The 269,191-nt window shown below is 43.3% G+C and overlaps 4 protein-coding genes and 2 pseudogenes across 11 annotated transcripts; 3 read left to right on the top strand and 3 right to left on the bottom strand.

The window, feature by feature from the left end:
• Positions 1-4,758: 4,758 nt before the first annotated feature.
• On the top strand, positions 4,759-5,134 carry LOC125631680 (small nuclear ribonucleoprotein F pseudogene; annotated as a pseudogene).
• A 34,665-nt stretch (positions 5,135-39,799) lies between these two features.
• ZNRF2 (zinc and ring finger 2) lies at positions 39,800-166,623 on the top strand. 4 transcript variants are annotated; one of them, XR_012667184.1, is made up of 9 exons: positions 39,800-40,506; positions 95,940-96,035; positions 118,710-118,815; positions 119,618-119,700; positions 121,267-121,896; positions 127,848-128,027; positions 137,261-137,452; positions 161,477-161,555; positions 161,776-166,623. XR_012667184.1 is itself a non-coding variant. In XM_048838720.2 (5 exons), exons 1-4 carry the CDS (start codon positions 40,089-40,091, stop codon positions 119,673-119,675), a joined length of 678 nt encoding a protein of 225 aa, XP_048694677.1. In that variant the 5' UTR covers positions 39,800-40,088; the 3' UTR covers positions 119,676-119,700; positions 121,267-122,708. The 4 variants fall into 4 exon arrangements, 3 of the variants coding, with proteins under 3 accessions (XP_048694677.1, XP_048694678.1, XP_074981811.1); XM_048838720.2 differs by lacking the exons at positions 127,848-128,027; positions 137,261-137,452; positions 161,477-161,555; positions 161,776-166,623 and having other exon boundaries at positions 121,267-122,708; XM_048838721.2 differs by lacking the exons at positions 127,848-128,027; positions 137,261-137,452; positions 161,477-161,555; positions 161,776-166,623 and having other exon boundaries at positions 39,801-40,506; positions 119,618-119,696; positions 121,267-122,708.
• LOC125631679 (small ribosomal subunit protein uS13-like) lies at positions 91,944-92,444 on the top strand (annotated as a pseudogene).
• NOD1 (nucleotide binding oligomerization domain containing 1) lies at positions 139,630-190,182 on the bottom strand. Of its 5 annotated transcripts, none has more exons than XM_075125709.1 (12): positions 190,115-190,182; positions 171,422-171,759; positions 167,794-167,968; positions 161,403-163,206; positions 159,300-159,383; positions 156,195-156,278; positions 155,165-155,248; positions 153,932-154,015; positions 147,884-147,967; positions 146,869-146,952; positions 144,982-145,065; positions 139,630-143,120 (listed from the first exon to the last, which is right to left on the bottom strand). In XM_075125709.1, exons 2-12 carry the CDS (start codon positions 171,635-171,637, stop codon positions 143,048-143,050), a joined length of 2,856 nt encoding a protein of 951 aa, XP_074981810.1. In that variant the 5' UTR covers positions 171,638-171,759; positions 190,115-190,182; the 3' UTR covers positions 139,630-143,047. The 5 variants fall into 5 exon arrangements, 4 of the variants coding, with proteins under 4 accessions (XP_074981810.1, XP_048694672.1, XP_074981809.1 ...); XM_048838715.2 differs by lacking the exon at positions 190,115-190,182 and adding an exon at positions 189,841-190,009; XM_075125708.1 differs by lacking the exon at positions 190,115-190,182 and adding an exon at positions 189,707-190,009.
• On the bottom strand, positions 175,268-177,341 carry LOC142070863 (uncharacterized). Its single transcript, XM_075124794.1, has 2 exons — positions 176,415-177,341; positions 175,268-175,826 (listed from the first exon to the last, which is right to left on the bottom strand). The coding sequence occupies exons 1-2, from the start codon at positions 176,995-176,997 to the stop codon at positions 175,285-175,287; spliced, it is 1,125 nt and encodes a 374-aa protein (XP_074980895.1). The 5' UTR covers positions 176,998-177,341; the 3' UTR covers positions 175,268-175,284.
• A 1,504-nt stretch (positions 190,183-191,686) lies between the features above and the next one.
• GGCT (gamma-glutamylcyclotransferase) lies at positions 191,687-215,352 on the bottom strand. Its single transcript, XM_048838714.2, has 5 exons — positions 215,188-215,352; positions 214,291-214,458; positions 208,017-208,162; positions 196,813-196,948; positions 191,687-193,735 (listed from the first exon to the last, which is right to left on the bottom strand). Exons 1-5 carry the CDS (start codon positions 215,335-215,337, stop codon positions 193,586-193,588), a joined length of 750 nt encoding a protein of 249 aa, XP_048694671.2. The 5' UTR covers positions 215,338-215,352; the 3' UTR covers positions 191,687-193,585.
• Between the last annotated feature and the right edge of the window lie 53,839 nt (positions 215,353-269,191).

Genomic DNA, 269,191 nt, shown 5'->3' on the forward strand with positions numbered 1-269,191 from the left:
GTACCTAGGGTGGAGCAGTGCTGGGGAAGGGCAGAGGGAGCTGGGAGCTCCAGCCTAGCAAAACCCCAGGCTGCAGGCCTAGTTAAAGGCCTATAAAAAGGTACTGGGGCTGCAGAGGGGCAGCCCAGAGATACGCAGAGGCAGCTGGTCCAACCCCCCTTGCCGATAATGAGTGGTTCATAGACTGCAGTCTGCCCCAGGGAGCGGGGGCTAGATGATGACTGGCAGGAGCCACTGAGGCAAGGGAGGGATAGAGGACTGGGGGCTCCCCTGGGAGGGAAGACCCAGGCTGAGGGGGTACTGCGAGGGGGTAGAACCCTAATCTAGAAGGGCACCGGGGTCTGGGAGGGATATGTGGGCCAGCGACAAGCGAGTCATTGCCCCACGACAGGGTGTTTGCCCATATATGGCCAAAGCAGCCATAATTAGGGCATCACCCTAGAAGGCGAGAGAACTCCTTGAGAATGACGGCCTGAAGAATATGAAGTCATTGCATCAAAGGAGTCTCAACACACCAGTGATGAGGAATAGTATCGGGTGCTGTCTTTTCTGTAGATTTCCTTTGCATTTAACCTTTGTGTGACCTCAGGCAAATCGCTTTATGCCTCAGTTTTTGTCTGCAAAATGGGGATGATCATACCTGCCTGTGGATGCCTTCATTGTTTTAGCAGCTAAGAGTCCTCGGGCACCTAATAGACTAACAGACGTATTGGAGCATAAGCTTTCGTGGGCAAATACCCACTTTGTCGGATGCATGTATTCACCCACGAAAGCTTATGCTCCAATACGTCTGTTAGTCTATAAGGTGCCCCAGGACCCTTAGTCTGGATCTGTAAAAGCGGCAAACACAGCTACCCCTCTGATCCTTCATTGTTTTAGCGGCGCAAGGGCCTGATTCTGCAGTGCTCCCACAAAACGCCTCTGAAAACCACTTTCAGTTCTGTCGGAGTACGGGTGGCAGGACTGGGTTCTAAAAGTATTCCAAACTTCAGTCTCTACCCCTGCCTCTTTCCAGCCTTTCCTAAATGTCTATAAAATTGGCCTGTCTGATAGGACCCCTGAGAGAATAAAAACTCATCAGTTTGCCACTTGTCTTGTTTCTATAAATCAGTCCATCATAAGGAGGCTACTTGTGCCAACAGCACTTTCTGTTCTCAAATGTTAATCCCCAGAGCATCTCGGTCATCAGCTGCAACACTACAAAAACCAAGCCACAGCTTTTCGGAACATACTTGGGCAGTCGGGACAAGTGGCCACAACCCTCTGAGAAGGATGGTGAACAAGTATAGGGTCTGCCCCCCTGAATAAATCTCAGTAGATTGATATCCCTCCTCCCCCCTCCCGGTCACTTGGTTGTAGGGCATTCCTAAATCAACAGCAGCAAAGAGCCTCTGGCTACTCACTGACTCCAGTGTGGCTGGAAGTTGCATGTTCATTTTGAAACAGTAAGGGAATAACCTCCCATGTGCTGCTTGAAGCTAAGTAGATGAGACTGACTGTCTCTTGCTCCATCTGCCCAGAGCAAAATGCTGCTAAGCCCTTTTAAAGCTACAGTAGCATTAGAAAACAGAAAAGGGAAATCTGAAAATTCCAGAGATCTTTCTCATGCCATTTACAAGGAGAAAAGTAGAAGAATCCCTCTCTCACTAAGGCCCTGATTCAACCGTTCACCCCGTCACCCTGCTTTTTTCATTGTTCTTAAGATCCAAGGGTTTGGTTCTGTGTTCACCTATGCAAATTGGTGAGGATTTGTATCAAGCCTTCCCCAGGAAAGGGGGTGTAGGGTTTGGGGAGGATTTTGGGGGGAAAGACGTTTCCAAGCGGGCTCTTTCCCGGTTATATATCTGTTAGACGCAATAAAGTCCAAGGAAAAAAAGTAAAATAGTTTGTACCTTGGGGAAGGTTTAACCGAAGCTGGTAAAAATAAGCTTGGGGGGTTTTTCATGCAGGTCCCCACATCTGTACCCTAGAGTTCAGAGCAGGGAAGGAACCTTGACACCATTTAAACAAAACAGAATCTAAAACATCTCTAGCTAGATTACTTACTAAGTTCTAAGACTCCATTTCTTTTCTGGTCCTGGCAATAGCATCACACAGACAGAGAGAACCCTTTGTTTCTCCCCCCTCCAGCTTTGAAAGTATCTTGTCTCCTTATTGGTCATTTTGGTCAGGTGCCAGCGAGGTTATCCTAGCTTCTTAACCCTTTACAGGTGAAAGGGTTTTTCCTCGGACCAGGAGGGATTTTAAAGGTGTTTACCCTTCCCTTTATATTTATGACACGCCCCTGAAATCTCAGATAGGGTGAAACGCTGACTGTGATTTCTTCCTGGAGCTCCAGGGGAAAACAGAGTTAATAAGACACACACCCCTCTAAATAAACTACCTAGGGGGTTTTTCATGCAGGTCCCCACATCTGTACCCTAGAGTTCAGAGTGGGGAAGGAACCTTGACAACCCCTATACAGCAAAGTACTTAAGCACATTTAAGTTTCATTAAAGCTGATAGAACTGAAGCACAGACGTAAGTGGTTTCTGAATAGGGATGGATGAAAGCACATGCTTTAAACCGGGAGCCTAATTCTCGCTTTACTAGAGTTTTAAATTTATTTTATAAAGGGAAACTGTGTTCCTATCACCTACCAGAGAATGGGGTAAAGATTGTTCAAAAGCAAACACGCAGTCAGGGAGGTTTTAGGTTGCATAGTTTGGACATCCAAAACCTACCAACTCCAATGAGCTAAGTTGAACTTAAGGGATGTAGCTTTACTGGAATTCAAATACAAATGTCTGAATGTTATGTCCGCACCACAGGAGCTCTTCATGCTCCGTGCAAGTGATGGTAGAAATGCTGGAGAGGAAATTGTTTTGATTTATCCTCAATCTACTCTGATTGTTTCTGTAATAGTAATGGTGTTAGGGCAAATAACCAGAATTGCAGTATATCAAATCTTTTCTGCCAAAGGTGAATTGGACAAGAAGGCTCTATTATACACCACACAACATGCAAGAGACTTATTCAGCCCAGGTATGTTTCTACAGCTGCTAATTTCCTTTCTCAGAGCAGCCCCACGTCTTGTAAATGCAAAGTTAGGTTTCTTCCCCCCTTCCTTTCCCTTCCCTTTACTTGCTAACCCAAATTTCCTCTTCACTGACTACCAATAGCATAGCCAGGATCCCTGGCCTTTTGCACTCAGCCTGGATGTGCAGATCTGGAATATGTGTGACCATATGGCCGTGGAATGGGCCTGAGTCACAGTTACACTGCTGGTGGGGTGTAGAGACCTGAAAGGGGACAGAAATCCTCCCCTGAGAACACACCCCTGTGCAGAGGGTTTCGCTGGCAGATATAGAGCTGGCATAAGACAGTGCCCCTGCTCCAAACCCTCATTGTAGGTGTACTAGGGGCATTCCGTGCTATTCTCTGCTTTCCAGGGTCCATGTGGGGGGAAGGGGTGCGCCTGGAAAGCAAAGCATAAATTGAGCGGCCTCAAAGCATGTCCTCAGGCCACTGTAACTTGCACTCTAACTTGCACCAGAGGACGGGCAAGCCCCAGATGACAAGAACAAAATATCGGGACGCCTGGAGGGCAGCCACAGGCTCATCCCCCCCCTTCCCCCCCCACCAGGGCTGGCTCTAGGTTTTTTGCCTCCCCAAGCAAAAAAAAAAAAAATCCGGAGTGCTGCCGAAGCAAAATATTGGGACAAATGGCATCCTGACTATACATCGGTCGGGACACAGGACAAATAACTAAATATCGGGACATCTGGTCACCTTAGGGGGAACACAAAATTGGCCAGCTTTGCACCCTGGCATTGTCCCTACCCCTGTCACAGAAACTTAGTAACTGAGAATCAGGCCCACTATTTCTTTAGAATTGGGCTCTATGTTAATTATGATAAATGCACATGATTAGTTACTTTGCAAACTTAAGATAAATAATGTAGGTTTAGAATGGGAGTATAATTCAGAGTTGATAAAACTATTCCTGGACAAATCAAATTAAGCTCTTTATGGCAGCTATTCAACCACTTCTTTTCAGATGAGACTGTTGCTTCCCAGGGTGAAGGCGTGAAGACTGAAAAATGTGTATTTGTATAGCAGACAATCCCCGCTGACCTGTTTGAGGCAGGGAACTATGCTATTAAGACACAAAAGAGTAATTTGAAAAGCCACATGAAACGGACTCATTTAACAGAATGGGGAAGGGCCTGCCCTTGATCAAGATTTAGGAAGCAAAAACCATGAACACACTGGGGTGGAGGGGACTATTTCTAGGTGACTTTAAAAGAAATCCCTTGTCTTGATAGCTCATGTCACACACGGTTAACTCACAACTGACTGACCAAAGGCTTTGATTTAACATGGCAAGATGCAGTGTACCAGAAGCGTAACCACATACTGTGCTCTGCTGTTCCTCTGGCTAAGATCTGCCATCCTCACTGCTCGAGGCTGCCCAGATCAACATCCTAGCCACAGCCAGGAGACACCTGCTCCTCAAGGGCCCAATCCTGCAGCCCCTTACTACAATAACAATTTCTCCCATGCCCAATCCCAGCAAAATCCAGGGGATTACATGTCTGAGGTAAGAGTCTGTGGGATTAAGTCCTAAAGGAACAGCGTGGGCCTGATTTTTCACGAGCATGGAGTTCCCTCAACTCCCGTGGGAGCTGCAGGTGCTCAGCACCTCTGAAAAATCACACCCTGAAGGTCAAATCCTCAGCTGGTGTGGACAGGTGTAACTGTCTTGCAACCAGTGGAGGCGCGGGCGTCACTTCCTGCCTTTCTCTTAGACTCCAGCGGGTGCACGTGCGGCCCTGCGAGTAATTTTTGTTTTTACCGCTGCCTTGTGCCAGGCCGCATTACCATGAGCTTGCCGCTGAACCCCAAGCCCCTCCTGAACGGGCTGACAGGGAAGCCAGTGATGGTGAAGCTGAAGTGGGGGATGGAGTACAAGGGCTACCTGGTGTCTGTCGACGGCTACATGAACATGCAGCTTGCAAACACAGAAGAATACATAGATGCTGCATTGTCAGGACACCTTGGTGAAGTTCTGATAAGATGTAACATTGTCCTGTACATCAGAGGAGAAGAAGAAGAAGATGGAGAAATGAGAGAATAAGTTTATATATTTCTGGAAAATAAAGATCAGTTTTCACCAAAAAAAACCCCAAAAAACAAAAAAACAGTGGAGCTATATGTAAAGATCCATCACTGAAGAGCTGGCTCTAAGTATCTGTGAATTCCTGCCCATCTTTCCTTTCTTCAGTTACTGCTTTACCAGGATTCATTAACACACCTCATTGAGTTCAGGTAGTCTGACATCTGATCCCTTTCCTAATAAACTCCATGCTTTATTGGTAAGGCAGCAGCCTTCCCCATCCCCAGCCACTCTCTCACCCCCAGTTGATTCTTTTGTGCCATGGTTGCTAAAGCTATTAATTCATGCCACCTGAGCAGAGGCAAAGAAATTAATATGCAAATAACAAAGCAAGTGCCCTCTTCAACATAACTAATCTATTCAAATGCTCTGAGCGGCTGGACGTAAAGCTTTTCCATGGGAAATTAAATATTAATTTGGTGATTATGCCCATGTTTAGAAAAACTAGTCACCTCGGGCCCAAACCTGCAACTCCTTGCCCCCATGAGTAGCCCTCACTTGCAGCACTACATTTGTGAGTAGGGTTCACAAGTTCCAGTCCCTAATAGGTGGGCAAGCACACAGGCAGTGAGGTCGTGTATTGGAAAGAGACCTCCTTACCTGGAGCCTTTACCAAAAAACAAAAACAAAAACAAAAACACATGTGAATTCAAACTCTAAGGTAGAATCTTTTCACTAACTCACATCTTCTAACCTGGGGTTGGGCCCCAAAGGACTTTGGGAGGAGGCAGAGGAGAGAAGGACAGAGGGCAAAGGAAGCTGCATGTTTCCCTGGATCCTTCCCCCACACATGCACTGAAAATGTGCTTCCACGCAGATGGGTTAATGAGTCCTTGAAAGTCACCTGCCTTCCTTCTCTCCTTCTGCAATGCCGTTTAATGAACTAGCTCTAGGAGCTGCTGACAGGCATAGGGCCATGGGCTGAGGCTACAGCTTGCCACCCCAGGCCTTTCTGTGCTCACTCAGTGGTTAAAGTAAGGGCTTCTCTAGACACAAAAGTCATACTGCTTTATCAACACCAGTATATGATAATTAAAGAGGTACAAGCCTCTAGTCGGGGTACCATCATACTGGTAGAAAAGGGCTGATTCAGTATCGTGATGGTGTGGCGGGGGAGAGGCTATACTATAAAAGGCACATTTATCCTAGTGTAACTGCATCCACTCTAGGGGTTGTGCTGGTATAATGATTTTGGTAGCAAAATCCCACCCCCAACCCACATAGTTATACTGGTACAAACTGTATAGGCTGGGCCTAAGCTGAAACAATCACACCCCAATCTCCTCACACCAGCTAAGGATGAGGGGAAGCGCTGCTTGGATAAGCCAGGGAGAGGAGGGGCAGCTCCTCTCTGCTCCCCACTCCTCAGCCATGAGAGTATGTGCCTCACAGCCCCTGTAGATGCCATATCCTCCCCACACCCTGAGCAGCATGTAGCCTTTGGCTGAGTGGGGGAATGGGGGAAGGGAACCAGAAAGAACAAATCCCAAATACAATAGGTTGGGGGGGGGGAGGAACTACACCGCAAAGGAAAAGAAACGAGTGGGAGTGGGGAGGAGCGACAGGAGGGAGTGGAGAGAATAAAAGGGGAGACAAAGTACGTCAGGATGTACCATGAGGGGCGCAGAGTGGGGGGAGTGTCTCTCCACCAACCCATCACTGGGGTGGGGTAACAATAACAAGTTGGGGAGCACTGAACTAATGTATTGGAAACACTCGAAAGAAAAAAGCGGAAAAGGTGCCATATTGTTTGCTATTCTCTGGGAATGCAAAATGTCAGCATGGGATGGATAGACCCCAAAAACAGTTTGTGCATTGAGCCAGTCATGTACAAGCATGTCAGTCAGTGGGAAACCGTATGTTGTGATGGAATTTATTTTCCCACCGGGTAGCTTGCCAAATCCTTGACATCGTAACAAAGTGTTGTGCTTGCTGCCAATCATCTCCCCACCTATCAGTGTAAATGTACCATCTTTAGCTTTGGTGGAGTTTGAATGTACATATTATTGTAAATTGAAAGCAAAAGAAACAAACGTGAATCAATGGATTACAGTGTTATAGCACAATACAGGGTACCAGTGTTCCTACAGTGGTTGTGATACATGGTAGTGTCTTAGGCCCCAGTCTGAGATTAGGGCCTGTGCCTTTAAGGACTGAGCTTTCCAGACAAAGAGTCTGGGCTGGGTGCTATGACGTTCTTGTGGTTACGCACAGCCAGTGTGAATCAGATATGGTATAAAGATGTTATCTAACTACTGATAATAACTGATTAACTCTCTCTATAGGTAATGCATATGACAAAATATGTGATGTAACATATATTTGATTTAGCAGCTTCCTTGGTTTTATATCAGTAATTATGTCCCTTTACTGTTGGTGGAGACGGGATTCCTGTTTGACTCTAACTCTGCCATGTGTGAAAGTAATGGAGTCCTTTTAGCTGTGATGGTTTTACTTGTCTCTACTTATTGTGTCAATGTCTATGCTTTATTTTGGATGCTGTTATTTTTCTCATTTTTATATCTGGTATGCTATTGCCACTTGTACCCATGCAGAGACGAAGGATTGGGGTCTCAGTATGTGTTTGCATGGATCAGCTAGCAGAATCTAGCCCTAACAGTAAAGGAATGGCTAAGAAATGCTGGGCATTCCCATTTTGAATTCCTGATCTATTTCCCTGTGGTATGCATGTATTTTATCTAGTCATCCCATTCATGCTTTGGTGCCAGGACTAGTACCACAAACAGGGCTTCCATTTCCATTTCACCAAAGTCACCGGATGTGTCTGCTGAGTAATGGGAAAGTCTGCAAATTCACTTATGTCAGTATTCTTGTATAGTTATGTCCTTTGTAAAGTCCTTTGAGATCTACTGAGGGAAAGCGCTATGTAAGAGTTTACATTTTATATGTGGGGTCTCCGGGGTAGTCTGCATGTGTCACTGTCTTTGGAATTCCATGGGTGTTTGGTGCCTTGCAGGACTGGGCACTTACTTGCTGGACATGTACTGTATTTATGCTACTTCTTTAACTGTATCGCTGAATGTATTAACCTTATTTTAGGATATTGCAGATTATGTACTATATGAAATGTATGACTTTTAAATCAAACTTTGTACTTTTGGATAATTTAAGCATTATACTCAGATGTATAGACACTCTTTCCTTAACCTGAGTATTATCTAATTTTAACGTTAGCTTTAATACAAATTTCCCTTCCACTGTTACTAACAGACAAGAGCTTTCTCCCATTCCACCATAGCCAAGGTAGTGACACTCATTAGAATTTTCCTCGTCAGTACTTCACATCTCAAAACACCCCCGTGAGGTAGGTTTGTGTTATGAGCTCACTGACACTAGTACTGAAACTGAGGTAGAGAGGTTAAGTGATTTGCTCATGTTAGAGCTGGGAGTATGATTCATGAACTTCTGTTTCCCAGCTCTGTCTCAAGAGTAGCAGTAGGTGAAGAATGCTCTCCCTGGATGGCAGAGGAGATAGAATGCAGGCAATATCACCTCTGTGCCTCCTTTCATTACAAATCAGGGGAATAAGTCATTACAGCCCTATTCTCAGCGGTAGGGAACTTCTGATCAGGGAATAGGTAGAGGGCAGGAAAAAGCCATGGAATGAGGGATTACGGGAAGGTGTTGGAGGACTAGCAGCCCTCAGTTGTTGTGTCCTAGCGCTAGAGAGAGCCTGAGTGAGCAGCTATACTCTGCCCCGTATTCCGGATCATACTGCTAAATCATACAATTGTCACCGCTACATGTGAGTGAGAGGAGTTTGTGTCTGAAAACTGCCCATGAAAAGGATGAGAAAAAAATCTCCCAGGGCAAACTTGATACAATTGCACTTTTTATTTATCAGAAGAACAAATGAAACATCCCAAACAGGCACTAAATCCAACAAATGAAAAAAAGCTATCTGGAGATCTAAAAATATTCAGAGCATTTCACTGGGTACACAAGAAAAAACATCCCCAGGGGTGTGTACAAGAAGTACCATGCTTATTTCTCCTTCTCCCCAAAGCTTGTCCTGGTACTTGGAAATACAGCTGTGCCAGGCTGTCTCAGGGAAGTCTATTCCACCTCACACAAACTGGTATTTGGAACTGGGTTTCTATATGGTTAAAGGGATATTTGGCTGAAAACAAAAAGGAGAGAGCTGCACACACACAAAGGCAGGTGCTAGCTTCAGTTAGAGAGAGAAAAGATGAACAGAGTGGCTTGCTTTAATACACAAAAAGAAAAGGAGTACTTGTGGCACCTTAGAGACTAACAAATTTATTTGAGCATAAGCTTTCATGAGCTACAGCTCACTTCATCGGATGCATGCTGTCGCTCACGAAAGCTTATGCTCAAATAAATTTGTTAGTCTCTAAGGTGCCACAAGTTCTCCTGTTCTTTTTGCGGATACAGACTAAGACGGCTGCTACTCTGAAACCTGCTTTAATACAGTGAGCCTTACAACTTATAGGGTACGTATATATCCATTACCTGTGGAGCTGATTCAGTCAGTCCTCACTGCTGAGCTTTGCCTGGGGCCTGGCTTCTGATATGCAGAGTACAAAGCTGCTGGGGCTGAGAGGGGAGGAAAAAATCGGACTGAGCATTTCTTTCCTTCTATTCATGCTTCAGAGGGTGGAGATGGGAGTGGCCTGAGAATCTGCACAGGAGCCCTTGGGCTCCCAAGAAATATCTTGTGCTTATGGCTAGTTCTATTCTTGCTCAGTGATAGATGGCTTGGCCGCTCTGTCACAGGCAGACACATAAGTCATGTATATTATGGAGTGCAACCGTTCATTGCCACAAGAAATATTGTCCCCAGGAAAACTAGCAGGGTTTGTGCTTCTCTTTAAAGTTGTTATTAAGCCCTGTGTTCACACAGTGCTGGATCTCTGTCTCTAATTGCACCTGCTGGGTGAGAGACAGTCAAAGCAGGCCTACCCTGGGAGAAGATAGGGATGCTGTGAGCGCTGAGGCAATTGGTTGACCAGTATGTACAGATGTCAAATGGCTTGCTACTGCACCCCTGGAAACAATGGACAGATAGTAGCAGCTATAGCCAGAGCAGATGAAGCATGTCATCCAGGAGTGCTGCCTGCCTGCTTTAGGCTCTTCCAACCCCTGCACATGTTCTGCTGAGAGAAGGCAGGCCTGGATGGTGGCTGTTGATAGCATAATTCATGTTTATTTACAGCTTGTTGTTATTACCACTGACTTGATATGTATGACGTGTTTTACTTCACCGTGTGTAGTTTGCTGGACGTTATGGTGCTTCTGAATAAATCTGTGCAAAAACCAAAAGCAATTATGCTGATTTGGTTAGTGGGTTTCAAAACGGATATGCATCAATGTGGCTGAATCTGGCCCTTGGACACGGTTTTACTAATGCAAAATAATTTACGCTGAAATAACCTATTTGGTCACTTATACACGTAGCTTATAACAATAACATTTTGTTGTCCATCTTCAGATTGTGGAGCTCCATTGCCTTTAAAGGGGCTATAGCAGTCTACACCAGCAGAGGATATGTCCCACCACAGCCGTTCTATATTACAATGTAAAATACCTTTTAGTGCTCTATTTTGTCTCTTCTTCTGCAGCCCCTGGCACAGCCTTCCTATATCTCTCCAATTAACTGATCATGTCTTCTGAAAAAAAATCTCTTGTGCTTTTAATTTCCCTTGCCCACTACCATTAGCCTTCCATATTAGTGAACTCTTCTGTTTATTTACCATGAAATGTCCTCACAAGGCTATTGCTTTCATTATTCCACATGTCATATTGTATAATTTAAATGTAGCAAAGTGTTTTCAGGTATAGTTTGAAGGAAGTTTTACTAAATATAGGCCCAGTTCTGTAAACACTTATGCATGTGCATAACTTCATGGACTATAGGTTTCAGAGTAGCAGACGTGTTAGTCTGTATTTGCAAAAAGAAAAGGAGTACTAGTGGCACCTTAGAGACTAACCAATTTATTTGAGCATAAGCTTTCATGAGCTACATGCATCCGATGAAGTGAGCTGTAGCTCACGAAAGCTTATGCTCAAATAAATTGGTTAGTCTCTAAGGTGCCACTAGTACTCCTTTTCTTTGCATGGACTATAGTTAACAAAGGAAAACTAAGCAATATACTTCTCCCCGTGAGCCAGGGCATCTTGAATTTGCCCTGTGAAACAAATAACTTGTGTCTTTGTTTCTTGGAAGTCACATATCATGTGACATGACATCATGCTGTGACAATACAGTTGCGCTGTGTCACGCACTCAATATTGTGTTGCAGACATGACTCTGCAACAAGTTGCTGAGTGTGCCAAAATAAAACCAGGGCTTTTAAATTGTTAAAATTGTGACTAACTGCAAAATGGAGATTTCAGTTCAGTGTTCTTTAGTAAGGTCTAGGAAGTCTCAGGCTAGCTCTTTTCAGGGCTTGAATCAGCAGTTCTCTTGCAGGGGCCTGTTCTTCCCAAGTCCATTTAACTACTCTGGGGCATTCCAGGAGCTCCCAGAAATGTCTCTTAGCGCTTGACCCTGGAAGGTGCTCAGCACCATCCATTCCCAGTGGTTACAGTGAGTTATGGTTGTTCAGCATCTTTCAAGAGGCACTTGGAGGATCAGGTTCAGAAAGGGCCAGATTCTGACGCCCACACTCAGAATGAACAATGCCTTGCTTCCCAAGGGGTCCCACTGATATCAGTAACGTACCGTGCCACAGGAATAAGGGCACCAGGTTTAACTTCATGCTTAATTTCACCTATTTGTCTTATAATGAACAAAACCCCCTCTCCTCTGGGCTCTGAGGCCTAAGGCATGGATGCCTCCTGTGCTTTCCCAAGTTAGACACAATCAGTGGTAACTGTTGCAGCCGTTGAGGCTGTCCTGGGCCTGCCCTGGTGACCTCCTGACAGACTGCAGTATACAGCCACCTTACAACCATGTTCTGGAGGTTCCTACTCAACCATTAGAATACCCTGAGCAGGTTTATACCTGTTTCTGTCTTCGCTTGAGGAGCAGGCAAAGGAGCAAGGTCAGAGTGCCCAGTAATGATTCCTTCAGGTTCCTAACCCCAAACAAGCAGTGTCCAGTGATAAGGATTCTCAAACTCTGTAAAGGAAGTTCAGAAAGGACAGAGATAGGTCCTGATTCTTTAGTCCTTCAGTTCATAGGGAGTTCTGCTTTAATCAAAACTGTCGGATTAGCCCCAAAAGAGTGCACTGGCCAGTCTTTTCAGACAGGAAGAAAAGGGGAAGAGAAACTGATCTACAAGAACTGATCACAGGACAGATCATCTCTGGCAAAAGACAGTCATTCTTCCTGAGATGGCCATAATTGTTCAGACCTCTGAGGGAACTATGTTGTGGGGGAGGGCAGACATGGTTTGCATGGTTTGCTCCTCTGGGATTCTGTCACAGAGGGTGTGACGTTATTGACATGAACTGTGACTGTATAGGTCACTGTTGCGACCAAGGTCATATAGTGGCACCAAATCTTATACAAAGGAGGTCATGTAAGGTGTCCATGAAGAGGTTATGATTTGCTGGTTATGATTGTGCTATCTGTATGCATGCATCATTTTTGTATTTAAAGTTATAAGTATTGGGTCTATACTGACTGTATTTCAAACTTGTGCTATGGGTGACTCCCCAGACAATTTGGCATCAGCACTGCCTAGCCTACTTGATGGCCCATTAAGGACCATTAGCTATACAACTGACCCAATGAGAGAAAGCAGATACACCTTGTGACTCAGCAAGGGATGCAGGTACATGCCTTTGGACAGAACTCTAAGGTTTTTCCATGTCATGTGCTGGGTAGCTTGTGTTTGGAACAAAGGAAGCACAAGCCACATGGCAAAAGGACTATAAAAGGCAGCTGCATCATTTCCATTTTGTCTTCAGTCCTGCTTCTTACCTCTGGAGGACCTTTGCTACAAACTGAAGCTTTGAACAAAAGACTGAATGACCCATCCAAGATGTGGATGTACTCCAGAGACTTGATTTGACCCTGCAGTTTATTCCATCACTGCTACAAGCCTGAACCAAGAACTTTGCCATTACTGTATGTAATTGATTCCATTTAACCAATTTTAGCTCTCACCTATATTTCTTTCTTTTCATGAATAAACCTTTAGATTTTAGATTCTAAAGGATTGGCAACAGCATGATTTGTGGGTAAGATCTGACCGGTATACTGACCTGGGTCTGGGGCTTGGCCTTTTGGGATCGGGAGAACCTTTTTTCTTTTACTGGGGTATTGGTTTTCATAACTAGTCATCCCAATAAGGAGCGGTGCTGGTGGTGATACTGTGAAACTGGAGTGTCTAAGGGAATTGCTTGTGTGACTTATGGTTAGCCAGTGGGGTAAAACCGAAGTCCTCTCTGTTTGGCTGGTTTGGTGCGCCTTAGTAATAAAGGACACCCATCTTTGGGCTGTGACTGCCCTGCACTAAGCAATTTGTCCTGAATTGCTACTCTCAGTAGTGTCCCACCAAAGGCTGCATCATTACAGAGGGTAACTTCAGAACTCCTCTGCAAGAGGCTGCTCAGAGGTAAGCTGAATCAGTGCTTTTGGGCCTTCACTGCTGTCTTGGAGTCCCTTACTGGAGCATCTCGTGCTAGCACAACTCCCCTCTGGGAAGACTTTGTCACAGTAAAGAAAAGTGTATTGATAGATAATTAGAACACTGCTTTGCAACACTGGCAACTGCATTAAACTGACTTTTCCAATAGACCTTGATAAGTGGGTTGAAAATCCTAATAATGCATCCTACATGTCAAGCAATGCTCACGAGCCCTTCTCCCTCGCTGCAGTGTTTCATGAAATGCATTGCAGTTACTCATATCTGTGATCTGTTGGCAGCTAGAAAAGGAGGAAGCTATGGAACAGTTACGTCAGGGTGACATTTATCAGCACCTCTATTACCTGCAGCGTGAGGGCACAATCCAGCTAGTTGCTGACTCTCATTCTCTTCAGTGGAAGTCTAATTGTTCAGTTTCTGCTGACTCTCATTCTCTTCAGTGGAAGTCTAATTGTTCAGTCACTACTGGGAGGCCCTCAGCATCTTCAAAGATGAGGCCCAATGTTAAGATGTTAAATACCAGGTGACTCTTGTAGGCGCCAATAAGCAATGATCCAAAAATAGATGGTGTGTGCAATACTCAGAGCAGATGACCTTGAACAGGAAACAAACCAGCAAAAGGCAAAGACTCCCGAGTACATGACTGTGAGATGAGAGCCAATCTTTACTCAGCTACTGATCCATGCATGCCATAGCTAATTGGGATGGTGGGGTCCAGTTAGTTTAGAGAACTATTCACTTGGCTGGGGATCCATGCAGTTTAGGCCCTGGATACCTGTCAATTCCTGGCATCCACTGCTTTTGTTGATTTCTTTCCACCCCTTCTGATTCATGGATTCCTGCTCCTCCACCCTGTCTAGTTTTGAGTCACTTCTTAATGAATCCCGAAGCAGAATCTCAGCTTGCTCCCATCAGGTTATTTCACCCAGAGAAAGTCAAGCTTAATGTTGTATATTCATTTTTTGTTCCCTTCCTTCCAAATGGTGAACTTTGTAATGGGTTAAAAGAAATGTTTGGATTTAGGAGGGGTAGGTATTGACTGGTTTCGTATGTTACTCTTATTAAATATCTTGCCTCCCTCTGACAACACTTAAGGGCTATACACTGGCAATCTGTCTGTTCCAGTATATGCTGCAGTGTGGATCCAGGTAGCCAGGTGCTGACAGCTCATAAATGTAAACCAGCTTCTTCATTATTGCAGGAGAAATTGGTCCTGCGGCAAAGATACTCAGAGCTGACGTAAGACGTTGGAGACTCCATAAGATGAAAATACCGTAAATAGTAATCTGTTTGGAAAAGGTGCAATGGCTTGATCACTGTAACAATCAATACACTTCAGACAACAAATGGAAACTTGGCTATAATCAATTTCAGCCTTCATGAATGCCACATTGTTATTGGTATTGAAGCAGATTTGAATTACTTACGATATTCATGCTGATTGAAGCAAAGATATGGATGGTGTTTTCAAGAAGCGCATGCACACTGCTTGGGCACACAACCCCGCCCGCCGTGGTGCACACTGCATTCAAGTCTTTACGTGCATAGAACCAACTTGAATTTGTGTGTTGGGATGGTTAGGCACGTTCACTTAGATGTACAGCTCTTTTGAAATGTGGGCCTCTGTCTTTGGTTAAATTAATAAGAATCCTTTTGAAGAAGTAGCAGCAGAAGGCAAGAATATTCGAGTACAAGCCTGCAGTGTGTAGGGGAGACTCGGCATCCCTGACAGGCAGCCATTTTGAGAAATATGGACTTATCTGCCTTTTGACTTTATAAGAATGGAGAATATTGGTCCAGTGCCTAGAGACAGTGAGAAGATGAATAATTAGCAGGTGTGTGGGATATTGAGTTGGGGTCACCAACATGGAAAGTAATAAACTAATATTTTGGCTTGACTAGTTTTCACTCGCTGGTGTGTTTAAATGTTGGGATATTATGTTCGAGCAGTGCCCATTATGCTGACTGATATTGTCTCATTCTTTCTTTTTGCACCCCCGTCTGACTGCCTGTCTAACCACCTGTTCTCTTGTCTTCTCTTTAAATTGTAAGCTTCTTAGGACAGGACCATCTTTTTGGTCTGTGTTTGTACAGCGGCTAGCATAGTGGAATCCTGATTCATGATTGGGGTTCTAAGGTGCTACCACAATGCTACTAATATGTGGTGGCAAAACACTCAAACCACTTGCTATATTTGTCTGTGTGGAACAGCCACGTTCTGTAGAATTTAACCTTACATTTAAAAACAAAAATAAGTTCTAGGCCACGTGGTTGTGAAGAAAACCTTCTGAACCCAAACCAAGCATAAACCAATGCAGTGTTATCTTCCTGAATCTGCAGATGGTCTGAAACAACAAGAGGGGGACTCAGTTATTCTCATTACCAAAGAACAAGCATCAGAATAAGCTGTTGAAGAGAAAGAGAAACTTAACTTTTCTGTACTCCAAGGGCGAGTTTTTCAAAAGTATTTAGTGCTTTTGAAGATCCCACAAGTGCCTATCTGTCTCTTTCCTTTGAAAATCTGACCCAAGTCCTATCAGACCCTGTTCACTAAATGACACAATTGTACAATCAAGCTAAACAAAGCACTTGAGAAGAGTTACGTCATTGTTTTACATCCTCCTTCAACAGCCCCCTCAGCTGAGTGACAAGTAATCTCAGTGATAGTTTCTCCTGAAACGGACAGTTCTCCTAATAGTTTTTTGCTTGGTAAATACCCACCTATTGGGGGAAAGAAACCCTAAGCAGCAGGCATAGCCTTCTGAAGCATGCGGAACTATGTTTCAGGCCTCTTGCCAACTTGCTCTCTTGCACTTCTGGGTGCAAGATAAAATGGGGGGGGGGGCTGAGCGAGTGTGGCAGAGGAGACATGGGGATTGATGGAATCATCCTGCTAATGAAGCAATTAATTGTGTTCCCTCCCACACTGTCTTTGATCTTACTCTTGCTATTAGGCAGGAATAACTTGGCTGTTGCAGAGCAGCGCTCTCCTTAATGCAGAACTGACGTACTTCTGTGCGACCCACTTTTATGTGTGTTTATTTCCACAGCACATCACACTTGGACTGTACAGGGTCAAAGCCTTTGGAATTTCCAACACACCTTCCTCCTGGAAGGAAGGGGAGGCATTTGCAGCAGCGAGCAGAGGAGATGGCCCTCCAAATGTCCAGCTGTCCTGAGATCTAAAGGGAAATCCCAGAGCATCACTGAAGGACTGGCCTCCCTCGCTACTTCACAGGGACCCCATCCCCTGCCAGCATGGTTCCCTAAGGTAGCAATGGTCTTCCTACCTAAGGAGGCTGGGCACAGAGCAGGACAATGCAGAGCTGTAGCAGGAATGACCCCAGTTTTGCAATGGAATGGTGCTATGAATAGTAAATGACCCTCAGATCTGCCTTCCCAAATGCCCCAATCCGGGGCATTTCAAAGGGGCTTCTGCAAGTTTAAATGAAGATGAATGCCTTTTAAGCGCCTCTTCCCCCTCCTCTAGCTACTCTTGGCCAGTGTTTATGTATCTTTCATCCCTGCTGCTCCTAGAAACAGTGTTGATGGTTTGGCTCCATGTCTAGAGTTTAAAGAACAGTGTATTAATCCATTGCGCCAACTTTTCCTGTGCTACCATCTTCTCCACAATATAAGAAAAAAATACCCTATAACCAAGGCACATTTGTCTAGGAAAACAAGGAATCTAATCTATTCCAAAACCTCTTTAGCTCCAGTTCTATAAACACAGCAGCTTGGGTTTTCTTTGCTCTCTATTTCAAAATTGCTCATCCAGCCCTCAGCAAATGGCATGGGTAATGGGTCTCACAAGCTTGTTTTATATTAAGAAATAATTATCTGTTGTCAGAGAAACCATTCCAGGACGATCCGAGCGCGTGTTATGAGTAGCACACAAAGGCATGCACACTAGTGTATTGCCAGTGAAACTACTTCATCATCTGTGGGTCCCACCAGTATTTCCCTCACACACACAGCCCCTGAAGGGCTCACAAATAATAGTTTGCAGACCCCTGCTGACAAAGGTTTGCCTAAAAGTGGTTGCAGTGGCACAAGGCAGCCACAACTCCCACTCCAGTGCATGGACCACCGCCAACACAGCTTCCAAACTGATCTACGCTGTTCAGGAAGGGGGCATGGCCAACACACCTCCAGACACAAGCTGAAAACTTCACAGGGAGCGTTAATGCATAATCTCTGCCTAACTTCTCCCGGAGAGAAAGGGAAGTGGGCCTGGTAACCCCAACCCGCAGATACAGTGGACCTTGATGATGTAGTAGGAGGGGAGGGTGCAATGTGCATCCACCATGGCAGCTGGAATGAATCAAATCCCCCATTTTGCACAGCTGCTGTCGTTGAACTAGACAAGGTTTTTGCATTCAACCAGAGTAGATACGCAGTGGGGCTGTCAAATCTGAAGAAATAACGAAAGCAAAGAGTGCTCATCAAAATGAAATGTTCATGGAGAAACATTCTTGGAGCTGATCTTGCATCTCCATGCTTGGAACTCCCATTGACTTCTCGGGGGGTTCTCCTCAAAGGATCAGACCCATTAGCTGTCACTAGAGAACTGGCACGTCTACCGGTATCTTCTAATATGGATTCAATACCCTTCTTCCTGTAAAATAACATCTGTCGTCCCCACTTCTAGGGACACTTATAACAATCATTTAAAATGGCAATGAGAATTGCTCGTACTTGCCACCGCTGCATGCCCGTCTGACTTGACGTTCTGTCCCTAAGGAAAATCTATTAATGCGTCTGTTACCGTTGGCTCACCTCATGACAGGCCATCAACTCAAGGGTCGTTTGTTGTGGGTCCACATGTTTGCCAAAGAGGTGAAAAAATGTCATGGCACAGCAGCGCTAGGACAAAAGGTCGGAAAACCTGATACTTAATATTTGGATCTGGAGTTGCTCTGGGTAATGACTGAAAGAATTACGGGAGACTGCGCGTGCACGTGTGTGTGTGTGTGTCTTTATGTTCACTGCCAGTGCACAGGTGTCCGAGATGCATCTGTCTGTCTCATTATCACATCTCATTCCCACATCTGTTGTGGTGCAAAACAAGGTGTGTGTTTGGTTATGAAAAGTGCTTTAGGGGCGGCTGCATTACGGCATTGGAGATTCTGCATTACCGTATCAGTCACTGCTCTTTCTTCTTTTCAGTCAGCAGAGTGATGCTGGAGATAAGCCTGAACTGGACCGCCATCTGTGAACTCTCTGATGTGAATGGCTAGCCAACTACAAAAGAAGTTTCTCCTCCCTTGGTGTTCACACCTCAACTGCTAGGAGAGGGCCTCATCCTCCCTGATTGAACTAACCTCATTATCCCAAGCCTGATTCTTGCTTGCATATTTATACCTGCCTCTGGAATTTCCACTACATGCATCCGACGAAGTGGGTATTCACCCACGAAAGCTTATGCTCCAATACGTCTGTTAGTCACAGGACTCTTTGCCGCTTTCTCTGATGTTTGTGAAGGTTAAGATCCAGATCCCAAACTCTCTTAGTCCAGGCCTGTTGCCAGAGTCAGTTCATTTAGTGTCCCCAAACCCCACCTGTACCATACTGAAAAGCTAATCTGGGGCTAGAGTTTGCCTGGCACTGGTGAGTGCTCAAATTCAGTGGGGAAGATGGCCTTCCCCAACTTAAAAAGAAAAGGAGGATTTGTGGCACTTTAGAGACTAACAAATTTATTTGAGCATAAGCTTTCGTGAGTTACAGCTCACTTCATCGGATGAATTCAGTGGAAAATACAGTGGGGAGATTTATATACACAGAAAACATGAAACAATGGGTGTTACCATACACACTCTCCCCACTGTATTTTCCACTGAATGCATCTATGTGGGCTGGTGGCACCCACGCAGCACCGTCAACTCACAAAAGCTATGTAGGCCTTGTCATAAATATAAAGGGAAGGGTAAACCCCTTTGAAATCCCTCCTGGCCAGGGGAAAGCTCCTCTCACCTGTAAAGGGTTAAGAAGCTAAAGGTAACCTCGCTGGCACCTGACCAAAATGACCAATGAGGAGACAAGATACTTTCAAAAGCTGAGAGGAGGGAGAGAAACAAAGGGTCTGTGTCTGTCTGTATGCTGGTTTCTGCCAGGGATAGACCAGGAATGGAGTCTTAGAATTTTTAGTAAGTAATCTAGCTAGGTATGTGTTAGATTATGATTTCTTTAAATGGCTGAGAAAAGAATTATGCTGAATAGAATAACTATTTCTGTCTGTGTATCTTTTTTGTAACTTAAGGTTTTGCCTAGAGGGGTTCTCTATGTTTTTGAATCTAATTACCCTGTAAGATATCTACCATCCTGATTTTACAGGGGGGATTTCTTTATTTCTATTTACTTCTATTTTTTATTAAAAGTCTTCTTGTAAAAAACTGAATGCTTTTTCATTGTTCTCAGATCCAAGGGTTTGGGTCTGTGGTCACCTATGCAAATTGGTGAGGCTTTTTATCCAACATTTCCCAGGAAAGGGGGGGTGCAAGTGTTGGGAGGATTGTTCATTGTTCTTAAGATCCAAGGGTCTGGGTCTGTAGTCACCTAGGCAAATTGGTGAGGCTTTTTACCAAACCTTGTCCAGGAAGTGGGGTGCAAGGTTTTGGGAAGTATTTTGGGGGGAAAGATGCGTCCAAACAGCTCTTCCCCAGTAACCAGTATTAGTTTAGTGGTGGTAGCGGCCATTCCAAGGATAACGGGTGTAATATTTTGTACCTTGGGGAAGTTTTGACCTAAGCTGGTAAAGATAAGCTTAGGAGGTTTTTCATGCAGGTCCCCACATCTGTACCCTAGAGTTCAGAGTGGGGGAGGAACCTTGACAGGCCTCAACCCCTGGGAGAAGACGCAGGCAGCAGAACATCACCAGCCGCTCACTAACAATAAGTGAAAGATTCAGTTTGGGTTTTAATGGTGGTTCTTGTTAAAGCCATACCTGGATCATAGATAATATTCCCTCATGTATATTCTATTTCCTCCTCCTCCCTGCTCTTTGGCACATCACCCATTTCCAGCAGTCCCTTTCAGATGCAAATTTCTCCCCAAATAAGCATTGCTGACCTACTCTTCTTTTCTCCCAAGTGTTGCACATGTGTTCGTTAGCTGCTCTATTGTAGGGCCAGGAACTCAGAAACCACAGGGACGACTGCTGTATAAAAGTCAGAATAGACCCCTTTTAGAAGTGCTTCATTACTATACAAGTGAAGGAAGGCCCATTATATGTAGCTCAAGACAGAGAGCTAGATCTTTAAACAGCATATATACAGAACCCAAATCAGAGATTAAAGTCCATGTTGGATAGGTTGGACACCACATGTCGCAGCATGCAAACATGCTTTTATTTACTCATTGCAGGCAGAGCCAGTCTTAGGATTTTTTCCTTGGCAGTGCAGGCATCATTTGGGGTGAGCTTTGACAGTAATCAGACAACAATACGCAATCAGTTAGCCATATATTTATAACCAAAAAAGTAGGGGCTCAAGAAGGTGCCCCATTTGATTGTGCATATATGACTCTGAGGGCTTGTCTTCACTGTAGAGTTAACTTGGACCTTTACTGTGATGTTGCCACAACCCAGCTCTCATCTACACGTATAACACTTTCACCCACGTGCGGCGGTACTTTACACTCAGGCTAACTGGTCTGACCTGGGCTGTAGGCATAAGCCCAACATTCCAGCTAGTAACCTGCCCAGTTTGCAGTGAGAATGCAGGTTAAACCACCTTTGTGCTGATAGTCCTTCAAAGCCTTCGCATGATTCCTTTGTGTGCCTACCAGGACAGACCAATTCTCCCACAATTCACTGGGAAAGAATTATAGAATGGTCCATCTTACTGCAGTGCTAAAAACCATTGGATATGCCCTAGAATTCCTAGTAACACACACAAGTGAGTACAGCACCAGTGTGTACACAGTTGAGTGGACATGCTTCAATGCGGCTCTGCAGTGTGCATGCTTACACTCAGCTAGGCCACCCCTGGTGCTGATCCCTCAAGTTAACTCCACAGTGAAGACATACCCTGGGAGGCTAAACCCTGCAGAATATATATGATGAATCTAAAAATCAGAGGCCTTGAATTTGCTGCTATTTGCGCATCAAAACTCAAATTAGTCAAGAACAATTGCAGCTGAAAATTAGTTTCTTGCCATGCACAAGAATGCTTTCCAGGAGAGTTTGTAGCCTCTGCGCATACAAATAACAGCTGTGCCACATGCTGCATGCAGAAAAGTGTGATCACACATATTGAAATGTATACTGTCACCTGCTTTCTTTATGCATTAAATTAAGTGTGAAAATGCTTTAAGACTTTCATTCTGTTGATCATGATAATGTAGTGCTATACTATATGCTTGAAACATACTTTTTTTTTTAACCAGGGAAATCAACAGGCCTTCTAGAATCCAGAGAACCTAGTGCATACTCTGAGAAAAGGCTAATTATGTGGGACCTTAGCAAAATATCATAGAATCATAGAAATGTGGCACTGAAAGGGACCTCTAGAAGTCATCAAGTGCAGCCCCTGCACTGAGGCAGGACCAAATAAACCTAGACCATTCCTGATAGGTGTTTGTCTGGCCTGTTCTTGAAAGCCTCCAGTGATGGCGATTCCACAACTTCCCTTGAAAGCCTATTCAAGAGCTTAACTGCCCTTATAGTTAGAAAGTTTTCCCTCAGATCTAACTTAAATCTCACTTGCTGTAGATTAAGCCCATTACTACTACTTCTACCTCCTGTGAACACAACTCATCACAACAGTCCTTTAAATAGCAGCCTTAATATTTGAAGACTGTAATTAGGTTCCTCTTAGTCTTCTTTTCTTAAACATGGCCAGTTTTTCTTAACCTATTCTCATAGGTCAGATTTTCTAAATCTTTTATCATTTTTGTTGCTGTCCTCTGGACTCTCTCTAATTTGGCCACAATTTTCTTAAAATGTGGCACCCAGAACTGAACACAGTACTCCAGCTGAGGCCTCACCTGTAGAGTGGGATGTTTACCTTCCATCTCTTACATACAACAGTCTTGTTAATACACCCCAGAATGATATTAGCCTTTTTTTGCCACTGCATCATATTCAATTTGTGATCCACTATCACCCCCAGATCCTTTTCAGCAGTACTACCACCAAGCCAGCTATTCCCCATTTTGCAGTTGTGCCCTTGATTTTTTTTTCTTCTTTGCACTTGTCTTCAGTGAATTTCATCTTGTTGATTTCAGATTTGCTCTCCAATTTGTCAAGATCATTTTGAATTCTAATCTTGTCCTTCAAGGTGCTTGCTACCCTTCCTGGCTTGGTGTCATCTGCAAATTTTCTAAGCATACTCTCCACTCCGTTATCCAAGTCATTAATAAAAATGTTGAATAGTACTAGATCCCTGTGGGACTTGCACTAGTCTTCCCAGTTTGACAGTGAACTGTTGATAACTATTTTTTGAGTACAGTCTTTCAATCAGTTATTCACGCACCTTACAGTAATTTCCTCTAGAGTCAGACCATAATTCCTTAGTTTGCTTATGAGAATGTCATTTGGGACTATGTCAAAAGCCTTACTAAAATAAAGATATATCCCATCTCTGAGGAACTGATATCTTCAAGACTTCCCTAGACAGGTGAAATAACATATTCCTCTATTTTTATGAAGGTCAATATGGTTAATAAAAATATGGCTTCAGTCCTTTCAGATATTCACTTGCCGGAGAAAGATAATGTAACGTCCCAATTCCTATCCGAAAGCTTTAGTCTTCAGAAAGAATTATTTCCAGATGGCTCAGGTTTAGAGCAATGTAAAGCTAATTGCTTTTTACTTCCAGACACATCTGTTATCTGGCATATACTAGATATCCAGGCCTCCCAATAATAGCACTGCTTTCAGACACGTTTAACCATGAGAGATTCAAGAGTTTGGCATGTATCCCAGATCTTAAAGGAAGAGCCGGGGGAAAACATCCAATGGGCTCTGCAAGAACCCTGAATTTTAGGCTGTAATCCAGGATTTTTTGCAAATGTTGCCCAACTGACCTATTCATTGGACAAATGCCAGGCTGCACCCTCATTAAGAGATTCCATCTCAATCATATGCCCCTTTATAAGGGAATCCTAGTAAGTTTTTCAGCAAAGGCTACTGACCTGCTTTTCAGTTACCTCAGCCTTTCTGGAAAAAAGATCTAACAGGAGGATTTAGCTTCAGTTTGTGGGTCAGAAAAGAAGTAAACATTATTCCTCTCTATTCGGCACTGGTGAGGCCACATCTGGAGTACTGCATGCAGTTTTGCCCCCCCCCCCCCCCACCCATTACAGAAAGGATGTGGACAAATTGGAGAGTCCAGCGGAGGGCAATAAAAATGATTAGGGGGCCAGGGCACATGACTTATGAGGAGAGCCTGAGGGAACTGTGCTTATTTAGTCTGCAGAAATGATGCGTGAGGGTGGATTTGATAGCAGGCTTCAACTACCTGAAGGGGGGTTCCAAAGAGGATGGATCTAGACTGTTCTCAGTGGTGGCAGATGACAGAACAAGGAGCAATGGTCTCAAGTTGCAGCGGGGGAGATCTAGGTTGGATATTAGGAAAAACTATTTCACTAGGAGAGTGGTGAAGCACTGGAATGGGTTACTTAGGGAGGTGGTGGAATTTCCATCCTTAGAGGTTTTTAAGGTCAGGCTTGACAAAGCCCTGGCTGGGATAATTTAGCTGGGGTTGGTCCTGCTTTGAGCAGGGGGTTGGACTAGATGACCTTCTGAGATCTCTTCCAACCCTAATCTTCTATGATTCTATGAAGATCATTTAAGGCCTTAGATAAATCTTTGCTCAAACTGTGTGTAGACACGGCCTAAGAATTGAAATCACAGGGGAAAACCCTGATCACTTGCAATTTACAGTGAAGTCAATAGCCTACAATGACTAAACTCTTACCTGCTGAGTGTGAGTTTGCAGTGTCAATGAACCTGATCCAATAGAAAATAAAAATCACCTTTAGTGATTTTTAGAGAGAGCTATTCACCCAAGTCTCTCGTGTCTGCCTATGGAGTTAATCAGCCTTAACAACAACACTCCCTTTTAAAAATCATAGAATCATAGGAATGGAAGGGACCTCGAGAGGTCGTCTAGTCCAGTCCCCTGCACTCATGGCAGGACTAAGTACCGTATTATCTAGACCAGTGATCTCCAACCTTTTTACGCCCAAGATCACTTTTTGAATCTAAGGGTAACCCAGGATCTACTCTGCCCCTTCCCTGAGGCCCCGCCCTTTCCCCAAAGCCCTGCCCACTGCATATCCCCCCTCCCCCCAGTCGCTCACGTTCTCCCACCCTTACTCACTTTCACCGGGCTGGGATAGAGGGTTGGGGTTGGGGAGGGGGTGTGGGCTCTGGGCTGGGGCCGAGGGGATTGCAGTGTGGGAGGGGGCTCTGGGCTGAGCCTGGGACAGGGTGTTGGGGTGCAGGAGGGGGCAAGGGGTGCAAGGTATGGGAGGGAGTTTGGGTGCAGGAGGGGGCTCTGGGCTGGGGCAGGGGTCGGGGTGCAGGAGGGGGCACAGGGTGCTGGCTCTGGGAGGGGGATCAGGGATGGGGATTGGGTTGCAGGAGGGACTTTGGGGTGCTGGCTCTGGGGGTGACTCAGGGGCTTGGGGTGCACAAGGGGGTTCAGCGTGCAGGAGGGGCTATGGGGTGCTGGCTCCGGGAGGGTGCTCAGGGTAGGGCTTGTGGTGAAGTAGGTGGTTCTGGGTGCAGGAAGGGGTATGGGGTGCTGGCTCTGGGAGGGGGTTCAGGGCTGGGGATTGGGGTGCAGCCTCCCACTGGGCAGCACTTACCTCCGGTGGCTCCCAGTCAGCGGCGGGCGCAGTGAGGCTAAGGCAGGCTCCCTGCCTCAGCTGGCCCCACACTGCTCCCGAAAGGGGCCAATGTGCCCCTGTGGTCCCTGAGGGAGGCGGAGGGCACGTGGCTCTGCACACTGCCTCTCTCTGCAAGCACTGTCCCCACAGCTCTCACAGCCAATGGGAGCTGCGGGGGCGGTGCTTGCAGGCAGGAGCAGCGTGCAAAGGGAGAGCCCTGCCTCCCAACCCCCGGGACCGCACTGGCTACGTCTGGGAGTGGTGTGGGGCCGGGGTAGAGAGTCTGCCTTAGTGGCAGCCACACTGCACCACCAAAGATCGTGATCAACTGGGAGATCCTCTAGGATTGACCAGTCAATCGTGTCGACTGGTTGGTGACCACTGATCTAGACCATCCCTGACAGGTGTTTGTCTAACCTGGTCTTAAAAATCTCCAATGATGGAGATTTCACAACTTCCCTAGGCAATTTATTTCAGTGCTTAACCACCCTGACAGTTAGGAAGTTTTTCCTAATGTCCAACCTAAACAGCCCTTGCTGCAATTTAAGCCCATTGCTTCTTGTCCTACTCTCAGAGGTTAAGAAGAACAATTCTTCTCCCTCCTCCTTGTAACAACCTTTTATGTACTTGAAAACTGTTATCATGTCCCCTCTCTGTTTTCTCTTTTCCCTCATAGGTCATGTTTTCTCGACCTTCAATAATTTTTGTTGCTCTGCTCTGTACTTTCTCCAATTTGTCCACATCTTTCCTGAAATGTGGCGCCCAAAACTGGACACCATACTCCAGTTGAGGCCTAATCAGCGCAGAGTAGAACGGAAGAATTACTTCTCATGCCTTGCTTGCAACACTCCTGTTAATACATCCCAGAATTATGTTCGCTTTTTTTGCAAGTGTTACACTGTTGACTTATATTTAGCTTGTGATCCACTATGACCCCCAGATCCCTTTCTGAAGTACTCCTTCGTAGGCAGTAATTTCCCATTTTGTATGTGTGCAAATGAGAAAAGGCCCTGCTTAATACAGGCAAAGTTGCTTTCATCTGATGTACCATCTTAATTCTCAGTAGTTGTCCCATCTGATTACTAGGTAACTGTTTATAAAGTAAGCTCTAGGTTGCCCCTGAATTCCCAGTTCAACTCTGTCTCATTACTTCAGCTTTGATGCCTGCAAGAGACTTTAATAAGAGTGATCTCCCTACCTGACAATGCACTGGTACAGCTTCTGCACCCTGCCACAGGGATGTTAAGAAGACTGTCAGTGCTATTACATCAATGCTCTAAGATCTTGTGATGAATCTCTCTCACTAAGATGCTGAAATGTATGCCACTGGATTGCATAGTAGCCCTGTTTGAGTGTATGTGCTTACAGTTGTATAGTTGCTGACCTAAAGAATGTATATGTGACCTAATATTACTGGGATGCAGTTTTCAGTGACACCTCTGCAATATGAACTCATTGCATATTTTTGTAGAACTTGCTTATAGTATGGTTCATTCCTGATTGCTCTGGCCAGCAAGTTGGTACACCACCAATAAGTACTGTTTAAACAAAACTGTACGTAATCACAATTCTGGCGAACTTGGTGTCTCTCTATGACCTCTGTCATGAGCATTACGAAAGCACTCAGCACCTTATAGAATCACAGAAATGTAGGGCTAGAAGGGACCTCGAGAGGTCATCTAGCAGCCCCCTGCACTGAGGCAGGACCAAGTATACCTACACCATCCCTGACGGGTGTTTGTCTGGCCTGTTCCTAAAAACCTCCAGTGATGAGGATTTCACAACCTCCTTTGGAAGCCTATTCCAGTGCTTAACTATCCTTATGGTGAGAGATTTTCCTAATATCCAACCTAAATCTCCCTTGTTGCAGATGAAGCTGATCACTAAATGTAGGATAAGAAGTAGATATGGAGAACAATTGATCACAGTCCTCTTTATAACAACAGTCTTCAAATATGTTAAGGGCTATCAAGTCGTCCCCTCCCCCCCCAGTCTTTGTTTTCAATATTTCTCATAGGACAACAGACTTGTAATACTGTATCTAAAATGTCCAGGAGAAGGCTAGACAGTGCAGAACACATGTTTTTGGGAAAATTCAGGACAGGGTGTGTTTTGGACATCCTGTAAGTAGTAACCAAGGCTGCTGGAAGCCAGAGTGTTGCTGTCAGGCTGATGGGGTCAGAGTTGCCGGACCAGGCCTGCAGCTATATACAGACCCACAGGGTATGACCTACATGCTGGCAGGTTGATTGTGAGTAATCCAAGTTAGGAGCTACAACAGCAAAACATTCTGAGTCATCCAGGGTTGCAGGGCAAGCAGTGACACAACCCCTCATTGGCCTGGCTTGTACCCTGGAATGTGACAACAACACTCCTGTTAATACACCCCACAATGATATTAGCCTTTTTTGCAACTGCATAACATTGGTGATTCATGTTCAACAGCAAACAATGAATAACTACCCTTTAAGTATAGTCTTTCAACAAGTTGTGCACCCACCTTATAGTAATTTCATCTAAAAATATTTCGCTAGTTTCCTTTTGAGAATATCATGTGGAATTGTGTCAAAAGACTTACTAATATGAAGATATATCATGTCTACAGCTTCGCCCCATCTATTAGGCCAGTAATCCTGTCAAAGAAAGAAAATAGGTTGGTTTGGCTTGATTTGTTCTTGACAAATCCATGTTGACTATTACTTAGCATCCTATTATCCTCTAGGTGGTTACAAATAGATTGTTTAATAATTTGTTCCAGTATCTTTAAGGTATTGAAGTTAGGCTGACTGGTCTATAACTCCCTGGTCCTCTTTGTTCCCCTTTGTAAAGATAGGCACTATGTTTGTCCTTCTCCGGTTATCTAGGACCTCACTTGTTCCACAAATTCTCGAAGATAATCACTAACGATTCTGAAATTGCTTCAACTAGTTCCTTAAGTACCCTAGAATGAATTTCTTCAGGACCTGCTGACTTGAATCTAACATCTAAATATTCTTTAACCTCTTTGGCTTTTGTTCCTTCTCCCATTGTTGTTAATATTAATTGTATCTGATTGAAATAAATGATTTTAGTGAAGACTGAAACAAAATAGGTGTTAACACTCAGTCTTCTTGTTGTCGTCTGTTATTAGGTCTGCTTCCCTGCCAAGTAGAGGTCCTACATTTTTCTTCATTTTTTTCTTGCTCCTAATGTAATTATAGAACCTCTTCTTATTGCCTTCTTTGTCCCTTACTAGGTGTAACTCATTTTTTAGTATCTAGGTACATAATATCAAATATTTGCTGTTGTATCTGAGCACCTCCCATCTTTTAATTTATTTTAGCCTCAAAACACCCCTGTGACATAGGGAAGTACCTATGGGAATCTGAGGTGGCAAGAAGCTAAGTGACTTGCCCAAGGTCACACAAGAAGTCTGTAGTTGAGCAGGGACTTCAACCTAGGGTTGCCAGGTGTCTGGGTTTCGAATGGAACACCCAGTCGAAAAGGGACCCTGGAGGCTCCAGTCAGCACCACTGACCGGGCCATTAAAAGTCCGGTCAGTGGTGCAGTGGGGCTAAGGCAGGCTCCCTGTGGCTCCTGGAAACAGTGGCATGTCCCCCTCTAGCTCCTGGGCACAGGGGCAGCCAAGGGGATCCGCGTTCTGTCCCCGCCCCACACGCCAGCTCCACAGCTTCCATTGGCTGGGAACCGTGGTCAATGGCAGCTTAGGGGGCGGCACCTGCAGATGGGGCAGTGTGCAGAGCCACTTGGCTGAGCCTCCGCATAGGAGCTGCAGAAGCGACATACCACTATTTCTGGGAGTTGCCTGAGGTAAGTGCCACCGGAGCCTGCACCCCTCCTGTTCCCCAACTCCCTGCCACAGCCCTGATATCCCCTCCCGCCCTCTGAACCCTTTGGTCCCAGCCCAGAGCACCCTCCTACACCCCAAACCCCTCATCCCAAGCCCCACCCAGGAGCCCACACCCCCAGCCGGAGCCCGCATCCCCCCCCACCCAACCCCCTGTCCCAGCCCAGAGCCCCCTCCCACACTCTGAATCCCTCAGCACCAGCCCACAGCCCCTTCCTACAAGAGCCTGCATCCCCTCCCACACCCTAATCTCTTGCCCTAGTCTGGAGCCCCCTCCCACACCCTGATCCCCTCATTTCTGGACCCACCCCAGAGCCCACACCCTTAGCCCAGTGCCCATACCTCCTCCCATGCCACAACCCCCTGTTCAGCCCAGAGACCCCTCCTGCATCCCAAACCCTCACCCCTCCCACGTCCCAACCCACTGCCTCAGCCCGAAGTCCCTTCCTGCTCCCTGAACGCATTTCTGGCCTCACCCCAGAGCCTGCACCCCAACCCCGAGCCAGCCCAGTGAAAATGAGTGAGTGAGGGTGAGGAGAGTGAGCAACTGGGGGGGGAGGGAAATGGAGTGAGCAGGGGCATGGCCTAGGAGAAGGGGCAGGACCTTGGAGGAGGGGTAGGGCAAGGGTGTTCGGTTTTGTGCGAGTAGAAAGTTGGCAACTCTACTTCAACCTAGTTCTCCCTAAGCTAGTGCCTTAACCACTGGACCATGCTTTCTCTTTTTACACCATGATTCCTCTCTCCAGTTAAGAATTCCATTAAGAAAGGAAAAAGAAAAGGAGTACTTGTGGCACCTTAGAGACTAACCAATTTATTTGAGCATAAGCTTTCGTGAGCTACAGATCACTTCATCGGATGCATACTGTGGAAAGTGTAGAAGATCTTTTTATATACACACAAAGCATGAAAAAATATCTCCTCCCACCCTACTCTCCTGCTGGTAATAGCTTATCTAAAGTGATCACTCTCCTTACAATGTGTATGATAATCAAGTTGGGCCATTTCCAGCACAAATCCAGGTTTTCTCAAACCCCCCACCCCCCAAAAAAAACCCCACTCTCCTGCTGGCAATAGCCCATCCAAAGTGACCACTCTCACTTTAGATAAGCTATTACCAGCAGGAGAGTGGGTCTGCGTGCGTGGGGGGGGGAGGTGAGAAAACCCGGACCTGCGCTGGAAATGGCCCAACCCGACCACCATACACATTGTAAGGAGAGTAGGAGCCAGATTGATAGAGCCAGAAGAGTTCCCAGAAGTCTCCTACTACAGGACAGGCCTAATAACAGAACGCCACTAGCCGTCACCTTCAGCCCCCAACTAAAACCCCTCCAATGCATTATTAAGGATCTACAACCTATCCTGAAGAATGACCCAACACTCTCACAAACCTTGGGAGACAGGCCAGTCCTTGCCTACAGACAGCCCCCTAACCTGAAGCAAATACTCACCAGCAACCACATACCACACAACAGAACCACTAACCCAGGAACCTATCCTTGCAACAAAGCCCATTGCCAACTGTGCCCACATATCTATTCAGGGGACACCAACATACGACCTAATAACATCAGCCACACGATCAGAGGCTCGTTCATCTGCACATCCATCAATGTGATATATGCCATCATGTGCCAGCAATGCCCCTCTGCCATGTACATTGGTCAAACTGGACAGTCTCTACGTAAAAGAATAAATGGACACAAATCAGATGTCAAGAATTATAACATTCATAAACCAGTCGGAGAACACTTCAATCTCTCTGGTCACGTGATTACAGACATGAAAGTTGTGATATTACAACAAAAAAACTTCAAATCCAGACTCCAGCGAGAAACTGTTGAATTGGAATTCATTTGCAAATTGGATACAATTAATTTAGGCTTGAATAGAGACTGGGAGTGGCTAAGTCATTATGCAAGGTAAATTTCCCCTTGTTTTTTCCTAACCCACCCCACTCCGCTCAGACGTTCTTGTTAAACCCTGGATTTGTGCTGGAAATGGCCCACCTTGATTATCATACACATTGTAAGGAGAGTGGTCACTTTAGATAAGCTATTACCGGCAGGAGAGTGGGTTTGTGTGTGTGTGTGTGGGGGAGTGTGTGGGAAGACCTGGATTTGTGCTGGGGGTGGCCCAACTTGATTATCATGCACATTGTAAGGAGAGTGATCACTTTAGATAAGCTACTACCAGCAGGAGAGTAGGGTGGAAGGAGGTATTTTTTCATGCTTTGTGTGTATATAAAAAGATCTTCTACACTTTCCACAGTATGCATCCGATGAAGTGATCTGTAGCTCACGAAAGCTTATGCTCAAATAAATTGGTGAGTCTCTAAGGTGCCACAAGTACTCCTTTTCTTTTTGCGAATACAGACTAACAGGGCTGTTACTCTGAAACCTGTCATTAAGAAAGGACTAATCTCTTGATCATTCTTGGATGTAGCTGCTGCTGCTTTGACTTTATTTTTTAACTTCCTCAACCTTCTTCTTTTGCTTTTACCCTCCTCTTTGCAGATGCCTCTCTACTTAACTTCTCTGTGCCAGCTTGGCAACATTTGAACTAAAATCTCTTTAAAAGAGACTCCTACAGTTGTGCTCTTCTTCTAGAACTGGATTCAAAGCCCACTGAAGTCAATCAAATACAGGATCAGCCCTTAGCTCTTTGCACTTTTATTATGATTTATGGAGTGCTGAGATGGATACAGCACTTTGAGGTCACTAAAATGCATGGTTTTAATCCAGATGTGTTCAGGATTTCCCCCCATGAGATGAGGGATGTGTGGATGGTAGTCATGCTTGGAAAGACAAAGAAATTATTCTTGTTCCTGATCTATTGCATCTTTATTTTTTAAATTTCCACACACAGAAAATAGAGAATAGATTAAAATACACCAATATTTTCTTATCTAATTCCTTTGTTCTTCAGTCTTCCCACCTAAAGATCTATCGTGCATTTTGGTTCTTTAAGACTAAAAAGAAGACACATAGATATGCATACTTCAGCATTGAGTAAGTGCAATTTTTTATCACTAGATGTCACCATCGACTCATTTACAATGTCATATTGTCCTGTATGTTTTTCTTTCATAAGAAAGGAAGAATTGCCATATTGAATCAGAACAATAGTCTCCCTCGTCTCCTCCAGCACAAACCGGTACCTGAATCCTTTCTTCACTCTTTCTCTAAACAGAATGTGTGCTTTCACTATTTCTTTGATTTGGATGATCAATACAATCATGAGAACTCCCATCCATTCTGCTGATTTGATCATTTTTAGTATAAACAGCATCCACCATGACTCTTGAGTAAAAACCAGGTGTGGAAGTCTACGGAGAACCACAGGAAGAACTAAGACTTCTCCAGACATAAACTGTAATGAGCAGTTCTGTCAGGGTAATGTGCCATATGTGCTTTACACTGTTGGTTAATCCAGTAATTAAAAGGTTAATGATCTCAATGTGTCCACAGGGCATCCATGGAAATTATTCTCCTGTTATCTGGAAGTGTGTTGTTACAGCAAAAGACAAACACACAGTTGCAAGTAGTATTCTAATTTGAACTGGTTTTGATTAGTTTGCTTGACACTTGCTGGAGACAACGCAAAACAGTTTGAACTCCGCAGCAAGTATGCTTGACTTCTGAACTGGTTACACTGATGATTTGAGCTCCTGCCCTGCTTTAAAACATTTGATTTAAGAAATGTAATCATTGTGGGCCAAGTTGTGCCTGGCCCCTAAGCTGCTGTGGAAGAGTAGGGGTGTGAGCATAAACCATCCCTTGTGTGGGCAACACTCTGGAAAGCACAGGGACTGCTTATTCCTGTTACCCAAAGAAGACTGGGAGGCTAGGAAGGGACAAGCTGGGGTGGGAAGGAGACAGAGTGATAGTGTTGGTTTCCCCATACCCTTCCCCCTTCACTGCCCTCATACACCAGCCAGTAGATCAGAGCTGATGCCTCCAAGGGAGCATTTTATGCCAACCTAAAAGCTGAGGCCATCTGAGCACCCTGGTGCTCCTTGTGGGGCAGTACAGCTCTTATTCAGGGCTTGTCACAGTCTAGGGCTCTGTTAAGAAAATCCAGCTGCAGGCCTTTTGTGTCTTCACGATAAACAGGTTTCAGAGTAGCAGCCGTGTTAGTCTGTATCCGCAAAAAGAAAAGGAGGACTTGTGGCACCTGTAGCTCACGAAAGCTTATGCTCAAATAAATTTGTCAGTCTCTAAGGTGCCACAAGTCCTCCTTTTCTTTTTTCACTATAAACAGTTCATCAAGAAGAAGAACCCTTGTGCATACACTATTTCACTTTACTCTCATTATACTTCAAGATGGTTACTGCATCGGTGTGTAGACTTCTGCCTCAAGAGGCCATTATTGCACAAACTGCTGTAGTTAAAAAACCACATGAGCAGCAGCAATCTACTGGTTTTGTGTCTGAGTCCTAGGCTAATCAGTGGCAGACTTTCAGTGGGAGGCTATACAAACATTAAAAGTCTAACGCTAAAAACTACTGATTAAAAGTCTTAACAAATATGTTGAAAAGACAAGGAAGTAAGGCATTTTTCTCCCTGCGACTCAGGGAAGTAGGATTAAGGTAATAATTGGCAGATAATGCTACAACTGAGAGAGTACATGTTGTACTTGGCAAGCCTAGTGCTGTAGATCTCCCACTTCCTGGGGATCGTCCATCTCTTTCCCTTTTTTTACTGCTCCTGCAATGTTATTTTTTTCCCTTTACTTTCAAGCAGCAACTTGCCCCTGTCAAAAATGCAACAGGTATGTAGCATTCAAGAAATTTGCAGTCCTAAAGAAATGTACATTTTGTAAAAGAACATGTGCTTGACTTGAAATTGTCTGCATCCAGTTCGAACCCTTTCCCAAGATTGTGATTTAATTCAATAATATTCACTCTGGGCCAGACTGCAAACCCTATCTGTACTCATAATAGGGAGCAGTCCTCAGCCAGGAAGTCCCACTGAAGCCAATGGGAGCAACTGTCACCAAGGTTTGGGGTTTGCAGTCTGGCACTTTGTAACTTGTAAGAGAAGACAAGATGTTTTGCAAGATTTTATTTTGACAGAATACCACTGTCTCATTCCTTAGCAACAGCAGAGAGTTGTGTTGTTAAAAAAACTCAGCACTTAGCAGGGATTGCTAGATGTTGACAAGTCTGGATCTGAAAACACGTGCAGGAAAGAGCAAATATAACTTACAGCTGTTTAAATAAATGGGGAATGATCTTCAAAGCAGAGATTTGTAATTTTTTTAGGCCTTTTCTACAATAGAAAAATTTGTACTGGTACAAATGTCTAATGTAGAGTGGGCCACAGTTTGAGCCATTGCTTGTCTTCTATTATACAATATTTTGTCTATGGTAGCAATGGCCAATACAGTACCTTTTGAGGAAAGGCAGCATAGAGGGAGCAGAGATGCAACCAAACATGCACACAAGAGCAGGAGGGAGAAGTGATGTGTTGTGCAATGTGGTTTGTGTGCAAGCCCTAGTCATAGAGCAAATGGGGAACAAAATTAATTCAACCATGATTTAAGGGGGAGGATCAGCAACAAAATATTTTGTATTGATTATCAGTTAAAACAACAAGTGCATATCTAATAGTGCCTAGCATAATGGGGTCATGGAGTATGATACCAATAATCTGTGTAGAATATCTTGAAAAAATAAACATTCACCATACTTTATAATAATTGTTACAATACAATATTTCTTAAAATATTACTAAATTACAGCATCTGCACAGAGAAAACTAGACATTTCTTGAGAACCCATTCCAAAATACTTGCTCAGATTTTTTATTTTTGGTACAAAAACAAGACGTCTAGCCCAAATGGTGATTTTATTTTTAAAAGTATGTTGTTTTTTGTGATAAAAATTCTTAAATTTGGATAGTCAAAATACATAAAGCACAATATATTCTGTTTACAACGTGATACAGAGTGCAGACAGACAATGACTGGCAGAATGTAACTCAGATTTCTGTGAAGAGGGTAAATTTGAAACTATAAACATCAGTAATCCATACATTTCCAGAATAAACCTTTTAGGACCCAATCCTGCAAGGATTTAAGCACATGCTTAGCTTTAGAATTTGTGAAGACTACTCACACTACATAAAGTTAAGCACATTCACAAATCTTTGCAGGATTAGGACCAATTATCGCTACATAGTAAAATTAATCTCTGGTATAAATCCAGGACATTGGAATTACATATAATGCATATTATTGAGATTTGGCCAATCACCACCTCGATCACTTACCTTTATTTAAGGTGGTACCTCTTTAACCCATATCCGTTGTCTATTTGTCTTGTTAGAGTGTAAGATATTTGGGGCTGGGATTGTGATGTACAGTTACGCTTGTACATGTAGTGTATTGTGGGCACTACCTGAAGCAATGTTAATTTAGTTCATACCAGATAACAATAGATGCATTTGCAAAACTATGACAATGATATTTTGACATCAGTACACTTTTTGTTTTAGCTGGAGTATATATGATATATCAAACTATCTGAAATATAGGTATGCCAGTAATGTTTGAAATATTAATTTGCATGATGTAATTAAAATATCAGTTGCCAGCTGGAGAAAGACATAGGAATCTGAATAGCAGAAAACTCAAAACTAAGATGGGTATGTGTAGCACATGTGGTGGTATTGGCATGATACAGTATGGGAGCTTTTTCATTGGAGTATAGATACGAACATATCTTAAATCCATCTGGCCAACCTCACATTGGTTCAATATTTGCTGTTAACATGTAACTCCTGTATATCTTACATTTCTTATTTTAGAAGGAAGCAGCTGTTCTATCTTGCTTCATTCTCCAAGCAATTGAACATTTAAATCCCCCATTTTCAATATCCAAGGAGTGGTGGTTGTCTGATGCTAGCTATAATTCTGTAAAATCTAAAATTACAAAAATGTAAAGTTGCCATATTAGGAAAAGGTCTTGCAGGCTAGAACTAATTTGTGAAGGTGCTTCTTCCAATGACAACCTGGTTCTCTAATTTGGAATCTGACCAGAAAATGTTTGTCATAATTTTATCAGGAGCCTAAGTTTCTCTGTGTTATGTGGGTCACATCCCCACAATATACATATACTACCTGTATGGCTCTGAGGATGTCACATAGGCTGCAGCTGATTGGGCCACAAGTGACCTGTGGATCGAGTACCACTGATTTATTGGCTGACTGAGCTGAAATTGTTTCCTGTACTTGACTAATTCTACGCTGCTAGGAGGTTATTTTGTGATTGTTCATCTAATTAACTGTTAGGACATTTTAAACTTTTGTATAGGCTGTATTGTTTAAATTAAATGGAATAGAATACACTTGAGAGCCAAACTCAGTGTTCCTATCAACAATGAACACTCAGCTGTTAGATCAACAGTAGGAGAATTTCTGAAAATATTTTGTTACACTGAGCTTTCTCAGAAAATATTTTCAGAATTCCCCCATTGTTCTTGCAGCTGTACTGATACTAGGAATGTGTGAACCAGGTGTAAGCACTCATACTACAGTGTTATCTAGACTTACTCTGAGCAGGGCTGGACAACATGGTGGCCTAAATAAAAAAAGCAAGCCTATGCCTACTTAACACTAGACCTCCTATCATTGCTAGAACAGGGTGCGCCGCAGGGGTACTAGACCAATAGTACAGAATTCCTGAAAATGCTCAATGTAGCTCATTCAGGGTATTTCCTGCCATGGCTCACAAAACCACTAAGGCTCTGATCCCGCAACTTTACTATGGCAGATCCCTTTGCCCATCTGAAGCCCCATTGACTTTAATGGTTTAAATGCACAGCAACATTCTATGGCTAGGTTTAAAAATCTTATTTGCTTCTAATCACAGCTTCAAACACCATACAAGTTGTCAGCACCAGTGTAATATTTGTATAGAAATTTTAAGGTTAAAGAACATTTTAAAACCCAGTTAAATAATCTTTGGTAGTAGTTATTCCACTAGTGCTATTATTGATATGGACATAGCTGGTTGGAGTAATTCAGATGTGCAACGCTGGAGAATTTACTGAAACATGAGAGCCTTGGGTTGATTTATAGAAAAGCTTTGCAGTGATGTACCCTATTATATGCCAGACAATCATCCATATAGACAACAGTTTATGCTGGGTGATTGATTGTAGGAATCCTACTTATAGATCCAATGCATGACATATTCAATCACATCATCTTTCTATTTTTAAAATATTAAATGATCTTTGTATCCTGATGAGAACTGTCAGGTGGAGATTGAACCACTTATTCATAGGGTTCAATTTATAGGACCAAATCTGGCAGTCCTCCCCTATATAAAACTCTCATTGGTCAATAGGAGTTTTGTCTGAGTAAAAGACTAAGGGGTTTAGGATTTTGCTCACATGCCCAGAAAATAAGCATATGGGACAAGATCCTACCCCCCTTCCTTCCCCTTTACACCATTCAGGTGGTACAAAGGGACTGACATCAGGCCTTAAGTGCTCAGATAAGAATTTCCCCAGCCTAGGAAATTTCTCAACTGGTATAACCTGTTTCTATGCCAACCACAGCCATCCACTCTATTGCAGGTGGAATGTCAGGAGCAGGAAAGGATGTACTGAAGGCTGGGCAGAGATAGAACATGCCAACTAAGAATGATCAGAATAGTTGTAGTCCTTCTAGGGACCATGGCCAGCCTATGTACATCTCAGTAGCCCCTAGGCCCCTTTAACTTTTTGCTGTAGCAGCCATATTTGTGAATCAGGTTAATGATAAGCCACTCTTTCCTGCAACAAACAGATCTTGTTGCAGGAGAAAATCTGGACCATTAAAATCATATTACTGGTTGTTACAGCTGTATCTTGAGTGGGAAACAGGTCCTCTAAGAATCTGTTGTGCTCCATAAACCTGTTGCTAAAGATTATAGATGATGTCATTGTTATGCTAAAATGTAGTTGCTGTTTAAATTTTCAAATTTTACAGAGATCAAAATAAGATTATCTAAAACTTGTTCCTCCACAGGGTCCAAAATGAATGGTCACTATATTCTTAGGTATTCGTTTTTCCACAGGGGGGAGTCTGCCTCCTGAACCTTCTAATGATCCTCTTTCTAGAAACCAAACCCCTAGGGGCACTCAGCTATGTCTATACCATAGTAACTGCAATGAGTAATTATGTGTTTGATACACTTCAATGGAAAGTTCACTAATCTTAGGCAAGATTTTCATTCATGTAAAAACTGCCTGGTAAGAATGGAAGCTGCCCACACAATTTCTTTGAACACTATGCTGACATAACAGTATTCATTCATAGCTGCTCCATTTTAGGTGGTGTAGTCCCATGTGTACACACTTGTATACAACTGTTTTCTGTACACAGCAGCCAATGCAGTTCCGCATTGCTGCACACAACTGACAGCTATCTTAATGCATGTAGCTGTGCTTTTTAACTACCTTCCCCTTTTATGGCATGCACTAGAACTGGATTATTAAATTTTAAAGATGAAGGGCTAAATTCATCCCAGTGCAACTACACTGATGTCTGAATTGCCTAGCTTTTCGTGAAGTCCCAAGCACAAGGGTCATGCTTGTCAGTCTCTTCTCGACAGCCATAACGTTAGAAACTTTTTTTTAAATGAAAGATGAGTTTCTCCCCTAATCTCATGCTTCCAATTGCTGGGCCTTCAAAAAACAAACAAAAAACAACCCCCCCTCCCCCAAGAAACAAACAACCCACCACCATCAGGAATCCGGGCAACAATGAATTCGAAGTAAATAGGTTCAAAACATGTTAATTGCCCTTTCAAGAGCCAGAGGAAAGGGGACGAACCCTGAGCGGTGGGGCCCCGCAGCGGCCCTACCTCTGCTGCAACATACTTGGAAAATAGCTTTTGTATTTGTTTTGGCGCCCCGAGCGCTGGCTGTGCCCCGCTAGCAAGCTGAGCTCCGCTCCTCCAGCAGCAGCTGGGAGCGGGAGCGGTAACAGGTGGGCTAACTCCGCAGCAGCCCTTTCGGGCCTCTAGTCAGGGCACTCCGTGGCAGCTCCTGTTTATCCCCCGGTGCCAAACAAAGCGGGGGGGGGGGTCTGCTCCCGCCGCCTCTCTACCTTGCGAGAAGGGGCCACGCTTCCCGCAACCACGGAGCCCGGCCTGCGCTCTCCCCAGCGAGCGGGCCCCGGGCCAGCCGGCGGGGTAAGAGGCCGGGGCCGCGATGGGTCTCCAGGCGGCAGCAGGCGACAGGCGTGACTAGGGGCTGGGCTTACCCGGCGCTGCTGGGGGCGGCCCGGGCTGTGCCTAACTCGGGGGCGGCTCCCGCCCCAACCGCCAGTCCCCGGCCGCGCGCCGGGGCCGCCCCCAGGATGGCGACACAGGAGGGGCGGCGCCCGCCCTCGGCACAGCCACGCACGGCGGGCAGAGCGAGCGGTGGGCGGCGGATGGCGGCGGCGGGGCTGGGCCCCCGGACGGTGGCGGCAGCGGGAGCAGCCGCCGGAGCCAGCAGCGCCCCGAGCGGCTCATGGTGGCGCCCGAGACCCGAGAGCAGCGGCCGCTCCAGCAACGGCAGCTGAGCCGGATCCCGGCGGTACCCAGCGCGGGCCGGCCCCCGGCGCTCCCCTCCCCTCGCGGGCTCGCTCCTGCCGGGGCCGCCTCAGGGCAGCGGCGAAGGGCGGCGGGACGATGGGCGCCAAGCAGAGCGGCCCGGCCGCCGCCGACGGCCGCACCCGGGCGTACTCGGGCGGGGACTTGCCCTCCGGCAGCGGCGGCGCTGGCGGGCGCTCGGCGGGGGCCGGCGGGCGATACGCGCCGGCGGCGCCCCAGGCAGCCCCCGCGGGCTCGGCGGCGGGAGCCGCGGCCGCCGCGCCCGTGGCGGCGCCCCGGAGCAGGTCCCTCGGCGGGGCGGCAGCCTCCGGGGCCAGGGCCGCCCAGTCAGCCTTCAGCATCCCCCACAGCAGCGGCCCCTACGGCTCGCAGGACTCGGTGAACAGCGCGGCCGAGGAGGGCGGCCGGGGGCGGCCCGCAGGGGGCGGAGGACACGGCGGGCCCCGGCTCGTGATCGGCTCGCTGCCAGCGCACCTCTCACCGCACCTGTTCGGAGGTGAAGTACCCACCCGTGCCCCTGTGTGTGTTTGGGGGGAGACTGCCACCTCTTGTGCTACCCCTGCCTGGGTGTGTGGGGTGGGGGTGGGGAGACCTGTAACACTTAGTGCTACTCCGGCCCTGTCCATGGCGTGGGGGGAGAGGGGCTAGAGAGACTGTGAGACACTCAGCCCTTCCCCAGACAGGGGGACCCTACACATTATACAGTACCTCAGATGTGTGTGGTGGGGGTAGGGAGTAGGCAGGGCTGTTGCAACAATTTCTATAGTGGGGATGCTGAGAGCCATTGAACCAAACTGTAAACCCTGTATATGATGGAAACCGCTTCAACCCATGGGGGGGGTGTGGTAACTCCCCCAGCACCCCTGGTTCCAGCAGCTATGGGAGTAGGTCTCTAACTCTTAGTGATGGTCCAGGAACAGATTTGAGGGGTAGCACTATTTTTGGTGGGGTTGAGGTAGTGAGTACCCCCCTTGGAGCCGATTCGGTAGTGTTGTGGGGTGTGTGTGTGTGTGGGAGGTTAGCAAAGGAGGCTTTACTCTTCTCTTCCTAGGGAAATCTCGGGCTTGACTCTAGGTCACTACCCTAATGTTAGAAGGACAATATATTCTTTCATTTCAGTGTACCTTTCTTAGTTAACTGAAGAACTGATTGATTTTCTGTTCCATGTTTCCACATTCTGAATACTTTGTAAATCTCAGATTTATAAAGTGAAGTGAGTGTTTTTTGTATAGCTCTTTTTTGGCTCGCTCTTGGGAGAGTAGTTTGCGACTTCGAGGGGATTACAATGAATCATCATTTTGTGAAAGGGGTAGCTTTCTAGTTCCTCCAGGCTTCAGTTTTATCTATACATGCTTCCGCTGCTGGTTCTTGGCCATGTAGATTTAAAAAAAAATTAGAGGTCTGAAAGCAGAAGGAAGGAATTTAATAATGAAATAACTCCCCTGCAATGTAGTTCACACAGTAAAAAGGAAAAAAGACCCTCTCTGTCTTGCCACTTTAGACTTTAATATCTGTAATCTGTGCCTGTGTAAATATGCCTACCTACTACTTACATAATTAGGATTTAATTGGATCAAGTATGCATGCAGTTTATTTTAAATCAGACTGAAATCTGTTTTTACGTACTGATTAAAATGTGTCTGCAGCTTGTTCCTGTTTCTCAGTCACTGAATTGTCTGTACTGAAACTTGGTTAATAAAATAGAAGTTATTGTAATGGAAAGTTTCTTTGAATTAGCTTATTTTTTTCCAAAAGAAGAAAATGTATAGATGAGGGGAGGTATTTTAAAAAACAATCTTTAAGAAAATGTAGCACTTTTCCCCCCTAAAGACTGTAGTACGTTTCCTGGAGGTGGTAGAAATAGAGGAGGAGGAGCAAAATATTGAATCTATTAAGAATGAAGTTAAACGCTCTGTAAATAGTTTGAAAAAGATGAACTTGTTCAATTTTTTCTGCACAGAAGATTGTACAATTGTTTTAAATTAAAGTTTTTGGTGCATTTTATGCACTCTTCTATCTCCCTTTCAAGTGTAGATTTTTAATTTTTTAGGTAAGGTTGTTGAGTTGATTTCTTTCAATGACATTTATTATAAAGGTTTCACTGCTCATATGAGTAAACACTAAGGTGCAACGGGACTGTCCGTTAATGTGTGTGTGCTTTTTTTATATCTTTTTGATATCTGTTGTAATTGTCTAGAAGAACTTAATACATGTGTGTTATAGCTTGTGTAAATTCTGAATTAAAAATAGAATGAAATGTCATTTTTTGGGGAAGGGATGCAAGGTGCCTGTCTGTGTGAACCTACTTTCACTTTTGATAGTGATAAATGAGAGCATTATTTGCTAATGTAGTTCTGTAATATAAAATGTCTGTAGCTTTACATTTGAGATTTTTAGCCTTCAATGTAAGTGGCATAGACTCAAGAGCAGTAGGTCAAATTAAGATTTTTTTTTTTCCAGTCCTGGCATTTCCTGGATGGTCAACGTGTATGTTACAAGAAAAGGAGTACTTGTGGCACCTTAGAGACTAACAAATTTATTTGAGCATAAGCTTTCATGAGCTACAGCATGTGTGCATCCGATGAAGTGAGCTGTAGCTCATGAAAGCTTATGCTCAAATAAATTTGTTAGTGTCTAAGGTGCCACAAGTACTCCTTTTTGTGGATACAGACTAACATGGCTGCTACTCTGAAACCTGTCATGTATGTTACAGACAACCCTACAAACAGATTTCTGTTCAGTTGCATTTTTGTGTGTGGACCTGAAGACAGTCCTGGTCTCCTGAAGACTCCTAAGTCCGCTACTGGCTGCTCCTAGTGCTCTGATTGAACATGCTAATGGAGAGCATCAAGCCTACCTTAACAAGGAGCATTTGCCCTTGAGAAGGCGAACTTAAGTGTAAGTGTTCTTATAGTGCTGAGTTGCTGCATGTTTATTAATTGTTAGTTAAGAGTAGCAGAGCTTTGATGCAAGGATGGCTGCAGTGTTATCAGAGTAGTATGCGTGAAAGCTGGTGTGTGCAATTCCTTTTGCAGTCAAAGGGTACTATGCTATTGCATATTAACAGTCTATATACAATGAGAGAAAAGCATTAAAACTTAAAGCATGTTGCGAATTTGTTACTCAAAAATAGGAGTCCTTGCTTAAACCTTGCATCACAGGTCTGATGAAGTGAGCTGTAGCTCACGAAAGCTCATGCTCAAATAAATTGGTTAGTCTCTAAGGTGCCACAAGTACTCCTTTTCTTTTTGCGAATACAGACTAACAGGGCTGTTACTCTGAAACCTTAATTAGATCAGTTACAGACCATATTTTCCTCATTACAGTTTCAGGTGATAATTTACATAATTGCTAAGTAGTACCCTATGTTTTCTTATTCATGAATCTATTAAACCAGAGTGCAGAATATTAACTACTTATTGACAGAGATGATATAGAATGTATGCCCTCCACTTATGCAATAATCTTTAACATTGTAAGGTGACTAATCGATGATGGCTGTCAGATATTAGATTTTTGATGATGCAAGATGTAAGCAGCTTTGCTGGTCACAATCTATATCATTTATATCTATCTGTGAATCAGTCTGTAGTAGCTTTTCTTTTTTCGTATGAAAATGAATGGCTGCTTAATCTAATCCTAGCATTTAGTTTTTTTAAAAAGGGAGGGGAGGACCTGTACATTTCAAACTTTCCTATTATATATTTTTTGCAATTTAAATATTTTGTAATGTGGGTGGCATAATAACTTTCCAGTGCAATTAACATAGTAAATGTCATAGCTATACACTTTTTAAAAATTCAATATAGTATTCAGATGCTTGGTTCAAACAATGGCCCTGTTGTAGATCACAATTTCATAAGACTGTCCATGGGGGGAAATAACTCGGAGGACTGCTTTTGAGCAGTTTCTGACTAGCTTAAGCTTGTCTAGGTATGGTGCTTGGCAGTTACTATGCGTATTGCGAGCGTGCTTCAAGCACCCTCCCTTATTTTGTAGACTGCAGTTTGTGGTGGTGTTTTTTAACTGAAAACTACAGAAGTTTATTTTGAGAATCAGTTCAGCAGTTTCTTTGGAGAATTAGTTTAATATATAAAGATTAAACTGTATTTTCCTGGCAGAATGCTTGGCTTTGACAATCAATAACACATGGATGTTGCACTTGTAGGACTACTATAATTAATTGGCCCTTATTGAATTGTACTCCATTGTGACTTTTGAATTACCCAGAACAGTGTTTAAATATTAGCTATCTAATTTGTTTGTTATAAACTATGTGATTAGTACTAGCTGTATGCTAAAATGCAAAAAATTAAACACTGCTATATGCTGAGATGTGCAAAAGTATGATCAGTCTGTTATATTTCTTTGGTACAAACTGTAGTAATGTTTAAAAAATAATTCATTCAAAGTCATAGCTCTCCTTTGGGTTAAGACGATCTTGTGTTCATGCTAATTTTAGGCTTATTATCCTTTATGATCAAATATTTCTATATATCTTGTGATTAACTATCAGAGCCAATTCAGTTCAGTAACAAATTTAGGCCCTGATTCTGCAAAGACTTGTGCATATACTTAACTTTATGCACTGTGAATACAGGGGGGTCCCCAGTGTATGTCGGGGTTACTTTCTTGAAAAGGGTGACAGATACTGAAATGATGTATACTGTGGACCTTCCCCCCCCCCCCCCCCCCCCCCCCCCGAATGCCGCTAAACAGCTGAGCAGAGCAGTCAGGAGGCACTAGGAGGGAAGGGGAGAAGTTGATCGTTGGCCTTGAAAAGAGTGAATACAGTTTAAATTTATGTGCCTAACTAAATAATTTGTGTTTTCAACACTTTCTATTTCTGGTTAAGACTGATGTCTAGGTGTATCCTGTTTAACTCTTAGTGTACCAGAGTTTCTATGATAGGCTTTGTATATGCAAGGATTTTTTGCCAAAAATTTCCCTTTATTGCAACAGCTGGTTCAGCTCCAACAGTAAGAGCTTCAGGGTAGGCAGGGCCAGAGATGATCGGTAACTCTTGGAGAGAGGGTACAATATAAAGGGGGGGTGGGGTGGGAGGAAGACGGACCTGATCGCCCTGTGTGTTGCCTCTGGCCCCTTTCCGACTCACCTTGTGCCTCCCATACCTGCTCCAAGCTGGCACCACCGTGCCCCCTCACAGCTCCTCACTCACTTCTCCCATTGCCTCCCCATGTGCGTGGTGCAGGAAAGAGTGGGCTCCACACACCTACTGTCAAGTGGGTAACTGGGGTTGTGGGCAAGGAAGGAATGGGTCTCAGCGGGCTTTTCTGCCCTTTCTGCTCCCCCCCCACAGAAGTGCGCTGGCAGTCCCGTCCCGCTTCCCTGCTCCGGCCGCCACCTAGCAGGGTTCCGCAGGAGTGCTAGGTGTCCATGACTTTCACGGGCACATCTCCCTGGGATGCACTCATCCTGACTCCCTCCCTGCCAGAAATCTGGTGGGGGAGAGGGGAAATGTGACCCTGTGTGTCCCCCATACATAACTTCTGGATCCAGGCAGCTGCTTTTGTGTTTAATTCCTGGGCCATCTAAAACTCAGAGCTCTGTGTAGCTCAGAAGCTTGTACCTTCCACCAATAGAAATTGGTCCAGTAAAAGACATTGCTCACCCAACTTGTCTCTCTCATATCCTGGGACCAACACAGCTACAACAACTCTGTGCACATCTAAAAACACTAGCAGCTGCTTAGGATTTTGTTTCCACTAGTGCTCCCACCTTCGGCAAGCTGGATTTAGTGATGCCTGGTTGCTATATGCCAAAGATCACAAAAGATTCAGGTTGCTTCCAGTCCAAAGAGACCAGTCACTTACCCCAGGTCAATTTGTACCTCAGATCTCACACAAAAGACAACGCTTGTAGCCAATCCTATGATAAACTAAGGAATAATTAACTAGGAGAAAGAAATGAGAACTATTTACAGGTTAAAGCAGGCCAGCATATCCACGCAAATGAGTTATAATCTATGGTTCCAAAAGGTCATAGAATTATAGCAGACTGTCAGCGCTGAATATCTTTTAGGGATAAGCCAAGTTGATCCTGGGGAAGTCTGCTTCTGTTTTGTAGTTCCAGCCTTCTGAGAGATCAGACAGTAAAAGAGAGGAAAATTTTTCTTGTTCATTGTCTATTTCCTTCTTCCAGAATTCAAACTGATGGGATGACCCCTTTTATATGTAGCCTCTTAATGGGTGTGAAGGGGAAATTAATAAAGTCTTGTGATGTCCCACAGTGGCCCATTTAATTTTGATAGCCTTCTTAGTGATAAAGAGGCAATCCCTTCTGACAGGTTGACTGTTTCAGGGCAAAATTTTTTTATAGTTATAAACAAAAACTCAAATATTTACCTTTAACGTGATAAAGATATTTTAAGTGAGATTTCTGAAATGCTTGTAAATTACTGCATTCATTAAGTCTAAATTCTAAACACATTGTTATAAGTTCAATACCCACCTTAACTATACTAACACAGGTGAAACTGACTGGTTTCCATTAATGAATTTGTCAGTGCTTGGCTGTGGCCTAAAGCTTGGCAAGAGCTGGCACCTGGATTGCCAGCATCACACAGTAGTTTTCAAAAAATGATTAAAAGTAGTTTCAGGTACTTCACCTATCCTTGAGTCTCTCTAGCATTTTTACTAGCTCTGCGGTTGTATTATGCTATTTTTTTAATATTGGAATTTATTCCCTTGTTATATAAACTTGCACAAATGACACAGGAATCTGACTATACACACAGTGCTGTCAAATGCACAAAGTTTACTGAATAAGTTATTTTTTGTGATATTTGCATTCTAGAACCTTAGGTGTTGAAACTACAATTGTTTAAAATAGTCACTTCTGTCTTTCTTAAAAAAAAAAAAAAAAAGATTGTCCTTTCAAGATAAATTAAACTGTGTGTTGGTGTCATCTTTTTTGACCATTCTGAAGGGGAAAGCTTATGTAAAAAGTACTTTTCTATAGAATACCGCTGGTATAGGAATGGCCACCACTGATTTGCAGACACCTCTCGTGTATAACAATGCAGCTGTTTTGCACCAGCAACGCTATACATTAACCTTTAGGAGTAAGAAGTGAAGAATAAATTCCTTTAAACTTACAATAGGAATTGAAGGAAAGCAGAATATAAGGCTTGAAATGCTTGCTGGACTGTAGGTGGATGCTGATAGCAGAGGGATATGAAGTTTTGTTAAAGGAAAGGGCAGGTTTTTGGGTTCCCACCAAGGTGTTACTCTGCCTGAAGGGCCACTTATTTTTTTTTTTTAAGCTGACTTGTGTAGGTATGCAGTACGTTTGGGCATGTTCCTATGCTTCCTTTTATTTTCCTTCCCTTCACTTTTCTAGCTTCTGGGAGAGAAAGTATCTTTTTCTTTCATCCCAAACCTGCTTTTGACTGGTGAATTTTGTGGGGCGGCTTATATTTTGTCTCTTGTCCTTGGCTTTGTGGAAGGGCAAAAAGCTCAAATTTCTGTTTCCCCAAAATCATGCAGGTAGCAGTGATGATAGAACTCTTAAGATGAGTCAGTTTCATTCCTGTTGTCACTCTGTATCATCAAAGCGAGGGATGGGTGATTTTGCTTTCTGATTTGGGAGCAGAGGTGCAAAGTACACCTGGCTGGCTGGACATTTACTGTGATGATTTTCTGTGTGTGGGAGGGGAATACTGTTGGAAGCACTAAAATTGATCACATTATAAGTCTTGCTGTTGTTTCAGCCATGAAGATATTGGTAGGGCTTGAAAAAGCTACTCTCCTCTGGTGAATAGGAAGCTTTTCCTGGTTATTGAGGGGCTTCAATGCCATTAGATTCTCCATGGGATTAAGCTTTTGCTTTAATAATTTTCTAAATGCTGTGTATGCAGAGATAATCTGTGTGTTCTCAGACAAATCTAGTTCCATTGCTGCTGCTCGTAGCGTTCCCAAACTGCAGCTGAGTGAAGACTGACCAGTCTTGTTACTTCCGATTATTGCTTTCAAAACCCTGTGGGCAGGAGTGAAACAGGCAAGAATCATGTCCATGTTGCTTTGCTTCAGCTTTGGAAAGCTCTGAGTGGCAGCCCTGGAGCTATTGTTTGCGAAAGAGGGTTAAAATAGTCGCAAAGTTGGAAGTGGATAGTCACAGAAAGATGTGCATGTGCACACACGCTTTTCTGCAGTGACTGTGGGTTGAGGGAGTGGAATAGAATAGCTGAGGCAGCCACCTTTTGCAGTTCCTAAGGGCTGTAGAATGTGTAGGTGAAGGAGCAGAGAGCGCTGATTCCTTCCAGCGGCTGGCGGAGGTTGGGACATCTTACTTGTATTGCAAACCTATTAACTAGAGTTAAGTCACAAATTGTGGTGTCCTCCAGCTAGTATCCAGGGACATCACCCTCATAGGACCATACACCCTCCATCTTCCTGACAGCTGAGGCTGGCTCCTTAGCAAGGCATTGTCTCTGGATAGAGGAGGACTGCTATGTTTCATATTGGCCCTAATGTACGATAAACTGCTTCAGCTCTGGTGTTAGGCAAAACACTGCAGTTTTATATTATCAGATGTGTGTGGTTCTGGTGCTCTGTGTATAGTGGAGCCCTAGAACTGTGAACCTCACAAGGATCATGTCAGTTTCATGTTATTGCTACTTGGACACTAGAGGCATAGGCACCATCAAGGGAAGGTGGATAGAGGGAAGGGATTTAAAGTCAGAAAGGATAAGAAATAAAATTATGTTTTTGTCCCTTCTAAGTACTCCCTATATTCTCAAATAGGGGAAAGGGACGATGCATTGGAGAGGGTCTAAAGACAGATTTCATTTCCTCTCTTGGGGCTAATTGTGACTAAAAGAATTGGGGAAGCATTTCACATTGGTGGTGTTTGGCTCCCTCATCTCCGTTACTGAAGGAAATAGTATTGGTGAGCTTCACAGGAATCCTTGTCCAGATCTCTGAAGAGAGAGGAGCCACTGTGATAGGGTGGCTTTGCAATGGGCCAAGTAAGTGATTGGAAGGGGAGAATGGGAATTAGATCATGTTTGAAAAGACCCCCCCCCCGCCCATTCCTTCCTCTCCCAAAGAAGTAAGTAGAGGAGCCAAATAATAGAATGGGCAGTACTGTAACTAGGGTTGGGGAGAAACTCAAATGCAAAGATTTGGTCTTGGGGAGAGAAGCAAACTGCTTAATTTTACTAGGGTGTGTAATTGTTTCTTCTGATACCAATGTAACAGTAATATCTGAGCCTTTGGGTTGTCAGTTCAAACAAAAACTCCTGCATAATTTGTGTACACTCGCATACACTCTTCCTGCTTCCTTGGCATAATAGAAATGAAGAATCCTGCTCTTCTAGGATGTTTCCTAATTTTGGAATAATTGCTTGAATCCTGACCGAATATCTCTCCATGTGTCCTCTTGCACACAATTACACACTAGTTTCTAGCAGCCTTCCAAGTGGTATGTCTTTTTCTAAACATCTCATAAAGAAGATTTTTTTTATTACTGGTAGGAATCTGAATACACTTCAAATAATTCTACAGCAGGCTGAGCACCAAAGGTTTTAAACTATTTTGGTAAGTTCTCCCTAGCCCTTGCCAGTCATTTTAGGGAACCCTACCACATAAATGTTCTTGATTCACTGTCTTTTTTTATACAGCCACATTTGAAGCCTTTAACCTCTGAATAATTCTGTACATAGATGAGATTTTTTTTCTACTGAAGTTCTCCTGTAACTGCAGCTGCATGAGCCAAATAATGCTTTATTTAGAGTTTTCTGAAATGCTCCTGCATCTTGTTAATGGTTTAATTACTTGCTGTAATCCCCTTCATTAATTTCCACAGGCTGTGTTCACTTACAATGGGGATGGAGCAGATTGCTCTTGTTCACAGTGATGTTAGTCTGTGAAAAGACAGAGTGGATAGCCTTTGGTTTCTGCACTCTGAGACTTATTTTTGAGCATCTTGAGTATCTGCCTCTTATGGATCAAGGAAAAAGAAATCTTCTAAAACGCACAATTCCTGAAGTTTAAAATGTTCATAATCAGGTATATGAGCAATGATTTTTGCTCAACTACCCCAGTTGTGAATGTGTTGAGCTCACATTTTTCAAAAACAGGCACTAAAAGTTAGGCTTCAAAGGCCATATTAGTATCCTGACTGTCAAAAGTGCTGGCTCCCATTAGCTGGCTACCTGACAGGTTTCACAAAAGTGGGAAGACAAACCAAAATAATCCATGAGACTTATTTCCAACCTGAAATGAACATTCAACTCATTACCAGTGCATGTGTCCCTGTTCCCTGTGCATAAGCAGAGAATTAATATTGCTCTGAAAAGATCAGGAAACCTACAGGGTTTCCCCTAGGGGTTTGAGATGGCTGATTCCAACTCACAAACAAAACACAAGTGTTGCTTTAGATTTGGCTTTGTCACCTTTCCTGTCTCTGTTAGCAGCTGACTTATCTGGGAGTTCTCTCCTTTTTAAGCCTTGCCCAGTCCCAAATGCGTGGGTGTGCTGCATATGATAGTGGAGATTTTTAGTAGATTCTGCTATTGTGTTGGCTGACTTAAATGTACTATAAATTTGGAGTTCATGTAGTGCGTGCACTTGACATTTCTTCTAATTGACAAATATATAAAAAAACAACAACAAAAAGATGAGCTTTTGTAAATTATTCTCCCTCATATATGAATAGGGAGTTTACATAAAGGATTCATATGGCAGCAGCCTTTATTTGTAAATGTTTTAAAACTAATGCTGTTGACACATCCCTGCTAGCCACTCTGACTGAAATTATTACCTGCAGCAATCATTTTGTACTGTGATTTCATCACATTTTATAAGCGAAAGAAGGTCATATGCTTTCATGCTAGTTAAACATATAGGTGCTCCAGGCAGAATTTTTGATTTCAGTAAAGTAGTACTCTTCTTTTTGTCAGTACTGAAACAATGCCTAAGCATGTGGTATTTATGGACACTGTTGCTGAAATGGTGTTTTTACTGTTGTTGTGAAAGATTCTATGGCACCTTGTAAATCTGATGTTCAAGTTTAAATTTGTTTGGGATAGATACATACTTCGTTATTGAGGCTACTGGTACATGCAGTAAACAGACTTGTTTAAGTCCCATTAAAACTCAAGAAAATCAGCTTGCCAAAAGAAAAGGATGAGGTGATAATGAAAAATTCTGTCTTGAGCCATCTTGGGAGAGCATTGCATTTGTTCGGAGTGGCTTTCAATAAAGAGTGTTTGTCTGTTAAAGTGTGTCAAAGTAGGCCCTTAGTTTCTATTAGTATAGCAGAAGTTGTGTGATGACTGTCATTGTGAACTTTGGTTTCATGAAAGGTATTTATAACTTGATAAAGATTTGCTGTATGCTGAAATGTGCCTGGAAGAATATTTTGAGAGAGATCTTCAAAAATGCAGTTTGCTTACTTTAAAGGAAAACATTTAAAAAATTTAAAATGATCCCATATTTTCTCAGAAATAATGGTACTTGCTTTCTAAAACTTACTCAATTTCTGGCACCCAGACACTCTCATACCTGGCATTTTAAGTGGTGGGGTTACAGGGCTCCTACCATATAACCCCTAAATCAGGAGGGACTCTCTTCAGCCTACCCCTAGGAATCAACTCACTCATCTAAGTCCTCTTCCTCGCCTCCTGTGAGGGGGACAGAGGATACTAAAGGGGGTGGGGAACCCCTGCCAGTGAAGGTCCAAAAGTCTCTTCTGTCTCATAAGCACAACACCCATCAGCAAAATCCTAGGTCTGTAAAAAGGAACGGTTCCCAGAAGTAACTGCACTGGAAATTGTGATTAATATATATTCTTCACAACTCAGAGATGATGTAGGTTTCATTTTTAGAAGGTACACACTATACATTTTTCAAGTGATTCATTTTGAAAACTTTTCAGATTAGTTTTGCAGCTATATCAGAAAATGAATGATTGTTTGGTTATTTCATTTACCAAAAGTAACTAAAGCAGATATTTATGAAGTCATTGGGAGGTGAACTATCTCCAATTCAACAGGTTAATCATTAATATTTGGAGGATTTTTTTGCCATGCTGTATTAGGAGGAGAACATCACCAGACAGACATTTACATTGTTTTTTTTTTAACTAAAACAACAACCGTTATGTATTCTGGATTTTTTTTCTTCCACAGCACACATAATATTTTAACCAAACAAGCACATGATTTTTTGAATTTAGCTAAACATTCAAGTTTTTTAAAATCAGGTTTGTTTTTGTTAAAATTGTGTTAACTAAAATAGTTAAATGAAATATTAAAAAAATAATTAAATAGACTGTCAGCCAGGTCAACATGAGAAACTTAAAATATTGGCTTCTGCAGCTAACTCGGTCGTCTTCACCTTCATTTTCCTGTTTGTTCATAATCTGGAAAAGAAAAACAAGCTTTCCTGCTTTTGCAGGTCCCAAACGGTTTCTCAATTAGAAATGAATTAGTCCAAAGGCAGAAAATATTCTTTCTGCTCTGGCAGAAGAAGCTATGGCTGTTAAAAGTGAAATTATTACTTCAACAGTCTCTGAATCCAAGTGCGTAAGTGACTTCCACCAGTTCACTGGGGTGACTTTCTTTAAAGCGTCATCAGCAAACATGACAGGTTTCAGAGGAACAGCCGTGTTAGTCTGTATTCGCAAAAAGAAAAGGAGTACTTGTGGCACCTTAGAGACTAACCAATTTATTTGAGCATGAGCTTTCGTGATGAAGTGAGCTGATGAAGTGAGCTGTAGCTCACGAAAGCTCATGCTCAAATAAATTGGTTAGTCTCTAAGGTGCCACAAGTACTCCTTTTCTATCAGCAAACATGATCATGGATCAGCAAACATAGATTTCTTGAATGGTTCATCCTCAGCTCCGAGGTTTATTATAGTTGGCATTATGGAGGGATGATTGCTGGATGTCCATGTCATAGCCAGCTCCTCTTCTTCAGCAGTTAAGGTTTGACCCTAGTACCGAGTATTGAGACTATTTGCAAGAAAATGAGCTGGAGATAGTGCTTGTTCCATTCGTTTTATAATGCTTCTAATTTAACTCTGTCATTGCATATTTCTCTTTTTAAGATCTCACTCAGTTCATTCCAAATTTCAACAGCGAAAGCAATAAAACAGCTATTTCCTTGCATTTTGTTCAAGGCTACAGAAATAGGCTTCAGGCTACTCAGCATGTGTTCAACATTTCTCTTAAGCCCAATGTTAAGAACTTTGGCTCTGACAGTGCCATCTATTTTTTCATGATTTTGTTCACAAATGGTCATCAGATTCGGCCAGTGCTTGATATAGTGCTCAAAACAGTCCACTACTGAGTTCCATTGCACGTCTTGTGGGAGAGTTAGCTTGGTTCCTCCCACTTTTTTCAGAGCAGCTGCTACAAAGTGGTTGTTATGGAATTATTTTGCAGTTTCAACAACATTAGCCTGTATTCTTGGAACACTGAAGTCTTTGGCTAGGAGGTGCATCAGGTGAGCACTGCAACCATATGTTATTAGCTTGGGACTCTCTTCTAAATAAATTCTTCTCATCTTGGATACATTTGCAGCATTGTATGTGACCAAGCTGCATACTAGACATTTAAATTTTTTTCCCACAGTTTGTTATAGCTTTTACTGCTACGTCTTGTAAGTATTCTGCTGTGTGTGCATTTCCTGATGTATCAATTGTTTCTGTAAGGAAGACATTCCCTTCTTCTGTTGTCACACAAGCATATACAACAGGATCATTGTGGACATTGCTCCACCCATCAAGACTCGGGTTAACAATTTCACCCTCTAGACCTTTTGCACACTGCTCAATTTCTCTTTCATACACTTTATCCAGCAATATGACTGCAACATCTGCTCTGTTGGGTGGACTGTACCCTGGTCTTAATGACTGAACCATGTTAATGAAGTGTGGGTTCTCAATCATACGGAAAGGAGAATTTGTTGCATAAACAAACCAAGCAATTTTTTCATCAGTTACCTCTTTTTGTAATTTGCTGGTTCTTTTCACAAACTTATCTATGGTTGTTTCTGGATGATGGAGATATCTTTTTTTTCTTTTTGCTAGAGGAGATATACTGTGGCTGTGACATACATGATATGACTGAAACACTATCATGGCAGATAACTCTGAAACTATAGAAAATAACGGTGATCTTGAAGGTAGATAGTCTTCAGAATCCTGTAGGTTGAGGATGGATTCTCCTAAACAAAATAGGTCAGTGCCGTTATTTAATTATTATTACCATACTGCTCATTTGGTATTATTCATTGCATTCACTGACACTAAGTACTACTTTAAAAGTGAAATTGTAAAAGAAAAATCTGCCTATTTCACTTATTTATTTTTTTTATCACAACTGCATCTAAAATAATAGTACCATAGAGTAATGACTATATTTTTTTGCTCAAACATGAGAATTCAAGAATAGTCCAGAAGGAAGACAGGTAGTCCAAGTATGAAATAAAAAAGTTTACCAACCTGAAGATCCTGCATGTTCAGACATGTTCTTTTCATCATTTTCAATGCAGCTTCCTCGTGAGAAGGAACACTTCTCATGATGTTGTTTTATTTAGGCAACCAGGCCTTGCATTTCTTTGTTGCACTGTTTGCATTTTGCACGCATGCCTGTCTTACACACAGGTAGAGGAACTTCATTAAAATATTCCCAAATTGGGTCTCTTCTATGGCCTGTTGCCATTATAGGTTTTCCCTTCTAGTGAGAGAATGGTATGGTAGATCTCCAATCAATGGAGGACTACACTCAGAAAGACCTCAAGACTTCTGGAATATGCTGCTCAAACAGTTTCACTTTTGTTTCTACTGCTTGTCCCTCCCTTCTCACATTTATCTCCAGACTTCTTCTCCTTGTCCAGATCTATTCCGCCCCCAACAATCTTCTTCTATTCATTGAGCTTTTTGAAACTTTGCACTTTTAGAGAGGTAAGGGATTGACTCTGGGTACACAAATTTACAGAGGGACAATAGGGTTGAGCTCTGTTGTTTCTCACCTTATATTAATATATTAAAACATTTTTGCTGTTAACAAGCATGTTATCTCTGGAGACACAAATCCACAGTTTGAGAACTGCAAAACTAAGCCTCTCTGATGGTGCTCAGTCCAGAAGATACCGAGTCCCATTGGGTAGATAGAAAGATTAACCTAAATAATCTATACAGAAGCCCCTGGAATCCCATAAGGTTGGGTCCCTAATCCATAAACTGTTGGAACTCATTTACAAAATTTTTCTTAAACATTACATGAATATATTGTCTCATACTATAGAATTAGAATTTATAATCCCTATTCCATGATGAGCTATCGTTGAGATATAAAGTATTTTAATTAAAACTATCTTTAGAGAGGTTTTTTCCTCAAAAATCATGTTATCAAAAAAATCTGATTTAAATAAAAAATCATTGATTTTTGTCCACCCTGCTGGAGGGCAGGGAATTGGAGTTCAAATCGATGACCAAAGAGGCAAGAACAGGCATTGTGGGACACCTACCAGAGGCCAATCGCAGCGCTGTAGTTGACCAGGGTGTCTACACTGGCACCGCAACGCTGTAGTCACAGCGCAGAAAGCCGTACGCCTCTCGTTTGGGGTGGCTTTTTTTTTTAAAAGCGCTACAACTGCGCAGTTTCTGTGTACTAAGTGGCTTGGCAGTGTGTACACCTTGGGAGTTACAACACAGAAAGCTGCTTTACTGCGCGGAAACTTGCCAGTGTAGACCGGGCCTAAATAAGCTAATAGCAATTTAATTGTAATATAGCATTGAGATCTGTTTTAAAGGAGAAGCTGTGCTTTTTGGGATGTATGCTTATCTCTCAGTTTTCAGAGCATTTAATATACAACAGAAAGCTTTCTGGATCTCCGTAAGCCCAGTTTGATGGCTGTTTCTATTGAGGAAGGGCTCTGGTGGGAATGAAGCAGGCTGCATTGTTTTAAGGCATTTTGTGTATCTCAATACCTGATTTGTCTCAGTTGCTGTTGCATGTCCCAGCAGTGCTGTCTTCCAGTGCTCCATTCAAAACAGGATGGATCAATAAGGCAGTCTTTTTAAAAAAATTGACCGTCCTATATATAGTATAACCAGACAACTCTTTTTGTTAGTTGGTAAACTTGACGCTGCTTTTTCCAGTATCCGTAGTAAAGCGAGATGCAGCTTTTTTAAAACTTGAAATGCGTGACATGACTATCTGGAACACATTTCTTTTCAAAGCTCAGTCAAATTACAGTTAAGGTTGTCTGGCCAAACTTGAACCTAGTAGGAGATGTTCTTGGTGATTTTTCTCCCTTTTTAAAATTCACTCGGAGGAAGGGAGTTATTTTTGCGTCTTTATGTGTGAAAGTTTCAGGCTTCGTCTCTTGCAAGGATTCATTTTATGCTAGAAATTCTGAAACTCCCAGGAATTGCCACAATCTGACTACTTTAGATAAGAGCTCCCTCCTAACAGTGCCCTAACGGAGGCCATCCACATTCTTCATGGCTATATATACTGACTACTTCCCCAGAGAGTAAACATAAAAACCAAAGATGCCTGATCATGGCGGGGCTGCACAAGATCTAAATTATGTATTTAACCTGTCTACTTATATCTTCAGAATCTGAGTAACTGCAAGCACTTAAAAATAGAAATAACCATCACTTTATCTTCCTTTGCTTTCTATAGGAGAAATAGTGTCAGGTTCTCTCTCTCTCTCACACTCACACACAGTCTCCTTTATAAAAACAACAAGAAAGAAATTTGAACATCCTAGTCCAAATATCTATTCAGCACCTAGACCTTGGACAGCTCAAACTCTAAGATTGGTTCATGAGCATCTGCTCCAAGGCATAGGCTTTGTCAGACAGGATTCTCCTTGCTAACCTCTCGAAAGCAAGGTACCTCCAAGAATCATGTGCTGTAGGTGGTTGTTGGGGTTTTTTTGGGGGGTCTTAGGGTAGGGGTAGGGGATCCTGTGTTTCAGAGACTGGAGTTGCTTTAGTTGGCTTGGACAAAGTTATTCTCCAGGTCTCTTTAGATGTAGGAAGTAACTTTAGCAGTGCTGAAGGGCACCAAATATGGCCTTTCTCTGGAAGGTCACCTTAGTCAAAGTTGCTGTCCATCTTGAATACCTTCTGTCTTCAGTTTCCTCATGCGTCTTTAACTGCTTCTTCAGGTTTTGCCTTCTTTTGAACCTGCTACCGCAGTATCTCTTCAGCTTTGGTTCTGGAAAGTAGATTTCCTTGTTGGCATTGTTGCTGCCCTGTCCTATGTTTCTTTTCTGTTTAAGTTTTCCACCTGGATAAGTGCTCCTAATTCTCTGCCCAAGGTATTGTCCGGCTTGCCCTTTAATCTGGATTTTCCTTGCTAGTTTCTGCCTTCCAACTGATGGGGGAAGAGGAAGGCCCTATGCAACTCATTTCCCTGGGTGCTCATTTTTTGGCTACCCTCCTTGACCCTTTCTCTTCACACAACTTGCTCAACTCCCTTTGTACAGTTTGTTACACACACTTTTCAAATGAAAACACTTAACTATTTGACCTGAGAGAAATAAATCTGGAGGAACTTCAGAGCACATTATTCGATATACTGTTTGAATTAATGTGGGGGAGAAGGCTTGAGCAATGAGGAAGTTCTCTGAAAGTGAGATTAACCTTTAAGTAACAAACATTTTTTACCAGACAAGAAGCTAGAAACATCTACTCTAAAATAGTCACTTAAGGTAAAGGCAATTTTGCATCTAGTGAAGCTGAAAGTAACATACAAAGATAGAGGAAGGAGAAAGAACACAGAACTAAATATTTAATTCATTTAATAGCTTTTGAAGCAGAAATGGAAAACGTGGTAAGACTTTGACTCAGATGTGTGAACACAGGACGTGTAAATATTCCACTGACTTTTTTCCCCTTTCTCTTTATGACCCTGCCTTGAAAAAACTAAGAGGCCTGAATATTTTCCATTGTTAAATGGAGTTTATTTAAGATAGTGTAGTAGACTTTTTCTGCTTAATGTTATCTTTTTACAAATATTTTTTGATATGTCTTTTGGATATCTGAATCCTATGGTAAATATTCTCTCTCTTTCTACATTAAAGACTCTTCTGTGTCTGTGCATGACTTGTGTTAGGTTGTTGCTTCTGACACAACATTTAGCTTTTCCCTGTTTACTGTCAGATTACAAAGTCATTTTAAGTTTTTTTCCTTATTGGAAGACATCGCCTGCATCTCAGGAAAATCTGTTAAAATAGAATATAGATATTTCTATTCCTGACAAAAATGGAAAGATCAGTAGTAAACAAAATGAGTTTTAAAGTTTTTCATTGCATTGTAAAAGCTGCACTGCCAATTAAGTGTCCTATGTAATTGAACTGTAACTAAGGCTCCCCAACTGTGCTTTGTTTTGGTTGGATGTCTGCCAGATAACCTTGGGAACTGTGGCAAAACTATTTGGTATTTGCTGGTGAAGCATTTAAAGTTTTTTCTTTTTGAAATACTCCTGTCACCTTAAATTTCTTTATTGCACATAATTTTTGAAACTCTGAAATCCAGTTCAGTATTACGGTATATTTGTAAAGTAATGCATTGATAAAAGCCTTAAATTTTTGTAGGTGGAATTATTTTACTAGTATTTTTGTTTAGCTCTATTGAGTGGTGAATAGGTATACAGTGTCATTTTTTATTGTTTATATTTTCACAAAATGTACTGAGCCTATAACTTGGAGGAGGCATTTATATTCACTTGGAGGGGAGGGAGGAAGGGAGAAACACCTTTACTTTTAAAGGTGGTGAGCCGTTGCTGAGATGGTGAAGTGGTGACCAATGAATAGCAAGTTCCCTCCCTAAAATTATTATTGATAGAAGGGCACCCCTGAAAATAGGGGTCAAAAATAGAAATGCTGACACAACAATTACTATACCAGGGTACTGCATGTTTTGTCAAATTGGCTAAAATGCTAGTGCATAAGAACTTAGTTGATTATAAAACTATGCATCCGTTTGTGTAACTACTGCACTAGTTCTGGCACTTCCTGAATACTCAAACTTGTCATATATACTATTTTTTTTCCAAATAACAATAGAATAGAAAGTTGTACTGCCCTTTTAGCTGCTTAAAAAATTACTACTTTTTTTTTTTAACCACTGAACTTTTCCCAGTAATTCCAAACAATTTCCCTGGCTTTTTTAGGCATTTGAGTGCTGAATTGTACCATTATCAGGTTTGTCAGATGTCCAGCTAGTCTAGAAGTAGAGCAAGCTATAAGCATTGGCATTTTAATCCTCTGTATCTTGGATACTGTAGGTAAATTGGCGTGTAGAGATTGCAATCTAGCAAATCTCAGTGTACATAGGCCAGTCTGAAACCTTTGATCTGAAGACCTCAGGTGAATTTTTTTATATATAACTAAATAAAAAGCCTTCTGTGCTTGACTTTCTGGAGTAACTAGCTTATTGCCTACATTATGTAAACAGGGCAATCTTATTTTCACATTTAGTTGGCTTTTAACAAATCTTGGTAAATGTAGTAAACCAATGAATTTAAAGCACTGGTTAGTTTCTTTCCCTTCCTAAAGATATTTATATGTGCATAGTTCTTCAAATGTAGAAGCGGACAACTTTTTCTATTGAACGAAACTTAATTATAATGTAGTTCTGAATGTCTGTGAAACCAAGACATAATATTGTAATGTGCATACATCAGTGAAAGAGGAAAATCTGCATGTTGATTTCATTTTTACTGTAACTGGTCTTTCCAGAAGTTCTTATGTGGATGTGACGTAAGCCCTCAAATGGCTTCTGTTTTGCTTTTATTTGTATTCTTGCCACTTTCTTGGTGGCTTTTATGTATTTCAGCTCAGTAGGATAGATTGCTGTTCTCGGTTTAAAATCCGTCCTGTGCTTGTGTAAAGTGTCAGATTGACAGCACTGTAGAAGGAACTTATTCTATGAATAAGTGAAGCATTTATTTGATGATCTTCAGTACTGAACAAGGATCCACCTGAAAGATGAAAGAGAAGTTTAGTTTCCTTACCTGTAACATTTATTCAAAATAGAGGGCATCCCCTGGTCTGGAGACTACTTGGGAGTTAGACTTGCTTATTTCCCTACAGTGGAAGCAATTTAGGCTAATGCCCTGCATCCATCCTTCCTCCAGTGAGTTCAGATTCCCTCTCCTGGTATGCTGTAGCGCTGCATGCTGCCCCTAAGGAGAACTGAAACTACACATAGTAGAAAACATTAATAAAATTACTGTAGATTATTAGAATAAAAGGTATAACAGGCAAACACTTCAGGCAGAGAAATAGACTGGTTTAATTGGAATTTTGTTCTTTTTTGACTGCACAAACTCAGGACCTGGACTGCATATTTTCTCTTCTTGAGGAAAAAAGGAAGATGTTTGTTTTGTTTTTTTTAATTGGCAGAGCTCCCAACTCATTTACTTTCCTAGCTGATGCAGTTGCTATAAGAGAGAGAAAAGATATCGTGAGGCCTCCACTAGAGGCTTAAAGGTTTTGTGAAGACTTTCAGAATGTCACAGTTCCACTGGCAGTTTTTCTCTTCATAGCTTTTGTTCAAGAGAAGCTGGAGATGTGAAGTGACAGTTGTGATGGGTTCCCCCTGAGGTGCCACTGAGCCCCCCTGACCCACTAGCCTAGGCTCCCTTTACGACAGGGGTGGGCAAACTTTTTGGCCTGAGGGCCACATCTGGGTATGGAAATTGTATGGTGGGCCATGAATACTCACGAAATTGGGGGTTGGGGTGCAGGAGGGTGTGAGTGCTCTGGAGTGGGGCCAGAAATGAGGAGTTCAGGGTGTGGGAGGGGGACTCTAGGCAGGGGGTTGGAGTGTGGGAGGGGGCTCAGAGATGGGACCGAGGGGCTTAGAGGGGAGGAGGGGGATCAGGGCAAGGACAGGGGGTTGGGGTGCAGGAGGGAGTCAGGGGTGCAGGCTCTGGGCAGCACTTACCTCAAGCAGCTCCCGGAAGCAGCGGCATGTTGTCCTCCAGCTCCTACACGGAGGTGTGGCCAGGCAGCTCTGCGTGCTGTCCCGTCTACAGGCATCACCCCTGCAGCTCCCATTGGCCGCGGTTTCCCAGTAAATGGGAGCTGCGGGGGCAGAGTGCGGAGCTCCCTGGCTGCCTCTAGGTGTAGGAGCCGGAGGAGGGACATGCCGCTGCTTCTGGGAGCCGCGTGGAGCCACAGCATGTGTGGAGCAGGGCAAGCCCCGGACTCTGCTCCCCAGCGGGAGCTCGAGGGCCGGATTCAAACTTCTGAAGGGCTGGATGTGGCCCCGGGGCTGTAGTTTGCCCACCCCTGCTTTACACTGTACTGCTGTGCCCAGCCTGTCAAGCCGTCTCCGTGGCTCCAGCACACATACAGGTAGGGACACACCCAGCTGCAGTACATACAGAGCTGTGATCAGCTCTACATGGGGAGGCTATAGTTAAGGAACTGCCCAACTACCCAAGTGGCACCCCACTCTGGCGTGTAAACCCAAAATTATACTGTCTTGCGCTGCACAGAGGTCTCTACAGCGTTAGCTCGTGAAATTCACCCCCTCCCTCGGTGTGGAGAAAGGTATGCAACAGCTTTCTGCCCCAAGTTATGCCTCCCACACACTGGTTTTAGACAAAGCAAAAATAAGTTATTAACTACAAAAGATAGGTTTTAAGTGATTATAAGGGATAGCAAACAGATCAAAGCAGATTACCTAGCAAACAAACAAAACATACAAACTAAGCTTAATATACTAAAGAGATTGGATATGAGTAGCAAATTCTGACCCTAAATGATGATTCAAGCAGGCTGCGGAGATTCTTAATGGCCATCTACACTTCTTACAGCTTAAAAACCCCAGGTATTCCTTTCACAGGCTAAAAATCCCTTTAGCCTGGGTCCAGCACTTCCTTTCTCAGTTCAGTTTTTTTCCTCTGGTGTTTCCAGGAGTCTCTTTGGGTGAGGAGACAGTGAAGAACCACAATAATGTCACTCCCCTGCCTTAAATAGCTTTTGCATATGGTGGGAACCCTTTGTCTCGAAGCTTGGTTCCCACTCCAGCCAGTGGAAAAACACTGGTATTCCAAGATGGAGTCCAGTACCAGGTGGCACTGGTTACATGTCCTTGTAGTGCCACAGCAGCCATTGCTTAGAGGCCATTGGTAGCCTCCTCAGGAAGACTCTGTGGTGTGAGATAAACTTCTTCTAAGGCCTATTATTTTCTCCTAATGGCTCATCAACCTGAATCGACCCTTCCCAGCCAGCTATCTAGACTTAGTGCATTCTGCCTAGTGGGCGTTCCCCAAGTGTAAACACATTCGTGATACAGATACATTGTCAATATTCCTATCTTCAGATACAGAAATGATACATGCATACAAATAGGATAATCATATTCAGTAAATGATCTCACGTGACCTGTCTTGCATAAAATACATTAATTGTCATCATAATATAATAATATTACTGCGAAGAATATCAGGTGCAGTGTTACAAAGGTGAAAGCAAATACCAAACATTTTATTAATATTGAAAGCAGAAGACTATAGAGGTGGAGGATTGAACCTTTTAGCTATTTGTGGCTTAATCCTTAAAAGAAGCTACCCATGAGAAATTGGAGAGTCTCTGAGGTTATGTAGAGTTAACTTGAGTGATCAGCACCAAGTCTAGGCACCTGAAAAACTGTAAAGGTTGTTGCATCCACACTGATGCTGTACTCGCTTGTGTGAGATGCTTGGAGTTCTGGAGGCATATTCAATGACATAAAGAGTGGATTAAGGCTAAGGTCTGTTGTGACAGATATTGCAACTGCGTGAAGGATCTTTGGGGGAACATATTATATTAAGCTTATGTACTACTGTGGGCTAGGGGTTGTATGTATGCTGGTATTCTACTCCGTGGGAGAGGGTTTACCACAGCTAGTTTAGGAACTAAAACAGTGGTGGGTGATTAAAATGAATCACTCTTATTGTAAACACTTCCAGAGAGTTACCACTCCCAGTACAGGTTCACGTACGGTTGTTCAAATTGGGTTTCCAGAGATTAGGAAAACAAAGAAAGGGCTTTGGGCGTGAAAGGGCAGTGTTAAACTGACTCAGGACCTTCATTCTGATCTAGCAAGTGGACAAGACCTTCTGTCCAAGGACCCCAGCCCTTCTGGAAGGTTTGGAAAGACTTTGACCTACCAGAGCCCCATAAGACCTCTGAGCTTTGAGCATGTGTGTAGGAACTTTTATTGTTTTTATGTTTTCTACTAATGTTTTTGCCTTAAAAATGTTTTGCAGCTTAGAAAGAGCTGTGTGGTAATGCACTATTCATAGTCCTTGGAGAGAAAGCAAAGCACAGATGCTAGCCTTTAGGCAGACTGGCTTGTTGTGGATATTACAATATAATACAGGGAGCTGAGAAACCTTAAAACCCCTTGACAGGAAGGGGAGAGACACCGTGTCCACCCAAGAGAGGTGACTGCTGAGAGCAGGGAGCTCAGTGGTATTGTAACTTTTCCCCCTCAAAAGCACTGGAAGTACCGTCTCTATATGTTAGAACTAAAATCTTTTAGGACTGACAATGGCCTAGACTAAGGAGCTGGAATTACTTTGGAAAACACAGGAAAATGCCTGCAGTGAACTAGGTTTTTCCATATACTTTTTTTTGTATTTGGTCTTTTGAAAGGTGATACTGTAAAAATATTGCAGCAGTAAAAACATGGCAGTAAGACATGCATTTGGTTGCGGGTCCTTTTTTTTTTCCTATTAAATTTTTAATTATGTACGTGTAGAAATGTTCTCAATGAGTTAACCATTTCCTACATAACCATAACTATATTTGAACCATTTGATTATATATAATTAAGGCTACGTTTTAGTCACGGGTATTTTTAGTAAGTCACGGACACATCACAAGCAGTAAACAAAAATTCACGGCCCATGACCTGTCAATGATTTTTACTATATAGCCCTGACTAAAACTTTGGGGCGGGGGGGAGGGCTGCCCAGGGTTCGTTGGGGGGTGGGGAGCCTGGTATCCCCGCTGGGGCTGGAGGGGGAGAGAGGGTTGACGGTGACCTCCCCCTCTCTCAGCTTCTAGGTGGAGGCATGGCCAGGCAGCTCTACATGCTGCCTCAGCCCAGAATGAAAGCTTCGCAGCTCTCATTCGCTGGGAACTGTGGCCAATGTGATCTGCGGGGGTGGCGCCTGTAGGCGGAGGCAGTGCACAGAGCTGCCCAGCCAAGCCTCTGTCTCGGAGCTGAGTAAGGGGGAAGTCACCACTTTCAGGGAGACCCCTAGGTAAGCATCGCCAGAGCCTGCCTCACCCCGCCCCGTGCCCCAACCCTCTGCTCTCACCCACACCCGAACTACCGCTGCTGCTGTGGGGCGGTGGCCTGAGACTGGCCCAGCAGCAGCTGGCGTGACTGGCGCAGGGGCTGCCTGAAACAGGTGCAGTGGCTGCTGCAGAAGTCAAAGGTCACAGAAAGCCACGGAATCCATGACAAACTTGCAGCCTTATATATGATATGAATGGTTGGGTTTTTTTTTTTTTTAAACCCAAACTTCTGTGGGGAATTGACTTGTATTTTTCATAAGAGATTTGACTCCTGTTGTGGGAAGTATGAACATTTTAGGTAAAACTCTTGCTTGTCTTGCCCCAAGGGGGAAGAGGCTGCAATGTGAAAATGTTGGTATTTAATGAATCCCCTTTTGACTCTTCATTAGCACATTAGATGTATTCTTACCTCAGGACTTGAAAGGTCTTTGAGAGGGATGGAAAACTTTTACAGCTGCTTGCTGGTGACTTAGTTAATAACCACCTTGAATGGTCAGAGGTATGCAGGAATTTATAGCCATCCATGATTTCAAGAAGAATGGGTTACTGGACAGAAGTATTTGCATTTAGGGAAGAGTTCCTTGCTCTAACATGCACTGTATACAGATAAGTGGGTATACAGGAATGAGACACATTTGGAGCCCTTTTCTCTTTAAACTGACTTTTCTGCTACAGAATCACAGCCATTTGGATTGTCCACTGGCATAGCAGACTGCTTCCCAGAGACTAGAATGTGCTTTACCGGAGTTCCAACCCTAGCTCTCTGGAGCTGCTTCACCATACTGTGTTGCTCTGTGCAGAACTACTTGCAGGCCCAGTAATGTGGCAGGATAGGTGAGGCCAATCTGTTGCACCCATGGAAGAACCTGAGGAGAGAAATTCATGCTTGTTTTTTCCTGTAGATTCCGTCTATTTGGATAGTTTCCTAGTACAGATAGCGCAATGGGATAGAATAAATAGGTCTACTGCCTTGCTGGTAAGAACCAGGGCAAGGTGTGGTGAAATGATAGGCTGGCCTAACAGTCAGTAGCAACCACATTCTAAAAGAGCTAAAAGGAATGCAGAGTCAACATGTGGGATCCTCGGTCTGTCCTAAAAGTAAAGTAAACAAGTTCAAATTACAAAATCCCTATTCTCTAGAATCCCCTTTAAACTCTTCATTGGTTCTATGCACCTACTGTATATCATGTTTGCTTCTATTCATCTCTCATTCCATATAATCTGTTCCTGGTTTTGGAAGGACAGATTCCTATGTGATGCTCTGTTTTGTTTACCCAAGGACTGAGGTTTGTGATCTGATTTTGATGGTTCCTTTCACCCCACTAAGTGTCCTCACTTTCTTTCACATAGACAATGTCTGTTATAAATAATTTCAAAACAGCTTAGGCTATGTCTGTTACTCCTGGGGGAATTTTGTGTCACTGCGCGTGTGCAGAATTCATGTCACCTGCAGATTTCTGAAAACATTTCCTATCAAAATATGCTCCAGAAACTGTTTGCTACTGAGCTTTCTGGAGATGGCCAGTAGCCGATATAAATTTGAGAGTCTGATTCCCTGGCCCTCACTTGCTCTTCAGTTGCCTGTGATGTAAAACTGAGCATATGTCTGCATATATTTGTTGACTAATAACTAGAAATAAAGAGTCAAACCTAGCTACATTACTATTAGACAAAGAAGGTTTGGGGATTTCCTCAAATGCTCCCCACTCCCATTCTCCATCCATTGTATTGTAATTTAAATAAATTACCAAAATAATTGAAACCAGCATGATGATATTGTGTTATTTTGATTGAATAAGATATGCAGAAGTTTAAAATGTTGGGCACAGAATTTTTAATTTTTTTGGCACAGAATTCCCCCAGGCGTAGTCTATACTACAGCAGCTACAGTGGCTCAGCTGCACCAAAGTAGCATTTCTGGTAAAGATGCTGTAAGAGAGAGCTCCCCCATCAGTTTACTAATTCCAGCCCCCTCGAGTGGCAGTAGCTATGTCAGCAAGAGAAGCTCTCTTGCTGCCATGGTGCTGTCCACTCTGGCACTTAGGTCGGTGTAACTTATTTGTTGCTCAAAGGTGTGGATTATTGACATCCCTGAGCGACGTAATTTTTGCTGAAGTAATTTGTAGTGTAGACGTAGCCAAGTTTCTTCTTCAAGTGCTGTCCCTGTGGATGCTCCATTTTAGCTGTTTGTGTGCTCCAGCGCTTGTACTAGGAGACTTTTGATAGCAGTTACTGGTTGGGTTGCACATGCATGGTCATGCTGCTTCATGCAGTTAACCCAAGCTGTGCGACCAACCCCCACTCTACGTATCTACGGGTATGAGTGGGAGCAATCAGCAGTGCCTTGCTACTTAGTAGTTAATTAGTTTAACAGTTACTTAGTTTCCTCATTAGCAGCTGTTTACATTGTTTTTGTTTTTGTTTTTCCTTTTCGCTCTGAGGGCGAAAGCCCCCCCTGACAGGAATGTCTGGTTTCCGGGGCTTTAAATGCTGTCTCAACTGCAAGCTTGCTATACCCGTCTCAGATGGCCATGCTCAGTGTGTTTGCTGGCTAGGCGAAACACACACAACTCAGAAGTGCCAGCACTGACTCAGGCTCACTTCCAGGACAAGAAGAGCTAGAGATTTGTAGATAAAGGTCCTCCTTATGGAGAAGACTCTCAGACCTGCTCCTGAGCCTGGACCCCTCCGGGTCAAACTTCGCTGACCACGGCTTCTGACCTGCCAAAAAGGCAGGCACCTATATTCCCAATGCAAGAATTGGATTAGAAGTTCCATTCCGCGAGTGGACACTCGGCACTGGCACTGACTGCACTGTCAGCACCGGTAGCCAACACAGCGGGACCACCTGGTGCTGCTAGAGCCAGGGACTATAAAAGAGCTGGCTCTGACAGAGGCTCCGACTAAGGGGAAATCTAAACCCCATGCCTCGGCACCGCCAGTACCAAAGCTGCGACCCACACACAGTGGCGTGGAACTGGGACAGACAGCGGCTCCTTTAAAGGCACGCTTGGTGCACACAGCGGCGCAGCCTTTGGTGCCAGCTTATACACAGCAGCTCCCGGCACCAACAATGACACAGCCTCAGGGGCCAATCAAACAGACATCGCAGCAGTTTCTCAGACAAAAAGATCTCTTAGTCGGCTCTGCCCCGACTCCACTATCATTGGCACAGAGGCGAACATGTCACACTCGGCACAGAGTCTCTTCACGTCTCCAATACAATCCTCTCCTCCCTATTCGAGTGAGGAGGAGAGTGAGGAGAAGGAGATCTCCCTCCACAATCTCCTCTCTACCATGAACCGACTAACTCAGGACCCCCTCAGGGGACATATTACACTGATCCCAAGTAATTTCAATGGTATGGTCTGGGGGCCCCTCCCATACCTCCCCCACCCCAATGGGCATATTGGAACCCAAAGGTGGCATACCCCACACAACAGGGACTGCCTGCCACATCCAGACCCGGCACACAACAGTCACCTGCAACTTCGGTCCCTGGACCTTTGATGGCGGCAGGGGAACTGGGGGAAGACGAGGAAGAACCCCTGATCCTGGAAGGGGCATCACCTACCCATTTGTCATCACTATCCACAGATGACACTGTTATGCCTCCTCCCCCTAATATAGGGGACGATTTCAGACTATTCCAGGATCTATTTAAAATGGTGGCTAGCTCCCCGGGCATCTCCCTTGAGGAGGTCCAAGGGACACAACACAAACTAGTGGGACACTTTGCATAAATCTGCTTAGTTTAAAATTGCTCTACCTGTGAACAATGCGCTGATGGGCCCTGTCAAAACCATTTTGCAGACCCCTGCAACTGCTCCTCCAACCTACAAGAGGTCTGACAAAAAAAATATTATGTACCAGCCAAGAACGCAGAGTTCCTCTTTTCACATCCAGCATCCAATTCCCTAGTGGTGGACGCAGTCCAGGAACGTGGTAGGCAACAACAACCCAAAACCACACCTCACAACAAAGAGTGGAAAAGACTTGATCTTTTCGGCCACAAGGCTTATTCCTCAGCTACACTACACCTCTGCGTAGCCAACTACGAGGCATTACTGGCGAAATCTGACTACATTAACTACACAAAAATGTCTGAATAGACTGATTGATTTTTTTATTTCCAAGGACAAGAGAACAATTCACAGCACTTGTATCAGAGGGACAACTCATCTCCAAAGCAGCCCTGCAAGCCACGCTTGATTCTGCAGACACAGCTGCAAGATCAGTGGCAACGGCTGTCATGAGGAGAAGGGCCTCATGGCTCCATGGCTCCAGCTTCCCTAAGGAGGTGCAATCCGCAGTTGGAGATTTGCCATTCGAGGGTCCCAAACTCTTTAAAGACAGATGACTCTCTCCACTCACTCAAGAATTCACGAGCGATACTCCGATCATTGGGAATCTATACACCCAAACCCAAGAAAAAACTCAACAAGTTTGTCAAAACACAACAAGTCAAGATGGTCACAGTAGGCACCATAATCCCAGCTCTAGAAAGAGGGTATTGGTTCTCGGCCCTTGACCTCCGGGATGCGTATTTTCGTGTAACAATACATCCCTCTTATCGTTATGTCATTGGACAGGATCACTTCCAATACAAGGTCCTTCCCTTCGGCCTCTCTACTGCCTCTGGAGTGTTTTCAAAGGTACTGGCTGTGGTTGCAGCATACCTGTGCAGAACTCCAATTATGATATTCCTGTACGTGGATGACTGTCTGCTAAAAGCATCAACATGGCAGGCAGCAATACAAGCCACTGAACAGACGGTAACCCTCTTCACGAGATTGGGCATCCAGATAAATACCGAAAAGTCCACCCAACTTCAGTGCAGGAGTTGGAGTTCATTGGAATTCATTGTTCTCCATCTCAATTCTACTGAGGCCATAGCCTCTCTACCAAGGTGATGGTTTCTGACTCTTACCAGCCTCATATCCACTGCATGAAACAGTCCACAGATATCAGCCAAGACTTGCCTATAACTTTTTGGTCACATGGCAGCCACAATCTTTGTCATCAGACATGCCAGATTAAACATGAATTGCCTACAAGGATGGCTCTGAATGAATGATGTCCTATGCAGACACAGCATAAACAAGCGTCTTATGATGCCGGACAAAATAAATGACTCCCTACTCTGATGGACACAAACAGCCAGCGTATGTACAAGGGTGCCCTTCCTTCAGAAGACGCTGACACTAACCATCACTACAGACGCCTCTCTTGGGATGGGGAGCACACATGCATACACATTCTATCCAGGGCCGCTGGTCTTCTGCAGAATCCCTTTTACATATGAATGTATTAGAACTACGAGCCGTCCACAATGCCTGCTCCCACTTCCTACCACTCGTCGAAGACAAGACCATTCAGATCCTTACAGAAAACAGCCTGTATGTTTTATATAAAACAGACAAGGGGGAGCACGATCACACTTCCTATGTGTGGAAGCCCTAAAACTCTAGCAATGGTGCATCAGACACAATATCCACATCTCCTTGTCTTTCCTACCTGGATGCCAGAACATCATAGTAGATGCCTTAAGCAGGCATTTTTCTCAGGACCACAAGTGGGAGCTCAATAACAGAGTACTTCTGCACAAATTTCAACAGTGGGGGTTCCCAACAATAGACCTCTTTGCAACCGCACAAAATAGCAAATGCCCTCGGTTTTGCTCCAGGGGAGGTCTTGGCATACAGTCCTTAGGCGATGGATTCCTCCTCGAGTGGAACGCTCCCCTTCTATATGCCTTCCCTCCCATCCCTCTCCTGACCCGAGTGATCCACAAGATCAGACAGGATGGGGACACAGTAATCCTAATAGACCCCACACAGCCAACCCTGGTATCCTTACCTCCTCAGGATGGCTGTGCATCCAACAATCACACTCCCAGTTCAGCCTCATCTGCTGTCCCAGGACTCAAGTTGTGTCCTGCATCCAGACCTACAAAAACTCCATCTCAGAGCATGGCTCCTCCATGGCTCACAGGATCTGAGAGGACCTGCTTGGAAGACGTACAAAACATATTATTAAATAGTCATAGAGCAACTATCTGTCATACGTACATGTTCAAGTGGCAGCAGTTTGAAGCATGGTGTCGTCAGATGGCATCCATTTCACCCTCCTTATCCTTAATATTAGATTACCTATTGGAGCTTAAAAGGTCAGGCCTCTCCATGAGTTCAATAAAAGTTTACCTATTCGCCATCAGAGCCTTTCACTTCAAGGTGAATCCATATTCTGTTTTTGCTCGGCCGCTAACCAAACGTTTCTTCAAAGGACTCAACAACTTCTACCAAGAAGTACGCAAACCTACTACACCATGGGCCTCACCCTGGTCATTCAGGCCCTCACCCGATCCCCATTTGAACCCATGGCAACATGCTTGCTACTACACCTTTCCATGAAAGTGGCATTCCTTGTGGCAATTACATCTGCCAGATGTGTAGTAGAGCTGGGGGCCATCATGGCAGATCCCCTATACACAGCCTTTTTTAAAGATAAAGTAACCCGGAGACCGTACCCCAAGTTTTTACCAAAAGTAATCTGTGTTCCACCTTAACCAACCCATTTACCGACCAACATTCTACCCCAAACCCCACACAGATAGAACGCAGTCCATGCTTCATACTCTGGATGTACGGAGGGAATTAGCCTTTTACATAGACAGAACAAGGCCATTTCGTCAATCACCCAGACTGTTTGTATCCATCATCGAACGTTCCAAAGGGAGTGCCATATCTAAACAAGGACTCTCCAAGTGGATCTCTGATTGCAAAAATATATGCTATCATCAGTGCTCTCGCCAACCCCCCAAGGGGATTTGCACGCATTCCATCAAAGCTCTGTCAGTCTCCACGGCTTTCCTGAACAATGTATCCATCATGGACATTTGTAGAGCTGCTATCTGGGCCTCAGCCCATACCTTTACACTGCACTGCGCACTAGACCAACAGGCAACATCTGATACCTCATTTGGACTGTCTGTACTGTCATCTGTCAGGACTTCAACTCCAAAGCCCCCTCCTTCCACCGGAGGGCACTGCTCTGAAGTCGCCTAAAATGGAGCATCCTCAGGGACAGCACTTGAAGAAGAAGAGAAGGTTACTCACCTCGTGCAGTAACTGAGGTTCTTTGAGATGTGTCTCTCTGTGGGTGCTCCACAACCCACCCTCCTCCCCTCTACTTTGGAGTTTCTTACTCAGCCTCTGCAGTAGAGAAGGAACAGAGTGGGGGTTGGTCGCACAGCATCAGTTAACTGCCTGAAGCCGCATGAGATGGGTACCACGCGTGTGTGACCCAACTGGGCACTGCTACCAAAAGTCTGAGTATGAGTGCAGGGGTGCACAAACACCTAAAATGGAGCACCCACAGAGACACACATCTCAGAGAACCTCAGTTACTGAGTAAGGTGAGTACTTTTCTCTTTGTTAAAGCAACTCATTCTGATTTGTTACCTCCTGACTTCCTTTTAGTTCCTGAGGAGGAACAAAAAGGAAGATTTTGTCATTATTTAATTACTTCCACATCTTTTTTTGGATCTTTCTGTGGGTCTTGGTTCAGGGTCATGCAGGGTTATGAGGGAAGGGATGGACTTTCAGTTGAAGCACTGGACTAAAACTCTGATTTGAGTTTGGTTCCTGGCTCTGCCACAAACGTCATGCGTAATCTTGGATGAGTTGCTCAATTTTCTGTGAAACTGAAACTTTGCCTCAGTTCCATCTGTATAACAGGGATAATACTTCCTTTTTCTCCATTCTTTGCTTTGTCTACTGTGACAAAGCTCTGTCCTTGCCTCCGTGGGTCCCGCATTTCCTGGCGGATTTTGCTAGCCTCAGAGGCTCACTGTGACCCTCCATGTAACCCTTCTTTCTCGAGAGACAAAGGTCACAGTCTACTGAGCCATTTTCATCATAAGCCAGCAAGGGAAGTGAGGAGAAGTTATCCTTCCTTGCACAGTCTCTGTTGTCTCCCAGTTTCCGTGATTAATCAGGGGGCAAAGGTGTGTGGGGGGGAGCCTGCGCCCACCCTCTACTTCGGGCTCCAGCCCAGGGACCCTAATAGTATCAGGTATGGTAGCTGACCTTTTAGAAACATGGCATGTACAGTTCCCTGGGCTACTTCCCCCACAGCAGCCCTCACTTCGTCAAGCTCCATTTCACCCTTACCTCAGGGCCTCCTTCCTTGTGCCTGATATGGTGTGTACTTCTCAGCCTCTCCAACAGCGCAACTTCCTCCCACAGCTCCTGACATGGACCCCCACCTGACTGACTGGGAGGCTTTTAACTAGTTTCAGCCAGCCCCTGATTGGCTTCAGGTGTCCCAATCAACCTAGCATTCTCCCTGCCTTCTGGAAAGTTCTTAATTGGCCCCAGGTGTCTTAATTGACCTGGAGCAGCTTCCATTTCACTTAACCTGGTACCAGGGATTTGTTTAGCCTGGAGCTAATATATCTGTTTCCCACTACTTTTCTATAGCCATCTGGCCTTGCCCCGTCACACTACTTAGATTGTAAGCTCTTTGGGGAAGGGGCTGTCTCTCACTGTATGTAAGTGCAGCTTCTCACACAATGGGATGCTGACCCTGTTATGGCTTTACTTTAATACAAACAATAATTATACACATACTGCTTCTCCGTTCAGTATAGTGTGCCTTTTCTTGATTCTAATAGGGGAGGAGGCTCAGAGGTGATTAACATATTTTAGTTTCATATTGATTATATCTGTGAGCTTGAAAACTGGACACTGTCCTGAGTTTAAATGTATATACTACATTACAGCTATGTAAATCAAAATTTTGTTTGCTGTCAGTGTTTCAGCACTGTTGATATGTGAACATAACTCTTAAACAAAGCTCTTTTTATAGCTGCTCTTACTTGAAATATTATGAAATATTATGATTAAATACATCCTTTTTATTCCTTTTCAGGAAAGCTTTAATTATTGTGCAGATTGAAATGTTTTTATTATTATACCTCTTCTTGAAAGGCTGAAATGTCAAAATACATGTTAGTGTGTGTATGCGAGTGTAAATATATGTTCATGTTCACCTGAACAATATACATGAAGTGTGTATATATCATGTATAAATAAACTCTGTGTGTGTGTGTGTGTAATTATCATGATTCCAGTTACTGTGAGGAAATAAACATCAAATTTCAAACAACAAAATACTCAAATGTCTAAGAATAGAAACTTAAGTAATACCTCTAGCAAATTTCTCAGCAATCTAGTTTAGTTGGTAGACCTGTACCTAGCAGCCAAATGCAGGGATATGTTTAAAACTGACTGTCTTGTCACTTGCTGTAGTATTTGGATTTATTGATCAGAAAGTAATGTTTGTTTTAGAAAGGGCTTTAAGCTCTGCTGGGAACTATCTAAAACACCCTGCACCAAAAGTGTGCTGTGAAAGTAATAATAACCAATGTGTTTCGCTGTGTATTCATCTTTTTGTTTATGAAACACTGATTTTAAATTAAGAACTGTCTAATATTACAACAAACTTCCATTCCTCTTTTCATTTGATAACATTAAAGAAAACTTGGATTGTCATACAGTTACCTGAAGGTTTTGTTTAATTCATGCTGATAGGTACTGCCATTATTGGGGAAGAAAAAAAGAAATCTCTACTAAAGGTTATTTAATAATGTCAGTGATGGCCCTATTTGAGGGAATTCTTATGAAAGTTTTTTGCATTATGGCTCTTGTTAAAGAGAGAAACTCCCCAGTGCAAGCTGTAGCTGAGGATTTCTGCAGTCCTCAAAAGTACTTTAATATATTTTTGCGTTCTTCTGGATGATGATCTTTATTTTTTTAAGTTTCAAATGTTCAGCTTCAAATATATAGATACTTTTGGTTTTTTAACATCTTTTGAATATGGTTTGGCATTATTTTTAACATGAAAGCAATAGTGTTCAAGCATGTAAACCTTCTGGATCCATTGCAGCAGCTTTTGTACATTTACTTATGACACCTTGCATTTCAGGGCAGGTCTACACTATGGGGCTCAGTTGACCTAAGTTATGCAACTACAGCTATGTGAATAATGTAGCTGGAATCAACATAATTTGGGTCGACCTTTTGCGGTGTCTGCACCATGCTGGGTCGATGGGAGAAACTCTCCTGTAGACTTAACTTATGCTTCTCATTCCGGTGGAGTACCGGAGTTGACAGGAGAGTGATTGGCGGTCGATTTAGCGGGTCTTCACTAGACCCACTAAATCGACCCCCGGTAGATCGATATCTGTGCGTCCATCCCCCGGTAAGTGGAGACAAGCCCTCACATTCCTTTTGCACATGGGCAACTGTTTAGAATAGCAGAAAAGTGACTTAAAAAGGATCTTTCTATATAGCTGTTCATTTTGGATGTTGAGTTTTTGGAAAGCTAGTTCTTCCTCCACAAACTGTTTTTCATTACTTATAACATGTACAGAGTCTCGTAAATGAAATATTACTTGAGACTCTTTGAAGAATTAGTCTCAAATTAGGCATAATTTTCATCACGTCATACTGGAATTGAAATCTCATTGAAGTCTGTAAATACCTGTGAGAGCCAAATGGCTAAATCAATGCATGGTGTGCTGAAACTTCCTCTTGTTGCCCGTTGTCTTCCCATATTCTCTCTCTCCTAAAAAATTGTATATTGGTGGGAGTTTCTAAGAAGTATATAGCACAATACTCTACAAAATACAAGAATATTTCTCCAATTAATAATCCATACATGAGGATAATTATATTCCTAGTCAAGATAATGGAGAATTCGCTGACCCAGCATGGTCTTTCTGTTAGCTTGGAATTTTCCTGTAAGGTTTCACCCAATGAGTTGAAAGGAAGATGCTTTACTGTAAGTGAATATGATCTTGCTCCTTGAAAAGGATCTCTTGGGCAACTGGATTCCTGTGGGCCAAGGACAGTGATGAAGATGTAGATACTCTCCAGTCACAGATCTTTCTACTGACCTCAACATACTATCATTTATCTGAAGGAGAGAAACACTTAGCTCAAGCTGGCCAGAAGAGTTGATTTAAAGTGAAATAAGTTGTAGGCTGAATCCCCTCGCCCACCTCCTGCTGTGGCTGATCTAAGAAATTAATATTTTCTGGGGATGTTGTTGTATAAAGAACAGCTAAATTGGGAAAACTGGGGAGGGAAAATTGAAGTATGTAATAATATAGGAGAGGTCTGCTATCTTGCTCAGTTCATATAATTTTTTCTCAGGGAATTTTATTTTTTAGCCATTTTCCAGCTTTTCCCATTTCTAAATGGACATATGTTTTAAATAATATTTGAAGTGTTTTGTGACACTTCAATTCTTAGCAAAATACTGAGTAGTTTTATTTGTTAAATAGAATGACAAATGTAGAGTTTTATATACAACATTTAAACTCTGGTGAGCAGACCACATAACTATTTAACTTTGATCTCTCTTTCTCTCTCTCTCACTTTGTCTTTCCTCCCAGATGTACATCTTAATATTGCATTCTATTTTTTGTTGTTGATTGGTTTTCCTTTTTTCTTTATCACTGCTACCTCTATTCCTCCAGGAACCAATAGGTTATTGGTAAGTATTTCAATTAAATAAGATTTTACAAAGTTTTTGCTCTAGTGAGGAATTTTTACACTTCCTTACTTTTGGTGGAAACTTTGTAGACTACAGACAATAGTCTGTTAACTGTGCTTTCTCAGGTCTCCATTATCGCCTTGTTTGTTTAGTAGAATGATGATAGTAGTATTAAAACTCTGAGATACCTTGTCTTCTGCATGCTGTCAAGTGGCATCCATTTCTTTGTGGTCCACTATGATGATGCCTTCTGGAGCCTGTTCTTTTCTCTATCTGCTCATTTTTTCTTAAGTGTGATGTCTTTGTCTACCCCATTTATTTTTGTTCTTTATACATGTTTTGATCAGTCTGCTCATAAGATTCTTCAGCTTTTGGGAGGATGTTTGATCAAGTCCTTTATACGTAATTCTTGCTAACTGTCACTCACGTCTTGTCATTTTATGTCTTCTTTCCTTTGACTCTTCCATTAAGTAGACTTGCTCAGCATGGTGTTCTCAATCTACCCCCCTCTTGTCCTGCTTCATATAATCTTCATCCTATTCATTATTGTCTTGTACTGTACTAAGTCTTCAATATATTAATTCTGTACTTTCTGTTAATCAGAACTTTATTCTTCTTATCTTGGATCAATTCTTTCCATCCTTCCTCTTAAACTACATGACATTAACTTTCAACTGAATTTTTTTTAAAAATCCATGTAATTTTTGATGCTGTATTAACTTTACTCTAGAAAAATAATTGATGTTAAGCCATTTGAAAAATCCCATCTTGTTTCATTGATATGCAACTTTTCATTGACGTGAAACTAGGCCATCCTTTTGCTCAATGGCCGTTTTTGTGCACATTTTGGTATGCTGCCATTACATCTGTCAAATCTAGTGATTACAAGAATTTGTTAATGAAAGTAACAATTTGGCATAAGATGCTTCAGAGCCGTGTAATTGTTTGTTTTTTAGATTGTAAACTCAGCATGATGCTGTTTTTATTTTGTATAGGACTAAGCATGCTGTCTGTAAAAGTCATTTAACTTTTATGTGCCTCAGTGTATGCTTTTTGAAAAGGGAATAATTCTAGCTTCACTGGGAGTGTTGAGTCTTAATTTACTTTTTTTAAAAAAAATCTTAAATAACTTTTCATGGTCCTAAAATATTGCAATGGATTAAACAAAGTATTTTCAGCTACAAAACAGTATTTGAAGCACCTGTAACTTCATGCTAGATGGTATATTGCTAGTATATACAAAACACCACATGTTTGATCTGTTTAAATGGAATGTATTGATAATACTTAAAAATGATAACTCACATGCAGGTACTTACTGAAATACAGTTCACAGTGTCAAGTATATTAAAAGTGTTTGGACTCCTCTGCCTGTGCATCCATTCAGCCATTCAGGAGCGCAATTATGAAGCGGCACTGCGTTGCTGAGTTTTTTTTGTCTAGTTTGGCTTTGTAATAGAATAACAGCAGCAATTAAGTGCTCAAATCTTCCACTTATCTTCTCTAGGATTTTTCTTTTCTGTTACGTATCTCGTAGGAATTAGATTTGTACACATTCTTTCCATTAAAATATTATTTCTTATAGGGAAGAACAATAATTTCTTGGACCTTAATGTTTATGTAGCATTGTAGGAGGATTGAGAATTATATAAATCAATGCTTCTCAAACGTTAGTAACCCGGGGACCTCCATTTTTATTTAAAATTTTGCCGTGGACCCCCAGGCCCCACCCCCACTCCGTCCCTTTCCACAAGACCCCATCCCTGCTCCACCCTGCCCCTCCTCTTCCCTGCATCTTTCTGCCCCCTCCCAGCACTTCCTACACTCCAGGGAACGGCTGTTCTGCGGCATGCAGGAGGCACTGGGAGGGAGAAGAAGGTGTTGATCAGTGGGGCTCACAGACCCTTGGAGTACCCTTGCGGACCCCAGTTTGAGAAACGCTGATATAAATGATAAAATACTATATAAAGGTACCTTTAATTGAAAATACTGTAGTTGGAAGATGTTTGAAAACGAGCCTCATATGTTCTGTCTTCCAATTTCTTCAGCTGTGATGCCACTAGGGTGGTCTCCCTGCCTTGGTTGCACTTGCTTCACATTTTGGAAGGTTTTCTTTGCAACTGTAAGGATTAGGGACTTAATTCTTTTTTAAAATAAAATCTTAGAGTCTGTAGAAGTTGATGGCACTCACCTAAGAAAAATGTTTAATTGTCGTAGGCAAATGAGTGAGTCAAGTCCTGTTTGAAAGTACATTTCTTATTCATGTTGGGCTAGAATCTCTGAATTGTGTTCATTGTTTTTTTAAAAAGGAAAGAGTCCTGTGCTTGCTTTACTTTCGTATAAAAATATACTAAACCCAGGGAAACTAATTGTATTGACTCTTCATTTGCTTTATAAATGGTCCTAGTTATTTTATAGGGTGATCTTTTCTCTGAGAAGTAAGTGTGTGTGTGTGACTGTGAGAGAGAGAGAGAATATACAAAGGCGGAAGTTAAAGGATGAAGTAGCGACTTACAGGTAAATTCAATATTAACGTTGCTTTCATCATCAATCTTGTCAATCTAAAAATGTGTATCATCTTTAGGAAAGGAGACACAGAAGCCATTGGTCCAGAAAGTGATCTACCTTTTAATGCAGGTTCATCTGGAAGGTTGTCCTCTCTTCTGGAGTTGAAAGGATGTGTGTGTGGGTGTGTGTGTCTGTCCTTTTTTTTAGATGCTTGTATTGGACCAAAATATTACCTCTTGAAAAGCAGTTCCTCAGATCACAACTGTCCTCATTTTAAGATGTAAAATAATCTAAAAAAAATTAAAAACTTTCCAGAACTCTCTCCTACCTGAGTGTCTTTTTCTGTAGTTTGCGCTTACTTTTGTTCTGCAATAGCTATTTTTACTTTTTTTCAATTTCCAAAAATGTGAAGTTGTCAAAGAACACCATTAGTACACGACTTTGGCAATAGGTCATATGGAGTCACGACCAAATGTACACAGCTGATGTACGAGATTGTTTCACTATATAAAAAAAATTTGTCGTGTTTGTTCAACTTCTTTCCTTTTTCCCTTCACTCCAGTTTTTCTTTCCTTTCACTGTTGTCTCTTATGCTATCTTTCAGTGTTTGGTATTGAAGACCCCATTTTCCCCAGTTAACAAAAGGAGAGGATTAAAAGAATTTCATGTAGTAAGATTTTTTTTATCTTTCAGAAATGTTAACTTAGTTTATAAAGTATTCTCTAAACAAGTTCCTCCAGTTGTTTGCTTATTTAGTAGCTTTTCCTAGCTTTATTCAAAACTTTTTTTAAATAAGGGTGGTATTTGACTCTTCTTTACAATTGTCTTTTCTCTTGAGTGCTATGGAAGTTTTGAATAAGGAAATGCAGGCAAGAAGGCTGCAGCTAGATAGCTGGGTTCATACTTGGCTGTGTGCACGTGTGGGTATAGTGCAGGGATAAAGCAAAGTTTAAGCCACCTTTCTGCCAGGTTAATCCATGGGCTAAACTGGCCTCTTGTACAAGTTAAAGCAACTATTGCGGTTTGGGCATATCCTTGCTAATCCCCCATCCCGCTCCCTAAGTGGGAAAGGTAATGCTGACTACAATACCTTTATATCAGTAGGGGTTTCCCCTCCAAATGAACTCCCCAGATGCTCTTTTTAGACAACTTTTAAGGCCTCATTGCTGCTCTGAGCTGAGGATCTGTCCCTACAAGTTTTTGACCAGTTAGTACTTTGTTGCCTACCACATCTCTGCCTTCAATACATGGTCTACTTCATTTTCTTGTGAGGCACAAAATAAAGGGGAAAACTAGGACATCAGCACAAAAGTCTACCTAATGGAAGGACTAAGCATCATCTGGTCATATTGCAGTTCCTAGAAAACTTATAACAATATCTTTGCTGTAGAACCTTAGCATGATTTTCCATGGTTGCTGTGGTTTTCGATCCTTCCCTTCTGAAATCTAAGGAGATGATTCACTTCCACCTGTTTAACTTTTAAGAAAATTTCTATTTGATGCTATATCCCAGGGGTAGGCAACCTATGGCACTCACACTGCCCAGGTCCTGGCCACCAGTCCGGGAGGGCTCCGTTGCTGGTCTGGGGTACCCGCTGCCAGCCCCCTGCCAGCTGGGGTTCCGTCCGCTGGCCTCGCTCAGCCCGTTGCCGGCCCTGGGTCCCGGCCACCGGTCCGGGGGACTCTGCTGCCGGCCTGGAGTCCCGACCACCAGCCCAGGGCTCTGCAGTCGATCCCAGCTGTGGCCCACTGGCCCCAGCCTGGGGCAGTGAGGGGTGCAGATGGGTCAAAAGGAGGGCAGCTCAGCACCCCTACCTTAAAAATTGTTCCACTGTTCTGGGATATTTTTAAGTCCTGATTTGCTGCTTACATCACTATCACGCCATGTGGAACAGCACACTGCGTTTTACTTTGAGATTAGAATGTACATGTAAGAACTGGAATCAGAATTTTCTGACAGATTTCAAGATTTCCAGCAGTTTGGCCCAATGCTTTCTTTTCCAATTAAACCTGAAAAGTTCAACAAAAGCGACTTGGATTTGTCTGTATTTCAGTGGATGGGTGTTGAAGATTTCGAAATGCAGCTCATTCAGTTAAAAAGCTCAGAATTGTGGGCATCAAAGTTTGGAGATCTGTAGAGTGCACTTGAAGCTACTGAGAGAAATCATGGGGCCTCTATTCTGACCTGTTGGACCTCCCTGCCAGTGAAATGTAACTGTTCGATGAAAATTGCGTTTGCAATGCTTTCAGCATTTGGATCCACATACCTGTGTGGACACATGAAATCTGTCTTCTGTCCCTCTCGGAGCTGGTTAACAACTGATCACTCAGAAGCCTGTGTGCAGCTTAAAGTATCCAAATACGTGCCAGACATTGGAAAACTCAGCAAGGAAAAGCAAGAGCAAGGATCACACTGAACTGATAAGATCTGCATTTTAATTTAATTTTTTAAATGAAGCTTCTTAAACATTTGAAAATCCTTATTTACTTTACATACAACAATAGTTTGGTTATATATTATAGACGAAAAGAAAGAGACCTTCTAAAAACGTTTAAAATGTATTACTGGCATGTGAAACGTTAAATTAGAGTGAATAAATGAAGACTCGGCACACCACTTCTGAAAGGTTGCTGACCCCTGCTATATCCTTTCTGGATTAGGGAGCTGGATACACAAGGGGACAGAAAACAGGCAACATTTTAGCTGGGCATTTCTCTAATTTTGGGGCATTCCAGGAGGCATAGTGCTAGATTTATCCTCTTCCACACCCCATGCAGCTTTTGGTGTTGGAGACATGACAGGAGCATGCTGTACTCTGGCAATCCCGAGGTGGCAGGTGGCCCTTTGGGACGTTAGTAATAATCCTTTGTCCTTTTGACTCCCTTATGACTTTTTTAGGAATAACTGCAAACTCAACTTTCTTCTGTGTTCTGACATTTAATTTAAACAGGTTTGTATTCGCTTTTAGGTTAGGTGGGGGAAGGTTACAGGGGGAGGAATTAGAACTCTTGCTAAAAGGATATATTTTCACAAATAATAAAGATTTGAAGATGTGCAGTTCGGTGTGTGTTTGGAGATGGATTTATACTCTTCTTCCCTTTTACTTTTATTTGGATATTTGGGGGAATTTTATTTATCCAACTAGGGCGCAAAGTAATCAAGTGACTTGCTCGAGGTGTCTGGCTCAGCAAGAATTAGAATTAGTTCCTTTGGTCCTCCTAGTTCCCTGTCCTTTTGATAACTGGTCCACTCTACAATTAAATTTAAATTCATTACACTCAAAAAGAATTTACCTTGCACATAATGACAGTAGACCTTATGTGGGTGATCTTTTTGCAAATCTGTCATTTTTGATTGGTAGTCATAAATCCAGATTGTGTGCACCATTAATTCTCCAAATGCTGAAGAATAAGCACAAGTATGGTCTTTCTACAGCTGTTTTTTTTTTTTTTCAGACTTTTTATTTTATTGTAGGACTATACAAGTATGTAATGCTTTGCTTTTGTTTTCAACAGCCTTTTACATTGTGAGCAAAGTTAATGTATCTGTGTAGTAATATCCAAGGGATATAAAATCTTTATGGTAGGAGGAAGTATGTTTGTTTTGAAATAATTGAGGATTTTTTTCCATATACTTTCAAACTGGCCTGAGTTCTGTGGTGTTCTGCCAGAGACTTGCTCTGTTATAAGTGTATTCTGATCAGGTTGAGCCACAGTGTCCTCTGTGTGGCCCTTCTGGGTTTGTTCATGGGCTTTTGGCCAGTGTTAACAATACTAACCAAACATTTTACAACTATTTTATGCTAGAAATCCTTTTAGCCTGGGACTAGCACTTCTCTCGGGGGTTCAGTCTTTGTTTCTCAGGTGTTTCAAGGAGTGTCCTTGTGTGTGGGGAGTGAGGCCATTTGATGTCACACCCCACCTTATATAACCTTAACATATGGCGGAACCCTTTGTTCCAGACTCCGTTCCCACCCAGTTTGTGGAAAAATACAGGTACCCAAAATGGAGTTCCATATCATGTGGCCTAGTTACATGCCCTTGCTGAATCATAGCAGCCATAATTTACAGGCTGGTTGAAACGTTTACAGGAAGGCTAAGCCCTTTTCATAGCCCAGTGTCTTGGCTAATGAGCCATTATGACTGTCTAGCTTCATCACTGTTGCACATGAAAAGCTAGCTGTGGGTGTTTTCCAGAGTAAGCCCATTTGAAATACAGACCATAGTCCATAATTTCAGATACAAAAATGACACATGCATACAAATAGGATAATCATATTCAGCAAATCATAACTTTTCCAATGACACCTTACATCACTCATTTTTGTACAAATTGCTTCATAATTATGACATCATCATAGTGTCACAAGGTATTCCAGAAAAAATGTTAAATGTTCTTGCAAAATATATAGGGTCCAAGATTTTTTGTAAAGTTTCCATTTAAAGGCATCCAGATGGTGGATCTTCACTTACTCCCTCTCCCCCCACCCCACCCCCCAAACCAAAACAAAAAACCCAACCCTCTTACACTGAAGCAATTTGAATGGTGCACAGTGAAGCTGTATAAATTGTCAGGAAAGTAAGGCAGACCTAGAAGGATGTTGCTGGAAGGCTGAAGATGGCAGAGTGATGAGGAGTACCTACACAGCAACTCAGCAGCAGTGAAGGGATGATAGGTCAAAATTTCAAGACGTGTTTGAGATGTAACAACTGTCAAAACCTGCCTGCAGAGCTGTGCAATGGTTTCATTTCCTGAATGTGTGAATAGTCGTCAGAGAGACTGAGGAAAAGCTGTGTATCCAAGAAAACAAAGATTGACTTTTCATTGATGGATCTTTTTTATTTATTTATTGAAGTCTTATTATGCATAAATAGCTGTGTTTTGATTTATTAATGTTTTAAAACCGTTTGTACTGTTTTTACTCTGCTCTGGCTGCTCTGTTGTTCTGTGTCTTTGCCCTTGTACTCTTTCCAAGCTCATGTTTTGTTTTACATAATAATTACTTTCACTAGAATGCTAAACTTTCAAAATCAGATCATAAGGGCATGAATATTTGGGCGAGGACTCTTTGCTGTTTTTCTTTTTGAGGCTTGTGTTTGTGGCAGTTTAAAATTACTCCTCAGGGCATTCTGTGCCAAAAAATATCAAAAATTCTGTGCCCCTCCTCCCCCCAAATTCTGCAAATTTTATTTGTCAAATAAATGTGTAGGCTCCAGCATGGCATTGGGGAGCACATGCCACTAGCTGCACAGAGGTGGGAGATCACTGTACAGGTCCCTCCCTCGAGACACGGACTTATTGGTGAGGTTGCACCCAACCCTGACACAGCGCAAGGACCGTGCCTGCCCTAGAAAAAACCCAGGGCCCTGCCCCTGCATGCCAGGTGCACCAGGTGTGGGCAAGCAGGCTCAGCAAGACCGGATTCAAGTGTGGAGGGCTTCAGTGTGTGTGTGGGGGGGAGGGGGATCCAGATGTCGGTTGAGAGGGTCTTGTGTTGGGAGGGATCTGGCTGCACAGGGGCTTGTTGGGGGGTTCTGGGTACAACGGTAATGAGACTGCAGGGGGGTCCAGTTGAAGGTGGTTGGGGCTCAGCAGGAGGGGGTCTGGGTGTGTGTGTGGGGGAATAGAGCTTGGCAGAGGGCTCTGGGTGTGGGTATCAGTGGGGGTTCCAGACGTTTGGGGGAGTGGGATTCAGTGGGGTGGGGAACCAGGTGCAGTGGTTGGGGCTCAGTGGGGTGGATCTGGGTGCGGGTGGCTCGTCAGGGTGGTCCAGGTGCAGGGGGAGTGGGGCTTATTGGGGGGGGTTTGAGTGTGTGTGTGGGGGTGAGGCTTGGTGAGGTATGAGGGGGTCTGGATGCACTGGGGTTGGGTGGATGGGGGATCCCTCCCCCTGTAGCTGAGAAGCGATAGGCGCAGAAAGCGAGTGGTGGAGGGATGGGGGGAGTTTGCAGAGCTTCCTGCAGCTTGGGAAGAAATCTGGGGGTGGGTCTGACCTGGCCCCGGATGCCGTGCAGGGGAAGAGGAAGTCCCGTCCTCCCTGGCCGAGTTGGGACTAGCAGCTGATGCCCTTGCCAGGGAGGAGTCACCAGCCATTTCTTTCCCAGCTCCTGCCCCACAGTGATTTACCTCTCTGCTGGCTGCCCTCAGCACCTGAAATATACTGCTGTGGAGGGCCACATGACCACTCTTGTGGCTGCCCTTTGCCTCCCTATCAGAAAGTCATTTTTCTGTGGGGAAGCAAAGAAATCTGCGGGGACATAAATTCTGCACATGCGCAGTGGTGCAGAATTTCCCCAGGAGTATAACATCTGTTTCTGTTAGACAATAAGAACAAGATATACATTTGGTACCATTTTCTGATGTGCTGGATTAATTTCTGAAATGGAAGGAGGATCTCCAGGTTTACCTTGTGTCTCTCAGTGGTCTATTTACTGTATTAGGAGGAAGGGACATCTTTGGACTGGTACTGCAGTGTTCTGGCTTCAATACCTGACTCCCATGGAGTTCCTGTGCGTGATCTTGGCAAGCTGCCTAACATGGAGGTGATACTTTCCCACCTCACAGGGATGTTGTAAGGATAAATACATTAAAGTTTGTGAGGTTCTCAGATAGTATGGTGAGGGGTTATGTGGCTACATAAATATATGTAATGGCTCTGGCTTTTTTTTTTCTTATTTGCTTAGGGATATCTAGTTACTATTTTTTTTAAGCTTTATTTAAAATCAATCACACACCTTTCTGTAACCATCTTAATTTTAACAGATTCTTTTGTGGTTACCGAAGAGCAGCTGTATGTATTCTTAATGAATTTGATACCATATTAACTGATTTTGGCCTCTTTGTTGCCCTGATGTGTCTGCATTTACATTCTTGACAACAGTTTATCTACTAAACACAAAGGACTTGCTACTCTATTAGAGAGCAGGCCAATTTGAACCTTCCTTTGATTGCTTCATTGACAATGACTTTAGGCACCTGAAAGTCTCTTATGGAATTGGTTATTGGAATGTTTCCTTGAGCTGGTGATAAAAGCAAAAGGCCATAAATGCTTTCCTTGGGTCTTCCTTGCAATAGTACAGCGGATCCTTTGTTCTCTGAGTTATTTATATATTGTGAGTCACTGAAGGACTGCTTTCTGAGAAGTTCTTCTACCTTCCCGCCCCCCCAACTCACCTTTTTTGTTTAGTACATTCAGTACTATTCAAACTCAAGTTGTTGATAAAATAATTACAGTAGAACCTCAGTTTTGAACACCTCCGGAATGGAGGTTGTTCGTAACTCTGAAATGTTGGCAACTGAACAAAATGTTATGGTGATTTTTTCAAAAGTTTACAACTGAACATTGACATAATATCGCTTTGAAACTTTACTATGCAGAAAAAAATGCTACTTTTAACCATCTTAATTTAAATGAAACAAGCACAGAAGCAGTTTCTTCACCTTGTCAATTTTTTTAAACTTTCCCTTTATAATTTTTTAGTAGTTTACATTTAACACAGTACTGTACTGTATTTTTTTTGGTCTCTGCTCCTGACTGATTGTGTACTTCTGGTTCCAAATGAGGGGTGTGTTTGACTGGCTAGTTTGTAACTCTGGTGTTCATAATTCTGAAGTTCTACTGTAGTCTTTTCCCCTTTAAATATATATTAGGGCTGTCAAGTGATGAAAAGGATTGTGTGGTGGTTTTTTTTGCACTGTTAATAATAGAATACCATTTAAATATTTTTAGATGTTCTTTACATTTTCAAATATATTTATTTCAATTACAAAATAATTTAAAGTGTACAGTGCTCACTTTATATTTTTGATTACAAATATTTCCCCTGTAAAAAACAAAAGAAATAGTATTTTTCAATTCACCTAATACAAGTACTGTAGTGCAATCTCTTTATCATGAAAGTTAAGCTTACAAATGTACAATTATGTACAAAAAAATAACTGCACTCAAAAACAAAACAATGTAAAACTTTAGAGCCTTCAGGTCCACTCAGTCCTATTTCTTGTTCAGCCAGTCGCTCAGACACAGAAGTTTGTTTACATTTGCAGGAGATAATGCTGCCCACTTCTTCTTCACAGTGTCACCTGAAAGTGAGAACAGGCATTCGCATGGCACTGTTGTAGCTGGCGTCACAAGATATTTACGTGCCAGATGTGCTAACAATGTATATGTCCCTTCATGCTTCAACCACCATTCCAGATGACATGTGTCCATGCTGATGATGAGTTCTGCTTGATAACAATCCAAAGAGTTGTGGACCGATGTGTGTTCATTTTTATCATGAGAGTTAGATGCTACCAACAGAAGGTTGATTTTCTTTTTTAGTGGTTTGGGTTCTGTAGTTTCCGCATTGGAGTGTTGCTCTTTTAAGACATGTGAAAGCATGCGCCACACCTCATCCCTCTCAGATCTTGGAAGGCACTTCAGATTCTTAAACCTTGGGTCGACTGCTGTAGCTATTTTTAGAAATCTCACATTGGTACCTTCTTTGCGTTTTGTCAAATCTGCAGCAAAAGTGATCTTAAATGGAACATGTGCTGAGTCATCATCCGAGACTACTATAACATGGAAATATATGGCAGAATGCAGGTAAAACAGAGTCGGAGACATACAATTCTCCCCCACGGAGTTCAGTCACAAATTTAATACATTATTTTTTTAACGAGCATCATCTGCACGGAAGCATGTCCTCTGGAATGGTGGCCGAAGCATGAAGGAACATACGAATATTTAGCATATCTGGCACATAAATACCTTGCAGGGCCAGCTACAAAAGTCCCATGCAAATGCTTGTTCTCACTTTCTGGTGACATTGTAAATAAGAGGTGGGCAGCATTATCTCCTGTAAATGTAAATAAACTTGTTTGTCTTAGCGATTGGCTGAACAAGAAGTAGGACTTGTAGGATCTAAAGTTTTACATTGTTTTGTTTTTGAGTGCAGTTATGTAACAAAAAAACTACATTTGTAAGTTGCACTTTCATGATAAAGAGATTGCATTACAGTACTTAGATGAGGTGAACTGTGAAATACTTTCTTTTATCATTTTTACAGTGCAAATTGTAATAATAATATAAAGTGAGCGCTGTACACTTCGTATTCTGTGTTGTAATTGAAGTAAATATATTTGAAAATGTAGAAAAAATCCAAAATTTCAATTGGCATTCTATTGTTTAACAGTGCAATTAAAACTGTGATGAATCGCGATTAATTTTTTTATTGTGATTAATAATTTTAGTTAAACATGTGAGTTAACTGCGATTAATCAACAACCCTGTGTGTGTGTGTGTGTGTGTGTGTAAAATATATATATTTTATTTAAAGGCAGCTGATTGAAAATGAGGCTCTAAACTTCTTCAAGATTAGGTTAAGGCTTTTGCAGTAGCAGGAAGCAATAGCTAGATTGGAGAAAGACCGCTCCCTTAAAAATCTCTGCTGCTGTAGCTTCTGTCAGCTGCTTCACCCTCTCTCTCTCTCTCTGGTGACAATGAGGAGGAGATGGATTGTGATATTGAGTCAAATCTTTTCATTCCCTCCTTGCTGCCCATTCTCTGCTGCAGCAGATAGTGATGAGCACCATAGGCTTTATTTCAACTCTGCAACTATTATTGGGTTGGTAGTCAAACAGTTGAATTTTAAAATTTAGATCTCAGGCATTATTTCTTCATTATACTCCCACCTCTCCTTCATATATAGTCTGCAATTCCTTTCTAAGTCCTCTACCACCATTGGTCAAATAAGATTGTCTGCTCCTATATGTCTCATCCTTAATTATTTGTATCTGTCAAAACTGGGCTGAAAGCAACTTAAAGTAGTAACTTGTTAAATTGTTTCTCATACATGCTTTTGGATCTGTCAAATGAACTCCAGTGGTATAGATTATTATGGCTTTGCCATAGAAACATTTGGCGTAATGTTTATAGGGCATTTGAGGTGTTAATTCTGAGCCTTCTTTCTTTCTGGACTAATGAAGACATAGGTGGATAATACCCAAATCTACAAGTACAGTGTTGTTAAAGGTTAACACTTGTAATGAGAGGCCCCAGAGGGAGAAGAGATCAGATTAAGGATTGCTTTTGTAATCTTGCTGTAGAAAGATGGGTGAAGTGACTTTTTATGAGAGGGCTGATGGCAACTGTTTTGAATGTGAGTACTCCTGAGGGAATTCTGCACCAAAAAATTCGGCACGTAATATTTTAAAATTCTGCAAGTTTTATTTGTCAATAAATAAATGTGGAAGTTTCAGCATGACAGTGGGGAGCACAGGCCGCTGACTGCACAGAGGTGGGAGATCAGCCTGCAGCCTTCTCCCCCTGGGACATGGACTCAGTAGTGAAGCTGCACCCAACCCTGACACAATGCAAGGTCTGGGCCTGCCCCAGAAACACCCTGGGGCCCTGCCCCTCCACTCCAGGAGCACCAGGTGTGGGGCAGGCACGCTCAACCAGGCAGGATCCTGGTGTGGGGGTGAGAGGGTTCTGTGTGGGACAGTCTTGGTGTGGGCAGCTCAGTGGGGGGTATTTGGATACACAGGCATTGTGGGGGGTGGGGCGGTGTGGTTTCCAGGTGCAGGGGCAATGGGACTCTGTAGGGGGTTTCTGGTGAAGGTGGTTGGGGCTCAACGAGGGGGTCTGGGTGCTGGGGGAGTGGGGCTTGGTGGGATGGGGAGTCTGGATGTAGCTAGTTGGGGCTCAGTGTGGTGTGGAGGGCTCATTGGGGTGGTCCAGGAGCAGGGGGAGTGATGGGTGTCAGGAGGCAGGGGGTCTGGGTGTGTGGGAGATCCAGATGCAGAGATTAAGGTTTAGTGGGGTAGGGTTTGGGTATGGAGGGCTGGGGTTTTTTTGGATGTACAGGATCAGGCTTGGTGTGTAGGGGGGTCTGGGTATAGGGGGGGTCCAAATGCATGGGGCAGATGGGGGAGCAGCTTCCCATACAGCAATGGGGGCAAGAAACAGGGGAGCATGCTGAGCTTCCTGCAGACAGGGAAGGTTTCTTGGGGTACGTCTGACCCAGCTCTGTCTGCTCCTTGCAGAGGAAGAGGCAGTCCTGTTCTTTCCTGCCTCCAGCCCAGCCGGGACTAACAGCTGATCCTGGCGCAGGGTAGGAGCCACTGGCTAGGGTGTCCCTGGCCCCGTGATGATTTACCTCTCCACTGGCTGCTCCGAGTGCCCGAAACGATGTACAGTAACTCATCACTTAACGTCATCCCAGTTAACGTTTTGTTATGTCCCTGACCTATTAGAGAACATACTCATTTAAAGTTGTGCAATGTTTGCTTATAATGTTGTTTGGCGTTGGGGGCTTGGGACCAAGGTGGGCCGGCAGCCCCACTATCAGCTCCCCTCCACACACCTCCCAGTGCCTCCCTCCTCCCGGCTGCCCTACGGATCAGCAACTCCCCCCTCCCAACCCACACCTCCCGCCCGCAGCAATTAGCTGTAGCGTGGGTGTTCAGGAGGCTCTGGGTAGGACAGGGGAGGAGCGAGGACATGGTGCACAGCTTCCTCCCTCTCTCCCAGAGCCTCCTGAACGCCACAAAACAGCTGATTGCTGTGGAGGGGAGGCATGCAGCTTCCCTCACCCCCTCCCCCAAACACAGGGAGGGAGGGAGTGCGGGTAGGCCTGGGGCAGAGCCGGGGTTTGAACTCCCCCTGGCACGCTGGAAAGTCAGCACCTGTGCAGCCATGCATACGCCATCCGGAAGAGGGAGTGGTGCGCTCCAAAGGGATAGCATGGGTTCATCATCACGTTCAGTTTCCTCAGGGAAGTGTTTGCAGCCACTGTCCTGCATTTATTGTGTCTCCTCCCTCCTGCCTCCCTCAGTGCTACCTTGTAGAGGTGGCCTCCTCGGTGCTGCCTTGTAGAGCATGAGGCTACATTAACAACAACTTTAGGGCTCAGCCGAGTGCTAGTTCATCATTTAACAGGAAGACATTCCCTGGGAAATATCCCACCTAATATCAACATGGTTTAGGTTGCTCAGGGAGCTCATGAGCAGGTCCCCAGATAATCCTCTGGTTAGAATTGTTTGATGCTTATACTGTATATTGTGACAGGGCCAGGCCAGATGGCTACATGAGAGTAATAGAAGGCAGATATATTAGCTCCAAGTTAAGTAGGTACCTTACCCAGGGAACAGGGAAGGTTCCAGAACAATGAGGAACCTTCTGGAGACAAGACAGACAGGCTGATTAGAACAGCTGCAGCCAATCAAGAAGCTGCTAGAATCAATTAAGGCAGGCTAATCAGGGCACCTGGGTTTAAAAAGGAGTTCACTTCAGTTTGCGGTGCACGTGTGAGGATCTGGGAGCAAGAGGGGCTAGGAGCTGAGAGTGAGAACGCATACTGTTGGAGGACTGAGGAGTACAAGCATTATCGGACACCAGGAGAAAGGTCCTATGGTGAGGGTAAAGAAGGTGTTGGGAGGAGGCCATGGGGAAGTAGCCCAGGGAGTTGTTGCTGTCGCACAGCTGTTCCAGGAGGCACTCTAGGCAGCTGCATTCCACAAGGCCCTGGGCTGGAAGCCACCGTAGGGGGCGGGCCCGGGCCCAGGTTCCCCCCAAACCTCCCAACTCCTGGTCAGACACAGGAGAAGTTGACCTGGACTGTGGGTTCATGAAAACGGCCAAACTGAGGGCTGCCGTGAATCTCTGAGGTGTGCAAATCCACCACTAAGCACAAGATCCACCAAGGTAGAGGAGGAACTTTGTCACAATATGTATATAATATCTTTTGTCCGGCTAAAAAAATTTCCCTGGAACCTAACCTGCCCCACCCCACTCCAGTTTACCTTAGTTCTTATGGGGAAATTGGATTCGCTTAACATCGTTTTGCTTAAAGTTGCATTTTTCAAGAACATAAGTGCAATGTTAAGTGAGGAGTTACTGTACTTGTGCTGCTAGGGAGGAGTGCGTGACTGCTCTTGTAGCTTCCCTTTGCTTCCCTGTCAGTCATTTTTCTTTGGGGGAAGCAAAGACATCTGCAGGGGACATGAATTCTGCACGCACATTGTGGCGCAGAATTTCACCCAGGAGTACATGAGGTAGGCTTGGCAAGCTGGTCAATTAATGTCAGTTTACTGCCCTGGTTAAATATCAAAGATTGCAGCAAGAATGCCCTGGTGTAAGCTGTGGCCTACCTTTCTGATTGCATCATTTTGCTGTCTACTGTTAGCAAGCCTATTCAGTGTCTTGCTCACTCATTTTACTACATGCTAATGCCACCTCTGGGGTAAAAGGTACATTAATTGTAAGATGAGCATCTTGATTGAGTGGAGTCCTTCTAGAACAAACATATGTTTGTCTTTATTTGTATACCATGCCATCAATGCTCGGGCAGTTTACAAAGCACATCAAACAAATTTAGACATGGTCCCTGCCCTGAAGAGTTTACAATCTAAATTGACTACACAAACATACATAATAAATTAACTGAAAAGGGAATGGGGGAGGGAGAGAAGGGTTCACAGTCTTCCTGCCCCCAACACAAAGAAAATATGCACAGTCATTAAGCTGCTTGAAGAGTTGGCCTGCTGGACTGGGCGAGACTGGAGTGCGGAGTAGTCACCATGTCTCTTGTGATCCCTGAGAAATTCCAGCGCGTTCTGCGAGTGCTCAACACCAACATAGATGGGCAACGGAAAATCACCTTCGCCATCACCGCCATCAAGGTGTGGGTCCTCGTGGTGCTGAGGAAAGTGGACATGGACCTGACCAAGAGGGCGGGGGAGCTGACAGAGGATGAGGTGGAGCGTGTCATCACTATCATGCAGAACCCCCGTCAGTAGAAGATCCCTGACTCCTTCCTCCACAGGCAGAAGGATGCCAAAGATGGCAAATACAGCCAGGTTCTGGCCAACGGGCTGGACAACAAACTGCGCAAGGACCTGAAGCAGCTAAAGAAAATCCGGGCACATCGGGGCCTGCGCCACTTCTGGGGGCTGCGCGTGTGGGGCCAGCACACCAAGACGACTGGGCGCTGTGGCAGAACCGTCGGTGTCTCCAAGAAGAAGTAGTGTCTGCCCTGTGTCTGCAATAAAGTGCTGTTTTCCGAAAAGTGCATTTAAAATTTTTTTTCTTTTGTGGTTGCTATGTGATTGGCTTATTTCTGTTTAATTTATATTTTCTATTCTAACTATTCAGCCTTGAATACCATTCACATTGAACTGCTATCCTAACATTGGTAGAAAAGTCAAAAGTTCATTTTTAGAACTTGATTCAACTGTTTCACATTTTTGAGTTATTCTAAATCAGTCAAGTAACTTTTGTAAGTAGGCATATCTTTTTAAGGCTAAGCTGACCATAAAGTCTTAATCTTCAATGTTACTGTTACTGGTCTAACGAATGAGTGCTTTAAAATATTTGACCGTTTGTGACAATATTTGATTGGTCAGTTGACCAGTTGTCCAGTCAAATGCCCAACCCTATCATGAGACAGGATGAAAAATCATTGTAGAGAGGGAATTTGACTAATGGATGTGGGAATGGGCTCAGAAAATGAAAATATTTGATAATGTAAGTACTTGTTTTAGAGGATGATACCCCAAGACAAAGGGGAGTATTGTTTTGATGGAGATGACTTTTTAATTGAGGACGTGATTTCAAATAGATTTCAGATGTGAAGGCAAAGATGGATAGGAAATCTGGTATGATTTGGAGAGTTGAGATTATAAGCAAAATGTGATCAAGAGGGAGAAAAGTTAGAGGTAACGTGGTTGATGAGATAATAGCAATAGGTGTTTAAGTTATCGGTTGAGATTAGGAGAATTTGACTGTCATGACAAAAACAAAGAAATTCTGGAAAAACACTGACTTGTCCTGTAGAATAGTGGTTCTCAACCAGGGGTACACGTACTCCTGGAAGACCTCTGCATACCCCCAAGGGTATATCAACTCATCTAGATATTTGCCTAGTTTTATAACAGGCTACATAAAAAGTACTGCCAAAGTCATGCAACTTTAGTTTGTACTATAGACAACGACTTGTTTATACTGCTCTATATACTATATGCTGAAATGTAAGTACAATATTTATATTCTAGTTGATTTATAATTATATGGTAATGAGAAAGTAAGCAATTTTCAGTAATAGCATGCTGGGATACTTTTGTAGTCTTATGTCTGATTTTGTAAGCAAGAAGTTTGTAAGCAAGAGGTGAAACCTGGGGATAGGCAAGACAAATCAGACTCCTGAAATAGGTACAGTAGTCTAGAAAAGTTGAGAGCCACTGCCGTGGAAAACAGACCATTTCATGTTGGTTAGTGGCTGAAAAGATGTGCTCAGTACATATTTATAAATATCACTTGGTAGAGAACACTTCCTCTTGTGTGAAATCACAAGACTGAAGAGACTTCACATGATCACTTTCTTAAAGCTGTTCAGTCTTTGGTGTTCTGAACTCATCACACCCATCAACAGTCACTTATTTGTCTTCAATTTTAATCTCTGCCTCCTTGTATCTTGCACCAAAAATTAATAGTGTTTTGTATAAAGAGAAGTTTAACAGCAGGAAGAAATCCATTGCGCAATATTGGAAGTAAATAATGATGTTTGAAAAGTTGACTCCACATCTGTATTATGTTTAACAGATCAAAGCTTGTAGGAATCATTAGCTTAAAAGTGTGGCATTACGTCATTTGATATCCTTGACTGACTTCTCTGCATTATGAATGATTTAGTTCTAGAGATAAAACTAGGAGTACCACTGAGGAATAATGTTGCAAAAAGCCTGGGAGCAGTCCTTCATAAGAACGTAAGAATAGCCATATTGGTCTGACCCAATCATCCATCTAGCCCAGTATCCTTTCTTCTGACATTGGCCAATGCCAGATGCTTCAGAGTGAATGAACAGAATAGGGAAAGTTATCAAGGCATCCATCCCGTCATCCAGTCCCAGCTTCTGGCAGTAAGAGGTTTAGGGACACCCAGAGCATGGAGTTGCATCCCTGACCATCTTGGATAATAGCCGTTGATGGACCTGTTCTCCATGAATTTATCCAATTCTTTTTTGAACTCAATTATACTTCTAGGTTTCACAGCATCCCCTGTTAATGAGTACCACAGGTTGTGCATTGTGTGAAGAAGTACTTGCTTTTGTTTGTTTTAAACCTGCTGCCTATTAATTTCATTGGTTGACTCCTGTTTCTTGTTTATGTGAAGGGGTAAATCACACTTCCTTATTCACTTTCTCCACACCATTCATAATTATGTAGACCTCTTAACATATTCTCTCCTCAGTTGTCTCTTTTTTCATCTCCATGTTCAGCTGGACATGGAGATGGGAGACTGTCTAACTGTCTCCACCTCCATAATTGCTCTCCACATTCGTTTTTTCTTCCTATTCCTCTTACGCTATTAGCAGAGGATGACTGCTGAAGGCTAGCTTTGAATATTTTAGGTTCACATATTTTTTGCTGTATGTTGTCTAGTGGTTATACTCATTAACAAGCTGTTAGACCTTACGATGAGCATTTTTTCTTTGAGACAGCTTATGCTCCACTGCAAAGCAAACCAATTCCATTGATCAAAAGCAGTCTCCCTCTTGAAATTTCCTTGGGATGTGGGTTCCAAAACTTGACCAGCCAACCTTGTTCTTTAGTTAGAAGGCCACTGTCATTGGTAATCACAGATATTACAGCATTAAGCAAAGTGTAATACACCATTATGGCATTGCATCCAGACTGTCTAATTATCCCTTACCTCAAATCAGCTCAAATCACAAGCTAAGCAGAGTCACACCTGGTTAGTATTTCAATGAGAGAAGTCAAATTAAAACTCTGCTGCAGGAAGCAATATCAGTGGTTCAGTAGATGAGCTGACACCTCTGAGTTAATATTAAATCTTTACCCCAGTGTGTGGTATTAGGGGATGTGGTAGTATTGAAGCTGGAGTCTGGTGTTCCTAATTGCTTGTGGTCACTAAAGGTTCCATACATTCTTTGTAAGAGTGAAGGTGTTAACTCAGAGCTCCTGTCCAAATTCAAATTTTAGTGACTACATTCTGTCTACCTTTTAATTCCCATAGCCATTTCAGTTGGTTAAGATATTCTCCACCTACTGTCCTGAACTGTTTTAAAAGTTGCTCTGAGTTATTAAACAACTGTCATGTTCCATTCCAGTGGTATGTCTGTAGTAGGTGAAGAGACTCCAATACATTATAGGTAAAGATTAAATACTTTTGGGGCCTGATTTTCAAACAGGGCCTGAGGGCTTTCTTTGAAGACACTATTTTGTGCCTGCAGGATTTGCACCTGCAAAGCATTGCCATGAAAAAGTATGCATGAAGTGTGAGACTGATATAATAGGGTCAGTTTCACTGAGTGCAAAACTGTGCCTTCCAAAAATAGTGGTGTGTTTGAACACCCATGTTCTTTGAGATTTTCCAGAATCCAGGGAACTATATAAATGTCAGACACTTTATTTCTCTTGAATCCATAAAAGCTACTGGTTCACTTTGGTTTTTAAGGTGTGTAAAATTTTGGATCCAGTACAAATATATAGCTTTCCATCCGAATAGTTCCTGTGGTCAGTAGCTCTATATATTTATATATTTATTTTTTTAATAGGATTCAAGTGCCCTGTATGTTCAAAGTTTGTATCTTCAGATGAAATGGATTTGCATCTTGTGATGTGTTTGACGAAGCCAAGGATAACCTACAATGGTAAGTAAGAAGTAACCCAATATTTATTCTTCATTTTAACTGTTTAACTGGGATAAACATTCTTTTATTTTAGCTGTTGAGAAGCTTTTCTGATTTTTTGTGTGTTTGTGTAGATTTTTATATATATATAATATAAAAAATGAATTAAACATGTATGCAGTGTAGTTGTAGCCCAGGATATTAGAGACACAAGGTGGATGAGGTAATATCTTTTATTGGACCAATTTCTGTTGGTGAAAGAGACATGCTTTTGAGCCACACAGAAATCTTTTGTCACAATTAGACAGTAATATTAGTGTTTACTGTGTTAGCTATATTTTAAAAAATCCCCAAATACCAAAAACTTTTATTAGTTAAAAACATCCCCAAACCAGTATATATCCGTTACAGCTGAAACAAGTCCCCAATTCATCTCCTGCAATGTGGCTATTCCATTTAATGACAGGCACTCAAGGTGCCTTTTTTGTCTTGGGAAAAGAGCATATCTTTGACAGATGCTCAGTCTGACACACTTTCTCCAAGAAGATGCAGAAGGCAAGAGAGGCCTGTCATGAACTATTCTTCCTGGAGCACTCAATGAGAGCTTCTTCAGAACTGGAGTAAAAAGAGCCTACTGATCCTGAACAGGCTTTCTTGGTCAGTGCTCCCATCAATTGTGGTTCAACTCTGAGCTCTCAGGCTCGCTCACCACATACATTTTCAGCTATGATGACTGGCAAAGTAGTGAAGTCCTCCACCCAAGTCATCTGAGAAGGGTAGGAAGGAATGTTATTTCCACAGTGAGCACTGGTCTAGGTCACCCTCCCCAGGACCTCACCCTAAGTTTTATCAAAGATTGTCTCAAATTTTCATCTAAATCAGACTGTCTATCTGCCAGTCTTCTTTTCCAAGCCACACTCCAACCAGGGGGAATTGGCACACCCTTGATTCAATTAGGGCTCTTTTATATAATCTTGAGAGAAGAAGACCAGTCAACACTCTCTCCCTGCACTACTTCCTAGTTTTGGACTTCAGCTCAACCGCCCAGTTTGGCAGGGTTGTCTTGCAATCATCATTTAAATAAGACTTCAAGCACCCACCTCCTGATTGAAGTGACTGGTTGATAGTTATCAAAAGCAGAATACATATAAATGATCATTTGAAGAAGAAATAGGTTTCTTACCTTATAGTAACCGTAATTCTTCGAGATGTGTTGTCCACATGAATTCCACAACCTGCCCTCCTTCCCCACTACTAAAGAGCCCTATATCATCTGGATTCTGTATTGGCAAAGGACCTGAGGGATGTTTGGGCCCGCCTCTCACCTGAGGCTGTGAGAGGCCATCTGGGGCACCAAAGCAGCATCAATGGATGTTGCTGGCCAAAAGAATCTGACCTTGCATGTATACGGCACATGTTCACCAGAAATGGAATCCATGTGGACAACACAACTTGAAACAGTTACTGTAAGTTAAGTAACTGCAATAACAGTGTTACTAAACTTTTTCCAAAGGATGACCACATCCATTGGAATTTTTAATATGATCAAGTAGCATTACACACACATCATGGGAGCAGTGACCCAGTTCAGTTCTTTGTCTTTCCTATGTCCGAAATGTCACTTCCCTTGCTTTCTCTAGTGTGCCACAATCCAGGGTAGGACTTCCTGAGTTGCTCGTTAATTGCTGAACAAGAAATTTGTTTAAAGATGGTTGACAGTGACTCTCCACCCCAGTGTCTGCCTGGGAATTAATTTGCTTCATGCCTGCCCTGCCATTCCCTTCCTTTCCTCCCATCATGCCAGGGAGACCATTAGAATTTAGAACTGTAGCAAAGAAGGAAATAGGGTGAGGGAGATCTGAAGTTAGGTCCTTCCCAGTCTTCAAGAATGTCATGAAACTCCAAGTGTAGCCTAGTGTGGTGTGGGCATTTTCGAATAGTTAGATATTAAGGCAGTTCTGTTCTGATTAAAAAAAAAAAATCTGTCCTTCTACTTATATTTACATTTGATCATGAATCAGCTGAGAAAATCTCCTATTTTGTAAGAATCTTTCTTCTCTCATCTTGGCATTTTGTGTGTGTGTATTAGGACTCAAATAACACAGCACAGCTAAAGTTAGGATATGTGTACACTAAAGACTTCTGCTGATATTGGTAAGTCAAGGGCGTTGATGAGATGTGATCCCAGACTAATGTAGCTGTATTGGTAGAAGTCCTTCGTGTAGGCACCGTTGTGTTGGCCAAACTTCTCTTTAACAGGTATAGCTTGTTCCCCTATTAAGGGTGGCTTTACTATATTTGTACAAAGCACAGCTTTGCTGGTATAGCTGCAACCAGGAGCAATGTTCCCTCTAATTTTTTCCATCCAGGTGCGGAATAAATTCTATGTGCGGATGTGCGCCACCAGTAGAAACAAAAAAACTTAGATATAATGTATATATTTTTAAATGTTACCATAGGGATAATTACTCCAGCCAGGACAGGAGTTCTAAAATGCCTAACACTACTCAAAGAATTAAATTTAAGTGCAAGAGAGAAATAAAAATTATGAACTGCATAGACCAGTCATAAACTAAAATAACATACTTTGAAAGAATAAAATTACAGAGGATATATGTTCATTGCAGGAAGTACCAAGAAGTAACAACAACAATAATACAAGTATGTGTTGTGAGGTGAATGTGAAAGACTGTGTGTGTGACACAAAGATACAGACTCTGTGTGCTGTTTCTTTAAGGCACTCACTCACTGCCTGGAAGACTTGTTGCAGCAGCTCTCTCCTGCTCAGAATCCTGAGCCCTGTACCTTCTCCCCTGCTCTGGGGAGAAGGGGTACGGGGGGAGGGGGACACCCTGACATTAGCACCTCCCCCCCGCTCTGCTAATCAAGTACGCAGCACTTGAATCACTCCTGGGTGGCCGCCCGACCACGCATGGTTTTCTGGTACAGCGTATCAGTAAAGTGTTCCTAGTGTAGGCATGGCCTATCTAATGAGGCACTGATGTATAACCTATTGGTGGTGGGGCAAGTTCCCTGTATTCCCAAGTAGACTTCCAACTCTACAAGGCCATATAGAAGGGAGCCAGAGTTAAATAAAGAAGGATTATAAGTGTGATATATAATTTTTTATAATGAGTTTAAAGGAAGTGTAGGTAATGGAATTTGCTTTCCTGCCTTTACATTGCTGTTGTAATTATTTCCTGGGTACAGCTTAATCTCTCCATCAAATTGCTTCTGGAAAGGTATTTTCCTTTGCTTCCCATATTTAACCATTGCTGTCTTGACAAAATCCATCCAAAGGGAGCAGAATGTTTCCTTATGCCAGCCAATGGTTACTTCTGAGTATTAGTAAAAGATGTGGTTTACAGAAAAAGGGGCCACATCTCCTTACAGTGTGGACAGGCAGGAGCAATATATTTGGAGAACCCTGTGTATTTGGTAAGTCACCTAGCTTGAACACTTACTACTGTATCAGAATTTGAGTAAACAATGGGTAAATTTTCAATACAGGGATTTAAAAATGCAGTTTTCAATGCTAATGTGAACAGTTCCGCCATGCTATTTGGAATCCTAACCCCTTTAAAAACTGAACATATTTACTATTGGTATTTGACAAGAGTTCTGTGGTAAGATCCTAGGTTTTGACAGGCTTTGATTTTTTAAAAAGTGTTGATCTTTTTGTTTAGATTTTAGAATGTAATGTCCATTGTCCTTTGGAAAGAAGCTATTTCTTAAAGCTTGATAAGACAAAGGTAGTCAGGATGTGTTACTAAAGGTTTACTTGTGACCTAGTAAAAAGTTACAAATTCTCCTGCTAGAAAATGGAACTCTTCTTGTTCCTTGGCTGAGCAGGAAAAATCTAACAGTCTAATCTCCTGTTGTTCGAGTGTGCATGCCTGGGAACATGGACATTTTGATGAGCGGTTTGTTAGGCTTTAGCCATGGGCGGAATTAGAGTTGAGGAGATGTTTCTGCTTGCTGCATGGTGCTCTATACCAGTAGTTCTAAGACTTTTTTTTTGCGGACCACTTGAAAATTGCTAATGATCTCGGCGGACCACTTCATGATCTTTCCAAATGTTGTTTGTATTATTAGCTAACTATTGTAAAGCGCTTTGGATAAAAGTGCTGTATTAAAAAAAAACCCCTTAATTATTAACTTTTTTTGTTCTACAAATAAAAGCGCATGACTCATATTTTAATATCAGTAGTCTTACCTTTCTAATGTGATGGATGTGCCCTGTCTCCCCCACCACGGTAGCCCCCAAGCTGGGGCTGGGAAGGAGGGGCATCTCTCCCTCTCTCCCCCACTGCAGCAGCCCGCAAGCTGGGGCTGGGAAGGAGGGGGGGGTCTCTCCCCCGCCACAGAGCTGAGGCTGGGAAGGAGGGCCATATCTCCCTGGCAGCCGCAGCCCCGGAGCTGGGGAAAGTCGCCTCTTTTGTTTCTCTGGCCGCTGCAGCCCTGCACATCCCAAATGCCCCCCACCCCCACTTCTCACCCCACTGCCCCCTCCCAACTACCCCCTGTTGCCCCCAAGGCCACCACCTCACCTTACATGTGCGTCTTCTCCAGGGTCCAGGCATCTAATTAGTGGAGCCACGCCTGCGCGGGTGGCTCTTGTGTGAGGCTGCCCAGGCGCGCACCTTAGAGGGAACTATCCGCGGACCACCTGAATGGAGCTCGCGGACCACAGTTTGAGAACCTCTGCTCTATGCCATGGCAGAGGCCAAGAGTCATATTTGCCCAGCTGACTCTGATGAAGCTGGGACAACATCCAACTGCTTCTGTTCACAAGATGTCCTCCTTCCTCACATGAGCATGAAGTTGCCAACTACTTCCTTTAGTAGTGCACATTCACGCCCTGTGCCTCCAAAAATCCTTCCTTTAAACAAACAAACAAACAAAAACCATACCAGGACTTAGTGTCTTAATGGTGTCCATGTTTTGTGGGTTAGAACTTGGATTACCTTCTTGTGTTACCTTTGTGCTCTTGGAGAATCATGGATATGGAAGGGAGGACTGCTCTGCAGAACCTCTTATCTTTCTGGCAATATTAAAGTATAGGTGCTTCAGAGAGTAATATACATGAATGACCATAGACTGTATGTGCAATCCATGCAGAACATTTTCCAAAAGCCTGAGGGAAAAAAATTAAGGAAAAGGAGTGGCAAAAGAAATGTCTCTGGCACTGAGCTAGTTTTAGATTGCATCTCAGAGAAACCGATTCCTTTTTTGACAAACCTTGCAACCTTAATTCTGTTTTGAAATAATCTTTGCTATCATGTTAGACTTCCAGTCCTCTTTATTTCTTAGAGTATCTAAAAATTTTAAGAAGTCCTCTGTTTTTACAGCTGGTTTTCCTCTTAATTATTTTTTATATTTGTAAATTATTTTGACTGTAGTTATTTTATTTCAGAAAAAGCAGCTGAAGAAAATCACTTACATGAGAGTGATGTCTGAAGTGCTGTGTTTTAGTGTTCCCAGTTACAAGTGGGGAACAGGGGTGTCTTGTAAAGCACTACAACAGCTCTTCAAATAAATTTGAGGTGGCATTGATGGGTCCTGTTCAGTCCTCTTAAACTGACTAAAACTTCATGAAGACCAACACAACTGTGAAAACTTCTGAATCTTAATTGTTTCTATATTGGTTTTCCATGAAGCATCATCAGCATTTTAAAACTGAGCCATGGATCCAGATTTTGACATACCAAGCATTGCTCCCACTGATGTATCTAACTATGGAACTCCTTGCCAGAGATGAGTACAATCCTGATCAAATCAGAATGAGCACAAGCCTGGTGATCAGCCAAGGTGAAGAATGTGCCTTTACAATAAAACTTTTCCCAAGAATCAAAGCTATTGATAAAACAAACAAAAAATTGTCCCACGGATTCTGTATAGTCATACACTTATAAATGATGCATAGGACAAGAAAATGCAATTTGTTCTGGCCTTTTGTGTTTCTTTTTTTTATGAAACTCTTGGACTCCACAGTGATAGGCACTATATAAAAATATGAATGATAATTGGGACTACTGCATAATCATACATTCCATATCAACTTAATTGTGGGATGAAGCAGGAAGAGAGGATGGGCTCTTTGTAGGAATATAGCGTGTATTTAAAACGCTATTTTTGTCATTGCAGAAGGAGCATAGAAAATTGACATTTATGTAATTAAATTTAAATGTTTTCATAAGAGAACTTGGTTACCAAAGAAAGTTTATTGCTATTGTCACAGTCTGTTCCCAAATTGATGTGAATAAATTGAACAGTAATCCTTTGGGGTTAATTTATCACTGTATGTTTCTGTACATCAATCTGAATTACTTTGTATAAATGGGAGATTTTAAACAATCTTAATGGTACCTTCCTTAAAATTTTGTTTTGCCCCTTACCTAAGTACTGAAGACAGATTTTAAGTGGAGTGGGGAAGATGCAAGAAATGAAGAGAAAGGTGCCTCATATGTCTTCCCTTTTCCCTATCAGGAAGCTATAACTGGCAGAAAATTTAAATAATGTATTGGGTGAACTTTTCTAGTTTTGGTGAGGAAAATTGATTGGCTTCCATTGAGCTCTCCCCAGAGAATACTGTGCTTCAAACTGAAGTAGCAAAACACTAGAAGCTTGGCTAGAACTTCACTTTTCTGTATTCCTCTTTAATGAGCCATTTCTGCCTTCCATTGGTGTCTTTGTTCTTCTCCCTAACCTATTGTTGCGTCCTTTGAGTCTTTCTCTTCCTCCTTCCTATCGGTCTAAATTAGATGAAATCAAAATGTGTCAGTGTCTTCCTCTATCGTCAAGCACACGAGACGTAGAGAATTTTTTCAATGTAGTAAAGATTTTGCTTAGACTGACTAATTGTTAGTGTAATTTTTAAAGGGAGAATGTCAAGGCATTTAGTGTGTAAACTTAGTGTTGCACATTTTCTTACTCCAGGTAACTTTGATATTCATTTGTTCAGCTACAAAAATAAGTGAAATTTGAGCACTGTCATCCAAAGAGACATTTCAACAGTTAAACTATATATAGCATTGTCTATGGCTTTTGGATTTATATTTAAAATCAATTCAGGTTTTTTCTAAATCATAAGATCGTATGTGGCTACTGCTTTTATATTCAATGATCTCGAAAATTAAGGTAGAAGATTAAAGTAACAAAATATTTGATGGAAAAACCAGGAAAATAAAGGTCAATATTATCTTATTACAATCAGTTGTAGTGGTGTTTGAGCCAAACAGAGCATACACATGGCTCAATATTCCAATATAGTAAAGCAGCATTCAAAGTGATTTGAGCCACAGCAGTGCAACTGATCTTAATTAACAATAAAAGAAAGCAGAGTGGAAGGGGAAAACTGTACAAATATACATCCTCATTTTCCTTCCTATTCTGTACTGTTCCAGACACATGATATAGTTCCTTCCATGGAGAGAGAGCAGTAGAACTGACTTTTGATTATATTCAGGCCTGTATGTAAGAGGGTTACTGGCCCAGAATCCTGAGTTGAAACTGTGTAAGTAATAAACCTGCTGTATGAATTAAAAGTAAGCAGCATCTTGATAGTTTAATTATTTATTTTCATTAATATACACACTCTGAATGCTGTGTTGACTAGCAAGGACGGAGTTGGGGCTGGTGTAAATGACTCTAAGCAACGTTAAAGTACTAAATAACGCTACTGCTTTTCTTTTATCCAAATGCTTGGGATTTTCAAAACCCACTTTTCAAGAAAAGATGGGCTTACTGCCTTACGGTTGTTTGCAAAATCTTTCTGTCAAAGTGTTTTAATAAGCTGTTGAGAACGTATGTATTGCTGGAGATGTTGATCCAGTCTCTGAGGCTCTCCTGATTGACCTGCCAATGGGATGCATACTGTCATTCAGGTGTAAGCTTAATTAAGTGAGTTAAGCAGCTGTTTGGACAAAGGTCATTGCTTAATTCACCACCACTAACAATAAAAAAAAAAAAAAAATACCCCAACAGCCCTCCACTGATTCTGCATTTCTGAAGGCGAGCAAAAGAGAGGGTCAGTTTTGGTCAGTCTCAAAATAAATGTTACTGGATGCTAGACATACAGTCAGTACATTGGAATATGTCCTTTAAAATAGAAATGATCATTTACATAATTCAAATGCAGTGGAGGAGTTTCTTTAATCTATAATATTTGCAAGTTGTGTGTACCAGTTCCTTAAGAAGGGATAGAAGTGAAGCGGCATGCAGAAAGTCATGATCCTGGTGTGTCTCCAGGTTGGCTGTCAAGCTGTTTCTTCAAGAGACTTGTTCTCAGAGATCAATCAAAAATATTGCCTAAATTGTTTGGGTGAGAGTCTGTCTCTTCTTCCCAAAAGGCACAGCACAGAACTCTAACCGGAGAAAGTGGGGATTAAGGTGGCTTTAAGCCCTGTTTGTGCTCTCCAAATCCTGCAGGTTGAAGGGGCTCGCAGCATAACTTAGACATAAAAATGGCCATGCTGGATTAGCCAAATGGTCCCTCTAGCCCAGAATCCTGTTTGACTGTGTCCAGAGGGAATGAACAGAATAGGGCAATTTTGAGTGATCCATCCCTTGTCATCCAGTCTCAGCTTCTGGTAGTTGTAGATTTAGGGACAACCGCAGCGTGGGGTTGCTTTCCCTGACCATCTTGGTTAATAGCTGTTAATGGACGTAGCCCTTAGATCAGTGGTTCTCAAATTTTTTTTTTGCGGACCACTTGAAAATTGCTGAGGGTCTTGATGGACCACTTCATGATCTTTCCAAATGTTGTTTGTACCTTTAGCTAACTATTGTAAATCGCTTTGGCTATATTTAAGTGCTATATTTAAAAAAATTAACGGTTTTTTTGTTCTACAAATAAAAGCACACAACTCTGATTTTAATATCAGTAGTCTTACCTTTCAGATGCGATGGATGTGCCCTCTCTTCCCCGCTGCAGCAGCCCCTGAGCTGGAGCTGGGAAGGACAGGGGTCTCCCCTGCCGGGGCAGGCCCCAAGCTGGGATGGGAAGGAGGGGGGTCTCTCCCTCGCCACAGCAGCCACAGAGCTGAGGCTGGGATTTCCGCCATCTCTCCACGGCAGCCGCAGCCCGGGAGCTGGGGAAAGTCACCTCTTTCTCTGGCCGCCGCAGCCCTGCATGTCCCAAATTTCCCCCACCCCTTCTTCTCACCCCACTGCCCCCTCCCACCTGCTTCCTATTACCCCCGAGGCCACCACCTCACCTTACATGTTGTCACGAAGTGGGACTGTTCTTAATGTTTCCTCTGAATACTGTAGGGGTGCCTCAGTTTCCCCTTTGCATTTCTTAAGTCTCTAGGTAGTGGGATAAGGGGGTGTAATTATTGCAGAGCAAAAGGCCAGTGTACATAAATGGCCAACACTCTGTCTCCTGGCAACTGATGGCCTGGGCCCTTCCCCCCGCAAGGTGATAGCTAAAGGTTTGGAGAACAAAGGAATCAGGTGACCTCCTGGCCCAGGAAAGGGACAAAGCTGAGAGGAAGAGGGGGTGGAGGATGAGTCAATTTTGTGGCTGGCCGGCTGGGGACGTGGAGTGAAGTGCAGACGTGGTTGTCTGGCTCACTGCCCCACAAAATGGACCTGGCTGCGGGGTCCTGTTCTCTGTTTGTAGACTGTGTTCCTGTCCTCTAATAAACCTCCATTTTATTGTCTGGCTGAGAGTCACGTCTCACTGCGAAGTTGGGGTGCAGGACCATCTGGCTTCCCCAGGACCCCGCCTGGGCGGACTCGCTGTGGGAAGCGCACGGAGGGGCAGAGGATGCTGAATGCTCAGAGGTCAGACCTAGGAAGGTAGAAGCTGTGTGAGCTTTTTGCCCTGAAGACAGTCTGCTCACAGAGAGGAGACTTCACCAGAGTCCTGACTGGCTTCATAGGGAGCAGTTCCAGAGCATCGCCTGGGGACTCCGTGTCACGTGTGCATCTTCTCCAGGGTCCAGGCACCTAAATTAGTGGAGCCATGCCTGCCCAGCTCCACTAATTAGGTGAATGCTCCTTCATTGTCTTGTGTGCGGCTGCCTAGGCGCACACCTTACAGGGAACTGTCTGCGGACCACCTGAATGGAGCTTGTGGACCACTGGTGGTCCGCGGACCACAGTTTGAGAACCTCTGCCTTAGATGGTATAAGACCATGCCTGCACTATGGGTGCTATAGTGGCATGCGTATGGCATAACTATGGAAGCCCATCATGTGGATGCGTACTACATTGATGGAAGGGTTTTTCTGTTGCGGTAGGAATTCAGCCTTCCCAAGCGATGGTAGCTAGGTTAACAGAGGCATTATTCTATCAGCCAAGATGGTCAAAGCCACAACCCCATGCTCCGGATATCCCTATATCTCCAACTGCCAGAAGCTGGGACTGGATGACTAGATGGAGCGCTCAAAATTGCTCTGTTCTGTGGATTTCCTCTAAGGCGTCTGGTGCTGGCTGCTGTCAGAAGACTGGATACTGGGTTAGATGGATTATTGGACTGACCCAGCATGGCCATTCTTAGGTTCTAGGTCTTTAGAATTTGTACTGTGTCTATCTGTTGGTAAGAAAGGCCTTCCAGTTTCCATATTGGTACAAAAGAACTTGTCCAAAAAAAATTCTGCATAAGAAATGTTTTATCCTTGACCCTTTTTTGTCTTTTGTGATTCACATGGAATGCTGAGGGCTGAACACTGGCTTCTTTTCAACGAGCTGTATTTCCCTTTAAACCCATCCCACAGTAGTGATCTGAACACAGCAAGGGACAAATCAATCTAGGTTTTTGAGAGAGCATGTAGAACCAATAAAATCTGATATGTTTTGCTGAAAGTCTTAGAGGAAAAGTCATCCATATATTAAGTAACTAAAATTCCCGTGACTTTTACTTCTTCCCTTCATACACTGTTTCTAAGCTTACTCGTCATACTTAATTTCTTTTTATCTTGTTTTGGTACTGACCATAAAAGGAAGTGCTAAAGGTAAATATTTTCATCATTGTAGTATCTGAATGCCCTTCAAAACTAAGGATATACCTGTGAGGTAGTCCAGAATATTTTTTTTAACTGTTTCAGAAAAAAGTCATTCAAAGCAGGTTAGAGAAAATATTTATATTCTGCTACATTCCTTTTCATACGTGTGCATCCATTGCACTGCTTTTATATGATGAAAGTGCTGGGTAGTGAGCTGCAGAAACCTGAAATGCTGTATAAATGCCCAGTAGCAAATGCAAACTCATTACACTCTGCATCATGTGATCCACCTGGATAGGAACTACCCATCACGTCCTACACTTAATCAGTCTTTAGTTTTGAGAGGTCATTCAGAGGATGTCCTAAATCAGTGTCTGCAACTGCTGCAGTCTTGTGACTGCTGGGAATTTTGCTACAGGGCAGACACTCATTGCTCCTTGTCTTTCAGGTCATTTCTGCAGTGTTTAAATTTGATATTCCTAAAACATTGGATATTTTAGCATTTTGTTAGAAGGGAAGTGACTTATTTTGTGGAATCAGTCTGTGGAGACTGTATCCATCAAAATAGCTTTCCCTTCACTCAGTCTCCTAGTTCTAGGAACACTGACCATGAGTCTGGATTTTGAGGTATAAGTATTTTAAAACTAGATTTAAAAAGTAGATTCTAGGTTTTTAATTTTTACTTGGATTGAAGAATAACTCTAGGTTAGTAATCTTCCTTTCATGTAACACCACAAACAGTTATACTGGCACTGCAGTATCCTCACTAGAAGAGTTTTTGCTCATATTTAGAATTTTTTCTTCTAAAACCCTACAAAATAATCAGCAATGCTTTTTGCTGTCAGAGAATTTCCTTAACATGTAGAATATTTAAGGGCTTTGTCTAAACTAGAGTTAGATATTTTTTTCTCCTCAGATGACAGCATCACTTCAAAATCTGTTGTACTTTCAATTATTTGAATATCTTGCTGTTCTTTTACTACTGAGTCTTCAATGCAGAATCCATAATTTTATTTTTATTTTTTTTGCAGGAGATTTTCGTGGTAAAATAAATTTTTTTTTAACCACTGTCCCAAAATAAATTGATTAGGACTATATGTAGTAGTGAGAGCGAAGTCCTCTCATATATATAAATCTGGGATTATCCTCAGTCTTTACATAGGAGATATTTACCAGCTTTATGTATTATTTGCAATTAGATCCAATGATCCTGCAATAGTTTTAAAACTGTGTCTACTTGGTGATTATATAGTGACAGTATTAGGTTAATGTATTGCCAGTATGTAATGGAATTCTTTCTCTTTCTAAAGTTTTGTATAATTTTCAGTCTTACTTGGCTATATTTTGTTCTACTAAGGAATTCAACCTACAGTACTAGTACAAAACTGAAGTATGAAATACTGCCCTGCTACATTCATAGTAATGGGAAATGTTACAATTGAATGATATTAACATTATGGAAACTCATTAAAACTTCATAGTTAAGGCTGTAGGACAGTTTCCATTCAAAGACTCATTTTAACCCTGCGTTCCCCTGATACCTTTATTAAGTTAACAAAAATTGGCCTGAAATTTCATATCCTAGTCTTGGATTAGAGGAGATAGTTTTCTTCAAAATTCACATTTAATCATATACGCCCTTCTGAGTTTTGAATAGTTGAGTGAACTATTCATAGCAAAATATTTATTTAGCTATTTGTCCGCAAACAGTATTTGAATTATGAATTTTGCTCAAAATTGTTCAAATACTTTGTGAACGTATTTTAAGTCTATAGGTTGATTTACAGAGTGTTTGCTTCACATCTGTTTATAGTGACACTGGTTATCTAGGTCATTGCTAGATTGGTGATAGAAACTTTGAAAATTACTTTTGAAATCAAAGAACTAGAATGTTTTGTCTCTGTGACTTTATAATGTAGGGGAAACCACTGGGTCACTGTCACTGCCAGAATTGCCTGAGCTATTCACCATTAGTGTAGAGAGGACTACAGTAGGTTGAGTTAATGTAAAGCAGGCCAGTATAAATCCAGCATTTTTTACATTTTAATTTGAGGTTGGAGGGTGTTTTGGCCTTTATCTGAAGCGTGTACTTTGAATTACGTTTATATACCCAATGTGATTAGGTTTGGAATAGGAGTAGTTTGCAGAGTTGTTTGCCTTGAGCAGGAGAAATAATCTTGAGGAAATGTTTTGCAGTGACTTTGCTTCACTGCCCTAATTTTTCTGATTCTTGCTTCAATCTAAACTGTTCTTGCAAAACCTAATTCTAGCACCATGGCTGCCACTAGTGCGGACTCTCAGCCTAGTTCTGTCTCCTGGCAGTCACGCAAAAGTTATAGAATCCATATGCAAAGATTTCTGGCACCAGCATCTCCACCTTAGTTTCCTCCGTTCTGCTGTCTGCCTAATCACTGATTCCAGGAAAAAGGTTTTTCAGGGAGCGACTTTGTGCCTTTTGATTTTAGCTTTCTGTTGATAACCATGAATTAGACTAAGAAACTGAAGTAATCCCCACATTGCAAGTTCACTCCCACCATATATAGTGTAGCCTGAGTGTATCGACACTACATGAAACCCCATTCCAGGCTTGTGCAGAGATGCCTCAGTCATCTGGTAAATTTCTGAAAGTGGAAAAGTAGTAGGCAAGCTTGCTGTGCTTCAGTTCTCAGACTAGCAACAGGACTTTGTGGAGAGTCGACGAGAAGAAGACGTATGCATTATACGTGTGTTGTAGATTAGCCTCTGTGCTATTTCAAATACTTTTTCAAATTTTTCTACCTTTGTTCTGTATGTAGTATTGGTAAGATTATATGTTTATTTTTGAGAATGAGGTTGCAGAACTGAGTATGGTAACCAGTGTTTGTACAGTATATGTAAGTCACAGTGGATATCTGCTTATATGTTGATGTCTGGTGTCGGAACAACATGGAGAGGGAAAATAGATACAGTGTTTGTACTCTACGTAGAAAATTGTGATGTGTTAGTGATAGTTTTAGGGAACAATACTTAGATGGTGGGATATAAAAATGATATCTCTACTAAACGGGAGTAGATAGAGGAGAGGGAGGGACACGTATTTGGCATCTGGTAAATGTCAAACTGTTGTAGCAGGTTCATTACAGAATGATGAATTTTGTACCTTCGTAGGTGGCTCCAACTGCAGCTTGTTCATTAGAGTATGGGCTAAAATAGCAAGGACAGGTGATGTATGTTATGTGCTGCATTATGGCAATGTCTGAAAAGGCACAATGTGAATATGTTTTGGTACCACTGGGATGTTAGTGGTAGGTTGTTAAAGGATACAGGATGGGGGTAAAGTTAAGATTTTGCAAGCAACCTTAACTCTGAATTTCTAGATTTACAAATGTAGCATTAATATAGAAGTCCTTGTGGTTTCAATAAATGCAATATTTTATAGGGAATTTTAGCAGAAGCAATTGATAATACCCAGGCTTGAAAATTCCACTTGCCTGTGATTAGCCATCAGTGTCCTGATTAAGAGCCAGTAACTTTTGTAGAATGTAAGTTTTCATTTTAAAAAAAAATGCTTCTCAGCCTCCTAGTTTGGAAGAAAACTTTCCACATGTGAACCAAATGTAACTGTTTTAGCGCTGCCTTCCTAAGACTGCAGTCAGGCAACATTGTTGGCAAGCTATGAGCAGCAGCAGAGTCACTCTGCTTTGGAGTGACAACTGACTGGTCATCTCATTTTTTGCTACTGATACTTGGAGAACCCTATGAGCAGCAAATAATCAGATCTTTGTTTTGTTGCTGCTTGGATAAGATTTCAGTAAAGATACATCATGATCTTCTGTAGGAAAGGGAGAGGAGAAAATAGAGTGAAGCTGGGAAGGGCAGAAAATAACAAGCCAGAAAGATGTAATAAAATAGACTGATAAATTAGTATTTAATAAATATATTCAATGAATTTTCACAAATATGTTGATTTGGCAATACTTATTTGTGGTGGTCAATACTATTCAGTGAATAGATAGATTATTTTGACAAATTTCAATTGTATTTCTAGAACAATATATTATTCTAATGTTCTTCTGTACTATTTGGTCAGCCTTGATAGCAAATTACACTTGATTTGATTAAATAACTTGACTGTCAATGTTCTAATTAAAAGCAGAATACACAGCTGTTTTGTTTGTTTGAATTTGGGTAGGCGGGGCCTTTGATCAGGTATTTTTTCACCCTTGTGAGTAAGCTTTAATCCTTGGGCTAATAGGTGGTGGAGTATAAGTATTTCAATCTCTGCTAACTATTTTAATTTAATATATATATAATTGTGTATATATAATTAATTATTGTATCTGGGGAGTTTCAAAAAAGCTGTGGTGGTATTTTTTTAAATTGATACAGTGTGTGAAATCTTGCTGTGATGGTTGTACTTTCATCCAGTACTAAATATTTTGGTCTAAATGCGGGGATGGTGTGTAAACTGTACTCCATGAATCCCACGATAAGATTTTAGAAAAATCTACCATATACCTACTAGTTGAAATACTAATCCTGTTGGCCAGAGGTAGATAAATATAAGGATGGGGACTTGGGCAAATCATGGTAAGAACACTAAACCCTGCTTGGATGCTCCATCTTTTATATCAGACTCTGGCTAGTAGTGTCTCTAACAGCTGAAAGGGAGGATGAGTTTGCCTCACCCCCTTCACTTCCTCATTATGAAAAATATGTCTCCACTCTTCTCCCTCTTCCCCATCCTCCATTTTTATAATACCTGTAATGTAGTAACATCAGCATATGTTATGATTTAAAACCTTTTAAAAGACTTTCAATTATTTTCCCTTTCTTTGTTCGTGTGGAATTGTTTAATCATTTCACTAGAATCATAGAATCATAGAATATCAGGGTTGGAAGGGACCTCAGTAGGTCATCTAGTCCAACCCCCTGCTCAAAAGCAGGAGCCATCCCCAATTAAATCATCCCAGCCAGGGCTTTGTCAAGCCTGACCTTAAAAACTTCTAAGGAAGGAGATTCCACCACCTCCCTAGGCAACGCATTCCAGTGTTTCACCACCCTCCTAGTGAAAAAGTTTTTCCTAATATCCAACCTAAACCTCCCCCACTGCAACTTGAGACCATTACTCCTTGTCCTAGATGTATTGGGCAGGATTGGAAGTGCAATTCTATTTTACAGCTACATTTTTTCTTTCTCACTGGCTTCTGCACACTTGAGCTAGACTCACTGTTGTGAGGGGAAAAGTAGTTAATAGTTCCACGGCAATCTTCCAGAGAATGAAGTGCATCACAGTGCTAACTAAAAACAACTTGCAGTACTGCTTACAGGAAATGTACAGTACCACTTTTGGGAACCATTAAGTTTTATGTGAAGGAAAAAGTATAACATACTGCTATTCCAGAATATTACTCAGAAAGACAACGTACAAAAGAGATTCAGATGAAAAAATCCTACAACTTTTTAATTGAATGCTGGATGATCTACAAGAGAAATCAGATCATAGCTGGTAAATATCCACTCCACTTTGACTGACTGTTATATTCCACTCTTGGCATTTGTAATCTAGACAACATGATGGCACAATCGCATACATTTTGAGTGAACATGAAAAACATGTTCACCTATTTGCCAGTAGAAAGAAACTTTTCCTGATCAAGGTGGGTGAATAAAGGGGTGTAAAGCACCAATTTCTACAGAACACAAGCTTTCATTTAAGAAAAGAGTCACTTTATAGCCCTGAGCAGGTAACTTTCAAATATGAATAGCTGTGCAGTGCTGTCTTTCTGAATATAATAACAATAACAATAACAGTGCCTCTGCTGCTGCTCATCACTTCCCTAAGCAGCAGAATTACTAAAAAGATTCTACTCAGTTTCACTGCACTACTTAGAACCCTGTTGCCAGTATTAAAATTAACTCAAACACACTTACTCTGGGGTGGCTTGGGAAACTAAAAGCAGCAGCACTTAGAATCACAGAATTATAGAACTGGAAGGGACCTTGAGAGGTCATCTAGTCCAGTCCCCTGCACTTGTGGCAGGATTAAATATTATCTAGACCATCCCCGATAGGTGTTTGTCCAACCTGCTCTTAAAAATCCCCAATGATGGAGATTTCACAACCTCCGTGGGCACTTTATTCCAGTGCTTAACCACTCTGACAGTTAGGAAGTTTTTCCTAATGTCAAACCTAAACCGCCCTTGCTGCAATTTAAGCTTCTTGTCCTATCCTCAGAGGTTAAGAACAATTTTTCTCCTTCCTCCTCCTTGTAACAACCTTTTATATCCTTGAAAATTGTTATGTCCCCTCTCAGTCTTCTCTTCTCCAGACTAAACAAACCCAGTTTTTTCAATCTTCCCTCATAGGTCATGTTTTCTAGATCTTTAATAATTTTTGTTGCTCTTCTCTGGACTTTTTCCAATTTGTCCACATCTTTGCTGAAATGTGGTGCCCAGAACTGGACACAATAATCCAGTTGAGGCCTAATCAGCGCAGAGTAGAACGGAAGAATTACTTCTTGTGTCTTGCTTACAATACTCCTGATAATACATCCCAGAATGATGTTCGCTTTTTTTCCTCCCAACAGCGTTATACTGTTGACTCATATTTAGCTTGTGATCCACTATGACTCCCAGATCCCTTTCCGCGGTACTCCTTCCTAGGCAGTCATTTCCCATTTTGTATGTGTGCAACTGACTGTTCCTTCCTAAGTAGAGTACTTTGCATTTGTCCTTATTGAATTTCATCCTATTTACTTCAGACCATTTCTCCAGTTTGTCCAGATCATTTTGAATTTTAATCCTATCCTCCAAAGCACTTGCAACCCCTCCCAGCTTGGTATCATCCACAAACTTTATAAGTGTGCTCTCTATGCCATTATCTAAATCACTGATGAAGATATTGAACAGAACTGGACCCAGAACTGATCCGTGCGGGACCCCACTCGTTATGCCCTTCCAGCATGACTGTGAACCACTGATTACTCACATGAGCAAGGATATACAGAAGTATGGTCTTCATTATTATTTTAAATGTTCACTCTCAGTCTGACATTGTGTCACATTTCAATGGGGAACAATTTTTTATGGTCAGGTTACAAGATCCTAAAAATGAGACTTGCTATAGTGATATTTAAATAAACAGGATTATTTTAAATGTTCACTCTGTCTGACATTGTGTCACATTTCAATGGGGAACAATTTTTTATGGTCAGGTTACAAGATCCTAAAAATGAGACTTGCTATAGTGATATTTAAATAAACAGGATTACTAACAGGCACTTAAGAGAAAAAGAATATTTCAGTTGTAGGCACTGACATTGTTCATAGGGGAGGAGGACCCCAAAAAAGAGATTGAGAGAGTAGAAACCCTCCCTTCTATATGTGATAGTAGCCAAGAAAATGAAGATTCTTCCTTCAAGAATGAGGACCTCCATCATAAAAAGAAAAGGAGTACCCGTGGCACCTTAGAGACTAACTAATTTAGACTGTACAGTATGCATCCGATGAAGTGAGCTGTAGCTCATGAAAGCTTATGCTCAAATAAATTGGTTAGTCTCTAAGGTGCCACAAGTACTCCTTTTCTTTTTGTGAATACAGACTAACAAAGCTGTTACTCTGAGACCTCCATCATGTCAATCACCTTCCAACTGGAGCCTGACAGAAAAGATGAAGCCCAAATTGTACAGACAGTGAAACTAAGGAAAAGAAGTGAAGTGACTTGCCAGTGCCAAAACTGCACCTAATCAGCCCAACACCTGCATGTATGCAATTCATATTGAAGTTGCACAGGTGCAACTGAGAAAATGAGAGACCCCTATATTTATTCTCTAGATACTTTTAAAACTGCCAATTTGGGAATGACAGTACCTTATAAATGTATTTTATTGGTTTCTGGAAGAGAAACACTACCAGAGAAACATGAGAAATGTAACTGGCTGCTGCACACTGCAGTGGATCAGCAAAATATTATTTTAGCCGCTAGTTTCCGTGACAAATGCATTTAAAAATCAGTGTTAAATGTACCTTAAACTGACTTCCATCTGGTGTGATCTATGGCTGGTACCCTGGGTGGTTGTGTATAATGGGGACAGCTCGGAATTCTGACTGGATCAAGGCATGAGATTTTTTTTCAATCTTTATGGTTTATCCAGTTCTGCTAATTTGACTACATTTAATCGCTTTTATGTAAGTTAGATATGAAGTCTCTTGGGTCCCCGACTACAGCCAGTTTCGCTGTTGTCATTCTGTAAATGTTATCAAATATGAGAGCAATTTATGTTGGCTTGGAATCTATTAATATGTTGTGCCAAGTTGTGCATTTATAATAGTTGGATATTTTCAGTTAGACATCTTAAAGATTTAGACAGGTGTTTTCCTTGGGCACATGAGTGGGTGGGTGGGAGGGTGAGGGAATGCCAGAAGTTTGACTTGCTCACAATATATTTGGAAGGGGGAGCATACAAACACTGGAAACTTTATAACCTGTTACAAAGCCTAATAGTATCTTTGGGTACCAGGTAGAAAAAGAACACTTTTTGTAGAACCAGATGTGTCTGCCTTTGTATTACCCCAGAGTATTGCAAAGATACAGAAAACTGGTATCAAGACTAGGGAATACAAGTTTGTGCAGTATACAATAACCCAGGCGTATAATGTAAAGAATTGAGAGTACAGCAGTTCATATACATTTTTTTGTATCTTAGGAGCCTTTTAACCGTCTTAAGTGACTTTTTTTTTTTAAACGGGCAGGTATTTGGCCTTGTGTCTTGTAAGACTGTCTTCAGTTATGTAAATGTTTGTTTTAAAAGTACTTTACACAAAAGCCTGCAGGACTCCTGCAGTCAGTTTTGGGACTTACTAAAGTGACACCATGCTTGAGTGTACTGGGGGAGAAGAACCGAGTCCGTGGTTCTGTGTGCCAGTTGCAACTCTGAATATAGTGAAACCTCTGATTAGAGCCAAGTTGTTCTGTGACAAAAATGTTCCCGTTGAGTGTGTGTGGTATATATGTATGTGAATTCTTTTTAACAGCATTTGTTTATATGGCCATAATGAGGAGGTAGAATAGACATGTTCAGAGGACCAAGAGAGCCATGTTGCAGCAGTACCTGTAAAGAGAGGAGTAGAGGGGGAGAGAAGCAGTGAGAGGAGTAAACCATTGGAAAAAGCTTAGAATCCCCCTGTGAAACAGACCAATGTAATAGTCTTTGTCGTCCCCCCCCCCCCCCCGCCTCTTCTTCCAGTTATCAAAATGTCTGTTAATTCAAGAGGTCAAGTGAAAAATGTGTACCCCTAGCACCCTCTTCTGGGCAAATTCTTAATGTCTTTGATGGAAGTTTCAGCAGTAAATGTGAGTTTCTGCAAGATAATATGGCACTGTTTCCATCTTTTTATCACTTGAGAATAGTAAATGCCCCTAATGTTCATGAAAAGTTCCACTTCTCTGTTAAAGAGCAACAGAAACCAACTGGAATACCCTCCCCTCCCCCCCCCCCCTTTTGTTTTTTAGACCGCCTACAAACAGTGCAAATATATGCTGCGTTTTTCCTTTTCTTCATTACTAGAATATGTTGTTTCTTTAGAATTGGTTTGTGTACTCATGCTGGCTATTTTCCATATGAAACTATAATACTCTGAAATAATAATATTCTCACAATAACCAACTACTATGTCAGAGTCAAAAGACTTTGAAATTAAGCAGTTCAGCTCTTAAGAAACCTAAGAAGCAGGAAGTCAGACTTGCTGTGGTTTTGTGCAGATACACAGCAGATCTACATCCTGGTTTCTATATTTGATCTTCTGCTTCATTGATTAGGCTTACATGCTTGTCATTTTCAGCAGCATGTAGCTAGTATGATGATGAGCACTATAGAAAGACCTATGAGAACAATTTAAAGATTTGAGTGTTCTCTCTTTTGAGAATCATGAAATCCTACATTTTTTAAAAATCTCATGATTTTGGAGTGATGTGCTGAATGCCCTAAATCAGAGGTTCCCAAATGTTTTTGCTAACCCCTCCTTCTCCTTGGGAGTTGCATAACAGGCCCTTCCCCACCCATCCGGGGACCGGGGTAGAAAGTGATTTACTAAGGGAAGTAGGTGGCTTATGCCAGGAGTGCAGCAGAACCTCGCTGGCTCCATCCCTAGAGGAGCTCATGGCAGCATGGCGCAGACTGGGGCTTCTCATCTCTTCCGCTCCTTCCACTCCCACACCCTCTTCTCTTTCTCCTCCCCCCCGGAGCACAGAGTATCTTGCTTCTGCAGGCTCTGAAGTATGTAAAATACACATGGCTGTGGCTGTACGAATGGCTGGGCTGGGACAAGCATGCAGAGTTTGAGTTCCCAACTTGGGGAGAAGTGGGGAGAGCAGCAGGCTACTGCTGGGGAAGGGCTGTCCCCCATACCCTCTCCCTGCTGTTGCCTGGTCCTGTGATAACCTTGTGCCCTGCGCTTTGAAAACCAGTACCCTAAACAGTTAGTCAAAAGGAGCATTCAGCACACATGTACCCTTTTTAGGAGTGTATCATTCAGCTCTGCCATGGATTGCCAGCTCTTCTGCTGTGACACCCTGAATGTGCCTTTTGGTTATGGTCCTTGCACTGTGTAAGTCCACGTTAGGCTATGTCTTGTACTCTACAGTACAATGGGCCTAAATTCGGGTAGTCAGGCCTCTTGATCTGTGTTGTACCGATGCTGAATTCTGCATCATCCACTGCTGCTAAAAAAAGTATCCAGAAAATACAGCTTTTACTATATCACTCTAATATTTTTCATGAAAACTTCCATTTTAAAAGTGTGTTCTGTGCATTTCTTGCAACTGCCTAATCTCCCCATTAACTATGGGACGTAGTATTGATTCCACAAAATCAGGATACCTTGCAGAATTTAGCGTCTGTGAGCCATACCATACAGCACTTCGCAGTGCTGGAGAACTCTGGTTCCTCTCGAAGGGCCGGATGATAGAAATTGGAGGGAAGCAAGTGGGGATGGGAAACAGACTGATAGTTGGGGTAGGTGGGAGGCAACAGGAGAACCAGGTACTCACAGGAGAGCTGGTGGGGAAGGTGCCAGGCATACAGTGGAGGGATGAATGGGAGGAAGCAGGAGGAGGGACTGGATACTTAGAGGGAGGATGCCAATGGGGTCTCTACCTTGTTAATTATTTTGAGGGTGGAGGATGTAGAAGGTGTCAGTCTGCAGCGTTCTTTTCAGAAAAGCCACTTGTCCAGGCTCAGCCTTAGCCTCTAGCTCAGGGGTTCTCAAACTGGGGGTCGGGACCCCTCAGGGAGGTCACGAGTTGTCAGCTTCCACCCCAAACACTGCTTTGCTTCCAGCATTTATAATGGTGGTAAATATATTAAAAAGTGTTTTTGATTTATATGGGGGGTCACGCTCAGAAGCTTGCTATGTGAAAGGGCTCACCAGTAAAAAAAAAAAAATTTGAGAACTGCTGCTCTAGCTCACGTGTGTAATTAACGCAGAATATGTGCACTTGGGCAGGAGGAAGAGTCCTACAGTTCTTTCCTTTGTTGTAGAACTGCGTTTAGTCAGAGACTAGATCACAGCCATAGTTTAATTTGATCTCTTAAGACTCCTGATAACATATCTCTTACATCAACAGACATTATAAACATGCTTAATTTCACATATTGTACTGAAAGGGAACCTTAAAAAATTTTTTTTGTATAATTGTGTTAATGCTATGAAAGTTTTGTCTTAAGTGATTTTGTTAACCATTTAAAACTGCCCTGTTTCTACAGAGGATGTACTGAGTAAAGATGCTGGGGAGTGTGCAATATGCCTGGAAGAGCTGCAGCAGGGGGATACTATAGCACGACTGCCTTGTCTATGCATATATCATAAAGGGCAAGTATTCTTCATGCTGTATTCTTCCCAGATAAAATGCCATATGCCAACATCAGTTGGGTAATTTTTATAAGGGTTTTTTAAAAGGACAATTAACATCTCGTCAATTTAAAACAAAACTTAACTAAAAGCACTTTGAGGTACTGCATCTTGAGTTATCCTCCCCTACCCAAATATATTTGCTCTTATAGTCAAATTTTTCTTTTATGTTTTTCTCTTGTTGCTGTTTGAAAAACTCCCAGAAACAAAAGGGGGAAATTTTCTATACAGGGGAAACAGTAAAAATCACTATACTTGCACACACATTCTGTTGACTGCACAGACTAAAATTGAAAAATGTATATTTTTTCTCTGATCGTTGTTATATTCATTTTAGATGGTGTTTGTAACAATGGGCAAAAATTGCAGGCAGCAGTGTGATTAGGGTGATGGTGTCCCTCTTAAGAAATGAAAAGTACAAAAAGTAATTTGTAAATTTGTTAAAACTTATGAAATAAACAGTTACAACAATGTATACATTGATTTCTCTAATGTTTAACACATAGCACCATATTCTTTATTGGGATTTTGGGATGTTAAAAATGATTAGTGAATGTTGACAAGTACTGTTCCACGCATTCTAGCTAAAGTAGCTTAGGTCTTAAAACACATTCTCTCTCTCTCTCTCTCCCTCCCTCCACCGCTCTCAAATGTTTCTAGTCACTTCATTTTAACTATGATAAAATTATTTAGTACACATAACAATTGTTGGTAATTGTAATTAATATACTTACCTTCCACTTATTCTTTTATGTTCCAACAGCTGCATAGATGAGTGGTTTGAAGTAAATAGATCTTGTCCTGAACACCCTTCAGATTGAGACTGACAAGATTCCTCTTTTGTAGGTAACTTCTTTTTACATATTTCATTGATCTTTTCAGTAATAAGAACTATATGAATAAGTACATTAAATATGCACTCAGATCTAAGTTTGACCTAAAATAATTGGTAAATTCATTGTCGTTCCAGTATGTTTACTATCTATTTAAATTACTAGAATTCATAAATGGTTTCTGCACCCTCACATCCAGTAGTCTGGAATGATATATTGCAGGAATGATATAGTAGTTTAACTACTGCAAAGTGACAAGCAGCAGTGCCATTTAAATTTTAATTATCTTTAAGATTATTTTGTTGTGTAACCTAAACCTACTTTAAAATACCAAATCCCCAGAATTTTTGATAGTTTAGTGAATGACCATTCTTTCTGGACTGAAATATGCTTTTTCATTTGGGATGTTACATAGTTTTCAGTGAGATCCTGCTTTTTACTTTTAACACACATTTGATCATTCATTGTTTTTTCTGCAATGCATGTAAAATGTTACAACCCAGCCTGCCCCATCCCCATTCACACAGATACAAAGCTTTCCTGCTTTAGTAGTGTGCATTAATGGTTTAGATTAGAAACCAGTTAGAGTCAAAGGACAAAAGGGGCATTTTTATTCTTCTAGGTATCTTGCTTACACTAAACTACCAGCTCCAACCATTACAAAACACGTTAGGATTTATATTAAACACTATGGCAATCATGGAATGTGAACTCTTTGCCCCAAACAATATAGTGTTTTTTTGAAGCACTGTTTCAGTGTTCTGCTTTCTATTTTACTTCACAAGTATGTGTTGCAGCTCAAGTTGCCAAAGCCGCCCAGAAGGGGGAGGCAAGTGGGCAATTTGCCCTGGGCCCCACAGGGGCCCCCCACGAGAATGTCTGAAGTCTGAGGTCTGAGACAGGGAAGGGGCCAGTAGTGTAGCGGCTGCTCTCCCACTGAGCACAAGTGGCGTCTTTTTAATTTTTACTCTCACAGCGGCGCTCCGGGTCTTCAGCGGCATTTCAGCGGCGGGTCCTTCAGTGCTGCTGAAGACCCGGGTGAGTACAAGCGGCTGGCACCTTTTTTTTTATTTCCGCTTCCCCTGTTCACTCCACCTGGCTACGCCACTGGAAGGCGCCCCCGAAATTGCTTTGCCCCAGGCCCCCTGAATCCTCGGGGAGGCCCTGCACACTGCAGTCGTATTAGCAAGGGTTATATACACCATCACACTTGCCAAAGAACACATTACTGCAGGGACAACTGTTTTCCCCTTAGCACAAGACTAGGACTAATTTTTTACTTGGATATGTACGGTACATAGAGCATCACGTATTGTCCCTGGTGTATTGAACTACAGGAGAAGCACAAGATGCTGTTTGCAATTATGTTTATCTTTGAAAATACTTAAGGATGTTTCAGGATGCTAAATCAAATGTGTTTAGATTGTAGAAGATAGGAGTATACACTAGAAAATATGAAGTAGGGAAAAGTAGATTTTTCCTTGGATTTCTTTGTTTTAGCAAGTAATGCCTTACTGTGTAAAATTTACTGAACTAGCTGGGAAAGTAATGTTTGTTATTTTTATTGGTTTTCTCACAGATTCTTACATGGATCAGAAAATGCAGAGGATTTGAGATTCTGTCTTTGAACACAAATTTGAGAACATACTTGGCTTCCGACTTGTGTTCCTGTGTATCTGGAAAAGGCAACCATAGACAATCGTGTGGAACAAAAACTGCAGAGTCCAATTGCTTGCCAGTAGAGTCAGCATACCAAACACGCATATAAAGGACACGCAGGATTTTGAAAATGCTGCACATCCTGTAACAATCTTCTCGCCACAGATATTATTGATGATTTGTACTTGAAAGGCCAAAGTGACTAATTTCAGTCTAACTTTTAAGTTCTCTGCTGAAGCAGATTATGGTTGTCTCTCTTCTTACCCAAATGGAAACTGATGCATTCTAAATCAACATTATCTGAAACGTTTTCATGAGGATCACCATATTTTTGAGTGGAAGTGTTTTAATCTTCTCTTAGGCTGAAGAAGAGTAAATGGCAAGCAGTCTAGCAGTGTGACCTTATTCACTGAATTCACACCCAGTCCTCGGTACATTCTTCACCTTCAAGAACAGGAAATGAAAACTACTTCCACGTAGGAAAACTGTATTTCAAAGTTTTTTTTTAACTAAACCTTTGTCAGAATGCTGTCCAAAGAGTAAAACCAAGGCAGGTGACTAATTTATATTGATTGAGCTATAGAATTGTTGAAATCTGTATGCTGTATTGCTATTTAAGTGTACTAAAATTTCTCTGTTTTACAGCTTGTGGTTAAAAAATGCAGCAAAGCATAATCTTGCAGCTATGCAATTTTTTTTAATGGGAGAATTTACCAATTTTAAGTGCTGCCAGTTAAGGTAATTTGTTTAACGGGTATTTTTTTTAAATGTTTCAGGTAATTATTTTATTGTACTACTTTCATCTCCAGGCTGCCTCTTTAGGTTTAGGGGAATAACTGCGAAAATGGGCACGGTGAAGTTTCCTAGTCATTAGAGTAATATTACATGGGGGAGGGATTTGCATTAACTTTTGAAACACTTTTATACGTAATTTTTTTAATTGAAATTTTCTTGATAGCAGAGCCATAGTAATTTGCACCTAACATCACTTATCTGTTTATGTGGACATTAGCATTGGCAGTATTTTTAACATGCACCTGCATTTGTTTAATTTATTACTATATTGCTATATTTGTCTTACCAGAGCTTATCAAACATGGGATATCCATAGGGGGAAACAGCAAACAAAATGTGGATAAATATTAGTTCCTATAAAACATCATAATTAAAAAACAAAACAAAATGGAACAGATATCATGGCTGAGAAGGAAAACATTACTTTATTTCAAGGACAGATATGTAGCAGCTTCTGAATTTTCACATTATAGGGACAGATTATGAATAGTTATTAGTGACTGCAATTTTTAGTTAAGTTTCAACAGCAAAAATAAATTACACAACACCTTTTTCTTAAGTGTCTAAGTATTGTTTTGTGTGTTCAATTTGGCTTGCATTGTATTCTTAAGTCTATATTTTTCTCCTCTGTTGCTGCTGTTTCATATTAAAAAGGGCAAGTAAAGGAGCAACTGCTGCAACCCAGAAGAATTAGTGCACTGCACACTATAAGAATCCCCCATTTTGCTTGTCAAATGTCTTTAGTCTAGAAAACCTTTTCCCTTAAACTTTATGCTGTGAAATGCCTTTTGCTATGCTGCAAATCTGACGCAATCAAAACTGGTTAATGCTGACAACTGACAGTACAGTTTCCATGGGCCTTTTTTCCTTGCATAATCATTCTCAATTGAATCTATAGTTATAGGTCCCAATCATACTGTCTTTGACTTCAGTGGGAGCAGGATCAGACTCTGGCATGTTTTAAACTGTGAAGTCACATCAAACAAGCTCTCCTGACAAATGTATGACAGTAGTTTCCAGTATAGGTTCTGTTGTTGCAGGGAATTGTTTTGCTTCCTTGTATTAAGGAGAAAAAGTTACAGCAGCTGTAATATTTTACTAGGGACCTTGTTACCTAGAGGCTTACTTTCCTGGTATTTTGAATCACATCTTCTGAAAGTAAGTTTTTTTGCATTTATATTGACTTAACATTTGTTGTTGGCTTCGTGCCATACAATGTCAGTGCACAATACACTTTAGTGCTCATCATCCTCCATCCACAACAAACTATGGGCTCAACTGCTGGAGCAGAAATTCCTCTGTAATTTACAATGAAAGTTTGGCGTGTTTTGGTGTCCTGTGCTTCAAGGTTGTAGGTAGTCTTTGGTTTAGGGATTAAGTCGATCAGTATTTAAACATGAATCTGTTTACCATTTACGCGTGATTTCAGTAGTTCACTCTTTCAATTCATCTGCTGCTTTTTCAAAACCTGAATCTTTTAGATTTAAATGAATAAGTAAACGGTTGAAAGGACAAACTTCCCAGCATTTATATCACTGTCAGAAGTTTAAGGCCAACGTCCATGCTGTAGTTGAAACATGCCAGCAGCTGTCACTTTTATATATGGTGGTTGCTTGCAGGTTTGCCCCCCGGCCATAGGAGAGAGTGGATTTTTTTGGTCTGTTTGAGGTTGTTAGGATGGCTTCAGTCCTGGGGCCTAATCCTATATTCCTGGTTCATCCAAAACACCTTCTGAAGTCAATGGAAGTTTTGGTTGAGCCAAGGAAAGAAGGGTTAGATCCTTAATGTGGACAAAGCTTGGAACAATATGGAAAGATTAAACAAAAGCTTGTATTCAGAACTCCTTGTGGAAGTTCATATATGTAAGCTTTCATCTCAAACTATTTTGTCAATATTATGAAAAAAATTTGTGTACACATAACTACATAATTAAACCTACCCTCATTTTAAAAATATCCCCTCTCCAAGGTCTTGGACCACTGTGCTTCAATCGGGGAAAAAGTGTTCACTCTTTGAGTAGAGGAAGACCACACTTCCACACATTAGAAGCCAATAGGTTATGATAAAATTTAGGTGTGCCACATTTTCTGCTTGTAAATATATAGATTACCAATTTATATTGCTTCAGTTTTTCTTTCATCTGACCTATATCTTGCCCAAGTATGTAAGAGTGAACTAATTCCCATACTCAGGTTTGCCATATACATACTGCTTACCGGAAAGAGAAGAAAAGACATGAAATGTGAAGTTTTTCAAAACCTCATTATATAACAAATGTCTCAAGTAAAAGCTTTGTTTAAAGGTGATAGGGAGTGGTTATGATTTGGGTTTTATATGATCATCCCATATGGTATCAGAGAGCCATGCTGCTAACAGTTACAGGACTGTGATTATCCTGTCTTTTGTATCTTTAATGCATCTTATCACTTACGTTTTAAAAAGTGAGCTAGTTTTCCCTGTGCATGTACTCTAGACATTGATTTGAGTGGAATGTAAAAGGAAAGATGGTGAGCCTACTTCAGATTTGCAGTATTTTATTTTGGGGAAAAATGAATTTAAATAGATTATAAATTAGAGCGTCTCCCAATTCTAGTGTGCAAGGGGAAGTGTACTGCAGTATTTCTAAATGGGGCATTTGAAGGTAACCCACAATGGTGAGAGTGAATTCTTTGTGATCTTTTTTGCTTCTTTATGATGTAAAGGGGGCTTTATGATTTAAAAAAACAAACTCCCCTGAAAGATTACTGGTATCTTGGATTGAGTTCCATTTTTGCTATAGGACTTGAGAGCTAGTAAGATTATGACCTCACAAAAGACTAAAACCTAAGCAATTGTGGGGAAAAAGAATTCTGCGTCCAAACTTTTGAAACTTCATTTTGGTTATAATATCTAACTCCTCCTGACAAAAACTTGGGAGAAAAGCTTTCTTGCTGGAAGATTGAGCATGACTACTCTTTTATTTGAGGGCTTAAGACGTTCCCTCTTCAATCTTCCAGAGGAAAAAGTTAAAACATAATATCCTTGATATCTCTAAGGAAACAGGGACAAACAATATTTTTTAAAATGCAGTTGCTTTTAGTTCCTTTCCAAGTCTCTGTGAATCTGAGCTGCTTTATCACATGGAATCGAATGATTCCACTTAGATTCAGTGTAGCTGTTCGTATTTGCTAATTCTGTGGTAGAGAGGGAGGTTTCTGACCAAATACAGAAATGCTGACATGAAGATTCCCAATTTATCCATGCCAATGGGTAATCTCAGCTCTGATTTGACCAGGGCAAAATTTTGCTGTTCATGCTTCGGTCCCTCAAACTTTATGCATAAGCTTCAAAACTTTCTTCTTTTCTTCCTCCTCCTACCCCAACATGCTATATGATTTTTAGGAATTTATTCTACCCCTCTTCTTTGGACAAAGCTCCCATTGATGTCAGTTAGAAATATATTACATCATCTCATTGGAAGAGGAACGGTTGTCAGAACTCTTGTTTCAACCACTTCTAAGGTGCTTTTGTCAGTAGGTGCAGCTTGCATCGGTTAAGTTTTTGCCATCTGAAATGGCCTGAGTTAGGAGATTCTGAACAAAACAGTGGCCACGCTTTCTTTATGAGGTATGAAATTCCTCAAGAACTGAGGAATTCTTTAAGAACTGGCACTGTGCTCTATTGCACATGTTGAATAGAGAAGTGCATTGCTCACTTCTAAAATTAGCTTTGTCATGACAGACATTCAAGATGTTTTCCCTGTTGGAATGGAGGACCCTGACTGTGCTTTAGGTGTGCATTTGTCTGGTTTTTGGTTGTGCTTCTGAAATTGAAACTGAGGTTTTGAAATCCTTGTTCCAGAAATTTCTCAGGCCACTGTATAGTGTTCTAAAGACTACAGGCTAACTTACTTTCCTAAAGGGTATGTTGGACTCACCGACTGAATAAATTGTAAACTGACTTAATGAGAGGCATTACTAATTAATGGAAGATTTTCTCCAATAAATAACTATAGCATATTTGCATTTTCAGGAGATTGGACTTGATTGGCTTGTATGCCTTTGCTGGCTCTGGCATCGATGATCCTTTCCCTAACGAGTTGCCAATGTACAGTAGCTACCGTGCCTACTGCCTATCTGTTTGCTACTTGCTCATCTCCTTGTGTCAGCTCCTAATTCACATGTTTGTATGAGACTTTTGCCCTGGTGTCTGCTTTGACAAAGGTTTTCAATGATAAGATTGAGTAGACTCTGGCAGAGTTTCAAATGTCAGTAAATCTGTCCGCCCGCCAGTAAATAGTTCTTGTTTCCTCAGAAGCTCTCCTTTTTTCTTTTTTTTAAACCCTTATTTTGTTATATGGGAAAGTATTTGAATGGTAAATATAGGTGGTCACAAGCTCCCAAGGGTTATGATAATTAATGGGAACATCCAGGTGTATGGCCGTGTATATAAGGGGTTCTGTTAAAATACATGTCAAAATAAAGCTGAAGTGTTGATAGTTGTATAGCAGATAACACTCATCTCGCTGACTTTGCCAAACTGTTGCACTTGAGGAGCTGGGGGCAGCTCAGTTATTGATGGGATGTTTTAATGAATGTCTTAATTTAAAAACTTCAACCTATTTTAACAAGTGGTGATTCAGCCTGGAACCTTTCCACTTGCCTGAGAAACTCTCATACTCTCTTCTTACCATTAAGTAGCAATCTGATGGTAGAAGATGAAGTGTAGCCACCGGTTCACATACCTGATTCCCACAAAATTAAGTGTCCACAAAGTGCTAGATGGAACTCTGTAATAGTTTATGAATGCTACAATTATTTGTAATGGTAATGGACAAGAAGTCTTCCTTCATTACCCTGAGCATAAGTAAGAATGTAATTTGCAATGGAAAACCTGTTTGTAAATTTTGTAATTGAGCAGTATGATTGGAAGATGACTTGTGTTGAGGTACATTTTTTGATGGTCTGTCAATATGTAATCATGAATTAAATATTTTTTTATTGATTTAGGTTAAATGTTTAACATTCCATTTATGTAAAATATGTACAAATATATGTAATAAATCTTTTGAAGCCACAGTTTCTGTCACGATTCCAGGTGACTTTAATATTGATAGAATAATGCTGTAGATGGGGCAGAGTTGTTGTCTCCATGTTCTATTAAATACTATGGAACCCCCATAAATACAGGAGAAGCAGTCATCGTTGAGGCGGCTATAGCCTTACAGGTAGGAATTCAGACGTATCGTGCAAGCTTCTGGCTCCTGATGTGGCCCCTTTGGATCCTGCACTACAAAGAGGATGTAAAGCCAGCATAACTTGCCAGCTGAAGGTTCCCCTGGCCGCATAGAACTGAGGTAGCTGACGCTATGCCGCTTCTAGTGTCGTGTGTGGGGCTGGAGGAAGAACATGACTGGAGTGTTGTATTCTCTGGTAATCCCTGGATGGCGTAACTGCTCTTTGGGATTAGTACAAATTGGAGAAGCCCTAAGACCCACTGTCCAGCCTCAGAATAATGGAGGTGAGAGGAGGATGGGGGTGGTAAAAGTGGCGAAAGCCTCCTTTATGTATCTCTTGTCTCAGCTAGACCAGAGGGTGAAGCATGATGTGTTAGTACATGGTCATTTAATGCAAACTCTTGTGCTACAACTCATCTGTTTCCCTTAACATTTAATGCTTCATTGATATATCCACAGTTCAGTTGTGAGTGGTTTCCTTATTCCCCCAGATGATCGTCAGTGCTCCACATCTACCTCTGACCAGCAGGCAGAATGCTAATGGGAAAGCTTCCCTGGAGACACGTTTGCTGCTAAAGAAGCTGATCTCCAGACAGTGCTGCAGAAGAAGCAGATGCTGGCAAAACAGCATACAAATGAGTTCTCTGGTGAGGGTAGAGCAATTTGTACAGGTAAGTGGCTTCTGCAAATTTAATCCCTTGTTAGAAGAGGGCAGATAAAAGAGCAGGCGACTTATCTGGGCTGTGCTCTGTGAGGTAGTGATGGAAAGACTAACAATGCCATTAGGGCTATCATACCAGCACTTCCCGTCTGCAGTAACGTTGACCACATGCTGGCTATACGGACGGAGGCGCTGTTGCATGTGCACCATTGGGAACATTTAGGTGCATGGTCATGTGGTGGGGTGATACGAGCATGCTAGGGAGATCAAAAAGTGATTGGCACACCAAATTTCACTAGCATAGACAGTGGCTTATGGCCAACTCCTCATACTCCGCGCAAAATCATAATAAAGGGGCCTTTTGCAGGGGAACTATAGCAGGTTTGAGGAGGGAACAAAATCCTTTTTTTCCCCCATTCACTCCCAAACTGCCAGCAGGACATGAGACTCCCATGCTGTTCTCCTGGTGATCAGTTTTGGCCATTTCTATGTAGACATTTCTCTACAGCCTATATCCTGATCCACTCCCAAACCAGCACCCAGGCTGTTGCAAACAGCTGTTGTGGTGCTCAAGGATACAGAATTGATTGTACCATTCATGCGGTGAAAGAACATGGGATCTACTGAGTTCGGGGCCTTCCATGATGACACTGCTGCTGGAAAGATTTCTCTTTTGAATCTGTCAACTCATTGCAGTGTATGGAAGAAACTTGGAACAAAACATCCACAGTAACTGCAGCATACAGTTTCCCAAATTGGAGAAAAGTGAGCCTAAAGAGTGGGCAGCTGCAGTTAAAAGCCCCTTTCTGGAAAGAGTTTCTCAAGCCCTCTGTTGCCTTGTTGTTTAATTCCCTTCAGCATGGCCAAGAGAGGTTCTAAAAGGTTTGGGTGAGGAAACCAATTTGTCTAGGGGCAGTAACACTTTCTGGCAAATGCCAGTTTTGTGGCTTTGTTCCGGGTGGTGCTTTGTTGTGGTACAGGTGGGACTCCTGAATAGCTCCATGGGAGCCAATAGTTATTCCAAACTTAGACCAGTTTGAGTGAGAGCAGAATTTGTTCCTTCCCTCCTCCCACTCCTGGCCTACGTTGCCTCCTGGCCAGGGAGGTAGTGTGGTCTGATGTGTGGAGTACTGGACTGGAAGCCCAGGGACCTGGGTTCTATTCCGGGTTCTGCCACTGACCCCTTGCATGACCTTGAGCAAGTCACTTTGCCTCTCTGTGCCTCAGTTTCCCCTTTGCTCCCTGTTCCCATCTTTCCTTTTTAGCTTGTAAGCTCTTCAAGGCAGGAACTGTCTCTTGCTGTGTTTGTGTTTGTGCCTGTGCCTTGAAGCACAAGGCTCCAATTCCAGTGTGGGCCTCTAGGCACTATTATAATAATAATAATAGCCCCAGGCTGAGGTTTGCACAATATATACAGTGTCCAGGTTTCTCCTATTATATACTCAAATCAGAGTTAATTTGCCAGCTACTTGCAAACAAGTTCACTGAAACTGGAAAATGGTTAAAAATGGCAGCATGGGGCTATATAAAGCTCTTTGCTATTAAGAAAAACTGACCTATAAAACTCTCAGGTTCTTTCTGGGCTTTAGCCCAAGTTTCTCAAAAGCCATCCACCACCATACTATGACAGGTTTCAGAGTGGTGGCTGTGTTAGTCTGTATCAGCAAAAAGCACGAGGAGTACTTGTGGCACCTTAAAGACTAACAAATTTATTTGAGCATAAGCTTTTGTGGGCTAAAACCCACTTCATTGGATGCATGCAGTGGAAAAAGGACTCATGCCATGGTGAGTGTCCTTTCCCCCCTTTCTGTGGAGACCTTCTGGGGCAACCAATGTAAAGAAATAGAAGCCCAGCCAGTCAGTGAAATATGACCATTTATGACCGCTAAGATTATTTCTGGGGGAGTCCATAGAGTTTAATGCATGAATTATTCACACTCATGTCTTCACCAACAGAGAGTTGGCTATAATTACAATGAAATGTGCCCAAATTTTCTGCTACTGTGATTTTTTTCCTGATTGGCTTTTGCTAAGCCTTAGTTCCCTCGTTGTCCTTAGTGCTTGTGCTCTTCTCTCCCCACCCCGCCCCCTCCATTCTGGACACATGAAAAGAGGGCCTTATTGTGGAAGCAGTTGATAATTAGTCAGGATAACCATGTCTGCTTAGCAACAGGAATTCTGCTGGAAATTATTCCAGTCCAGCAGGTACAGAAGTTCATGTGTTGCATTTAAATTGGTGGCATCTGTTGGTTTCATACTCTGCCTGACTACGGATCACTAGAACACATCAGCTCTGCCTTCAATTAGTAGAGCTGTGCTTCATTGGGCTTGGCACTTAATCTACCGTAGATGCCTGTACCAGAATGTTAATCAGGTGCTCGAGGGATTACAGTGCATGAAGGGGCTTTTTTGTGGGGCTATTGGCATGAAATGTTAGTGCTGCATGGTCTACAGCTGGTCCCAAAGTTCAGGTGCGGTAAAACTTGTCTGCCTTGATGTGAGGCTTGAGCTACGTTTTGGCCTATGTGTTTGCCATACATGTGTGTTATGGATGAGAGAGGGAGAACCTAATAAGAGCTAAAATTACTTACCAGCTGGAAGGGAAGGAGTAGCCTGCAGCAGTCCATGTCAAATGGCCACCTTAGGGAGGCAACTGCATTCCTCTCCTAGATTTAAAGGACCAGAAGAGAGCTGGAAAAGGCTCTTTAAAGGACAGGTTTCAGAATAGCAGCCGTGTTAGTCTGTATTCGCAAAAAGAAAAGGAGTACACCACCTCCCCCCCCCCCCGCTCTCCTGCTGGTAATAGCTCATCTTAAGTGATCACTCTCCTTACAGTGTGTATGATAACACCCATTTTTTCATGTTCTGTGTGTATATAAATCTCCTCACTGTATTTTCCACTGAATGCATCCGATGAAGTGAGCTGTAGCTCACGAAAGCTTATGCTCAAATAACTTGGTTAGTCTCTAAGGTGCCACTAGTACTCCTTTTCTCTTTAAAGGAGTTCAGTGGTGACCAGGCAGGCCCAGAGAAGGAAGAGGAAGGATTATCTAGTGGAAGGCTCTGACTCGGGAGACCCTGTTCTGTGTATCTGTGTCTCAGTTCCCTTTTTCTGTAACCTTGGACAAATCACTGAGCCTCTCTGGTCTCTGCTTTCCATCTGTAAAATGGTGGTCATAGCACTCCCCTTGCTCCCAGGTTATTGTGAGGATGTATAGATTAAAGATTGTGAGGTGCTCAGGCAGTATGGTTATGGGAGCCATTATAAATAGTTAAGATGGATAAATAGTTCCAGTAGAAAGGGCTGAATTCCCAACTCTCTGATGGCCAAGGATCTGTAGAGAAAGCTCTGAGAGATTTTTCAGATATGGCTAATCGCTAATGTCTTCCTATCCCCTGTGACGTTTTCTGTAGTAAACATCCAGGTGATTTTTGAATGCCAGCTAGTTTTTGTACTTAAAATGTACCATAGGCATTTCTGCTGGGGTGAAGAGAAAGCAGGACTGGTCCCCAAACAGCAGATTGTGGGGCGGTGTCTCCCTTCTGTCCTTGCAGACTCACTGGAGATAAACTTGTCTAAGGAGGGGCTTGAGAGATGTGTGAAGGAAGATCCCATAGTGGAAGCTGTAATTGGGGTCCCAGGCAGCAGCCAGGGCAAGGACAGCCATTGACTAACCCGAACTCAGCCACATCTGCCACGGGCTTCTGCCAAAAAGTGTCCTTCACGAGCCCTGAGTACTGCGAGGGGGTGTTTGTATTAGGGAAGTGGAGCAATGATAAAGGATTCTGTTACAAATGACTTGTTCCATGTCATCACTGTGATGTTTGCAAAAACAAAAATGGAAAAAGGGACGAGATTTCTGCCCCTCTCCCAGCTCACGCTCTCCCTGCACTAGCTGCCCAGGCTGTGCCATAGCCTGTACTGATAAATCAAGTTTGTCCTTTCAAAAATAGGATTGCAGAGAGCAGCAAGGCAAAGATTGGTGCCTGTCCTAGCTATGGCTTCTGCTCCTTCAGCACAGGCTGTAATACTGTTTTCAGTGCAGTGCCTCTTCCTTTAGCCTGGGTGTCCTACATGCCCTCAGCTTTGGGAAGTAATACATGTGGCAAGTTCTGATTTGGAGAGTGGTAGTTGTAGGGACAAGGAAGAATGCAGGTTAAATCAGTGTCCTCCTGAGGGACATTGGGACTGTCCCCTTGTCCCTTAAATAATTAAACCAAGCAAGAGACGGGCACAGATTTCTCTGTGGGTGCTCCCCATTCCACTGTAAGCACGGCAGAAATCATTGCTACCCATAGAGTTGCCTCTAGGATTTAGGAAGCTCTAGTCAAATGGACCAAGTATCTCACTGCTTTTGAAGGCCTATTCTCTTGGCTGTTCCAGATGAAATCTGCATCTCCAGATAAGCCTTGTGACAGCCCTGGAGAAATATGTTTCATTTTCAGGCTGTGCTTATTGGATTTCCTTAATATGATAGTGTTTCAAGAGGCACACACTGACCCTGCTGCTGTTGCTCTGACATCTGCTCTGCTCCTCACAAGAGGGATGAGGGAAAGTCAGGAGAACTCAACAAAGTCATAGGACATGCTTGACATTTACTGTCAAAGCAGAATTACAGCAGCTATGCATCTGGCTTCATGCAATGTTGTAAAGTGTCGCTATTGGTATGGGCATTTATCTTGCTCCAGAGCTGGGCGAGTCTGTAGCAAAATGATTTGTGATGTTGTTCGCTGAGGCTTTTCCATTCCATTCACATACACTATCTCACTACTAGCCAAATGTGAAATAGCAAGAAGCCTTTCAAACACCATCCTTTCCTTCTCGAAATAGAGTTCTCCAGCCGTCATGTAATAAAGCCTCCATTTTTGGAGTGGGATGAGATCGGGGTGCAGGGGAGGGGCTGTTAGCAGAGCGGGCTTGCCATAAATAAGTAATTGTATAAAACCCATAGTAATTGTATAAAACCCTCTAAAGGCAGCAAGATAAATGAGATTTGACTGGATTCAGTCTCTTGCTGCCACTGATTTCAGTGGGAATGGCAGGCACTCAGTGCCTCAGGCTTTGGCCCATTATTTAAGTGATGTTTGGTGTCAGGCTTCTGTGTAGCTTTCCTTCCCCCGTTACAGATCTGTCCGTTTGAATGTGTCCAAAATTCACAAATCACTTCCCTGAGCATTGTCAGTGTTGTTCCTGTTCAGATGTCACATTTTCACAAAGAATGAGGCAGAGAGAAACCTAACCAGCCTCCCAAAAGAGCCTATGCTAAATTGCTCCACCTCTGACTTCCCCCCACTTAAGTTGGCAGCCAGCAAACCCACACCTGTGTTTGAAAACCAAGGACTTGCTCTGACTCACCCTGGCAGAGAGAAAACACAGCATGTCAAAGAGAGATGGGGCGCACTCTTGGGCTTTATTTAAGCAGAGATGGTCTCAGCCATATTACCCAGGGTTGTGTTTATAATGGACTAAGCAGTGCACGCCTACTGCCCTAAGCAGCGCATGCCTACTGCCCTCTAGTGATCTGACAGTGTCCCCGTATCCCATGTCAGCAGGCTCAACTTGAATTTTTGTTCTGTATTCGAAAGATAACTGACATAGCTGGGGAATAGAGACCATAGCCGTGAAAGGACCAGGGACTGGTATCCCAGCCCTGGTCTACACTAGGACTTTAGGTCGAATTTAGCAGCATTAAATCGATGTAAACCTGCACCCGTCCACACAATGAAGCCCTTTATTTCGACTTAAAGGGCTCTTAAAATAGATTTCCTTACTCCACCCCTGACAAGTGGATTAGCGCTTAAATCGACGTTGCCGGCTCGAATTTGGGGTACTGTGGACACAATTCGATGGTATTGGCCTCCGGGAGCTGTCCCAGAGTGCTCCATTATGACCGCTCTGGACAGCACTCTCAACTCAGATGCACTGGCCAGGTAGACAGGAAAAGAACCGCGAACTTTTGAATCTCATTTCCTGTTTGGCCAGCGTGGCAAGCTGCAGGTGACCATGCAGAGCTCATCAGCACAGGTGACCATGATGGAGTCCCAGAATCGCAAAAGAGCTCCAGCATGGACCGAACGGGAGGTACAGGATCTGATCGCTGTTTGGGGAGAGGAATCCGTGCTATCAGAACTCCGTTCCAGTTTTCGAAATGCCAAAACCTTTGTGAAAATCATCCAGGGCATGAAGGACAGAGGCCATAACAGGGACCCGAAGCAGTGCCGCGTGAAACTGAAGGAGCTGAGGCAAGCCTACCAGAAAACCAAAGAGGCGAACAGCCGCTCTGGGTCAGAGCCCCAAACATGCCGCTTCTATGATGAGCTGCATGCCATTTTAGGGGGTTCAGCCACCACTACCCCAGCCGTGTTGTTTGACTCCTTCAATGGAGATGGAGGCAATACGGAAGCAGGTTTTGGGGACGAAGAAGATGATGATGATGATGAGGAGGAGGTTGTAGATAGCTCACAGCAAGCAAGCGGAGAAACCGGTTTTCCCGACAGCCAGGAACTGTTTCTCACCCTAGACCTGGAGCCAGTACCCCCCGAACCCACCCAAGGCTGCCTCCTGGACCCAGCAGGCGGAGAAGGGACCTCTGGTGAGTGTACCTTTTAAAATACTATACATGGTTTAAAAGCAAGCATGTGAAAGGATTACTTTGCCCTGGCATTTGCGGTTCTCCTAGATGTAGTCCTAAAGCCTTTGCAAAAGGTTTCTGGGGAGGGCAGCCTTATTGCGTCCTTCATGGTAGGACACTTTACCACTCCAGGCCAGTAACACGTACTCGGGAATCATTGTAGAACAAAGCATTGCAGTGTATGTTTGCTGGCATTCAAACAACATCCGTTCTTTATCTCTCTGTGTTATCCTCAGGAGAGTGAGATATAATTCATGGTCACCTGGTTGAAATAGAGTGCTTTTCTTCAGGGGACACTCAGAGGAGCCCATTCCTGCTGGGCTGTTTGCCTGTGGCTAAACAGAAATGTTCCCCGCTGTTAGCCACAGGGAGGGGGGAAGGTTGAGGGGGTAGTCACGCGGTGGGAGGAGGCAAAATGTGACCTTGTAACGAAAGCACATGTGCTATGTATGTAATGTTAACAGCAAGGTTTACCCTGAAAGAGTGTAGCCACTGTTTTATAAAATGTGTCTTTTTAAATACCGCTGTCCCTTTTTTTTTTCTCCACCAGCTGCATGTGTTTCAATGATCACAGGATCTTCTCCTTCCCAGAGGCTAGTGAAGCTTAGAAAGAAAAAAAAACGCACTCGCGATGAAATGTTCTCCGAGCTCATGCTGTCCTCCCACACTGACAGAGCACAGACGAATGCGTGGAGGCAAATAATGTCAGAGTGCAGGAAAGCACAAAATGACCGGGAGGAGAGGTGGCGGGCTGAAGAGAGTAAGTGGCGGGCTGAAGACAGGGCTGAAGCTCAAATGTGGCGGCAGCGTGATGAGAGGAGGCAGGATTCAATGCTGAGGCTGCTGCAGGACCAAACCAGTATGCTCCAGTGTATGGTTGAGCTGCAGCAAAGGCAGCTGGAGCACAGACTGCCACTGCTGTCCCTCTGTAACCAACCGCCCTCCTTCCCAAGTTCCATAGCCTCCACACCCAGATGCCCAAGAACGCGGTGGGGGGTCCTCCGGCCAACCAGCCACTCCACCACAGAGGATTGCCCAAAAAAAAGAAGGCTGTCATTCAATAAATTTTAAAGTTGTAAACTTTTAAAATGCTGTGCTTAAAGTGCTGTGTGGCATTTTCCTTCCCTCCTCCACCACCCCTCCTGGGCTACCTTGGTACTCATCCCCCTATTTGTGTGATGAATGAATAAAGAATAAAGAATGCATGAATGTGAAGCAACAATGACTTTATTGCCTCTGCAAGCGGTGATTGAAGGGAGGAGGGGCGGGTGGTTAGCTTACAGGGAAGTAGAGTGAACCAAGGGGCGGGGGGTTTCATCAAGGAGAAACAAACAGAACTTTCACACCGTAGCCTGGCCAGTCATGAAACTGGTTTTCAAAGCTTCTCTGATGCGTACCGCGCCCTCCTGTGCTCTTCTAACCGCCCTGGTGTCTGGCTGCGTGTAACCAGCAGCCAGGCGATTTGCCTCAACCTCCCACCCTGCCATAAACGTCTCCCCCTTACTCTCACAGATATTGTGGAGCACACAGCAAGCAGTAATAACAGTGGGAATATTGGTTTCGCTGAGGTCTAAGCGAGTCAGTAAACTGCGCCAGCGCGCCTTTAAACGTCCAAATGCACAAATCCCCCCCCCCCACACCTAAACCCTACCAAAAAGGAGATGAATTAAAATATTTTAAAAATAATCAAAACCACAGCCCCTACGCCAAGCAGAGTTTTGACTCTAGAAAGGAGACATGCCAGAGCCTCCATGAAGAGCATTAGCGACTTCACTATTGCAATTAATTTTCTGTGGAAGGCGCTCAGATACTGCAGTGATGGTCAGCAGTATAACTGCCTAAGACAGAAACCAAACCCATCTGCTCAGAAAAAGGCCTGTATAACTAGACCTTGCAGCATCCCCAGGAGCAGAGCAAACTCTGTCAGACTAAAAGAGGAGCAAATTCCCAGGAAGTGAGGAGGTGACTGATTGAAACCCATGCACCCATCCAGTGCTGTTTGCAGAGGGTCTCCTATTACTGCATTTGTCTGGCTTTCTTCCATGTGTGAAAAGAAAAGGAGTACTTGTGGCACCTTAGAGACTAACCAATTTATTTGAGCATATGCTTTCGTGAGCTACAGCTCACTTCATCGGATGCATACTGTGGAAAATACAGAAAATGTTTTTATACACACAAACCATGAAAAAATGGGTGTTTATCACTACAAAAGGTTTTCTCTCCCTCCACCCCACTCTCCTGCTGGTAATAGCTTATCTAAAGTGATCACTCTCCTTACAATGTGTGTGATAGTCAAGGTGGGCCATTTCCAGCACAAATCCAGGGTTTAACAAGAAGAGCAGGAGAGTGGGGTGGGTGGAGAGAAAACCTTTTGTAGTGATAAATACCCATTTTTTCATGGTTTGTGTGTATAAAAACATCTTCTGTATTTTCCACCGTATGCATCTGATGAAGTGAGAATAATTGGCAGCCTCTGCAGAAAAGTCATGGGCTGAATAAGCATTGGAGATGCCGTGAGAGCTGGTACCCTGCTATTTGCGTGTGAATACTTTAAGAGCAGGCTACATGTAAGCTGACCTTGCTGACTCTCTCTCTCTCTAACTCTATGTAGGGATCATTCAGAAAGCAGCAGCACCCCACAGTGTGCAGGCTCTAGAGGTGCTGGCGATGCTGCAGTGAGAGCAGAAGCATGGTCATGCATGCCCTGAGAGGCTGTGGACAGGAAGGTGGAAGAAACAAGTCAGAAAAGAAGAGCTAACAGACCCTGGGGACTAATGAATTAGAGCAATAAAGCTGCTTCTCTGTGAGTAACTCTGAAGTTCCCTCTTCTGAGTCAGTCAACTTCTCTTTCCGTCTTTCCCACCCTAACGTGCTGAACTACACCTACCCAGCCTATTGTTACCGACTGGACGCAGTCTGTTGGGAAGCTTGTGTAGACCCATCTGGCACTAGCCCAGGTTCTTAGCCAATACCAGATGACCGTCGTTTGGCACCACATTTGGATGCTCTGCTAGCAAATAACAGAAGTGGCTCCTGGCCCTTCTCTGTAGTGACACTTGAATTAATTCCCTTCATTTCCCCAAAAGGGAAGTTGCTGAGCTGGAATTGACCATGCGAAGATACCTCAGCTTTGTTTTTCAGGTGATGAACTTGTGTAACTGTCCATTAGTGCTAAGGGGGCTTCCAGAACTCCGCACTGAGTTCTTAAGGAAAATGTTGAATGTAGCCTTTCCCTCCACCCCCCGCTTGCTGTGATCAGTATAAACCTTTTGTGGCCTGATCCAAAAGGTACTGAGCAGCCACAGCCTCCACTGCCTTCCTTTAACTTTGCGGGTACTCATCCTGTCTCAGGCCACTAACATCTGGGGTGGGTGAATGATGCTGCTGCTAGTCATGGTGACTGAGGTCCTTCATGTAGCCACCAATGAGGTACAGCACAGGTGGCAGCAGGGTAAGCAGCCCCTACTGCCTGGCTAATATGCACAACTCTGCTCTGCAGGGACCCTCCATAGGACAGAGAGGAGGGTTTGGTTGCTATGCCCTATTCAGTTCTTGATCTCAGCTGAGACTGTAAACTGTGGGGCTTTGTGATCAAATACTTGGCCACTAGGCACTGGACTGAGATTCTTCAGATTTAAGGCCAGAAAGGACCATCATGATCACCTAGTCTGACCTCTTGAACATTGTAGGCCACAGAACCTCACCCACCCACTCCTGTACTAGACCCCTAACCTCTGGCTGAGTTACTGAAGTCCTCAAATCATGATTTAAAGGCTTCAAGTCAAGAGTGACTTGAATGTATGTTTTGTTGTTACTTCCTGCAGTTACTTCCCGTTTGTTACTATCCCCTTTCCAGGCTTCTGCAGCCTCAGTGCCTTTGGCCTGGGTGTGCTCAGTTATAAGTCCTTGGCTGTTGTCTATGGCACAAGGTTTTATGACAGGCAGGGGCTGCTAAGAGTGTCGGAGTCTAGCTCAGGTAGCCAAGGTGATAAAAAGAAACTTGCATGGGACAGAAATGGGCTCTCCTGCTTTTAGCATTCTGTAAAATTCATGGGTTTAGTTCTGGCAATGATTCTGTGCTGCTCCTGTGTAAAATGGCAGAAGGATGCATACAGTAACTTTATAGGGGCATTACTAGGAACAGAATCAAACTGTTAAAGATCCACATCAGTTTCACTCATGCTAGAGAAGTGGTGTGTCCTGGAGCACAGGGGCAATGCTCTGGGCATAATATATACTGGCTTTTAGAGCAACAGGAGACTCCTGGGGGCTTCTCACCCCTTGCATTGTCCTTCTAGTAGCAACTATCAACATGAAGGAGAGTGTTTACCGGACACTATAAGGCCTGATCAATGCTGCTGTTCACACATCCTGACTGTATATTAAGAAACAACTGTTAAATGCTTCTTTAAAAACAGTTTCTGGTTGATACTTATGTCAGCTTGTTCATGGCATTAAAACATCTTTTAAACGTTGGCTCCGAACACAAGCTTAGGAGTGAAAGTGCAGAAGTGTGTGACTGAGTTGAACTGGGTTGTTCCAAAGGCCAGTGCGTTAGTCTTTGTACAAAGCTGGGACATGTGTATGTCTAACAAACCTACTAGGCCTGTGCCAGCCAAGTACAAATGACACTTTCCTGAGCCAGAGGGGAGTACACCTAGGGAATGAAGGGGAGCACAGAGCGATTGCTAGGGTCATCTCATGACCAGGACTCCTAACAGTGCAGTCTGAGCTGCTCTGCCCATGCCCCCTGCCTGGCTAGTATTGCCCCCAGTTTGGCCAGCTGTAGGACCCCTCCAGGAGAGCTGACTGTGCACTCACTGAGCAGTTGTAACTGCTCTTCCCACCAGATGAAGAATTTTCATTAATGGCATTCTGTAGTCTGAGCTATGCTGTCACATCCAGGGCTGAATCTACCCAGTGTCTGCCTGACAGGACTGAAATAAACCCCAGTGAATCACAGGAGCAGGCTAGAGAAGCTCTTAGAAAGCTGTTTATTAACAAGGGGTGAAAAAATACATGGTTCTGTAAAAAGGACTTTAAGTAAATTATTAATTCCAAGTTTTAAAAATATGTATTTAATTACAATCTAAGGGCTTTCTCGGAGACCTGAATTCTGGTAACAAGGTCCCCTTTGTAGGTGGTCAAGCTATAGCTTGGGAGCTCACTGCAAATAGCCCATTAAGTTTATGAAGAAAAAAGTGAAGCCCAAAACTCTGTGGTGGGAAATTCAAGCTTCTCCACACATGGCAGCCGTGTTTTCCCCAAGCTGAAACTATGAAGTAATGTGGGCAATAAATCGCTGTCACGGCTCCACTTGGAGCAGAAATCGGCTACGGCTTCAGTAACAACACCACTACAGCCAAGGCGCAGTCTTCTGAGCTCTCTGTACGTGGATCCTCCTTTGATGCTAAGGGTTGGTTGGACAGGAGTGTTTAATAGGCCCACAGTCTACAGCACATGGTTTCTTAACACAAGGCCTGTTCCTATCAAATGCAGTGCTTGCTTCCCTGAGCAGTTCAGTGAACGCTATGCCCCACAGTAAGCGCATGCAGCATTGGACCCATGCTTTGTAACAGGTATGCACGTAACAGAGTTTGCACCAGGATCAGTGCCAAACCCTCTTCTAAACTGTAGTGCAGAAGAAGCTGAAGGGAAAAGCCCCAAATGAGCATATTAAATTCATGGACATTTTGTATTTTCACATCAGTGACTTGGAATAATGAAAATGCATTTTTCCCTCTTATGCTCTAGGGTTTAATTCTACTATCAATACCTCCCGGGACATGCTGAGCACAGTAGGAACAAAGGGGACTCACTACCTTTCAGGATCATGCCCTTTTTTTTGGTGGCGGTTGTATCTGCGAGGGACTGGGAAGACTTTAGTATGACGTAGGCTATGTCTACACTGCACACCTTACAGTGGTACAGCTGTGCCACTGTAGTTGCTCTTTGTCGCCAGGAGAGCGCGCTCCTAACGCCAAAATAAAACCACCTCAAATGAGGGGCGGTAACTTCGTCAGCGGGAGAGTCTTCTGCTAACAAAGCGGTGTCCACATGGGCACTTTTTGTTGCTAAAACTTTTGTCGTTCAGGGAGGTGTTTTTTCACTTCCCCTGAGCGACAAAAGTTTTAACAATGAAAGTGTAGTGTGGACATAGCCTAAGAGAAAAGTGTGGGTTTTTTCTAAAAATAGCCTATAACACGGTTTTAAATATTTTGTGTTGGCAGATGTTTTTACAGCTTAAAATATACTGCATGTCTGACTCTGCACCTCTTTGCTTCAGTAAACAAGTGGCCCAGATGCATCAATCATTCCAGTTAGCTGATTTTTCTAGGAAGACATGGAAGTGTCATCACCTCACCGCAGTGGGAGCAGAGCCACATCACTGACGTAACAGCCAGTGAGAAAAGCCCACTGAAAATAACAAACACTAATATTTTTCTTTACAGTGTTTGAAAGTGTGTTTTGGAGAAAAAAGGAATAAATGGGGGTGGGAAACAGGAGGGTGCTGCTCCCAAAAAGAGGTAGGGGTGGATTTAAAATAGAAAGAAAACCCTTTAACTATTTTAACTTTGTGGAGATCTAAGATTGTTTTTACTAGAATTTATACCATACCTTCCTTCCTTCATCCCACCTGGGTCGGTGGGCAAGTTAGTAAATAGAGAATCAAGCACACATACAGGTAGGTGTATTGGTGTATGTGTTTGTTTTTTTAATCTAGTGAATGAAAATTTATTTAACTAAAGGAAAATTAAGGAACATTGACCAAGCTTTTGCAAAGTGTTTAATACTTTTGGGTGCTTCAAAGCTTGAGATGTATTAAAAAAGGCCTGATTTTCTCAAAGTACTGCGCACCTGCCCTCTGAGAATCAGGCTTCTTTAAGGCAGCTCAGATTAGGCTCCCAAAATCACTAGTTCCTACTGAAAATCATTTTGCTTCTCAACTCTTCGAGCTCAAGATTGTGGCTTGTCATTCCAATCTCCTACTGATGCTTTCAATGGTTCTGTTAATTCAGGTAGGACTGGCATGCAAGTCTTACGTTCGCAAACAGTTTTTAACACTTCCCTGTTGCTGGGAAAGAGATTTCTGCTCAATTCAGTTAGTTCTTCTGTTCTCCTTGCTCTTTGCTGTTGGTGTGTTGCTAGCAGCAGCGTGTCAGATTCCAAGGCCAGACAGAACCATTGTGGTCATCTAGTGCAGTGGTTCTCAACTTTCCTACTGGTGACCCCTTTCGCACAGCAAGCCTCTGAGTGCGACCCCCATATAAATTAAAACACCTGTTTTATATTTCACACTATTATAAATACTGGGGGGAAAGCAGGGTTTGGGGGTTGAGGCTGACGGTTCATGACCCTCCCCCCCATGTAATAACCTCACAACCCTATGAGGGGTCACAACCCCCAGTTTGAGAACCCTGATCTAGTCTGACCTCCTGTACAACACAGGCCCTCAAACTTCCCCTAATAGAATTCCTTTCAGAAAACCATCCAACCTTGATTTAAAAATCTTCAGTGATGGAGAATCCACCATGCCCTTGTGTAAATGGTTCCAATAGCTGCTAAAAGGTATACATTTTTAATGAGAATTAAGTCCAGTCTAAATTTGTCTAATATCTGAGGCTAGTGGCCAATTCTTCAGGTTTATCTCCAGAATCCCCCAAAACTGAACACTGTAATTACAGGGGGCTGTCTCTATACTGACCACACAACATTCTAACAAAATGGCAGGAGTGCTGCTGGGTATCTGGGGGAAGTTGTGTGAATTAGCTCCAATGTGGAGGAAGGAGTATTAAAAATAATGAAAGCCTAAAGTCTAAGATCCTGCTTTTCAGGAGTGCTAAGCTCCCATAGCTCCACTGACAGTTGATGGGAAAATTAGACACCAGGCACGAGCACAGAAAATGCCCTGCATGGATGGTTTACAGTTCTACTCAGGATCTCCAAATGCTCACAAGCTTTTCCTCAGTCCACTGGGGATGTTGCTGTGAGCTTGTGGCTCTTCCACAAGATCTTGCAGCCTTAATTGTACATATAAATAAGCTATAAAGAGACTTATTTACCTAATACATGGATATAGATGTATCAAAGTATATAGACCTGCTGGGGGGGGGGGGGGGTGGGTTTGATTACACTGACAGGGCACTTTAAATCATCCAAGCACTGTACAAACACTTAGTCCTCTAAGGCACTGTCACACTCCGCAAAAGTGTGGAGTAACAACACAGGCACCTTACTGGAGGGGGAAGGGCAGAGTGTTCTGAAAAAGCCAGTTAATCAGACTCCCTTACATGCAGTGACGTCCCCAGTACAGACGGATGCCTTGGTAACCCTGCAGTCTCTAAGTGCTGGAACAATACTTGTAATACTGAGCTTGTCCAAACTGGAAAAAACACACTCAAAAGCAAATAATCCGTTCTTCATCTGCAAAGGCTTTGGCCTCTTCTTGGTTGATCAGGTTCCCATTTAAGCTGGTGGGGGGGAAAAGGAAATGGAAAATGAAGAGTTTGCGCCTGCTATATTTAGCACTTTTTGATAATTTCATGTCTTCTGCTTTTTCAAGCTTTTTGGAGTGGCACTCAGTTTCCTTTGATTCTGTGTGCTACTCGCTTACCAAATATTCATACCTGGGTACAAACCCCCAATGGGTTCTGATTACAGACATGTGGGGCAAGATTTTTCAAAAATTGGTGTCTAAAATTAGTTTAGCTCTAGGTACTCAAGTGGGAGCTGTTGCGTGCCCAGCACATTAAAGTGAATCAGAGCTGGTTAGGTGCTTGGTGCTCCTGAGAGCCCAAGCCTCATTGTAGAGGTAGAAGGCTAAATGTAGGCAGCCAGCATTAGAGGTTTTAGCTTTATGCTAGTCAGGGTGACTTTGCACTTGGAGTAAGACAATCCCATACTGCTTTGAACTGCCCAGGAGGTGAATAGTATGTTTGATTATATTATGGCCAGTATGAAAAAAGGGATCCAGCTGACTAAGGTTCCCCATGTGCGGGAATCTAGTGTAACCAAATGAACAGAGACTTGTTCACGCTTTCACCCTCATTATTCCATATCCTCCTGAGCAGGGCAAAATATACTAAGGGCAACCTAATTTGTTGGGATGTTTCTTTTAATAGTGATATTGCTTTAGGTCAACATTTTCAAATGCAGCTGCCTAAAGTTAGGCTCCTGTATATAAATAGCCTGGTTTTCAGATGGGCTGAGCACTCACAAATCCTACCGCTGCTCACCACCTCTGAGAAACAAACCACTTTATTTTAGGAACCTTCCTTTGGTTTGAAAATATTCGAAGGGGGAGTGGGTGACAGAGAGAAAACTTGTGTACACACACCCCAACCCCAGCTCTGTAACAGAACACCTCCCCCATGGGCCTGCTGCAGTGGAACACAGGTGGTGACTGACAAGCTTTCAAAGTAGGAACATCATGGCCTGGCACTTAAGAAAAATACAGTAGATTTTTTTTTTTTAAACCAATGTTGTACAAAATCACAGCCTGAAAGCAGTAGCAGTAAAAATAACCCAATTCTACTGGCTAGTCCATGCTTCAGAGCTAGCGGAAGGAACGGTCTTTGGCTTTGTGCCTCCAAACCCAGGTGCCATGTGATGCCCACCTCATCTAAACCAAGCAAATCTCCTTGTAGCTTAGCCCCTTTACTGTGCATGAGTGCTGGCTGAAAAAAAAAAAAATCAAAGCACAAATTCTGTGAACCAAATTATTAATGTTAATTAAATGCAGCTATCATCTGCTTGTCTGGCTTTGGCTCATTGGTAGCAGAAACATGTTGAAGAAAGCTTGAAAAAAATATTCAGATCCAGCAGAACTCAGGCCCTGATTCTTTGAACAGGTGCTTTGGTTTCTGCAGGAAAGCGATCAGATTGAAGCCAATGGGACTGCTCCTGTGAGCAAAGCAGAGGTGTAAGTGTTGGAATGAGCGGGTCCTTCAAAAGCTGGATCCTCCAGGCTGGAAATACAACATCCCCTGCTGGAAATTTGCTCTAAATCAGCAGTTCTCAACCAGGAGTCTGGGACTGAGGACCCAACCCCCACCACCCAGGCTGAAGCACAAGCAACTTAGCTTCGCCCAGGGTATCTACCCCCTAATGCCAGCCTTGGCTTTTCATCTACTGGACATGCAGAGAAAGAGTTGTGGCACCAGTGGGCCATGGAATTTTTTATCACATTTGGGTAGGGTGGGGGAAGAGGGCCTCAAAGGAAAAGTGAGGTCCCCCCCACTCTAAATTCTGATTTACTGCAAGTGTCATATGCACAAAGCGTTTGAAAGGAAATAAAGGTACAAAGCAACTTTCTGAGGAGTGGGATCTTACCAGATTTCTTTCAGGGTTGTGTTCTCCTGGAGAGCTTCACTGAGGTATTTGGCCCCTTTGGCTGTAATCTGATTCTGGATAAGCCTAAAAGTAAAGCACTTCAAGTCAAACAAGCTGTTTAGCTCTGATTTGTAGCATCCCCTCTCTCGCACACTCAGTGTATTTGATGCAGAAATCAACACTGGGAGTTAAGCTCTGCTTGACACTGATGAGCAGGGTTGATTGTTTGCCAAGAAGAGGTAGTTTCTGATTACCATCTGCATGGAGGGCGTGCCAGCATCAGACAATCTTCCCCCCAGATCTGCTACCAGCAGCAAGGCCAAGAGCCTCTTGATTTTAAAGTATGTGTGCGTGTGCTTCAGGGTTAGTGAGCTGAATTATGCAATTGATAATACATGTGCTGTCTGATAAGTGGAAGCTGGTTACTATCAGTGTGGAATTATGAACACTGGATCCATTGATACATTAAGTTCTTCACTCTGTTGCTTTAGTCCATCGTAATTATATTTTCTACTTAACAAGGACTCTTCAAGGAGTAGCAGACCAATTCTGTGCATAAATCCTGGGACAGTCCAGGTGTTTAGTGGTCACTATTTGCCATGTGAGCAATCCAAATGAAATTCTAAATGGCAGTCTCTTGATAGCAGGCCAGTGAGGATTGGGATCTCTGTGGAGACACTGCATCAAACAGCCCTAGTGTAAGCAAGCGCAACTCCCAATGAAGTCAACGGGAGTTGCCACTGCTTAGGCCAGGGACGAAATAAGGTCAATATATTCCCCCTTGGATGGGCCAAGGGGGAAAAGTGAGCACCACATATTGTTCACAGGGTGACCCTTCCAGCAAATTAGTCATGAGCTACAGATACTAGTTTTAAGTAGAGTTCTGTCTAGTCTATGGTTTGATTATGAAGAAATGTATCTGCAGTAATATCTAGGTAAGATGCTCACGCACTGGACAAACCACACTTGATATAAGAGTTGAAATTGAAAGATACAAAAGACACAAGAATAGAAATGGAGACAGCACGGGATCCTCATTAACTGTTCTAGAGTAGAACGGTTGTCTCAAATTAAAAACTACTCCCTGCTGAAATAATATAAAGATACTCAGGCGAGGTAACCACCACCCACCTGGTAGCTTGTCATGATATGCCACACGCTCTATAAGCTCCCGTGATTGGCAGAGATTCAGGATTCAGCTAGAAAATCAAATTAATTCTCAAAAATCTCTCTCAGGGGGGAAAAAGGGAAGAACTGCCCCGAAGAACTTTCTGAACGTGATCAACAAACTGAGATGTTGCAAGTGCTTTCAGCCACTGGAAGAACGTTTGGCTCAGTCTTAAGTACAAATCTCTATCCTGGTCAGTTTGCCATTTCAAAGCATCAGGTGGCTTAACCAAGAAAGCCAGGATATAAACTTGTCCACTGGCAGTAGCACCCGTGCTTTACTGAGCCGCTGTGCTGGCTCTGGGCCAAAGGGTGCTGAGCTCGTGCTCTTTTCAGGCAGATTTATAATAAACGGTGGCCAAAATGTTCAAATGTAGCCGCAGAAAAGGTAAGGCCCCTTTTTGCTTTCAGAGGTGCTGACTGCCCGGAGCGTCCACTCTTTGCAATAGACGCTGCAGGTTTGCAGGATGTTTACTGAGGCACCTAAATGCAGATTCAGGTGCCCAACTTGATGCATGTTTTTTCAAAAGTTTAAAAATACATAAAATAAAAAAGCAAAGCAGCAGCTTCGTTTCCCTTATCACCCACCTAGTCCAGGAGTGCCCGAACACGTCCAGGCATTGCCGAGATGGCTCGCTGTGACCTTCATAGACTTGGAAGTTGCAGTTTTAATGTGATGGGTGACAAAGAGCCACGCTTGCCTAAATGTAACTAACTCACCATAAATGTGCTAGCTTCTTGTTGACTCTCAGCATCTCTGCAAAGCTCTTTGCAGCTTCGTCATCTATCGAATTTTTAGTCAACCTAATTAGGGGAGAGAGAGTTTGTTCAGAAACTCTGTTTCACATTTTGACATTTGCTACTCAATTATTTAAGTGCTGACAGCGCACTAAGCTTTGGACAAGCCACAAACAGTTCCTGTCCTGAGCAGCTTCCAAAGCCTGGACACAAGAACACAGGAGAGGCCCAGAGCCTGCCTACTTGGTTTTTATTAGTGAGGGGGCAGTGATGATATTTCACTGACATGGGATAGCAGGTGTGGGCCTTGCAGACTAGGAAGGGGATGTGTATGAGAGAGTAAATACAATGCACTGGAAGACATGGACAGGTCCAGACATGGCAGTAGCATTGGAGAAGCCATGAAGGCTGTGGGAACAAACTAACAAAATCTTGTCTCGGACGACAAAAGTGATAGGAGACGAGACTCAGGTCTACACTTAAAAAGCTGCAGCAGCACTGCTGTAGCACCCCATCCACGACACTATTACGCCAGGAGGAGGGCTTTTCCCATCGGCAATTCATCCACCACCGCAAGAGGCGGTAGCTATGTCAACACGAGAAGCCCTCCCGTCAACACAGCGCTAGCTACGCTTTGCGTTAGGTTGGTATTGCTCAGGGGGGTGGATTTTTCACACCCCTGAGCAATGCAGTTACATTGGTGGAAGCTTGTGGTGTAGACCTAGCCTAAGGGTACGTCTGTACTTCAAGCTGGGGGTGTGATTCCCAGCTGGAGGAGACGTGCCTGCACCGGTTAGATAAGAGCTAGCACATGGCTCTGGAAAAGACCTGTCATAAAGAACACGTAATCGTCCTTTTCCTTCACCCCCGTTCTAAAGTGAAATGATCCTTACTTCCCAATGCGAAAGTGTAAAACTAAGTTGCAGCTTTCCTTTCCAACCCATTAACAATGAGTAAGGGGGCAGATATTTCCACAGACTGAACCGATACAGATTACCAAAATATTTTCACGGTGCTGTTGTGCTGCAAAGCTTCGGCAATGCTTTTGCCTCCCTCTGTCGTGATGCCATTGAATGCAAGACTGGGAAACAAGAGAGAGGAATACGTAAAAATAGCCAGCATCTCCATTTTACAAAAAGCCTGACTTGTCTTTAAATCAATCCTAATACGTAGCATTTAGAGAGTGATTTACATGCTCAAAGGGCTCTACAAACAGTAACTAATTAAGCCTTTACCAGCGGAAGCATTTTAACTACATGCTTCTGTTACTGTCGTACAGCCTGGGTCTGACTCTGCCCTCAGTTACACAGGTCACAAAGTTTGGCATCAGAGAGTGGTACTTAGGGGACTGACAGCACAATTGTGATTGGTGGCTTTGAGTGCCAGGCTTTTGGCACCAGGGCCACCCCCACCAATAGCTAAGCCAAAAGCACCCCAAACCACCAGAGACACAAGGAAAAAAAACAGCAGCACAGCACCCCCAGAAGTCACTGTTCTGCTCGCCCACTTCCTAAAATCAGCCCTGTCTGAGGCACGTGCTCAACAATGTATCTGTGTTCAATGCAGTTACCACAACCCTAGGTAAGAGCTGGTCATTTATAGCTTGTACCTGCAGAATTTAATCTCCGAGATGCGTGCAACTGCCCATGGAAATGTAGGCTTACACATAAGGCTGAGAGTCTGTCACGGATTCCGGGACTTTCCAGGGCTTCTGCAGCAGTCAGTGCATCTAGCCCGGGGCTACCCGAGCAGCTCGGGCAGCCCCTGGGCCAGCTGCACTGGCCGCCCCTGGGCCAGCTGCACTGGCCACTCCTGGGGCAGTCTCGGGCCACTGCTGCCCCCTCCCCAGCACCAGTGGGGGTCTCGGGCTGCCACACACCCCTACCTCCCCCAGCATCAGTGGGGGTCCCAGGCCACACACCGCCCCCTCACCGCCTAGCACCCGGGCCGCCCACCCCCCACCCCAGAGCACCCAAGATTTAGTCAGGTATATAGTACAAGTCATGGACAGGTCATGGGCGGTGAATTTTTGTTTACTGCCCATGACTTCTACTAAAAATACCTATGACTAAAACCTAGCCTTACTTATACACACACACAGTTTTCAGTGCAGACCAGAGGCTTTTTAAATCTTTTCCTCTATCTTCAGCTAGACGTTGGTAAGCCTATCTGTCTAATACTAAGCTCCAAGTTTCAGATCTTCAAAAAGCAGCTCTTCTAAGTCCCCCTGGAAGCCAAACATGAGCTGGCAGTATTGCAGGGATGACCAGTGAGATCAGTCCTGGGCAACTAGCTAGCACAAGGCCTAGGTAACCACTTAATTCTCATATGAGTGTTCAAAATAGGGCAGTTGGGGGATGTAAGTGCACAAAGGCTTTGTGTTTGCCTTCTGCACAATTTCACCCACTATTTTCCTTGGGTACCAATGAAGCCCAAATTCAAATCAGTCACATATATACATTTTACATCAGACATAGTAAACTGAATTCATACAGTTAACACAGCAGGGGGCAGAGGGGGCTGTTTCTTGGAGCGGAGAACCAGGAGAATGTACTAACTACTCACATTTCCAGCTGATCCTTCGCAACTTATTCCTTGGATTCAAACACAACCATAGGTGTCGAATTTCTAATGTGGCTGGGGGGTGCTCCCCCCAGCCCCGTCCCCACTCTGTCCCTTCCCCCAAAGCTCCCATCCCCATCCTGCCTTCTCCCTCAAGTATGCCCTGCCCTTGATCCTCCCTCTTATTACCCCCCCACCCCCGCAGCGCTTCCTGCATGCTGTGGAACAGCTGATCGTGGTAAGTGGGAGGCACTGGGAGGGAGGCGCTGATCGGCGGGGCCGACAGCAGGCAGGAGACACTGGTGGGGAGGAGAAGGCACTGATAGGAGGGCTGCTGGTGGGTGCTCAGCACCCATCTTTTTTTTCCATGGGTGCTCCAGCCCTGGAGCACCCACATAGTCGGTGCCTATGAACACAACACCAGTAAGGAGGCAAGAAGTGAGGAAAGCACAGGGGCAGAGTGGGGGAGAACACCACCATGCAAAGTCAGGCCTTCCAGTTGATTCCCAATCACCAGCAATCAAGACTCTGAACTAGCCATGAGCATGCTGGGCTCTGACACTCAATGAAATGGAAGGACAAGCCTGGGAGAACAAATACAAGACCACACTACTGTACACAGCATTTAGGGCCTAAGCCAAAGTCCTCTGAAATCGACAGGAGTCTTTCCAGGGGCTTACTGGGCTTTGGACCAGGCCCATGGACAACCTATGGAATTTGTTCCTGTACAGGTACAAGCTAAGCTCTGTAAGGCAGGCTTAAACCGATACAAGAGGAGCCACACACACAAGTGACACTGGTTGATTTTCTTCTTCTTGGGTGCAGAGCTTGCCAAGCCTATTTGCAGAAGCCTCATCAGCCAAGCACCAGAGGCTTCTGACCACCATCAAATCTGGTCAGAGGGCAGTCGTCAGTGATGTGTGACATTGTGTGCATGGGCCACAACCACACCTGGGACCCTCTTGTTAGCCCTGCGTGTAAAAGCTGGGTGCACACTGACCCTTCACTGTTCAAAACTGGTTCAGAAGGGTCCATGAGCGGTACAAAGCCAGGTACACGCATGGTTGGGTCAGTTACAAGAATGGCTGATGATGCTGCATTTGGCTGCCAACAATCCCTCAATACCTATCTGCAATACTCTCAGGGCCAGCCCAATGGCTCAAACATTGGGGGGAGGCATTGCATCGGGAACGTCGGCTGGCAAATGGCTGAGGTTCAGTCCTACAAAGGCCTTCGAATGCGGTTCCTTGGTTGAATCATCAATTTCCCTGGTACGAACCAGATAAGTGGAGCAGTTTAACTAAACCAACGTAAGTTAGACCAGTGCAACTTCTGTGTGTAGACAAACCCTGAAGCAGCAATTATTGGTTGCTGCCAGAGGCAGGATTCCGAACTAAAGGTCTGGCCTGATAAGGTGATTCTTATGTTCCAATGACGTGCAAGCAAGCACACGTCTTCATTAAAGTCCATGAAGATTAGTGGTTAGTCTAGTAAAGAGCCTGAATTCTGAAAGGTGTTGAGCACCTGGAACGCCGACTGACCTCAGTGGAAACTGCAGGTACTCAGCATCTGTGATGCCTGGACCTAAGTACAAGGATGACATGCTAAAAGATTGAAACAAATTATTTTAGGGCTATCTTCGTCCACCCTTAAACTTTGCATAAAAACCACCATTGACACTAATGGGTATTCAATAGATGGAACAAGATTAAAGTACTCTAGATTCAGAATGTAAATTCTTAATTTAAGAACTGTAAATTAAGAATGATTAATGACCTGGATGTTGGTATAGAGAGCACACTGATCAAATTTGTAAATGACACAAAGCTAGGGAGGAGTTGCCAAAACATTGGAGGATAGAACTAGAATTCAGCAGGATCTTGATAAAGTGGAGAACTAGGCTACAGATAAGTTGAAATTCAACAAAGACAAACGTAAGGTGCTACACTTAGGGAAGAAAAACCAAATGCACAAATACAGAATAGGGGATTACTGGCTTGGCAGCAGCACTGCTGAAAAGGATCTGGCAGTTGTGGTGGATCACAACCTCGACATGAGTCAGCAATTCAATGCTGTTGCAAAAAAAGCAAATGAAATTTTAGACTACATTAACAGAGGCATAGCATGCAATCATGGCAGGTGATAGTACAGCTCTACTCAATGCTGGTAAGGTCTCAGCTGGAGTAGCGTGTCCAGTTTTGGTCACCAATGTATAGAAAGGACGTGGAGAAACTGGAAAGGATCCAGAGGCCAGAGACAAAGATGATCAAAGAGATGGAATGCAAGCCATGTGAGCAAAGGCTGAAAGAACTGAGTATGTTTAGTTTGGAAAAAAGGAGATTAAGGGATGACAGGATAGGGGTCTTCAAATTCTTGAAAGTTGGAGAAAAGTTGTCCTCTTGCCACAGAGGGCAGGACAAGAGGAAATGGGTTCAAATTACAGCATAGCAGATTTATATTAAATCTCAGGAAAAACTTCCTAACGGTAAGAACAGTAGGACAATGGAACAGACTGCCTACGGAGCTTGTGGAAGCTCCTTCAGTGGAGGTTTTCAAAAGGAGGCTGAGTCACTGTCTGTCTTGGCTGGTTTAGACACACCAAATCCTGCATCTTGGCAAGGGGTTAGACTAGATGACCCTTGTGGTCCCTTCTAGCCCCATGGTTCTAAGAACGAGGCAGGTGCGGGTGCAATGGCAGAATTCAGACTGCACACGCATACACACAATGACTGGAGCTGGCCTGTGCACATCATCATATTTGCTTTGGCAAGCACTAAATTCAAAACCAAATTTGTTCCTGAGCAAGAGGGCCAGGCAAGCATAACCCAGCTTAGTGCTGGCTCAAGGTGGGTCACACCTGAGATAAGACTTCTAGAGGAATTCTGCAGTGAGGAGAAGGTGGCTCTCTCAGGTAGCTTTTCCATTTGAACAAAAATGCAGCTGTTCATCATTTTGTTTTGTTTCAGGCAGTCATCTGCCCAGAGAAAACAGGGCCGAGCTCTAGCTATGAAATCACTGATAGTCTGAGACAGCAGCCGTGAGCTCTCCAGAGAGCCCGAATGTCTTCGCCACACTCCCTGTTTCTCTACTGAAGAAACTAGTGAAGTGCACCATCTTGTGGGGAAAGCAAGCAAGGGTGTTTGCTCTTTCTTTCAAGAGAGGGTCATGGAGTTTAGTATAACTGGGAGACAAAATGAAAGTAACTGAGCCAAAAAAAAAGGGGGGGGGGGTATGGAGCGTGCACTGAAACTGGGAAGTGGCCACGAAAATGATTTTAAAATTCACAGCAAGAATTGAAAACATTAAAGCAAAGAGGTATGAGTTGAGTCATGAGATTTACAATGCTAGCTTCCCCTCATACCACATTGCCAACTTCAAACATTTTAGTGCTTTCAGATACTACTTTCAAGCTGAACTTCATTACAAACACTGTCTAATGGATCACTATTACTTATATTGTGGCAGCCCTGTTGTGCAAACACTTAACCAAGACATGATCCCTGCCCTGTAGAGTTTACAGTCTAAGGCTATGTCTACACTAGCACTTTTGTTGGTAAAATGTATGTCACCCAGGGGTGTGAAAAAAACACCTGCCTGACCGACAGAAGTGACCGACAGAAGCACTGGTGTGGACGCTCTCCCGCCGACATAGCTACCGCCGCTCGTTGGGGACGGTTTAATTATGTGGACGGGCGAGCTCTCTCCCGTCGGCATAGAGCAGCTACACAGGAGATCTTACAGCGGCGCAGATGTATCAGTAGAGCTGTGCCACTGTAAGGTCTCTAGTGTAGACATAGCCTAAGAAATAGTAGTAGAGAGGCTGCTTGTTTCTCCTCAAGAGAGCATGCTTTACTAATATTCAGCACACCAAGGGCCTATTTCCCCATCACCCTGCGACCTGTGCAGTCATGGGGGAGGTTTAGATTGGATATTAGGAAAAACTTTTTCACTAAGAGGGTGGTGAAACACTGGAATGCGTTACCTAGGGAGGTGGTAGAATCTCCTTCCTTAGAGGTTTTTAAGGTCAGGCTTGACAAAGCCCTGGCTGGGATGATTTAACTGGGAATTGGTCCTGCTTCGAGCAGGGGGTTGGACTAGATGACCTTCAGGGGTCCCTTCCAACCCTGATATTCTATGATTTGCACCATTACAAAGTAGGTGCTAAGTGCTACCAAATGAGAATGGTAAATGGGTTTAAGGGACCATTGATGGTGCAAGGTTACAGAGAAGCAGGCCCTAGGCCGTAACTTGGAGCATTATAAAAAGAGAAAATGACAGACCTACAAATGACAACCTGTGTTGTGACTGAAAATCCCACCTGATCCCAGACCTCAGGCTAGCCTCTTGTTTGACTCAGGGTCCTGTTAGCCTACAGAGGAAAGGCTGCCTTACCAAACAGCCTTCTCAGACAAAGCCTCTCCAGATCAGCTCACATTCCAAAGCCCGTTAAAAAGGCAGGTGTTCTGTAAAGCTGATTTATTACCTCACATTTGTTAAGGTGGGGTGATTCCTCAGTGCCTCTGCAAACGCCTTCGCTCCTTCATCTCCAACCTGGTTACCCCACATCCTGGCAAGGAAAGAAAACAGAGAGAAATAAGGAACAAGGATCTTGTGCCACCTGTGTCACATTTTCCCCCCTCCCCAGCGACTGTATACTACTGATCAGGGTTCCAAGCTTCACTCCCATTGATCCTTGCAGGTTCCATTCCCAGCCGCTTGCAGGACTGAGCAATGAGGGTTCAATTCTGCTGTAAAGGCACAGGCCAAAGGGAGCACCGGGAGATACTTTGCCTCAGTGGGAGTGTCTCTTGGACTGTACAGGGGAGCCATCTGCAGCTACACCTCTTTATGGGATACTTTCCCATGCATACTGATCCTGCTCTGAGCTGGTGTGCGTGGAGGGACCATCGTCCTGTCTCTTCCCTGCCCCCTGTGGGGTGCTTAGTGCAGTCTCTCTATCACCCTGCATGCAGAGACTGTCACTGTACCTGGCCCTTACCCAACCCACACAGGATGTGTGTGCAGAGAGAAGCTTCTTGTGCCCACCCAGCTCCACGCCAGTGCACGGGCCAGGCCCCGAGTGGAGGCGGATACTAAACCAGCCCCACAGGCTCTCCATCCTCAGTAACATGTGAAGATAAAATGGTGATAATTCTCTATCACACCAGCCCAGGGGAGTGGTTAGCATCTCAACAGCAGACTGCCACTGGGGCGACTAAAATCTCAGGGAACCTCCCTTAGCAGTCTGCTATTGAGATGACAACTCCTCCTTGTGGCTGGGCCAAACCCCGCACATCAGGTCACAATGCCCAGAGCAGGGAGCTGGGCCCAGCCCTGTGGGACAGAAGCTGCTGCAGTGGGGTGAGTACAGAGGGGGCTCACTCTTCATCCCCTCCCACAACTCTGGGGCCTCCCCTCCGCACCAGGCTGAGATGGAGGGTGCTGCTGCAGGTGGTCGATGCCCCCTGGGCAAGTCAAGGAGGAGGCAGGTGCAGCAAAGGACACTGGCCTATGATTTTGGGCCCTCCATGTGAATTTAGGCCACAGACACATGCCTAGTTTGCCTATATATTAATCGGACCCTGGCCCTCTGGAAGCTGCTATTTCTATACTCGGGGGCCAGTCCTTCAGCTGCTGCAAACTGTCATAGCTCCTTTGCCAACCCCAGCTGACGTCATGTTTAGACTTCCACCAGGGAGTAACTAATTTTACTTACCCAATTTCAAACATTGTTTTGCTCTTCTGGATAGCAAGGGCAAGACATTTCCCTCCTTCAGTGGTTATCTTGTTTGCTCCTATTCTGCATAAAAATATATTCACTTGTAAAATGCAGCTCTTAAAAAAACACACAACTTATCTAGACATCTATATTTGAACTCCAGCTTAGACACTGACCCAGGCAGCCAACTCCTATGGAAGAGAATGGTGGTCAATTATGGCTATTGCAAATTTCCATGGACTAAAATGTTGTACACATTTAAACTTTTGGTTACAAGGTATCGGACCAAAAGTAATCATTTTAGGCTGCAAAATTTAGGCCTGATGCTGCACAAGAAGTTAGCAGCAGAGCCATGACCGGAATTCAAGAGTCCTTGGCTCCCAGTACGATGTTCACTCCACTAGCTCACATGGCTTCTGTTGCCTCTTGTCACTTTCTGTGGTAAAAATAATTAAGCGACAAGTTAATGTGGCTTAACCTTAGGATGACAACTGGCCTTGTGCATGGCTAGGCATTCTAACTTTGCGGAAGTTCCCTGTAAACAACGGTAATGGTTCACCCTCTGACTTTTGGTAATTCCTCACTGAAATACGATACTGACATACATTCCTTCCCTTTACTCACGAAAAGGTCATGCCTACACAAACCTGAGATTAGTTACAATGAGGGAAATGTATCCTTATGCAGAGGCCCCAGCACAAGGTTTATGAGCTACTAAAGTTCCTCTCCAGCACTCAAAATAGGACATAAGTAGAGTACAGGTCTTGTGCGGACCCTCTGCATCAGGGTGAATGCATCCCACTGGGCAACGCAATCTTGAGTAAAGATTAAGCATTAAAGGAATGCAAGCAGAGCAGTCATTGTCAGAGTATTATAAGGAAGTACATAACTTTGCAAACCTCCTTTTGTTCAATCTACATGTGTTTTCTTTTATTCACGGAAGAAACATTTCTCTTTCTCCCTTTTAAAGTTGATGTGCCCGAATTGTGGTACCATGGAGCATAGTAAGGAAAAATCCTGGACGTACTTAACATATGTGAGGCTTGAACATTCTTCAATGAGTCTTGCAACGTATCTGGCTCCAACATCAGTAATTTGGTTGTTGTACAAGCTTAAAGAAAAATCACATTAGTAAAAACAGATTATTTTTGCTGCTACCTGAATATACACGACCTGGATATCTTTGATACACACCGAGTGTCTATCTTTATGAGGGTCCTGTACAAAGATTTAAATATTTATTTTTATATTTAAAAAGAAGTAAATGAGCTCTTCCAGCAAACCCAGCTTCCATTTTTTGGTGTCAATATGAAAATACTTTTATGTAAAAGTTAATGACCCAGTAACCACGCAAAATATGTGCTCATTCTTTTATTAGATTCATAAAAGCTCTCTGAAATGCATCCTGTTCCTTTCATTGCAAGGTTAGATTGTTGAGTAGGTACACTGGGAATAGGGCATTGGTGGAAGGAGGTAATTCTTGGGACTTAATTCACTTTTCATAAAGTAATTTTTATGCCACTATTTAACCAAAAGTAGCGAGTAAAGGCTAACAAGCCCACCACCCCAAACTTGACAAAAAACTAATTTTCTTTTAGGTCTTTAAGGAAATCGCTGCTTCCTGCATGGGTAAGTGTGGTTATACAAAAGAATCCAATAAATATGACCCCTTGAAAGTTGACCCTTCCACTCCCCTTCTCTCTTGTAAGCTATATTTACTTTGTATAGAAGAAAGAAATTACTTAACTAGAGGTGGATAAAGACAAAGGAGGTCAGGTACTAGCTGCAAAATTGAACACATCTGATCAGCATTGCAACATGAGCAAGCTTTGCCGTTTGTAGGAATCCATCCTGTGATCAACGACACAAGGGTTTCTTCAGGTATGTTGGCAACAAGAAGAAAGCCAAGGAAAGTGTGGGCCCCTTACTGAATGAGGGAGGCAACCTAGTGACAGAGGATGTGGAAAAAGCTAATGTACTCAATGCTTTTTTTGCCTCTGTCTTCACGAACAAGGTCAGCTCCCAGACTGCTGCGCTGCGCAACACAGCATGGGGAGTAGGTGGCCAGCCCTCTGTGGAGAAAGAGGTGGTTTGGGACTATTTAGAAAAGCTGGACGTGCACAAGTCCATGGGGCCGGATGCGTTGCATCCGAGAGTGCTAAAGAAGTTGGCAGCTGTGATTGCAGAGCCATTGGCCATTATCTTTGAAAACTCGTGGCGATCGGGGGAAGTCCCGGACGACTGGAAAAAGGCTAATGTAGTGCCCATCTTTAAAAAAGGGAAGAAGAAGGATCCTGGGAACTACAGGCCAGTCAGCCTCACCTCAGTCCCCGGAAAAATCATGGAGCAGGTCCTCAAGGAATCAATCTTGAAGCACTTACATGAGAGGAAAGTGATCAGGAACAGTCAGCATGGACTCACCAAGGGAAGGTCATGCCTGACTAATCTAATCGCCTTCTATGATGAGATTACTGGTTCTGTGGATGAAGGAAAAGCAGTGGATGTATCGTTTCTTGACTTTAGCAAAGCTTTTGACACGGTCTCCCACAGTATTCTTGTCAGCAAGTTAAAGTAGTATGGGCTGGATGAATGCACTATAAGGTGGGTAGAAAGTTGGCTAGATTGTCGGGCTCAACGGGTAGTGATCAATGGCTCCATGTCTAGATGGCAGCCGGTATCAAGTGGAGTGCCCCAAGGGTCGGTCCTGGGGCCGGTTTTGTTCAATGTCTTCATAAATGATCTGGAGGATGGTGTGGATTGCACTCTCAGCAAATTTGCGGATGATACTAAACTAGGAGGGGTGGTAGATACGGTGGCAGGTAGGGATAGAATACAGAGGGACCTAGACAAATTGGAGGATTGGGACAAAAGAAATCAGATGAGGTTCAGCAAGGATAAGTGCAGGGTCCTGCATTTAGGACGGAAGAATCCAATGCACCACTACAGACTAGGGACCGAATGGCTAGGGAGCAGTTCTGCGGAAAAGGACCTAGGGGTGACAGTGGACGAGAAGCTGGATATGAGTCAACAGTGTGCCCTTGTTGCCAAGAAGGCCAATGGCATTTTGGGATGTATAAGTAGGGGCATAGCCAGCAGATCGAGGGATGTGATCGTTCCCCTCTATTAGACATTGGTGAGGCCTCATCTGGAAAACTGTGTCCAGTTTTGGGCCCCACACTACAAGAAGGATGTGGAAAAATTGGAGAGAGTCCAGCGAAGGGCAACAAAGATGATTAGGGGTCTGGAACACATGACTTATGAGGAGAGGCTGAGGGAACTGGGATTGTTTAGTCTGCAGAAGAGAAGAATGAGGGGGGATTTGATAGCTGCTTTCAACTACCTGAGAGGTGGTTCCAGAGAGGATGGTTCTAGACTATTCTCAGTGGTAGAAGAGGACAGGACAAGGAGTAATGATCTCAAGTTGCAGTGGGGGAGGTTTAGGTTGGATATTAGGAAAAACTTTTTCACTAGGAGGGTGGTGAAACACTGGAATGCGTTGCCTAGGGAGGTGGTGGAATCTCCTTCCTTAGAAGTTTTTAAGGTCAGGCTTGACAAAGCCCTGGCTGGGATGATTTAATTGGGGATTGGTCCTGCTTTGAGCAGGGGGTTGGACTAGATGACCTCCTGAGGTCCCTTCCAACCCTGATATTCTATGATCTATGACAGGAGAAGAACTGTTGTATGGGGGACTGGCTGTCCCTGTCCCGCTCCGGCCGTGCTGTCACACAGATACCTGCATCACATCTCACTACACTATGACACAAAACGGTGCCTTACAAAACCTGCCATGTTCAGATTCAGTAAACTAAGGGTATGTCTACATTGCGATAAAAGATCCGTGGGCACAGTTGTGGCTGGCCTGGGTCAGCTGACTCAGGCTCCAGGGGCTCAGGCTGCAGGGCTATAAAATTGCAGTGTAAACATTCAGGCTCAGGTGGTGCCCTGCGACCCCAAGTCAGCTGACCTGGGCCAGCCCCAGGTCTTTTACTGCAATGTAGACATACCCTAAAGGGGCCTGGGATTCCTTCCTGTACTTGCTAGTGTTCCAACTGTTAGTGTTGAGGGACCATTCAGGATGAAAGGTGCTGTAATGTAACAATTATCTCTTGTGCTGTTCCGAACTGATACATACCCCAGGAAAGTCACAATTTTGTACTTGGAGAGCTCATCATATAGTACTCTTACTCCATGATCTGTGATCTGATTAACACTCAGCCTGAAAGAAGAAAGAAGGGAATCGATGGCTGATTAGTCAGATTATGAAGGGTTCACCAGCCACAGGATATTCTGTGGCCTCCTCTTCATAGATTGCTGGAGATCTACACATTTTCCTCTGACATTTTAACAGAGCATCAGACCTTAATATATTAAGGCCATTAACAGAAATGTTAATTCAGTTTTTAAAACTTTCACTTTAAAAAAATAGAGCTCCCACCTAATGCTCTGTATGCTGTACACAGAATTAAAAACAAAAAAATTCAGTAGATCAACAGATCACAGATAGATCCCCGTTTTCCCACAGTTTATTATAATTACAGGAGATGTTCTACTTGGCATCCCCACAACGATACCTATTCCAGAAAAACCCAGCTCCTCAACGGGCCACCAGTCATCTCACCATCCCTCCCCATACTCAGTGAAAGGCTAGAAAACAGGCAAGTATAGAAGCATGTTCTGAAAGCCATGACATATATGCTCTAGTGAACTGTGGTCAAAACACAGAATTTCCATCCCATAGGAAATTTAGAAATTTCTTTTTTGCCCTGAATTGTGACACAAAGTCAAAACACTGAATTTTTTCATGAAACAAAATACTCCAAAATATTTTGTTTCAGAAAAATCAGAACATCTTAAACTTTTTTTTTATATTATAAATTTATAATACAAAAGTTGAAGGAATAAAGATGAATTGTTTTGACCTAATCAAAATGAATAGTTTAGAAGTTTTTCTGTTAAACGTAATCAAAATCGACATGTTTCTGTGAAACATTTCGATTTCAAGCAATCCGCATTTTCTGACATAAAACTGATCCGCTGGAAAATTTTTGACCAGTGCCATTCCTGAAGCAAGCTCCAATGCCAAGGATTTGTCTACACAGCTGCACGCCCTAGGGGTGTGAATTGTAGAGCACACTAACAGGTTGTGCTGTAACTGCCCCATGCAGATCCTGCTGACATGAATTAAAAGATTATGAGAAGCAGGTAGCTTTCATGCTAGCAGGGTCTGCACGGGGCAGTTACAGCACAACCTGTTTGCATGCTATGCAATTCACAACCCCAGAGTCCACGCTGTGGTGCCATGCAGACAAGCCTTAAGAACACCCTGCCGCCAAACCACTCCTGCTTTTTCCAGGAGATTGGTAGCTTGCTCACTCTGAGATGCATTGATCGGTAGAGGGAATCTGGCTCAATTTCTACAGATCAGAGGAGTCTGCTTCTTTTCAAATTACTCACTGTGAAATTAGGTTTGGGTTGTTACAAATGTCATTTTCTGTCCTACAGGAATTAACAAATGGAAATGATAGTCCTCATGCCAGGATGAGCCATATTAACACAAAAGGCACACTGCTCTGATCAGCAGTTGCTCTGAATGGCAGATTCCTCCCACTGCCATATTTTGAAGCCAGGACAGGCTCTAGCAAATTTTCATGTAAGGGAAGTACTACCAGCAAGTACTTCTCCTTCCCTGCTCCCCCCACCCCACCTCCTGTGTTTTCTTCACAGAACCTGGCCCACTTTCAAGACATAATCTGAGATGGACCCAAATCAAGACCACAGACCTAAACACCCCGAACTTCTGGTGGCATTTTTTGCAATCTGGATTCAAAATTCACACAGCTGGTCCCTACTGCTATCCTGCCTTACACACACACACACACACCCCACCCAAAAAGATCTGAAATCGGCAAACTCTGGAACGTTCAAAATTCTGATCCAAATTTTCAGGGCTTTGGAGCAGAGCAGCTCCGGACCAGTGGAGCTGCAGGTTTTTGCCTGGAGCTGGAGCGGAGCCGGAGCACAACTCCAAAGCCCTGCAAATTTTGCTGCTTGGGGCTGCCTCCTCTTAATTTCTGAGGTGATCGTTCTGAAACAAGGCTTTAAAAGCCGAACACAGTTTATTTCCAGGAGCACTTGGTGCCTTTAGCCCTCTCAAGCGCTAAAGAGTTTCTGTAAGTTTAATGCTTATATTGTGTAATAAATCGAAGATAAACAGTCACGTAGCACAACATCCTACCTGATCACTGCAAGCTTGTTAAAACAAGGTTGAAGTTGTTTTACTCCATAGTCATTGATATTATTGTTGTCTAGATCCAGACCCAGATGCTTCTGAAAGTGCTGCATCACAAAGGAAATGGCGCTGCAGTCTGCCGAATACGCATTGCAATAGGTGAGTTTGATGTAGTTGGCCCTCATGCCCCTGACAGTCAGCTTGGCTAGTTTTTCACTTTGAGTCTCATAAATGCACCTCAGCATCCAAACAAAATTGGGCATGACCTGAATCTGTTTATAACCCTTAAGTCTTGCCCGCATCAGGCTCTGCATTTGAAATTTCATGCTTTCTAAGAGATATGTAATGAGCGCATTTCTTTTCCTTTTAATGGCTGCAGGTGAAACTAAATGTCTGATGAGCTTCTCCTTGTCTTTGGAAAGCAGACCACAGAGGAAAAGATTGGTGAAGTGAAAATGTTCTTTATTTCGGAAAGGATCTTCTCCTATAGGGCATTTGCGCAACCAGGAAATAGGGAGACAAGTAGAGTGAGCAGTGTCAGTGGAAGAGCACTCTGAGAAAAACTTCAGTAACTCCTTTGTACCCAATTTCTCTTCAGTAACTAGGAACAAAGCTGTGAAAAAAGACTGCAGGGTCAAGTGCAAGAACTCACAGGAGGACTGGTCTCCATAGCCACCACAGTCATGAACCGTCCTGAGGAATCCCAGGTGCAAATCCTGCTCTGACACATGCAAGGATGTGACTTCCTCCTGGTCAAAGATAAAGAGAGACTTCTCCATCCCCATGTGTGCTATTGTACCCAAAGAGAACAGAGTTTCCTTTTTCGACCTGAATGTCTCCACTTGGCTCCTGGTGTTCTTCTTCAGCAAATTTGTTTTCAGAGTTCGGTTCAAGTGAACTTCAGTCATGAGCAAAAAAACATCTGTGAGTGTAACTGAGTAGTTTGGAAGCTCATGACTGTCGAACATGGAACGGAGGAGTTCAAAGCATTTAAAGATAATCCAACAAAACAAAGGCACTGAACACAAACTGCAGAGACTGGGGTTTGCTTCCAGCTGGTTCGACATCAATACCCGACACTCCTCATCTCTGAAGAAATTCTTAGTGTATTCCTTCAGGTTACTGCTGGAAAACCCTCGGAGCAGTACTTTCTTCCTAATGATGTTTTGATGGATCTCAGTTCCTGTCCTTGCTGTCAGAACTTTCCTGGATCCCTTAAGAACCTTTCCGCTGAGAAGATTCACCAACAGGGCAAGAGGGTGGGTAGGTTCATTGGGTGAGCAGATCTCGGGGATGCTGCTCAGGTCAAAGTCGGAATGGATCTCATCAAAACCATCAAATGTGAAAAGGGCTGTATGAGGGAAGTGCAGGATGTGGTTGAATACCTCCTCGGGGTCCTGATCTGGGTAACAGTTGTATTTGAACAGGAGATCCTTCAAACAGATGGCTTCATTCTCCCTAAAACAGCTAAACATCCTGCACCTGAACCGGAAGAAAAATTTGGCACCTACATCCAATTCGCCTCTGGCCCAAAGATTTTGCATCTTTTGTAGCAAAATGGATTTTCCAATACCTGCATCACCAAAGATGTAGATCGTCTCTCCATCTTCATTAATTAACCCAATTCTATCATCAAACAGATCTTCTAAGCGGCTCACCTTGCCTAGGCTCTCATTGGTATAACTGACCAGCTCGATAAGACTAGCAGCATAGGTTTCCTCCAGAAGCATTTCCTCCTTCTGAGCATACGACATAACAAACTTTGTGTCTCGTGCCAATTCATATTTGAGTTTCTGACGGTACCTGCTGACTAAAGAGAGAATTAATTATTAAAAGAGATCGACTCTAACATAAGGGCTACAGTATAGAAAGTCTTGCCATGCTTCGGAACTAAGGAGGAATGACTGGCTATATGCAAACACTTATGCCTGTGGCTCTTAGGTATATAAGAGTTTTAGGCTACAGCTAACTCCTTCCTACATTTTATCAAATACATGCTGTCTTGAAGTTGCCTCTCTAGAAACAGGGGGGAAATGGTGAGACTTTTGATATTGTACAGTTTCTAGAGAGGCAACGTCAGGGCCCTCAGAGAGGCTCTTTGGGTTTTTTCAATGACAAGTAGTGTTTCTCTGGAGGGGAAACAACTTTTTTTTTTCTTCTTTGCATGTGTCCAGCCCAAATCTGAGAGAGAGGCACTAGCAAAGCTCCTGTCAGGATAAGAAAGATAATTTCTGCTTAGCAACATTTTCCAACTACATGCTTTATTTTCTGGATAGTCATGAATTGGCTAACAGGTTTGGGTGTGATTTCTCAGTCCAAAGGAACAAACTAAGAGCAGTTATTTTTACAGCATCAGGTACTTTCTACATGCCAAGTTAAAAGATTAGGACGATTGCAAAGATCTGATTGCTAGCTGTTCCTGAGTGCCTTTAGAATTCCTGGCTCACAATGCTTTCCCCACAGTCTTGACCTGGTGTAATTACATTTTACAGGCTCAAGAGGGCTTTTTTGCCAGCACTTTGATAGGATGCTGCCTAGGACATGGTGCTGGTGATTCAGCTGGAAACCCGCTTCCCTTGCAGACAGTACTGACCCAGTGGCACAGCACTGTATTAGGGGGCACTGTGTTGCTTGATGCTGCCATCTTTTGGATGAGGCCTAAAGACCCCACCGCCCTTTCTTCAAAGGTCAGGATGTCCAAGCCATAGACAATTTAGATGGTTACCCTCTTCCCTGTAAGTTTCCCTGGCAGTTTCAGTTAACTGAGTTGTTCTTAGAGTTGCAGGGTTAGAAGGGACAGCAAGGGTCATCTAGTCTAACCCCCTGCCAAGATGCAGGATTTGTTGTGTCTAAACCATCCAAGACAGATGGCAACTCAGCCTCCTTTTGAAAACCTACAGTGAAGGAGCTTCCACAACCTCCCTAGGCAGTCTGTTCCATTGTCCTACTGTTCTTACAGTTTGGAAGTTTTCCCTGAGATTTAATCTAAACCTGCTATGCTATGCTATTTGAACCCATTGCCTCTTGCCCTGCCCTCAACGGCAAGAAAGAACAAATTTTCTCCATCTTTTTTATGGCAACCTTTCAGGTATTTGAAGACTGCTATCATGTCCCCGCTTAGTCTCCTCTTTTCCAAACTAAACATACCCAGTTCCTTCAGCCTTTGCTCATATGTCTTGAGTTCCATCCCCTTGAGCATCTTTGTCACTCATTGCTCCTTGCCTATTTGTTAGTTTGTTAATAATCATCATCATCATCCCAGGCTCTAGGCACCTCAACAGATTAAAAAACAATTTATAGAATAATAAAAACCATAACCACTGGGCAATGCTCCTGTGTTTTCATTGCAAAGGAGTCTACATTTCAGAAGGGGGTGGGGGGTAAGAGTCTTGTATTTATAGTCTGGAAAATGCTTTGGCATCCTTTGAGATGAAGGGCTGTCTAAAAATGTGATATTTGAACTTTAATAATATAACTAAAAATCTACTGTCACTTTGCCAAAGATAATCACAGAGCAGTTATTTTGTGCCGTGTGTTAAAGACTAATCAGTTCTAGGGCTGATCGGAGACGGGGATGCAACACTCTTGGATATATAAAAAACAAACAAAAAAAGTGCTTGAGGTTTAGAAAAATAAAAGCTACGTATACAAAATATACACGTTCAATTAAACCCTCAGGGCTGTATTCCAATATTGTGGCTGGGCTGCTGTCAGGCTACACTTAATGTTAAGATATTTCAGCTAGCAGCTGAGTGTTTACATAGTCGTTTTCTTTGGCTGCTTTCGCACAAACCCTACAGAGTGCATCTGTTTCTTGTTATTTAATGCACAATAGAAGCATAGAATATCAGGGTTGGAAGGGACCTCAGGAGGTCATCTAGTCCAACCCCCTGCTCAAAGTAGGACCAATCCCCAATATTTGCCCCAGATCCCAAATGGCCCCCTCAAGGATTGAACTCACAACCCTGGGTTTAGCAAGCCACTGCTCAAACCACTGAGCTATCCCTCCCCCCCACAAAGACTGTGAATGGCTAGCCAACTACAAAAGCAGTTTCTTCTCCCTTGGTGTTCACACCTCAACTGCTAGAAGAGGGCCTCATCCTCCCTGATTGAACTAACCTCGTTATCCCTAGCCTGATTCTTGCTTGCATATTTATTCCTGCCTCTGGAAATTTCCACTACATGCATCCAGCAAAGTGGGTATTCACCCACGAAAGCTCATGCTCCAATACATCTGTTAGTCTATAAGGTGCCACAGGACTCTTTGCCTCTTTTTAGAGATGATCCTAGATACACAGCTCACTGCATTTTTATCACAGGATTACCCTGGTTAGAACCTCTTATCTATAAGGGTAATTCAGGAGTCATGGTGGCATACTACTCAAGCTCCACCTACAATCCCAGGACGTTTTTGCAAAAACAACTGAAAGTGAAATAGTTAATGCTGATGCTTAAACTGCTGTCATTAGGTTACATGGTTAAAATGAAAGCTCCAGTTAACCTGAAAATGCTGATCTGATGTTGTGATACTCTGTACCCCAAAGCAGCACCCCAACACCCCATATTTATCATGGTGATAGGTTTTGTACAAAGTATGCCTTGTGAGATATCATTTTAAAAGTCTTGATTTGTTGAATATTATATCCTGTTGGATTGTATGTGCTATCACTGTATGTGAAGTTACAAAGTTTTGCTATGTGTGTGTTACTTAAATACGTTGTAAGATTGGAAACACCTACAACCAGTCTTTCAGGAACAACAATGGAGCAGCCAGACACTGATGATGGCCCATTAAGGGGAATCCACACTCATCAGGACTACACCAAGAACTGTATACAGCGGAGACATCCCAGAGAAAGCACATAGACAATGGAGATTGCTTGACTCACATCATAGCAAAAGATCTTTCCAACAAGCTGGAAGTGACACCAGCACTTGGCCTCTCTCCTCCCACAACTCAACACCAGGAAACAAATCTGGAGAACAAAGACTTTGAACAGGGAAGGTGGTCCCAGGCTGAAAAGAGGAATCCCAGCCTGTGTATGAGGGAACTCTCTCATTAGGGTGAGACACTGATTGATTCAAATCCTGTCTATCTTATAGAACTCAGATTGTGATTCTACTTTTATTTCTTAGGTGACCAACTTTGATCTGTACACTCACTATTCATAATCACTTAAAATCTATCTTTCTGTAATTAATAAATCTATTTTATATTCTATCTAAACCAGTGCGTTTTGGATGAAGCGCTTGGGAAATTTGCTCATTAAAAAGAGCTGGTGCATGTCCTCTCCACATTGAGGGAAGGGCAGACTGGGTAATAAACTCACACTGGCCGGGCTTCTAACAAGGGCAAGACAGTACGGCTCTGGGGTCCTAGGCTGGGGAGCTGTGGGGAATTGGCTGGAGCCTCTCTATTGTTAGTTCATGAGTGGCTGGGGAAAGCATTCATGTAACTCAGCTGGGTGTGTCCCTGCCTGTGGATAGCTGTATACATGCAGGACCTGGAGCGGTTTGCAGCTTGTCACAGCATCACAGTGTGAGAGGGAATCCAGGTTGGTGGGACAGAGGGCTCAGCGGTATCCCAGTTCCAGGTTGCACTGCAGGGAACCTGTCACGGACGTACCACAGTGTAGCTGTTTCATCTGACTCCCTGGTAAGCTTTTTGAAATTTTTCCTTTTTCCCCCCTCCTGGCTTCAGTAAGGTAGCTCTCTCATTATTTTGTTTTAAGTATCTTTTTTTTAAAAGTTGCCCGTAGCTGATCACTAAAACCGAATACTTTTGGAGTGAATTAATTTCAAATATTTAAATGGGAGTGGTACACATGACTGTACTGCTTGCAGCGCTATGGGGGAGGACTAAGGTGACTTTAATCCACCTGTATTCCCTCATGATTCTGCCATGCTTTGGGGTCTAAAATGGCCTTCAGCATAACTTACTTAGATAATAGAGGGGGCTGTTCTAAGTTCCAGAAGCCTGTCTCAGCACCATGCAGGATCCCCACAGTGCTGCATTCTAGATGCCCTGCCCCCTATATACCTTTGTAAAGAGGCCTGTATAAGGAAGCCTACAGCTGCCCTACACAATGCATTCACCATGGTATTTTCCCTAGCTGGCGCTCTGGTTTCTACAGATCCTGTATGTTGCCACAGACAATAGTAGGGGGGATAAAAATCTCACCCCATATTACTCAGACTGAAAACAAGAACCACAATGTAGGGTTTATCCCTGGTTACATATTTTTAAAGCTTGATTCCTGAGGCTGCGAAAATCAGGACAAACAGTGAGGCTAATCAATAGACAAAATTAACCTGGTTAATATTAACACACATTTCTCTGGAGACATGTTTTCTACAGAGAATTGACTTGCATATTGGCTCTTACACCTTTTCCTACCTGGATCTGTATTTACAACAGGTTTATTTTGAATATTCTGTGAAGGGTGGAAATCTATTTCATCCAACCAAGGCTGTAGTTCATAATACGCATCAGAGACCTCTTGCAGGATGTAGATGAAATATTCTGAAACTTCTTCTCCTTTGCTTTGAACCAGATCCAGAATTTTACGAACCTGAAGAAATACCATGTAGAATGTTAGCAATACATAGGATTGTGGATCAGTTACATTTATGAAATGCTTTGAGATGCTTCAGGATTGGAAATGGGACCCCAATCAAAGTCTAGAGTCTACTTTCCCAAGCTGGGATGTCAGAATCTGGATCTGAACCTGAACTATCCCAAACTTCAGTGTGTTTGGACTGAGTGTTTGGATTCTGGCATTACAAAGAGGCTGGATCTGCAACTCTGGTTTGATCTGGTTTGGATCAGAGGTTTTAATTTGGGCTCATCACTACAGCTACTGTATGTACATAGACCAGCCATAAAGATAAGGGACACAGTGCTCCATAGTGTAGAATGCAAAGGAAATTCCTGGTCTGGGTGGTCACCACAGTCATGCAGGAGATTTCAAATCTTGCCCATATTAAATGAAACCAGAGGACTGATTTTTGACCTCCTGGCCTGGTCCTCTGATTTCTGAGGCTAAATTGCATTATTTAATTTTATATCAGAATCTAGCCTGAATAGCAGTGTGGACAGCAGAATGTCTCCCTGGACTTGAATGCAGAACCAAACAAGCACTCTTCCTTCTTTAAGCATAGCAGTTTAACTCTGCCAGGTCACCTCTCCCTGCTCATGCTATGGGGGATTGGGTGGGGGGTGAGAGAGAGCGTGCGTGTGCACGCAATGCTTTATGCCCCTCTCATTCCGCAGCCATAGGAGAGTTAATGTTCACACCCACTAACAAAAAAGTTTGACTCCAGCTACTAGATGGAAGGGGTTAGGTTTGGTGGGTAGATCTAGAGGGCCAGGGCTAGTTTGATTTTTGTACAACCAGCACGTGACAACCTTAGTGCAAGTGTTTCTAGAGAGTACAGCCTTCATTCTAAGGATACTCCTCCATGGACTGGATTCCATTCCTGCTAGTCACAAGCTCAATTTCTTCAGTAGGCAAAGGACTTCCAAATTCCTTAATCTCTGAGGCAACTTTTCTCTGGCCTCTCATGAGTTAGAGAGCCCACAATGCAGGATAGAATACACCAGAGCACAGCAAAAAGAGGATTTTTAGATATTAGAGACCTTTACCCAAATCCTCTGGTCTGGAAATCTGCACCTTCTCGTTCAGGATCTGCAAAAGTGGGGCAACTCTCTTATGACAGAACATCTATAAAACCTACTTGTAGCCAGCAAACATTCCTCAGACAATCAGTTTTTTCCTTCCACCTCAGATACTCAATAAGAAAACTGTAAATAGGAGATATTCCATGTGAACAAAGCTTACAGTTAAAAATCGTTTCAATTCAAAAAGAAAAGGAACAAAGAATGGAGCCCTGGTAAACATAAACGTGGATGGTCGCATCAGGAAACAACTCTAGGGGCTGCATTAGCCTCTTCCACAAAGACCCCTCGATAGTGGGGATTCTCCTTTAAGGAAAATCCTGGTGAAGTGGGGCGTAAGAGGGAGCCATGGGGAAGGAGTTCCTGATAGTTTAGCCCAATGGAACTGCACTGTCAGGAATTTCTATGGGCACAGAGAGGTAATGGATGCATGGGTCCTCCATGAAGACAGGCTGGGCCTCTTGTAGATGCCCATGAACACCACAGGGTCTAGGTATGGTCCTGCAGCTCATTCTCTAGGGTCAAACCCTGCTCCCCTGACAAATAATATGGAGCGGGTGGGGTGGGCTTCACTGGATCCTTCCCTCCAAGCTGCCTCCTGTGGGTTTTTCCATCCCTGAGTTTTCAGTCACTTCTGGCCCCTTCTGCAGGATTCTCTGTGGGAGATCAGGCCCAAAAACTGAACTTCACCCTGGTCCTGTGAAGTACACGTTGCCTCTGCTGAGAGCTCCCCTCTGTAAATGACTTACTGTTTTATTATACTACTGAACAAAAAGAGAACTCAAGATGATCATACTGACTGTTTTATTATACTACTGAACAAAAAAAGAACCCAAGATGATCATACAATGCACCACCCTTCAACTCCCAGCTTTGGCTAGCTACACAGAGTAAGCACCACAGTTACAATGTCCATTAACCAACAAGAGTTATTATCCTAGGGAAATCTGCACATTGATGAAGCCCAGGATTCTGCATCTTTTGTCATTCACTTTTCTCTAGCTGTGACACACATCTGAAACCTCTAAAGCTGCATAACTGGTTCATAAGGGAAGTCAGAGTCAGGTAGTCTATTAAATCACTAACAGGAAAAAATGCCTAGAACATTTTCTCTTGTGGAAGAATTGGAAACCCAAGCAATTTTTGCTAATATTTGCTCCCAGAGACAGAGATCTAAAACCAAAATGTGTCAGGATATCAAGGTTTTTTCCAATTTCATGAAGAAGGATACAGAATGCACTTAGGTCTTTAAAGAGAAGAGTATTTTAAAATGAACCCTTTCCCCCCTTTAAACTAGGACCAATTTATGATCCCTCCTGTGTCACAGTGAAATAAACTCTGCGTCCCTCTTAAGTATTTTGCAGGGTAACAATGCTCCAAAGAGTACAGGTGTACAATTAAAAATATGCTCATATCACCGATTTTTTAGTAAATTTATGTCCTTAGAGCTTTTCTTATAACTGCAAACAAACAGGTTTACAGAGATTAATTGCCAGGGCATGAGGACACAATCCATCTCCCACTAAAATCAGCAGAAAGGCTACCATTGACTTCAGTGGGAGTTGGCTCAAACCCTAAATGAATACTGGGTCTTGATGGTAAAGAAAACAAAATCAGAGTTGGACAACATTGAGTGCTTTTGAAAGTCCCATCCCACAGGGTTTGCTTTTGTAGTTTGACATTCAGGTCCTCGGTTTGTTGGTAACCGAGTAGTCTAGCTACCCCATTCCCACCCCCGTGCTGTTAACTGCTCAAATACACCAATGATTTTCAACCCTATATAATGGTCTTGAAACATTCATTTATTTTCCATGTGAATCCAGTGCTTGTCAAAGGTGCTGGACTGGCAGCCTTGCTGCCTGGTGTTCTCTGGTTATCCACAGAGCAAAGATAGCAACTGTGTAAACTTCCTTAGATTGTCTCAGCAATGACCCTCCTCATTGGCAGGGTCACCTCTAGGTGTGAGAGAATTGTTCAGTCACCCTACCCATTCACAGAATCATAGAATAACACGGTTGGAAGGGACCTCAGGAGGTCATCTAGTCCAAACCCCTGCTCAAAGCAGGACCAATCCCCAATTTTTGCCCCAGTTCCCTAAATGGCCCCCTCAAGGATTGAACTTACAACCCTGGGTTTAGCAGGCCAATGTTCAGCCTCTGTGCTGAGCCTACCCTCTAGAGTGCCAACTAGTGGCAGTGATACTTGAGATGGGAACTCAGCCCAATGTGTATCAAACACAATAGAAGTCTGAAAGATAGTTGAGCTAAAGTTACCAGATACACTTCAACTTGTGGGGTTTTACATGGCTAATAAAAAGTTCAAGCTGTCTAGTGAAATAAGGATATACCTTGTCGGCTTGAATAGGAAACTGTGCGGCAATTTCTGCATCTTCAGTAGAGAAGTATTCATTCTTGATCAAGTTGTCAATCAAACACTGGGTGTTTCGGATTTTGCTGACTAAAAGTTCTCGATGTATTTTCAGCAAGTTAAGGAAGGGTGGAGGACTTGATCCAGAGGGTACTTGCTGGATAATCTTTGTATTAGCACAAGACTGACCTTCCATTGTTAAGATAGCAAGAGGCTGCTCCTTCTAACGTCATCTTTGAGCGACTGGAGATTTGCAGCGTGGAATCGGCATGGAGTTTAATTCAAGTGAAACAAAGATTGTTCTTCACACTATTGGACCTGTGCAGATAACAGTAAGGAATATCTATTAAAAGAACATTCAACTGTAGAGACTTACTCCTCAAATACCAATCAAACAAAACATTTCCAGTCTTTCAAGAATACAGTTGCTAATCTCATCTTCCAAGAACACTGGCTTCCTACCCCAGCACCTAAACTCACACTGCTCTTGGCAAAGGGTTACCGAAGGGTCAAGACTAACAAAAGCACACACAGCAGGCTATAATAAAGAGTGTAGTGTATTCTGTCTTGCGCTGCATTGCTGTCAGTTTTATCTGCTGTCCTTTGGTAGAATATCTGATATTATCTTTTTATGCCTCAGCAGATAAGACAGGGCATCTGTCCAAAAGTCTTTGGGAAGGACAGAAAGGAAACAAAGTGATATTGCATCATAATGTAGTAATTCTTACAGATCAGGTCAGTTCTCTTTTACTACAAAAAGTTAAGAATCTGTTTAAAATTTTGCCTACAGACAAGGCCTTGTGAACCTGTGACAGCTTCAGATACATTAAAAATGGGGGAGTTGGCATCTGGGTAGATTTAGGAGGCAACTTGGGGTGGGAAGATCACAGTGTTGGATGTTTCTGCAAAAGCAATCAGCAGTGAAACAATAATGTTGACAATTAAATTATCTCCTGTAGGTTTCAGAATTAACACCCAATTGAGATGCAAGAGGCAGGTCACGCCTCTTAGGGTATGTCTACACTACGGAATAAGGTCGAATTTATAGAAGTCGGTTTTTTAGAAATCGGTTTTATATATTCGAGTGTGTGTGTCCCCACAGAAAATGCTCTAAGTGCATTAAGTGCATTAACTCGGCGGAGCGCTTCCACAGTACCGAGGCTAGAGTCGACTTCCAGAGCGTTGCACTGTGGGTAGCTATCCCACAGTTCCTGCAGTCTCCGCTGCCCATTGGAATTCTGGGTTGAGATCCCAATGCCTGATGGGGCTAAAACATTGTCGTGGGTGGTTCTGGGTACATATCGTCAGGCCCCCGTTCCCTCCCTCCCTCCGTGAAAGCAAGGGCAGACAATCATTTCACGCCTTTTTTCCTGAGTTACCTGTGCAGACGCCATACCACTGCAAGCATGGAGCCCGCTCAGGTAACCGTCACCCTATGTCTCCTGGGTGCTGGCAGACGCGGTACGGCATTGCTACACAGTAGCAGCAACCCCTTGCCTTGTGGCAGCAGACGGTACAGTACGACTGGTAGCCGTCATCGTCATGTCCGAGGTGCTCCTGGCCACGTCGGCTGGGAGCGCCTGGGCAGACATGGGTGCAGGGACTAAATTTGGAGTGACTTGACCAGGTCATTCTCTTTAGTCCTGCAGTCAGTCCTATTGAACCGTCTTATGGTGAGCGGGCAGGCGATACGGACTGCTAGCAGTCGTACTGTACCATCTTCTGCCAGGCAGGCAAGAGATGAGGATTGCTAGCAGTTGTATTGTACCATCTTCTGCCAGGCAGGCAAGAGATGAAGATGGCTAGCAGTCGTACTGTACCATCTTCTGCCGGGCAGCCATGAGATGTGGATGGCATGCAGTCCTTCTGCACCGTCTGCTGCCAGCCAAAGATGTAAAAGATAGATGGAGTGGGTCAAAACAAGAAATAGACCAGATTTGTTTTGTACTCATTTGCCTCCTCCCCTGTCTAGGGGACTCATTCCTCTAGATCACACTGCAGTCACTCACAGAGAAGGTGCAGCGAGGTAAATCTAGCCATGTATCAATCAGAGGCCAGGCTAACCTCCTTGTTCCAATAAGAACGATAACTTAGGTGCACCATTTCTTATTGGAACCCTCCGTGCAGTCCTGCCTGAAATACTCCTTGATGTACAGGCACCCCCTTTGTTGATTTTAGCTCCCTGAAGCCAACCCTGTAAGCCGTGTCGTCAGTCGCCCCTCCCTCCGTCAGAGCAACGGCAGACAATCGTTCCGCGCCTTTTTTCTGTGCGGACGCCATACCAAGGCAAGCATGGAGGCCGCTCAGCTCACTTTGGCAATTAGGAGCACATTAAACACCACACGCATTATCCAGCAGTATATGCAGCACCAGAACCTGGCAAAGCGATACCGGGCGAGGAGGCGACGTCAGCGCGGTCACGTGAGTGATCAGGACATGGACACAGATTTCTCTGAAAGCATGGGCCCTGCCAATGCATGCATCATGGTGCTAATGGGGCAGGTTCATGCTGTGGAACGCCGATTCTGGGCTCGGGAAACAAGCACAGACTGGTGGGACCGCATAGTGTTGCAGGTCTGGGACGATTCCCAGTGGCTGCGAAACTTTCGCATGCGTAAGGGCACTTTCATGGAACTTTGTGACTTGCTTTCCCCTGCCCTGAAGTGCATGAATACCAAGATGAGAGCAGCCCTCACAGTTGAGAAACGAGTGGCGATAGCCCTGTGGAAGCTTGCAACGCCAGACAGCTACCGGTCAGTTGGGAATCAATTTGGAGTGGGCAACTCTACTGTGGGGGCTGCTGTGATGCAAGTAGCCCACGCAATCAAAGATCTGCTGATATCAAGGGTAGTGACCCTGGGAAATGTGCAGGTCATAGTGGATGGCTTTGCTGCAATGGGATTGCCTAACTGTGGTGGGGCTATAGACGGAACCCATATCCCTATCTTGGCACCGGAGCACCAAGCCGCTGAGTACATAAACCGCAAGGGGTACTTTTCGATAGTGCTGCAAGCTCTGGTGGATCACAAGGGACATTTCACCAACATCAACGTGGGATGGCCGGGAAAGGTGCATGATGCTCGCATCTTCAGGAACTCTGGTCTGTTTCAAAAGCTGCAGGAAGGGACTTTATTCCCAGACCAGAAAATAACTGTTGGGGATGTTGAAGTGCCTATAGTTATCCTTGGGGACCCAGCCTACCCCTTAATGCCATGGCTCATGAAGCCGTACACAGGCAGCCTGGACAGTAGTCAGGAGCTGTTCAACTACAGGCTGAGCAAGTGCAAAAAGGTGGTAGAATGTGCATTTGGACGTTTAAAGGCGCGCTGGCGCAGTTTACTGACTCGCTTAGACCTCAGCGAAACCAATATTCCCACTGTTATTACTGCTTGCTGTGTGCTCCACAATATCTGTGAGAGTAAGGGAGAGACGTTTATGGCGGGGTGGGAGGTTGAGGCAAATCGCCTGGCTGCTGGTTACGCGCAGCCAGACACCAGGGCGGTTAGAAGAGCACAGGAGGGCGCGGTACGCATCAGAGAAGCTTTGAAAACCAGTTTCATGACTGGCCAGGCTACGGTGTGAAAGTTCTGTTTGTTTCTCCTTGATGAAACCCCCCGCCCCTTGGTTCACTCTACTTCCCTGTAAGCTAACCACCCGCCCCTCCTCCCTTCAATCACCGCTTGCAGAGGCAATAAAGTCATTGTTGCTTCACATTCATGCATTCTTTATTCATTCATCACACAAATGGGGGATGACTACCAAGGTAGCCCAGGAGGGGTGGTGGAGGAGGGAAGGAAAATGCCACACAGCACTTTAAGCACAGCACTTTAAAAGTTTACAACTTTAAAATTTATTGAATGACAGCCTTCTTTTTTTTGGGCAATCCTCTGTGGTGGAGTGGCTGGTTGGCCGGAGGCCCCCCCACCGCGTTCTTGGGCGTCTGGGAGTGGAGGCTATGGAACTTGGGGAGGAGGGCGGTTGGTTACAGAGGGGCTGCAGTGGCAGTCTGTGCTCCAGCTGCCTTTGCTGCAGCTCAACCATACACTGGAGCATACTGGTTTGGTCCTGCAGCAGCCTCAGCATTGAATCCTGCCTCCTCTCATCACGCTGCCGCCACATTTGAGCTTCAGCCCTGTCTTCAGCCCACCACTTACTCTCTTCAGCCCGCCACTTACTCTCTTCAGCCCGCCACCTCTCCTCCCGGTCATTTTGTGCTTTCCTGCACTCTGACATTATTTGCCTCCACGCATTCGTCTGTGCTCTGTCAGTGTGGGAGGACAGCATGAGCTCGGAGAACATTTCATCGCGAGTGCGTTTTTTTTTCTTTCTAAGCTTCACTAGCCTCTGGGAAGGAGAAGATCCTGTGATCATTGAAACACATGCAGCTGGTGGAGAAAAAAAAAGGGACAGCGGTATTTAAAAAGACACATTTTATAAAACAGTGGCTACACTCTTTCAGGGTAAACCTTGCTGTTAACATTACATACATAGCACATGTGCTTTCGTTACAAGGTCGCATTTTGCCTCCTCCCACCGCGTGACTACCCCCTCAACCTTCCCCCCTCCTTGTGGCTAACAGCGGGGAACATTTCTGTTTAGCCACAGGCAAACAGCCCAGCAGGAATGGGCTCCTCTGAGTGTCCCCTGAAGAAAAGCACTCTATTTCAACCAGGTGACCATGAATTATATCTCACTCTCCTGAGGATAACACAGAGAGATAAAGAACGGATGTTGTTTGAATGCCAGCAAACATACACTGCAATGCTTTGTTCTACAATGATTCCCGAGTACGTGTTACTGGCCTGGAGTGGTAAAGTGTCCTACCATGAAGGACGCAATAAGGCTGCCCTCCCCAGAAACCTTTTGCAAAGGCTTTAGGACTACATCTAGGAGAACCGCAAATGCCAGGGCAAAGTAATCCTTTCACATGCTTGCTTTTAAACCATGTATAGTATTTTAAAAGGTACACTCACCAGAGGTCCCTTCTCTGCCTGCTGGGTCCAGGAGGCAGCCTTGGGTGGGTTCGGGGGGTACGGGCTCCAGGTCTAGGGTGAGAAACAGTTCCTGGCTGTCGGGAAAACCGGTTTCTCTGCTTGCTTGCTGTGAGCTATCTACAACCTCCTCCTCATCATCATCTTCTTCGTCCCCAAAACCTGCTTCCGTATTGCCTCCATCTCCATTGAAGGAGTCAAACAACACGGCTGGGGTAGTGGTGGCTGAACCCCCTAAAATGGCATGCAGCTCATCATAGAAGCGGCATGTTTGGGGCTCTGACCCAGAGCGGCTGTTCGCCTCTCTGGTTTTCTGGTAGGCTTGCCTCAGCTCCTTCAGTTTCACGCGGCACTGCTTCGGGTCCCTGTTATGGCCTCTGTCCTTCATGCCCTGGGAGATTTTCACAAAGGTTTTGGCATTTCGAAAACTGGAACGGAGTTCTGATAGCACGGATTCCTCTCCCCAAACAGCGATCAGATCCCGTACCTCCCGTTCGGTCCATGCTGGAGCTCTTTTGCGATTCTGGGACTCCATCATGGTCACCTGTGCTGATGAGCTCTGCATGGTCACCTGCAGCTTGCCATGCTGGCCAAACAGGAAATGAGATTCAAAAGTTCGCGGTTCTTTTCCTGTCTACCTGGCCAGTGCATCTGAGTTGAGAGTGCTGTCCAGAGCGGTCATAATGGAGCACTCTGGGATAGCTCCCGGAGGCCAATACCGTCGAATTGTGTCCACAGTACCCCAAATTCGAGCCGGCAACATCGATTTAAGCGCTAATCCACTTGTCAGGGGTGGAGTAAGGAAATCGATTTTAAGAGCCCTTTAAGTCGAAATAAAGGGCTTCATTGTGTGGACGGGTGCAGGTTTACATCGATTTAACGCTGCTAAATTTGACCTAAAGTCCTAGTGTAGACCAGTGCTTAGAACTATTGTTTCACACTGTGCTCAGACTCAGGGAAATATCACTGCATTGGTTTAGACTTGGTTCACTTTTTCAAAGTTACCTCTGCAAAGTTACCATATAGGTTAACAACACAGTAGCTTAGATCCTGGACTACAATGTTCTGATCAGGGGTGACTGAAGTAGCTGTGTAATCACAGAATACACAAAAGATCCCACCTATAAGGATCAACAAAAACTGAGGCCCTCTAATTGAGCACATCACCATCACCGCAAATCCCAAAGGGACATAGCCAGGAGTGGCAGAAACTTCCTAAAAGGGAAGGGGGCCCACCAGAGCCCAAACCCCGGGCCCTGCTCCCGCGCTGCCTCTCCCCACCCCCCAGACCTCATCCCCTGCTCGCTCATCTCCACACCCTCCCCACTATTGCTCACCCTTAGGGCAGGTAAAAAGCGGGAGGGCATAGCCCCCCTCTTCTGGTTCCCTTGACGTAGCCTCTTTTTATAGATCAAGCACCACCCAGAGCTGTCTCTAGCTAGGTCTTTAAGATGGTCTGGCTGGATATTCAGTTTATGTCTGTTACTGGCAATCTTATCACTTCAATGAAGCATTTGGCTACCACATGATTGCTGGCTGTGAAGCAGCATTCCTTGGTACATATACTTTGTAATTCATGGGTCTGCCATCCTAACAATACATCCATACCAAGAAATCTGCGAAAACCAAACCAGTGCTGGAGGAGGCTGATCATCTGATTTTAATTCTCGTCCCTTTCTCAGCCCCTCCCACTTTTTCCTCATACCTCTCTATCCCTTTCACCACCTACCAGCCGAGTTCCACATGACACCAACTGGAAGATGAGAGAATTGAGAGAGAAAACCCATACGTGTATATGTCCATCTCCCGACACGGACCATATTCTGTACGGAAGTGGGCACATGCAGAAATTATGCAGTCTCTCTCCTCTCCTAAGCCCTTTTCTTTTCCTTTAAAACAAAACAACAGCTTTTCTCCTTTCTGTATTTCTTCTCCCCTTTCTATTGTAAACTGTGCACCTTTTCCTCTAGAATGAATAGTTACTCATTATAGATTTTCTTTTCTTTAAAACAAGGTCACTTATGCCTGAAAATGTTCTACCTATTATTGTTATAAGCAGCATTTAAATTTTATAGAACGGAAAGAGATTAAAGAAAAATACATCGCTCCCTGTTCTTTTGTTTTGCTCATGTGACAGCACTTGTGTATACACACTCAGTTGATAAGTTTCCATGAGCATTTGCGTGATTCTTTCAAGGAAACAGGAAAAGAAAAAAAAAAAAAAAAGACAACCCACAATAGGAAAAATATGGTTCCATTGTAAGCTCTTTGGAGCAAGGATTGTCATTTTGGTTTGTGTTTGTACAGCCTAGCACAATGGAGTCCTTGGTTCATGCCTGGGGCTCCAAGGCACTACAGCAATACAAAATAATAAATAAATAATAATAATAATACAATATTACAAGAAAAATGACCTAGGGATTCAGGGGTGGGCATAGTACCTTAGAAGAGTTACAGATGTTTTTATTGACCATATTTTATGATGATAGTGTCTCTTTAAAGAAAGCTTGCAAAAGCTTTAGAATGAAGTGGTGTTTGAAAAATGGTTTAGTCATCAAGGTTCATATTATTACACAATGAGATTCTTCTGACACAAAGAAATGGCAACATGGTTTCCAGGAAGCCAAATGAGTCAGGAACCAGACAGCCCAGCTGCAGGGGTTGGTGTAATGAAGATGGTTTTATCTAATAGACACAGATCACTTACTTGTGGCAGAAAATGTTAGTCAGGCTATTTAGGTGTCATTACATTCAGTTAAAGGAATGTGCAACGTTTAGAACTTGTCTAGGCTAGGGATTTGCCCCAGTTTTAGCCATTAATGACCAATCACTATCACAGCTGCACTTGTGCAAAGTGGTATTGTCCCATTCTCAGCTGGTGTAAATTGGCGAGGTGCATATTGGGGGACAGTGGAACTATGTAAATTTTCACCAGCTGCGAATCTGGCTCTTAGTGTAGATAGGCAAAGTCACTACAAACCGCACTAGTGCAAATCACAGCTTACCCCAGTTTCAAGCAAGGATAAGCTGCATTGGTGCATACTGCAGCTTCTAGTGCGGATACATAAAGTGCTGAGAGTCTGCACAGGTCTTTGGTCGCTACGGATGAAATCCTCAGAGTGGATAAGGCCTTATTTATAGCTGGAAAGGGAAAGAGGGTGAGAAGGCTGTGGAAAGCTTTTCTGCATTGTAAATGCCTTGGGGAATTATATCCACTTTGAAGCAGCTACACTGGCTTTCTTGCAGAGAAGCGAGGGAGATGTTTTCTACTGTTACTACAATTAGAAAACTGAAAGTGTTCACAAAAATCTCACTGGAACTGCTGCATCAAGGTTTCACCCAACATTTTCCACCTTGGACCTGTAGGGCATACTTCAGGAATGCAATTCAAGTTCAATTTGCAAATTCTCAAAAGGTATTTAGAATGGGTCCAATCATGATCTTGTAAGAAGTCTGGTTCTCAGCTAGTAAATTAAATGTAGGTTCAGTGCTTGTACCAAAATAGTAATTACATATATTTTATTATATTACTATTTAAGTTCAAGTAACTGCAATTAATTACAAACCAGTTTTGTCAGTTCTCTGATGGATACAATAGCTGATATTTGATATTCAAAAAATACAATTATATAGTCACAGCCCTTGGTTAAATAAGAGCAGTTCATTCCTGTTCCCCAGAGGTATCTTTAACCTCATAGCCATACATATTGATCGAGGAAATGTCACTAGCTTATCCAGATGAAAAGGGCCTCTGATCGCCATCAGTGTAAGACAACAAGGACATAGAACATTAATGCATGGAGCCTGGCTGATTTAATGCATGCTGTGATGTACAGTTCTGACTTTCCCTTAAGCCACATTGGCTATAGCAATGAGACCAAGATTTGTATTCTTTAACAGGCCTTTTCTTAGCATACAATTCTCTCATCTGGATTAGTGATCACATTGTGTCTCCAGCTAACCATGGATGGGGCAATGGATTAGCCAGTGCCTGCACAAATTTCAAATCAATAGCTTCATTACTTGGCTGATTACGTGCAAACTCTTCTCACAAAGTTTTAGGGGTGGGTCTGATGCTGAATGATATTAATCATGGAATATGAATTATGACTCCCTCCAGGACTAGTTAGCCATATAAACATTCTGTGAATATGACAACTGGATGTAACTTGTTGCTGAAGGAATCAGGAGCAGTAGTGACAACCCCAAAGGTTAAAAAAAACTCAGACACCAAAACATCATGAGATTGGTCCCAGAATCATGAGGCATTTTAAAAAGAGGTTATGCTGGGTCCTCTGAACTTCACCTGCCCACTCCAGCACATGTGCTACTAGTGCTGCCCACTCTCCCAAGTTATTAGAGTAATGTGATTTTAGGTCCCACTGCAGCTCTTTCACCTCCACGTCTGCTCATTCCCCTGCTCAGCAACAAATAATTCTGCCCTCAATCCCAAATCAACCCTGTGTCCACATCTGTCCCAAGCCCCTAAATCAGTTCTGGCCCCCCAGCCCCACCTCTGCTCCTCCTGCAACTGCTGGGGTTCTTCAACCCATCTCTCAGGCCTGGGGTGCCTGCAGCAGAGTCCCTCTTCTCCCCCTTTCCAGGTTGGGTGCTGCAAGGAGGAAGAGGGGAGGAGTGGGACTGAGAAGAGCCATCCCATTATTCACAGGAGGTGGGGGAGCCTGAGTTTCCCTGACTAATGAAAAAATTTTGAGTTGGCAACACTGATTAGTCCTGATGTGTCCAGTGGTGAGGCTAACCCTGAAAGAATGCAGGTGCTGGGTTTTCTGGAAAGCAGGTATCAGTCTAATTAAACAGTAAAAATGAATGTCTTCAACTACCACAATAAACTGGTCAAATGTCACATCAGGACAAGGTTTAACCTTTAACTTATTGCTTCTTGGAATAGCTAATAGGCATTGCAGAGCATTGTATTAGCGTGTAATGAACCTTCCAGTCCTATTCGTAAACTAAAGCAGCTGCACAATCTTACTAAAATAGATCATATAATCTTACTAAAACAGAACCCTCAAGATGTGATAATGCCCCAAAGGCCCCAATCAGAATTGGAAATCCACTGTGGCAGTTGCTATACACACAAAGTCACTGTTCAGAAGAGCCTGCAACTAGAAACTAGGTAGTACAATTCTTGCTAACCTAATCCTTTATTCACCCATTGCTTAAACCCCAAGGCTAGTATGGAGACATCATCGTACCTATACACTTGTTTGCAAGTCCATGGGCCGCTTCTTTAGAAGGAACAGTATCTGACACAGTTGATCTACCATTACATCTTTTGAGATGTGTCTTACTTTGTCTTGTATTGTTATGAAGTATTGTGTGTTTGTCATTACAAGCTTGCAATATTCATTTTATTATTAATTAAATTTACACACACACTACATTTAAAGGTGATGTGTGAATCTTTTTACAGATTAGAAATAGGTGCTGAAAGAATCCACTTGCTAAGCTCAGAGGTGCATCCATCTCAGCCACTCCAGTTGCTGGCTCCAGATCCAATGCAATTCTCCAGCATGTGGAATTCTGCTGGAAACGTTTGGGGGTACAAAGCAATGGCAGGTATTTTAGTATATTGAATAGCTTTAAAAAATGTTTGGAGTCAAGAAATGTTTTAGTTAACTGATGTAGCATTTATGACAGGGTTAATGAATACAAACAATCTTCACGTGATCTCTGAACCTCAGGATTGTTTTGTGACCGGTAGTGGCTATTTTAGGATCCATCTATCGTAAGACATCACTCAGTTGATACTCAAGTGGAACTCCTCCTCGAGCAACACCACCACTACAGCCTGCAAGTACAGCTAACGTGTGTTTCTCTGATAAGTAGATGAACACATCAGTATGGGCTAACTAAAACAGAGATACATATATACTTAGATCTGAGTAGCCTAAACACCCAGAAAGGAGGAGGTAGAATTACAACCAAGACAAAGAGCAGGATTTTATCAAGGATGGAGAAGAAAGGGTGGATTTTAGAACTGTTATTGGACTTAAACTTTCCACTCGCTTACAAAGCCACAAACCCGGGTAACAAAGTGACAGAGGGGCAAGCGTATGGGTAAAAAATACCGTATGTTTGATTTGAGACATACAGAGCTTGAGGTGGGATAGAAACATCTGAAAGAAGATAATGTTAAGGAAAAGTTAGCATATGTGACTTTATTTTGGTTTGGGGCCCACCATTGTCTAAAAGCAAACACATTATGCACCAGGAGGAGTGTTCCTTAGATATCGCATTCCTGTGAAAACCCCCCTCTTGTTTTCAGCCTGTCTCGACTCCCGGTTTCTGTTCTTTGTTTGTTTTTAATTCCTTGCCTTTTGGCCTTGATGCGAACCTCCCATCCTGATAAGAAAGGCTACTGGTGCATTGCTTTAGGACCATTTGTGTAGTTGAAGTAATGGTTTAGCACGGGGGATGCACTTAGCAGGAATAGGTGGTAGATAAAGGAAGGGTTTATCTATTGACTAAGGTTTCCGATGCATGAGGGCAACATGCTTTGCTAAAAGGTATATAATCTCTGTATAACCTGCATTCGGGGTCCCCTCCTGATTAGCAGGGGGGCACCACGCTCGAGCATAATAAACTTAGTGTCTTTGGGAACTCTGCAGTTGTGGACTTTGTTCGTGTGCCTCAGCCTAGACTCAAACTGTGCGTGACCTATCAGGTATAATTTGCAGCAGTTCTTGTGCGTGACCTGTGAGGTATAATTCGTAACAATAACCAGAGACAGACAGAGATGTGGGACTGTACAGGTTACCAAAAAGATGGAGAGAGAGATTTGAGAGCCTTGGGTGTAGATATGACGCATGTGTAGCCTCATAACCATGGAACAGCCATGAGGATTGTGGAGGAGGGGAAGATGGAGTAACTGACTGCAGAGGCTGTTAGTTTGAGGACAGCAGTTTCAGTGGATTGAACAGGGCAAAAGCCAGAAAGCATGAGCTCAAAAAACTGGAGGAGGAGCAATCAAGGGAGAAGACTGCTCATCCAAGGAGTTTAAAAGCAAAAGGAGAGAAGGGAACTAGAGCAATAGGCAGGTGGAAGGGATCTGTAGGACAGGGGAAACAATAGCAACGCTGGAAACAGAGGGAAAGGGGGAAACAGAGGGAAAGGAGCATGAATTGCTGGGGATAATGAAAGATGGGAGGGGACTGGGGCAAGAGAGAAATGAAAGGGGGACATGGGTCAAGGGGGACGTGCTGTATAATCACTGAGATGGAGTCACACAAGGATGAGTAAAATGATGCCATTTTGATGTAGTCAGTCTGCTGATTACAACAGCTCTTTAAAACGGTTATCTTTGTGCAGCCAGAAAATATTGGCTCTGCTTTCTACTGTTCACACCCTCTTTTTTCCTCAAAGTGCTTCCCTCAAATCTCATCACAACTGCTGCTCATGCCTGCCAGTCCCTTGCCTGGTGATGCAAGAAGCTCACCTAATCCGGTAGTGAAGAATATTGTGGTTCATCAATACTGTAAATACTTATTGCCAAAGGATCTTATTGGAGCCTCTTAACTTACATGCAACAGGGAAAGGGGTGAAGGCTGCAATAAGAGCATGAAAAGTATTTAATCCATTAAGTTTGGCTTCTGATTAAACTGGCTATTCACAGGCAGAGAGTATACAAGATGGGGAAGCAAAACCAGTCTGAACAGCAGGTTTTCCCTTGGTCACTTAGTTTTTAAAGTAAAGGAAAAACTAATTTAGGACTGAGATGGTTTCTCTTTAAAGAATTAAACCAAATGAAAAATCCAACCCATATTAGTTCTGTTCTGATTGTCCAAAACAAACCACTCCTACTGACTCTCTGAAAGGAGATGTAAATGTTTAAAAATTGCACATGGCAAGTTCATAGTATATGATATTTCCTTATGTTTTTAAACATACTGTACTGTTGATTTCTAGACTGCATACCTGTAACCAGTCTATAAATATCTGGCATTCCATACACGGATGTATTTGAGTGATTAGATGTTCTGTTAATTACATACAGGGACTGATTCCTCACTCCTAGCATAGGCAAAACTCCTGTGCAAGTCAATGGGGCTTTTGGTTTAGTTAGGCATACAGGATTGGGCCCACGGTATGTTTATACCATAATTTCATAGGGTAACGCTGGCAAGCGCACGTAGTCCATGAAGTATGTATTTCAATTTAAATATATGGTTTTGGTTTTTTTCTTTAAAACCAAGTAAACGGTAGCAAAAAAATCTATTAATGCATCACTATGGTTGTGTTTAAATTATGAAGAGTCAAGCTGTTCATGTGGTTATAGTTCCCCACAGCAAATAAAGTTCTGCCCTCCTGCACAGCTCCATTTAGCCATACTGTACTTTAACAGCATTTAGATTGTCTTTTGTATTCAGAATATTCACGACTACTTAAGAGGCAAGGGGAATGACAGATGGTGTATAATGTGTGTGTGCTTTCTCTTCCATCTTCCCCAAAGATGTACCTGGCAGTGAAAGCAGGAGTAACATTTAACAACATGGACTTTTACTCAATCCAACAAAAGCTTCCCTTCAGAATTATATAGTATGTATACATACATATTCCAGATTTAAAAAGTTTGTCACCGTCACCACTGGAATTTTGCACCACTTCCACCCCACGGGAAGAGAAGAGAGAGTATCACCTCCATTAATACTTCAAAGCCCCACCAACAGACGAGAACCCTGGAGTATTCTCAAATCTGTTTTACAACGGCCCAATGTACAATACTATCCTTAGCGCTCATATAGCATTTTCCATCCATAGATCTAAATGCACTTTGTGATAAGCATCATTTACACCCCACCCCATTTTACAGACGGGGATCTGAGGCACAGAGAGGTAAAGTAACTGCCCACGGTCACATAGCAAGACAGAAGCAGAGCCAGGAACACCACTCAGGTCTCAGAACCCTTAGCACTTAGGCCCTGATCCAAAAAAGCACTTAAGTACTTGCAAAAATTCCTCCCTATTCAGCACAACACGTCAATGGCTCTTGTCCACTATTGAGGATTAAGTCTATGGAGAATTTTAAAACTAATTTTTTAATTACCCCAATGCCAAGAAAGACCGACAGAAAAAGCAGCAGCAGCATTTGCAGACATTTTTAACAAGTGAAAGCCACTCTTTTCCACACGGACAATTCATACAAAAGATCCACACAGAATTTTACTACACTCCATTGTCTTAAAACAAAACAAAACAAAAAATCTACAGTGTATGGCATAAACAATGAGGAATCCTTGTGGCACCTTAGAGACTAACAAATTTATTTGGGCATAAACTTTCGTGGGCTAGAACACAAGGACTCCTCGTTATTTTTGCTGATACAGACTAACACGGATACCACTCTGAAACCTGTCACAGTGTATATAGCATGAGACATTTCAGCATACTGGTAATATTTTCCAGAACCTGAACACAGATTTATGAAAGTGCCTCCTCCAACATAACTATATTTGTGCTTGGCAGTGCTATAAAGAAAAACAAACAAACAAAAAACCCACAGCATAATCATTACATGCTAACAAGGGGTAGAATTTATGTCCACTGCTCCACTAGAGTATTAGAATTGTCTGACATTAAGGATATCCCCTTGACAATAGAGAGAGGAGAGATTTTCTAGATAAAATACGGTTATAATCCAGTCCTGCAAAATTCCTACAGATATGTTCTAATATGACTAAAAGTCAGGATCCCAATGAAATGGCTTGCCTTGGTGATATGAGAGTTTATATTTATTTCAGCCTCCCCTAAAACTATGGTTCTCAACCTTTTTGGGCTTAGGACCCATTTATAAATGTTTATGGCCTGTCGTGACCCAGTAAAGTCTGAGGGTGGAGGCCCTGGGCTGGTTTCGGTCAGATCCTGCCCCCCGCCCAACGGGGTCCTTCCTGGCATTCACCCCACAGTGGCGGCTCCTGCAACTCCTGTGCTGTGAGGCTGACTGGACTTGGCTCTCTGCTCCAAATGTTGCAATCTCCGGGGTTGCAGTGCGGCTTGGGTTTGGCCCCTCCCCTCTGACTGTACCAAATTTGTGAGAATGGAGTTGTGACCCTGCTCATGGGCTTACAGAGCCATTCACTCAAATTTGGCGTACTTGGACTCCCGTCATCATGATGGTTGGGTCAAACCTGAGTGGTGCTGGGACCCCAGAGGTTGCAGTGCCTGGGACAGGAAGTGCCTCCTGTGGCTTCACTGGAGTTATTTTGGCTTCACTCCAGTGTAACTGAGAGCAGCATCTGACCTTGGGGTTTTTTTCCCCTCTCTACTTTAAAATCAGAGTAAGTTTAGGTAATTATTCCTGGTAGTTTGAAGAACAATAGATCTGGAGGAACGCAGAGGAGAGAAGATATTATTTGTGCCAACTGATAGATTGATGGCTCTTGTTTCTTTTAAGGCAAGCTCTTTTACACACGATTATACAAGTGATTCTCAATACTGGCTTGTTGTTCTTGATAATATAGCCTCTGCTTATTTTGATCTTGCTATTCCTAACACCATCCTCTTCTCAAATGAAATCTTTTTGAGTGCAGTTATGTAACAAAAACAAATCTACATTTGTAAATTGCACTTTCACCATAAAGAGATTGCACCACAGTACTTGTATGAGGTGAACTGAAAAATACTATTTCTTGCTTTTTAGTGCAAATATTTGTAATAATAAATAATATAAAGTGAGCACTGTACACTTTGTATTCAGTGTTGTAACTGAAATCAATACATTTGAAAACATAGAAAAACATCCAAAATATTTAAATAAAATTTAAATTGGTATTCTATTATTGACAGTGCAATTTAAAGTGCGATTAATCACAATTAATTTTTTAATCAAGTTAATTTGTTTTGAATTAATCATGTGAGTAAACTGTGATTAATTGACAGCCCTAGAAATTTTCCATGCTTGGTCTCTTAAGGATTGGAGTAAAACTAATTCTTGCCAGGGATCATCTCACTGTTAAGTGGGTACACAACACCTAGCTCAATAGGGCCCTCTTGCATTTCCTTTGTCAGGCTGCTGATGGTCATATTCCATTTTACAGGGATCATGTGTAAGGCCTGACCATTCTGGCTTTGCCACTGGTATGCAGGAAAAAGAGTTAACCCAGGATCTGCTATTGGTAATGTAGGTGTACTGTTTTCCTGCAGAACCTTCCCTCTGCCAGCAGCAGGGGGTGACGTTGGGGAGGAGCAGCTGGGTTTGGGTTTTCCTACTGCCTTTGCTAGTGGGGTTTCCATATTAGCCTCTAGCTGTTATGTTTAATTCTCTACCTAAAAGTTGCTCAGCACACTTTTCAAGCCCTGCCTAATGTGATGTGTCCTCTGCCAAATTTCTGAGGAATGGGAGTGTCTCTCACTGAAGAAACATGAAACTCAACCCTTGCAATTTAGGAACACCTGAGTACAGATTTACAGCCTGAGTACAGATTTACAAAGTGCAAATATTAGATTAACAAACAAAGCCTGGACTAAAAAAAAAATTTTTTTTTAAACTAGAATAAGAATCATAAATACTTAATGCCGGTACACCGTAGCTATAGAAAACATTACTGTTTCCATGTCACCTAGTAATTTGAGTTTGGCTGTATCTCACAGACCAAACTCCAGACGAGGACACATCTGGACTGAATGAGAGGATTTCACAATACACCTCCCAGAATGTCAAGGAAAATTCAATTACAGCTAGTTAATTTTTCTTTACTTCATTAATTAAACCTTGTACATTTCTCTGCCTTTCCTCTCAACTCCACTAACCCATTTGTCCCACTATTCCCCTCTTGCATACTTGCTTCACTGGACCATCTCCCAAGAAATTCATCCCACATTATCTGATACCTCCTTGGTTTCCTGCTCCTTTCCCTCTTATATCCCCTTATTTCTGAGACCTGGGCTACCTGAAATATTTTGCTCCTACATCTCTGGATCTTTGAATCGTTCTCTTTCCTTCCACCACCATCCCAAATAAAACAATTCAATGTTGGTAAAGCCATGCAAAGAGAGACAGTAAAGAGGCACATACTTAACAGTGGGAAACACAGCACCGGGCCAGACTTGTGGGCCACTGGACTGGGGTAAAGAAAATTCTCCCACTTCTCACACACACATAGTCGTCAGGCAGCCGGCAACCTAAACTGAGGGCTTTCAATCCTGGAGTCACGTGTTTTAAGTCAACCACCTCTATGCAGTTAATAGGTATCTTTGAGGTAGAGTTGCCAATTTTGGTTGGATGTATTCCTGGAGGTTTCATCACGACAAAATCTTTAATTAAATATTCATTTTAATTCCTGGAGACTCCAGAGCAATCCTGGAGGGATGGCAACCCTACTTTGAGGGACACCTATGCCAAATCCAAATTACATTCATTGACAATTCTGCAAATGGCCATTGGCCCACTTGGCCAAGGAAGTCTGCCCCGTCACTGTTTTAGAAGAACTGTATTTGTTTTCAGATGCTCAACTCTTTATTTTGCATAAAGCAGCAGCATCTCAAAACCTACTACAGGGACGAGATCTCTGGAAAGGAAACGCAGGGGGCAGCCACAGAACCACCCAGCCAGCCACCCTGAGGCTTGAGCTGTAGAAGCCTTGCAGCCATTGGCCTCATTCACCTCACCGAGGCCTCATCCACAACCGTGTGACATGCCCCCCAGCACTGTGATCCCCCTCGCTCTCCTGCCCCAGACAGCCCCCCCCAGCACTGTGACCCCCTAAGCAGCCCCTCCCCCAGCACTGAGACCCCCCCATCTGTCCTGCCCCCAACACTGAGACCCCCCCAACACTGAGACCCCCCCATCTGTCCTGCCCCCAACACTGAGACCCCCCCATCTGTCCTGCCCCCAACACTGAGACCCCCCCAACACTGAGACCCCCCCATCTGCCCCGCCCCCAGCACTGCGAGCCCCCCGCCCCCAGGGGCGGCAGGGTGAGCGCGGCGCGCGCAGGACTCACCGCGGCGGCGGGCAGGGCGCGCGCGGGGACACGGAGGGAAAGGGGAGGAGCGAGGCCGCCTGGCCGGGACCCGGCGCTGCTGCCGCCCCGAGCGGGCCGGACTCGGGCACCGGAGCCCGGCGCTGCTCGGTCGGTCGGTGCGGCCGGGAACCGGGAGAGCGGCTCGGCCGGGCGCTTCCCCTTCGCTGCACCACGCGGGAGCCCGACGCTGACTCAGCGAGCTGCCCCGCCGAGGGCGAGACGGTGTCGCAACCCCAAGGCGTCTCCCCCTCCCCCGAGGGCGGCGGCGGCGCGGCCTCTGCCCGGGCTCACCGCGCTCCAGCCAGGGCGAGCTGCTGCCGGGGCTCAGCTCCGCGCACGATCAGGCCCTAGGGCACCCCTTGGCCGGTGCCTAGCGTCCGGCCAGCCCTGGCCGCCGCCCGGCTGCGAGCGAGGAGATCACCTACCCCGGCTTCTCGGGGAGACGGGCAGCGCTGGGGACACGCTCCCGCGGCGGCCCCTGAAATTGGAGCCCGGGCCGCGCTCCCCCGCCCCCGCGGCCAGCAGCGGCGGAACACGTTCAGCGGGCGGCGTGAGCCATCCAGCCTGCGGGAATAACTCGGGGCGGAAGAGCTACCCCCACCTTCCAGCCACCACCCATCCTGCAGCTGGGCAGGGGGTCACCCTACGGGAGCCTTGTGGTCCCTTCTACCCTATGGTTCCGGGATTCTGCAAGAGTACCTGAGCTGGGCAGAGCAGCGAGGGCTGGCTCGCTTTGGAGGGAGAGACACGAGGGTCCTTTTCCATACAAACACTGTTTCACTTTTTAAAGCGGTTTCGAAGATATTTGTATCCAGGCCATCCACGAGATGTGACCAGAAACAGATGTTTGGAAGGGCTGGAGGCACACAGGACAATAATGGCTGAAGCAGCTTTACTGCATCCAAAGTTTCCAAGATCTGGAAAAAAACGAGCCCGCAAGAAGATAGGGCTGATTAGTACTACTCAACTTTTGCTTATACACTTGGACTTGCAAGAAGAAGGATATATTTTAGCGCAGGGCCACCTGATACTGTTGTTCCTACGATTATCGACAATGCAGAAGGTGGTAACTTCCCTGCCACTGGTTTGCATTTGCCACATTGAAGAGCTATCACAACTGTTGGGATGATACCACAAAAACAGGACCTTTAGCTATCAGCCTACAAGCTGTCCTGCTCTTCCCGCCCCCCCCTCCCAAAAAAAAACAAAACAACCCCATGCCTTTTAAAGACAGGGAACAGACAAAAAAGTTACACAAGCTTGAAGTGTAAAACTTTTACAATAAAGATTTCAAAAAGTATTTTTCATAATATAGCACAGTTTAGGCTAAGTTAAATCAATAAATGAGGACACTGGTAGGTCAGTGCATGTTCCTTGAATCAAATATAGTAGAGGTATAACTGCATTTTTGCCCTTGCTTCCATATAAATCTTTGAACTCTTGTGCCAGTGGCATAACTACTCCTTTTCTACATGATTTGCAACTATATTGTCCCTTGAAAGTTTCCTTTTTCTTCCTCTTGACAATTATTTTGGCCTTAATCTTTAGTAATAAAGCTAATCCTATATGGTGGTACACTGTTTGGAAACAATTTAAGTTGTACATTTTAAAAAAATCATTTAATTGGAGCTGCTAAAGCAGGGGTGGGTAAACTACAGTCCCTGGACCGTGTCCTGCCTGTCAGACCTTTGAATCCAGTCCTCAGGCTCCCACTGGGGAGCAGGGTCAGGGGCTTGCTCTCCCCACGTGGCTCTCGGAAGCACCAGCATTTCCCCCCTCCAGCTCATACATGTAGGGGCAGCCAGGGGGTTCTGCACGCTGCCCCTGCCCCAAGCACCGGTTCTGCAGCTCCCATTGGCCAGGAACCACAGCTAATGGGAGCTGCAAGGGTGGCACCTGCGGACAGGGCAGCACACAGAGCCGCCTGGCCAGCATCACACCGCTGCGTAGGAGCTGGAGGGGGGACATGCCACTGCTTCTGGGAGCTGCTCTAGGTAAGCGCTGCCCAGAGCCTGCACCTGACATCCTCCCATGCCCAACCCCCTTCCCGGAGCACCCTCCTGCACCCCAAACCTCTCATCCCCAGCTCCACCCCAGAGCCTGAATCCCCCCCCCGAACTCCAAGCCCCAATTTTATGAGCAATTCATGGCCCACCATATAATTTCCATACCCAGATGTGGCTCTCAGGCCAAAAAGTTTGCCCACCCCTGTGCTAAAGTAACAATTTTGAAGATGGACATTTCAAATGAAACAATCTTAAGCAAAAATGATTCTTACAGTTATGAAGAATCTTTATTTAAAAAACAGAGTGCACAGAGATTAATTTACAGTTGCATTAAAAAACAATGCCCAATATGGCAACTTTCACTTACGCATTCATGCAAACAGCTTTAGCCTACACAAGCTACACTGAGCATTCTTGAATCAAGAGGAATTTTCATTTTCTGTGCACTGTATAGACACAGAAGTAATCTGGCAACTGCAATCTTTTTTATTTACTCCAACTTTCAGTGCATACATATTTATATTTTACACACAGAGAACATGGGAATTAGATGGGGCCCAAATGAAATGCATAAACTTTGGAGATGTTCACATGACATGCGGATGTGAAGTGCACTGCTATGGCACGTGTCCAATATGAAAGTTTATGAGGGGAAGACAAGGTCAATTATCAGTTCCTGTGTGCATATTGTCAGATGTCATAATCAATCACATAGTAACTTTGAAGATAACTCATATCCCCTTTATATCAAGGACAAATTCTTTGCATACAGATCTTAAATACAAAAGAAAAAATATTCAGTTGTTGTGTTTCCCAAAGTTGTTCAATTGCCCCCTCTCCCCAGAAGTAATCATTCAATTTAATCTGAAAGCATCACAAGGTTAGGAACTTGTGCAAGACTTACAATATTCTGATTCCAGCTAAGCTGCAGCTACAATTCAGAGAGACTTCAGTGTTTCTTTATTGGGGCCTGATCCAAACCCAGTGAGGTGAATGAAAAGATTCCTATGGGCTTTCATCAAGCCTTAGGTCTGCTTCCTGCAGAAGTCAGGAAGTTCAAGGCATTCGATGATTTAAAGAAAAAAATTAAGTAGTTAGCCAACTCTTTAGAATTTTTAAAAAAATCCATTCAGGAGAGTTATTTTATCTGACTTGGTTCATCCACTCCTAGCAATACCACAAAATAGTACACCATTACAGGTAGGATGCTGTCCTTCACTGGTAACTTCCTTAAGGGCATGTGTTGGAAAATATTTGTGTTTTAAATTCCTTTCTTTTCTTGGTTAAACTGGCTTTTAAGTGACCAGTATCCAGTGGCATGACATATTGGTACACAGGGGGTGATTGCACAGCTAAAAGGTAAAGAGTAGCCAATGATTAACTTTTAAAATCAAATGGATACACCTCCTGGACAAAGAAAAAAAAAATCTTGCTCTACAGAACATAGGTGCTGGAACTAGTGGTGCAAGGGGTGCTTCCGCATGCCTCAGCTTGAAGAAGTTTCCATTATATACAGGGTTTACAGTTTGGTTCAATGGCTCTCAGCACCCCTGCTACAGAAGTTAGATATGTAAAAATCCAAATTGGTATCAGCTTAATTCCCAGCTTTGCATCCCAATGAACTTTATGTACATTTGGAAAAAAAGTTTTTTTAAACCTGCTTGGAGAACTGTAGCTTGATCCTGCAACTCTTAATCCTAGAACACAGTAGCATGTGCAAATGACTATCAAGCTGGCTTTTCTCTTTAGTTCTTTCTGCTTATAGATGCATTAAAGAACTATATGAACTTTGCCAGCACTGTATGAGAACTACAGAAAGTTAAGTTTAACTTTGCAAAGATTTACACATGCTTAACTTTAGATGTGATACATACATTTAACCATATACATAGGTCTTTGCAAGAACAGGACTTTAAATTGCATATTCAATCCAATACCTTACTGAACTACACAAATGTGTCAAGTTTGCCCTTCTTTATCAAAGAAGGAAATTATTGCTATCAGTATAACGAGAAGACAGATGCCTAAATCAAAATGAAAAATTCGTATATTCCAAGACAAGAAAGGACCACTGTGATAATCTAATCTGACCTCCTGTATAACACAGGCCATAGAATTAAATCAGGCAAGGAAATGGAACTGGAAATATTTTGGGGATACTTTTCTACTGAGTTGTTGTTTCCTTCTCTTTAATAGCAGCTTCAATTTCTTCAAAGACTGATACTGGTCCTGCATAGTTGTTCGTTTCTATAGCTTCTAATTTCTTCTGATAGGCAGTTGGCAAGCCATTCTGTTTTGCACCCATACAGATGACCTACAATTAAAAGAAAAACTTTTATCACTTTACAATGAAAGAGTTAGATCACACAAATCTTTACTTGTGTAAAAATAGTACCATTTAAGGTGATGGGAGAGAGAGAGACACACACACACAGACTCTGTGCCTCTCGCTCACTATTGTAGCATGCGTGGAAGGGCAGGGCTTCAGAGTGTTTCTGAGGAGGTAGATGTGGGACAGGCTCTGTCCCCTCAAGCAGAGCAGAATGTAGCAGCCTGTCTGCCTAGTGAATTCCCCCAGGAATATAAAACAGGTGTAAAAGTTTTAAGAGACTCCTTTACATAGCCAGAGTGGTGTAAAGGACAGTATGGCCTTATAAATGCTTAAGTTACTTTAGTGATTAAAATTGGTCTAACTTTTTGGACTGAAAAAATTTCTTATCAAAATGTGTTCCATGAATTGTTTTCTACTTCCTTTTCTGGAAATGGTCAGTAGCCAATATAAATTGAGAGTTTGATTCCCCAGTCCTCACTTGCTCCTTAGTTACCTATGATGTAACACTGAGCATATGGCTGCACATATTTGTTGACTAATAACTAGAAATAAAGCCAGGTTTCAGAGTAACAGCCGTGTTAGTCTGTATTCGCAAAAAGAAAAGGAGTACTTGTGGCACCTTAGAGACTAACCAATTTATTTAAGCATAGCTGTAGCTCACGAAAGCTTATGCTCAAATAAATTGGTTAGTCTCTAAGGTGCCACAAGTACTCCTTTTCTTTTTTAAAAATAAAGCGTGAAACCTAGCTACATTACTATTAGGCAAGGGTGTTTGGGGATTTCCTCCAATGCTCCCCACTCCCATTTTCCATCCATTGTAAATTACCAAAATAATTGAAACCAGAGTGATTATACTGCATTATTTTGACAAATAAAATATGCAGAATTTTAAAATATTGTGCACAAAAATTTTAATTTTTTGGTGCAAAATTCCCCCAGGAGTAAATTAATTTCCACCTTCAAGTTATAGGATTTCAGTCTTCAACCAGCCTTAGCATAAGTTCTTCTAAGTGAGAAATAATTAGAACGTTTGAGTTTTTAAAAAAAATCCTGAGATGATGCACCAACAGCTGCTGGGTCTTTCTAATTTGAATGGACGGTGGTGAATGTGACTAAGAACTACAGTAGCAAAGAAGCCATTTAGATGTGGCATAAGTGAAGACAGTTTCTCTACTGTTTATTTTACTGAAGTTTTCCTTCCCCCACATAAGATAAATGAAAGTGTGTTGTATAAGCCAAAACTATTTACGGGAAGTGAAAACAAAAATACAGGAAATTACTGGGGTGGAAGTTACAAAAATAAAAACCCCTTATCCCAGGTACCACACACGTACACACAGCACATTTAGTCACTGACACAGCCATAGGACATGAACAGCCCTACTCGTCCTCTTAAATATAATCCTTTTATATAGGAGAAAAAGGTAGAACCATAAAAAAACCTAAGAAATTAGACCGAGAGAACACTTCCCTTACAGAAGGCAGCGTCAGAGTTGATGTGACTACAACGAAGAGTCAAATTTGGTTTGAACCCCGGACAATACAATTGTTTTGAGAGAGGGGAGCCAGTGAGATATAATTACCAATATAAACAGATATATATGCATGTTTTAAAAGCTCAGGCAGCAAGATACTATTGTGATGACAATGACTAGGTTAACAAGCATACGGCAGAGAATTTAAATACACAAGCCAGGAAGTTACAATTCCCGTAACTGTTTCAGTTTTGTCACAAAAATACGTGACTAACTGTACATATGTAGTACTATATTATATTACACTGTGTACAGTTAGATGACTGCCTTGTAAAGTTTTACTTGTAAGGGGCAATTTTGTTTGACAAATAAAAGATCAGTTTTTCCATTATCTTGGTATACATGCAGTATGGCAAGGAGAGCCCCAGACTATATATAAATTATCAACCTTGATGTTTGTATTAGCATAGTTGTATTTCTTCAAATAGCCCAAAAGATCCATCTGGGAGAAAAATAAGGGGGAGCGATGGCTGGCCAGCACAATAGCGGTGCGTGGGTTAGCGTTCTTTAACAAAAAACAGATTCTGATCCTGCAAGCTGATCCATATGGATGGACCCCTGGGTCAAAAGGAGTGACATATGCATAGGGGTTAAAGAATCAAGCCCAGTTAGTTATTTTCAGTAGAAAGTCACTATGGTAACTTGTTGATTTTATCTGTAATTCTGATTAGCTAAATGTTTCTAGACATGTAGCCACACCATCTCTGGATAGGGCCTCAGACCTCACCAGCTAAGCAAGTCAGGACTGCTCAGTGCTTAGGCACACCTCCAAAAAGCGTCAGTGTGCTGCAGAGTGGTGTTGGTGACTGCGCACATGGAACTTTTTCTTCCAAATCAGTACTAAAGCAGGGGGGACAGATCAGTGTTCAGGTCACGCTCCCGGCCCAAACCAGGGAAGCGAATGATCCAACCAGCAGTCCAAATTCAGTGATGAATCCTGGTCACGTGCCACTTGAGGCACGCTGTGCATATGCTAAGGAGTACTAGACCAATGCCCCAGAACAGTGTTACAGGGCCTGTGATGTTGGAGGGGTCAAGCCAAGAGACTAACTTCCTGTAGTCATTAAAGATTCTATGGCACTTTCTACAAGAGCGGAGATACTAATATCTATGTCCTTGCCAGATTCCAGGTCAGGACGCTAAGTTCTGTCCAGTGAAATTCCCTTTGTGGCTTCAGTTGAGTACAGTGATCTTTTCTGTCCCAAACTATGTTGTAAAGCTGCTGAGTGCTTTTGAGCAACTGATGCCACCTCCCAGGTGGCTGCAAATGAGTTGAGGATGAAGCAATTCATGGGCGAGAGCACATGCTTTATGTACAATAGGCCAGATTTACCTTTGGGTTAGTTTCACTGAAGTCAGCAGACTAACACTAGGGATGTATTGGTTTGATACATTTGGAAAGAACTGAAATACTGTTTTAAGGGACTATGCTATGTAGCAAATCCTGTTGTAAGAGACTATTTTAAGTGGCAAGTAGTAATACAATATCCACTTCAGTTCATGCTCTTTTTAGATGATGCCTACCTTTTTATACTGTGGTGATGGGAGATCACAAACACAATCATTCATCTGATAACTTCGACAGGTCAGTACTTTTCCCTCTTGCGTTGGAAGGTTAACTTCTATTGGAATGTAAATACCATCTTCAACTCCTTCTTGCCTGTAAAGAATCAAAACATTTCTTTTCATTCTGAACCACCAATACAGGGGAGAAAACTAACATGTATTTGAATAGGTGAGTTTTAGCATGTTAAATGCAAGGTGGCTTTTCAGCTGTAGTACTGAGTAATATTAATGTATTCCAATAATTTTGATCAGTACTTGTATCTCGGAGTACTGAAATAAAAAAGTGAATACCACCATTGGCTTATTTTTTAGATCCAGAACAAATAGTGTAACAGCAAATCTATCCCTGTAACCATGCAAGTTAACAGTAACATTACTTTCTACACTTCCTGTGAATCAGTTAATGTTTGTTATATAAATAAAATTTGATAATCCACAATATGCACACAATGAAATTATCAGAATTAAAGACAATGCCAGGATCAGTCAGTTCCACTTTGTTAATGAAAAAATTGAAAAATTTTACCTTGCCCCTTTAATTATTTTTAAAGAGAGATCATTCTAAAGTGAGGAAACTCCTAAAGTTCTCGGGCAAAGCACATCCTTGTGAACAACCCAGCACTGCCAATAACATGCCCAGACCTCATAATTTGTATGTAGAACTTGCACAATAGTAATGAGCTACAAGATTAGATCGAGACCTGCCATAACTAGTTTCTTTCAAAAGAAAGATTTGCCCAAGGGCGAGGGGAGGACAGCGGATTAAAAAAAAAAAAAAAGTGCTAAAGAGTTAAAATTAGCTTCTAATACAAATCTAAATAAATTGGCTACAGTAATGGGTGAATTTAGTTGAAGTGTCATGAGATCAGGGACAGAATTTAGATAAGACAGTTAACTGCTTAGCTGAACATGACAGGTAAAAATGTGACCAATTAGAATACCCTGTCTAAGTTTTAACAGTATTGATCACAATGGTATCCAAGTACCTGACAAATTATATTTTCAAATGAAAACATCTAATCACTTTTACAAGTGATTTAACATACTAGCAGAGTATGGCCCCAGCTGGCTCACTGCAGGCAGACCCATATGCCTGCATGAAACTAACAGCATGATTGCAGTCTACAAACAAACAAAATGTAAACTTTAGAAACAGATTTCTGGGTCATTGCAGGGGAAAAAGATGAAAGGCCAATAGTGTCTTTTGCGGGGATTTAAAAGAAAAAGTGTCAGGTCAAACAAACTTTATGAAATGTAAATTTTAGGCTAAGACAAAACCTCCAAAAATTTACAATCAAGAGAAGTGCCTCCAAGAAGTTTAATACCAAGGAAAGCAAAGACACAAAGATCCCTCTCCTTTGTTTGCAATCCAAGCATTGTATGATTTAGTTCCTCATTTACTAGCTAAAAGTGGAATTGACTACACATCATCCAAAAACAGAAGTAACAAAGACTACTTTCATTGTCCATGCTGAGAAAAAGTGCAAAAAGTGAACTGTCAAGGTTCCTCCCCCACTCTGAACTCTAGGGTACAGATGTGGGGACCTGCATGAAAAACCTCCTAAGCTTATCTTTACCAGCTTAGGTCAAAACTTCCCCAAGGTACAAAATATTACACCCGTTATCCTTGGAATGGCCGCTATCACCACCAAACTAATACTGGTTACTGGGGAAGAGCTGTTTGGACGCGTCTTTCCCCCCAAAATACTTCCCAAAACCTTGCACCCCACTTCCTGGACAAGGTTTGGTAAAAAGCCTCACCAATTTGCCTAGGTGACTACAGACCCAGACCCTTGGATCTTAAGAACAATGAACAATCCTCCCAACACTTGCACCCCCCCTTTCCTGGGAAATGTTGGATAAAAAGCCTCACCAATTTGCATAGGTGACCACAGACCCAAACCCTTGGATCTGAGAACAATGAAAAAGCATTCAGTTTTTACAAGAAGACTTTTAATAAAAAATAGAAGTAAATAGAAATAAAGAAATCCCCCCTGTAAAATCAGGATGGTAGATATCTTACAGGGTAATTAGATTCAAAAACATAGAGAACCCCTCTAGGCAAAACCTTAAGTTACAAAAAAGATACACAGACAGAAATAGTTATTCTATTCAGCACAATGCTTTTCTCACCCATTTAAAGAAATCATAATCTAACACATACCTAGCTAGATTACTTACTAAAAGTTCTAAGACTCCATTCCTGTTCTGTCCCTGGCAAGAAGCAGCAACAGACAGACACAGACCCCTTTGTTCCTCTCCCTCCTCCCAGCTTTTGAAAGTATCTTGTCTCCTCATTGGTCATTTTGGTCAGGTGCCAGCGAGGTTACCTTTAGCTTCTTAACCCTTTACAGGTGAGAGGAGATTTCCCCTGGCCAGGAGGGATTTCAAAGGGGTTTACCCTTCCCTTTATATTTATGACACGCCCCCCAAATCTCAGCTAGGGTGAAACACTGGCTGGGATTTCTTTCTGGAGCTCTAGGAAAACAGAGTTAATAAGACACATGCATCTCTAAATATACTACCAAGTACATAAAGACTAACAATATTTTCCACATCTCAAGGACCATTTTAACCAGTTGATTCTGGGAAACTTTCACGGGAGAGTGCATCAGCCACTTTGTTAGAAGCTCCTGAGATGTGTTGGATGTCGAAATCAAAATCTTGGAGAGCTAAACTCCACCGAAGAAGTTTTTTGTTAGTTTCTTTGACGGTGTGAAGCCACTTTAGTGCAGCATGGTCGGTTTGCAGGTGGAAACGCCGTCCCCAAACATATGGGCGTAGCTTTTCCAGAGCGCAGACAATGGCATAACATTCTTTTTCAGTGACTGACCAGTTGCTTTCCCTCTCAGACAGTTTTTTGCTGAGAAACACTACAGGGTGGAATTCTTGATCAGGTCCTTTCTGCATTAAAACTGCTCCCACACCACGCTCGGATGCATCTGTGGTTACTAGGAACGGTTTGTCAAAGTCTGGGGCCCTTAGTACAGGGTCAGACATGAGTGTCGCTTTAAGCTTGTTAAAGGCCTTCTGACACTTTCCGGTCCACTGAACAGCATTTGGCTGTTTCTTTTTGGTTAGGTCTGTCAGTGGGGCAGCGATTTGGCTGTAGTGCGGTACAAATCGTCTGTAATAACCGGCCAAGCCTAAGAAGGATTGAACCTGTTTCTTTGACTTTGGGACAGGCCACTTTTGGATAGCATCCACTTTGGCCTGTAGGGGGCTGATAGTTCCTTGACCCACCTGGTGTCCAAGGTAAGTCACTCTGTTTAGGCCTATTTGACACTTCTTAGCCTTAACAGTTAGTCCTGCCTCCCTTATGCGCTCAAGGACTTTTTGTAGATGTTCCAGGTGGTCTGCCCAGGAATCCGAAAATATGGCCACGTCGTCAAGGTAGGCGACTGCATATTCTCCTAATCCCGCTAGGAGACCATCTACAAGTCTTTGGAAAGTGGCGGGTGCATTTCGCAGCCCGAAAGGGAGTACATTAAATTCATACAGCCCGAGATGTGTGATGAAGGCTGACCTTTCCTTGGCAGATTCATCTAGCGGTACCTGCCAGTACCCCTTGGTTAAGTCCAAGGTAGAGATGAACTGGGCCCGTCCCAGTTTCTCTAATAGTTCATCTGTGCGTGGCATTGGATAGTTGTCTGGGCGAGTTACAGCATTTAGCTTACGGTAGTCCACGCAAAAACGTATTTCCCCATCTGGTTTGGGAACTAGAACCACTGGAGATGCCCATGCACTTTCAGAGGGGCGGATTACCCCCATCTGTAACATATCCTGGATCTCCCGTTCTATAGCAGTTTTAGCTTGAGGAGACACCCGGTAAGGTTGGACCCTAATTGGGTGAGCATTACCTGTGTCAATGGAGTGGTATGCCCGTTCAGTCAGTCCTGGGGTGGCTGAGAACGTTGGCGCGTAGCTAGTGCACAGCTCCTGGATCTGCTGTCGCTGCATACGCCCAAGGGTCATGGAGAGGTTCACCTCTTCCACACCACCAGCACATTTCCCTTCGTAGTAAACACCTTCAGGCCACTCAGCGTCGTCTCCTACCTGGGCTGTAAACTGACAAACCTTTAATTCTCTGGAATAAAAGGGCTTTAGAGAATTAATATGGTACACCTTAGGCTTTCGGTTGGAGGTGGGGAATGCTATGAGATAATTAACAGCTCCCAGGCGCTCCTGGACCGTGAATGGCCCTTCCCACGATGCTTCCATTTTATGGGCCTGGAGCGCCTTTAAGACCATGACCTGGTCTCCTACTTTGAAGGAACGCTCTCTGGCATGTTTATCATACCAGGCTTTTTGCTCTTTTTGAGCATCCTGTAAGTTTTCTCTAGCAAGGGCTAAAGAGGTTCGGAGGGTGTTCTGTAGGTTGGTTACAAAGTCCAGAATGTTAGTTCCTGGAGAAGGTGTAAATCCCTCCCATTGCTGCTTCACCAACTGCAATGGCCCCTTAACCTCACGGCCATATACAAGTTCAAATGGGGAAAACCCTAAACTGGGATGTGGTACAGCTCTGTAGGCAAAGAGCAACTGCTGCAACACTAGGTCCCAATCATTGGAGTGCTCATTTACGAATTTACGTATCATGGCCCCCAAAGTTCCATTAAACTTCTCCACCATGCCATTTGTTTGATGATGGTAAGGAGTGGCAACCAAGTGATTTACCCCATGAGCTTCCCAAAGGTTTTTCATAGTTCCTGCCAGGAAATTAGTCCCTGCATCGGTGAGGATGTCGGAGGGCCAACCTACCCTGGCAAAAATGTCTGCTAGTGCCTGGCACACACTTTTAGCCCTGGTGTTGCTTAGAGCTACTGCTTCCGGCCATCGGGTGGCAAAATCCATGAAAGTCAGTATGTACTGCTTTCCTCTGGGTGTCTTTTTCGGAAAAGGACCCAGAATATCCACAGCTACTCGCTGAAATGGAACTTCAATGATGGGGAGTGGCTGGAGAGGGGCTTTGACCTGGTCTTGGGGTTTTCCCACTCTTTGGCACACCTCACAAGACTGGACATAGGTAGAAACATCCTTGCCCATTCCCTCCCAGTGGAATGACCCCCCCAAACGGTCTTTGGTCCTGTTCACCCCAGCATGGCCACTAGGGTGATCATGGGCTAAGCTCAAGAGCTTGGCCCGGTATTTAGTTGGAACTACCAACTGTCTCTGAGGATGCCAGTCTTCCTGGTGTCCACCAGAAAGAGTTTCCTTGTATAAAAGTCCTCTTTCTACAACAAACCTGGATCGATTAGAAGAGCTGAGAGGCGGTGCGTTGCTCCGTGCCGCCGTCCAAGCTCTCTGGAGGCTTTCATCTGCTTCCTGTTCGGTCTGGAACTGTTCCCTTGATGCTGGAGACATCAGTTCCTCATGGGATTGTGGACCTAGGCTTGGTCCCTCTGGAAGCGATATAGGGGATGGAGCTGTTTCTGTTGACTGTGAACCGCTCTCCGCTGGTGCACTATGTTGGGATTCAGGCTCCGGCTGAGCCTCTTGGGTCGGGTTATCGGCTGCTGCCAGTTCAGGTTCGGTGGGGCCCTCTGGTGTTGAGGTTGCAAGTACTGGATTCAGTGCTGACACGGGGTCTGGTGTTGGTTGTTCGGCTGGTTCCGGTTCTGGGACTGGTTCCGTCTGGGTCTCTGGGACTGGATCCACTACTGCTGTTGCAGACATTGGCCTGGGGTCCAGGTCCATCACCTCTGACTGGGTCCTGATAGAAGTTTCCGGAACAGAGCTAGGCCTCACGGCTTGTTTAGCCTGGCTGCGGGTGACCATTCCCACCCTCTTGGCCTGCTTCACATGATTGGCCAAGTCTTCCCCCAACAGCATGGGGATGGGATAATCATCATAGACTGCAAAAGTCCACATTCCTGACCAGCCCTTGTACTGGACAGGCAACTTGGCTGTAGGCAAATTGAAAGAGTTGGACTTGAAGGGTTGAATCGTCACTTGGATCTCTGGGTTGATTAAACTGGGGTCCACTAAGGAAGCATGGATAGCTGACACTTGTGCTCCGGTGTCCCTCCACGCGGTGACCTTCTTCCCGCCCACACTCACAGTTTCCCTCCGCTCCAAGGGTATCTGGGAGGTATCTGGGCCTGTGGACCTCTGGTGTGATTCCGGTGCAATGAACTGTAATCTGTTGGGGTTCTTGGGGCAGTTGGCCTTTACATGCCCCAGCTCGTTACACTTAAAACATCGTCCAGCTGACGGGTCACTGGGGCGAGGAGGGTTGCTGGAGAACGGGGTGGTGGGACGATAAGGGGTCTGGAGGGTTCTTTGGGAGGTAGGTGGGGCTTTGGGCAGCCCCCGGTAATAGGGTGTGGTCTGGGGTGGTCCCTTCTGGTCTCCGCTCCAACTGCGACCAGTTTTCTTCTTCTCTGCCACCTCCACCCATCTGGCTCCAATCTCTCCTGCCTCAATTACAGTTTTGGGTTTCCCATCTAGGATGTATCTTTCTATTTCCTCAGGAACACCCTCTAAGAATTGTTCCATTTGCATTAGGAAGGGCAAATTTACTGGAGATTCAACACTTGCTCCTGATATCCAGGCATCCCAATGTTTCACAATGTGGTAGGCATGTCGGGTAAATGACATGTCTGGTTTCCACCTTAGGGCTCTGAACCTCCGACGAGACTGCTCGGGTGTTATCCCCATTCTGACTCTCGCCTTGGATTTAAACAGTTCATACTTGTTCATGTGTTCTTTAGGCATTTCAGCTGCCACCTCAGCTAAGGGTCCACTGAGCTGCGGCCTCAGCTCTACCATGTATTGGTCAGTAGAGATGTTGTACCCAAGGCAGGCCCTTTCGAAGTTCTCTAAGAAGGCCTCAGTATCATCACCTGCCTTGTAGGTGGGGAACTTTCTGGGATGGGAAGTGGTACCTGGAGAAGGATTGCTAGGGTTTGTTGGTATATTCTGCTGGGCCTTTATCTTCTCCACCTCCTCCACATGCTTCCTCTCTTTTTCCTTCTCCTCCAGTTCTTTGGCCCTTGCTTCCATTTCTTTGTCCCTTGCTTCCATTTCCCTCTTGTGGGCAGCCTCTTGGTGTTGTTCTGCCTCCCTTTCTTGTTCCTTCTTCAGCTGCATGAGTTCTATCTGTCTTTCATGTTCCCTTTGTCTTTCCTCAGCCTGAAATTTGGCTAATTCGAGCTGTAGTCGAGCCGCGGATTTTGCCATTCTAACCTCTCTGTTTTTACTAACTTTACACCCGAGGTTTAGAAATAAACAAACAAAACTTGGCTGTAAAATTTTGCTGTGCTGGAATAGAATACCTATTCTCTGATAGTGACTGTCAGCCTACAGAAAAAGACAATTCTCTTGTCTCTGCTCTGGGCCCAAATTAAAGCAAAAAACCTCCAACTACTTGGAAACCTGCTTACCCAGCCCAAAGAAAAAGCAAATGGGTAGAACACACACCCCCTATTTACTTTTAGGAAGAAAAGAGAAAAAAAAAAAACCTCTGGGTTGGAAGACTGTGAATTTCCCTGCAGGAGTTAAGTACCCTGCCTCCAGGCAAAGAAAACCTGCAATTCACAAGATAATCCCCTTTTGTCTCTGCTTGGCCACAAAGCAGAGAGAAACCAAGCTGCTTTCAGTTTCAAAGCTGCTTTCTGGACTTTCTTTCCAAAGAAAAAAAAAATTTCCTTTTTAAAATCTGTATTTCTAGTTCAAAAAATCTCAACTGGATCTCAGATGATTTCAGGTTAATCCCACCACTGTGCCACCATGTCAAGGTTCCTCCCCCACTCTGAACTCTAGGGTACAGATGTGGGGACCTGCATGAAAAACCTCCTAAGCTTATCTTTACCAGCTTAGGTCAAAACTTCCCCAAGGTACAAAATATTACACCCGTTATCCTTGGAATGGCCGCTATCACCACCAAACTAATACTGGTTACTGGGGAAGAGCTGTTTGGACGCGTCTTTCCCCCCAAAATACTTCCCAAAACCTTGCACCCCACTTCCTGGACAAGGTTTGGTAAAAAGCCTCACCAATTTGCCTAGGTGACTACAGACCCAGACCCTTGGATCTTAAGAACAATGAACAATCCTCCCAACACTTGCACCCCCCCTTTCCTGGGAAATGTTGGATAAAAAGCCTCACCAATTTGCATAGGTGACCACAGACCCAAACCCTTGGATCTGAGAACAATGAAAAAGCATTCAGTTTTTACAAGAAGACTTTTAATAAAAAATAGAAGTAAATAGAAATAAAGAAATCCCCCCTGTAAAATCAGGATGGTAGATATCTTACAGGGTAATTAGATTCAAAAACAGAGAACCCCTCTAGGCAAAACCTTAAGTTACAAAAAAGATACACAGACAGAAATAGTTATTCTATTCAGCACAATGCTTTTCTCACCCATTTAAAGAAATCATAATCTAACACATACCTAGCTAGATTACTTACTAAAAGTTCTAAGACTCCATTCCTGTTCTGTCCCTGGCAAGAAGCAGCAACAGACAGACACAGACCCCTTTGTTCCTCTCCCTCCTCCCAGCTTTTGAAAGTATCTTGTCTCCTCATTGGTCATTTTGGTCAGGTGCCAGCGAGGTTACCTTTAGCTTCTTAACCCTTTACAGGTGAGAGGAGATTTCCCCTGGCCAGGAGGGATTTCAAAGGGGTTTACCCTTCCCTTTATATTTATGACATGAACACACCCAGTAAAAAGCAAAACTGGATTTTTCAGGTTTAATAATCCAACGTAACATAAGGAAAATTAATCTATTTGAGCTATAACTATGTCCCAATCCTGCAGACACTTACAAATGTGTGCAACTACAAAGTGCAAACAGTCCCACTGATTTCAGCAGGACTATTTGATGTCTGTGCTTAACTCTACACATTTAAGGCCTTGTCTACACTAGCACATTTGTCAGCAAAACTTTTGTCGATCTGGGGTGTGGAAAAAAAACAACACACCCCTGATCAACATACGTTTCACCGACAAAAGTGCTGGTGTGGACAGTGCTATGTCAGCAGGAGAGCCTCTCCTTCCAACATTGCTAACGCTGCTCCTTGGGGGTGGTTTAATTATGCTGGCAGGAGAGCTCTCTCCTGTCAGCAAAGAGCAGCTACACAGGAGACCTTACAACAGTACAGCTGTAGCGACACAGCTGTGCCGCTGTAAGGTCCATAGTGTAGACATAATGTAAGCCTTTGCAGGATTGGGACCATAGTCCTTAAACGCTGCCATGTTATCAGAACAAAAGCGAACATAAGCATTTTAACAGGTAGAAATCCTAGTAATTATTTCTAGAGGGCAAGGAGTGCAGAAAGGGAAAAAGTTTACATTAACACACAAAAAGCAAATTTTTAACGTCTGATAAAAATAGTTTCCTATCACTTTTCACTTCATGGTTACTCCATCATAATTATACCAGATCACTAGGAAGACGGGGTAGATCAAACCTGAATATCGAGTGAAAAGACTAGCACTAGATTTTTTTTTAAATCATGTTTTGTTTATAGGTCATAAAGAAGCAAAGAGGACAAATCCAGTTTCTTTCCTTTCGAAGATCACCTTTAGGACCTATTCGTGAACTGTTGGGGGAGCAAGCCAGCAATGCTAATGCCCATCCTGTAACTTTTCTGTTGAGTCAGAACAGTTGAGTCTCCAGGGCTGCCAATCAGGTACATTTCACTAGCATTAAAAGTGATTAAAAGTGATTTAAAACTCCACAGTACAAATTACAATTATTTACCAAAAAGAAAAGGAGTACTTGTGGCACCTTAGAGACTAACCAATTTATTTGAGCATGAGCTTTCGTGAGCTACAGCTCACTTCAATCAACCTATTCTTTCCTGACAGTGCTGGTAAGGCAGTATCTTCCCTCACAGACAGAAATAGTTATGGGATCTTTAGCTCTGTGAAGTATTTTAGGTTTCAGGAACGCATGGAAAGTTAAGATGTTGTAGAAAAGAGACAGGATCTATAGTATGATCACTAGTGGGAGCAGTAAGGTGCAGAGAATTGGGTAGGAGAAAGAGTGAGGACTTCTCCCCAGTGAGAAGTACACAAGGTAATTTACTGCTCAGATTTAATCTAATTCCAATGTCTCCAAACTAAACTTTGTAACATGAATTTTATTCTTCAAATCCTGAAAGCATTCACAATGGGCCTGATCCTGTGAGGTGCTGAAGTCAATGGCGGCTGAGAGAACTCAGCCCCGTGCAGATTCAGACTCACACACCATTAACGTGCAAATTGAAATTTCAGTTTTATAGACTAGGCCACTAAGAGCTGTAATAAAACAAGTACAGAACTCTGGCCAAAGTTTCCAAACAGTGTCTAAAGTTAGGCTCCTAAATCCTTATTAAGGTATCTGCAAATGAGAGGGATGATTTTCTGAGGTTCTTAGCCATGTACTGCCTCAATGCTCTCCAGCATGCAGGCAGGCAGGCAAGCAATTTGATAGGTGACAGAGCTATCTAAGTTGTCACTGAACAGGGGAAGGACAGGTTTGCGCTGGGAGGGACAACTGAATCGTCACAGTTCCCATGCTCCTCATTTAACTGCCACAAGAGATTCCTATTCTGCTCCCTAGTTACTTTATAGTTGTGACTAACTTCAAAGTGAACATTTTGAAATCTGTTGCAAACTTAGAAAATTACTGTATTAGTGGCTTTTCCAAGAGCTCCCTTTGCTAGCATGGGAGAGCTAGTTATCTACTACACAGCCCAGTTCATCTTCCTCCTGCTGGAGCCCAAGATGAAGTCCCAATATGGTGCTCATATCAGTCTATTGACATAGAAATCACAATGTCAAACTCAGTATCATCTCCTCTCCACTGTAGAACAAAACAGATATTGGGCTGCAAAGGCAGAAAACCTTGCTCAAAGAGCTTTGATAATTAGCAAATATGGAAAGAGATTACAACAATTTTTTAGTGACTGACACGAATTTAAGTTCAATCCAACAGTTCAGAATCCTTTCCCCATATCAAAGCTCTTCTTTAAAGTTTTTTTGCTTCTCAAGTTTAAGCAATGTTAAGTTTATCAGCTTCCAAAGCATTAGAGATAATTTTGGAGTTAAATTTGTGTTTTAGAATCCAATGTTCTCCCTGATCCAACACAAACCCACCACATTGATTACTGAAAAATAACCATTGCATTTGGCTTGCTTTCTAAAGTGACACAAGACATTAGAATGCACCTACTTATCCAGCGAATTTAAATCGCTAGTGTTCATTTTCCATACTACTCCCCACACTTCATCTCCAGGGCTTTGAACAATGGTAGCTATACTTCCATGCCAGTAAGAACTTGGTTTGCCTTGATGATTGCCGAAAACGAGTTTAAAATCCTGCAAATTAAATCAATACAAATGATCAATTTCCACTTAAACTCAGTGATATGGGTTTTCTTCACAAATTACGAGCTTAAGCAAAGTCTACAAGAAGAGCCAGCAGAGTTACTTTTTCTTCATTAAGGATGTGATCCAGCTCTGACTGGAATCAACTGGATACTTTCTGCAGACTTCAGTGGGAGTTTCATCAGGCCCCAAGAAAAAAAATGGGTTTGGGGAAGGAAGAAAGGGATGGTAGGTTCATTATTAGTGATGATGGAGCTGCACTGTGAAATTTGAGCCCAGATCTGGTATATCTCTATTTTTTAGGCCAAACAACTAACAAGAGTTGCTAGAAAATGGGACTGGCAGAGAAAGAGCCACAACCTCATCTTAATGTAATAGATACATTCTACATTAAATACAATACAGTAATGTTAAAGGGATGTCAGTGACTCTCTGAAGTTAAATCCTGTTTCTGTAATGGTTTTCTGCTGCCCATCAAAGGTTTAGAAGAGTTTTTTGGGTGAGCCTGAGAGCCACAGCACCAAACCTGTTAGGGCCCAGTACTCCTCTTTGTTCCCTTCCTCTCCGTGTACATGCCTGTCACCTGCTTATTCCTTCTCAGCTTTTGGTGCTGCTGTTACTTGTGAACACCCTCTTGAAGGGCGTAAGGAAGAGCATGCATCTGAGCTGCCCCAGCATGTGAGAAGTCATCATGCTAGCATATGAGAAAAGAAAGGAACTGAAACTGACCACCAAAAGTGAGTAGGCAGAAAGTGCTATCAAATGCACAAAGTAAACTGAAAAAAGTTTCTAATTCTTCAGTTAGAATATTCTTGGGTGTTACCTGTAAGAACAATAGGTGAGAGACTTTTAAGGGATATTTTCATCTGATTTTTTTTTTAAACCCATTGTAGGTGCAAAATTGAGATTCTTTTAGAACTCACATACCTCCTGTTTTCACAAGTAAAACCTAATTTTACTATAGAGCAGGGGTCTCAAAGTCCTGGCCCACGGGCCGTCTGTGGCCGGAGAACCTCCCCACTGTAGCCCGCAGAGGAGACACATGCAGCCACGCTGCCGGCAATGTCTGCTGCAGGCACTGCCCTTCGCAGCTCCTATTGGCTGGGGAAGAGGGACAGAGATACCATCACTAGTCTCCGGGCAGAGTCACCCACGGAGGCAGCATCACTAGTTGCCAGGCAGAGTCAGCCATGGAGGCAGTGTCACTTTTTTCCCCACAGTGAATATAAACAAGTCAAAATACCGAACGGAACTATTTGATGCACACCTTGCTGCAATCCTGAAGGTTTCAACTGCTCAATCACTAAGGCCAAACATCAACAAACTGACAGAACTGAAGTGTTGCCAGGTGTCTGGCAAACACTAAAAACTCTCTAGCAGGTGAGGAATTGTATAAACTTGTAGGACAGTTTTATTATTTCTAAGAAATTCGAAATAAAAAATACAATATAAACGTTTTCTTTCTGAACACCATCTTCAGTGACATTATTGGCCCGCCGGGAGGATTTGAGGACTGGCACTGGCCCTAAGGTAAACGGAGTTTGAGACCCCTGCTATAAAGTTTCCTGTAAAATAAAATACAGGAAAAACTTTTCCTTCTATTTTTTTCAGTTTTACTTTGGGCATCAGACAGCACTCAGCACATCATGGAAATGGTGAGTGACTAATCAGTTGTCATCCAGTCTCCAGTTTGTGTGGGCCTTTCATCCAGCAGCAGTGTAGAGAGACGTTCTAAAGAAAAGTAAGAAAACTAATGGTACCAAGACCAGTGACTAGGTCACTCAAGAACAAGCAAAGTTCTTTAAACTACTTTTAAGCTGCGATCCCCTCCTTTATTTAAAGTGACTATATTTCAAATTGATGTCCCTTTAAAGTGTTTTTAGTTGTTAAGGTTTTTAATTTCTGAAGTGAGCTACTGCTTACAGATCTGCTCAAATATGTTTTTCAATCTTTAAAAATATTTCTGAAATTTGAAGGGCTTAAAAAAAATAAATTCTACACTTTGGAGGTTCTTGTCTGATCTTCAATAAGCCATGAGGATGCAACAGGTGGTTTTACAAAATATGCCCCATATATAAGAGGGTGCAACTAAACCCTCCAAAAGGCAATTTTTCTCAAAATGCTCTCTAAAACAGAAATATACCTACGTGAATGCTAATCCTCAGCCATTCCATGAGTTGCTACAAAGTGATTTCAGAGTGTAAGGGTCACCAGATTCTTGTATATCATTCAAGACTCCAGGTTAGATCCTGCAAACTCTCAAGCATGAGTAATTGTATGCACGCCAGTAATCCCACTGAAGTCACAGGCATAAAGTTACAGACATGGGCAAATGTTTGCAGGATTGAGCCCTCCTTCCCTTAAAGAGGTGGTCTTTCTGGTTTTGTACAGAACTGAGCCCATTGATGATACTCTAAGAAAAATTAATTATTTTTCGATCCTTTCTGAAGCTTTTCTTGTTTTGTTCTAAGACCACTTTGGACTTCATTCTGTAAGATGCTCAGCATCTCCTGTGCCTATGGGCGTTAACAGCAATAAAGGCTCTGGGCACGACTTGGGCTCATGCCCTTAATTTTTTTGCCCCTCTCCTAAATGCTGATCCAATTTTAGTTGTTTTTTTGCTTGTGTTCCTTATTTTCTCTTGTCCATTTACCATAACCACTCATTTCCACTCCATCAGCCCCACCCCCAAAGTTCAGATTGCTTCATTTTACACACTGATATCTTACTTCTCTCTGTGAAAGCTAACACTCCTGGTCAGCATTCTTAACCTTTTATTCCAAGGCTGGTTTTGTCTCATCAGCCTTACCTGGTTTCACTGTACAGAAATTATCAGAAGGCAACTGTTAATCTGTGTAATGCCTTTTCATTCTGAGATCTCCGTTCTTTTTGAAACACAGTATAACAATCAGAATGAGCAATGGATCAAAAGCAGCCTGTGTTAGCACACTGCACAGCTCATAGATCTGTTCTAAACAACCAGAAATTGGGAGCCAGATCAGAACAGTTAACTTGCATTGCTACATAACATACTTACTGCATAACCTGAAAGTCAGTAAACAAACTGAAGGTTGCAACTCGGCAAAAAGTCTCACACAACATTCTTTTGTTAGAGATACTGCACTTTGCTACTTTCATCTTCTCCTTCAGGGCCTGATCCTGCCAGGTGCTGAGAAGCCTCTGATGGGCTGAGTATTTTTGACTTATCAGTGATATTTGAAAGTGCTCAGCACTTCAGATGATCAGGCTCTAATTGCCAGAAGACTGGTGGTTGAAGGAGTACACTTATGACCATATATTTGATATTAATCACAGTAGTCTTTGGAACTTTCAGACACCCTCTGATAGAGTTCACCTTTCCCTCCAGTTGGCACTAGACCACCATGCACAAGTCATTCAAATAGATATGTTGATATGAACAAAGGATGCAACTGTTAAGATCTTTTATACTGGAAATCTTTAGATCAGTAGCTTAAATCTGAATGAGCAAGGTAGTTTATTTAACTGTCATGGCGTTTACATTAAATTCTTACACTAAGGTGCTTTAAATAATAAATATTGTGTAAGAAAACTTTATATACTAACGTTTGATAGCTGTTCAGCAAATTCAATGAAAATTTAGTAATACATCCCAGCTGCTAGACCATTAAGATTACTGCATCCCAAAATTATGGAAGGCATGTTCACTAAAACCACCTCTACACTTACAAGCTTACAGTGGCACAGCTGTACCACTATAAGAGCGCTCGTGTAGCTGTGTTATGCCGATTGGAGAGAGCTCTCCCACCAACATAATAAAACCAGCTCAACGGGCGGCGGTTGCTCTGTCCACAGAAGAGCATCTCTGGCCGACACAGTGCTGTGCACAAGTGCTTATGTCGCTCACGGGGCTGTTTTTTTTCCACACTCCAGAGCAACAAAAAAGTTATGCCGACACAAGTGTCAGTGTAGACATGGCCTGAGTTTTGGTGATTAACATTAAAGTGATACTTTCAGATTAAGTCAGATATTGTAAACAAATCAATTTCAGTACCAAGATTACTAGTAAAATCTGAGGTCAAAGTAAAAATGATAAAAAATACCCGTGTGTCACTATGTTCCATTTACTTTTTGGCTCTCTCTCAGTTTGGAGTGCAGTCACTTTCACATCCCTAGCGCTACAAACATCTGGGTTTCAGACGCGCAAGAGAAAGTATATTTGTTGTTAAAGCAACTATTTCCACGGGAATGTATTTTTAAAAATTGTGGAAACATTAAAAATCAAAACAAATTGTAACTCTTACTTTATGACACATTTATGAGCGAATGTATTGCCTGCAGATGTCAGATAGTGATAGCAGTACTGGCTTCAGCTAAGGTTAATAGGCTCTCCCAACAAGGCTTTGTCAGTACATTTCAACCCCAATTCAAAGATGCACAAATAATCCACTCACGCTTCCAGTGAAGCCAGCAAAATAACCATGTTTTTGAAAGAAACGTGAAGTTGCAATTCACTGACGAAAAGCTCCCTTTATGCCCAGACAAGACAGCATAAAAAGCCTTGAACTGTGCTAGGCCTGGCTCTGAAAGAGATACTAAAAACCACCCTATCCCTGGGGAAGGAGAGACTTGCTCCCGTCTATTTATCTGCCAGAAAACTGAGTTGTCCCAGTTTCCTTTCAGCCACCAGTTTGTCCAGGACGAAACTGCAGAGTAAGTAATTCCAGCCTCAGTGCAATTTGTTGACATGTGTGTGCAGCATCAATTTGAATGGCAGAACCTTCAAAGAATACCAGACATATTCCAATACTGAGGCATAAGAAAAACGAGAAGTTAGTAACTTGATGGACTAAAGTAAAAATGTCTTGATTATGAGAGCTTATCTAGCTCTTAATGAAAATTTTTGGTCTAATAAGCTCTCTTTTTCAGATGTCTCATTTACATTTTTTGACACTCTTTATCCTGGCATATGAAGTCCTAACCAGCACTCTTAATTCAGCCAAACTCTTACTGGTTTCAGTGGGAGTTTTCTCTCATGAAGAAGTGCCCTTATGTAGCAAAATATTTTTCCAAGGAGCTCTTTGAAGTCTTCATTGCATTACACTTTATGCTGTTTGATAGTTTAGAACCTGCTAAATGTACAACTTCAGCACAATTTTCCTCATAGTTTTAACAACATTTGATCTGCTAACACTGGTTGTTTTTAAAAAAATGGATGCAACTCTTAGCCAATCAGGATTTGTAGAGTTTTAGTCACCTTCCATTATTATTTCTGAAATTCATTCAAAGGGTTAATGCAAAGATCTTCACCAAAACTGATTCCAGTCTGCCCCCTGGAGGATAAACTACATGACCCTGACTCTGGGTCTGATATCGACTGGATGCCCAGTTTTAGATGCATTTAAAAGATGAGAAGTTCATGATAGCCAAGATGACTGGAAAACTTGATTTTGGGGGCAATGGGGTTACATTCCAAACATCAAATAGATTAGAACTGATAAATAAGCAGAATTATGAAGGGTAAGGGATGATCTCATTAGAACACTGGACATGAAGTCAGGCGATCCAGATTTTACATTCGGGCTCTGCCATGAGCTTCCTGGGTGACCTTGGGTAAGTCCCTTTAAGGCTTTATGCCTCCGTTTCCTCATCTGTAACCATCGGCATAATAATGTTTCTCTCACTCATACATGTGAGACTTAATTCAGTAATGTTTGCCAAGTGCTTTGAGAGTCTCCAGTGGCCAGTTTAAGTGTAAAGCATTTAAGGCTATCTAGGAGGGGCTCTAAACACCCAGAACTTTTTCAGTTACATGCTGTTTGGTGCCCACAGTGTCCCTGCCAAAAGTATTTTCAATTCAGGTAGCCTATGAAGCAATGGGATGAAGGCAGCACCAGCTCTACTCAGGTCACGTTCAGACACGAGCTTAGAGCTTCACAAAGCGTACTTCCATATTCTACAGGCTTAAAAGTAAAATTAAGTGTTAGTGAAATGTAACAAACATTTTCCCTAATGTAGCTGCTATGCCTCCTCCCCAAATTCCTGAAACCATAATTAAAACACAGAATTATATGTGCCAAAGAAATGTAGCCTTAAAGGAAAGGGGAATACAGGGTTCCATCTCTCCCATAGATACAGACCTGCAAGTTGGCTACAGCATAGAAAGTGGCAGATGGGTTTTTTAGCAGGATCCTCTCCCGAAGCAGGTTACTGCCATAAGCAAAATACAGGAAACTGTCCTCCCCACAGGTACCCACTCCCAAACCACCACCAGACCTGGTACACACACAGCTCCTGAGAGTCTCCATCTACCATACAGAGAATAATAAGAAGGCAAGTGTTAAAGGAAATCTCAGCAGCGGTTGCTGATGAACATGACTTATACCCTTCCTCACTCCCCCTGGCCTTGTGGCTTCCGTGGCTCCTTCACCATCTTTCTTGCACCAGCTACACCCCCATTTGCCCTTCCCCTTTGCTCCTGTTCTCTCTCTTGGGGCGGATGGAGGAGTAAAAGCATATTTAGGCTGGAAAAGTCTTAACTCCGCTGTACTCGGCTCCATCGCTGCCTCCGAGAGCGCTGGGGGCGGCCACCCCACTGCTGGGGACAGAGCTGTGGAGAACGGTCAGGGTCAATGCCGCTGCCAGAAGGCCCACGTGCCTGCTCCGGCTCCAGGGGTCTCCGATCGCCGCCCCAGGGCTAGAGGGGAGCTCCAGCGCCCGCACAGCCGGCAGCCGGTTCCAGCGCGGTGCAGGGCGCCTCCCTGCCCAGGCGGCTTTCACGGCTCCGGCAGGCGACCCACGCCCAGCAGCCACGGTGAGCGGCGCAAGGCCCGTGGCTCCCCACACAGCAGCGCGGCGCTACGCCGGGGCGCTGCAGCCCCAGGGCGGGTACGGAGGAGGAGAGGCCGGGCACTGCAGGGGGACACCCCCTGGCCGGCGCAGGGCCCCGCTGCAGCCGCACACCGGCGTGCCCGTGATGAGCAGCCAGGACGCCCCCGCCTTGACCAGCGCGCCCGGCCCGGGAGTCCCAGCCTCACCTCCCGCCCAGGAGGGCGCCGCGCGGCTGCCGCTCGAGCAGGCACCACGGATCCCGCAGCAGAGAGAGCGGTCCCAGCCCGCCGGCCAGCAGCCACGTAACAGCGCTCCCCATTGGCCACGTGCCCTGCCGGCGTGCCGCCGCTCCTCATTGGCCGCCGCCTAGGGCGTCCCCGGAGCGACTCCCCTCTCGGGGCGGGGAGGGGGGGACACCCGCTGGCTGGTTGGAGCGGCACGGAGTGACGTCGAGAGGACGCTCCGCCCCCTGCCGACCTGCTCCCTGTGGGCTGCGGGCCTCGGCCAATGGGCTGTTGAGGGGTGGTGCCAGGTGGAGGGGAGGCGCTGGGGGAAGTGGGACCTGGTGCAAGGAGCAAGGGGGGGGGGCTGCTGTTACCTCCCTGCTGAGGGCAGGCCCCTGGGCCCCATTGAAATCCAGCAGTGAGCCTTGCCAAGTGATGCACATCTGGAAAAATGATGCCAGGTAGAACGGTGGGGTGTAAATTCACCATCACTGCTCCAGAGAGATCTTGGCATCGCCGTGGTTAGTTCTCCAAAAATTTCAGCTCAATGCGCAGCAGTGGTCAAAAAGGCGAACACTCTTAGGCAGTGTTAGGAAAGGGATGGAAAATAAAGCAGAAAATAACATAGTGCCACCGTATAAAGCCATGGTGCGCCCACTCTTTGAATACTGTGACCCGTTCTGGTGACCTCATCTCAAAAACAATAACTGGGCAAGGAACAGAGAAGGGCAATACAGATGATAAAGGGCATGGAATGGCTTCCGTACAAGGAGAGACTAAAAAGATAAGGGCTGTTCAGTTTAGAAAAGAGAAGATGGGGGAGGGGGGAAACGGCAGAGGCTAGAGGTCTATAAAATTATGAGTGGTGTGGAAAAAGTGAATAGATAAGTGTTATTTACTCTATTCCATAATACAAAACCTAGGGGTCACCTGCTGAAATTAACAGGAAGCAGATTGAATACAAACAAGAGGAACTCCTTTTCACAAACACACAACTAACCTGTGGAACTCATTGCCATGGGATGTTTGGTGGCCAAAAGAATAACTGGGTTAAAAAAAGAACTAGATAAGGTCACTGAGAATAGGTCAATCAACAGTTATTAGCCAAGATGATCAGGGATGTAACCCTATGCCTAGGGCAACTCTAAAGCTCTGACTGCCAAAGCCAGGAGGGGAGGATGGGTGGATCTCTCCAAAATTGCCCTGTTTTGTACACTTCCCCTGAAGCTCTGGCCACAGTCCGAGACAGGATACAGGGCTAGATGGATCATTGGTCTGACCCAATATAGCCATTATGTTCTTATTGTAAAGGGCAGAGGGTCATGGTAGCACTGGCATAACTGTTACATGGGAACCTGGCAGACAGCATTTCTGCCTGCGATTTTCAGACCATTTTTTGAGAAGTTAAGCTATTTACCGGAAAACCAAAAGACCATATTGTACCCACTGCTATCTCTCTAAGTTAATCACTTTTGCTCATTAAGTGTGGACAAATGATTCACAGCTGGATCTTAGGGGCCCAACCTGGGTTTCAGTGGCAAAAAGTTATTTGGTAGTGTCTTAAATGGGAGAGGGTAATTGAAGTGAAACCTGCTTGGAGGAACGAGATGTCCAGTGGGCAGCTCTGTTTTCGATGACACTGCTTTAGAGCATTTCCAAGGTTTTCAACTTTACAGTAAACTTTGGATCAGCCATTTGTTAAGCACAATTAAGCAATCAATTTTTTGATGGTCCCCTAGGTGATCCATTAAAGAAAGGTTTCACTTTTGTATAAAGGCACTCTAGGGCATGTTTTATTTAGGTTATTAATACTCTTCTTGAGTGTAAGCAGAAAGCTGACTTAAGGAGCATATTAATGACACATCATAACCTAGTTCATTGTTTGTCAATATTCGATTACTAAGCAAAGCTTTTTATTCATTCAACAGAATAAATTTTTCATAAGATAATACATTAATAGATTTTGTCAGAAGGATACATCTGCTAAGTACCACTGAGGACTATAATATAGATTGCTGACAAGCATATAAAATACATTCCCAAGAGATATTATTAACAAAAAATAGTAACTAATAGAGTTCCATTTCCTATGACTATCTCCTTCCACAAGTAGCTTCATGCAAAATAGCAAGCAGTATACAATGTGGCAAGCTGGATTCAAAATCTGCAGCAAAATCCCTGGATTCTGCAGCACTGTGGTGCAGAAGATAGGAAATTCTTCGACAGTTTCACTAAAACCTATATTTTAATTGAGATGCATGAGATTTGAAAATGAAAAATACATGCAGTACAGGAGCCTCTATATTATTTATTTTTCTATTAATTTCAGTGTATTTTATGCTATCCTCACAGTTTTACTTTTCAACATGCCACAGATGGTGGTATTGTCAGTGTATTTTAGAAATTGTCTAACAGTTGAGTATTTGGGTTACTAGTACCTAGGAAGCTATGGTATACGTTTGGGATTGTGGGATAAGCACACATGCTGGATGTTTTTACTAAAACCATCAGTAGTTTACTAAGATATATTGATATTTAATTGTAATACCTAGGTTTGAGATTTAACAGCACATTGAGATAAATACAACATTTTATACCTCCAAGTGCCACCCTTGCATTGAGTCTTCAGCGGTGCAGAATCCCAGTCTAATATATTCATCCTTTTTATGCTCTTTGTTTACCTTTTGCATTTCTCTCAGCTTAGATGACGAAAATCAATGAAGTCAGTATCACTTTTGTTTATAGTCACAATTTCACGTTTAGGTTCCTTTGATACAGTATTTTGGCTTATTGCTTTGTAGAGGAATATTTATTTGTTTAACAACAACTAGTTTTCATTGAAGTTTTGTTCTTATGATCTTTGGATGGAACCTGTGAGTCAATAGGAATTTGGCCATTGCCTTCATTGGGGCCAGGATTTCACCCTTTGAATTTTGGGACAAATAAATTCAGAGGGTATCCTTTTAATTAAAACTGACCTGAGGAATGGTTTGTTTTCACGTTAACCATGTACAGTAAGAGGCCTCTCTTGTAAACTTTATTTAGGACCAATATAAAACAAGATTTTCCCCAGAAAATCCTTATACGTTGGTATATAGAAGAAAGGAAAAGCAATAAATAAACGGGAAATGTCAAAAAGTGTATTTGTATCATTTTAGATATATGCATTAGTTAACTAAGAGAAGAGTTCCAAAGTCAAGATTTAAGCCCAGGGAGTCAGATTTTGATGTTACCAAATGTTAAGGACAGTGTGAAATGAATGAGAGATTTGGAAAACAAGTCCCTGATCCTACAGCTGGATCCTTGCAGGCAATCCCCTTTGCCTGTGTGGAATAGCTGGTAGGATTGGGGCCAATTTTGTGAAAGCTGAAACAGAATATATTTAAAACACTGCTTCCCCCTCAAACTGTAATTATTTAATCAATTGAGGAGTTTACAACTCTGTTTCTATCATGGTGTCCCTTTCGTCTGGTATTATCTATATATGGGGTTAATCAGTTCTCAATGAACTGATGAATTCATCTGTTTTAAAGCCAAGGAACAGTATTCAATAGTCCCCAGAGCATTTTTATATTGCACACAGTAATATGTGATATTTGCTGGCATTACCTATTCTGGATTTATCATAATACTAATTTAAATGCTACATAAATGAAAGCTTGATTTACAGTATTCATATTAATTTTTAGTTTAAATGAGTTGATCTAACTACATTTCTGAAGTCCATTTCATTCCATGCATGGCCTGTGGCAATTTACAAACAGTGATTTAGCATCTCAAATATTTATGAGTGTGGTAGCAGCAGGGGCTGAATTGGACTGGCTTGCAGGGTGCTGGTGACTGCCATCTTGTGTCCCAAAATCTAAGCTTTCATTTAAAAAAGAAATCTAGTCCCTATGGGTGCAAAGAAACCCTTAATCATGTTTATTATATATATTCTTTATATATCATTCAAATGTGTGGTGGATACTCTAAGCCAATAGGAGGTGAGGGTAACTCACAAGGGATGCTCAGGTTTCAGACTAGCAGCCGTGTTAGTCTGTATTCGCAAAAATAAAAGGAGTACTTGTGGCACCTTAGAGACTAACAAATTTATTTGAGCGATGTTCAGCAGCTCACAGAAAAGGTTAATGGAAACGTGGAATCTGAGTGCAGAGAGCCTGTAACGTACGTAGGTCATTTCAGTGACATGGTAGCTCTGCAGCCTTATGATAGTAATTTACATGTCAACTTTTAAAACTGTTTCATTACTGACCAAAACACATAAAAGAAGAGTGATGCTCATCGTATGAAGAGCGTGACAATCTACTGTGAGAAGGTACTATGAGTAGTATCATTAGGGAATGCAGCTTGGATCATGGATAGATCCAGGGAGCAAAGCACCATTTGTTTTTTGAACTGTCTGACCTGAATTGAACAAAAAATATCTTTGGCCTACATTTAAAAGAAGGAAATATGTCCAAACCACTGCTCAATCACCTGCTGACAGATACCCTTCCATAGGAAGGTGAACACTTCTTACATCCCATGCCAAATGTGAAGTAGAAAACAATTTGGTCCCAACTCCCTTATGTCTGTTTTGTCTATTTAGATTGTGACCTGTTCAGGTCTCTTACCAGCTGTATGTACAAAACCTGGGACAAAGTCTTTTCTGGGGTCTCTAGGTACTACTGTAATACAAATAAATAATAGTATCCCCAAATTTGGGCATTCAATTAACCCAGTGCATTGAGCAATAAATCAACATGGTTAAGTATCTAATCCTATTTCTCATATACCCTGAGACATGCTGGTATCCAGGTTACAGAAAGATTCATTTCTGTGTAGCTGATGTCACATTGACGGTGAATATTTTATCTGATGAAACCATTCTTTGAGTAAGAAATGCAAGAACTAGAGTTAGATTCAGCAGGTACAAACTACATGTTAATTGCCAAGCATTATCTGAGAGTGCAAAAGATGACTATGGGCATTCTGGACTGCAGTCTACTTTGAAATAGAGTTTCTGAATGATAAAAGTAACCTTTCCTATAATTATTTAAGCTTAAGTAACCTCTGCTTTGTTGATGTTATTGGATTTTATATTTTTAGTTTATTCAAAACCATGTCAGTGATCATTAACTTCCCCTAGAGGTTAGGCTGTTAAATGAAACCTGCTTTTAGAAGCAAATCAATTCTGGATGTTTCAAAATATCGCCAGAACAGCTGACACAGTGCTATGGTCCACTTGTTTGACGCCTAAAACAGTTAGTAATCGTTTTTATCCTCTTTGTAAGTACAGAACATTCCAATAACACAGAAACAATCTATCCTTTATACTTATTGTCTCAGCTGAGATCTTATTGGCTGATGATTCATATCAAAAAGAGCTCTGATATGCACAATTAATAATGGCTAATTAATGGGGAAAATAAATAGGTTTTTATATAAACAAATTAGAATGTAATCTCATTCAGAAGTATCATTCTGAATATAGATGCACCACACATTATATGCCTGCGCTCTCTCTTCTGCTTTGTGTTAGGCCAAAAAGCCAAGGCAGTGGGATCAGCTAGATCAGCTAAAGGCTGCCATCTAGTGGTGGAAAATTCCGCGTCCGGGACTGCTATAAAGAGGAGCCTTACATTTAAAAAAATAATACTCGGGCGAATAAGGGCAACAAATTAAATTAAGTATGTCCATATATACCTCCCCTCTAGAGACTCCTATCAGGATGTGCTTTGCCATTATTACTTAATTAAAATTATACATATTTGTACGCTTGGAACATTGATTTAGCCAGACACTCACAAACCAATAAAAAATATTTCCATCAACAATAATAGAAATTTACAGCTAGGCAAAGTAGGCAAAACCTTGTGTCAGAACTTAGAGTCTGATTTAAGGATTCTTGCTTTGTATAGTTTGTCATGTGATTTGTGTTTTAATGGTTATAAAGCTTTAACTCTTTGAATCTCAGCATCTCCTGTCATTAAATAATTGTTGTCTGAACCTCCTGTGTCGGACCCCTCCATAAATTTCCCACAACTATGAAAATTTAAGTTGATAAAAATAGATTAAAACATATTATTTGTTAAAATTTTAAAAACAGAATTCTGCTGAGCCTACATATGTATGCCATAAGATGGTTACAGCGATGGTAGTTTCTTAATACAATGTTAGGTCTTGGGATCTAGAAAATTAATGCTTGTGTAAAATGAACATAACTTATTTTACAGCGAGTCATTACGTTGCGGTGCCCCATTGGGTGAAGTTCACCCCTCTGCAGAGGACCAGCACAAAGCCTACATGAGAACTCAAATCCTGAGCAAACTAAATCCCTTTATCTGTTTTGAGTGGAAATATTCAGTGGCTCGTTGGACTAATTCAGTGAATCCACTGAAACATCTCTAGCTTAGGTATTCTGATTTTAAAATTTTCCACAAATAAAGTGTGCAGTTATTTAGGATATAGTAGATCAAGTCTGGAAAAAAAAGTAAACAAATTGTGTACTCACTGATTCTGAGCTTCCATGGCTTTATATACTGTGCTTTTAAACCACAGCCAACCAGCCACATCCTTGGAACTACCCAACCCAATTTCGGCCAGGATAGATAATCAATATTGTTGTAAAAACAAATAAAAATTGGAATGGTTCTTCTCTGGAAATTTTTGAAAAGCCTGCTGCAATTTCCTGCATATCTGGACTTTTGAGAAGAGAGATTTATTGCAAAATCTATCTATTTAGGGACATCTGGCTGGGACACCTCCTTTTCCCTTGTCAGTTACTGCTGCTACTCCACGTACTGGTGGGAAGGATGGAAGTTCTAGAAACTCCTCAGCCAACTAACTACTACTCCTACTTTTCCCAACTTCAGATTCACCAGCTCTCATTGAAAGCCAGAGATGAGAGGGAACAGGGCTCCTCCAAGGCAGGGAGAGGAAGAAGAGCGGGAGCTCTCACCCTGATTTCAGCAGAGGAGAAACTGTGGTCTCCTGTGCTTCCCCTTACATTAGCCCTGTTTGGAGTAGCACATGGTGCATCCTCCTAAAGGATAGGCCTCCCAGAGTTTCCCCGGTTCTGCATCACACCCAGTGCAATCCTGTGCCTTATCTGCACAATCTGGCCTTTGATGGAAGATCCATTCAATGGGGAAGAAGGAGCAGAAGGGGAAGGAGTATCTCCTTTATATGCCACACTAGAATACCAGTGGCTCTCTGGACAATGTATTGAAAATAGGGGGCTGCATCACTACATTTTGATTCTGCCCTTTATTGTACAGAACACAGATTCAGAGACAACAACTAGATCCCTGCCTGCAAACTTTGCATAGTTCCTCTAATTCTTACAGGCCCAGGACATTATGGGCCAAATTTTCAACAATAAGTGCTCAAATTGCATCTGCCAAAATTTGTGAGTGCAGATGCAAACAGATAATTGCATGTGTGTAAAACAGGTGACTGCTCATGCAAATAGATACTGACACATGAAACTATCCATTTCTTCTCGCAGTAATTCAGTTTTGGTACATAAGTGCATATTTTACACTCAAAAGTACTCATTTGAACACGGGCATTCCTACCTCACAAGAATGACTTTGGTGGCTAGTTTTGAAAGTGTTGCCCTATATCACCTTAGTTTGCAAAGAAAGAATGCCAGCTGCTGCTACCCAATGCCAGATTCTCATCTCATTTATACCAGTGTAAATCATCAGAAGTAATTCTATTGAACTGCAGAGTAAATAAATACAGAATCTGGCTCCTTTTCATTTTACATTGGGAGCAACTGAATATTTTGTCCTCTCTGTTTTTTGAGCTCCTTTGAATGATAATATTTCCTTAACGGTGAGAAGCAAATGGTTACTGAAGATTTTGTAAAGTTAGTTTCCCCACTTACTGAGATACTTTAGTTTGCTGTGCATCAAGGTTATTTTATTAGGACAATATTTAGCATGAGTTGTCTTAGAACCTCTCCTCATTAGCATATCTTGCCACAGAACGGATTTATTCCTTTTCAGATAATCAGTTTTGGTTGTCTTTCTTTTCTGGCTTACTTTTGAAGTTGATCTAATAAAAAATATGACCTCTCCTACTTTGTCTCTCTAATATCCTGGGACCAACATGGCTACAACACCACTGCCTATTCTCTGGCTTTGACATTTCCGCTGTGTCATGGTGGATCAGGCAGTTTGTCTTTTAGTATTGTAATACACTTTAGCATTTTTGGAGTAAATACAATTACTAATGAATCCATGGGGACAGATTAAACTAATGTATCCTGCTGTCTCCAAGCAGTTCTGCCATTTCTTTTTAGTGTATGTTTGTCTGCTCAACATCCTCTTAGCGACTGTAGGTCAGTGCGAGGTCGGTTGCTATGCTTTTCTCTTCCCTCTGTCATCTTTCATTACAGAAAAATGATCAGATAAGGTTAGTTATAGATGGTCTATGTTCTCCAGTCCTGCAATATCACTGTGCTCTTAAATCTGGACTGGACTGTGTCACGCAGTGGTGGTTTGACTGGTAGCATTCTGAATCCTATAACCATCACTATTTCTATGGCTATGTGTACACTACAGACCTTACAGCGACACAGGTAAGCTCTGTGCTGGCAGGAGAGACATAATTAATCCATCCCCAAGGAACAGCAGTGCTATTTTGCGGGAGACCCTCTCCCACCAACACAACACTGTCTACAGCGGTGCTTTTGTCAGTGAAACTGATGTCGGTCCAGGATGTGTTTTTATACACACCCCTGGCGGACAAAAGTTCTGCCAATAAAAGTGCTGATGTAGACAAAGCCCAAGTTGTTTTCTACACACTTTGGGCTTGAACCACAGCTTCCAGTGAAGGCAATGTGAGTTGTAGGTGCTAAGCATTTCCCAGGATTAGTTACTTTGTTAGCACTTCATTATAACACTCAACTGCTTCTGATGGACAGGTATCTTGGGTCCTTTATCAAAACTCCTTTCTACCACCTCTGGAGCATTAGGATATGTCTACACTGCGCACCTTACTGCGGCACAGCTGTGTTGCTACAGCCATGCCGCTGTAAGGTACACAGTGTGGCCGCTCTTTGTCGACAGGAGAGAGCTTTCCTGCCAACAAAATAAAACCGCCTGCATCGAGGGGCAGTAGCTTTGTTGGTGGGAGAGCGTCTTCCACCGACAGAGCCCTGTCCACACCGGCACTTTTCATCAGTAAAACTTTTGTCCGTCAGGGATATGTTTTTTCACACTCCTGGCCGACAAAAGTTTTACAGACGAAAGTGCAGTGTAGACATAACCTTAGTTTGTTGAGACCAGTGCTCAGCTAAACAGACTTGACAAATACGCCTGTTTTTTCATTATTAAATTACTGAAAATTCTTTGTTTTCAGGACCATTTACTTATACCAAACTAGTTCAGAATGCAACAATTAGGATCCGTACAGGTATTTGTCTGAGCACGTTCCTTCTCTTTCTAAAGTCTTTGCATTAGTTTCTTGTCTAACTGCATATAATTTTTAAAGGGTTTTCTTCCCCTTCATATCCAAGTTCTTTGAATTATTGTGGCCCAGACTCTCTGGCTGATCAGTTAGACGGAATCAGAATATGATTTGGTTTGTTAACTTGAATCAATAGGAGTCACAACATTTTATAATTATGTGCTTCAGCAATTAGTTTCACAGTTTATCGTCATGAAAGATGTTGTTTCAGATACTCAAAGGCATTTAGGTGCTAGTTCCCATTGAAATCAATGCACCTAAATACAGTAACTCCTCGCTTAATGTTGTAGTAATGTTCCTAAAAAATGCGACTTTAAGCGAAACCATGTTAAGCAAATCCAATTTCCCCATAAGAATTAATGTAAATGGGGCGGATAGGTTCCAGGGAAATTTTTTTCACCAGACAAAAGACTATATATATGTACACACACACACACACACACATGCACACACACACACACAGTACAAGTTTTAAACAAACAATTTAATACTGACACACAGTGATGATGATTGTGAAGCTTGGTTGAGGTGGTGAAGTCAGAGGGTGGGATATTTCCCAGGGGATGCCTTACTGCTAAATGATGAACTAGCAATTGGCTGAGCCCTCAAGGATTAACTCATTGATGTTAATGTAGCGTCACTCTCTACAAGGCAGCACGAATAGAGGGAGGGGAGACAGCATGGCAGACAGAAACACACACCCTGTGTGTGTGAGAGAGATGCGCATTGCTGCTTTAAGTATGCTGACCCACTCTAAGTACACTGTCTTGTTAAGTTAATCAGCAAGCTGAGATGGCAGCTGCTGCCAGGAAGCTCCCTCCATCCTGAGCCCTGTTGTGTGTTCCCCCTGCTCTATGGAAGATGGGGTAAGCGGGGTGCAGGAGCAGGGGGACACCCTGACATTAGTCCTCCTCTCCCCCCCCACCCCGCACAGCAAGCAGGAGGCTCCAGGGAGCAGCTCCAAGGCAGAGGGCAGGAGCAGCACATGGCAGTGGGGGCAGGGACAGCTGAACTGCCGGCAATTGATAGCCTGCTGGGTGGCTGCCGCACAGGGAACTTAGGAGAACAGGGAGCTGATGGGGGGGCTGCCGATCCACCCTGGTTCCAAGCCCCCACCAGCTAGCTGCAAAGAGCTGCTCTTCCTGCAAGCAGTGGACAAAGCAGGCGGCTGCCAAACGACAAGGGAGCATTGCACAACTTTAAACAAGCATGTTCCCTAATTGATCAGCAATGTAACAACATTAACTGGGACGACTTTAAGTGAGGAGTTACTGTAAATACCTTTGGGGATCTAAGCCATTCAGTCAATGTCAGCAAGGTTAAAGAAATATTCTAACCTTTGAAAAAATTGTCAGATTTCACTATTTTCACTAATTTAAAAAAAAATCAGTGAAATGTAATGTACATTTAGTTATACATAGTTCCATGGGACATGCTGGGTGAAAATCATTCAGCATGAATCAAGTTTAAAGTCCTATATCCAAACTTCAGCAAGGGGAAGTTAAGACTGCAGGCACATATGAATGGTCTGAAAGTTCTATTGCCTTCCAGAATGTTAGTGTCCATAATAATAAAAAAAATTAGAAATGTGTGAAAAGCCGAAGTAAGGCTGCACTGTTGCAAACAAGACATCCAAATTACCTTACCTCTGTCATTCTCCCACCCCCTTCCAATCAGTGAGAAAATCAGAAATTGGTACTACCTTATCTAGTCATGTGACAGGGTGTACAAATCCCACACCGGCCAGGTGAAGGTTAAGGAACTGTTATGAGCTCACGCAGCCCTGGCCCCGCCACATCTTCAAGGCACGGTCAGGCCTGAAGTGTAGGGCCTGAAAAGCAGAAACACAGTTCAGTCAACAGCTGCCCTAGGAAGGAAATAGAACGTCATCAAAATCCAACTCCTGGAGAAGGGTGTGGCTGAGAATGATGACTGCTTACATGATCACTGTCTACCTGAGATGCCTGAGGGGATGGGTGGGGGGCCAGACCCAGAATGGTTACTTTAGAACTGATGAGTGATGTGCCTGAGGGCACTGGACTGGACTATGGCCTGCTGGAGGGTCCTCAAAGGAAAGGAGGGAGGCCTGCCTCTGGCAGTTAGATGTTTTGGGGTCCCCCCCTTTCTTGGACCTTTGTTAGCCCCAGAAGGGGAGACTCCCATGGGACTCAGCTGAGTCTCCCACATCTGGCTCTGTGCTGTCCTAACATTGAGTGCCGGGGGCTAGGTGAGTGCAGGGTCCTGTCTCACGCCAAAGGGGTGCTATGGGAGACCAAACTCATGCCAATCCATTGCAAACAATGCCATTTTCACACACACACACACACACACACACACACACACACACACACACACACACAGAGCTACAGATGTCTGCCAAACAACTACCTCACTGAATGCATGGTTCCCCACTCCTCATAAGGGACCTGGTACTGCCAAGCATTACAAGTAGAGCCCTGCGTGGATAGAACATTTATATTCTCATTTGATACGCAAACAGGGTCCATGGGTATCCGCAGATTTGCAGGGCTCTAACTACAAGCACTCAGCTCTTCATAGGAGGTGTTGAGGGCTTTACAGGGTGAATTCTGTGATCCCCTCTGCTAGATGGAAGGGCTCAAGGTCCTAAGCCACAGGAGACTTCAAGTGGAAAAGGCAAGGAAACATTATTTTGCTTTCTCTTTCATGCGTGAGCTGTTCCTGTAGATCCCCATGGCCTGATGATTCACAGAGGCTCACACAAAATAGAATCCCTCTTTCTTAGCCTTCTGTTCATTTTAGTGGATGCCAGTGGACAAGTCTTCTTTAAATCCACGTAGCATGGTAAGTTGGTACACAGCAACATCTTGCTCATTCTTGCCCTGATGACCCTTCAAAGTCTTCTTTAACCCAATGACTGTGCTGCAAGATCTCTCTTGGTTGTTGTTGTTTAATATATTACAGTTGTTTATTATATTACAGACATTTATTATACTGTATCATATATTATATGTATTCTGCACTGACAATGAGAAGACACTGTTAGCTGGACTGGAGGTGTTTTCATGCATCACCAGCTATTATTTTCTCTCTTTCTATCACACAGAGACCTTCCACACCAAAAATTCCTCCTCTCCGAGAGCCAGTGATCTGAGGAATACTGCTGGCTGAAATTCTGCCTCAGAGAATATTTTATTATGCATGGGGCACACAAGGCTCAGAGAGATGCAGAATTCATTTCCTGCTGGAGGAGAGGAGATCTCCTAAACATACAGAGGGAGAATAAAATATTTTTCTTCCAAGACAATTGTGACTTTGATCATTTTATGGCCTTGGTAACGGATTAAATAAATTCATACTATCCCTGGCATAATGGCAAACATTGATGAAATACATTTAACCTTGTGGGAGAAAAGATTAAAATAAAGTTTTCAATAGGGTGAAACAGGAATTCCCCTGTAAGAGTGTGGATAGGAAATACTGTACAATGGACTTGCCCTATGACTAAGTGGCATTCATGGCCAAATTCCAAGTTGATATTAAATGGAAGTCTAAATTGGGTATAATTAGCATGATGGGGGGCTCAGAAGAAGTGTAGGTTACACTAATAATTGTGGCCAGCAGTTGTTGATCTAGCCAAGCAAGTTATATCAGTACTGCAGTAAGAAGTGCCACAGATTGTCACGTCTACTGTATTGCACATGCAAAAGGAACACAAAGACAATGGCTGCTGATGAAGCCCTGTGGCCACCGGGGGCCACTCTCACTCCACCAAGAATATATTACATGTGATGCCGAGCTGTAGCTCCTAAGCTGAATTTTAAAGAAAAGCCAATACGACTGCACATTCTGAATGTGTTTATAGTAAAAAGGAGTTTCTGTCTCTCTAATCTACCTAGGGTTTTTATACTGCACTCATCACCATGATCTGCGAGCATCTTCTGAACAGTTCTTTTGTCCTGAATTTATTATTTTTCTGGGCAGCACTTTCTGTAACTGGGGCTGTTCATTGCTCCCCTTCTTCCAGTAATGCATCTCCCCCCAGGCTCCATAAAATTGCACGCTACTGCTAAGTGCTGACTAAATTTCCATTCTATGGGAGAATTTTCCATCAGCTTAGGAGGCAACTAGACAGAAAATGGCCTTGTCACCTAGGGGCAAGGTTCACACATGCTAACTCCTGTTCTTCCTTGGTTCAGAAGGATGAACATCACATTTTGTTATTAAATACCATCTTTGTAGTTATTGTTAGTGAATACATACCTCTTAGACCTTGACCACTTATCTAGCCTTAGTCTTCTCGGCACAGCTTCCCTGAGTTTCCCAACCCTATGGGCATACTTCTCAGCCTGTCCCAGACTATGAAAGCAAGACAGTTGGGGCACAGTTCCCTTGGATCTCTTAGCCTTTGTCCTGTCCTATGGGACAACTTTCAAATTATTTGGTCCATTAGGACCAAGACGCAGTCAGTCTCCCTCCTCCTGCGGCCATATTGCAGGGCCAGGCTCTTTCTAACCCAGCCCATGAAAACACTTTGCATTAGCCATGGGGGAATAGCACTTACCCATCTGCCACACAAAGATCCTGCTACAGTGAGAGTTGCCATATGAAGATTCTTTTATGTTACCACTGGACCCTATCAAGGACAGGGAAGGACATGGCATTATCCCTTACACCTGAAGATAGGGTGGGGAAGGGAGGGCAGTATAAACAGCCTGTGCCCAGGTTTGCCAAGCTTTGTTGACCTGATGTTTGAGCAGGACATCCAACCTTCCTGATTTCAGGTGAGTTTGGGGTTTTGAGAACTTTTAACACATACCTAAAAATACTAATAAACTCCATTATCCCCTTAAATTCTTTGTTCTCCCTTAACTTAAACCTATGCCCCTTTGTTCTTGTGCCCTTAGTTCTCATCTGTTCAATTACCTCAAATAGAGTATCATGCTGAGTTTCATACTAACCCATACAGTCTGAATTCTCCCACCAGGTCACTTAACCGACTTCTCTCTAGACCAGTGGTTCTCAATTTTTTTGAACCAGGACCCATTTTACTCCTGGGGGAATTCTGCACCACTGCACAATGCAGAATTTTGCAGAAATTAATGTTGGGTATGCAGAATTTTCTTCCTCCACCCCACATAGAAATAGGCTGCAGAGATGTTGGTTGCCACCAGGGGCTGCTGGACCCAGCAGACCCCAGCTCGCAAATAGCAGACAAGGCCAGGGGTTGCGGGAGGGAACTGTAAGGTTCACAGCACACCCTGACGGAAGGAGGCGGCAGATCACAGGAAACTCCGTGCAAGCCCAGGACCCAGCATCAGGCAGTTTCTTCCTCTGGATCCCTGAGCTCTAGGAAGGTAGGGTTTGTGAGTGTCTTGGGTGGGTGGGTGGGGGGAACGAGGCTGGGCTCTAGGGGAAAGTGGATGTGAGTGTCTGGACCCCTTGCTGGGCTCAGGGGTGGGGAGAGAAACAGGAACTGGGTTGTCGTGGGGTTTCTTTAACTTTCTGCTCCTGGGGGAAATTTTTTGTGTGTCTGTATTGTTACAGACCTACTTGCTGACAGGTATTTTGAAATAAATTACCAAAATAATTGAAATTGGTGTGATTATATAGTGTTATTTTGACAAATAACATTTGCAGAATTTTGCAGAATATTTTTAAAATATTGTGTGCAGAATTTTTAATCTTTTGGTGCAGAATTCCCCCAGGAGTTCCATGGTGTAAACATTGATAGCCAGTCCTGACCCAGGAAATAGCTTAAGGAGAAAACACACAAGTATTTTGCCCCCACTACTTATTACCCACTACGCAGCACCATCATCCCCTCCCGCCCACTGTCTTGCACATGAAGCCTTAGCTCTGTCCTGGACCCTGCAATCACAGTAGCCTCCCTCCAATTTATTTCCTCACCCACCCCTTGGTGCTCCGTGCAGCCTTCCCAGGAGCAGGGTACCAGCCCACAGTGGAGAGCAGCCCTGGAGCCTCTACCTCTGCCTTCTACCGCCCCAGCACTCTGCAGGGTGCTGGGCCTGGCTGCCTTGAGCTGTCGAACTCTGTCAACTTCTCGGGAAAGGCTGAACGTGGTGTGCTCAGCCCCCAAGCGAGCCCCCATGCCGCTACCAGCAGGGCCCGTGTGTCCACAGTGTGCATGGCCAACCCCAGTCCCACCGCGAGCAATCTGAGCACCAGGGGAAGTTTGCATGGGCACATGTGGGGCACCGCGGGGCCAGGTCACTTGCAGAGTGCGAGGTGCACTGGCTGCAAAGGCACCCCACAGAGATTCTCCCCTTCCTACACCTCCTCTGGGACTCCAGCCCCCTGGGACTCCACTATCTGCCACTGCTTTGTGAGGCAGGAATAATCCCCCTTCTGATCCGGCCCAGTGCTTACCAGCTGCCCCGGATTGGAAAGGGGCTGCTTGGGGGTGACCTCCCTCTTGGGGCTGCTACAGCTCAAACCCGGGTGATGAACCTGGGGTGCCAAAAATTACTCAGCGGCACCCAAGGACAGTGCTGGGTCTGGGCAGGAGACCCAGGCAACTCCCTCCTGCTGGGTTGCACTTGCTTTCCTCGCCTACAGGTCTCCGTCTCCTGCTCTCTCACCTGCCTCCCCAGAGTTGCTACATGTCCTCCAAGCAGCGCGGTGGGCTGCTTGTGAGGCAGGTGGGTGCCAGCAGAGGCCACAGAAATAGGCTAGCAGGCCAATAATCCCTACCCGAGGCAGTCAGCTGGGGGGGCTGGGACATGAGACCCCCTCTCCCTAGCTCAGTCTTTCCCATAACTCTTCACACCTTGCATTCAATTGGCTAAATGGTGGCACCTCCATGTTCTAATAACGTGATTGGTATCCACAGTGTTAACAGAAGGTGAAGCTTAAGTGGCATCTATTTAAAAACATGGTATGCAAAATATGATCTGTTTTTAAAGTTTGTTCTCAACCCTTTCATACATTCTTGCGTCCCACTTTTGGGTCATGACTCAGGGGTTGAGAAACGCTGCTCTAGACTAAATAATGCCATCTATGCCTTAAACATAAGACCCTTATCAGCCAGTGTAATGAGTGTGTTGTTTATGTTTTTCCCAGATAACTAATAAAGATGTTAAAAATGAGGTCACAGGTCTGGACCTACTGTGTTCCAAGCCTCCCGAGCCAGTAGTTTTTCCAGAACAATTCCATTATGTGATTATGCTTCACTTACCGGATTGCCTCAGGGAAGTCATTCAAAATAGATCTAGAGCCTTGAACTTCCTGTAAACCTCTTAAATCAACCTCCCAACACCCAAAAAGCCCTGTTTTAATATCATCCACTGTAATCCTTTGCTTGAATAGGCCTTCCAGATGTACTCATTGGCAACTTTGTTTTTTAGCTAGTGACTGTTTTAAAGCATAGGATGTAAATTAGATCAGAAAACAGATCAAACCAGATTTGTATATAAATATCTGGGTGGAAGAATGGCTGCTATCAGAGTGTGCTCACCACCATTCTTCAGATAGTGAGTGTGCATTTTAAACAGGGATGGCGGGATTAAAGCTACTAGAGTGGAGTGGAAGCAACTGCATTACATTAGGATCATCAGGTGACTTTAGTGAAACAAGAATGCAAAGTAATTATCCCAGCTAAGACTTTGGTGATCATGTTTTCATTTCCCTTGTTCTAAATACCTTCCATAGAAGAAGCTGAGTTTGCTGCTGATTTGCAGAGTCAAACTTCGTCTACTGCCCACTTGTTGTGTCTGTGCTGCTAAATCACACTGTTCTCCTGAATTCATGCTCCTGTTAGGATGTGGCAAAGTGTATGTCAGATTCAAAGTGATCTTTCCTGAGTAAAAGAAGTGTGAAACAATGGCTACCAGTGCTAAAATGCCACCCAGGGTCTAGAATGAGAGCCTCTGTTTTTTGCACATCCATGTCAATGTCTCTGTCCTGGCTCGGGTGTCCTAACCAATGGTCTTTTTGATTCTGAGGGGACCTGAATAAATGTTTATGCTCTTTTAAGAGCATAGTGGGTTCCTGTAAATTTACTACCCTGTCTGGTCTCTAGAAAAGCAGACAAGTAAAGTAAAGGGCCTTGGTACATGAAAATACAGTCCCAATGGCAAACAGACTTCCTCATTCTGGACTATAAATCCTTACCACAGCGATGATAATCACTAATGGAGAGTAAATCAGGAAGCAACTAGATTAAAAAAATACTTTAAGAGGGCCACAGAGACATAGGACCTGATTAGTCTCTCACTTACATAGCTGTAAGCCATGAAGTCAATGGAGTTACACCAATGTAAGTGAGGTGAATCACAGCCACGCTGTCTCTGTACCTAGAGACTGGAGCAAATGAGCCTCATTCTGAGAAGTCTCTATTAGCTTCAGACTAGCTCTACAGTAGTCTTCAGAACTTTGCACAAATCACACTCTTATTCTTCAACGTCCTCTATGGATTCCTCCGTCCCCTGTAACTCCCTGACAACATCGTGTATTCTCCAGCCCAGTGGTTCTCAGTCAGGGGTATGCGTACCCCTGGGGCTACACAGAGGTTTTCCAGGGGGTACATCAACTCATCTAGATATTTGCCTAGTTTTACAACAAGCTACATAAAAAGCACTAGTAAAGTCAGTACAAACTAAAATTTCAGTAATAGTGGGCTGTGACACTTCTGTAAGCAAGTAGTTTTTAAGTGAGCTGAAACTTGGGGGTACACAAGACAAATCCGCCTCCTGAAAGGGGTACAGTAGTCTGGAAAGGTTGAGAGCCACTGTTGCAGCCCATTCCATATGCTTAAAGATTTAGTGGGCAGGCTTAATATGTGCTATTAGTGTGAACCTGTCATCTGGCTTAACCCCTGTAATGTGATCAAAGAAAGGCAGGCAACAGAGTGACTGAAAGGGTCATTCATTCAACTTTGCTGAGAAAAAAATATGCAATAGTCAACAATTGTAGATGCATAGTCAGCATGTTCCTTACAGCTCCTGCATTTTATAGGGCTCAATCCTACATCCATTGCACAGGCAAAACTCTGACTGGGATAAGGCTCATAGTCTAAAATGAATTGCATCTTAGTTTAATGAATTAAATATTAGAAGTTAAAATTTTAGTCAGTTCATAAGGGACTGGGCTGAAATTTAGTCTAGAATATCTTTAAGGATATTGATTAACTTAGATCTCTTTCTCCTCTCCCACCCTAGGAACTGTCAGTAAAGGACAAAGGGTGCCTGCCACCTACCAGGAAGAGAGAAAAGAAAATTAGGATGCACAGAATCACTGGTAAGTAACTTTCATTTGGCTAGCTGGTACTCAAATCTGGTGTTGTCTAATGAAAATATTTGGTATCAGTGGTCCTTGGCTTGGTAGACAACTAATGTATTTTCTTTTTTCCTACATATTACCCTGCCCCCTCCCCTTTTTTAAAGTAGGAGATTAAATTTTAAAAATTACACTAGTGCAACATTAAGGGGCAGATGTACTCACACGTAGTATCATGTTACTCCATGGGTAGTCCCATCAAAGTCAGTGGCACTGCTCATGGAATACGGTGGTATTCAGCACGAGTAAGGGGATCAGAGTCTAGTCTTAAGATCCCAAAGCTAAGCACTCAGAGGTGGGGAATGTAAAAAAAGACAACATCCACAAAGTCCACTTTTATATTGTCCACACAAGGGCAATATAAAAGTGGCCTGTATAGGAATGTCTACTGCTCATGAGCCATGCATAGTCATTTTAAATGGCCAGAAGTCTGGTAAATCAAAACCAGATTAATTAAAACCCATTAAAGGCCTGGTGTTCACTGAGAACTATGTTTGTTTCAACCATAGACGTCTTGGCTGTAGTCCTGTCTCAGAGACTGTGGTTAGGATTCTTGAAGTTGGGAAAAGTGCATTGTTTCTCCTAGTTCAGTGAACTCATAAAACACTAAAATAATTTTGCTACAACCTTTTAAAAAAATTACCTTTAAACAGAGATTAAACAGAAAAAAAAAATCAGTCCCATATGGTTAGTTTGTACTTTTAACTGTAGCTGGTAATATCAGATGGTTTCTACAAAAAGACCAAACCTTTGAATTTCACCCCATTTAAGTTTAAGCAGCCAGAATGATCTCTCCCCTGACGTCTGGCGGTGAGCTGTGGAAAAGGACTTCCAGGGGCTGATCTCTTTTGCTTGGGCACACCCACACTGCCTAGCATGATGGGACTGCTTGCCCAAATGGTCACTTTGGCTGCTGTGGGATCCCCAGTCTCCCTGTTATTGGGGCAGGAGTAATAAAGGGTTGTTATCCTGGTTATGTGAATCCAGGACAGTAGAACTGTACTTGGCATTTTATGACTGAGGGACTCACCCTCAACTAAGTAGCACTTGCTAGGCAAGGGACATGGGTTCCAAAGCCCAGTGAATTCAGAGAGGTTGGGGATGAGTATTTGTATTTGGTAGTATGCCCCCACCCACCCCTTAAATGCCACCTTGACCCTGCCTCTCTCCACTGTGTAATAACAGCTAATTTAGACTCAAATAGGAATCTTGTTATGTGCAGCAGAGCTGAAATACCTTGGTCTAAGCATTAGACCTACTCTGAGCTAGTGGTTCTGATGAAAGAAGACTATCCAGGTGCACCAGCAGTGAGGCTCCCCTACTAACAGCTGAGAGCTGAGTTGTGTGTGTGTGTGTGTGGTGGGTGGGGGCTGAAGACATATTGGTGAGCAGTTGGCGGAGAGGTGCAGCCAGTGGGATGGTTAGTGGAGAGGTGCGGCCAGCAGAGAGGACTGGAGCAGAACCCCACAGAGAGGTGTGGCAATCAGCCGTTGAGGGCCCGAGCAGTGGAGAGTGTAAGGTGCCTCCATACCTCCCCCATTTCCACCCAGGCTCGGGAGGGTGAAATCTAAAGATGAACTTCTGAACTCTGGGGCTGCACTGACCAAGGACAGCATCTGTGGGTTGTGTGACTTTTGGGTTGCTAGACTTAAGACTCTGAGGGGAACAGGACACTGCCAAACTTACTTGGCATGGGTCTTTGGCTCAGGGTTTGTGTTATGAATCTTGTTGTGATGTTTCCCCAACATAATGCTGCATTGTTTCCCTCCTTTCTTAAAAGGCTTTTGCTACTCTCAGACTCTGTGCTTGTGAGAGGGGAAGTATTGCCTCTTAGAGGTGCCCAGGGGGGTGGTATGTAATTGTCCCATGTCACTGGCTTGAGCCGGTTTTGCACTGTGTTATTGAAATGGAACCCCTAGATACTGGACCCGGCCCTTGTTGCTGCCAACTCTGATGGGCAGAAGGGTTACATAAGGACTAGTTAAATCTCCCTTAATGTCTTGGTATAACTAGCTGAATTTGTCCCCATGAAGTAGAGTTTTTCCTAACACTGTTCTGACTAAACAGCAGTCATTACCATTCGATATCATTAGACTGAATTGATTCTCTGAGAAATATCCCAGTAAAATAGCTGTCCCAAATAAGGGCATTTTAATTCAATGGAGAGTGCTGTGCATGAAAAGTTACTGAGCCCATTTTGGTAGCTTCTCAGCTGCAACATAGAAGTGAGCCATCAAAACTGTTAAGTAAAGGAAATACGTTATGTTTGCTCTGATTCCTTAAATAGCTCACTGATGCCAAAATGTATTTACAGTGAAACTCTGAGGGTGAAGTTATTTTCCCACAACAATTTAATCATTGGCTAAATCCAGATCTTTACTCAGTTTCCACTCAAATGCCTATTGAATCCAGTGAGCCTTTCCACTAAGAGCTTGATTGGAGACGGCCCTGCACAGATATGCAAGGGTGGGAAAGGGCAAAAAGGAACCTTCCCCACCACTGTGATGCAGGAGCCAGGGGCAGTCGAAATAGCAGGCACGGTTCCGTTCTACCACCCCTGTGGGCACCAGCTACCTAAAAAGGGTGCAGGGAGAGGAAGTGTGTGTGTGGTGGGGTTGACCTGTTTCCCTGGGGTTTCCAAAGGAATATAGGCCAAATCAGTGTGATCCCTCTTGTGTCTTCTCCTGCATGTATCATGGCTTAAACACCTCAGTCTGACCCTATGCAAGGAGTGATGTACCCAGGGTAAAATCTAGACTAGTGAGTAACTGTGTCACCCCTGCTGTTTAATCTGGGGTGCCCTTGACACCGCTTTGCTGTTGTTTCCTCCACTCCTGGACTGCTCACAACAGCCTCTAACATATAAGTCACTCCCAGCTATGTCTCTGTGCCTTTGCAACCTGCCAATCACACCCAGGCTTTTACCAGCCTGTAACACACTTCAGGGTGACCCCAGCACACTTCCAGTCCCAGATTTTCCACCAGAAATTTGTATTTTGTACTGCTCAGCCTTCTCCTGGACAGTACAAGCTCATATAAAGTCTGTCGTTTTATTAATAGAAAAAATATGCACAAATTCTGTTATCCCAAATGGACTTTCCCAAACACTTCAGTAGGAGAGCTTCTCCCACCGACATAGCTTCTGCCGCTCGTGGAGGTGGTTTTATTATGCCAGCAAGAGACTCTCTCCCATCAGCATAAAGCGTCTTCACTAGGTGCCCTGCAGTGGCGCAGCTGCATTGGTGTAGCTGCAGTTCTGTATGCGTAGACGTGCCCTTAACAAAGCTGAGGTAAATTCAAAGCAAAGTCTCTCTTACCACATGTTTCAGCAGTTCTACTGGCTAAACTTCTTTCAGTCAGGATCCCTCCCCCCTCCCTTGTTCTTCAGCTGTCATGAATGCCATGGGCAGAGACAAACAGAAGAATCATTTGGGATGGCTGCCCCTCCTTTGTATAGTCCTCTCCTTCCTTTGAGAAGCATCTCCAGCTGGGAACATGGTGACAGGCAGACTGCGTGGATAGGAACTCCATGCTGTTTCTTTGCTAAAATGTATGATTTTCACCCATGTCCCTTTTCCTGCCAATGAATGGCCACTTAGCAGGTGATGACACATTTGACCTTGTTTACACCTGTCTGAGGCATCAGCTTGTCTTTTGTCTCTGAGGAGCTTGTTTGGGCACTCCCCAGATTTGGAACATGTTTTAGTAACATCATGCAGTGGAATCTTATAACTTTACATACAACGTTGCCACACATATTTTACCAGTACAATAATGATCAGCAAAGTATGAGTTTTCAAGTGATACCTCACAAGTCATACCTTGTACAAAGATTTTTACAATGGAGTGTGAAGGGTGAATACAGGGGTACGGACTACCACACAAGGACCTCAGTATTCGGCTCTGCGTGCTGAGGATACAATGGAACCGGATGGCAGTTTGCACCTTACAATTCATTGAGAAAATGTGAGGCTTCTATTTTATACCTGCAGTTTCATTCTCTCTGAGTTTTACTGACTTTCCCCTTTTACAGTCTGCTCCATACTCATCATTTCTCATGCGGCACAGAAACATACCTCTCAAGTGAATAGCATTTCAAGGAGTTGATCAGCATTTTGAACTTTGAGGCATCATGAACCTTCTCTGACCACCAATGGCAAAAAAGGAAATGAGAAACTTTCCTTTTGTTCTGGACCAAACATTCTGTCCAAATGTTTGCTCTAAACAGATGGTCAGAGGCTCAAAAATGAGTAGCGGTCACCATAAAACCTATGTAGGATTTCAGAGGAAACTGATTTAAAAACAAATAAAACCACAATCAAGTTTACTAATCCTAAATATAATTTTGAAAATATTTATTAGCACCAATGATCCTGAGTTCCCCAGCCCTATCACATGTGGTAATTTATGCAGTACTCCTCTTTTCTGCTTCCCAGGTTCAGTTCAATGAAGAAAGCATCCATGATTGATCAAAACCAGGGAATCCCACACTTGTCTGAATGGATTATTTAAAGGATAGTATATTATCTCTATTTTAGCAGCTCGGTTGCTGAAAAACCTGTATTAATTGTTGGTATCCAAGTCAACAACGCAAGTCCACTATCTCATACTTTCCTCTTTCCCCAAGTTGCTCTTCCTAGTTCTTCCCTGGATTCATACCAGATCTTTCTTCTAGGTTGCCCTTGTTTTGCTTCCCTTGTCTCTGCATTTTTCTTCATCACCCTGCTGGAAAACTATCTTCTGGCCAGCTGGTCTCCTTCCATGACCCATGGGAAAGGGTCCTAGAAAATCTTCTTGCTGGTTAATCATAAGGTGATATCTAAAATCTGTGAAGATGTGGGAGATCACTTTCACAGTCAGATTATGGTAGTAATTTAAAATTGGATTAAATTTTGGGGCGTCCCCCCGCATCCTTTGAATAAGTAATGTCTGTCTTTCTAGATGAATTGTTAGAGGCTACACTTGCCGCACTGGACTTTTTAAAACATTCCATTTTATAGAAGGTTTCCTCAGGCTAATGGTGATATTTTAAGAATCCACGTGATGAGCATAACTAAATTTTGGAAAGGTAAATTGTGCTCTTCTTGGTATTGGTTTCTTTCCAATTAGGAAGCGTTTCAATTGGGGAGAGGATGTACCTCACTGAGAATGTTTTAAAATAGGACCACAGATCCATCATGATATAAACTAATTAACTAGACATCAAAATCAAAAGATACTGTTGAAATTGCTTAGACATTGATTCTTTTTTATCTTTTCCTGTGGTGCATATAGCTCAATTTTGTTATCATCGAACCAGTGTCTGGAAAGGGAAATTTCACACTGAAGTGGGTATTTTTAAAACAATGTACAAAAATAAGATTTATTCTACCAAGAATACCATAGATCAACTCACTGCTTGAATGGTTGTAGAGTCTGATCAAAGGAAATCTAGCTGTTGTTTAAACTTTGGACAAATGAGCACTGAAATATGAGCAATAGAGTGAATACAATATATATAGCATTAAAGTTTCCTCAAATTCCAAAAAACCACATTAAAGCCCTGATCTTGCATTCCTTATACACCTAAAACTCCTATTCAGATTTTGGGAACAAAGAATGCAGGTTTGGGCCCTTAACTGTTTTTTCATTTAAATTGGATTAATTCATATTTGCTCAGCATTCTGAGATTCTAGGATGAAAGGAGCTATATATAGCAAGTGCAGTATGGGCCTCATCCAAAGCCCATTGAAATTAATGGGAAAGTGGCTATGGGTCAGGCCCTCTATTAGTCATACTGGGCCAATCCTAAAGATTTATCTCAGTACATCCTAACTCTTCATTTTTCCTTCTCCACCCACAGGTCCAAATCTGATGTCAACCTTCTTTTTTTGTGTCTGGTATAGGTTGGTTTGCTTTAAAGTGCAATTGATGTGGTTAGTAGAGGCTCACAAGAGTTTGTGAGAGAACTTTCCTACCTAAATATGGTATTGTGTTAACAAGTGGTCACAGCATCACTATGAGCAAAATGAAAAAAATAAATAAATAGGCAAATCAGCCTCCCTCTCATCCACTGAACTCCCATTTTCCACCTGCATCAAGCATTATCGTTACACTTATTATTATTTAAGGGATAACATGTAAATCTACTGGGGATGTGGAGAATACCAAACTCCAGAGGAAGTCTAGAAGATACATAAATAGCACAAGAAAAAATAAATGATTGCTTTTCCTGGATCTGCACAGTATTCCCTTAAAACAACCCACAGCCATACATCAGGCCATATTCTCAGCTTACGTCAATCAATTTATCTTATTTGTTTGGAACTACATCGATTTACAGCAGCTGGGAATCTTGCTCATAGTTCTACTGCATAATAAACCACATTTATTTCCGGGGGGAAATTTAAAGAGCTCTGTGTTAGTTAATGGCTGCAGTTCTTGATTCTGTCTTTTCATTGCAAAACCCTTCAAGCAAATTTTTTAACCACAATTTGTTCTTGACCCCTCCCATTTGTGTCTTCTAATGTTCTCCCTTTTCCTTTTGCTGCATCCTCCACAATCCTTTTCCTGCTGGGGTAGGAGGAAGAGTTGGATCATATTAAAGAAGTTCTGTATTAAAATCACAAATGAGTTTGATTCCCCATAGTTTAAATTCCAGGGTATTACTAATTAAGAGGGAGGTCTCTTGGTTTTTGGCTGCTAATTGTGTTAGCACATCCTAAGACAGAGTCTGTTCTCAGAGCAATACTTTGTAACAACTACTACTCACACAGAGAGAGACTCAAAGAGACACTTTGTAACAACAGAAACAGCGCACAGAGACTCCCCACCCTTTTGTTGTATTTATCTCGCTTTGTTAACAATTGTGATTAAAATAGAGATAGAGGATGTATGTGGATGGATGCTTGGTGTGGATAATAAATGAATGATCAGGGAGGTGCCAGCCTAAGAATCCAGTGTCAATTGGCCGAAGAAGGCGTCAAGTGGAAACAACCAGAGGACCCCCGGAGGGCGGACTGGAATCCATCCAACAGCCTCAAGGATGGGAGAACCGAAGAACAAGATAACATCTGGCAGCATGGAGCCATCAGGAATGTGCCATCTGCAGATTGATTCAGCAACAGCATGATGAAGCAATTCCCATAGACTGGCATAGGAATAAATTCCTATAAAATGGACTCTAGAAACTGAGAACTTTGGAGTCTGATTCTGCAAACCAACTTCCAGGAGCATCAGATGTGCATCTGACAAGGCCCTGCTCCCTCCTCGTGTCCAGGCCACCTGGCCAGTGGCTTGGCACGAGCAACTCTAAGACTGGAAACTATGATAACAACCTTGCAGAACCTGTGTGTGTGTGTATGAATGAATGTGTGAATAAATATGAAATTGAATGGAATGTTATAGCTATAACTAACTGCTCTCTATGATTTTTTCTGTATTCACAATAAATGTGGCATTTTGCCTTTTCCCCTTTAATAAGATCCTGCTGGTTTTTATTTTATTGGTATAACAGAAGGAGCTCTATCTTTCAATAGCATCAGTGTGCCTCCTATATTTAGCTTAGGGTGACTAGATAGCAAGGGTGAAAAATCGGGACAGGGGATGGGGGGTAATTAGCACCTATATAAGACAAAGGCCAAATATCGGGACTGTCCCTATAAAATCGGGACATCTGGTCACCCTAATTTAGCTAATTTGTTGCTGCAAAGTATGACCTGTTTCTTTCACTAGCTACTGTGCCTACCACTTCCAGTCTGCTTGGTGCCTGCTGGCATGAGTCCAGAGCATTAATTTTTTTCCTGTTTGCAGACCAAGCAGCAGTGTGAGTGCAAGTTTAATTCCTAGGAATCCATTTGCATGTTGGAGAAAGCAGCTACACAAAGCAGTGTTAAGTAGCGCTGGTCAAAAAAATTTCTGATGGAATACTTTTCTGTTAGAAGATGGTGATTCCACAGAACTGACACATCCTGCGGGACTGTCTCTGTGACATTGCACTCTATATGTTTATGGAAATATGCTTATGAGTGTGAATATAATGTAACTGGAATATGCTTTATGCAAAAGGTCTCTTGTAAGGTATCATTACAAAGATTATAATCTAAGGAGTGTGTTCATCCTATTTTATGTATGTATCATTCTTGTATCTAAAACTAGAAATATGAAGTATGACTCTGAAGTCTTATTGTAACTATGCAAAGTGTGGGCCATTAATGGTGGCTTGGAATCTTGATGACTCCCATTGACTAGGACAATTGACTGTAGATGTCTCTGTTTACCTGCAAACCTCCATTACATACTTGTGGGCCAGTCCTGAAAGAATGGAGGGGGGCTCACAGGACATGTGAACATGTCACATGATACTGGAATCAATCTTTAACGTGGTGCTTTTCCATTTAAAAGGAGGGGTGGGAACCCAGAGAGAGACAAAGGATTCCTGCCTTGTGCCAAAGCTATAAAAGGGGGTGGAACTAAAACAAAGAGGGCTGCCAGTCATGAGAAATCCCCGAGTTACCACTTGAGCTGGAACTAACAAAGGCTGTACAAGAGGAAAGAATTGGGCCCAGACTAGGAAGGAGTCTAGTCTGTGAAAGAAGCTTATTGGAAAATCTCTGAAGGTGAGATTTTACCTGTAAACAGTTTCTTAATGTATTAGGCTTAGACTTGTGTGTTTTGTTTTATTTTGCTTGATACCTTACTTTGTTCTGTCTTTGTTATTACCTGAAACCAATTAAATCCTACTTTTTATACTTAATAATCATTATTAACCCAGAGTAAGTGATTAATACCTGGGGGAGCAAACAGCTGTGCATATCTCTCTATCAGTGTTATAGAGGGTGGGCAATTTATGCGTTTACCCTGTATAAGCTTTATACAGAGTAAATCTGATTTATTTGTGGCTTGGATTTCATTGGGAGCTAGGTGTCTGGGTGCTGGAGATAGGAGTACTTGCTGAGCTGTTTTCAGTTAAGTCTGCAGCTTTGGGTGTGTGGTTCAGACCCTGGGTCTGTGCTGCAGCAGGCTGGCATGTCTGGATCAACAAGACAGGGTTCTAAAGTCCCAAGCTGGCAGAGAAAACTCAGAGGTAAATTCAGCACATCAGGTGACAGTCCCAAGGGTGTCTCTGTGACCGAACCAGTCACAGTCTCCATTCCACTGAAAATTTAAATGGAAACCTGGAAGGCTGGCCAGAGTGCCTGCATGCCTGGTTTCCTGCCAGCCTAGGCTCCCAGGGCAGCTGCCTCCCTGGGAGCTGCATTCCCATGCTGCCTGACTTCCCACGGAGTTGCCTCCAGAGATTGCCTGACTCCTCAATCCTCCAGGTCCCTGAGGAATTGGGCAGACCCAGGGAGCAGCTGCCCGCTTAGTTGCAAAGCTGTCTTTTGTGTCCATTTTCCAAAAATAGAATCTTTCCGAATGTTTCCTCCCATGCAAAATTTATGTTTGTCTTTTCATCATGAACACTTTTCCAAAGAAATCAAAATTTTCATGGGAGGGGAGTTCCATTTTTCTGGCCAGCTCTAGTGTCAAGCATATATTTATGGACAGAGACTCATTGACTGGGCTATTGTATAGTAGTACCAAAGTGAAAAAAAGCCACATGCTTGTCTACGCAATCTTTATGAAGGCAAATGTGACATGTACAGTGAGGTACTAGCTGGGACTCTAGTAGCAGCCCTTACCAAAATTCTATCACAGAACTGAAAGGTAGGTTGGGATGATTTCCCTTACTGAGATGGGAGCAATCTCTGTGTGGCTCATAATACTTCTGAAAAGCAGATGTTTTGCCTGTGGAATAACAATCCTTCAATAACTACATGTCTGTTTAATACTCTTTTGCTCGCCCCTGGGGCAAATGTTTCATGCTGGAAGTATTTCAGATGGATATTTTTACAAACTGGTACTGGTCAGTCTGGGGCGATAAGCTAAACTGCACTATAAAAAAATAAACTATGGCTAAACAAAAAAGCAACAAAAATGGGTTCCAGGGGTGGGGTTTTTTGGATATATTTTGTCTTGTCTTTCCAGCCCCCTGTTCCCAAATCCATCAACTGTTTGTCCCCTTCCCTCACTTCCATCAGCTGTCCCCAGTACAGTGAAATTGACATATAAGCAGTGTTGTTGACACAGTATGGTTCCAGCAGCAGGGTGGGCAGGGCAAATGTGTCAATTTTACAGACTCCGGATGCATTGCATCTGCGGGAGAGGATTTTAAACCATTCACCACCAGGGGGTCCCTGTGTTCAATACATGATTGCATTCAGACTGCTTGTTGATTTGAAAAAAGTGAAGATAGGCAAAGATGAAATGTACAAGACATCTCTAGAAAGAATCACTGGTAAGATTCACTATCATTCATTAAGGGGAAAAATAAATTTAATTTATTTTGAAGGTCTCTTCTTCATTTGCTATAAAGCCACCTCCCGAGTCCAACTCCAACCATATGTGGCTTGCCCTTCACCAAGGGGCTACCACAGGCTGTACAAATGTGGTCCATGACCAGTATCCACAGCACAGGTATCCGGGCTTATACTCCCCTTCTGCACTCTGAGAAATGTGCTATGATGTCAACAGAGTCACCACTCTTGTATTATTTATTATTACTAATATCATTGCGCCAGTCATGGACCAGGATCCCGTTGTGCTAGGCACTGTACAAACACAGAACAAAAAGACCATCCCTGCCCCAAGGAGCTGCTGGTAGTGGTAATGTAGTGCAGAAGTTTCCAAACTGTGGTCAATGAACCACGGATGCTCTGCAGAGCACTTGCTGGTTGTCCACGGAGAGCTGGCTGGTCACCAGGTGCAGTCTCTCCTCATTTCCAACTGTTTAAACAGTGAATACAGCCAGTATTTTCAGTACTTCCTTATATTATTTGTTCATGTAAGTGATTACTGCAGTTGCCACAGAAGCATTGTATAGTGAATGTGAATAGGAAGGGAGGTTTCCATGAGACAATCACGATATTAAAATGTGGTCCACATGATGGAAAAGTTTAACAACACCTGCTCTTTTGGGACTTTATAATGGTCGTAAGTCCTTGACCTTCAATGATACAGAGGCCCTTAAATGTCCTTTCCTCTGGCTTCATTCTCTTAGATCACTCTGGTTTGCAGAAGATCAGTGAAGGGCAAAGCAATGAGATGGCTAAACCATGGGTGACTGAAGTCTTTTGCCGAGTCTGGTGACAACATCAAGAATGTTTAATCTCTTATACTGCAGCTGTGTAAGAGCCAAAGAATCTTCTCTTGCCTCCACTGCAGAAGAGCAGTTGCAGGTGGGGACAGCCTGGCTAACCCCTGGGGTCACCACTGGGGTAAAGAATCCAGTCTTTCATGTTGCCAGAAAATTTCATATTACTTTGCAGCTAAAATCACTCAGGTCAGGACGAAGAGTTAGTGTGCATAGGATCAGACCCATATCATAATGGGATAAACCCAAAGTCTTCCCTGATTATGTTTTAACTAGTATCACTTTCTGATGTTCTTGATGTGTTGATGAAGTGTCCTTGCATTGGATCCTTGTCTTTCCTGGCTGGCAAAAGCCACTGGGGACACACAAAGCCCTCTGAGGCTGTTAATACTTCTCTACTGGAGGGTAGGGTGCCAGATGTTCTCCAAGACGCATTGACAAGACCTCTACTCAAGAAAATGTAACCTGGATATTGATGACCTTACTAGCTAATAATGGTATCAAACAACCCATTTCTGGGAAAGCCTGTTCTGAAGATAGTGGTGAAACAAATCTGTCATAACCTAGAAACCTCTGGGTGTGTTTTGTTTGTTTTGATTTGTTTTACGCCCGTCAGTCTGGTTTTGGAGCTGTGTCTGGGACTACAACTACATTGGTGACACTGTTGATGACCCTCTTCCTAGCAATGGACAGATGTAAGAGGTCCATGCTGATTTTTTTATTATTAGTGCTGCCTTTGATACCACTGACAGTGAAGTGCTGTTGGCAAATCTGCAATGCTTGCTGGGAGTGGATGGAATTGTCTTGGAGTGAATTGATTTTGGCAGCGAGAAATCAGCAGGGAGATATGGGTGGTGGCTGGTTGTCCATCAAAATCAAGGGCTGTCTTGTGGAAGGTACCTCAGGGATCCAGTCTGCCCCCTTTCTTGTTCAATGCATATATAAGGCATATATAAGTGGGGTTAGTAAGGAGACATGCAGTGAGGTCTTGTCTGGATGTGGATGATTCTAAGTTAAATGTCTTGAACTCAGCTCATCGTGTGGAGGCCTTGGAATGAGTAACTCAGTGTCTGTTAGAAACTGGGGCATGGATAAGGGCCTCCTGATAAAATGGAGATAATGATGGCAAGTTGGAGGGAAGTCCCTCCCTCCCCATCAGCCCCCGATCCTGACCCTGGTCCCCTGCAGAAGCACGGGGAGTGGGGGAAGCCCCAGTACCCAGACCCCCGCTGCAGCCCTGAGACTAGAGGAGCTCTCACTCCCCACTGAGGCCCCGGGCTGTGGTGCAGGGATAGAGCTTCTCCAGTCCTGGGGCCATGGGGGGGTGGGAGTAGGGGCGGGGGCAGAAAGGAGCAAAAGGGGTTGCGGGGTTGAAGTGGGGGGGTGGAATGGCGGGGATTCTGGGTAAAATGGGGCAGCCCAGGGAAAGGGCAGAACAGGGTGGGGCTGTGGGCAGGGATGCAGGCGGAAGGGGTAGAATGGGCGGGGCCACAGGTGGAAGGGGTGGGGAGGGGCCCCCCACTTGCTCGATCCCAGGAAACCTTAATCTGCTTCTGCCTACAGGTAGCAGACATTTTATCAGCATCCCTGACTGAGGGAGTGAATGTGCCACTAGTCACAGTTTAGGGATTTGGTTAGACCCAAGGCTGCTAGGGGATGTGTAAATAGCAGATGGAGTCAAAAAGGCTTTTTTCCCATTGGCTTTTGGTGCTTGTCAGTGTGACCATTTCTTTCAGATGCTAGCCTTGCTGTGCTCAGCTGCACCTTTCTCATTTCAAGATTAAATTATGGTAACTCACCCTACATGGAGCTACATCTTGAAACCACTTGAAAATTGAAACTGGAGCAGGACATGGTGGGCCTGTTTCAGTGGAGTATCGCACTGGCAAAACACTGCGCCGGTGCTGTGATTGCTGTACTGGGAACCCATGAGTTTCCAAGTGCAATTCAAGATGTTGTTTTTAACCTTTAAATTTCTAAATGGTTTGGGATTTGATTACTTGAGGGACTGCCTCTGCCGTACTGCCACCATTGTGATCACCAGAGGTCCCTGAGCTGGAGCTCCCTTGCAATAAAGAGGAGATAACGGTTGGCAGGGGATTCTCTGTGAAGACCCTTCAGCTCTAGAAGTCACTCAACCCCTGGGTCTGCCAGAGCCTATATTTGTTAATATTCCACTTGGGCTGCAAGAGCCATCTCTTTTCCCGGACATTTTGTGCAGGGTGAAGATTTTAATTGACATCAGGGGTTGAGGGGGAGGCACTATTTATTTGCTTTTGATGCCAGTAAACAGTTTATTATCAAATTGCAGCTGGTCGTGATACATAGTTTAGGCTGAGTTAGAGCTTTCAGTATAACAGGTATTTTGAAAAAATCTCATTAAAAAAGGCAAACACCAAAACATGAGATGTAAACGTTGAGTGTTTGAATTTTTCATGGTGGTTTCGTGAATCATGGGTTAACAGCAGGCTTTTTCTTTTTCTTTTTTCTTTTTTTTTTTGGTGCAACCACTTTTATTTTATCTTTACAACGAGGATGGAGCAGGTTTATGCAATGCTTCCAACATAGGAGGTTATCCTGGGCCACAGATCTGCGCATTACTTAGCCACGGGGCCTGGGATTGCTGAGCCTTTCATTTCCCCTTTGTTATTTACTATCACTCCCGCATTGTCTTCAAAACAGAGGAACATCCCGTCTTTTCTCCGGTATGATTTCCGCTGCTGAATTACCCTTGCCAGGTGCACCTTCTTCCTGAGCTCAGGCTTGCCCTTCTTGACAGGAGCCATGACCACATTGCCTACACCAGCAGCTGGCAGCCTGTTCAGGAGCCCCTTAACTCAGATTAACTTCCCAAATACTTGGAATGCGTGACAGTCAGAGGTACTGATCAGTTAAAAGACCATTTGAGGTTGCCGTTAAGGTTCTGTGCCAGAGTGCAAATCTGATGAAACTGGGGTCTGTGCTGCTTTTCAGTTTTTGTTGGCAATGCAAACGAAAGCCTTGCAGATAGAGCCGGTCAGAATTTTTGAGGGAGTGGGGGTGGAGGCAGGCAAATATCGACCTTTTGTTTGAAAACTGAAAACTTTTGGCCAAAAACTGAAAGCTTTTGTTGGGAAAATCGAACCAAAATATTTTATTTCGGATGGGGTCAACCCAAATTAAAATATTACAATTTATCAAACTGAATAGAAATGTTTAATTGCGTGTCAGTTTGACATTAAACTACATCCACCTGTGCTGCCATGGTTCCTCATGAAAGTTGGAGTTCAGATGGTTCATGCCCCCATTCTTCCCTATGGGTTGGCCATACTGCATCTCCCATGCCACATCATGGCCTTCCCTCTTGCTGACATCGTGCAGTGCATCCTGGGAACCACATGGCTATAGTGTAACATGGGAGGTGTAGTCTGGCTGGGGAGCCCAGCCTATAGAGAAGTAGGGGGCCATCAGGCACCAAAATGACAACTCCCATGAGCTGCTGCAGTGGTTCAGGAGGATGTGGTTCAATGTTGAATTGAGCTTAAATTAAATCTTTCAATTTGATGATGTCAAAATGTTTAGTTTTGACTGAAAATGTTTCAAAATGTTTCACAGTTTCCAGATTGAAACTTTCAGGTTTTGGCCCTAGACTGAAAATATTTTGGTTTTCAGATGTGCGGTTTTTCAACAAAAAGTTGGAGATAAGAAGGCACTTTTTGTGGAAAATTTCATATAGTCTGTCATGCTGTCGAGAGTGGCTCATGACTGTGAGTGCCTACCTCAGGGCAGACTGTCAGAAACAGGTCAGACACCCTGTTAAGGTTCCTTTCCCACTCTGAACTCTAGGGTACAGATGTGGGGACCTGCATGAAAAACCCCCTAAGCTTATTTTTACAGCTTAGGTTAAAACTTCCCCAAGGTACAAACTATTTTACCTTTTGTCCCTGGACCTTATTGCTGCCACCACCAAGTGTCTAACAAAAATAACAGGGAAAAAGCCCACTTGGAAACATCTTTCCTCCCAAAATCCCCCCAAGCCCTACACCCCCTTTCCTGGGGAAGGCTTGATAAAAATCCTCACCAATTTGCATAGGTGAACACAGACCCAAATCCTTGGATCTTAAGAACAATGAAAAAGCAATCCAGTTCTTAAAAGAAGAATTTTAATTAAAGAAAAAGTAAAAGAATCACCTCTGTAACATCAGGATGGTAAATACCTTACAAGGTAATCAGATTCAAAACATAGAGAATCCCTCTGGGGAAAATCGTAAGTTACAAAAAGACACAAAAACAGTAATATACATTCCATTCCACAGCTATTTTATCAGCCATTTAAACAAAACAGAACCTAACTCATATCTAACTAGATTGCTTATTAACCCTTTATAGGAGTTCTGACCTGCATTCCTGCTCTGGTACCGGCAAAAAAAAACAACACAGAGAGAGAACGCTTTGTTTCTCCCCGGCCCCCCAGCTTTGAAAGTATCTTACATTGGTCATTTTGGTCAGGTGCCAGCGAGGTTGTCTTAGCTTCTTAACCCTTTACAGGTGAAAGGGTTTTTCCTCTGGCCAGAAGGGATTTAAAGCTGTTTACCCTTCCCTTTATATTTATGACACACTCCAAACTGGTTAGATTTCACCAAGCCAATAGCAAACCTGAGTTCCTGAATCACTAAAACAGTCTTATCATGGAGTCACAGACCAGGCCAGCTGACAGGAATTCTGGGCCCCAGGGCCAAGGCCGTTCTTAGGGGGGATGGGGCCTATCTGTCACTTTTGGAACTGACCCCATGCCAGCCTGTGGGGCCCCCCAAAATGTGGGGCCTGGCCCCAGAGCTTTTGCGCGTGCCTCGGTGCCCTACAGCCCGCCTGGGCGATTGCCTCCTTTGCTCAGCCCTCGTTGGTGGACCTGTCACAGTCAGTCCCCTGGACTCTCCAGTCTATCTTGCCACCCAGACAAACTGGACTTAGTGATTAGTGGTCACTTACATCAAAGATCACACCACATTCAGGTTGCTTCCAGTCCCAAAAGACCAGTCGCTTACACCTGAAGCCAATCCTGTAATAAACTATCTAAAGGTTTATTAAGTAGGAAAAAGAAATGTGTTATTTACAGGTTAAAGTAAGCAAATATATACACACAAAAGAGTTACCATCTAAATCCTAAGAGTGACAGAGTTGAAGTGATCTGTCAATTCAAAGTGTCTTTCAGGGAAGACCCAGGAGCATAGATGACCCATGTGGCTGGTGCCTGCTGACAGTGAGGGGGCACAGCCTCATAACAGCTCAAGTCATGCCCCCTTCTCCCGACAGCCTTCCCCCTTCCTGAAAGCAGCCCCCCTCTGGGAAAGCAGTGGCACATCCAAGCAGCTTCCAGCTGTTTCTCTGTTCCTGCCTCTGCCTCTCTCCCTGCCAGGAGCAGCTCTCCAGCTCAGCTGCTCTGCAGGGAGGGGGCCTGGTTGCACCATGTAACCAAGCAATTTGTGGGGGCATGTGGTCCTGCCTGCCCCTCCATGTGCCACCTCCGCCCAGGAGGCTCTGCCTGGGGATCTTTGGTTTCAGTTCAGAGTTTCTGGCCATGTCCAAGTTCAAACAGCCAAAGAGATGGAAAATTTCCCTGTGGCTTTGTTTTATTTCATTCAGCTTTTAAGTCCACAGGATGAGCTTCCTTGCATGTAGCATTTCCCAGGTGCAATAGAGCCATTAACCAATCCTTTGTATTGTGATATTCCTTGATGACCCATCCATCTGCTTTTGATAGTCCTTCTGGATGGGGGTTGAGGGGGATGATTCCTGTACACAAGTTCAGAGCAAACATTTTCAAAGTTATAAAGCAAAACTTAACTATTTTCTTATAGCATGGAATACAGACATTGCAAGTGAAATTAATTCGTGCAGCAACTTACAAGCATTTCATAGAGCTTAAACACCAAATTCATTCTTATAAGACTAATACCTATTTTGAGCAAAACTAGAATACAGGTGAACTGGACTGGTCTTCAGCTGTAAGTTTGTCAGTCCTTAGCTAATGCCTGCAGCCTGGAGAAGAGCTGGCATCTGGCCCGCCGGTGTCCCATCGTTGAAAACCCAAGCTCCCCTTAAAAACAGTTTAGACAGGAAATTTTCAACAGCCCTACTCATGGATCATTGGTGTGTATTATCAACGGTGTTGTAGGAGTGTGTTATAGGCAATGTACAGGTGGCAAAAAATACAGAAAACGTTTCCCGTTAGCTTCTGATTTCCATTGCTTTTAAGGTGTTGAGTAGATGGGGGCATGTCCTGATGCAAACTTAACTATCACAACATGAAAATAATTGTGTTGATGTGTTTTATGAGCTAATTACTTGAGATGGCTAATTTTAATTTCTGAGGATGCTTCACACAGAATAGATGGCTGTGAGTTGTATCAACATTTCATTTTATAAAGCCTCCACTGGCATAATTCCATTAAAAGCAGTGGAGTTATTTTTGTAGAGAATTTGCTCCCCCTCCCCCAGTATATCTAAGGATCTTTTTAATACCGTGTTTTGATGGAATAATTTGTAAATGGATGCTAAATTCATGGAAGTCAAGTAAATTTGCTTCGGAAAACAATCAAGCAATGATTGTAAATAAATATTAGTAAAGCAATTTTGAGGGTTCTCTTCTTATTTATGCCTTGCAGATTTTGACTTTATATGCTGTTTGAATGGAAGAAGTGACAGTATGTGGCTGCCTTCTTCAAATTAGGCAAAATTGCTATTCTTCCTCATGGTCATGTGGTAAGCATATTGGATTGCTTCCAGGTATAAAGCAAAGGATGGAGACATGCATTTCTCAGAAGAGGAGAAGAAAGCAACAAAGTAACTGACCCAAATTCTCTCTGGCTTTTTTAATCTTGGAAATATTAGGGGCCTAAATGAAAGCTGATCTATAAATCACCATGTTTCACTGCTCTTGGCAGCAGTAAGGGGTTGCATTCTCACACAGATGGGCTATTCTTGGAACTACTTATCCTGTGTGCTGGGCACAAACGTGCTTTTCTTTTCCATCAGACACACAGCATTTCTTCTCTTCCCACTTAATTTGTTTCATCAACAACATATTTATTGTGTCAGCTTCCAAGAACAGCCATTGGCCTTAATTCTCGAGTTCCCCTCTATCTCTCTCCAGTGTCTCTTCAGGGAAGGCTAATGATTCAGTACAGGATCTCTCACTGCACCCACCTCTCATTTTGTAAGTCTTCTCTTACAATCTCAAGTGCTTCAGAGCATGATTCTTTTTTATCACCGCAAATAATGTATTAGTTCATTATGGTTTAGTGCAGTCATTTTGTTTCTGTGTTGAATGTGCAGGTGTTGATTGTCCTCTGTTAGCTGTAGATGCACTATGCATCCCTGTCTCTTGCCCCTAGAAGTTTGATGTTTGTGGCAGCAGGCCCAGAGGATTTCAAGGGCATTGTTAGCCGGAATATCTGAACTGTGTGGATTGTTCATGGTCAGTTTTCTTAGGAATCCTCTAGGGAGGCTGCATTTTTGCCACAGGCTGTGTCATGCTGTTCAGCTTGCTGAACAGTTTGTGCTGTTCTCTGGCATGTGCAAACAAATAGCAGAGCAAAGAGAGGGGATGATTTGCTTCCCCTTTGTCATATCTTCGTCCTCCTTGGCATCTGGAGAGGACATTTCAGCAAAACCCTTAAGTATGTACTTAACTGTAAATCCTAATGGGACTTGTGCTGAAAGCTAAGCACGTGCTTAAGTGCTTTGTTGAATCTGGGCTGGAAGCCGCAGATTTGAATGACCTAGGCTCTGTGGAACTAAAGGTTCAATTCTTGGCAGGGCTAAATCAGCTTCTCACTCTGGGAATGTAGGTAAATTGAATTCCATGCAATTTACTTAAAAACCAAGGTTCTGTCCCTCTGCATGGACATTAAAGGTCCCAGGGCTGCTCTTTGTAAGGGAACTTGCCCTGGCGTCATTGGGCAGAACTTTTCATGCCTGCTTTATAGTGCAGAGTGCTGCACATCGGTTGACTTGCCCTCTGCGTGGCTGCGTTGCTGTGATGTAAAACCATCTGGTGCTCTCCAAATGTAAAATGTCTGGGGCTCAAGTCTTATTTATATTAAAAGGGAAAAATGTGGAGGGACCTTAAAGTGGGAATAGATTACTTTAAGGCCCCTTTACACTACTATAGCAGCGTAAAGGGCCTTAGTATGATGAGAAGCAGACCCTGTATTTTAAATGTACGTTGAAACACACCTGCTGGCTATTAGTTCAGTGCAGCTCTTTGAACACCATCTATACACTTAACACATTCAATCTACTGTATGTGATTCTAATAAGTTAAAAACACCAGGCTCAGCACTTTTAATATGTAGATTTATGAGCCAAGAAAGGAGGAAAAACTGTAGATGAGAATAGTTGTAATAAAGTATAAATCAAGTCTCCTAACTATGCATGCTGTGTGGTATACAAATAGCACGCTATATAAACTTATTGCTTCCTCTCAACTTTACAGCCTGGAAATGCAATTCATGTTCTATTTCTCCCAAAATTCAGCATGAGGAACCAAGATGAAGGATCAAAAATAATGATACCAAAATGAGGATTTACTCTAGGATATTAAGGAAGTAACTAGAAAAAATAAGTAGATAAAAAAATCACAACTAACTCCATAGAAAACCTACCCCGAGAGAATGTTGAGGTTGCACCGCTAACCATTCACAAATCTGGAAATGCCAACTTAAAGTTGTGTGCACAACCTTCACTCTGCCACCTCCAGGTGCAGACATTGCAATATAGTTTTTAACCACATGATCACATCCTGTATCTCAAATACAACAATAGCATACTGTGATGTTATGGAGGCCACTATCTGTTATGAGGGCCACTAAGACCAGTAATGACAGGTTTCAGAGTAGCAGCCGTGTTAGTCTGTATTCGCAAAAAGAAAAGGAGTACTAGTGGCACCTTAGAGACTAACCAATTTATTTGAGCATAAGCTTTCGTGAGCTACAGCTTGAGCTTACGAAAGCTTATGCTCAAATAAATTGGTTAGTCTCTAAGGTGCCACAAGTACTCCTTTTCTTTTTAGATTGATGCAGTGTCAGTGTAGACACTGCAGTGCTTTCATCAACTGATACTGGCTTTCAGGAGCTGTCCCACAATGCCCCACCCTGACAATACAATTGATACAAGCACTTCTGGTGAGGGGACACACCACCGACACAAGGAGCCAAGCGTGCACACACAAGCAATTTAATGACTGCAGGGGCTATATGCCGACCTAAGTTAGGTTGACATAATTTTGCAGTGTAGACATGGTCTAAAAGCGTTTGCAGTTTTTTTTCTTTAGTCACTATAGATATGAAAAGTGGGAAGAACACCCTCCTTGCTTAGTTCCCAAAGGTTTTCTTTTCAGTTTCAAGCTGTTGCCATTTGTTTTGTTGGTTCCTCATTGTTTTTCCTGGGCTGGACAAAGGCTAAGTGCTTGAAGACAGTCACATCTGGTTGGGGAGGGAGGCCTTCCCTGCCTGATAGCTTCACTGCCCTGTTTGAGATGCTTCTGAAGTTGCACCAGAGTTACAATTACAATTTACTATGTAGACACATAAGGACTATTAAATTCAGTTCCTTTCAAGCTTTCATAAAAGATCTTACTTGATATGCTCTTACAGTAAAATAACATAGTATACAATCAGCTGGTTCCACTGCTTATTTTGGGGGTTTCATCTTCCGTTCTCCTGAGAGGGTTCTTCGACCTTGATTGTCAGATGTACATTTTCTTTTGCAACCTAGATGCACAATGTGGTTTCTCCAAGAATGTGTACTCCTCTGTGTATGCTAGACAGAGTTCATGGAAGTTATTTACATAGAAGATGTGAGCTACACGGCATACATGTTCTGCAGTGAATGAGATGTAAAGGGGCCAGAGCAGTGGGGAAAATCCCTTCTCTGAATTTTGTTCTGCCGCAGACTTCCTGTGTGACCTGGGGCAGGTCACTTCCCACTCAGTTGAGTTAACTTTTGTGCCTGTTCCCCATTTATAAAGTGGGGATAATACTAGAACTGGCTGACATTTTTTCAATGAAGAATGGAGGTTTGACACCAATGAAACTTTCGTAGAAAAAATTTGTTTTGACAGAAATTTTTCATTGTTAGAATTTCAAAATGAAACATTTCTACAAAAATTAATTTTTAGACATATTCAGAAGTTTTCTTTTTGAAATTGTGGGAAATATCCCATTTTCTCTCTCTCTTCCCAACTCCCTTTTTACATTGGAAAAAGATGGAAAAAAGTGAAGTGAAAGAGGGGGACAACAACCACTTCCTTTCACTTTTTTATTCCCCCCTCCATTAATTTTTAAACCACAAATAAGGGGGATTTTTTTAAAACAAGAGAGCCTTGAATTTTACAAAAAGAAAAGTTTAAAAAAAATTTCAAAAAATCTTTCATTTTGTTTGTCTTTTTGTGAAACACACCTACATTTTCCACCCAGCTCTGGATAATATTGACTTCACAGGGTGGTGTTTAGGCTAAATCCATTAATATTGTAAAGTGTTTTGCACTTCTTGGGTGGAACTCACTACAGAAGATAATATAATTATTGATATATTAGTATCTACGGTGCCCACCCAGCCCTTTGCAGCCTCCTCCCGCCTACCTAGCACATGTCTAGACCTACCAACTCTCCTGTTTTTTCCATATGGACTACTGATTGAAGGATGTGGAAAAATTGGAAAGAGTCCAGCAGAGGGCAACAAAAATGATTAGGGGACTGGAACACATGACTTATGAGGAGAGGCTGAGGGAACTGGGGACGTTTAGTCTTCAGAAGAGAAGAATGAGGGGGGCTTTGATGGCTGCTTTCAACTACCTGAAAGGGGGTTCCAAAGAGGATGGCTCTAGACTGTTCTCAGTGGTAGCAGATGACAGAACAAGGAGTAATGGTCTCAAGTTGCAGGGGGGAGATTTAGATTGGATATTAGGAAAAACTTTTTCACTAGGAGGGTGGTGAAACACTGGAATGCATTACCTAGGGAGGTGGTAGAATCTCCTTCCCTAGAAGTTTTTAAGGTCAGGCTTGACAAAGCCCTGGCTGGGACGATTTAGTTGGGGATCGGTCCTGCTTTGAGCAGGGGGTTGGACTAGATGACCTCCTGAGGTCCCTTCCAACCCTGATATTCTGTGATTCTATGATTTTGTCACTTTCTATGTCTACAGGGATACTCAAGCAATCTATGGATCTTTTTCTGATTCTGGGTTCAAGGCTCAGCGCACTGGATTTCATAAGAAATAAGCATGATATTTGGTAAGAAACAGTCCTAGCCTACAATGTTTCAAAGTTTCTGTGACTTCTCTCATAATTTAGATGATCTAAATCCAGATACTTCAGACTGTCTCAAAAGACACAATTCTAAGTAAATCTCTCTCTCATTTTGTCACTTCTCATATTTCTTATTTAATCCCTTTTCAAATTCACTCTAAGAATTTCTTGGCACTAACTCAATATTTTTTTGTTTATTCTGTGTTCAGAGAGCACATACTTTTGCAGAAATAAAAATTGAAGTGTGTTCATGTGATTACTGACTTTCCGGTGTATGACATTAAGATGGTACTAGCAGGTCTGTGGGTGCAACCACTGTTGGGGACATAAAGGCAGTAGGTCAAATGCTTATTTACTTTTGGTTCCTCCTGCCAACAAAATGCACCAATGACCACATTTTCTCAAAACTCTAAAACAGAATTGTTTCATGTGGCTTGACTTTCTGAATTTCTCTTTGATATTTTTAGGTTACTTAAGAGCTAATGAAGCTAGGGTAGTACTAACCTCACTCCTTCCTCTTGTCTCTATGAAAGGGAGTAGAACCAGCACTGAAAAGGCAGAATGGCATATTTTTATTTATATGGGGTTTTTGCATTTCTGTACAGTATGTGATGCCAATCAAATTCTTTAAGTTCTCCACAAATGCATGCAATTTCTTCCCAAGATTGGGGTTTGTTGTGGCATAACATTAATACAAGAAATCACATGCTTCTGCAGATTTGTGCACGAATTTATACAAATATTAGTCCTGTTTTTGTAAGTTTATTGGCTAGTCTGACAATTAGGCTCTACCCTGTACTACCTTGCCCACACACTCTCCTCGTGTACCTGATTAGCTAGATTTGTTTTAAGTTTTTGTACTATCAACATAAAGAGCAGGACTGAAGCATCTAGATATGGATTGTGCGGCTTGCAGGAATGGGGGGGAGAGGGGTGTCACAGATCAGGGTCTGGTTCTGGGTGAATGCTGACAGCCATGGCCCCTACAAGCACTTGACCTTTCCAAGTGTAGTCTAGGGTTAGAAAGCCCTGCCCAGGATTGCCACTGTAAGTATATATATACTGGTATATATTCTGGTATATATACAGAGTACCATGTATTTTACCACAGATGAAATTCACTCGGTGCAGAGAGCCAACACAAAGTCCAGGCACCATGTAAGTCCCATTAAGCTCTCTTTTGATGGATGCATAGACGTTGTTCTGGCCCTCTGTCTGGGGATACATGGCACCCTAATCAAAGACCTTTAGGATGAGACCGTCCAAATCAAGGTCCTGTTTGTGCTGCATCAACAGGAAAGACCCAGTGGCTCTATTTGCAAGAATAGAATTTTGTCCTGATTTCTTTGGCCAAAATGTCCCTTCTTTCCTCCTGTTGTGCTATGTAGTATGTACCACATGGGTCCTGCCCTTCTTCTCAGAGTTGCCTATGTTTCATTAGTGTTGTATGTATATAGTCATGAAGGAAAGGCACTATATAAAGGTAAATTATTAGTATTATTTCCCAGACTTTTAATATCTTATTTATATGTATATATGTAGATTTGGGAGTACTAAGAACCAGCAGCAACATGAGAGTATTTAGTGTTTTTCAGCATTATAATAAAGAGAAATTAGTGTTCTAAACCTAAGAAAGGAGAGTGTTAACATGCTGTAAAATAGCTATAATTATGACTTCAGAGAAATGTACTTGGAGTTTATAAAGGATTATGTGTTAAGAAGAAAAAAATCTTTTTTGAAAACAGTCACTCTGTGCAAGTCTAGAACTTATTTGGACAGTAAAGCTGATTAAACCAAACTGTTTAAAAAATGTTGTAACAAATGGACCACTGTTGAACTGATTAAGCTGAACTGATCCCTTGTAGATTTGCTAGCTGGAAATGCTTTTTAAATCAAGGGGAAACTGGGTGGAATTACAATGCCACCAGCAGAGGTGGTGCAGAAAGAGAGCCTGAGGCAGGGGTAGAGAAACAAACTGTAAAATAAAATATTAAAACATGCTTGTACATTTCAGGAAAACATAACTCAGTCTGGCTACTCTGCAAATACAGTGTTTTGGTCTAGGCCTCTCTATCTAGCAACGGCTGAAGTTTAAAAACCTAGAGCTATATCCTAATATACGCACCACTAGTAATCAAAGATGTTATTGGCAAGTGAAATAGCTCAGAAGACATGGACATTTGATTGGTTTCTGTGTAAATGATAATCATTTGCATTGTGGTGAACAAAGCCTCTTATCTTGAAATCTGATTCAGGTTTTGTGCTCACATGAAACCCCCCTGAAGTCAGCTGTCCTTTGCACAGGCACAAGAGTCTGCTTTCATGGATCCAGTTTCAGGATCATTATTATTATTGTTATTAATAATGATTTTTTGTTTACAGTTCTGAATTGCGGCCCCAACCAAGATCAGGGCCACATAGTGCTAGGTACCTTGCATATGCATGGTCAGAGACAACCCCTGCCTCAAAGAGCTTACAGTCTGAACCAGTGGTTCTCACACTTATTTGATAGTGCCTCCCTTCTTTCTGTCTGTAGTTGCTTACACCGCTCCAAGTACATATACTACTGCCCAGCTCTGAAGGCAGAGCAGAGAGCAGTGGCTGCTGGCTGGGTGCCCAGCTCTGAAGGCAGAGCGGAGAGCAGCGGCTGCTGGCTGGGTGCCCAGCTCTGAAGGCAGAGCGGAGAGCAGCGGCTGCTGGCTGGGTGCCCAGCTCTGAAGGCAGAGCGGAGAGCAGCGGCTGCTGGCTGGGTGCCCAGCTCTGAAGGCAGCGCCGTGCCAGCAGCAGCACAGAAGTAAGGGTGGCAATGTGAAAAGTGTCATTTTGTCAACAGAGCTGTCCCGTCCATAGGACGGACCGGGGCAACCACCCCGTGCCCCATGCTTTGGGGGCCCCCGCACTTCGGGACACGGGGTCCAGGGAAGCCTTGGTGGTTAGCGGGGGGCCTGGCTCCAGCAGCAGTGAGTGACCAGACCCCAGCCCACGCCACTCCACCCCGCCGGCTGCCAGTGTCGCTTGGGGGAGGGGGCAGAAGCCAGAAACGGGTGGGAGCTTGGGGGAAGGGGTGGAATGGGGGCAGGGAGAGGGGTGGAGCAGAGGCGGGGCAGGGGCTTGGGGAAAGGGTTGGAGTGGGGGTGGGGCCTGGGGCGGAGGGGGAGTGTCAGCCCTGGGGCTGCGGGGCTCTCCCATCCCCCCACCTCCCGGGTGTGCACAGCCCTTCCTTACCATCCCCAGCCTCTCAGGGCTGACAACCGGAGCACTTAAAGAAAAAAATGCACACCGTTCGTGCCTCCCTTGACATATTCTTGCGCCTCCTTGGGAGGCCAGCCCCATAGTTGGAGAACCACTGGTCTAAATGGATAAAAGGTTTGAGGAGAAAGGCACAAAGAGGTGAAGTGGCTTTCCCAATAGCATATAGCAGGTCAGTGGCAGAGGTGGGAACAGAACCCTGGTGTAGAGAGTTCTAGTCCACTGGACTCCTGTGCTGAAAGCTGTGGGTCTGGCATGGCCATGGTGCCCATGACAAAACCTGTGACCTTTAGGGTTTATTCATGGTCTCTGTCACCGTGGACAGCCTGCTACTGAGCAGTCTGCTAAGAATTTCTTAAATCTGAGCTGTGTACATGCCCATTGTAGCAGAATATGGATTTTTAAGTAGTTTTAAACTATTAGTGAAATATTATAAAATGGTTTCAAACTTCTTTAATTGTAAAATAAAGGATATTGATATGACTTTCTCTCATAATTTCCCATGACAAACAACTTGGAATGAATTAATATATTGTGTACTATGACTATTCCTTTTTTAAACTGTAATTCTGATTTTCCTTATATTTTTGTTATTGGAACAATGATCCTTATGTCCTGGTCCTGCAAGCAGCTTTGCAGATCCCTGTGTCTGTGCAAAGCCATGTTGACTCAGCCCACACTTAGTACAGGTCACTTCAGCTCTGCGCGGGAACAATGGTTCACCTGTATACAGCTGCTTGCAGTTATTAGTGTGATTATGATCAGATGCAGCTAACCTGCCAGTTTCTCTAATACTAAGTATCCAGAATTCTAGTTTAGTACATACTATGCCATTTAAATGCAGTCTCCCAGTTCCTCCACTGTTATCCAAGATATTAAAATGTGTTTTGTTGTCATCCGGCATATTTAGAAAATACCCCTTCAGCTCTCTGCTTAGATGTGCACAGTAGAATTGCACACTTGTATTGTCCCGAAAGAAGGTGTCCACAGAAGAAGAGGCTACCTTGGGGCAGAACAGGAGAATATCTATTGTTTCTGAATGCATTCAAAGAGTCTACTGTTCTGTAGCAGCTGAGGGACAAAAACACTGCAGTGGGGATATCTTTAAATGTGTGATAAAGTGGATGAAGACAACTGTTTTGCCAGGACTGTGGAGGAGCTGTGCAACCAGTGCAAGGTGTTGAAGAAGAAAGACTTAAAAGCAAAAGGGAGACAGGTCAGAATGGCTCTAAGCCTATCTGAATTTCCTTACTTTGACCAGATGAACAAGAGTACTGGGAGCAGGCTGGCTGTGAGAACAGGGTGTGGACGTGGCTTTGGTGGAATAAAGGCAAAAGGACAAATTCAAGAGCTGGTTTGAAGAAATAGAGGAGAAAGTAGACATGCAGGCTGACTACTACCAATTTTGAACAGTGCAGTCTTAATGCAAATTTATATTCATTTGTATTTGTGTACAGGCTGCCACCATGGACAGAAAAACATCCGTGGCCTCTATTTTCAAGCCATCATTGGTGGGAAAAGAGCACTCTAAGGCCTGGTCTACACTGGTGGAGGGGGTGGGGGAGATGGATCTAAGATACGCAACTTCAGCTACAAGAATAGCGTAGCTGAAGTCGACATATCTTAGATCTACTTAGAATCACTTACTTCGCGTCTTGTGGCACGGGATCGACGGCGGCCACTCCTGCGTCGACTCCGCTTCCGCCTCTCGCCGTGGTGGAGTTCCGGAGTCAACGGCAGAGTGATCGGGGATCGATCACTACCTGCTGATCCAGCGGGTAGTGTAGACATGGCCTAACAGTTACAGTCAGCGCAAACAGTACCTTCATCGGGATGTGTCTGCCATGGATCCCAGTGCTCAGGCCATTAAGATCTGTTACACGTGAGTGATATAATAACCTTAGATATGCAGGCAATATCTGTGTCTTAATAGCTAGGATTTCATAGTACATTCATCACCATCATATAGAATATAAGAATGGCCATTCTGGGTCAGACCGATGGTCCATCTATCCCCGTCCTGTCTTCCGACAGTGGCCAGTGCCGGATGCTTCAGAGGGAGTGAAGAAAACAGGGCAATTATTGAGTGTTCCATCCCAGTTGTACAGTCCCAGCTTCTGGCAGTCAGAGGTTAGGGACACCCAGAACATGGGGTTGCGATCACGACCATCTTGGCTAATAGCCACTGATGGACCTATCCTCCATGAAACATCTAATTATTTTTTTTACCTAGTTATAGTTTTCGTCTTCACAACATCCACTGGCAACCAGTTCCACAGGTCAACTGTGCATTGTGTGAAGAAGTACTTTATCTTTGTTTTAAACCTGCTGCCAATTAATTTAATTAGTTTCCCTAGTTCTTGTGTGTGTGTGAAGGAGCAAATAACATTTCCCTATTCACTTTCTCTATGCAATTCATGATTTTATAGACCTCCATCATATTCCCCCCCCTTAGTCGTCTCTTTTTTAAGATGAACTGTCCTAGTCCTTTTAATCTCAACTCAACTCGTAGGGAAGCTGTTCCATACCCCTGATCATTTTTGTCCCCCTTCTCTGTACCCCCTTCCAATTGTAATATATCTTTTTTGAAATGGGATGACCAGAATTGCATGCAGTATTCAAGTTGTGGGCGTACCATTGATTTATATAGTGACATTACGATATTTTTTGTCTTATTATCTATCCCTTTCCTAATGGTTCCTAACATTCCGTTACCTTTTTTGACTGCTGCTACACATTGAACAGATGTTTTCAGAGCTCTATCGATGGTGACTTTTTTGAGTGGTAAGAGCTAATTTAGAACCCATCATTTTGTGTGAATGGTTGGAATTTTTTCCATTGTGCATTATTTTGCATTTATCAATATTGAATTTCTCTTCCATTTTTTTGCCCAGTCACCCAGTTTTGTGAGATTCCTTTGTGACTCTTTGCAGTCAGCTTTGGACTTATCTTGAGTAATTTAGTATCATCTGCAAACTTTGCCACTTCACTGTTTACCCCTTTTTTCAGATCATTTATGAATATGTTGAACAGCATTGGTCCCAGTACAGATTCTTGGGGGATCTGTATTTACCTCTCACCACGGTGAAAACTGACCATTTATTCCTACCCTTTATTTCCAATCTTTTAACTAGTTACTGATCCATAAGAGGACTTTCCCCCTTATCCCATGACTGCCGTCTTTACTTAAGACCCTTTGGTGTGGGACCTTGTCAAAGGCTTTCTAAAGTCCAGGTATACTATATCCACTGGATCACCCTTGTCTATATACTTGTTGGCATCCTTAAAGAATTTTAATAGATTTGTGAGGCATGATTTCCCTTTACAAATCTGAGTTGACTCCTCCCCAACATATCATGTTCTTGTATGTGTCTGATAATTCTGTTCTTGACTATAGTTTCAACCAATTTGCCTGGTACTGAAATTAGACTTACTGGCCTGTAATTACCAGGATTGCCTTTGGAGCCTTTTTTAAAAATTGGCATTACATTAGCTATCCTCCAGTCATCTGGTACAGAGGCAGATTTAAGCAATAAATTACATACCATAGTTAGTAGCTGTGCAATTTCATGTGTGAGTTCCTTCAGAAGAACTGTGGTGTGAATACCATATGGTCCTGGTGACTTATTACTGTTTCATTTATCAGTATGTTCCAAACCCTCCTCTATTGACACCTCAATCTGGGATGGTTCCTCAGATTTGTCACCTAAAAATAATGGCTCAGATGTGGCAATCACCCTCACATCCTCTGCAGTGAAGACCAATGCAAAGAATTAATTTAGCTCCCCCACAATGACCTTGTCTTCCCTGAGTGCTCCTTTAGTACTTTGATCACCCAGTGGCCACATTGATTGTTTATGAGACTTCCAGCTTCTGATGTACTTAAAAATTTTTTTGCTGTTAGTTTTTGTGTCTTTTGCTAGTTGCTCTTCATATTCTTTTTCGGCCTGCCTAATTATACGTTTACACTTGACTTGCCAGAGTTTATGCTCCTTTCTTGTCCTCAGCAGGACTTGACTTCCAATTTTTAAAGGACGCCTTTTTGCCTCTAACCATCTCTTTAACTCTGCTGTTTAGCCAGGGTGGCATTTTTGGGGCCCTTTTACTGACTTTTTTTATTTGGGGCATACTTTTTAGTTTGAGTCTGTACTATGGTGTTTTTAAATAGTTTCCATGCAGGCATTTCTCTCATCTGACTGTTTCTTTTAATTTCCATTTAAGTAGCTTCCTCATTTTTGTATAGTTCTCCTTTTTGAAGTTAAATGCTACTGTGGTTGGTTTCTTTGGTATTTCCCCCCTACATGGATGTTAAATTTAATTATCTTATAGTCACTATTACCAAGTGGTTTAGGTATATTCACCTCTTGGACAAGATCCTGTGTGCCATTTAGGACTAAATCAAGAATTGCCTTTCCCCTTGTTTCAGAGTAGCAGCCGTGTTAGTCTGTATTCGCAAAAAGAAAAGGAGTACTTGTGGCAAGAAAAGTACTCCTTTTCTTTCCCTTTGTGGTTTCCAGGACTAACTGTTCCAAGAAGCAATCATTAATTGTGTTTAGAAATTTTATCTCTGCATCCTGTCCTGAGGTGATGTGTGCCCAGTCAATATGGGGATAGTTGGAATGCCCTATTATTATTGTTTTAGTGGTTGTTGTTGTTTTTGTAGCCTCTCTAATCTCCATGAGCATTTCAAAGTCACTATCACCATCCTGGTCAGGTGGTCGGTAATATATTCCTACTGCTGTACTCTTATTATTCAAGTATGGAATTTCTATCCTTCGAAGTTCTATGATACAGTTTGATTCATTTCAGATTTGTACTATATTAGACTCTGGTTTCTTCAATATATAGTGCCACCCCCCCACCCCAGCATGACCTACTCTGTCATTCCTCTATATCTTGTACCCTGGTATTATCATGTCCCATTGATTATCATCGTTCCACCAAGTTTCTGTGATTCATATTATATTAATAACCTCATTTATTACTAGGCTCTCAATTTCACCCATCTTAGTATTTAGACTACTGGCATTTGTATACAAACATTTAAAAAAATTGTCAATATTTAGTTGACTGCCTTCATGTGATGCAGTTTCTCTTCAGTACCTACCTGCACTCTATGAACTTCTATCCTCTCTTCTTTACTAGGATATAGAGTATCTGCTTTAATAAATCCTCCCTTAAGGCATTTGTCTGTCTGAACCATGTGCTCCCCTGCACCTGTCTGCTTTCCTGCAGCCCTTTGTTTTAAAAACTTCTCTGTGACCTTTTCAATTGTACATGCCTGGTTCTATTTTGATTTAGGTGGAGCCCATCCTTCCTGTATAGGCTCCTCCTTTCCCAAAAGGTTCCCCAGTTCCTAGTAAACCTAAACCCTGCTCAACCCTGATAAATACAATCATCTCATCCATGCATTGAGACCCTGTCTAACTGCCCCTGTGTGTGGAACTGGAAGCATTTCAGAGAATACTATCATGGAGGTCCTGGACTTTAATCTCTTACCCAGCAGCCTAAATTTGGCCTCCAGGACCTCTCTCCTACCTTTCTCTATGCCTTTGTTACCTACATGGGCTCCTTCCCAGTAAAGCACATAAGCCTCTCTAGATGTCTTGAGAGGTCCACAACCTTCGCACCCAGCAGGCAATTCACCATGTGATTCGCCCAGTCAACTCAACTGTCTATATTTCTCATAATCAAATCCCCCATTACTATTATCATTACTATTATTATTCCTAATAACTGTGGTCCCCTCCCCCAGAGGGGTATCCTCAGTCTGAGACATCATCTGCAAAGAGTGCCCCAACTATGGGATCATTTACCTCTGCTCTGGCTTGATGTTCTCCTTCCTCAAGACTTTCATCCTCAATAGTATGGAAGCTGTCAGACTGTGGGTAGGACTGCTCTGCTGTGTCCCTGAAAATCTCTTTGATGTACTTCTCTGCCTCCCTTAGCTCCTCTAGATTAGCTACTCTGGTCTCAAGAGCTAGTACTTGGTCTTGAGGGCCATGAGTTGTTCACACCAAATGTACACATATGCCATCTCCCCACAAGGCCGGTAATCATGCATGCTGCATTCAGTGCAATAAACTGGGTAGCCCCCACTCTGCTGCTGGACTTCTGCCTGCATTCTCTTTTTACTCCTGTAGGGTCTTTTTGTTTGTTTGGTCTTCGTTTTTGTTTTTGTTTTTTTTGGGGGGGGGTCAGGAGCGGGGACAAAGGGTATTGGCCTTTGTTTAGAGAGTATGTTTGTTAGGTGTATCTGCCTCTCACATTCCCTGTTTAAACATCCTCACAAAACTCCCCGGTTCACTAGTTCCTCTGGTCATTTAGATGCTGGCTTTTTAAACCCCTATTTTCCCTGCGTTTGCCCCACCCCCTTGTCAAGGGATCATAGGATAGTAGGCTAGAGCCTGGTTAGTAAACTCTAAGCTTAACATAGCAGGCCTCTTGGCTCAGCGCACAGCCCCCAGAACAGACCTCACTATCAACTTCAAACATACAAGCACACAACAAACAACAAACTCATCCCAAGGGTCACATAGTCACTCCTCCTTCACCTGGAGAACTCCCTCGCAAAACTCCTGTTTGCTAGTGCCTTGCTGCTGTATCGCCAGTCCTCACATTGGTAGAGGGAAGGGAAGTTAATGTGAACATGTGTAATTTTTGGAATAGGGTAAATCAAGGGCATTTTTAAAATGTTGCTAAAGTCTTGGGAAAAAAATCTTCAGGAAAAATGGTGCAAGCACCGAATTTGAACCAAAGAGCACCACGCTCTTAGTGATGAGTCTCAATGAAATCAGCACAAATAGCTGGGAAGGCAGCAAAAAAATAGCAGGAATTGAATCGCCATCTGCTTACACAACTTAAGAAAGAATCTTAACCAATGCCTAAACCATTTCACAAGTTCTTCCTGAGCTACTGACTATCATGCAAGGTAGAGGTGCCCCTTATTATTATTAATCTTGTTTATTACAGTCGTGCCTAAGGACCCACCAAGAGTGGAGCCCTATTGTGCTAGGCACTGTACAAACACAGTAGTAGAGGGTCCCTGCCCCAAAGAGGTTACAGTCTAAATGGACAAGACAGGTACAGGGTAGAAGGGATAGAACACACCAGCAGAGGGAACAATGTGATGGCAGCATATGGCATGTCAGTCCTATGATTTTATTGATGGGGTGTGTGCTGTTAGGAGGGGATAACCTAAGGGGAAAGAAAAGAGAAGGGAGAGGGGACACTGAAGGAAAGGGAGGTGAGGGGACAGGGTAGGGGGAGAAGAGGGTAAGAGATGAAGAGACTGTAAGGGAAGTGGCGGGAGAGAGCTGGAGCAGACAGCCAAACCGCACAGGGCAGAGAAAGTCCAGTCAAGACTGTACAGCTCTATGAATATCTGAGGGTCCATGTTTTAGCTGCTCCTGTAGCTGCTCTTACTCAGTGTAGTCTCTGGCTGGTTCCTCTCTGCAGTTTCCCCCCAAGGACATGTGGTTGGGGGGCACTAGTTTCCCTTGAGTGTGTGTGTGTGGGGGGGCATGTTTCCCCTTCACAGTTCTGGATCAGGGAGGGTTCTGGGGGACAGGCGGCTCTGGGTGGACACATTGTATTCCCTCCTCCCTGTGCAGCAGTCTCTGCTTTGGCTACTTCTGCAGCTGCTCTTACAGGCTGGAGTCTGGATGAACCTTGGTTGACCACCTCCCCATTGCCATTCCTCCACCAGCATTTTGAATACACTATGGCTCTCCTTTGGATAATGTTTTTGAGGCACCTAACATTTCAACACCAGCAGTCTGGGCCTTATACTTGCAGTAGACCTAGTGGTTCTATGATCAGTTTGGTCAGGATGGTATTCTTCAGGCTGTTTTCCTGTTACTGTCGATGATGATGATGATGATGATGATGATGATTAAGGCTCAGATTTTGTCACAGATATTTTTAGTAAAAATCACAGACAGACAGGTCATGGGCAATAAACAAAAATACCACAGAAGCCCGTGACCTGTCTGTCTGTGATTTTTACTAAAAATATCCCTGACAAAATGGGGAGGGAAGAGGGTTCAGCACCCACAGCAGCTGGGGACTCTGGGGTCCCCTCGCCCCCACCCCAGCGACTAGCAGCTATGGGGTCCCCTTGCCACCAGCCCCCACCTCCCCCTGCCATGCGCTGCTGCTGGGCAGCAGTGAGGGGCCCTGCTGCCTGCGGGGAGTGGGAGATCCAGGGTCCCCTTGCCACCTGCGATGGCTGGAGCTGTGTGTGTGTGTGTCCCCTGCCACTCTCAGCAGCTGGGAGCTGTGGGATGCCCCTGCTGCCCTCAGCGGCTGGGCACTGCATTGTCCCCCTGCTGCCCATGGGGCACCAATGGCTGGGAGCTGTGGGGCTGCCTGCTGACAGCTCCAGACCCAGGGCAGGAAATGTCACAGAGATCTCTGGAATTCATGGATTCCATGACTTCTGTGACAGTCCATGACATAATCGTAGCCTTAATGATGATCCTGTACTGTGGAGGGGTGTGTAATGCAATTACCTGGTGTACCTGTGAAGCAATAATCACATTGTAATTTGCACACAGTAATTGCCTTGTTTCTGTAGTTTTCATAACCATAGTTCAGCAGTTGATCACAGCACTTTGTCTGTGGCACGTGCCTGTGAAACTGCAAAGGCGGTGCATTGGTTTTTACTGAAAATGTTTACGAGGTAACAACTACAACCCAGGCATATACACTTTTCCTTAGGTTGTCAGCAAACCAGTAAATTTGTAGCTTTTAAATAAGTGTATAGGTAAGATTCCACCTCACAAGAGCAAACCAATGAAGCCAATGGGTTACATGCATTAAACAGAGGACAATTGGAATAGGAGGAGAAAGGGGTGCCAACTAGAAAGAGGGATATAGGTGAGTGGATAGGAGTAAGGGGAGTGGAGTGGCAGCTAGGAAATGGGGGGAGGGCTGTTTATAGTGGGAAGAGTAGTCAGGTGGCAAGGGGAAGGTTGGGTGAAGGACAGAATGGATGGAAGATGTCAGCTGAAGCTACACACCGTAGGTGGAGCCAAGCGAGAGCTAGGGTGGTCAGGTGGAGGGAAAATCTACCAGGAATAGGACGGCTGAGGGAGGAACTGAAGAGGAGCCAAAGGGCATAGGTGCTAGAACTAGGGGTGCTGCAACACCCTCTGACTTGAAGTGGTTTCCTTTATATACAGTTTGGTACAATGGCTTTCAGCACCCCCACTATAAAAATTGCACCTGCACCCCTGCCACAAGGGTAGGTTAAGGAAGCTGGAAGCCAACATGGGGAGAAGAGCTGAGAGGTGGGAAACAGAAGGATCTGTGAGAAAGCTGGGCATGATGCCGGAGGGGTCTGAGCAGGCCTGGGAAGGAGCAAAGAATTTTGCGGCTTGACTTAGAACCTACTTTCTGTAAATGGATTGTAAAAGTGGCTGGATGATTTTATGATCAGTACCAGTTATGCTGCCAGCATAATGTTAGCATAATAATACCTGTGACCATAAATCATATGCTTCTGGACATCAGCTGATCTCTGGAGCCCTCCGAAAGG

Source organism: Caretta caretta, chromosome 2, assembly GCF_965140235.1.
Source record: "Caretta caretta isolate rCarCar2 chromosome 2, rCarCar1.hap1, whole genome shotgun sequence".
In the NCBI taxonomy this organism is placed as follows: Eukaryota; Metazoa; Chordata; order Testudines; family Cheloniidae; genus Caretta; species Caretta caretta.

Bases quoted from the DNA above. Each gene is read 5' to 3' on its own strand.
- ZNRF2 (XM_075125710.1), top strand. From the start codon at position 127,848: ATGATCGTCAGTGCTCCACATCTACCTCTGACCAGCAGGCAGAATGCT. The intron at 128,028-134,000 runs GTAAGTGGCTTC...CTGTTTGGCCAG, and splicing joins GGGTAGAGCAATTTGTACAG to CGTGGCAAGCTGCAGGTGAC.
- LOC142070863 (XM_075124794.1), bottom strand. From the start codon at position 176,997: ATGCAGAGCTCATCAGCACAGGTGACCATGATGGAGTCCCAGAATCGC. The intron at 175,827-176,414 runs GTGAGTGTACCT...TTTCTCCACCAG, and splicing joins AGGCAGAGAAGGGACCTCTG to CTGCATGTGTTTCAATGATC.
- NOD1 (XM_075125709.1), bottom strand. From the start codon at position 171,637: ATGGAAGGTCAGTCTTGTGCTAATACAAAGATTATCCAGCAAGTACCC. The intron at 147,968-153,931 runs GTAATAAATCAG...CTTGTTTCCCAG, and splicing joins CCCACCTTAACAAATGTGAG to TCTTGCATTCAATGGCATCA. The intron at 145,066-146,868 runs GTGAGTTAGTTA...CTTTACTTTTAG, and splicing joins AAGAAGCTAGCACATTTATG to GCTTATCCAGAATCAGATTA.
- GGCT (XM_048838714.2), bottom strand. From the start codon at position 215,337: ATGAGGAGCGGCGGCACGCCGGCAGGGCACGTGGCCAATGGGGAGCGC. The intron at 208,163-214,290 runs GTCTGTATCTAT...TTTAATTTGCAG, and splicing joins ATGCTGTAGCCAACTTGCAG to GATTTTAAACTCGTTTTCGG. The intron at 193,736-196,812 runs GTAGGCATCATC...TTTTAATTGTAG, and splicing joins CATCACCACAGTATAAAAAG to GTCATCTGTATGGGTGCAAA.